General features: G+C 39.5%; 1 protein-coding gene and 1 pseudogene across 1 annotated transcript; one reads left to right on the plus strand and one right to left on the minus strand.

Annotated features, from left to right (window-relative positions):
* Positions 1 to 59,704: 59,704 nt before the first annotated feature.
* On the minus strand, positions 59,705 to 197,159 carry LOC136875066 (zinc finger protein 525). The gene is made up of 4 exons (XM_067148802.2): positions 197,124 to 197,159; positions 132,194 to 132,319; positions 113,998 to 114,080; positions 59,705 to 60,823 (listed from the first exon to the last, which is right to left on the minus strand). Exons 2-4 carry the CDS (start codon positions 132,257 to 132,259, stop codon positions 60,004 to 60,006), a joined length of 969 nt encoding a protein of 322 aa, XP_067004903.2. The 5' UTR covers positions 132,260 to 132,319; positions 197,124 to 197,159; the 3' UTR covers positions 59,705 to 60,003.
* LOC137500951 (uncharacterized) lies at positions 121,034 to 121,732 on the plus strand (annotated as a pseudogene).
* Positions 197,160 to 288,358: the final 91,199 nt, after the last annotated feature.

Below are 288,358 nucleotides of genomic sequence, written 5' to 3' on the forward strand. Positions count from 1 at the left end.
TGAAAAAGATTATGCATTTGAGAAGTAGGACGTACACTTTGATATATACTTCAATTTACTACCGCATGTGAATATGCCTACAACTTGCAATGTCCCGGGTTGTAATTCGGGTTACAATAAACATTCGAATTATAAGCGTCATTTTTGTTTCACCCCCAAAAGATCCCACTCTGTTCTCAAAGTGGTCGAAGGCTATCCCACGTCAACATCTGCTTTTGAAGTGATAGTACCCTTAACATAATTTTTCAGTCAGATTAGAGCCGTGTCAAAAGCTGTTGTCAAAGAGAATGCCAAAAGCACAAATACAGCTCAGGAAAAAAATCACAACACGCTTACCTTTGATCAGCCACAATTATCTCTTTTTCTTTTTTTGCTAGTTGCTTTACAGATAGGTCTTATAGCAACGATAGGATAGGAAAGGCCTAGGAGTTGAAAGGAAGCGGCTTTTGCCTTAATTAAGGTACAGCACCAGAATTTGCCTGGTGGGAAAATGGGAAACCACGGAAAACCATCGTCAGGACTGCCGACAGTGGGATTCGAACCCACTATCTCGCGGATGCAAGCTCACAGCCGCGTGCCCCTAACCGTACGGCCAACTAGCTCGGTCCACCATTATCAAGCTGGGAAGATGAACAAATAGCTCCTTTTACCAGTTCAAAAAATGAATGTCATTCATCAGTTTTGTGGGTATATTGTTAAACATGCAAGCGAAGTGATAGGCTGTACAGCATGTATTGGTTCTATGCAAAACGATACAGAGGAGGACCTAACAAGTCTAGAAGAATATTTTAACGCATCCAACTATCTTATTTATCCATCGAGTGAATTATTATTGATGTTTTCTCATGTAGAGGAAGTTGTTGTGAGAAATATTAGTGTACAAGAAGCATATGGGGTGAAATATTTCAAGAATGCCTGGATAGTTTACCTTCAATTACTGTTTCTTATAGACTTGGGTGCTGTTGGGTGCTGTACTGAACATGCTCAGGACTTGGTACCAAAATTAATTTTTCATTACATACGATGCCGATTTTATTTCCGAACAAAAAAGAAGTACGGAAAGAAATGCAAGCTTGTACGACCGCAAAACATACCCGGAAAATGTTCAAGGTGTCCAGTTAACTGACTGACGGGGTGAAGTACTGATAAGATTCATTAATTTGAGCATGCTAATATGTAATTTAACTTAAGTAGTTATGTAGGAATTACATATATATGACATACCGGTACGTAACATCATGTGGGTGCCTGCAGAGTTTTAATGTGTTTATATTACGCAGCATGTACACTAACAGTCGAACATGTTTTTTAAAGGTTATAGCTGATAATTGCAACTGAATTTGATTTTGGGGTGAATTAATGAAATAGCTCTATTCACACATACCCGTTTGACATATTCGTTAAGACACTGACGAACCAATTTCAGAAGTAATGTCATTAAATCATTACTAAATGTAAAATATTTCCTATGAATTTGTCACATATTACTTTCAAAACAAGGAACACTATAATCTTAATTTGCACGAAACACAGATCGCAGTCAACGGTCAGTGAAGAGAATGCACATTCCTGAAACATAACAACAATAAACACACGGTTTTAAATAATTTATTTAAACGATAAATTCCTAATTAAGTCACATCAGATGTCATTTAAAATCACATGTTCAGGGACAGCTGATCCCTGTTTACCTACACCAGCGCCGCGTAGTGTAGAAACATATCAAACAGCAGAAGTCGTCACACTATGCATTTCTATTCGTCCTGATACCGATGTTTTCGTTGCATTTTATCGATATATTGATAACGAAAATTTGATTCAATTTGTCACAGAAGATTTCGGCTTTTCTATAAATATACCGTTCTTCTTTCAATAATAATAGTAATAATCATCATCATCACCAGAACAAACCATGATCACACAATAGGAAACGGACTGGCAACACCTGGTCGCAAGAAAGTAAAGAAGCCCATACCGAAAGGATGAAGAAATACTGAGCTCATCAAAAAAAGGACTAGAAACGAATATCGTACCGGTAATACACATCATGGTCCATAGTAGACCCTAAAAACAAAAAACAAAATAATATTGTACATTCGTCAAATGGTGGTCGCATAATGATAGTAATTATGTAAATTTATATTACGGGTTTTACAAAAAGTATTAGTACCGGTACCATAACATCATTTCCAAACATAATTCATGCAATAGGGTAATGAAATAGTATCAATTCTTTAAAATACAGATATTTAGTCAAGGTGTTTAGGATTTATTATTTAATGGAAATATCATTCAACTAGTAAAGAAATTTCATTAAGAATACCAATGCAGTATTTACTAATAATAAAATATTAATTCCTGAAGCTGAGAGCAAGAATGTAATAACTACAGAAACCACCATGGAAATTATTGTTCAATCAATCATCAGTCAATCACTACTGATCTGCATTTAGTCGCCCAGGTGGCAGATAGCTACCTGTTGTTTTCCTAGCCTTTTCTTAAATGATCGCAAAGAAATTGGAAAATATTTGACCATTTCCCTTGGTAAGTTATTCCAATCCCTAACACTCCTACCTAAAAACGAATATTTGCCCCAATTTGTCCTCTTGAATTGCAACTTTATCTTCATATTGTGATCTTTCCTACTTTTAAAGACACCACTCAAACTTATTCGTCTACTGATGATCTCCCACGCCATCTCTCCACCGACAACTCGGAACGTACCACTTAACCGAGCAGCTCGTCTCCTTTCTCCCAGTTCTTCCCAGCCCAAACTTTGCAACATTTTTATAACGCTACTCTTTTGTCGCAAATCGCCCAGAACAAATCGAGCTGTTTTTCTTTGGATTTATTCCAGTTCTTGAATCAAGTGATTCTGGTCAGTGTCCCATACACTGGAACCATACTCTAGTTGGGGTCTTACCAGAGACTTATATGCCCTCTCCTGTACATCCTTACTACAACCCCTAAATACCCTCATAACCATGTGCACAGATCTTTACCCTTGATTAACAATCATATTTATGTGATTACCCCAATAAAGGCCTTTTCCTATGTTAACACCTAGGTACAAACAATGATTCCCAAAAAGAACTTTCTCCCCATCAACGCAGTAATTAAAACTGAGGGGACTTTTCCTATTTGTGAAACTCACAACCTGCCTTTTAACCCCGTTTATTACCATACCATTGTCCACCGTCCATCTCACAATACTATCGAGGTATCTTTGCAGTTGCTCACAATCATGTAACTTATTTATTGCTCTGTACAGATTAACATCATCTGCAAACAGCCTTATCTCTGATTGCACTTCTGTACACATATCATTGATATATATAAGGAAACGTAAAGGTCCAATAATACTGCCTTGAGGAATTCCCCTCTTAATTATTACAGGGTCAGATAAAGCTTCCCCTCCTCTAATTCTCTGAGTTCTGTTTTCTAGAAATATAGGTAGCCACTCATTCAGTCACCCATTTTTTCTAGTCCAATAGTACTCAATTTTGCCAGTAGTCTTCCTTGATCTACCCTATCAAATGCCTTACATAGGTCAATCGCAATAGAGTCCATGTGGCCTCCTGAATCCAGGATATCTGCTATATCTTGCTGAAATCCTACAAGCTGAGCTTCAGTGGAATAACCTTTCCTAAACCCAAACTGCCTTCTGTCAAACCAGTTATTAATTTTGCAAACATGTCTAATATAATCAGAAAGAATGATTTCCCAAAGCTTACATGCAATGCATGTCAAGCTGACTGGCCTGTAATTTTCAGCTTTATGTCTATCACCCTTACCTTTATACACAGGGGCTACTATAGCAACTCTCCATTCATTTGGTATAGCTCCTTCAACAAAACAATAATCAAAAACGTATTTCAGACATGGTACTATATGGTAACCATTGCCTTTAGTACATCCCCAGAAATCTTATCAATTCCAGCTGCTTTTCTAGTTTTCAACTTTTGTATCTTACTGTAAATGTCATTGTCATCATAGGTAAATTTCAATACTTCTTTAGTGTTACTCATCTCCCCTGTCCGGACATTATCCTTGTAACTAACAATCTTTACATACCCCTGATTGAATACTTCTGCCTTTTGAAGATCCTCGCATACACACTCCCCTTGTTCATTAATTATTCCTGGAATGTCCTTCTTGGAACCTGTTTCTGCCTGAAAATACCTATACATACATTTCTGGTTTTCACTAAAATTTGTATGACCACCAATTATGCTTGCCATCATGTTATCCTTAGCTGCCTTCTTTGCTAGATTCAAATTTCTAGTAAGTTCCTTCAATTTCTCCTTACTTCCACAACCATTTCTAACTCTATGCCGTTCCAACCTGAATCTCCTTCTTAATCTCTTTACTTCTCTGTTATAGTATAGTGGATCCTTACCATTCCTTACCACCTTTAAAGGTACAAACCTATTTTCACATTCCCCAACAACTGCTTTAAACCCATCCCAGAGTCTGTTTACATTTTTATTTACCATTTTCCAGCGATTATAGTTACATTTTAAAAACTCCCTCATGCCTGTTTTGTCAGCCATACTGTACTGCCTAATAGTCCTAATTTTAATACCTGCCTTTCTTTCACATTTATTCTTAACTATGACAAAAACAGCTTCGTGATCACTAATACCATCTATTACTTCGGTTTCTCTATAGAGCTCATCTGGTTTTATCAGCACCACATCCAAAATATTCTTCCCTCTAGTTGTTGAAAATGATCTTACCCTCGAGCACTCTGGAGGGGAGTGGATTTAAGAAGCTGATGACAGTTATGGCCTCCCGTTATATACGGTAGTTCCTTCAAGATATACAACTAAAGATCTAATAAATAAAAATTATTAAGCTTATGTATCTGTATCCAAGTTTAGGACAAAAGTAACATGTTTAAATCATGTTGCATTAACAACAGAAATATGGATGAATATTCAGATGAAAAGATTTTTAGTCGTGATGCTGCACTTTGCAAAGGAGCAGGAATTAGCTTCAGTAAATACCAGTGGCGGCTCCTGACAAAATTTTTAGGGGGTTCATAACAACATTTTTGTTCATGACTCAAATAAGCAAAAAAAGTAACTTAGGTACATAAATCAGTTCACTAAAAGTTCCTTGTACGTTACTTTTTCACAAATTATATGGCAGAACCCTTGTAACCGAACATAAATTTTATAGTAGACCAATATGTTAGTGTAGAGCAAAATGTAAAATTCATAATAACTTTACTACTACTGCGAATATTGAAGGATGCGAGCACTATTCGTGGTTTTTAAATAGCACGAAGTTCACCTGGGGATTAGTGTAGAACAGAACCAAACCCCTTGGCCTACTAAGCGATCGCTGGTCAGCCCGGTGGCCTGCAGATTGTGAGGTTTCGTGTGGTCAGCACGACGAATCGTCTCGCCCGTTATTCTTGGATTCCTAGACCGGGGACGCCATCTCACCTTCAGATACCTCCTCAATTGTAATCACGTAGGCTGAATGGACCTCGAACCAGCCCTCAAATTGAGGTAAAAATCCCTGAAGTGGCCGGGAATCGAACCAGGGGCATCTGGGTAAGAGGCAGGCGCGCTATTCCCACACCACGGGGCTGGCTGTGTCAGTGTAGAACAGAAGTAAATTCCATAATTATTGCACTGCGAACATTGAAGGACGCGAGCATTATTCATGGTTTTTAAATAGCACGCAGTTAATCTGGGTATGACGTGAAGCATAGAAATAATGTGAACCGCATTTACCGGTCGATTTTTTTAAATAATCGTTTCCGAATTGACACAAATATTCTCCAAATTATCTCGGTTAATCAGGGTTCTCCTGTATCACATCTAAATTATTCTCGTCTTGGAAATTCTATACAACAATAGCATAGGGAATTCAATAATCGCGTTTTCGTGTACATGAGAATTTTCATGTTAATTTATTTTTGCACTCAGATGAGCGAGATCTCTGCACCCAGCTGAATTCTATACATTTCTTTCTTTGTTGAACAATAAACAGGGCAAACAAAAAAGCGCATTCCTAGATCTGCATCCACAGAGCACTTGCGTGTTTCATACACTTCTCTTTTAAACTTACGCCTATACTCACATTTGTCAGTTTTGTAATTTTTTCGATAATTATAACTGGTCTGTCCGGTCCAAGCCTTTTAATTTATAACTTACTCTGATAGGTTAATATTTCGCTGGTTAAAATTACCTGAACCGAATTCATTTCCTCTTACACAAAGAATACCATGGTTACAAACCATACGAACAGAGAAGCAAAAAACAACAACCAAATAAATTTCACTTGAAAAAATTTTCCAACCACAAGGTAAAGCATACTTCTTCGCGCGATTACGAACACCTGTTCACAACGAGCTAGCAAATGCCTATTCAGAATTACTAGCAAAATCTGCCGGTAATGTAATGAAATAGTAGCTCTTGCGAGGCTGTGTTGGACCCTTGTGGTCAACTGTAATACTGCGACTGCTTTGAGGGTGGCTCTAGACGGAAAGGCACGTACCTTACCGTGCTCCTCGCTAATGAGAATATCAGTGCATAAAATATGACGATATCTGCGTTCCGCATGCGCATAGTCTTCAGCACAATAGCGCATTATCCACTGTCAATCAAAGCGAACAACTGTCGCTGTAACGGAGCATCGCTATAAGTCGAATGATTTCGATCGATTGTCGAAATCAGGTCGAAAGAAATGAACGTTTTAAATTATCCATGAAAGCGTAAAGTTGTATTAAAACTGGGGGTTCACGTGCTCATGTGCTCCTCAGAAACCACCGCCACTAGTAAATACTGGGGTACGATTTATGAGCGGAGTGAATCACACACATCAGAATATATAGGCTTGAAACTGGTTGAAGTTATAAATGACTATGGAGTTCCGAAATAAAACTAGCTGCTGTCGTTTCAGACAATGGTGGAAATATTGTTGAAGCCATATTTAATAGATTTGAAAAATTCCCATATAGGCCTACCATGTTTGCACATACCTTGAATCCGGTGTACGAAAATTCCCTGCGAAATTCAGAACGCCTTAAAGAGGTCATTTCAAAATGTAGCGACTTAGTGTCTTGGTTTAAACGTCATGTAAGTTCAAGTGATGATCTCAAGAAATTTCATCGAAATTCAGGAATTTCTGAGGGGATGTTATTGAAATCCATTCTAAATTAAAAAACAAGATGAGACTCTACAGCTTTATGTGATGAAGAGATTATTAAAATGATTGGCTTTGTAGGACAAGTTGTTCTTAAATGCGTACATGTGTCAAATCAAGTGTAAAACTTGTTAAAACCTTCAAAATTTAAAGACTGTTTCTTACGTGTAATCATGTTAGGTAGAAGGGAACATTATATTTAGATCCTGGATTGAGTACTATATGATATTAAAAACTCTGAAACTTGTTCCCGTAGCAATAGCCTAAAGCAGATGCATGCGAAGTTTAATTTTTTTTTCCATTGTATATTGTTAGCTCACTTCACCTACACAATAATTTGATTTAAGGATGTTCTTTTTAGGTATATCGACGAACAGGAATGTATTCGTCTCATCGGCAACTTAAAAAATCTTTTGCGATATATCGACACCACTTCAATATATCGATATATTATGTATAATATATCGAATCTCGAAGAAGTTTTTTAATATCAATATGTCGGTATTTAATGATTTCCTCCATCCCTAACTGCACAGTGAAAGACATAAGTAGGACATGTAGGGATGCCAAGTTACCTACTCACAACGGCACGGATGGCAAAGCGTAAATACGATAATATAAGCGATTCTTCACCCAGCTCTATCTTTTAATTCCATACCAATGACTAGTATATTACAGAGGTTTAAAGGCTCCCCGAAAGGGCAAATTCATTTTTAACATCAATCCCCGAGAAAGTGTTGAGTAGAAATTAATGAAATATTCAGGAGAATAACAGACTCCATTTATTTTAAATCACCAACATCGCCCTGAAAGGAGATTGTTACAGCAACTTTTCTGTTTTCTCTGGCCTCCACGGAAGAGAAGCAACTACCATGCGACCTCTCTCCTCGATTTTTCATCTCCTTTTTTCTTTTTGCTTTTTTGCTTGATCTCCGTGCCACCATGGAGCCACTACATCACGTCTCCTCACATCAAGCATGATTGTAAAGTACCATATCGTTACTAAGGTAAAACCCGTATCAGCTCACCCATACCTACTTGATTGCAAACAGCTAGTAATAGCCAAGGAAGAATTAAAATTCATACTCAACCATGGTTCAATTCGGCCGTCAAATTCTCAGTGGGCTACTTCTTTCACTTAGCACTGAAGAAGGATGGCACGTTGCGCCCTTGCGCTGACCTTCGCAGACTCAATAATCAATCGGTACTTGATCGATACCCCTTTCCAAGGATAAAGGATTTTCAGCATTTCCTACTAGACAAGAAAATCGACCTCTTTAGCGCCTATTTTCAAACTTCTCCCGCCGAAGAGGACAAACCAAAAACCGCGGTGATAACACCACTCGACATTTAGGAGTTCAACGTTACGCCGTTTAAAATTAGAAACTCATCAACGGTTTGTCAATGAAGTGTTCAGAGGACTGGATTTTATTTTTGCATCCATGGATTATTGTATAATCAGTTCAAGTTCTGAAGAAGAGCATAGACAACATCTCAGAATAGGGTTTGAACGATTGAATAATAATAATAATTGAATAGTAACTGAATAATTGAATGGTCTATGTATTAACGTGTCCAAGCCTGTTATCACAGTAGAACAACTATAATTCTTAGGTTACCTTGTGTATGTTAGGTATTCAGCCCGAAGGTGGTTTGATCCTCTACAGCTCCACCAACAGTTGTCATCGATAGCCTAGGTGTCACTGAAGGGGCATACTAGGGAAATGAGGAGTGAGGTTTCCTCACTGAGGCAGAATTTGCTATTACATATCAGTCTGCCAAGCCCATTTAAATGCATGCACCAACTAAACATATGAGCGATAATTTCACACAATTCATAACAGGGACTGCCTGCATAAGGAGCCGTGTTACTAGAATCGCTCATGCCTCGGTCACTTTCATATTGTCAAAGCCAAGGATGAGACTGAGACAAGTAACAAATTTATTCTAGTCCGTACCAGAAGACATAGTACACTGTAAACTCTACATTTCGCCAGCAAAGGCATAGATTACCTTATAACATCAAAGGAGACCCAGCCACTACCAGAGAAAGTTGACGTCATTGTAAATCTCAAACTAACAGAAACTATTCAAGAAGTCAGATCGTTTTTGGGAATGACAAACTTCTACAGGAGATACCTCATCAATGCTTCTGAGACCCAAACTTTTCTACACGAATATCTAAAACGAGCGAAAATTTCAATGGACACCTGAAGCAGTCAACAATATGAAAGACCTAAGTGAAGCAACAATGGTAAGTTATCCCAATCTAAACTTCATACTAACTCTTGTGACTGACGCTGGTAACTACCCTATAGGAAGTGTGCAGCAGCTTGAAGGAGACGGATGGAAGCCGTTTGCCTTTTATTCAAAAAAGTTGAATGACGCAAAACAGGCATACAGCATTTATGACCGGCAACTTCTAAACATCTACCAGTCCATAAAATATTACAGAAATTTACTTGTAGGTCGTCATTTAGTGATTTATACTGAGTATTGACCGTTGCTGCATGCATTCAAGCTAAAGAATGAAAAGGCATCGCATCGACAGCTGCAATATATAGTATAATTTTCAATAGATATTCGTCACCCTATTGGGAAATTAAACACCGTGACCGATATGGAGGTAGCGCTACTTGATGGTGGCTCAGCCAGAGTCACATGAATATATATAAATATTCTCAACACCCCCTTTCGAAGGCTGAACCAGCTTCAGCGTTTCATTCTTCTGAAACCCAGACATTCTAAGCACTTCCAGTTTGTGAGTCCCTTGGTTAATATGACTGCAGGCATCTTCTCAGTTAACAAGTATTCGAGATGAATGTCCGCAGATGAAAGAACTTCTTGTACAAAATGATGTCGCACATCAATGCGCTTAGTCCGAGAGTGGAAAACATGATTTCCAGCAAGCTTCTGAGCTCTAATGTTGTCGTTATATAGCTGTACAGCCGACACACTGTTAATGCCTAACTCCCTTGTTAGTCTTAGTAAGTGCACTGCCTCTTTTGAAGCCTCATTCAGGGCCATATATTCACCCTCCGTTGAGGACAATGCCACTGTTCGTTGTTTCCTGGATTCCCGAGATACGACTCCGCCATACATTGTAAAGGCAAAACCTGTGTATGATCTGTGATCGTTGATGCATGCAGGCCAATGAGCATCTGCATAGGTAGTTAAATTACTGGTATCGCTTCCAAAGATGATTCCCACAACAGAAGAACCCTTCAGGTACCTTAGTACACTCTTTCCCTCTTGCCAGTGTTCTTTGCCAAAAGAATCATTGTATTGGTTTAAGACACTCCCTGCTGGAGATATGTCTGGACGCGTTGCAGTTGATAGGTACATAAGTGCATCTATGAGCTCTCTGTAGGGGATCTCTCGCCATCACCCTTGGACCAATTACTTGATCTTGCAGTTTAACTCCAGCTTCATTTGGTGTAGCCACGGGTTTTCAATCAGACATTCGAAAGCGATATAAAATATCCACAACGCAACCCTTCTGTTTCAAGGTGATACCGGATTCATCTCAGGAAAGCTCAATCCCGAGACAGTACTTATTGTCTCCTAGATCTTTGACCTCAAACGAATTTTGTAGAAATTTGTGGACCTCGTCAATTTCTCTCGAGTTCCGTGACAAAACTAAAATGTCATCAATATAAACTGTATTTAGGAGATCATAACAATCTGAACCCTTCACATATGCGCTTTAATCGCCGGACGTTGGTTTGACGCCAAGCTTTAGTAGTTGCTCGTTCAAGCGTTGATGCCAACAGCGGCCAGCCTGCTTCAAACCATACAGAGCCTTTTTAATATGGCACACACGATCCTTGTTCAGCATTTTCAGCATCCTCTTGGCTTCATCTATGATCTCGGATGTTGCGTTGATTTCCTGTAGGATGAATTCAAGTATTTCTCTGGTACAGTTTGCTAACTCCATAAAGATTTCCTCTTCAACAATTCCATTTATGTATGCAGTTGCTACATCGAATTGTCGAACATACATTCCACTATGAGCAGCGAGCGCAATAGCCATTCGTATTGAGCTGAGTCGTGCTACTGGTGCGAACGTTTCAGTGTAATCTATATCTGGCCTCTAGGAAAAGACCCTGGACACGACTCTAGCCTTCTTTCTTGTGATCTCGCCGTTTGCTCCGGACGTATTCCTAAGGACTACACGACTTCCAATAGTCGTCCTATTTTCTGGGCGGTCAACAAGATCCCATGTATTGTTTATTAGAAAAGAGACAAATCGCCAGCATCCACTCATTTTTCTCTGGACCTAAAATTGCCATCTAAATCGGAACCTCAGCCAGACATACAGAATCAATTTGTCCTCCACAGTGTTCCTGGTCGACGTCTGCCCCGTGTTCCCGAACGAATCATATTTGGTCTTCCTGGAGTATGTCGAGATTGTCGTATTTCTGGTTCTGGTTCATTTCCAAAACCAATAAATTATTCTTCTGAACTACCCGGATGTTTGATGCTTTCTGTACGTTCTGTGTGTCTACGAATTATGTTTACATTGATGAAAGGATCAACCTGCTCAGGCTCTATCCTGGGATGATCTTCATCAAAATGCTCTACATTTGGGCGCTGACTTTGGAAAATATCAGTATCGTATTTTTGCTCTTTTCTGTCTCCTTTCAAAAACTTGACATCACGTGAGATTTCCACCTTCCGTTCCTGTGGTATCCAAATTCCGAAACCTTTGGACTGCTCCGCATATCCTAGGAATATGCCCCTTTTCCCCGAGGGTCGAATTTTACTACGCTCGGGCATCGATTTAGGCCGTAGGTCTCACATCCAACCTTTTTCGAAATTTGAAACATTTGGAACATTTCCAGTCCAGGCTTCGTAAGGAGTTCATCCATCCCAAGGAGTTCGCCCACTCAGTTTACTTGTAGGACATCTGTTCTTACTGTACTTTGCTGTTGCAACAGCCTCTGCGCAGGAAGAAGGAGGAAGTCCGGACTGCATTAATAAATATCTGGCCATCTGGACGAGTGTACGGATTTTCCTTTCTGCTCCTACATTTTGTTCCGTGTTAAGCGGAATCGTCAGGCGTCGTAGGATTCCGCAGCTTTTCAACAGCGCGTCGAATTGGGAATTCACGCACTCCGTACAATTATCAGGCTGCGAAATTTTATCTTCCCGCTTTTCTGTGTTTCAAACGTTTTCTAGAAACTCATCAAAGACTTCATTTTTCTGGCGAAGAAACTTCACTTCGCACCATCCAGTCGCATCGCCGACGAATGTGACGAAGTAACGCGTGTTTCCATTCGAGGAGACCCTCGTAGAGCCACAAATTTCGGAACGAATCAATTCCCCTGGTTCTATTCTCCTATCGGACTTCTTAGGAAAAGGAGTGCGTGTCATCTTTTCCTGGAGACAGATCTCACATTCAAAATCCTCTTCAGTGTCGATGACTTCGATTCCCTCTATCCTTTTATTCTTCACTGCCTCACGTAGTTCCTCTATGTTTAGATGCCCCAATCGAATGTGCCAGTCCATAATAGACCTTTTGCGCGTATCTTCAGCTCGGGCAATTTTTCGCTATCCTTCCGTGTACGACCCATTAACGAAATAAAGTCCGTCTTTTCTATGTGTAACGAATAAGGTACTATCGTTCGCATCTGTAACTCTAGCGGATGTTTTGTCAAACAGTACGCGGTGACCCCTGTCTACGATCTTCCCGACTGAGAGTAGATTAGTACGCAGATCAGGTACGTATAATGTATGGCAAAAGTTGAAACTTTTATAACCACCATCAACGCTCACTGACATTGTCACAACAAATTTTGCACTTATTTTGGTTGTAGAACTGTTCGCTAACTTTAAACTGTCAGAAACATCGAATTCTACTTCTGAAAAATAGTCCAGAGTTTTATACATGTGCGATGTACAGCCGCTGTCGATGCACCACACTGTATCTGCGTCGCGGTCCGTTATGAACTTGCAAGAGTTCAGTTCTGATGTAATATATAGCGAGGTACTTCCTTCGGCCTTGTGAGCATTGTCGTGATCATTTTTACTCGATTTGCGCTCATTCGCCTTATGACCTATCTCTTTACAACGATAACAACGAAGAGATGTGAATCTTCATTTTTGCCCTTGTCGACTTTGCTTGTGGGCTTTCTATAATTCTTGTTCTTATATTTTCGTTCAACAGTCATACAGTCTTGCATCATTTTGTTCTGGTCACTGCTCCTCGCGTCACCTTCTTCGATAATTTTTGTGCGTAATACCTCGGGCTTTGGAAGTTCGTCGCGAGATTCTATCGTGCACCGGAAGTATTCGAAACTGACTGGCAAGCTATACAGAAGTAATATGGATAACAAATCATCGTCGATTACGACGTCCATACCATTGAGCTTGTCCACGGCGTCGGAAAATATCCGCAAATGATCACATACATCCCCATCTTAACTCATTCTTTGAAGCACGATCTGCTTTAATAATGTTACTTTCCACGCTGGCCACTTCGATTGGAAAATCGACCCTAGTTTTAGCCACAGTTCGCGCGAAGTGACACAGTCTTTTACCTATTTCAATTCCCAGAGTTGAATCGCCAAGATGATATCTGACATTGCTTCACTGTCACGTTCTTCCCATTCTGTAATAGCCGCCGCGTTCTCGCTGACCAGTTGAAGCTTAACCTAGTGATGGGAAACGCTCTCGCTCGAGACTCTCGAGACTGACATCGCAGATCTCGAGACTCTCGCGAGAATCTCGAGACCGATCCGCCTGTAGTGGAAGCTGTGCAACGTACCAGCAACTACGGCTGCGAACTTGATAGTATATCATTGGCAGTTATTCCGTTAAATAACGTTCTCATATGAAAACGTGTGAGCCAATACATTTTGTCGAAAGCCTGGAAAGGTACTGCATGTTCAACTATGAACCCCTTAATACCATTAAGGAAAGTGAAAACAGAATGTCGGTGTCTTAAACTGTTCACGACTTATTTGGGGTGGACATCTTAGCCGAATAACCCTGCATAATTTGTGAATAACTGTAGATAGGGTGTACACCTATTTGGATAGTAGAGGCGTGCATTATTCGAACTTGAGACGGCGAAGATGTGCTTTGCTACATATGCAACCACCATTACACATGACTGGAACGTGTAATCTAAAATGCCGCACTTTGCTCCAATTATTCCAAAAAGGTGATGGGCAACGCTTTCGAGACCGATTCTCGTGTGCTGCGAGCTGTGCGACGTCCCAGTAACTACGAGTGTAAGCAGCAGTTCTCATATGGAAACGTGCTGACGATAAATTTTGTCAAAAGCCTAGGAAAGCACTGCATGTTCAACTATGAGCTCCTTAATACACATTAAAGAAAGTGGACAGAATGCCAGTATCTTAAACTATTCACGAGTTATTTCAAGTGGACTTCTTAGCTAAATAACCCGTATAACTGGTTAATAACTGTTATTAGGATGTAAACCTACCTGTATGCCTCACAATCGTTGTCGGCAGGGTAGCTTCTTGTGATTCAGACCGGCCCGGATATGTTCTGTGACGATTCCTCTTCACTCATATTCTGCGTTTGTAAGTGCCGGATCATCCCGGAAGTATTTCTGCCGATGCATTTTACTTCTTTTGTATAAGCAACACAGTGGGCTGTGCTATGTGATATCTCTTAAAAATAACCGACATCCATGACTTACGGTGCATTTCGGACATCGTCATCTAGTTGTCGCGTACAATTAGACAGTTTCACATTGCACCGTCATATATCGAAGCACCTAATTATGACGCGGATACTTTATAACATTGTAAGAAATTATTACCTTCGTCAACAAAATATCGGTAAACACAAGCAGAGGTGTTATGATATTGAATGCGGGGTCTGATAACGACATACACCTACCTCTCGAAAGAACTGGAGCAAATTGAAGCATTTTAGATTACACATTCCACTCATGCTCTAGAAGGTAATTGGGTGTTCTGGTGCAACGTGGAAGGTGACAATGGGTGCCGACGTGTGTGAGCTGCAAACGGAGTTCCAACCAAGTGCTGACAGCGAACATGCGAGAATGTCGTGCGCGGACTGCGAACTTACATCAGTAGGTAAGTTATAATCATCAAAACTCTACTACATTCAAGAGATGATGAAAGCAGCATATGAGATTTTCTAGCCATCACTTCACAATAACATGAGAATGAGTACTCATTAGTAAGAGTCCGCTACAGAGAGACTTTGCACTCTAAGCCAGGATGTGAGCTCCAACCATATCCAGTGTGTGAGCCCCACTCTTAGCCAGGATGTGAGCTCCAACCATATCCAGGGTGTGAGCCCCACTCTTAGGCAGAGTGTAAGCCCCCAATCTTAGACTGTGTGTGAGCCCCACTCTTAGCCAGGATATGAGCTCCAACCATATCCACTGAGTGAGCCCCATTCCTAGCCAGGATATGAGCCCCAAACTCAGCCGGTGTGTGAGCCCCAAACTTAGCCGGTGTGTGAGCCCCACTCTTAGCCAGGATGTGAGCTCACCATATCCAGGGTGTGAGCCCCACTCTTAGCCAGGATAAGAGCTCCAACCATATCCAGTGAGTGAGCCCCATTCCTAGCCAGGGTGTGAGCCCCAAACATAGCCGGTGTGTGAGCCCCAAACTTAGCCGGTGTGTGAGCCCCACTCCTAGCCAGAGTGGTAGCCCCCAAACTTAGCCGGTGTGTGAGCCCCACTCTTAGCCAGGATGTGAGCTCCAACCATATCCAGTGAGTGAGCCCCATTCCTAGCCAGGATATGAGCCCCAAACTCAGCCGGTGTGTGAGCTTCACTGTTAGCCAGGATGTGAGCTCCAACCATATCCAGTGAGTGAGCCCCATTCCTAGTCAAGGTGTGAGCTACAACCAAATCCAAGGTATGAGCCCCATTCTTAGCCAGAATGTAAGCCCCCAAAAGTAGAGGAGCTGTGGGGATAACAAACCATGCCGTCAACATTATTTTGCTGTGTCAGCACCCGAGGTCATTGACCCCTGGGTAATTGACCCCCATGAGGTAGTGACCACGTGATCGTGATGTCACATTGTGTACAAACAAGGCCACGTGCTTAGCCACGTGCTTTTTGACAGCTGCCATCTTGACGGACCTTAACCTTACTTTTGAGGACAACAGAACATCGCTAACCTCAGTGCTATAATCATAACAGGGCCTAACTTCATTGCTGCCACCTTATGCACGTGGTCGCGCGGAATTAGAAATCCACGTGGTTTTTGACAGCTGTTATCTCGACAGGTCTTAACCACGTGGGTGCTGCTTATCTCAGTGTAGATTTCTTGACATGGCCTGACTTTATTGTTGCCACCCTATGCATGTAGGCGCGCAGAATTTGAAATCCACATGCATTGTGGCAGCTGACGTCTTGACAGGCCCTAACCACGTGGGCGCTGCTAACCTCAGTGCGGCGATCTTGACAGGGATTAACCTCACCGTTGCCACCTTATGCACGTAGGTGCGCGGAATCGAAATCCACGTGCTTTTGACAGCTGTCATGTTGATGGACCCTAACCTCACTGTTGAGGACAACAGAACATCGCTAACCTCACTGCTGCCATCTTGACGGGGCGAAACCTCACTGCTACCGTCTTAGCTACGTAGGGAGCGTGGAATTTAAATGATAATGACAGGACTTAGCCACGTTTCCGAACTTTCTTGAACGATCCTAAAGCCAGGGGGCCTAACCACAATGGATTAAGGCAAGCTGCCCTTCTGGACATGTTCTTTTCCAGCATAGTTTTATTGCTAGGTTCCATTCCCGACAAGACCCTTCCCGACATGGTTTTCATGCAAGCTGGCCTTCTCGACATGACACTACCTTCCTAGAAATCATAACTGATGTCGATCTCCCAGTCTAGTTTGCAAATAATACCGGATAAGAGGATATGCTTACGTTATTAAACTGGAAAGCATTGTGTAGCGCTGTCCTCTTGTTCTTGTGTCGCATAAGATTTTTACTTGCACTTTTTCCTTTTCCACTTTTTATTTAAGAAAAGGAGAGGAAAGAGTGGTAGGAGGAGGATGCGGTAAGGAGAAGGTAATACTTTTTCCCTTTTTCAATATTCATATCTTTCCTTTTCGATTGATAAGAGAAGGGCGCGGTAGGAGGAATTAATACTTATTTACCGTTTTGAAATGTTCTAAAAATCATAAACAGATGGAGAAAGGAAGAAGAATAGATATCTGATGATAATCTATTTTAGCGAAATAAAACAATACACCATTTTTGTATTATTTATCATCATCATCATCATCATCATTGACATTATTATTTCAAGTTAATCTGTTATAGTAAAAATACACATTATAGCATTCTTGTATTATTAGTGATTTTGATCATTTTCGAAAATATTTTTGTGAAAATAGATATAATGTTACATTTTGAATGAGTGATTGATATTTTACATCTTGAATATAGAAAAATAACATTTTAAATAAATGATGATGTAATAATATTTTCCCCTTCTTACATCTAATTATTATTCGTACATTATTTACACATGGCATAACAAACAGCTATATGTTGTTGTAGTCCCATGGTACACTGGTAATAGAATCACTATTCCACACACGTTTATCATCAAATGCAATTCATGAACCTTTATTCTGCTCAATTATAAGAACACGATATCTGCGTGACTGTATTCTTTTCCGTGTACATAAAACAGCATTTTTAGGTGATAGTACACTGCGATAGTGTTGAACAAGTAATTGACTAACTACTCTTGAACGTACGCCTTTTGCCTTTTTCACAGTTTGTGAATTTTCAGTCTCATAGGCGTACATTTTTGGTGCTAAACCAATAAAATCTGTCATAATATTCATACCACGTTCATCTTTCATAAGACCAATAACTTTCATATTAAGTGGCTTAATGTAAAATTGAATACATGGTGAAAAGGAAGAAGTGTCGAAGTATTCAGAATGGTTTAGCATTACATTGTAGACGTCTCTATTCCGAATATGATAAATAGAACTCTCTGTATCCATATACAAAAGTGAAAGATCAGAAAACTGCTGCTTTGCAAATCCATAATGAAAATCATACGTTTTTAGTTTCGTAGAATGTAGTATGACCATTCCCAAATAAATTGGCTTCGTATTAACGATCTATGTTTTCATTTCAACAGTAATAAGGTCACGATCAATTACATGATAGGATTTAAAATTCGGTTTTGAGATGTACTTGCGTGCCTCATACCGTCCATCCTATTGATTACTTAAATGAATGTCGCGATGTTTGCGTACATTTGCCATACTTTTTCCATAGATGGAGTTATTCATGAGTTTGAAAAATGTGTTCTCAAATGTTGAAGTACCACTTTGACGATGCTCTGCATTTAAATCCATGTACGGTTTAAGCCATACTTCCTGCTTAAACACGATAATACGGTGAACACACTCTAATTGTAACCCGTATTCTAGACATTGAACAAGACATTGTATGCGAATAACATACCATTTTTTGGAAAACGAATAGCTAGCAGTTTAACATGCTTTGATGTAGTATCAGCAAGAATAACTTTTCAATAAAAAAGGAAGGTCAGAATGGGAATTATGCAGATTAGAAAGGTATGTAAGCGTAACCTCTCACACGAAACCGCGATTAGGATCTTTAGCAGCTAGAAAAACATCAAATGTTCAATTTCAGATTCTGTTAGCCATACGAAATCTTTACATGGTAATGCCTGTGACACTGCCTACCTTACAGATTATTAACATCGAAATACATACGATAAGAATCTTTCTCTGAATCTTAATTCTTGAGGTAGGGATTATTTGCAATGGCATGCCTGCTAACAAGCGAAACAAGTCCACCGCGAATTCCGCGTTCAGAAAACAAAAGCATGCCGACATCAGTAAGCTGTTCAAGTTTAACCCCAGTATACTTTAACATGGCCGGGCTTCATGTAGTAATAGAAAGGGGCTAATCATAAATAGTTAAACACATTGTACGAAACCTTTAAAACACATCTCAGAGTAAAAGTGTGTCCACCTTCAAATACACAAGTCTGCATATTCACCTAATGACTGTGTATTAAATGTTGACCACACATTACATGCATGCAAATAGTCTTCATCTGAAATCGATAATGTATGCTTATCGTATAAGGATGAGCTTAGTGACGGTGTACTACATTCATTTAATACACTAGTAAATGCAGACTGAGGAGGTAATTTTGTTTCTTCTGACGTTTGGAAGGTTTGAATATTATCATATAGCAGAATACCTTCTCTTATTCAAAGTTTAAATTGCTCAGGATCTGGAAAATTCTCACGAATTTATTTCAAGTAGTCGTTTTAAAGTCCATTTACAAGCGTATCAAGAGAAAAGTTCTTAAATGTATAGGAATCTAGAAAGCGAATGCTAATATCGCCTACACGCTGACTGAATTAAATAAAGCGCTCATGATTTTGTGCAATGACAGCGAGCTTTGTGCAATTTAATCTTGCAAAGTCACGAACAATGTAATGATTGTCGTAGCCAAACAAGTTATGAAAAAAACAAGGACTAAATTTTGGAACACGATATAAAATGTTGCAGGTCCAGCAAAGTGGCAGTGACCTCTAACCTTGTAGTTGGCTGTTTAAAGATGTGACATTCATCAGTTTCATTATGCATAATCATATCATTCAGTGTCATTTGAATTGGAACTAGATTTGATATAAGAATAAGAACACGATGTGCTAACTCTTACAATTCATTTAACAACCATTCAGTGCACTTTTCTCCTCGATACACGTTAAAAATGATAATGACGAATCGTATAAACAAACAACTTTGTTTGCTACAGAAAATGGTGTATGCTTCTGTATATAATCAGTATATGGTTCAGTCAAGTCTGGTTGGCAACGATGAAAAGGTGCTGTAAAACATTCAAAATGTGCATAAACAGTAAACGGAACACATTCCTGACGATAATAATTCTCAAATTTCATTTAAGCATTTTCACTATTTGGAAGAACAAGTTTTACGGCTGGCTGTGTTGTACAATCAACTAAGTGTGTAGCTAACATGCTTTCTGTTGTAAAGTATTGCAAGCATCTGTCACCTGTATACGTCTTTTCTCTGTGCGATTGAAGTTGTGGGTGTATGAAACGTGAAAGGTTGGTTATAAAACAGTAGTAGCTCGCGTTTTCATCGCAAACATACAAAAGATGAATATGGTGTTGTTTTGGAGAAGAAGCTGTATAAAGTGGTCCAACAATACTCTCTCCGTTTACACCGTACATGGAAAACGAAAAATTAGGATTGTTTTTCTCAAATTTAGAAACGTTTCTAAAGTCCTTGGGAAAAGAAACACCGTCAATATTTAACGTCTTTCGCAACTCAATAAACATATCTTTATACTGTGAAGTTCTAGATGGATGATGTGTTGCTGGTTTTAACGCCATTGCGATACAGCATAGAAAGCAATAGTCACCTTTATTCTGAATATTGATAACTGTTCTCTTATCTACAATGGCTTGCGGAAGTCTACCTGAATGTCATGGATGAAATTTAAAGACATTAATATGAAGCTGAGAAATAGTTAGTAGAGCTTTATTTCTCGCACCCAATTCAAACTTTTGAAATTTGGCAAGCAATTCGTCTACAAGGTGTTCACGAACCATTCCGAAATATTATCCGAACGTAAAGATTGTCATTTTCCATGATATGTAAAATGTTTCATGAATTTCATCATTATCTTTAAAGAGATTTAATGAACAGGCAAGTGAGGCATTTAGCGTCAGCGCAATATGCATACTTAGCAAATGAGACACTTTTTCTTCAAATACATTATAGCAAGATATTAAAAACGAATTTGTATCTATAATATTCAATGAATTTCTTACAATACCACTTAGTATACGTGATGAAAAACATGTATGAATAGTTTCCCAATTAGATGCTATGTCATTAAATTAAATATCAACAAAACGAAGTATACATGTGCTGTTCTCTATTCCATTATATATTAACGCAATTGTTCGTTGATTTATATGTTCTATTTCTGAATCTGATAAAGCATTAAATCTATTAGGTAGAAATAATTGAAATTCTTCGCAGATACACAGTATTCTAACACCAAATCTCGTAGTTATTTTCCGAAGTGAAATTAATTTAAATTGTTCATTAAGAGGAAGATCAATTAGCCGTCTTGTTGGGGTCCGTGAAAACCATCCTGGATGGTTAATCCTTTCCATTTTTCAAGAGATCAAATGTACTATTTTTAGAATTGTATATATTTTATTTACATAACTAGAAAATTAAAAGATAAAAACATACATTTAAGTGATGTATGCGTTGAAAGAAGATACGGAAAAGCACATCCTAGTCCTTTCTACGATCGTTGAAACCACCTCCCTAGTTCTGCGACGTGGATATGAGAAGAAAACATCAATCAGTAAGCGTGGCTTATGTGACTTCTTCTTTTCCAAAAAGAAGAAATATAAAAATCAAATTAAAATAATAATAATTTTTAAAATCGAATTACATTTTTGAGATGAATGTAGAAAATCAAGCCGCAAGATTTTTGGCAGATAATAATCATCGATGATGGAATAGACAGCAGATAACTACTCCCTACTACTTTCTGCGTTGTGGATACGACAAAAATATATCAATCAGTAAACGTGGCTTATGTGGCTCCTTTTATCTAAAAAGAAGAAAGATAAACATAAGAAATTAATAATATTTTTTAAATCGAAATTACTTTTTACAGATGAATGTAGAAAATCAAGGCGCAAGCAGATAACAATTACCGATGATGGAGTAGACGGCAGACATCTGTCAATGATAATAATTAAACAGTACGCACGCACGTGCGCCTACCTCTGTTCAAAGCAGCTTCGCTGAAAGTAAGAGAGGAGGGGAGAATTGCTTGTACCTACGTATCGATCAATGTTCAATACCTGCCGGCATTTTTACTACACTGAAGGATTCAGTCTGCACGTCGCTAGCATAACCGGACATGACTTAGCATACGAAGCACTTTTACACTTCTATGCATTTTGAGAATTATAATAAAATATTTATCGCATATATAGAAGTTGAGATAATATTTCAATTTCATAGCATACAGCTCTAAAGGGCTTTGGTCTACCAAGCGACCGCCGCTCAAACCCGGGATTCACTAAACTGCCGTCCTGCTTCAGCGCCCTAAAGGCATGCAGTTGACGACTACAGGGCATATAGCTGAGTCTGTACGTTAACGACTACAAGAGTAGGGGGTTTGAAACCGCTATCCTCGAATGTAAGCTGACAGCTACGTGACCTAAACCGCGCAGTAGAAGCGACCGTGATCTTAATTAAGGTAACTAAAAGGCACATCTATGGGCTTACAACTTGTAAACACTCATGGTATCCCCTGCTCGTCGTAAGAGGTGGCTAAAAAGGGCCATCCATTAGCTCTTATCCTGGGAGCACCTACAGTATCCTCTGCCTGTTGTAAGAGGCGACTACATCCATGAGCTCTTATCTTGGGTGCACCTACAGTATCCTCTGCCTGTTGTAAGAGGCGACTACATCCATGAGCTCTTATCCTGGGTGCACCTACAGTATCTTCTGCCTGTTGTAAGAGGCGACTACATCCATGAGCTCTTATCTTGGGTGCACCTACAGTATCCTCTTCCAGTTGTAAGAGGCGACTAAAAGGGACTCTCAAACTGAGAGTACACGCGATAACCCCATGCCTGTCGTACGAGGTGAATAACAGGAACATCCATGGGCTTACAATGTGTAATACTTGGTAGGCGTGATGCCTACCTCATTACCCTGGATACCCGGATTCGATTCCCCCCGGTAAGGATATTTTTACCTACGGGCTGGTTCGTGTAGTCCTTCAGGCTGAGCAGCGCAACCCGGGTTCGATTCCCCGGTAAGGATAGGGAAGGCAAATGCTGCGAATGTACCTTAACCATGGAGACGGCCTACCCCCTTTCCTATCCTGGCATCGCTGAAAACTTAATGCAACGTTAAACTAAATAGATTAGTTTTATTCATGGCTAATAGGCTGCTTTAGTAGGCCAAATGCTCTGTGATTCAGAGGGCCGCGGGTTGTAAGTTTAGCTCGGAGACTAGGTGATTTTTATCACATTGCACTTCTATTCAAACACACAATATTGAATATATACAGGAGGAACATCCGGTCATTCAAGGTTTACAGTTAGATTCTAGTGATGTGAACATTACAGTAGACAATTAAATGTCTCTAGTGTTCACATTTATAAACATCAAATGTTACAATCAAACATTCTGTGTTCTAAACACGTGTTGTAAGAGACGACCACAATCTTTACTGTAAGATAACAACAGTAGGTTCCAGGTCCTCTGTAACAAGACTGAACCTAAAGAGATGAGTTTTATTCATGGCTAAGAGGCTGCTTTGGTAAACGTACTGGTCTGTGCTTCAGAGGGACGCGGGTTCTATCAGACCGAAAGTTTTAATTCTGTTACCTCGGGGACGGCATACTTTTTATCTCATCCCTGATGATGGTTTCCTCTTATTGCACCAGGCAAATGCTGGGATGAGTATAGAAGCAGCTTTAGTAAGCGTACTGGTCTGTGATGTAATCAAACATTCAGTGTTCTAAACACCTGTTGTAAGAGTCGACTAAGATAACAACAGTATGTTCCATGTTCTCTGTAACAGGATTGAACCTGTCAACACGTTTTGTCTTCGTTTGTAAAGGAAAAATATGAGTGTATCTCCTAATTCAATACATCATATATTCCAGCATCAGATGGAGTAATCACATTCAAATATGTTTCGGCTCGTTTGAGACATCTTCACTGTATAAAGGGCAGGGGTTGAATTAATTTACATAATACAGATTAAAAATGCCAAAAACATAACAAAGGAGCAAATGAAATATAAAATAGAGCCTAGACGGAAACAAAATTAGCACAACATACAATATTTACATCATCATGTGGAGCAGAAAACAACTCGCTGCGATAAAATTCAGTAAAACAGTGGTTAATGCAAAACATAATTGAAACTAAAGACTGCGTTAACCTAAGAAGAAAAGAAATGAAAACCAATGATACAGATGGAAATGAACAATAATTGCACATGGTTAGGTTGCGGACCTCTTAATTTACAAAATATTGTTTTTTTAACAATACAAAACAGGATGAAATAACTGTGCCGAAAATTCTGGCCGAAAATCTGTCTTTGTAGAAACTCACCAAATCGAATGGCTACGATGGGAGCGGGAGCGAAAAAGTTTGAGGAACCATGCGAGTTGTTTTTGCTGAACACGATGATGTAAATATTGTATATTGTGCTAATTTTGTTTCCGTCTAGGCTCTATTTTGTTTTTCATTCGCTCCTTTATTATTTTTTGGCATTTTGAGCCTGTATTATGTAAATTCTTTCAAAATCCCTTTTTCACTGAAGATGGCTCAAACGAGCCGAAACATGTTTGAATTTGATCACTAAATCTAATGCTGGAATATATGATGTATTGGATTAGGAGGATACATTGCATTTTTTACCTTTGTACAGTGAAAACCGGCAATGGAATGATTCTAATATCTTGTAACGTTTTGTCTTGTCGGATGGAGACATAGAGCATTTGCTTGTCCTACAATGAATTCTATATTTTTACGTGTAGAAAATTCTACAGCGTGGCTAAGTCCCGTCAAAACGTTTCAATTACGCGCGCACGTGCTGAAAGGACCTGACAGTTGCCAAAAATGCACGTGGATCCGCGCCCCTGGATGGCGGCAGTGAGGTTTGGTTTTGTTAAGGTGATAGCAGTAAGTAAACTTGTTTAGAACTCAAGTGCAAGTGATTAGGACATGACAACCGTTAAAAAGCACGTCGATTAAAAATTCCGCGCCCCTGCGTGCATAAGGTAGCAACAATCAGGTTAGGCCCTGTTAAGATGGTAGCACTGAGGTTAGCGATGTTCTGTTGTCCTCAGAAGTAAGGTGAAGTTCCGTCAGGATGACAGCTGTCAATAAAGCACGTGGCTTTTGAATTCCGAGCCACTACGTGCATAAGGTGGCAGCAATGAGGTTCGGCACCGTCAGGATGGCAACAGTGAGGTTAGCGATGTTCTGTTGTCTTCAAAATTGAGGTTAGGTTCCGTCAATTTGACAGCTGTAACGTTGATAGCTCTCAAAAAGCACGTAGGTTTGTGACGTCACGGTCACGTGGTCATGACGTCACGGGTCAATGACCTCGGGTGTTGACTCAGCAGGAAAAAGCCCACGCTATGGTTTGGTATCCCCACAGCTCCTCAACTCCCAAACTTAGCGATGGTGTGAGACGTAAACTTATCTAGGTTGTGAGCTCCAATCATATCCATGGTGTAAGCCCCACTCTTAGCCAGGGTGTGAGCACCCACACTTAGCAAGGGTGTGAACCCCTAAACTTATCTAGTGTGTGAGCTACAATCATATCCATGATGTAAGTCCCACTTTTAGCCAGAGTGTGAGCCTCCAGACTTAGTCTGGGCGTGAGCCCCAATCTTTGCCAAGGTGTGAGAACCCAAACATAGCTAGGCTATGAGCGCCAACCATATCCAGTGTGTGAGCCCCAACCCTAGCCAGAGTGTGAGCGCCCTAAGTTACCTAAGGTGTTAATACCCTAGTGTTAACCACAGTATGAGCTTTCAAACTTAGACGGAGTATGAAGTTAAGGCCCTGCTCTAGCTAGGGAGTGAAGTTAGAGCCCTGCAAAGTATCAGTTTAAGCCATGCAAAGTATTAGGTTAGGCCCTAGCTCATAGTCGAAATGTGAGTTTAAGCCATTAGCCAAGGCTAGGCCCGCCAGAGTGTGAGGTTAAGTTCTGCCAGAGTGTGAGGTTAGGCCCCTGTGAGATTAAGCCCTTGCCAAAGTGTCAGCCCCTGTCAGGGTGTGAGTTTCAGTCCCAGTGTGAGGGTTTGATTAGGTTAGGTTAACACGTGGTAAGCAAGAGGTTAAGACCTGGCAAGGTGCAAGCCCCACTCTTAGCGAAGGTGTGAGGTTAAACCCCTGCTCTTAGTGTGACAAAAAGGCCCGTCAACGTGTAAGCCCCTCCAAATTTTAACGTTAAACCCCTGCCATGGTGTAAAATTAAGACTCTGCTCTTAGCTAGAGTAAGGTTAAGCACCTACTCTTAGCCGAGTTGTGAGGTTAGCTTAGTTTAACTTAACCAAGCGATTCTGATCATGCTTCCGGAGCCATGCATTTACCCTACGTAGAAGGAAAGGAGACTGCACGCCGGGTAACTCATTTGACGAGATATATATTGCTTCCTGTCGGTCTAATGTGATATAATGCAGTGAAATGAAATGAAATGTCGTATGGCTTTTAGCGCCATGATATCCCAGGTCGGTTCGGCTCACCAGGTGCAGATCTTTCTATTTAACTCCTGTAGGCGACCTGCGCGTCGTGATGAGGATGAAATGATGATGAAGACAGCACATACACCCAGCCCCGTGCCATTGGAATTAACCAATTAAGGATAAAATCCCCGACCCGGCCGGGAATTGAACCCGGGACCCTCTGAACCTAAGGCCACGACGCTGACCGTTCAGCCATCGAGTCGGACGATCTAATGCAGCAACGATTAAGCGATAAGTCCCGCGTCTTCACCTATTAGATTTAGGGAAGGTGGCGCCATATTTGAAGAACTAAGCAAGAATCACCATATAGCCATCGAATGTATAAAATTCATTAAACCTCTTCTTACAAGTATACTCCGAATACCAAGTCGCTCGTACGTAATATTAGGTAATGAAAATAAACCAGAACATAACCCATGGGCAATCAAGTAGTATAAGTGGATGGTTCTGGCGCCACTTCCGCCTCCGGCCCTCCGCAGAGGCCTCCTCCTCCACCTCCTCCACATCCCCCTCCACACGCTCTCAGGAGAGGGCTCCGCCGCATTGACTGCGCTGACTAAGAGCGCGAGCCTAACATCACATCCGCCATCTTGGAGGAGCTTAACCCAACTTTTTATGCTAAGAGAACTAAGCTAACCTCATGGAGGGGCCTAACCTCAGTTTTACGGCAGGATACCCTTCCTGACACCTAAGAGAGCGAGCCTAACCTCACATCCGCCATCTTGGAGGGGCTTAACCTAACTTTTTATGCTAAGAGAACTAAGCTAACCTCATGGAGGGGCCTAACCTCAGTTTTACGGCAGGATACCCTTCCTGACACCTAAGAGAGCGAGCCTAACCTCACATCCGCCATCTTGGAGGGGCTTAACCTAACTTTTTATGCTAAGAGAACTAAGCTAACCTCATGGAGGGGCCTAACCTCAGTTTTACGGCAGGATACCCTTCCTGACACCTAAGAGCGCGAACCTAACCTCACATCCGCCATCTTGGAGGGGCTTAACCTAACTTTTTATGCTAAGAGAACTAAGCTAACCTCATGGAGGGGCCTAACCTCAGTTTTACGGCAGGATACCCTTCCTGACACCTAAGAGCGCGAACCTAACCTCACATCCGCCATCTTGGAGGGGCTTAACCTAACTTTTTACGCGTAAGAGAGCTAGCCTAAACTCATGAGGGGCCTAACCTCACTCTTACGGTCGAATGTCCTTCCTGACGCCTAAGAGAGCGAGCCTAACCTCACATCCGGTATCTTAGAGGGCTAAACCTAAATTTTTACGCTCAAGACAGCAAGCCTAACCTCATGGAAGGGACTAATATCAGTTTTACGGCCGGATGCCCTTCCCAACGCCAACTGGACAAGATGGCGGCTATACACGGCTCATTATGAGACGCCTTAAGGGTGCTTGCGCAAGATAGTGGCTGCTAAACATAGGCTCTTATGAGATGCCCTAGGGACGCTTGCGCAAGGTGGCGGCCACAAGATAGCGGCTATACATGGCCCCTTATGAGACGGCTTACGGGTGCTAGCGCAAGATGGCTACTATACATAGGCTCTTATGAGATTCCCTAGGGACGCTTGCGCTAGATGGCTGCTGCTCTTATGAGACTCCGTAGGGTTGCATGCTAAAGATGGCGGCCACAATATGGGGCTATACACAGCTCCTTATGAGACGGCTTAAGGGTGCTTACGCAAGATGGCTGCTGCTCTTATAAAGAAAGCTAGCTTTTAGGCTAACGTGCCGTGCTAGAAACAGCGGTTCGTATCATTAAATTTGGGGCTTAAATGCAAAATGTTCAATATCTCGAATACGGTGCGTCGTAGAGCAAAACGGACAAAATTGTTCTGCATATTACCCAGGTTCGCTGTATCAGGAACATGATAGCATAAGAAAAAAGTAGTCTAATGATGTGATCAACGGTTCGGTTCCTTCTCAGGCCCTTTGGCAATTGGTCTGTATTAGCCTGTTATGTTGTGTCTTGGAGCAAGTTTTCGTAACTTGATTAGGTCTTGGTATGGTATGGCGTGCTAGAAACAACGGTTCGATTAATTAAATTTGGGGCTTAAATGCAAAATGTTAAATATCTCGAAAACGGTGCGTCGTAGAGCAAAACGGACACGATTTTTCTATCAAATATCCAGGTTCGCTCTATCAGAAGCACGTTAGCATAAGAAAAAGTAATGAGATCAATGGTTCGGTTCTTACTTAGGCCCTTTGGCATTTGGTCTGTTGATCAGCCTGAAATTCGAAAAATGAGGCAAGGGTTATTATGAAGGCTAACTGCTATACTCTATTCGTATAGACCAGATGGCGACTGCTCTTATGAAGAAAGCTGGCTGAGAAGGCCTACTACACAAGATGGCGGCTGTACACAGGCTCTCATGAAGAAACCTAGCTTAGAGGCTACAGCACATGATGGCAGCTATACATAGGCTGTTATGACCTCCTCCTCTGTCAAGGCATAGCTCCATCGAACATGCATCGCGAAGGCAAGACTTGCTGCAGCGATGACGTTATTGTGCATGTTTAGACTTGATCGTTTTCTCAAGAATGAGTAGGTGTAAGGAATGCAATTAGTACAACATATTTGAACGCAATAAGATATTTATTTACAATGTACTACAGCAGTGTTCGTTTTCTTGCTCACAAGGTTGCTATGCTTCTTAACAACGTTTTGCGAAGACGTAGCATGCTTCCGAAATGCCTCCTGCAACACTGAAATTAAACAACACATTTAGAAATGTATTATACTAAGTATGTTATGCTTTACGAAGAAGATAATGCACTTCTTACCTTGTTGTCAGTCCTTTTCGGAATCATCATCATCATCATCATCATCATCATCATCATGTACTAGGAAAAGTTTATCCATACACTGTGTACAGTGTTCAATCTTCGGATTTGATCCATCCCAAACATCATCACCATTTTGCCCTCGATGTTAGTAATGACGGTGATAGGTTCTGCATAAAGCTACATCGATTATCATCTTACTATGGAGAGGAAGGATGTCTCGAATATTATTTACGAAAGAAGCAGCGTACTGTAATGGTTATAGCGTCCGCCATGCTAACTGGCAGCCCGCCGAGCTCATCACCCATCGCCCCAGCCCCCTTACGCTCGACCGCGCCAATCGCGAGCAACATTTAAGTGCTGGGCCCGCCCTTCTCTCTTCTATCCGTGGTCGCGCCGCATGGGACGACGGAAATTACTCGACTATTAATCTGTAGTGTTCCATCTCGCGAGGTTTCTGGACACATCTGGCATCCGGACTGTTCTGGAAAGGCCAGAGCAGGTATATAAGGAGAGGAGTAACTTGGAGTGACAGTTAGTGAGAGTTAGTTAGAGAGTGAGTGAGCGAAGAGCGCAGTCAATGATAGCCTGGGCTGAGATGTCAGTCTGATCGAGTATCTGCCTGTTGGAGTCGAGGACTCGTTCCTGTTTCCCTGATGTCGTGTGTGTGTTTGTGTCCCTTGAGGCTGGCTGCTGGAGGAGAACCTGGAGTGTTCTGGAGCAGCGCGAAGGGAACACTGGGTGCGGACGTGTGCGGACTGCGAACGGGGTTCGACGGATTGGGCGAACAGCGGATACTATTCCGACCTGCGAGACTAACGTGTAGGCTGTGGACCGTAACAGCGCTAACGAGCGTGACTGAGTGGCTGAGAGAGTGTACTGTAAATAATCGATGACTCTGTGTGTGTGTGTGTCATTGCAGATGGGACATGAGGAACTAAGAGAGCGCGAACCGTGTGAGTGAGTGTAAGTGTATTTGCGTAAGTTGTAATCTCGGCTATCGTCTGTGTGTGTGTAAATCTGTAAGTTAATAAATCTTAGAAATAAAACGCTACCAGGTTCTGTACTGATTTATTCATTTATTTACCCCGCCAACACGTTACAACAAGTGTCAGAAGTGGGATGGACAAGTGTGATAAACTAGTGGATAAACTCTTACGTAAAACTGGTGTCAGAATCGAGTACCTGGTAGCGTATTTTTTAGCCGGCAGGAATTTCTACGAGTGAAATGAATTCCGAACAGCTCCAGGTTTTTCTCAGTAAGTTAACTGAACTTGAAAATAAAATATTATCTAGCTATGGCGAACTCGTTAGTGAACTGAGGTCTGAACGGAGTTCTAACACGGACCAACTGAAAACAGACTTAACTGAACGGAAGTGTGAGCAGTTAAGGTCGGAAAATGAAATGCGCTCACTTGAAAAAGAGGTCGACAAAGATGATGTGCGGGACGACAACGAACTCGACCAGAAGCGGTCCCAAGAGATGCCCACTGTTGTGGAGTCTGGAGTTCGAGGCCCAGCGTTGGAAGTAAGTGCTCTGCGTGCGGAAACGATGGCTATGGAGACGCGAATGAATCCTGCTAGCAGCGACGGCGGCTCCACTGCCGGACCCATTTCGAGACCGGATCGACGTCCAAGAAGAGTGCCGAATATCCGATCGCCGGACTACGCGTACATAAGATGATAGTTCAACGCAGCCCCCAGCCAAGTTCGACCTACGAGGAGGTTGTGGGAGTGCTCGACATACGCTGCGGTGTCCATCTACCGAGTCCAGTCGCAGGAGAGGACTCAACGCACAGATATAACGCCCCGGATAATCGCCGAGATCGAGCGACTAGGCGACGTCATTATGGAAGAGTTATTGCGAGGTGACACCAAGCTCGAGGCGGCTGATACCTATGAGAAACTACGTGGGGTTGAGATCCTTCCAGGGAGGACGATCGGAAAGAAACCGAACTACGAAGAGGCTCTGATGATGACCCTCGAGACAGAGGCAGCGATTGCAACGGCACGGCTGGAGGGAACCTTACTAGGAGATATTGCAGCAATGGAAGACGAACCTATGACCAACGAACTAGGATGCCACCTGACCAGGACACTTGTTCCGGCACGAAGCTGCGCGCCGGTACGAACATCAAATTCCGCACCCTGGAACAAAGGGAAATTCAGCAGAGCTAAATCCGGGACGAGCAAACCAGTCCAGGGCATCACATCAGAGGACTACGTAGGCGCTCAAGCCCTGAAAGTGGACGCGGGTGTGGAGGAAAGGAAAACCACCGGAGTTCCGGCTGCCACGCGAGGACTTGCTGATCGTTATCAACTGGAACGAGGACACCGTCGACCGGACACAGCGGATCCCCCATGGGAAGGTGGTGGCCAACCGTACAAACCGTATCGCAGCGTATCGTGGAGCAGCTCGGGACGAGCAGCCTTAAGAAGGGGGCAATGTAATGGTTATAGCGTCCGCCATGTTAACTGGCAGCCCGCCGAGCTCGTCACCCATCGCCCCACCCCCCTTACGCTCGACCCCGCCAATCGCGAGCAACATTTAAGTGCTGGGCCCGCCCTTCTCTCTTCTATCCGTGGTCGCGCCGCATGGGACGACGGAAATTACTCGACTATTAATCTGTAGTGTTCCATCTCGCGAGGTTCCTGGACACATCTGGCATCCGGACTGTTCTGGAAAGGCCAGAGCAGGTATATAAGGAGAGGAGTAACTTGGAGTGACAGTTAGTGAGCGTTAGTTAGAGAGTGAGTGGGCGAAGAGCGCAGTCAATGATAGCCTGGGCTGAGATGTCAGTCTGATCGAGTATCTGCCTGTTGGAACCGAGGACTCGTTCCTGTTTCCATGATGTCGTGTGTGTGTGTCCCTTGAGGCTGGCTGCTGAATAACCTGGAGTGTTTTGGAGCAGCGCGAAGGGAACAGTGGGTGCGGACGTGTGCCTACTGCGAACGGGGTTCGACGGATTGAGCGAATAGCGGATACTATCCCGACCTGCGAGACTGACGTGTAGGCTGTGGACCGTGACAGCGCTAACGAGTGTGACAGAGTGGTTGAGAGAGTATACTGTAAATAATCGATGACTGTGTGTGTGTGTGTCATTGTACATGGGACATGAGAAACTAAGCGAGCGCGAACCGTGTGTGTGAGTGTAAGTGTACTTGCGTAAGTTGTAATCTCGGCTATCGTCTGTGTGTGTGTAAATCTGTAAGTTAATAAATCCTAGAAATAAAACGCTACCAGGTTCTGTACGCATTTATTCATTTATTTACCACGCCAAAACGTTACAGAACGTAGATAAAAATCCTGGTGGTGTTACAGAGTAACGCGCTTTTAAACCTCCCCTGAGTACCTATTTTGGACTGGCAATATCGCCGTAGAAAATCTTTATCATTCAATATGACTAAGTGTATGGTTTCCCTCGTACTACTATGTGCTTTTGTGATACTCATCGAACCTTAATTATATTCCTTATTGTGGACTGAGGGCAACCTCATTGGATTCTTGCATTTTAGTATTGTGCGGACTGTTTCATTTCTCTTCTAATAAGTGCTGCAATCTTCCGCTAGTTACCCACAATAAGTTGCCCCTCTCCGACCACTCTTCTACCAATTGGAGCGCGGCTACTTCCTGAAGGAGCAAACCTCGCCATTTTGACTGAAAACAGTACGCGTATGGAAGTCATGGCATTCGGTTGTGTTAATTGGACTCTCAAGATGTTGGCGTCATGTTGGAGTATAGACCCTGGCTGAGGGTCTTGAGATATGGGTTTTAAACCCGTATTACTTTGTCTTCTGCATCGTCCTATTAGTAAATGTTTTAATTAATTCTGACCTGGGAAACCAACCTCATCTGTAAGTATTTAAGGATCTGGCTCATCGTGGCTGGGCGTCAGCTTCACCCAAGTAAGTGGCTTCATCATTTGGCTAGTTATAGCCTGTGATTATGAACCTACAAGAACATTCGTGTGATCCGTGTCTTGAAATTAACTCTTTCAAGGTGGAAGTTTGTGAAAGCAATTATTTTTGGAAATTACAAAGCGGACGGTCGTGTGGCTAATTCAAGTAAAATATCAAATTTATAAACATGTACCGACTACGAAAATAAGGAAATTTTATTTAATTAACATCATTTTCACCCGTTAATGAGGTTTAATTGGTCATGTAAATTCAAAATGTGTCGTGGCACTCAGTGGCTTTTATACTACGTGAGGTTCTGCAGAAGCATATAATTCTAGTTTCCTTTCTTTTTTTTTCTTATTTTAAAACATGCTTCTTCTATTTCCTGGTGTTTTATGCTTTGGTGCATTCCTGCTTTTATTTTAGTGATTCTGGCCTTTGTTGCGCCTTGTACCATGACTGGTCGTTTTCGGGCGTGTGTTTTCGTTGTTATGGGAACGATTTTCTTTCGGAGGTGGGATTGTGATTGCTGCGTGTTGGTTCTGGGACCTAAGCTTACTTATGAACTTTCGATTTATGTGAAAGATTTCTCAGCTCCTTGGTTGGTCTCTTCCGGTTTTCCTTTTCTCCCCTGTTTATCTGTGTGATTTCCGTTCGTTGATATTATTTGACCCCTCGAAGTTTATTTATTGGGCTAGAGTTCTATGCTCCTGCGAAGCCTTATCTTACTAACAAATTTCTATGATACTCGTTGAATGAGTGGTTTTCCCTAGGTTTAAAACTTTAGTTTTAATTTCATTTTGTAAGTCTAACAAACGGGCCCGTGCAAACCTTCTGTAAACAACTTAAGTCTTCTATCCGTATAATTTTCTATTACTAAGTTAACGATTTCTATCAGTGTTATTTTTTGAAAAGGACTACGTTTTTCAGACCGTGTTATTTTCTGTTATTCACTCATTGTTTTCAAATTACTCAAATTACTCTCTCGATGAACTGAATTATGCTCAGTGCATAATTAAACGAAGAAGCAGAATAAAATCTTTTGTTGAAAATTACAACGCACCACCCGTAGGCAGAGAATTTTTTAATGTTAGTTTTGTCTCACCTCTGCAAGTAAAAGCGGCAACCTTGCGAAATAAAACTATATCCACAGGGGTAGGCAGTATAGATTTATAAAGCTAAAGAAAATTATCGACGCTATTATTCCAGTATTGACGTTCAATAAACCCTTCGCTTCAAAACAGTTCCGTATGTTTCCAATCGTCTGGATAATGCCATTGGTACATTCTTTACCGAAGACAAAAGCTCCTAGACTTAACAGTGAAAACACACTCATTAATAGTTTTTCAGTAGTAGCCAAGGGACTCAAGCGCATTATATCTAACCAAATCCCAGACTATACTGACATACTAGACCCACACCAGTAAGGTTTCTGCGCAATCACAGCGCATGTTCCTCCTTACTAAGCGTGACTGACGATATAAGACAGGCTACTGATGAGCGAAGGGTGACAGTTCTACTATTATTGGACTTACGCAAAGCATTTGACTCTGTAGACCGTGAGTTTCTCCCATCCAAACTTTATTGCCTGGGTTTCTCCTGCAGAACTCTAGATGGATAGGAGCCTATTTACTCAAACTTCAACAAAGTATCGTCGATCGGCGTACAGTTTCTTCTTGGAAACATGTGAAAGCAGGTGTTCCGCGACGGTCGACCCTGGCTCCTTTTCTCTTTTCAGCCTATGACGTAGCTAATTAGTTGACACATTGTAAACGTCACATTCGTTCGGATGACGTACAGTTGTACATCCATGCAAAACCCACAGACGTTTCGACAGCAATCACGCAAAGTAACATGGATCAGTGGCCGTAAGCAAATGGTCTTCCCAGTATGGACTTATTTTAAACCCAGAAAAATCCCAAGCCATAGCAATTACCCACCCAAGACTTATTTCTAGAAATTACTGCATGTGAATTCCTGACGTGCGACTTCGAAAGCAAGTTTTGCTTAAAAACCTGGGAGTGGTCACTGACCAGCAACATCTGTAAGTAGACGAGTTACACACTTTAAACAATTTCAAATTTACTTTCCTGTCAGTTTAATCAATAAACTAGTCGAAATCGTAGTATTTCCAATATTAGACAATTGTGACGTAGTTGAAACTACAACGTACTCAGAATATCTTTTTAAGATTTATATGCAATTTGAAATTTTCTGACCATGTTACCCAGTATCACGTTGATACAACCTACCTGCATGAAGGACTTCGTAGCCTTTCTGTTTACCATGTTAAAAATACCAGAGCGCTGAACACGACATTGCATAAATCCTCAACTTTTGTAGTCAGCCTTCCGCAGGACGTCGCAGGGATATCAAACCACGGAAGATGTAAAAGAGTGTGCTCAAAATATCGACAATTTATTCTTATTATTACCCTTTTAACTATCATTTCGTTCATCGCTGCTGTTAGAGCAGTAGTAGTACTCAGCTGTGGTCCCCTGTGTAATAATCCATATCTTGATCCCCATTTTGTTATGTCAAAACATGAGACCTGAAATTTTGTGAGTATGAGAAAATTGTGTAGATGAACATAAATAATATTACGGTTATCGTTATTGTTTTAATTTATTCGTAGGTTTTAAATTGTTGTACTTAAAACCCTAAACCAAACCCCATTGCACTACAGCCCTTGAAGGGCCTTGGCCTACCGAGCGAACGCTGCTCATCCCGAAGGCCTGCAGATTACGAGGTGCCGTGTGGTCAGCCGTTATTCTTGGCTTTCGAGACAGGGGCCTCTATCTCACCGTCAGATAGCTCCTCAATTCTAATCACGTAGGCTGAGTAGACCTCGAACCAGCCCTCAGGTCCAGGTAAAAATCCCTCACCTGGCCGAGAATCGAACCCACATACTTCGTGTAAGAGGCAGGCACGCTACCCCTACACCACGGGGGCGGCAGAAATTGTTGTATTTAGGAAGTGAAATAAAATGTTAATTTAGTTTGTATTGTTCAGTATAACTACCTGTATTTTTTTGCAAAGTAGTTCTTTTCAGGTAGTGTATTCTGTAACTAAATATACAGTTCTAAAGTAAATATATTTATGTTAAATATCCACTTAAGAAAGCAATACAGAATAGCAATATACAGGATTTCTGCAATATATATGACATGCTTTAGTACTTTTTTGTGCCCACCCTTTGCATTTTTGAGAGCTTGTACGCCTTGTGGCTTTGACTGAAGAAGTTTTTCACAAGTACCACATTTCAACTATTTTTCAATTTACTTTTCCTTTTAGTGTAATAATATTTCCTGAGTTTTGCAGGCATAATAGTACATAAATTATTCTCAATGGTGTTCATCTTGGAGGAATTTGGGGCCCACCATAAATGCTGAATGCCGAGCCCTGAGACACATTGCTGGACAACCCTGGAACGGTGACAACTGACATTGTCGACTTGGAAAATGAACGATGCTGGGTTTGCACCACTAAAGTTATCCCTAGCACTGTTAAAAACTTCCTTCTTAATGATGTCACAGTATGCCGTTCCATTGATTGAACCCATCCAAACTTAATTTCTCCCCATCCCTTATTGCTCCCCACAGCATAACACTTCCACTAAATGTGTTAGTTTCCACAACACATTCTTTCTTTAGCTTCTCTCCGGGTTCCGTCCACCGTTTTTCACCACCATCATTACCGAACACATTAAATGTTTTTCGTCTGAAAAAAATCACTCTACACCAATCCTGAGTTGTCCAATTTTCATACATCTCAACGAAATATTTTCTGTCTTGGATATGTTTTCCGGTGTGGCTTCTTTGCAGGCTTTTTATTTTTAATGTTAATATCTGAGAGACGTCTTAGATCATGTTGCAAATTGCACGAATGCTGCCTGGAATTCTATTCGCACTTGTTTCACCATTGCTTTCAGTGCCCTGCACAATCTGGGGCTGGCTTTTTTTTGCGACCACTTGTAACCCCTGTCTCTTTTTGTTTCTTGAATACATTACCCACTGTTTTATGGTCAATGAATCACCTCCTATCAATTTCTGTTGGATATTCGTCGGGAACCGAATGAAAGGATCATGGCATGCTTCCTTGGAGATAGGCCCCTCTTCCTCCCCATGACCTAAAAAATATATCAATCTTTAATTTTCTAAAAATCCAGTAAGCTATGGGAACACAGTTCTATCTATTGAGAAAAAGAACAATAGCTCTTGCCTTATTGGTTTCTCTTTTTACAATTCAGCTTACTAAAGAACAAGTGATAAGAAGTCAGGCGGAAGTACAACTAGAGGTATATGGCGGGAATTTTCTGAACTTCAGGCATGTGTGTGCCATCATGTGGCCAAATATTGCAATGTCTCCTAGACGCCGTATTTGAATGTGCCTCGGAAACTTGTATCGTGAACACGGCCAATATCAAGATAAATCTTATCACGTTGTTCACTCATTCACAATACTCCAATTAACCAATAAAACTGAGCTTTTAATAACAAATACCACTTGAAGAGTGTCTTAACTTCATAGGAAATAAACTGATATCACGAAAACTCTGGTACCAATGCAAGTCTGTTAGAAAATGAGATTGAAATTGAAATATTGGTCCAGTATATGTAGTGGGGATATTGTTTTGGACCAGACTGTACAGTTGTAATGAAAACGTATGCCAACATTTACTTTAAAAGTTCATGGCCCCGTAATCTATTAAGCAGGACACATTGATTCCTGTTGTTTACAATAACAGGCGATGAGTTACCTACTTGTTCCCTTGTGTGAGGGTTGTTCACATAGACTTTCCCCTTCAGCATCCCCCACAGGTGACAATCACAGGGATTTAAATAGGGTGATCTAGCGGGGATAATTAGTCGTAAGATCTTCAAAACTTGCCTGTATTTTTTCAAGATGGCGTCAGCTAAGGATGTAAGTGAAGATAGCTCCCAGTTCTCTTGCGAAATAATCGGGAATAAATAAGAAGCGAGTGAAGAATGGTATCCAGTGTGAAAAGTGTTTAATTTGGTACCATTTTGAGTGTATATGTAGTGCTGGTTTTGCTAAAAATGAAGATACTTGGACCTGTGTGAGCACCGGCGAGAGCAATTTGAATAGCAGCAACAAACCTAGGCCTACAACGGTCAACGAATCTCTCGTCTACCTTTGTCACGTTTATTTATTCCAATTTGGTGGGCTGACTTCCATAAAGTAGCGTGTCTTTCAACAGGTTTTATACAATCATGGGCGTGGCGTAGTCAAGCGTTTCTTACTGTCCGAGTCGTTTCGGTATGTAATCGGAAACGTGGTTTATATTTCCTATGAGTAGCATCCCGCTTAGCCACCATTGCTCTAATATCATCATATAACCACGGAAGGGTCCTTTACGGACACATGCTGTTCGTAGAAGGGCATGTTTGTCAAAAATATCTACAAGTAGTACCATGTTATTTAAAGAGGTTACCATGTTGTCGATACCAGTTTTAAGAGGTACCTCATGCCATGGCATTGAAAAAGCGTTTTCCAATAACTTTTCGTTGTCAACACGCCTGTAATCTCTAAAATTCGCGTACTTAGGTTTATGTTTGGGGCATTGTAGTGCATTAGTCACAAAAATAATATCATGGGCTGATAGTCAAGGACCATATGTCTGGCCACGATGAAATACTCTGTCAGGGTTGTTTCCTATAATTAGGTCTAGTAGTATGCATGAACTCTTTGCGTGATGAGTGATTACGATGCTTCTTATTTAAAGGGGCCTAATATCTAGGTCATTGGCCCAGTGTGATGAGTGAAATAAAGTGGAAGAATCGTAATATTGCATGCCTGGAATGTGTTGAATAGATGGGAGGTTTCAGAAGAATCTGCGTCAAGAAGTTTTATATTGAAGTCTCCCACCTTTATAAACTGTATGTAACAGTCCAAACAGTTGGCGTTTTTGGGCAGCCTTACACAATTTGTATACATTTACCAAGCATTTCACGATAACAGGTACTCAGATTTTCATTCATACTCTTGAGATGTTTGACAAGTAACTTGAGGCTTCAAGCAGGAGCAGACAAAAGATCAGACCCCACCACCCCCTTTGTCAAGCCTTTCATTCCTCAGAAGTCAATAGGCTATTAATTGCAGGTTCTTAGCATGATGCTTGACGACCAGCCAGGTTTCGCACCATGAAATAATATTAAAAGATAGTGGAATGAAAATAACCTTTTGTTCATCGAAACAAGTTCGAGAAACTAAACTCTGAACAGTAAGATGTGAAGACCACTTTTCTGTCTATTTATGGGGAACTGGAGAATGTGTGTTGTAGAATCAAGGAGTTGAAAACACTTCTCCAATACATGGGTTATGGAACCATTTAGGAAGGCAAGTAGTCTGCCCAAATGAAGTAGCTCATGGGTTTCAAGGACTCATTATTGAATGTATCACAGAGGTACGGAAAATGCAGGAGCGATTTAATGTTGTTTTTATTTTTTTTGCTAGGGGCTTTACGTCGCACCGACACAGATAGGTCTTATGACGACGATGGGATAGGAAAGGCCTAGGAGTTGGAAGGAAGCGGCCGTGGCCTTAATTAAGGTACAGCCCCAGCATTTGCCTGGTGTGAAAATGGGAAACCACGGAAAACCATTTTCAGGGCTGCCGATAGTGGGATTCGAACCTACTATCTTCCGGATGCAAGCTCACAGCCGCGCACCTCTACGCGCTAGCCAACTCGCCCGGTATGGTTTTTTAAATTATTTTATGATATGTGCACATAAATAAGTAATGAGTTTCACAAAAAATATATAAAGTACTCAATGAAGCAAAAGTATACAAATCACAATGATACAATTCGTAAAGCTCTTACATCCAAACAGTAATCAAACAAATACTCATATATTGGTGTATAATAGTTTTATTGCAGCCAAATGGCCATGTAAGTATATTGGTATATAAAGACATATTTGATCTGAGCTGATGATATAACTTTCTACATACGTCTATTAAAATGATAGTGCTACTGCCCAGTGCGGCCTATCTGCAGAGCGAATTAACGTGGCGTCGAAGTTGTGATAAACGAACGAACGTAGTATTGCATATATCACAGCAATATGGCTTGACTTGCTCGTGTGATAACATGTGCTGGCGAAGATCAGTTCTTCGGACAAACGTAACATTGCATATATTACAACAATGTGGTCGTATTCCTGAGTGAATCAAGTTATGACGTCGAAGATTACTTAAATCGGCAAACCTAACACTACACACATTACAGGCTTGCGGTCTATCTACGGAGTGGGTTAGCATGTGCCGTTGGAGATGACAGCGTTGAGTAAATGAATTCCCGCAAGTTCTACAACAATGTGACCTTAATCGTGAGTGAGTTAACTCATGGCGCTGAAGATTGTTTCTTCGCAGAAATGTAGCACTGCATGTTTTACAACGGTGCGGCCGTTTTCCCGAATGAGTTAAAATGTGGCGATGAAGGAGACTTCTCTGGATAAATCTAGCATTGCACACATTACATTGATATGATTTCTCCGTAGAGTGAGAGCACATATGAGACCGAAGACCCGTCTGCCGTGCAAACGGAACATTGCAGATATTACAGGAATACGGCCTATCCTTCGAGTGAGTTAATACGTGTCCCCTGAGATTGGACGGATCAACAAAACTAGCTTTACATATTTTACAGTTGTAAGGCCTTTGTTAAGAATGTGTTAAAGCGTGGCGCTTGAGCGAACTCGCTTGCGTAAATGTATTACCACATACTGTACAATAGTGGGACCTCTGGCCAGAATGAGTTATCGTATGCCGTCGAAGATCAGTTCGTCAGGCGAACATAGCATTGCATAATTCACAGCAGTGCGCCCCTCCACCAGATTTAGCTAAAGTACGGTTCCGGTTATCTATTCGTTTGACAATTTTAGAATTGGATACTTCACATTCGTTTGGCCTTTCTTCAGAGTGTGAAAGCATATGCAGTTTGAGGGATGATTTCTGGAAAAATTTACTACTGCACACTGTACAATAATGTACACTTTGCCCAGTATGACTTGACACATGATTATTAAGGCCTCTTGTTTCAATAAATGCTCCACTGGACAATTCTGCAACGTTCTCCACACTGAAATACAGAATTAATTACTTGGAATTTCTCAGGAAAAACAGTTTGTTTTCTCAACGTGACTGCATATATTGCTTAAGACAGATATGTTTAGATTTGCTGCCAACTTGCAGATTAACTCTCTAAATGACGGTAAATTAACAATAATGAGCAATAGTTTGTTTCAAGTCCATTCATGGTAATTACCAGCAGTCAAGTGAACAGTTTACACTGTCAAGGTAAATTCAGCATTAAATGTTTTCAAATCGGAGGTTTAATAAACATGATATTACGTTAAGGTATACTGTGTTATGTTAATTGCTCACCTTTGAAGAAAATTTAAAAACATAAAGATTCAAATTATGGATTGGTATAACTGAAATTTTACAAATATTTTAGCTTTTTAAAAATAACTGAGCATTTAAGGGTTAAAGCCTTTCTGCAGAATTTGCAAGTGGCAAGGAAGTCCAAGAGTGTCGTATGAGTAGTTCAACTGGGTGTATCCTACACAGTGAGGATAATAAGGTTATCACAGTGTGAACAATCAGTACACTACCCTGTAAACATAACAAGCATATGGTAGTTACATCTGGCTACTTTACTAATTAGGATACATTTGAGCTCAGTAATCTAATAGGTTCTAGCAAAATAATTTTTCATACAGCCATTGCAATTACCAATGGGATATAATCCACAAAAGTAAATGAGTTATTAATCCCAGAAAAATAGATAATACAAATTTGCCAAGTTGCAAAAAGTGAGACCAGTAAGAGCAGGGCCAAAATTTGACAAGCGGATATGAAGGTAATAATAATAATAATAATAATAATAATAATAATAATAATAATAATAATAATAATAATAATAATAATAATAATGACTCAACATAAATGTGAGTGAACACCAATGCATCCAGAAAGGGGAGCAGAATTCTTCTGTTATGAGAAGTGCCAGAAAGCAAGACATCTGAAATGAAGGTACATATTCAGGGGTAAGGAACTCCGATAACCTTCTCCAGTGAGATATTCTCTAAAATTTCAAGTAATGAAGTATGAACATATAGTTCCAAAAATGCAACGTAGACCAAGAACAATACGGATATAAGAATATAAGAACACTAGAACCAGTAGAAAGAAACAAATGGCTAACAAGATTCAATAATAAAATAAGAACTTAACAAACAAATCTTACATAATGAAACTAGAGCCAACAGACAGCAATGTCACAATTAGCAGGGGTTCAAGTATAAAGAGATCTAGCTACCAAAACAAATTGATATATATATATAACCAGTTGTATTACCCAGCACTGCCCAAATACTTTATTGAACGTTTACTTGTAGAACTTCTGACTCTGTAGCATAACAGTTACTGTTATTAGCTGTTGTCCTCAGAGGCCCGGGTTTGATTCCTGGTACTGACAGAAATTTAAGAATAGGAGGGCTGGTGTGTGGTCAAAATGGTACATACAGCTCACCTCCATTGTAAAGTGCTGCACCACCTCTGGATGAGGATAAGAGTTTACTTTTTTACCAGTTAATTAGATACAAAGTGAATTTATGTACATCATATTTCTGTGATGATTAATCTTCTATGATTTCACAGAGTATGCTATTTTTATGTTTTTAATATTTTATATTATTTTTTGCACTAATTAAACAATAACCTTGTGGCAGCTGAGATTATCTGCAAAGGAGTTGATTCTTGTTAATAAGTACCTTGTGGCAGCTGAGATTATCTGCAAAGGAGTTGATTCTTGTTAATAAGTACAACACTGGACGTTGCCACCAGGCAGGACAAACGATAAAGAAGGAGAATAACAAGAAGCAGGTTGTCGAATATTCTATTGTAAAAAATGGGAAGCAATGGATATTTTACACATCCAAGCATTCAAATTAATATGTTCAAATTCTCTCACTTACAGCCAGTGCCCAATAAATATAAATTACTTATTTTCACAAAATGGGTTTCAATGACAGTATGCTTGTTCAATTTGTGTTTCATTCACTCCATTATATGCATTATTGAGAGTATATATAACTCACCAAGTCGAACAATTCAGGATTATCTAGCTTAATTAGCAGTGACAGTTTGAATAACGGGTGAAATTTTATGAGTAGCCACAAGAGCATAGTCTCTCAGTGTATTCTAGGCTGAATGGAATTTTTTAATTCACATTTCTGCCTACACCATCATAGATAGGAGATGATCACATTCATTATAGTCCGTTTTGGTTGAAAGCGTCCTGCGCGAGAAATGGTTGCGCATGCAGTGGTGGGAGCTATCGTCCCCCCACTCCTACAGCAGGTCCAGTCGCCAGGCTAGCGCTGAAGTGAAAACGTCTCTCAAGCGGCGCGTGTTGTTACGTGCGGGCTAAGTTGAAATTACTGAAGTGACGAGCATGGCTTCTAGGTCCTCTTCTAAATCTGGGAGACCACTGCGAGGCTAGGCACGTGAAAGTGTTTATACCATGAGTGAACATATGAAACATATCATCCAGATCTCAATCACACTGAGTCGGTTTGGGGAGATATCAAAGGAGAGGTCCGTGATAAGAATATATCTCACCGGGCGAGTTGGCCGTGCGCGTAGAGGCGCGTGGCTGTGGGCTTGCATCCGGGAGATAGTAGGTTCGAATCCTACTATCGGCAGCCCTGAAGATGGTTTTCCGTGGTTTCCCATTTTCACACCAGGCAAATGCTGGGGCTGTACCTTAATTAAGGCCACGGCCGCTTCCTTCCAACTCCTAGGCCTTTCCTATCCCATCGTCGCCATAAGACCTATCTGTGTCGGTGCGACGTAAAGCCCCTAGCAAAAAAATAATATATCTCAATTAATAGTAATACAGCATAATTAGTTTTTTAGCATAAAATGTGTGCCATAGTATCTCTAATGCCTTCACTGTTCATAAATGAGGCGCTCCTATTCCCAATATAAATAAAAATGCTTATTCTGTACGAAATATTTCTCTGTCTTATAGATCACTCGTGACTTGACAGCAGACACACTCGACAAAAAGGAAGCTCTTTGCGGATATTGCTTGCACAGTATTCGCAAGACAAACGGAAAAAATGTTGCGACCACGTAAAATACACTGAGCAGGAATACTGGGAGCGTGACAACACCATGCATAAGGAATTAGAATTAGACCAGTCCGACATCAACCTCGGTGAAGCTTCAGATGACACTGATTCAGACGAGAGTGAAGATTATTCTGAATAATTTGTAAATAAGATCCCTGAACTCCGAATATTAAACAAACGTGATCATAGAACACGTAAGAAGTCCGATAATATTTTTGCTCTGTTTTTTTGAGACAGATTTATATTGTCTATTGTTCCAGAGCATTTCGTTGTTGTTTTTGTTGCTGCTGCTGCTGTAGGAGACCTGTTCTCTCAGTCATAACAATAGCAGGTTATTCAAGAGTATTATATATTATTATATTTCTTCTGATGGACAAGAAAAGTAGACATTGTTAATGTTATTATGAAAGTAGCTGAAGTATTTTTACTAATGCTTCTTTTCTGCATTTTCCCGACAAATTTGCATTAATTAATCTCTTTTATACGTATTTCACTAGAAATCACGTTAAGTAGATTATATCTCCAGGCTGTCAGTGGAAACAACTTCCTCCTATTCGTTAGGCGATTGATGAACAGATAGCGCGTACCGATACGCCTTTCCTTGGTATACAGTACAGTACAGTACAGTTTCAAACGAACTTCCTTTATTCGCAGTATTACCAGTTGCAAGTTACTGTCTTATGTTCAATTGATTTTCTACCATATGGTTCAAACCTTTCAATTTTATATAACAGATTTCATATTCGTAAGAATGTATAATAAGAATGTATAAGAATAAATTAAAGGCTACAGAGTGCCAAAATATTGACCTCCACTTTTACTATACACTGAGATTTATTTCACGTTGTGTCGAAAGCATCATCCGATATGAATTCTTTTAGGCATGACCCTCTGATTTCTTGACGTCACCAACATTTACGACGAAAGTTACGAAGTATTTCCGTACTGGAATAGAACTGAAATTTTAGAATGTTATGCTCAAAGGCCTGTGTAGTTAATGGACAAGGTTTTAAGGCAGACAATCGAAATATAAGACTCGATTTGTACAATGTACGGTACTATTTTATTTTCACTAGTTTATCATATTAGGTAATTCCTACACTTTTGAGTTAGTGTGATGTATGTACACCGATGAGCCATTGCATAATGACCACCCCGACCCGGGAACGTCTCGCGCCTAAGCTTTCCACACTATTTCAGTCAGTTCCCAGGGCTACGTCCGCTGCCTGAACTCGACTGTGTCAGCTGGAGGAAAGGTTCAAGTTCTTCCCCCACCACCAGCGCGAACACTCCCATAGTTCCTCGCACACGAGGCCAGGCCACACCTCCGGTCGTCCAGAAAGACGCTTACTACGAAGATGGACTATAGTGTGTTATTTTCAACCCGATCAAGTCTATAAATATGAAGACCTTGGAGGAGCGGAAAAAAGTGGTCAGCTCAGGGAAATGTGACACACTACAAGTGGAAGGTAACTGCAGCACTAAGTGGATAGCTAAGGGCCATATGTCTCTAACAAGTGGAAGGTAACCCCAGTACTAAATATTAGCTCAGAACCATGTGTGTCTGCACAAGTAGAAGGTAACATCAGCCTACTAAGTGGTTAGCTCAGGGCCGTGTGTCTTTCCGTAAGTCAGCATTTAAGAAATTTATTAATCTTCGTAGCATGCTCTTATGTAATTCGGTGCCAAATGGAAATGGAATTTTTTTAGACATTTTGAAAGAAGTCATTTAAGTTGCTCCATGATATTTGTAGACTGCTAAAATGAGAGTCAGGACAATACAGTGCCAGAGCTGAGATGTAAACAGAAATGTGGGAAGCTGTACATACTGTAAGAGCCTGTCGACTGAATCCTTCAGAAGAATCTAAGTCCCATGATATTTAACGGACTAAGCTACTTCGACAATGGACTGTCCTCTGCCTTCTTTACCAAGAAAAATGATTATATGCAAAATTCTTGTTGCTCTCTTGGTTTGAGTGAAGAAAGCAAAATTAAACTCCACCCAAAATAGAAATATGCAACGTGGAATAATGATTTTCATAAGCAACATTTTTATTGGTGGTCCTATCACAAGATTGTTTTCCAAATTAGCCTATTGTGTCCTCTTGCACAAGAATTACAAAGAAACAGAAGAAGTTGAACCTCGAAGATTTGATACATTAGAGCGTTCTCCAGCTGTATGCATGGCTCTTCTATGAATAATGAGAGATTATAAGCTGGTACTGGACAGCATTGAGGACTTAGAATATTTCTTACCACTAGTTGTGAATGTACATTGGGAACAAGTCAATGCACCACACAACAGATGAGAAGATGCAAGAAACAAATAAACCTTTCAAAATTCATAATTTCCATCATGAATGTGGATTGAAGTCAAATGATTTAATCTTTCAAACCCTTAAACTGCTCTGTCCCCTCCACCTGGTTTTATTTCTGGTGTTGATCATCTATTTTGTTTCCTCCTTTCTTATAACCAAGCCAAGTGTAGCCACTTCTCTTTCCAGAACTGTGTAGTTCTCTAGCAGGTACTTTCTATTCCTCCCAAGCATGGCTATATCCTCTGCAAAGGCCATACTATGGGATGTTCTGTTGAATATAGTGCAATCTAATTTGCCTGGCAGTTTGAGCATTATCCCCTCCAGTACTAGATTAAAAAGTGTCGGTGATACAGAATCTCCTTGTTTCAGCCCTTGAATGATTGGAAAATTATTGGTGTATCTGCCATTAACTTTTATTTTGCAACTGGTGTTGCTTACAGTCATATTCACGAGTCTCACTAACTTTGGTGGTATTCCCAAATACTGTAACACCTTAACAAGCCCCCTTCTATTAACACTGTCATAAGCTGCCTTGAAGTCCACATAAAGTTGGTGAACCGTTATGTTGTACTCGTAACACTTCTCCATTATTATTCTGAGAGTGAACATCTGGTCCGTTGTTGCTCTTTCCTCCCTAAACCCACACTGATATTCTCCTATAGTGGCTTCTGCATATGGTCGTAGTCTCTTGTTCAATATCCTAGCAAAAACTCTGTATGCTGCATTAAGCAACGCTATTCCTCTACGATTATTACACTTTGTCCTATCACCCTTTATATTAGTACAATAATGGCTGTGTTCCAGTTTGTTGGCATTACTTCGCTTCTCCAGATATTCTTTATCAATCTATGCATTTCCTTTAATAACTCTATACCACCATTTTTGAATATTTCACCTGGTATTTTATCTTCTCGCACAGCTCTATTATTTCTCATCTCCTTTGTAGCTTCAGTTACCTCTTCCAATGTTGGTTCTTCTTCTTCTTCATAGCTGTTCTTTTGTTCCCCCTGTTCCTCATCTTCCCACTCCTGGGTTTCATCCGATTGCAGCAATTCTTTGAAATATTCTTCCCATCTTCCAATAATTCTCATTTCATCACCGATCATGTTTCCTTCTTTGTCCCTGCATATTGTTGTACGGGGCTGCCATCCCTGTTTTATCTCTTTTATACCTCTAAACATTTTTCCTACGTCCTTTTCGTTTCTACATTCTTCAATGTCTTTCAGTCTGTTTTTCTCAAATTCTCTCTTTTTCCTTCTACACACAGTTTTTACTTTCCTTCTCTTTTCTTCATAGTTCTGTCTGTCTACTATATCATAAATGACACTGAATTCCTGAAATATTTTACAAATGTGCCGGTATTCCGGGCATGTTTCGCTGATGCAGGATACTATCTAATCTTTATTGAACTAAGTATCACCAGGTCTAGGCTAGAGAAAGTGAAAAGCAGACGAACGTGGGTAACCAATCTCCAGGACGAGGTCATTAGACAGAAGTACACGGAACGATTAGTGAGAAGTTAGAAATAATAGACAGTAAGCAGGTTCAGGATACATAAAGAGAATGGGTGACATACAGGGATGAAGCAGTAGAAGCAGCAAGGAAATGCCTAGTAACAACAGTGTGTGAAGATGGGAAACGTAAACGTCTTGTTGGTAAGATGAAGTGACGGCAGTGTGTTGACGTAAAAAATAGTATCATAAATGGCTCCAACAAAAGACTGCTGGAGATAGGGACATCTACTCAGATGAAAGGAACAGAACCAAACAAATAACGCTCGCATTCAATGAAAAGTCACACGAATATTTCGATTACCACCGGGAATGTCTTGGTCAAGCAGCAGACAAAACTTTGTGGACAGTGATACATAATCTTACAAAGAAGATGGGGAAAGTAGTAGTATTCTGGGTAAATCAGGTGAGCTCCTGATAGTGCAACCTTTCCACCCCACGCCATTTGCCGCATAGAACCAAATGACTGCATGATAATCCCCCCCAAAAATCGGGATACCGCCATATAGCACCATACGCCAAAGCGCCTGATGGAAAGGGACCTTTTTTGTCTAGAGTCAAATGCCACCTCATCAGGAACAAAAAAAATTCAGAATGATGGGTGAGCAAATGCTCTTCCGACCGTGCAAGGGTCTACTGCACCCTTCCGTTCCATAGAATCAAACCACCGACCTCCCAAGGCCATGGTGCGTTCGCGGCAGAAGATCAAAGAAAAGAACACATAACTAGCTTAAAGGCATAAATGAACGGAAGGAAACCTGGGATACAATGTTATTCGGCAAAATGACAGGCAGACAAAAATTTAAATACCTATTTATTGAGCCTTGATAAATCAAATTAATTAAAGGTTGATCCTGAATATTTATAGTATATCAATGTTGAATATGCAATGTCCAAAGGACTAAATACAAATTGTAAAGTGTCAAAAAAAATTTATTTCTCCTTTACCTCTTTCTTCTTCCCGACATGATGATAAATATTACATTATAATTTGTATAACATACTTTTTAAAAAAATCAGAAATATCCTTATAAATGCGACGGTTATCATTAATAACTTTCTTCACTATCAGAAGAAACAATTATTTATACAACAAATTAAATTGAAGGTAACTTGAAGTGGTCACCTAACTAAATTAATTATATTACAAAAATAAACAAAGAATAAATGAATGCTAGTCGTTATAATCCTAATCAAAATAAAATGACTGATGTTGGGTCCAGAAATCGAACCCACATCCCAATGGATCCAATGACAAAAATTACGAAAATAAAACTCGATTTGTCATCCACATAAAGAGTGAAACACGACTAAAAGAATGTATAAAAAAGGAAAATATGTACACAATATGAAAAATAATCAATAACAATATACACATGCAATTGGCTGTATATAAAAAAAATGTGACAACAAAAATCCATGGTTGCCTCAAAACTCGAACCAATGATATCCAAGATAGCATCGACAAAAGGGACTAATAAAACTGCCTTTCATAATTAATCATATGGTCAACAAATAAATGATAATACTGGCGTTCCAGTTAGTTAAATATTATTATAAGATCATACATGAAAAAGTCAAAGAACCCTTTAAACAATAATCGGTGTCGGACAGCTTTCATTCTAAGCGGAATAGCTCGAACAATACAGCATACGGTAACCCTCTACAAGAGCCGAGCCCTTTTTCACTCTCCCCTCATCGTAAATCTCTGGACGTCAAAGCCCGGCTAATAATGGCTCGGTGTGGCAGAAATATCCTTTCAACATCTCAAGGTGAAAGCAAATCGTTTCCCTTGGAACACATATTTGTTAAATAATCTTATTTCATTATATATTCTCATACCATATTTCCAAAGCTCCACTGGCTTATAAATTCACTATCCTGCCACAATTATATAATACAATATCAATCCACTGTTCACTGTCTCATATTCACATCCATCAACTCAGAATGACCAGCTTCGATTCCATCCGATTACAGAATACAACCTAGGTTTTTCCTACATTTTTAAAATCAAATCAATAAAATCAAATGTGGATTTTAAACATATCCATAAGGATATTCTCATATTCAGAAAGGGAAATTATTCGACATTAAAGGAAAACGCTAATCTCAATAGGAAGGCGTCTGTTCGATGTCTAGGCATGTCACAAGTTACGCATATAATTAATACAGCCATCTACAAATATATCATCATGCGAATTACATGAAATAAGAGTGCCTTGCTATCCTAATGTTAACAGTCGATAATCCATTTTTACAAGCATAATCACCATGCATTATGATAATAAGCCTGGATATCACGTAAATAAATTATACAAAAATTACGGCTCGGCTCAGTGCCAAAAACAAATCCACTATCTATTACATTTACCTAATCTAAGCACTCTGACTAACTAATATTTTATCATCACGTCAAATACATGCATTATGTTAATTATATATATATTTAAGCCCATGGAGTAGACTATAAATTCCATGAAATGAACATAAATGAATATGAAGACCACTCACAAGTTCTCTTTCTAATTAAAAAGAAATACATGCAATTTACATGTCTAACCTAATTTACGTGATCTGCATAATGAATAACCGCGCATTTATTAAAAAATTATTTCATTTTAGTACTTATCATCATGTCGTAACAATCCAAGGTTCGGGTCCCGGGTAAGACCCTCATCTTCATCTTCTAAGCTTCCATGGTGTTGACGTTGGTCACGGGTTCATGTCCGTTGCTACTCCCGCTGAGCACGTTCATAATCCAATGGTTATCTTCTACACTTATAACAGTTTTTATGAGATTAAGACTTGTTGCGTCACTTTAACACAAAACATACAATTATTTCACTATAATGAAAATACTCGTTGCATCACTTAAAAAGTTACAATTATACCGTTCTTGCGATCACATAACTTCAACCTTTTTTTAAATACTATTGTTTGTAGACAATTACAATATTCTCGAAGATATAAACTGTACATTTACAGTCTGAAACACTAAATAGATCAGAACACCATCAAACCGTGGTTCTGCTTTGGATCCTTCGCGTGAAGTGGATGGGTTGTCATCATCGCGGTTCCTTTTATAAACTTTCTCCCTTCCATGCAAGAGACAATGGATAGTCCCCACTACTTTTTTTAATTAATAGTTCCACGTGTCGTATGACATCGGTAATACACTCAAACGTGTGACTCAGATTCTTAAGTAGTCTGGTTATGTGCGGAACCTGAAATGTTCGGCCATTTATTTAAAATTAATTATCAAAATAATGCCCCTACAATGTCTTCCATGAGGGTGCTGCGTACAAGGGACGCTTAGCTTGTTATATAATGCAACGATTGCGTATTCTTCCACACGTTAATATATTATAAAGAATTAAAATTTTGGCAGATGTCTATAATTAAATCATATAACATCCCGAGGTTTCTCATATTAAATACTATGCATGTCTCGAAATCTCATCATAATAATGCGATTCGCGAGCTGGCAACATCGTGTTCGGCCATTTTTTCAACGGGTGACGGTATCATTATCGATTTTTCTGGCTTGAGATTTTCTTCCCTCTCTCTCTATCTGTGTATCCTTTTAGTTAAGACGGAGTGGTGTTTAGCAGGTTACAAAGGTTGTGTAAGCATGTGCAACCTAATGCAATTTTTTGTAACAAGTACGAGGGAGCTTTACAAAGGTTTTTCACTGCCAAATAATTAATAAATAAATATGTACATGACCGATAAGGTCACAATAGATCCCATAAAATTACTGGAAAGAATACTTAGAAAATGTTGATATAAAAGGAAATTTTCTGTTAACATCCCGAATATTCGAGTTCATTTGGAGGACGTCAATGTCAATGAAATTATGATTGAGAAAGTAGAAAGGATAGCAAATAAACTCCGTTTTTAAAGAGCAGGACGAATAGAGGAAATTAGACCTGAAATTGTGAAATATAGTGAGAAGGCAGGGATGAAATGGCTTCACAGAGTAGAAAAATAAGCATGGAGTGTTGGTAAAGTACCTTCAGATTGGACAAAAGCAGTAATTGCACCTATCTATAAGCAAGGGAACAGCCGGGCCGAGTGGCTCAGACGGTTGAGGCGCTGGCCTTCTAACCCCAACTTGGCAGGTTCGATCCTGGCTCAGTCCGGTGGTATTTGAAGGTGCTCAAATACGACAGCCCCGTGTCGGTAGATTTACTGGCACGTAAAAGAACTCCTGCGGGACGAAATTCCGGCACCTCGGCGTCTCCGAAAACCTTAAAAAGTAGTTAGTGAGACGTAAAACAAATAACATTATTAAGCAAGGGAACAGGAAGGATTGCAACAACTATCGAGGTATCTCATTGATTAGTATACCGGGCAAAGTATTCACTGGCATCTTGGAAGGGAGAGTGCGATCAGTCGTTGAGAGGAAGTTGGATGAAAACCAGTGTGGTTTCAGACCACAGAGAGGCTGTCAGGATCAGATGTTTAGTATGCGCCAGGTAATTGAAAAATGCTACGAGAGGAATAGGCAGTTGTGCTTATGTTTCGTAGACCTAGGGCAAGCATATGACAGGGAACCGAGGGAAAAGATGTTCGCTATACTGGGAGACTATGGAATTAAATGTAGATTATTAAAATTAATGAAAGGCATTTATGTTGACAATTGGGCTTCAGTGAGAATTGATGGTAGAATGAGTTATTGGTTCAGGGTACTTACAGGGGTTGGACAAGGCTGTAATCTTTAACCTTTGCTGTTCGTACAAAATGGCAGGGAGGGATTCAGTTAGGTGGAAATGTAGTAAGCAGTCTGGCCTATGCTGACGACTTCGTCTTAATGGAAGATTGTGCCGAAAGCTTGCAGTTTAATATCTTGGAACTTGAAAATAGGTGCAATGAGTATGGTATGAAAATTGGCCTCTCGAAGACTAAATTGATGTCAGTAGGTAAGAAATTCAACAGAATTGAATGTCAGATTGGTGATACAAAGCTAGAACAGGTCGATAATTTCAAGTATTTAGGTTGTGTGTTCTCCCAGGATGGTAATATAGTAAGTGAGATTGAATCAAGGTGTCGTAAAGCTAATGCAGTGAGGTCGCAGTTGCGATCAACAGTATTCTGTAAGAAGGAAGTCAGCTCCCAGACGAAACTATCTGTACATCGGCCTGTTTCCCGATTTAAGGGAGCGAAAGCTGGGTGGACTCAGGATATCTTATTCGTAAGTTAGAAGTAACAGACATGAAAGTAGCAAGAATGATTGCTGGTACAAACAGGTGGGAACAATGACAGGAGGGTACTCGGAATGAGGAGATAAAGGCTAATTTAGAAATGAACTCGATGGATGAAGCTGAACACATAAAACCGGCTTCGGTGGTGGGGTCATCTGAGGCGAATGGAGGATAGGCTACCTAGGAGAATAATGGACTCTGTTATAGAGGGTAAGAGATATAAAGGGAGACCAAGACGACGAGGGTTAGACTCCGTTTCTAACGATTTAAAGATAAGACGTATAGAACTAAATGAGGCCACAGCACTAGTTGCAAATAGAGAACTGTGGCGTCGTTAGTCAATTCACAGAGGCTTGCAGACTGAACGCTGAAAGGCATAACCGTCTTTAATGATAATGTATGTATGTAAAAGTTATCGTTGTATGATTTAACAATCATTGACCACTGGACCCCGTATCATTCGAAGCATAGTTAATTCAACCCGCGCTTATCTTGCAGTTCATGCTTGCCGCCTCACTGTTGTTATAAAGGTGGAGAATGTTTGATTCGCACCCCTTCATTATGTTTTCACTGTGTTCTTCTGAACCTTTGGGGAGTTTGCTATGTGGATCTTGTTATCCTTGTAGAAATACGTTTACCAATTTTCTCTCCCCCAGTTTTTCCTATCCTCCCATGCGCTGTTTGCGTTTATTCTTGTCTGTTGATGCTAGTTTTTTCTATGAATAAGGAACACGATGGTGGGTTACTTTCCAACAGCAACCCGATATTTAGGATATAAACTAGGTTTGAAGTGTTAAAACTGTGCTCGATAGCTGCAGTCGCTTAAGGGAGGGCAGTATCCAGTATTCGGGAGATAGTAGGTTCGAACCCCACTGTAGGCAGCCCTGAAGACGGTTTTCCGTGGTTTCCCATTTTCACAATAGACAAATGCTGGGGCTGTACCTTAATTAAGGCCATGGACGCTTCCTTCCCATTCCTAGCCCTTTCCTATCCCATCGTCGCCATAAGATGTATCTGTGTCGGTGCGATGTAAAGCAACTTGAAAAAAAACATGAAGTGTTCAAATTTTAATATCTGGACGTATAATGCAACGAATTTAAAGGTATATAAGGTAAAATGTATTAACTATTGCTGATCCTTTGGGACATATTTTACTATGAGTGTGCTTTTAAAATAAAAAAACGGTTACGAACTGCGGAGGAACTTCCAAAACTTACAGTTTGAAAAAGCCTTGCATATGACCATGGTGATGTATTTTCTCGTTACCAAATATACGTAACAAACCATTATGCACCCAACTCAGTTAAAACACATAATTTGGAATGAATCTTGTGCAACGAGCTCCTTAAAATCAAGTGTGATCTGTGACCGTAATTTCACTAAAGGAACGAAAGTGTGTACAAGCAAACTTCTATATTTCGGTGCGTGGAAAGTTCAAACTTAATTGGTAACGTAATGGACTGTCTACTGCGTGTTGTATAAACCTGACATGATTTTGGATTTAAATAAGCTGTATACTCTGCATACTGTGGGTATCTGAAGATGGGTTTAGTACCAGTGGTCATTATATTATGTGGAATGTATTGACAGATTTAGTATGTTTCTAGACCACTGTAAAGTTGATTATGTCCGTAAGTATTGCAAGTTTCAGGGAGGGAGCCTGTAACGGAGGTTACGTTATCTAGGCCCTCTCCATTAACATTTTTCGACATGGCAACTCACCATGGAAATCTATGTAACAGGGAATTTCTTTCCCACTTGTCTTCTAGTATTATTTTCTATGTGACTTGCTCTCACATTTTTAATTATAATATCCACTTCGCCTTTGAGCGCTAAGCTTCTATTTCTCAATACTTCATTTTGTACCTCTTCAAATTTGCGCGCGAAGCCCTGGTACGTGTCCGTTTTGTGCTGCAGCGGGTCTAACCTCGCTGGCACTGTGACAGGCCAATTAGCGCACGGCATCTTGCCTTGGGCTGGCAACGACTCTTGGTAAGCTTGTGTCCGCTATCACTCTCTATTCTGGCGCGATGGGGGAAGGTGGTGTTCCGAGAAGGCGCCGCCTCCTGGCTTTGGTCAGGATCATGGATCCCGGATGAGTGCACTAATTTGAGGGTGTTCACCGTCAGACATTTTCTTCTCGTCGTCCTCGAATTCTCTTGTGATTTGGTGTGAATAGTTTTGAGTATGCGGTAACACGTGCTAACAGAACTCTAAGTTTCCCTCATGCACTTTAATTTTAGATTTTCTTCGTGGACAATGAATTATGCTTTTAAGGAAACAACTACTTCCCTTGTTCTTTCGTGTGTTTGGTGTAATTTCTAGAAATTACGTCCATTTTCTGAACGTTTAAATCATCATCGTCTTCTCTGAATTCAAAAGGGTAATCGGATTTGTATTTGTATTTCGAATTAAAATCTCCTATCTTGCGTTATATTAATTGTTACGATGAACCGTTCTCAGCCTATATAATTGAAATGGTGGTATATTATTATTATTTTGCATGCAGTTTGCCCTATTATTATTACTTAAACATAAAATATGTTAAAGGCGCTTTAACAACCATATGAGTTTCCGCAAGTGTTTTATAATTCTGGCTAGATCCCATTCATATTATCAACTTTCTGTTCCCCTTTTTATTTTAATTTAACTTGTGATTCTTGGGTTGTGGGATCTACTAGATTCTCCTTTTTTCTCATGTAAGCTTCTATGGTTGCGTTTTGTTCTGGGGCGGGTCGTTACCTTTTTCGTTTAGTGTGTGTACGTTACCATGGCAATGGTGGTGTTGATTTCTATTGTTGATTGACATGGTATGTGCAACTTATTTCCTGTAAAGGGCCTGGATCTTTGTGGAGTATTTTCACGTTAATTTATCCCTTTAAGTTACTTTTGTGCATTTTATTTCCTCATTCATGTTAACATTCCCTTTCGAGTGGTTATTGTAACCGATGTAAATTCCATCCTGTGGGTGATAATTTTGATTTGCTTGCGGAAACTCTCTGGGAGGATCCTAATACTAAATGAAGTGTAACAATATTTAAAGGAAAAATCTTATCGTTAGAGAGGGTTATTCAAACTGTGGAGAAAAAGTATGAAGTTGTTGAAGTATTAATGATGTATTCCTAACTTGCTGTGGTTGCAACGATTTTAGCATGTTCTTCCTGTCTTTGGGCTGGCCGTCTACAATTAAAATTAATTAAATACTCCCAACCTGTTAATTTAACGCGATTCTAAATATTTTATTCATTACTCATACGAGGGCGACATTTCTATTTTGTGATCTCAATTTAAACTTTTCTTGAGAATAAAAATTATTTACCTCTTTTTAATAGGGTGTTTTTATTAGGTTAACTCTCTTCAACAATCGTACCATACCAGGATAAGCACAAACCACAGGTAATAAGTGATACCCTGATTTGCTTAAGGTAAGTTTAAGGTCTGATTTCCTTTTAATGTTGTGTTTTGGGGTGCTTTGGCTCTGTAGGATGTTTTGACTTGTGCTGACTCATCAACGTACCAGGCCAGTGCACTAAATGTCCTAATTTTGTGTGATATAACGAACACTTTCAATAAAGCCAATTCTCAATTGCAATATCATGTCTAACACAAACCATGGAATACTGGGAATACATATATATTCTTAGAGATCAGATATAAAAGTGCAGATGGTAGTTTCAAGAAAATAATTAATGCTTTGTTATAGTGTGGTTTCAACCTTTCTCATGAAGGCAATTCTAAAGCAGATAATGTATCTGTAAGGTTTGGCGTTCATAATTCAGTCTCAAGGAAATAGCTTTAAACCGAATGGTATTACATATACATTCAGCTGGTAGAAACGCATGTAAAGCATTGTTGCCTAATGTAGAAAATACTGTGATGAAGTAGACAAATTAATCTATACAAACGGCTGTTTTTAAATTATAGAGATAGCGACTTGATGAACACTTGAGACATATGGCTGAGCTTATTTTCAGAACCTCAGCATGTTATTTTTGTGATGGTGCACTGTAAATTTCTATTTGATTGAGTTAAGAGTAGTCAAACAATAATATGTGGAAAAAATTATCAAAAGAGAAGAAAAGGATTGAATTATGATGTAAATGCTCACAAAAGTTTTGCTGAATGTTGCATGTAATATGTTCTTCAAATGCTATATTTTGATACTTGAAAGTAATGCCATAACTATCTCAGACATTCATGTGGTAATAGCAGAATTAAGATCAAAAGGTCAGGTTTGGCATCACAGAGTTCCCTCCCATGAATTATATAAGCCAATGTAATTACCAGGGATTCATAACAAAAAATAGTATTGTATATTACAATACCTATAATTATCCACATATATATTATATCACTCATATTTCAAATGTAGTGTATTACTGAAATGTACACAAGCACAGATACTGTGATGAAATACATTTTAAGTAATTTTATCGGTATTTGTCTTAACGGTATGTCTTTAGAAGAAATATGGGTAAACATTCACTGCCTAACAAAAAATTGAAACATTCAGAAAAGGAGGAAAAAAACAAAATTTCATGCTTAGAGAGGTTATGTGACATTATTTCAGTCAATATAAAATGGAGTCAAACTTACAAACAACCTGGCAGTATGCTGCAACCCCTGTGGACTGAATGCATGCACTGGCAGAGGAACGGGGTTCAAGGTGGAGCTGGTCCGACACATGTTCTATTGTGGACAGGTCTGGAAATCTTGCCGGCCACAGGAGTACAACAACATGCAATTCATAGGGACACATGCCGTGTGGGTATGGACAAGTTATGTCCTGTTGAAAAATGGCACCAAGGTACTTTTGCATGAGAGAAAACGCATGAGGATGTAGGATGTACCTGACATATCATTGTGCCATCACATTTCCCTTAAACACTATCAGCAGAGGCCTAAAGTCATATACAATCGCTCCCCAGAGCATAACGCCAGGAGTAACACAGCTGTGCCTCTCCAAAACATTGGAAGAGTGGGACCACTCTGCAGGACCCCAGCATACTCGCAGACGATAGTCGTCCGGGGTAATGCAGAACTGCGATTCACCACTGAACGAAATGAAAAGCCATTCATCAGCAGTCCATGCTTCCTGGTCATGGCACCACTCCAAATGCAGCCTTTCCTGTTGCGGTGTTAATGACAGCCTAAACAGTGGACGGTAACTCTCTAGTCTGGTTGGTGCCAGTCTCACACAAATGGTGCAGGATGACAGAATTGTTTAGGAAGTGAATTACTTGTTCTCGGATGACACAGGCTGACGTGAAGTGGTTACAATGTGCTTGGTGCACAAAACGGCGATCCCGGCTTGTGGTTGTCAGACGTCGTCAAAGGGAACCTTGACAATGAGCATGACTGTCGTCATAATCCCATGTAGTACAACATCCTGCCAGTCAGATCTGAATGCCACAAAAACCTGGATATTGCACGATTTGACAAACTGGCCAGTTGGAGATCCAAAATGAAGACACGTTCAAACGCTGTCAGGTGTTGATCACGCTGTCTCACATGAGGTGATACAGATGTTAATTTCCATAGAGAACCTGAAATACTTGTTCCAAATGAGTAAATTTATATTACCAATATCGTATGTACATTATTGGATATTGAAAATTTTCCAGCTAACTCATTCCTGGTTGACATCGTTATGCCCCAGTGTGTAAAATTGTCTTGCGCCTTGGTAGGTGTGCTATTTACCAACTGATGGGCCCGATTTAGCACAATGGGGTAAAACACTAGCAACCAGGAATGAGTTGGCTTGAAACTTTATAATGTCCAATAATGGTCCAACTATATTGATCTCACACGAGTACCCGACACCTCTGCATCCTTCACTGTGATCACTCAATATCTGAGGCCTCCATGCCACTTAAATGCCCTACCAGGACTCGAAACAACACTAAGCATGAACAATGCTAATGCACTTCTACTTGTCACAGAGAATGACTACCCTATGAATTTACATCCCCCCCGATGGTGTGTTCGCATATGAAGTTATAATATCCGACCATTTATTTTTGTGGGTGCTTCAATATCTCTGTGAGGCACTGGTATACTAAACTCCAAATGTACACAACTTGATATCACTGACATCTTCTATATGATTTAGTAGCACATATGCTTAACAATATTATACCAGATTACCAATCTGTGGACTGGCAAGTGCAATACACATGTATATTTATCTAAGGGAAAACCTTCTCTTAGGGTGAAGATCACATGTAGCAGAATATCCAAGTCAAGGATGGAGACCTACAAAAATTTTGATCAAATAAACATTTGAAGTGAAATGTAATGTAAAAAAGCAATATTTGTTCACCTTTAATAATTTTCCAATAATACATGTACTGCAAAGTACACAAATACCATCGATTTCCTCATAGTTGAGGCGGTCACCCCATTGACGTGCAGTAATGTGCAGACTGAACTGTTCATTGTCTTTGAAACCTTTGGGGCATACATCGCCCCGAAAGCTATGTTATAACTACTACTGGTAACGGAAATCTCCCATTATAGAATATATTAAAAAGCCGATGTAAATTATTCAAACTGTATAATTTGCTTCATGAATCATTGCCAAAATGCATGAGTATAAGATTTTTTTCCTACACTGGACACATTATGGATGCTGTCCGTATTTATAGAAAGCGTTCCCAGAATGAGTTAACATATGCCGTTTCAAATGAAACTTTATACGAAATGTACTACTGCATATATCACACCGGTACCGCCATTTTTTTGCGTTGTGAGTTAGCAGATGTCTTTCAAGTGTAGATCTTTCAGAGAACTGCTTCTTGCATACTGCACAAACGAACTCTCCAACTCCAGAATGAATTAGCATGTGTCGTATCAGGTGCGCCTTTCTAGTGAAACCCTTTCCGCATCCATTGCATTGGTACGGTCTTTCTCCAGAATGCCGTAGCATGTGTCTTTTGAAATGATCTTTCCTGGACAACGTTATATTGCAATAAAGACATTGGTATGGATTATTTCCAGAGTGACTTAACATGTGTTCCCGCAGATAATAACTTCGTGCAAATGTTTTACCACACAGTGTACACGAGTGAACATACTCACCAGAATGAATTAACATGTGGATCTTAAAATCATGATTTAAACGAAAGCTACTACTGCATATATGACACTGGTAAGGTCTTTCCCCGGAATGAATCATATGATGTCTTACGAGACTAAACTTACTGGTGAATGCCCTGCAGCATACACTACACCCATATGGCTTCATTTCAGAATGAGTGAGCATATGCCTGGCCAGGTCAGTCTTATGACGAAACGCTCTACTGCACACCGTGCATTTGTTCCGCTTCACTCCAATATGAGCTACCAAATGGATCCTTAACAGATTTTTTCTGCGGAATACCTTACAGCAAGCATCACAAGAATACACCGGACCATCCGCCAATTCTGCAATTTTATCCACGCTGAAATAAACAGAATTCTTATTACTATTTAAGATGAACGTAAGGCAATCAAGTACTGATTCTAGGAAAATTAATTAGACACCAATAACATTTTATTGTAATAATACGTATCAAGTGTATTTTTTGCTAACAGTTCCCCTTACATATGAATGGTGAACCATGCTTATCGCATGTTCCACGATTTGACATTTAATTATGTAAATAGCTTCCTTCAGTTTTGTGTGTCAGTCTAATGACGTCCAGTAGGGAGCAGCACACGCTATGTTTTTATCTGTGAGGTCGTTCGTTTTGCTGAGCGATAATTTTTACTCTGTGGAGTTCTTTTGCTGTTCTATGTGGGGCAGATACTAACAATGGCTGCCGCTATGTTTGGTGTGGCATTTTTATGCCTCAAATATTCATTTAATGTGTTCAAGCCTGGACCTTTCACGCTAACTGCTATTCGATTTTACTATTGATAATCACAGGTATGTGATACTTGGTTTATATTTAAATTTGGTGACGTTTTATTCCCGTATGTTACGGTCGATGGCGTACATCTTTCCGCTCCGTCATACGATGTGCTTGGATGAATGTATTTGTGGTCTTGTTGTTATAATTGAAAAAGGGTCTCTGTGGTTATGATTTGGTGCACTGCGTGCTTTAATACTGCGTGATCCTCGTGATGTGCCCCTTGTCTCGACCGCAGGAGACACCAATCCAGGTTGTACAAGGCGCAACAAGCCAGTGATGTGAATAAAGTAATGTCCAATTCTGACCTTATGTGTAATTGCACGCCGCACGCAAACATTTGAGTAATTGAGACCCACTGATAATGACCGTGGAGTCACAATTTATGGTTTGTATTTGACCACGAAATCTGAACGACCGTTCGTGTTTTATTTTCCCGATACCCTCATTGTGTGTGCGTGAATGTGGTATGCATGTGAGTTCGAATGTGTGGGAGAGGAAAGGTTGGTATGCCGATTGACCTGTTGTATTTGTCTTTCAAATTCTGCGCCTTGTTTGGTTTTCAGCACAGAGTTATATTTATTTATTATTCATGGCTGATGCTCAGCTTGAGTACCCGCCATGTTGGTTTCATATTTGCGCATGGGCGTACCTATTGTATTCTTTGGGTCTTGTCTTGGCTTTGATTGGTCCATGGAGGCTGTGCTCAGTCTCATCTGTCGTTATTCTTATCTGCCTTTTGTTCCCCGGCACGGCTTATTGTTATGCGAACTTTTCGCATTGTTAGTTGCCTAATGAATACATGATGCAGTGCCTTGGATATTTGAATCTCGGTAAAACGGGCGACCTGGTTGAATAGTTTATGATGAAAGGAAGCTGCTGGTATTGTAATAGCGATGTGTCGAGGAGCAGTGAGCATTTTAAATTACGTATCAATATTTTTGAAGAGTATTAGTGAGTTTTCACGCCATGTTTCAACTATGTGAAAAAGAACAAGGTATGTCCATCAGTAATACGATGAATTTCCCTATTTATTTTGTGTGATTTTCTTTTCTTGCTTTAATTTTTCTCTCATATTTATTTAATAAATCCCCTGGTTTAAACCATTTCTTCTTTTATTTCTAATAGATGTAGTCTTGCCCTTGTTACCTGATTACAAGGGGGGGTTTTCAGCTCAGGGTTATGTATGTGCCTTGCCCGGTCGACACGATCCGGACCTCAAATATTGTTCCCCGTGAATATTTCACTAAGTTATTGCTTGAATCGCTGATTTATGTAGTGATAGATGGGGAGGGTGTGGCTCAGTAAATGGTAGCAGTAGCGTGCTCGACTGGGATACCTCCTCTGAAAGGAAATCGGACGAGGTAGAGCTGGAAACCCATTCGAAGTCAGTTCTGGTCGCTTTAATTTAATCTCATGATTCAGTTAGTCTCTGGCCCTAATTTTAAATGTGATCTATAATTTATGTCCATTGTTGTTGTGTATGTGTCTCGTGTTCAAACCTTTGAAACTTGGGTTGCGATATGGATAATCAGAAGGCTGTAGAAATAAATAATCGTAACGATAGTATTACTAGCGACATGCCTAACCCGGAAAGCGAAATGGAGCAAGGGACGAATGAAGTCCATGTTTCGTCCGCGGGAAGCAACCGCTGTAATTCATGCCCTGACGATAACAATGTCATTACCTTTCGTAATCGTATTCCTGACGAAAATCGTAAGCGATTAACTTCCCCATCTCCTAGGCCCAGTTCCGACCGGCATGCTGAAGTGAACCCCGTGTTTGAAATTGTGAGAAAATGGAGGTTAAATTTCTCTGGTGAAGGGAAAACCTCCAGTGTAATTGAATTTTTGGAGCGAGTTGAGGACATAGCTGAGTGTAGCTCGTTACCTCTCGATTTGTTTGTGCCCGTCATCCCGGGAATGCTGGAAGGGCCTGCTCTAAAATGGTATAGGCTTATTAAAGGGAGTATCATAACGTGGAGTGAATTCGCCAGCCGCATAAAGGAGCGATTCGGGGTATCTGATATGGACTACTGTCTGAAGCAGGAAATCTTCCGTAGAACGCAAGGAGTAGGTGAAAGCATCGACGACTATGCCACTGGGATTTTGACGTTATTTAACCGCATGAATGTTAAGGTGCCCGAAGACGAGATTTTCGACCAATTCTATAGAAATCTTGCCCCCGACTACAAGCTACACATTAAACGGTCTCTAGTTCAGACCGTCGACGACATCATCAACCTGGGTCGCGAATTCGAGGGGGTAGTCAGCCAAAACAAACAATACCGTCCGCCTCCCATCCCATCCGAGTGCTCTTTTCCTGACGTCGCTTGTCGTACGCCCATCAAATCTGTTAGTTTTGGTACCTCCCCTCCTCCGTCTCGTCTCGTCCGTAGCCCCGAACGCAGGTCCAGCCCTCAAACTCCGGCCCCGCTTTATGTCAATGCAACCCAACCATCCAACACAGCTCCTGAAAAGGGTGGCAGAGTGAAGACATGTTGGAATTGTGGTAAATTAGGCCACGTCTCAAAGAACTGTTGGTCCAGGTCCCCTGCAAAGTGTTCTCAGTGTGGTCTTGTTGGTGTCACAGCGCGCGTATGTCCTCGTTGTAACCCTCAGCAGGGAAACTAGAGGCGCGCCGGCGTGATGGCCCGCCGTTGGCGCCTAAGGTCGGTCTCAATAAAAGGATCTGGGGCCTTCCGTCATCTACCCCATGGGCCAAAGTTTATATTGGGTCTCGTGTATGGTATGGCTTGTTGGATACCGGCTCGTGTATTTCTCTTGTAGACAAATCCCTAGTGCTTTCTATGAAATTAGAGTATCTTCCTGAAAGTGAGAACCCGAGAAAGTACGTGTCTGTCGATGGTCGTGAGGTGTGTCCCGTTGGTAGAACCAAGTGCCATATCAAGATACATGGTTTGTCGTGGGATTGGACGTTTCATGTTGTGCCCAACCTGTCCGCGCCAATCATACTAGGCACCGATTTTATGTTGGCTACCGGCTTGTCCCTCGATTTCATTAATCGATCCTTTGCCTTTCGCTTTAAATCTGATGTCAGTTACCCCTTTGAGACACCATTTCAGCGTCCCACTGTGTCCGCTCTGACGGAACCTCCTCTTATCAATGCCTCATGTGAGCTCAGCGAAAACCAAAATCTCATGTTGAACTGCCTGTTAGAGGAGTTTTCCGACGTCTTGACCGATAAGCTTGGGTGTGCTAAGAATTTTTCATACTGCATCGAACTCAAAGATGACACTCCTGTGAGGTCCCCTCCGTTCAGTTGTTCGCCCCCGAAGTTGTCCGCTATGAGGGAATATGTCAACGACCTGCTAGACAAGAAGGTCATCAGTCACTCCAAGTCCCCTTTTAGTAGTCCCGCCTTCCTAATCCCTAAAAAGGACGGCAAGCTGAGATTCGTGATAGACTACAGAAAGGTCAACAAGAACATTGTCTTCGACAGCTTCCCGTTACCCACCATCGAAAGTGCCTTCCAGCATTTTCATGGCGCCAAGTACTTCACTGTATTTGACTTCAATTCCGCATATTATCAGATCCCCTTGGACCTTAAAAGTCGCCCCTGTACTGCCTTCGCCACTCCGTTTGGATTGTTCGAATTCAATAAAGTCCCGATGGGCATTTCTGTGGGAGGACAAGCGCTTAGCCGCGTGATGGATTCAATTTTCGGTGACCTCAAATTTTCCTGTGTATTTAATTTTTTGGACGATCTTCTGATCTTTTCGCCCAGCTTTGACGAGCACCTGGCCCATCTTCGCGAAGTTCTCAGTCGGTTGCGCAAGCACGGCTTCACGATCAACCCAAAGAAGGTCTCTCTTTGTACCAAACGGCTAAATTTTCTAGGCCACGTTATATCTGACTCTGGAATCGCTGTAAACCCTGATCGGGTTAAGTGCATCAAAGATTTTCCCCCGCCCAAAAACGTTCGCGGTGTGCGAAGATTTCTTGGTATGGTAGGATTTTACAGCCGGTTCATCAAAAATTTCTCTCAGATTTCGGCCCCTTTGAACCTGCTGAAAAGAAAAGGTTGTCGCTTTGTCTGGAGCCATGATCAAACCCAGGCCTTCGAACAATTGAAACAGGCACTCTGTGAAGCCCCTGTATTACATAGTCCGGATTTTTCCCGCGATTTCATCTTGCAATGCGACTCCAGCGAGCTCGCTGTGTCCGCGGTGCTCAATCAAGCCGATGAGCAGGGTAAGCTAGTCCCCGTCGCGTACTTCAGTAAACTACTACATGGAGCTGAACTGAGGTATTCCATTTACGAAAAAGAATGCCTAGCAGTAGTTTTGGGTGTCGAAAAGTTTCGCTCGTATCTTGAGCACCGCCATTTTTACATCCACACGGACAATCAAGCTCTCTCGTGGATGAGCGCTAATGTGAAAAGACTTGGTCGAACCGCCAGATGGATTCTCCGATTATCTGCGTACAAATTTACTGTCGTACATGTCCGTGGAAAGGACAATGTTGTAGCCGACTGCTTGTCGCGCATGTTCGAGGGAGTGAAGGAGAGTGCGGTCGAACCTGAGGAAGACCGTGTCCCAACCGAAGAAGATAACACCATTAGTATTTTGCAAAATTTCCCATGGTCCTTCACGGATATCTCCGAACACCAGAAGGACGACTCCGAGTGTCGTGAGTTGTTGAAACGAATCGCGGATGGCTCTCTTGAAGACGAGTCGTATAGTGTTAAGAGAGGATTGTTGTCCCGTCGAAGTCGGAAAAATGGTAGTGACAGAATTTACGTACCCTTGAAATTGAGGCCCATGCTACTTCAGTTTTATCACGACTCCTATCTGGGCGCTCATTTAGGTCAATATAAAACTTTAAATCGAATCTCTCGCGACTACTTCTGGCCTAACTTGAAAAGTGATGTTTTGGAGTATGTAAGAAGTTGCGATGTTTGCCAGAGGGCTAAACCCGCGCAGTCTTCTCTCGTTGGACCCCATTCTGCTGACATAGCGACATGCCCCGGGGAAAGGTTATTCATTGACTATTTTGGCCCCCTCACCAAGTCCAAGAGTGGCAACGTTGGGATCTTGTCCGTCGTTGATGCATTTTCAAAATTTGTTTGGCTATTTCCCGTGCGCAAGATAAATTCGAACAACGTTGTGCATTTCTTATCCCGGCACATTTTTGGAATTTACGGACCCCCTAAGACGATAGTGACCGACAATGCGTCCACCTTTTACTGTCGTAAGCTCCGACACTTATGCTTTGGGTGGGGAATAAAGCATGTGTTTTTAAGCCCTCACTATCCCAAACCCTCGCACGTTGAAAGGTTCCATCGAAATCTCAAAGCTTGCTTGACGGCATTTCACAACGCTGACCAGCGCAGCTGGGACTGTAATCTTGATTTCTTTGTTTTAGCATTCAACAGCAGTGTACATGAGTCGCACCGGCAAGCCCCGGCTGCTCTATTTCTAGGCAGGGATCTTGTCGACCCACTGCAGTTGAAGTGGAATATCGGGTATCTGTCCAAACCGTCCAGGACGATGGACGTAGAGGCCAAATGGAAGGAAGCAGTGACTCAGTTAACCAGGGCTCGAGACCGTGTGGCTGAGAGGTACAATCGGAACAGAAAGAGAGTAAAGCTTGAAGTTGGAGACTTGGTCGTAGTGAAAGTTTTTCCATTGAGCTCAACGGCAAATCAAGTCACGGCCAAATTATGTTATAAATGGTCTCAGCCTAAAAAGGTAACCAGATTCCTAGGACCTGTGACAGTAGAACTGGAAGATGTAGTAAGTAAGAAGGTGAGCAAGGCTCACGTCTCGATGGTAAAGGCTTGCCGTCAAAGAAGCCAGTAAACCTCGTATATTTCCATATCTTACGTATCTGTAGTGGTGTATATTAACCCTGTCCTTAATGAATTCCCAGTTTTCTAACATGCCTTTTCTTTCAGGTAAAAATCGTGTTTCATGAATGAGAACGGAAATGAAAGAAAGGAAAGAAAGGAAATAGAAAAAAAAGGGAAGTGGTTCGAATTGCTGGAGTTGAACTGAATTCACATCCAGATCCCTGAGTGCATGGAAATATTATACCCAACCGCCTTGACTTTTGAATGCCTAGATTTCAACCTGAGTGCGCGAATGAAACAGTGTAATAATGGACTGATGTAAATCAGCGTTGCACGTGACAAGCTAATACAGACCTCCCATGAGGCAGACTTTCTCATTTAAAATGTATAATGTGGTGACTGTTCTTGTAAATTTCATGTGTCTGTAAATAATTGTAGATATAAGTAGTTCATAAGTACCTAGGTTAAGTGGGCGCGCGCTCGTAGTTTTAAGTTATGGACCTCTTTTAAAATGCGTCCACTCGTCTGATCAACGAGTTTCGGAGCATTTTAAAAGGCGGTGCCGCTGGATATTTGAACCATGCTTATCGCATGTTCCACGATTTGACATTTAATTATGTAAATAGCTTCCTTCAGTTTTGTGTGTCAGTCTAATGACGTCCAGTAGGGAGCAGCACACGCTATGTTTTTATCTGTGAGGTCGTTCGTTTTGCTGAGCGATAATTTTTACTCTGTGGAGTTCTTTTGCTGTTCTATGTGAGACAGATACTAACAATGGCTGCCGCTATGTTTGGTGTGGCATTTTTATGCCTCAAATATTCATTTAATGTGTTCAAGCCTGGACCTTTCACGCTAACTGCTATTCGATTTTACTATTGATAATCACAGGTATGTGATACTTGGTTTATATTTAAATTTGGTGACGTTTTATTCCCGTATGTTACGGTCGATGGCGTACATCTTTCCGCTCCGTCATACGATGTGCTTGGATGAATGTATTTGTGGTCTTGTTGTTATAATTGAAAAAGGGTCTCTGTGGTTATGATTTGGTGCACTGCGTGCTTTAATACTGCGTGATCCTCGTGATGTGCCCCTTGTCTCGACCGCAGGAGACACCAATCCAGGTTGTACAAGGCGCAACAAGCCAGTGATGTGAATAAAGTAATGTCCAATTCTGACCTTATGTGTAATTGCACGCCGCACGCAAACATTTGAGTAATTGAGACCCACTGATAATGACCGTGGAGTCACAATTTATGGTTTGTATTTGACCACGAAATCTGAACGACCGTTCGTGTTTTATTTTCCCAATACCCTCATTGTGTGTGCGTGAATGTGGTATGCATGTGAGTTCGAATGTGTGGGAGAGGAAAGGTTGGTATGCCGATTGACCTGTTGTATTTGTCTTTCAAATTCTGCGCCTTGTTTGGTTTTCAGCGCAGAGTTATATTTATTTATTATTCATGGCTGATGCTCAGCTTGAGTACCCGCCATGTTGGTTTCATATTTGCGCATGGGCGTACCTATTGTATTCTTTGGGTCTTGTCTTGGCTTTGATTGGTCCATGGAGGCTGTGCTCAGTCTCATCTGTCGTTATTCTTATCTGCCTTTTGTTCCCCGGCACGGCTTATTGTTATGCGAACTTTTCGCATTGTTAGTTGCCTAATGAATACATGATGCAGTGCCTTGGATATTTGAATCTCGGTAAAACGGGCGACCTGGTTGAATAGTTTATGATGAAAGGAAGCTGCTGGTATTGTAATAGCGATGTGTCGAGGAGCAGTGAGCATTTTAAATTACGTATCAATATTTTTGAAGAGTATTAGTGAGTTTTCACGCCATGTTTCAACTATGTGAAAAAGAACAAGGTATGTCCATCAGTAATACGATGAATTTCCCTATTTATTTTGTGTGATTTCCTTTTCTTGCTTTAATTTTTCTCTCATATTTATTTAATAAATCCCCTGGTTTAAACCATTTCTTCTTTTATTTCTAATAGATGTAGTCTTGCCCTTGTTACCTGATTACAAGGGGGGGTTTTCAGCTCAGGGTTATGTATGTGCCTTGCCCGGTCGACACGATCCGGACCTCAAATATTGTTCCCCGTGAATATTTCACTAAGTTATTGCTTGAATCGCTGATTTATGTAGTGATAGATGGGGAGGGTGTGGCTCAATGGATGAAAACCACAACGGTATAAGTGACATTAAAAAAAATGAGTTAAGTGCAGGATGTAACTCCGGGACGATGTATCCTTTCACCAGCAAAGAGATACAAGTGATAGCGGTAATATTCTGCGCTCTAGCGGTGGGTGGTATAACTACAAATAGCATGCTTTATACAAGTGTTGAAGATGTTTAAATGCCTTTTTCTCTGAATGACCAAAATGCTACTTATACCGTTATGGGTTCATCCATTCATTGTTGTTGTTTGAGTCATCAGTCCATAGACTGGTTTGATGCAGCTCTCCATGCCACTCTATCCTGCGCTAACCTTTTCATTTCTACGTAACTATTGCATCCTACATCTGCTCTAATCTGCTTGTCATATTCATACCTTGGTCTACCCCTACCGTTCTTGCCACCTACACTTCCTTCAAAAACCAACTGAACAAGTCCTGGGTGTCTTAAGATTTGTCCTATCATTCTGTCTCTTCTTTTCATCAAATTTAGCCAAATCGATCTCCTCTCAGCAATTCGATTCAGTATCTCTTCATTCGTGATTCGATCTATCCATCTCACCTTCAGCATTCTTCTGTAACACCACATTTCAAAAGCTTCTATTCTCTTTCTTTCTGAGCTAGTTATCGTCCATGTTTCACTTCCATACAATGCCACGCTCCACACAAAAGTCTTCGAAAACATCTTTCTAATTCCAATATCAATGTTTGAAGTGAGCAAATTTCTTTTCTTAAGAAAGCTCTTCCTTGCTTGTGCTAGTCTGCATTTTATGTCCTCCTTATTTCTGCCATCGTTAGTTATTTTACTACCCAAATAACAATATTCATCTACTTCCTTTAAGACTTCATTTCCTAATCTAATATTTCCTACATCACCTGCCTTCGTTCGACTGCACTCCATTACTTTTGTTTTGGACTTATTTATTTTCATCTTGTACTCCTTACCCAAGACTTCATCCATACCATTCAGCAACTTCTCGAGATCTTCTGCAGTCTCACATAAAATAACAATATCATCGGCAAATCTCAAGGTTTTGATTTCCTCTCCTTGGACTGTGATTCCCTTTCCAAATTTCTCTTTGATTTCCTTTACTGCCTGTTCTATGTAAACACTGAAAAGGAGAGGGGACAAACTGCAGCCTTGCCTCACTCCTTTCTGGATTGCTGCTTCTTTTTCAAAGCCCTCGATTCTTATCACTGCAGACTTAATTTTATACAGATTCATATTTATTTTAAATGCTAAAATGCATGGATTTCATCCAATCTTGCAAATGAATATTGTAGATTATGCTGTTGTTGTTAGAGTCATCAGTCCATACACTGGTTTGAGGCAGCCCTCTACCTCTCCATGCTAACTGTTATTTCTACATAACTATTACATCATACATCTACTCTAATCTCTTATCGTTCGCACCACATATACTTCCTTCACTACCCAACTGAACAAGTCCCAGTTGTCTAGAGGTGTGTTATCATTCTATCTCTTCTTCTTGCTAAACTTTTCAGATTCGTTCTCCCCTTGGCAGTTCGATTTCATATATGCCTATTTGTGACTCGATCTACTTATCCCATCTTCCGCATTTTTCTATAACTCCACATTGCAAATGGTTCTATTCTCTTTCTTTCTAAGCTCGTTATCATCCATGTTTCACTTCCATACTATGCCATGCTGCAGACGAAGGAAATCAAAAAAGTTTCATGATCAATATGTCATGGTTTGAATAGAGCAAATTTCATTTCTAAGAAAGGCCTTCCTTTTCTTGTGCTAGTCTGCATTTTGTCCTCCTTGCTAATGCCATCGTTAGTTACTTTACTAAGAAGTAACAATATTTATCTACTTTTTTAGAATTTATTTCCTATTCTAAGTTTTCTCGGATTACCTGACATTGTTCGACTTTACTCCATTACATCTGCTTTGGACTTATTTATTTTCATATGTATTCCTTCCACAGGATTACGTCCATATCATTCATCAATATCTCCAGAACTTCTGCCGACACAGGATCAAAACAGCGATATCAACGGCAAACCTCTGGGTTTTGCTTTCTTCTCCTAAGAATGCGATCCCCTTTCCAAATTCCTCTTTCATTTCCTTTAGCAGCTGTTCAATATGAACACTGAAAAGAAGGGGAACAAATCGCAGTCCTGCCTCACCCTTTTCTGGATTGCTGCCTGTCCTCCAAAACCCTCAATTATTATCAGTGCAGACTGATTTTTGCACAGATTGTAGATAATTCATTTTTACTGGTATTTAATCCCGATCACCCTCAGAATCTCAAACTCTTGGTCCAATCAACATTATGGAATGAATTATTTAGATCTACGAATACCATTTACGCACGCTTGTCTTTCGTAATTGGATCCTCTAAGATCAGAGGTAAAGTAAGAATTGCGTCACATGTTCCTACGTTTCTTCTAAAGCCAATATGTCCTCCCAACTCAGTTTAAACTTGTCTTTCCATTCTTCAGTAAATAATACAAGTTAACATATTGGAGGCTTTCGATACGAAACTATTGATGCAGTAGTTTGTCATCACAATCCTTCTTCAGAATAGATAGAACATCGTTCTACCTGAAAATGGTATGGCACTTCTCCTGAACAGCATGTTAGATAATAAATAGAATAACGTTGCCATGCTAGTTTCTCCTTAGGCAGTCAGTAATTCTGAGGGTATTACACATTACCAACCATCTACTTTCCTGTAATCGGCACCTATCTATTCATAAAACTCACATTGGGTGATCAAAATATCATACCACGGCTACAAACTATCCAATTCGTGATTAATTAACACGTAAATGGGGGTATTTCGCATGAACAAGTACGATGGTCGAAGGTATACTTTCGGTTCTCCAGGTAAATTATTTAATTTCTGCTCTAACATTATATAAACAAGTCGTAGGTTCCGTTGAAGAGTAGTCGCGTATGCAATCAATCATTCATTTCCCCCGCAATTAGGTAATAACCCGATAAAATGTTCATTATTCAGCATAAATAACCTTAACTAACTCTTACACTATCTTATTACTACGTATTATAAGTAACTTTGAGAAATAAACGCTTAAATAATCCTAGATCTAGTTTATTAGCATGCTAATATCTTATAAAATGGAATAGCAATTAAATTATTGGCAATAGTGAAAAGAAAATGCATTCATATTACAATATCATTCTTGAATTCGTAGTCATTGTGGTAAACATAATTGAAATTCCTCAAATTATCATCATTAAACTGGATATTCCTCACTATCATCTGGTCGTATAACCATATTTCATTATTTCAACATGTTTCATGGGGGTAAGGTAGGGATAATTCTTTATTTATCAGGAGGGAATGGTATATCTTCCTGTTAGGTTTATTTGGAATTGCTTTGGGTTATCCATTGAATTCTCATTTGGAATTTTGGTTTGGATTTACATTATGACTCTTTCACGACATGAGATAAGTAATATGCTTCTCAATTAAGGGTTTCAAAAACATCAATGCAAATATAAATATACCTATCAATACTAATATCAAGTAGATTATTATCATACACTTTCATATGTACAAGATTAAATCAAGTATTCTTACTATCGAGTGCCACCGCTATGATAATCAATCAGTCAAAACCGCGAAATTTGTGCCAAATGATTTCATAATTACGTGCCTTTGCATTTACCATCACCCTCAAATATTTCACCGCTGTGCCAACATTAGGTTAAAAATCTACTCTACCAATCTACATTCACATACTAAGACGTTTATACTTTTATGCGATGTTCCTTCATATTCATATATTCACATTACGTCGCATGTAATAATCAAATAACCCAGCGATATCTTTAGTATAAATGCTACTTATGGATCATTCAATGCCTGGACTGTATCATACTTTCACTTAAACATGACCTAATTCCATCGCTTGCAGTGTTAACTTCTATACTAAAACCGTAACCAACACAGAAACTCGCAATAACATCATATAGCCATTGCTTACGCAAAGAACAAAACGTATCTCCTCACACTAACAACATTATGCAATTCTCATATTTCATTTCTTTCCGATACCTCCATATATAAAAACATACACATTCAACTTCACCTCAATAACCTCTGTGTTACGGTAAAAACAGTCCAATAGCCTGAATCTCCATTCATAAACTGCAACTTCCTAATATTTAATCATTTCCTTACAATACTATCATCGTACTGGCCATGTCTGCCGATCAAGTGTTCGTAATTACTAGGCTAAGTTACGTACATCGCATACATTTCTTTAAACCACAACTTGTTCAATATTAATTGGTCGTTTCTAATAAATTGGCATTTAAATATAGACATGCTCATTCTGATCTTGTTTATAAGAACCTAAAATTATCTTACGAGCACTGCAGTTGTATTACTTAAAATGGCACATGTCAGCGGTTAATTATTTAAATCCACACACTAGTATTCACTTATTGGCACTTAATATCTTTCTGTAGGCACTTCTGCACTCAAATAAATTTATTCTAGCAATAGATTATAATTTTATAATGCAAACTTTGAAACCATATTACTTATCTCGTGTCGACATTTTATTGCTGGCTCCTTCCTCGACTAGGACATCTCGGAATAGTCAACCATGCACCAGGGTTACGTCAAGGCTGGCTTCGGATAGGCATCTTGGCTTGAGCTATTTCATCTTGTGAGCAATCTTTCTCCATCAGTTTAGGCGAGCTCCATTTTGTCACCAGTGTTCATGCAACGAAAAGACAGCAAATATATTGTAGAATGCATATTGCTCTGTTGAACTTGCAGGTTTTCCAATACGTATAATTGGATATGTATTTCTTATAACTGATAGAAATATTTCTCTTATATTATTTATATCCTTAATTTAGCCCTGCTTTCCGTCAATTATATCACCTGAACAGATACTGCTTATAACTTGTAACAGTTAATTATGCGTTTCTTTGTATTGACTGGCCACTAATTGTGCTAATTTCGGCCCTTTTTCACGTCAATGTCTGACTCGGCTGTAGTCACACTTTACTTCGATATCTGGCAAACGAAATAAATGCGTTTTTCTTTAGTTCGTTGATTATCCCGCAGATATTTTCTCTTTGTATATAAATGGCATATCTTCCGGATTAAAACACTGTAAATACCACTTATACGCTGATGACCTACAGATTTATATACACAGCAAACCCGAAAACCTACACTCAGAAACACGTCACCTGAATGAAGACTTGATGACCATAGATTTATGGGCCAGAAATCACGGATTAAAATTAAACCCATCAAAATCCCAGGCAATAATTATTGGTTACCCTAAATTACTTTGCAAGCTCAATCGAACAGCGTTACCACAGTTGTCCATAAGTGGTACTCCCATACAGTATAGCCAATATGTAAGAAATCTTGGCATAATATCTGACGAACATCTGTCCTGGTCTGCCCAAACTATATCTGTGTGTAGGAAAATATACGGAACGCTACGCTGTCTCAGTAAATTCAAATTCACTTTCCCTTTTAAACTAAAGAAAATTCTTGTTGAATCACTCGCATTACGTCATTTTGATTATTGCGACATAGTTTACAACAACCTAGGAGTAGACTGGGGAAGGAAATTACAGTGCGCTCAGAATGCCTGTGTAAGATTTATCTGTGGACTTTGTTACGCTGACCATGTCACACCGTCTTACACGGGCTTCGCCTGCAAGAACGACGCACACTTCATACTCTTTGCTTCTTGCATACTATTCTTAAAAGTTCTCAACCAGCCTATCTCCGTGATCGAATGAAGCTCCTCTGCACAGACCATAACAAAAATACCCGATCCTGCAGCACCATGTGTTTATCCCTTCCTGTACACAGAACAGCAATCTACACGAAATCATTCACCGTTACCGCAGCCCGACAATGGAATCTCTTACCAGTGGACGTCAGAAGCATGTCCAGCAGCTTAGCTTTTAAACATGCCTGTGTCGAAATACTAGGTAAACATGCATGAATCATCAAATTATGACCTGAAAACACCTACTCCTACCGCCTCTTCATCATCATTTCCCTCTTCCTTTCACAAATATTATTCTTCTTCCTCTTCTTCTACTTCTTACTAATCCTTCTCTTCACCTCTCAACTGAAGGCGATATTTCGGTGTACTGTAGAAATGTATATATTTTCTAAACTTTTTCTTAAGTAGTTGTTATAGTACTCATTATTCATAATGATATTCTTAGTACTCATTATTCATAGTTATATTCTTAGTACTCATTATTCATAATTATACTCTTAGTACCCATTATTCATAATTATATTCTGCACTTTACGTACGATTTATATTATATAGATGATATGATCTTTTTTTTAAAGTGTGGTTACTTTTGTTAATGGTATTACTGTTACTATTGTCCATATTATCATATTATTGTCATCAGTAGTTATTATTAAGTGTTCTAGGTTAAGACTGGTTAAGTGTAAGAAAGGGAGTACATCCCTAACTTTCCCAGGATAAATAAAACATATTACTTACTTACTTACTTACTTACTTACTTACTTACTTTAGTACTTTATAACACGTTGATTTTTCTCTTTATCTCACAGTAAAATGTGCTGATCTTCCTTAACGCAGTTTTTTTCACAAGGTGGTTAAGAATCGAATCAATTCAATTATTTCACGGTGCATAGTTGTTCAATCTTGGAGACTCTTTTCTCTCTGGCCAGTCAATATCGACTTGCTGTATGATTATATTCCGTACACATGTATACCGCCTGAAGCTGCTCCACGCCATATTTGTCCGCTGTATCTCCATGATAATTACCGTCTCAACTGTAACGTAATGGTACAGTATGTCATCAATTCCAGGTACCTTGCTCCTGTTTAGGTCTCTCAAAGCTCTGTTTAATTCCGATCTCAAAATTGCTTCTCATATTTCATCAGAATCTACAGACCCTTCTGGTTCCAGAACCCTGTTATCCACTACTTTATATTGAAACAACGGTTGGATATGTCCCTGCCATCTTTATGCCCTGTCTTCTTTTCCTAGAAATAGCTTACCATCTGAGGAGAGGTCAGACCCTGCGTCCAACCAGCTTCAACGAGGATCAATGCACTTATTGGGGGAACTCAACAGTAATTTGTGTATAAGTGTTTATACGCTTTCGTTTTGAAGGATCTGAGATCAAATGTCATGAAGAAGGATCCGCTTTGGATCAAGTGGGAGTGATAGAACACTAGAAGGCGAATAACTTTATTTATACATGTCAGATCTGCAAACTAATAATTTTCGAAAAACTGTTGAATCCCCAATTCCAATGCAACACTTCTATACTTGGTGATTTCTAAGGCAGTCAACCAAAGCGGTAACGATTACTCACCGTAAATGTCTGCGAACCTCGACGATGTGTGTTCGCGTTTTTTTCGCAGCTATATATTGACTCAAAAGGACCAATATTTTTCACAAGTTGCCTTAAGATGCACCGAAACAGATAGGTCTTATGGTGTTGTGAGAACTTTTAGGCCTATATTGATTTCCGGTAGGAAATAATGTTTTGCAATCTGAGTAATATGTTTGTTTCATTTTTATCTTCACGTTCTTTCAAATGATACAAAGAATATAGATGCAACGATACTCAAATTCACGTCGTCGTGGTTCGCAGACAAATACGTTCACCATTCGACCACTACTCCCGTTAACGGCCGTGTAACTTTCCAAGAATATACATGTTGCATTGGAATTGGGGATTCATCAATTTTTGGGAAATTATTCCGGTGCAGACCAGACATTTTAAAATAAAATTTGTTCGCTTCGTCGTGTTCTATTACTTCACTTGGTCCAACGCGGGTCCTGTCTTATGACACTGACCTCAACATTTTCAAACATGAAAGTGTATAGACCTAAACACTGCTAAACGTGTTACTGTTGATTGTCCCCCAACAGGTCCATCGAAGCTCGTTGAAATCGATCGGATACAGGGTCTGGCATCTCCTTGCGAGCTCTTGATATTGATGTACCTAGTTTTCCTTTCTCCAAACGTTTCCTTGAATTTTACTTGATGCAGCATCTACCTTAAACACATCCTTCAACATCCTGGTGCTTCTCTCTCAACTATTCATAGTTAACTGTCCTGCAATTTCTGTCTACTTCATTCTTTAATCACGTGTATTCTTTTCTGCCCTCCTCACTCCTCATCTTTCGCACTCTTGTACTTTTGACATTCTATAATCAGGTCTAGTATCTTCCGACTTATCCATTAATCCTTAGTTATCTTTTGTTTATTCCTAACCTTCCTTTGCCAGCTTCACTGATATCATTCATCACGACTGTCCATTCTTCCTTGAACCTATCCACACACTCCTTATGCAACATACCCCTCACTCTTCTCTTACAACTTGTCTAGATCCTATCCCCTAGCATTTCTTCCTTCAATTTCAGATGGCATTTTATCACCAATAAGTAATTGTCTGAATCTACGTCTGCTCCTGGGAAAGTTTTGTAATCCAACACCTGGTTTCTGAATCTCCGAATAATCATAATGAATTGTATTTTATATCTTCCAGTGTTTCTAGGTCCCGTCAACGTATACAACCGTCACTTGTATTGTATGAAACAAGTACTAGCAAGGACTAATTTATGCACAGCGCAGATTTCAAACAGGCGACATCCTATTTCATTCCTTTGTGCCAATCCGAATTCTCCTACAGCACTACATTCCCTTTTCTTTTCTATGCTATGATGAGCAATTTTTTTCTTTCAATACTTTGCATGCTAATTAACTGGAGGAATGTTTAAACTGTATACAGTGATAGTAAATTCAGCACTAAATGTTGTTTAAGAGCTTATATAACCTTTCTTTATGGTTGTTGTGTTGTTTGAGTCATCAGTCCATAGACTGGTTTGATGCAGCTCTCCATGCCACCCTATCCTGTGCTAACCTTTTCATTTCTACGTAACTATTGCACCCTACATCTGCTCTAATCTGTTTGTCATATTCATACCTTGGTCTACCCCTACCGTTCTTGCCACCTACACTTCCTTCAAAAACCAACTGAACAAGTCCTGGGTGTCTTAAGATGTGTCCTATCATTTTATCTCTTCTTCTCGTCAAATTTAGCCAAATCGATCTCCTCTCACCAATTCGATTCAGTATCTCTTCATTCGTGATTCGATCTATCCATCTCACCTTCAGCATTCTTCTATAACACCACATTTCAAAAGCTTCTATTCTCTTTCTTTCTGAGCTAGTTATCGTCCATGTTTCACTTCCATACAATGCCACGCTCCACACAAAAGTCTTCAAAAACATCTTTCTAATTCCGATATCAATGTTTGAAGTGAGCAAATTTCTTTTCTTAAGAAAGCTCTTCCTTGCTTGTGCTAGTCTGCATTTTATGTCCTCCTTACTTCTGCCATCGTTGGTTATTTTACTACCCAACTAACAATATTCATCTACTTCCTTTAAGACTTCGTTTCCTAATCTAATATTTCCTATATCACCTGCCTTCGTTCGACTGCACTCCATTACTTTTGTTTTGGACTTATTTATTTTCATCTTGTACTCCTTACCTAAGACTTCATCCATACCATTCAGCAACTTCTCAAGATCTTCTGCAGTCTCAGATAAAATAACAATATCATCGGCAAATCTCAAGGTTTTGATTTCCTCTCCTTGGACTGTGATTCCCTTTCCAAATTTCTCTTTGATTTCCTTTACAGCCTGTTCTATGTAAACATTGAAAAGGAGAGGGGACAAACTGCAGCCTTGCCTCACTCCTTTCTGGATTGCTGCTTCTTTATGGTTAAGTGCCGTAAAGTATCAGTAACTGATTCAATAAAAGTTATCAAATACCTGAAGACTGAAACATTGGCGTTAAACTGACGCATATTTTAAAAATATTTTTCTGTCGGTCATGGATAACATAGGGATGAAAAAGATTGTTTGTCAGGCATATTAAATTGGATATTGAAAGGTTCAAAACCTTCGTGAAGCTCTTGCAGCTGCCATAGAGAGAGAGTACATAAAGCGTTACAGTTAGCAGCTAAATATCATCATGTACTTATAACCCTGATTTTTCCACCATCTCGGTGAAATCAATAAAATAATCACGCTAATACATATACAAATACAATATACTTCAGCGCCTTTAAGACAGGTGTTTATACACAATTTATTAAGCACAAAACCATTACAAATGTTAAAATCCTAGGAATGGCCACTCTGGTAACTTTCACCCAGACTATTACTCCCTTTGTTTTACCGCATATCACTCAAAAACCGGACAGTGGCTTGTAGATACAAGTTTCGGCTGTGTCAATCTCCTCAGGATGGTTCGTATTTGTCTGAAACATGACAGTATGGACGACGACTGTCTTCTGCTTCAAGGTGATGGCATTGACTGCCCTTACAGTGGTCTTTTATAAGGCAGACTTTGCAGAACGGTAGTGAATGCTGGGTGGATCTAGGATGACATACATGATAAAACATGATAAAACAGGAACAATGGTAGGAGGATATTTAAATGAAGAGATGAAGGCTAAATTATGTGTAAAACCCTCGGATAAAACTCTACGTATAAACCATCGTTCATGTTGGGGAAATGGAAAAGAATTGGTTAACCGAGAGAATAACAGACTCAGCCATGAATGGAAAAGAAATAAAAGTCAATCTAAGCAACGACTGTTACTCAATCTGTAACGGTTTGATGAACGAAGGTGTGGAAATAAAGAAAGCAATACAGGCGATTTTATAAGGTGAACAGTTCATTCACAGAGGCTTGCAGACTTGATGTAATGTTCGAAGACACGAGTTTCAGTAATAAAGACGTCTGTTATTCTTATTTGACTCAATTTGAGTTACATGAAGATGTCTACTTGAATAGATGAAACACGAATAATTCTCTGATTAAGAATAATATTTTCAACGCCCCTTGAACTGTTATCGATTCTACGCACTTCTTCATCAAAATTCATTACCACACGAGTGTTTGGACACGCCGCAAATCGATGTCATAGAGTTATTTGATTTTATTTCTTCAGGTATCCTCAAGCAGAAGTTGTACATATAACAATCCACATTTCTCAATTTTCCAAATGATGACTTATTACTGCTTAAGTCTGATACGGACATGAGAAGTCAGTCTTGTCAGTAAATGTCATCGCTTCTGGAGTAAATACTGGAATATGCTAGCTGGAGTTGCAAGAGGCAAGCATTTCCTGAACCATTGCAAAATGCGAGTGATAATGAAGAAGACTGACTGTTATGATAGTAATGACTCTGAAAACACAGGGTGTCTCAAAGTATTTACAGAGGAGGTATCAGATAACAAAATAGGTCCTATAAACATTGATCGCAAAACCAATATCTTGGGAGTTATGGTCCGCTGTCAATGATCACGACATATGCATCAGTCGATGGAAATACCTTCCCACTTAAACATCCGTTGTAATCCTGTTACAGTATAGTCTTATCAAATAGGAGGCTTTCGTCACAAAACCATTGATACATTCATTGTGTGTGTGTGCGCGCATTTGTAACGTTATCGAGCAAGAACAAAACACACTAGCCATTACAGAATAATCCACTGTGTACTACAGACCACATTGCTCTCGCAGTCCGATTAGTAAGTTTTGTCAGGTGTACAGAGTGCTTCAATGGCGCAATTTTGTTGTGACACTGCAGTACTGTAATTTGTTTTATCTTTTTTCTATGGTCTTACAGAACATAAAGGAGACGCATGTTTTAACATGGGCAATGGCCGATATGATTTTGTTACAGATAAGAAAATGGAAGCAGCAAACGAGCACAAAATATGTATGGTTACAAATATCTCACACGCTGCACACCATGTGGAAATTTTTTTTAATGCCTTGTTCCAACGCCTTTCAGAAACTGGATCATCTGCACCGCAAACAAGCGATCGTGGCGGACCTCGAACAATTCTTACACCTAATATGGAGCAACTTGTATTAGGACATATGGAGGACAATCCAGGAACGAGCATCCAAAGAACAGCTATTGCTAAAGTGTTGTTTGGACAGTCCTCCACGAACAGTAGCTATATCCGTACCAGCTGCAGCGCACCATAGCTCTACTGCCACACGATCTGTCCGCCAGAATGCACATCTCCCAGTGGTTTCTCTAAACATGCGTCCATGATCTGCATTCACAGCGCAGGTCCTGTTAAAGAACGAGTCAAGTTTCACGGTAGGTGGTATCGTAAAATGTTCAAAACAGCCACGTATGGGCCGATACAGTGAAAGAGGGACAAGGGCAGGCATTCACAGGGAGTGACTGATCTTTACACAACAGATCGAATGTTCTACGTAACGTTCCTTCCTTAGCGACCAAACACCTGTGTTGCTCGGAAATGTGCCACTATAAGAACGATTGCAAATATGGTGCATGCATGGCGGGCACCGGCCCACTGTCATCTTGCACTTAGGCGACACCTATCACGGGTCTTCAATGAGCGATGGATTGGACACATTTGCCTGCCCGATCACTTGACCTGAACCCTTTCAATTTCTGGCTTTGGGGACACGTAAACCCAACGGTGTATACGGTCAGCATAAATGATGCGGACAGACGAGTGTTGTGGAAAAAGTATAGAAATGTGAGTCAGTACCTTCATGAAAAGTTCTATATTTGTCCCACCTAGAAGCAAGCTACGCCAAAATATGGCGTATTTTATTCCACGTTTAATAATGTTAGGCAGAATTTTTTATTGTACTGTGTTAAAATTTTAACGCAGTTCGATCAAAAAAGGAGCTGGTGTTTCTTCCATTTCCAACGGAACGCTCACTTTGAAAATTCACGACTTATCTTCAATCTGATCATTACCTAACTCTAATACGGCTTAATGTAACTTATTGTTGAATCATATACCAAAATTGTATTTCATCTGATACTTGTGAAAAAGGTCGTTTAAAATTTTATGAAACGTCTTCTCCTTTTCGGTTGGTCACAGCCGAAAAAAAATCGGCCTGTTATGAAGCTCATGAGAATGTCGGACTAAAATTAAAACTGCTTTTTGCCTGCATGCAATTGTCGATTTTATACTGGTTTAAATTTAATTGGGTGGTTGCGTGGGAGCAAATCAACCTACCGGCCGGCGAGGACAATGCACTTCGTCCTGGAAACCCTAGCGACGTTCCAGGTTTGAACATGAATCGCGCATTCCCTGATGTACAATACGTGGGTGTTTGTTGTTTTATCAGTTGTTTAAGACTTTCACTGGACTAGTGCTGGACACATCGACCCCTCCGACTAAGATCATCGTATCTGCATAAAGCAATTTGTTGAGGAGAGCAGTTTACAGTTTAGAAAAATTTCCAATCAAAGTATTTTGCAACATTAACTATTATGGGCTCTATGGAATGCATTTACTGCCTAGTTTATTTTGTCCCTAGAATGGTGTTTCAAATTATTAAATAACCCACTTACATGTAGTTCAGATATAACTGGACTGAAATTATCCAATGAAGAACATCGTATGTTACAAGTTATGATGTTCGTCACTGGAGATGTGTGAACGGCTAATAGGCAAAAATCAAGTTACGTTGTTAATGTTTGGACATTTAAGCCAATCATGATCTTCAAATTCAAATTATGTCTTTCTTGAAGTTATGCTTTATGTTTACTCCAAATGATATAAAAGGAAGAAATGACTGAACGTAACACTCTTGAGATTGTTGCCTGTGAACAAAACATCGTTAAAGATCATGGAGCTTGATGTGTCCTTCGGAATAAATGACCAATTTACACGATAGATATTTTTTTTTGCTAGGGGCTTTACGTCGCACCGACACAGATAGGTCTTATGGCGACGATGGGATAGGAAAGGTCTAGGAGTTGGAAGGAATCGGCCATGGCCTGAATTAAGGTACAGCACCAGCATTTGCCTGGTGTGAAAATGGGAAACCACGGAAAACCATCTTCAGGGCTGCCGATAGTGGGATTCAAACCTACTATCTCCCGGATGCGATAGATAATTTGGAGGGATAATTATAATTATAATTATTACTTATATTTATTATTTTTATCTCGCGTGCTAAGTGGCTTAGATGGTTGAGGCCCTTGAACTTGCCGAAGTGGGGGCTTGCCTGTTGCTGAGCCGTAGGTGCAACCATATCGGATTGGTATTTGTGGAGAGACCACACCAACGAATGGTTAATCGAAAGGGAGGTAGCAGCCATTGGAAGTTGCAAAGGTGGCAGTCTACATGATTGACTAATATGGTCTTGTAATATTACTTAACATGGCTTAGCTAAGTTGATACTGCTACACGGTTGAAAGCAACGGGAAACTAACTCCAGAACACATGCAAGTCTCTCTGTATGAACAATGTACCGATGATGGCTTCCTCCAGGGTAAAATATTCCGGAGGTAAAATAGTCCCCCATTTGTATTTCCGGATGGGGAGTACACGAGAGGGGACGGTCATCAGGAAGATGGATACTGACATTCTCCGAGTCGAAGCGTGGAATGTTAGAAGTTTGAATCATTGTGGTAGGTTAGAGAATCTGAAAAGGGAGATGAGTAGTCTAAAGTTAGATGTAGTTGGCGTAAGTGAAGTACGTTGGCAAGAAGAACAGGATTTTTGGTCAGGCGACAGCAGAATTATCAACACAAAATTAAACAAGGGAATGCAGGAGTTGGTTTAATAACGAATAAGAAAATAGGGCAGCGGTAAGCTACTATGACCAGCATAGCAAAATAATTCTTGTTTCAAGATAGACAGCAAGCCAATGCCCACCACAATAGTGCAGGACTACATGCCTACTAGTTCAGCGGATGATGCAGAAATCAAAAGAATATATGAGGAGATAGAAGATTTAATACAATATGTAAAAGGTGACGAGAATCTAATAGTGATGGAAGACTGGAATGTAGAGGTAGGCCAAGGAAGAGAAGGTAACATAGTAGGAGAATTCGGATTGGGGCAAAGGAATGAAAGACGAAGCCGGCTGGTTGAACTCAGCACCGATCATAATTTAGTCCTTGCTAACACTTGTTTCAAACACCACAAACAACGGATGTATACATGGACGAGACCTGGAGAAACTCATTATGATTAGGCAAAGATTCAGAATCCAGGTGTTGGATAGAAGGGCTTTTCCAGGTGCAGATGAGGACTCTGACTACAACCTGTTGGCCATGAAATGCCATCTGAAACTGCAGAAATTGAAGAAACGAAGGAATGCAATGATGGGATCTAGACAAGTTGAAGGAAAAGTGTGTGAGAAATTGTTTCAAGGAACATGTAATACAAGTAAGGCTGCTGAAGAAAAGTTAGGACGAAAAGAAAGATCAACTAAGGGCCGGTATTATAATACAGGTTTAAACTGTTGGTTCTGTTTAAACTTCGGTTTATCTGTTAGTCGTGTATTATAAAAGTTAATCTTAAGTTTAACTGGAGATTAATTTTACTGCCACTCATCTACCGTTTAAACTTAAGTTTAAGAATACATAACCTTACAACATGGCAGAACGAATTGATCTCGAAGATATTTTTGAGGTGTTTGAAGAAATACTAAGCGATGACGAAGAAGTGGTTCAAATTATTGAACGACCACGGGCACTACGAGTTTTACGAGCAAGGAGATGTCACTTTCATATATGGAATGAAAAATAGTTTTTAAATAGGTTTAGGCTTACAAAACAGACTGTCATAGCCCGATTTCAGCAAGTTGGTGCTAGAATAAAACATCCAAGGAAAACGTAAGAATGTACAAATGACTTTTTGAACTGTTTGAATGTCAGAAGTGTAAATTTTAGAAAATAAAGTAAATTCCTTCTATTTCAGAAATCATGCTGTAGAACCCCTCAGTCAGCTACTAATAGCATTGCGGATTTATGCCTCCCGTAGTATGTTTATTAAAATGGGAGATTTCGGAGGAATTCATAAGGCCACTGTTTCACGGACTATATAAATATTTCTGTACTAATTACACAAGCAATTCTATTTCCTTACAAGTAAAATTAGGACAACGTTTATGGCTTTTATCCGCCATTTTACCTACAAGAAGTAAACAAAACATTATCGATAGTCATCTTTTCTTGCAAGTCACTGCAAAGCATTATCGACAGTCATCTTTTCTCGCAAGTCACTGCTACCAAGATCGTATATTTCCTTCTTCACCTCAGTTTAACTTAGGCCGGCCATTATAAGACTCAACATCGGTTTAAACTCAAGTTACAGTTTAAATCAATCTTCAGTTTAAACACTCATTATAATACCGGCCCTAAGAAACAATGGATAACTCAAGAGATACAAGACCTGACTGATGAACGACAAAAGTACAAGAATCCAAAACATGAGGGCAGAAAGGAACACAGGGGAATAAAGAAAAAAAGATAGAATGTGCAGGAGAGCTAAGGAAGAATAGCTGAAAGAGAAGTGCAAAGATGTTGAAATTTGTATGGTCCTAGGAAAGGTAGATGCCGCATACAGGAAAATCAAGGAGAACTTTGGAGAAAGGAAAACTAGGTGTATGAATATTAAAAGCTCAGATAGAAAACCAAAGTAAAGAAGCAGAAGATAGGGTTCTAGAACAAGAAGAGACTGTTGATGCTGATGACATGGGAGACCCAATTTTGAGGTCAGAATTCGACAGATATTTGAAAGACCTAAGTAGGAATAAGGCGATGGGAATTGATGACATACCCTCAGAATTACTGATTGCCTTAGGAGAAACCAGCATGGAGAGGTTATTCCGTTTATTGTGTAAGATGTATGATATAGGACAAGTGTCATCCAATTTTTGGCAGGATGTTGTTATACCTATTCCCCAGAAAGTCAGTGCTGACAAGTGTGAAGTTTAGTATCTCATGCCTGCGAAATATTAACACGTATTACTGTATTTACAGAAGAATGGAAAGACAAGTTGAAAATGAGTTGGGAGAAAATCAATTTGGCTATAGAAGAAATGTGGGAACATGTGAAGCAATCCTGACTTTACGTCTCATCTTAGAGGACTGAATTAAAAAAAGGCAAGCCCATATACTTGGCTTTCGCAGATCCAGAAAAGGCATTCGATAATGTCGATTGGACCAAGCTATTTGAGATTCTGAAGGTGATCAGGATCAGATACTGAGAAAGGTGAATTACCTATCATCTATGCAAAAATCAGTCTGCAGTGATAAGAATCAAGAGCTTTAAAAAAGAGTCAGCAATCCAGAAAGAAGTGAGCAAAGGCTGCCGTGTTCCCCTCCCGTTTTCAATGTTTACATGTTGGAAAGGGAATCAAAGTCCAAGGAGAGGAATCAAAAGCCTGAGATATGCCGATGATATGGTATTTCATCTGACCCTGCAAATATCTGGAGAAATTTCTGAATGGTATGGACAGAGTCTTGGAGAAGGAATACAAGATGAAAATAAATAAGTCCAAAACAAAAGTAATGGAGTGCAGTCGAACAAGGTCAGGTGATGCAGGAAATATTAGATTAGGAAATGAAGTCTTAAAGGAAGTAGATGAATATTGTTACTAGGATAGTAAAATAACTCATGAGGGTAGAAGTAAGGAGGGAATAAAATGCAGACTAGCACAAGCAATGAAGGCCTTTCTTAAGACAAGGAATTTGTTCATCTCGAACACTGATGTAGGAATTCGAAGGATGTTTTTGAAGACATTCGACTAGAGCATGGCACTGTATGGAAGTGAAACATTGACGATAACTACTGTACCTCAGAGAAAGAGAATAGAAGCTTTCACAATATAGTGTTACAGAAGAATGCTGAAAGTGAGATGAGTTGATCGAATCACGAATGAAGAGATACTGAATCAAATTGGCGAGAGGAGATCTATTTGGCTAAAATTGACCAGAAGAAGAGATAGAATTATAGGACACTTCTGAAGACATCCAGGACTTGTACAGTTGGTTTCTGAGGGAATTGTAGGTGGTAAGAACGGTATGGTTAGACCAAGATACGAATATAACAAACAAATTAGAGCAGATGTAGGCTGTAGTAGTTATGTAAAAATGAAAAGGTTAACACAGGATAGAGTGGCTGTATCAAACCAGTCTATGGACTGGTGACTCAAACAACACATTTCATATTGGATGCGTGAATTTTTTTGTGAATTGTAGGATTACAATATATGTAATTAGCCCATTATCAAGGTGATGCCATTTACGGAAGTAATTCTTCAGTAATTTATTCACTTAATTCTGTTACTAAACATGAAAAAGAATTTCCATTTTTCTGTTTCCTTTTGTTGAGGTGAGCTGCATCAGAAGAGAAGGAATGAACCTTAAAATACACACTGTGTTCATTCAAATAAAGTTAGCAAGAGACACAGAGCACTAGTAATTCCCTTATGAATTTTGTGATCACTCCAATATATCATTCCCAGTGTCTGAGCTTCAACCAATAGGAGTATCAATATCATACACTTTGTTGTGTAAATGGATCAATTCTTCAATATCAACAACATTAGTAAGTTAAAATTTATCAGAAAGAACCATTATGATCATCCGGCCGATCCAGTTAATGTAGGTTTATTATTTTAAGATGAATAATTCATGACAAAAATTGTGTTCTCAGTACACCATGGGTGAGAGTTGTGTATTTTTGTTGTTGTGTTGTGAATCCACATGTAAAGTTATTAATTGTGCAATTAAGTCATTAAGCTTAGGCACAAGAAATGTCCTTTATTTGGTATAGCATAAACCATTTCATTCTAGTTTCAACTCAAATTACCTATAAATGTTAGGTTCTTCTGGTTCTCAACACTAATTTATGATCAAATAAAATTTACAAAATAATGATAACAGAACTTTTAACAACAGACTATACCGAAGAAGATTGACATGTTTCATTCTTGAGAGACAACATCATATTATTATTTATAAATTTCATTTCCGTATTGATCATATTCTACCAACTCACTTTTTAAAATTATGAATTGATTAATATTATAGGAAATGCCAACCCATTTACGTTAAACCTTTGTCCACACTTTTAATAACTACTGAAGTGTTACTTTCTTATTTTAGAAGTTGCTTTATTTTGCACCAACACAGATATGTCTAACAGCAATGACAAGATAGGAAAGGGTTAGGAGTGTGAAGGAACCAGCCATGGCCTTAATTAAGGTACATCTCCAGCCAGCATTTGCCTGGTGTGAACATGGGAAATTCAGGAAACCATTTCTACCCCCTGCACACGTGGGGGGCACATATATAGAACACATCGCCAGTATCCCCCATTCCAGGCGACTAATACGGGCGACCTAGGTACCGACATGGATTGTGGTTTAGTATCATGTGTTGCTCCGCCTGTGGATGGGAGGATCCGAGTACATTCACAGGCAATCCCTGCCTGTCAGCGATGGCGACTAAAAGGGTCATGTGGATATCCGTCCCCTCTAATTTTTTTAAGGATAGTTGTAGACTGATTCAAAATTCTTGGTGTGCATGCTGCTTGCAGATGGGCCTCTTATGTGTGCAACTACGCTCGAATGCCCTCTGGTGTCCACGAGAATCCAGATGGCTGGGAGCGCCATGAACCCGCACAGAAGTATCTGCCTGACAACACAGGTCCCCGCACAGCCGAACCCCAGGACATACAATTATTAATTGTTTATTACATTTTTAAATCAATACTTATTACTCTATACATGCTATTGGGGGTGATTGGAAGAAAGAAGTCCTAGTGCTCATTGCCTCAGTCATTCCATATTAGGCATCGTCTAACATCGGACCCTGGGCAATACCTGCTACGACCAGGTGGGTATTGCCTTGGCTGCTTGTTTCTGCTACAGAGGCCCCTGATCAGAGTGGGTGGCATTCAGGGAGGATGATTTCAGGCATGGCTTTAAAACATCTTTAGCCTACCCGAGGTGGTCCCCCACCGAAATCTTTAACTTTTGATTCCTCGAGGGGTTCAACCCCCTGGGAAACTGAACAGAGTAAACAAATGGGATCCACCTTCCCTAGGTTTCTAGTTGCTACCAGAACTGATGGGATTGAATTAAAGCCGGTAAAGACTGTTTTGTTCAGCAGGCAGATAAAAGCTGTCTACGGCAAACTGGAAGATTTGAACAAAATGCACAGTGGTAGTTTGTTGCTAAGGATGCGCACTGCCATGCATGCTGATCGTTTGCTCAAGAGCGACCACACCGGCGATATTCCCACCAAAGTGCAGGAGCAAAGCATCTTGAATCTGGTTTGTAGAGTTATCTTCCACTGCGATCTCAACTTGAACACAGACGATGGGTTGATGGAAGACACAAAGCACCGTTTCATGACACACATCTGGCGCATTACACACAAAGTCAACAGCAAAGACGTTGCCACGGGTGTGTTCATTGTCTCCTTAAAATTGTCAGTGTTATCAGAAAAAGTCAAGGTAACAACCTAACACTGCTATGTGAGGCCAGACATCCCACCTCCCATGCGCTATCAATGCCAAAGGTTTGAGCATATGATATCTCGTTGCTCAAATCTGTCTGTGTGTGGTACATATGGCAGAGAAGCTCACGGCGCCAAAGAGTGCGCAACTCTTTGCAGGTGCCACTAACTGCCCTGGTCTTCATGCACCCCGAGATCGGAACTGTCTGATATATTTCCGTGAGAAGAAGATCCTACTATTTGCTTTAAGTCGCACCGACACAGATAGGTCTTATGGTGACGAAGGGACAGGAACGGCCTAGGAATGGGAAGTGGCCGTGGCCTTAATTAAGGTACAGCCAACGCATTTGCCTGGTGTGAAAATGGGAAACCATGGAAACCATCTTCAGGGCTGCTGACAGTGGGATTCGAACCCACTATCTCCCGGATGCGAGCTCACAGCTGTGCGCCCCTAACCGCACGGCCAACTCGCCCGGTAGAAGAAGATCCAGAAGATCTAGACCCTGAATGGACTTTCCTACCAGGAAGTACGCTGTAAGTTCAATTCTATGAATACACCCGCCAAGGCGCTAGAATACATGAACATAGCACAAAGTCTTTCAGGTTCACGGTTTACATCTTCTAAATCTGTTACGATCACTGCATCCAAGGTGCCTGTTGCTCCTGCGAGCAAAGCTGGAAAGAGTAAAGGATCGAAGGGGGTGACTACCCAACCTTCGTCCACAAGGAAGTCTGTGCCGGCTGGGATTCCTAAGCCATGCCCGAACCCGTGGAGGTGGCATTGTTGACCAACACTGGGAAAATATCTCCCAGCTGGTCAAAACTAGTAAAGAAGGCAGAGAATAGGAGCACCCTTAACAGGCGATCCTGCATTTCTCCTGTGATGGGGAAATTATGCCTTCTATCCGGAGATATACCTGCTCCTAAACATGCGTACTCCCCTCATACGAGGATATCCTGCCCGCAAAACGCGTCAAAGTTCTGGGCACCAGTCCTGTCATCAACGGATGATTGGGTGGACGTCGAGCTTTCATCTACAGCTACGGATGTAGATGTTGATGTTAGTGCTTATGTCTTAAAGCATCTACCACTTATAACATAACACTCCTCCCCTTTTGTCCACCCTATGGCACTGTTACAGTGGAATTGTAACGGTCATGATATTCATCTTGCTGAGCAGCAACAGCTAATTGGTGAATTTTTGGCGAGTAGGGTCTGCATTCAGGAAACTAATTTCAGACCAAGTCATCATACAGTCTTGAGAAATTTTTGACTATACTCGACAGAACGATATTATGTTAACCGGGCTTCCGGTGGTGATGGCATTTTTGTCCATTCTAATACGTACAGCGAAGGGGTTCCACCAAGAACCCTGCTGGGAGCTTTAGCACTTCGCGCTTCACAGAATGTCATAGCAACAGTGTGTAATGTTAATTTTTAAACAGGCCAGCCTTTAAATATAAATGAAGTAACTGATCTCATAAAGTAGATTCCAGCTCCATTCCTCTTATTCGGTAATTTTAACACCCATCACCCTGTATGGGGCACTGAAACGCCTTGCCCCAGGGAAAGGGAGTTGGAAACATTAGTGACAGAGCTGCATTTATGTATTTTGAATGCAGGAGAATGAACTCATTTCAGTGTACGTTACGACACATATTCTCGCACAGACATTAGTCTATGCAGCCGAATGCTAGATCCCCTGTTTCAGTGGAGTGCACATGGTGGTCTCTGTGACAGTGACAATTTTCACATTGTTATTACTTTGTTACAATAGGAAACCATCAAAGGTCCTCCTCGATAGATTCTTAAACATGCTGATTGGACAAAGTTCACATCACTAGCTGTCTTTAACAATGTGATCAGGCGGAGTGTAGACGAAGATATGACTCACATAACAAAAGATATTCTTGCTGCTGCTGAGGAGACCATTCCATCGTTTTCAGGGACTCCTAGCCGAAAACATGTTCCTTGGTGGAATGAAGAAATTGTAGCAGCTATCAAAGAATGGCGTCATGCTCATAAACGCTGTGGTAGGCTGTCTACTGTGGCCAATGGTGTAATATTTCAAAAACTCCAAGCTAAGGAGCAAGTTTTTATTCGACAGAGTAAGAAAGCATCGTGGGAGAGATATATTTCGCCCACGATGTCACATACTTCGTCAACTCAAATCTGGAATAAACATCGATGTATTACATGTATACAAAGAACATCTTCAGTATCAGGAATTTCCATTGCAAGCAGTATTGCCACTGAACCGCTCTCGATTGCTAATCATCTAGCCAGTAATTTTGCAGATGTATCTGGCTGCAGGATTTAAAATTATGATTTCCTCACTCTGAAACGGGAGGCAGAACGTCATCACCTAAGTTTTGCCACTCAAGCTTCAGAGGATCATAACATGCCCTTGAGAAGGTGGGAACTCTGCAGCACCTTGACGCTTTGGAAGGACACGACTCCGGACCAGACATTCTCCATAACTAGATGTTGAAATACCTTAGTGAGAATAGTCTGTTATATCTCCTTCATATGTTCAACCGAATCTGGACTGAGGGTGAGTTTCTGTCTCAGTGGCGAAAGGACATAGTCATTCCTGTCCTCAAGCCTGACAAAAATCATCCTAAGTATGCAGGAAGTTAGACCTATATGTCTAACCAACTGTTTGTGTAAGCTATTTGTGAGCATGGTAAATTGCCGAGTTGTGTGGTGTCTCGAGAAGAAAGGACTTTAGTCCGAGTACCAATGTGGTTTTTGAGCCGATCGCTTGACCTCTGACGGCTTGGTATGACTGGAGAGTTCTATCCAGGATGAATTTATCCTAAAAAAAAGCAATTGGTGGCTGCTTTTGTTGCCTTAGAAAAGACCTATGACACCACATGGCGATACTGTATCCTTTCAGTCCTGCATCAATGGAGATTCCGTGGTAATTTCCCGATATTTATTGTCAATTTCTTGTCCCTTCGTCTATTCCATGTCCGAGTAGGGAGAGCATATTCGCAATACCACGTTCATGAAAATAGAGTCCCACAGGAATCGGTTCTCAGTGTCACTCTGTTATCAATTGCCATACACGTTATTGTTGCTGCTTCTGGTTCAGCAGTAATACTGTCACTATAAGTGGACGATTTTGCTCTGCATTATAGCTCGCACAATATGGTAGTCACAGAGCAACAATTACAACAAACTATAAGGGGAATGGAACAGTAGACTTCAGAACATAGCTTTGGATTTTCAACAGCAAAGAACTCCGTTGTACACTTTTGCCAGAAGCCCACTCTTCACTCCCATCATGAGCTTTTACTTATGGAAAGTTGCTCTTCCTGTAGTTAACACCAACCTATTTCTTGGGCTCCTTTTCGATAGCAAATCACCTTGAGAGCCACACTTGCGACAGTAAAAAGGGAAATGCACAAAGAAGTTGAATATTTTAAAGTTTCTTAGTGACACTACATGGGGGGGGGGAGGGGGAGTCAGACCACACGGTACACCTGTGATTTTATAGGGCACATACTTTATCCAGGTTAGACTACAGCAATGCAGCATATGGATCAGCAAGGCAAAGTGTCCTTGCCAAACTGAATAACATCCACCACAGCAGGGTTAGGTTGACAACAGGAGTGTTTCTTACAATCCCCATTCCTAGCCTGCTCACTGAATCTGGAGTGCTGCCTTTACACCTGAGGCACCATCAAGTGATTCTACCCTATACTGCAAATTTGTGAGAGATGACAATTCACCCAAGCTACCCTTGCATATTCCACAATGGAAACTGCCGGCTGTACACTCATTACCCTCGTGTAATGTGGCCGGTTGGAATACACTTGGATATCAGTCACAGAGTGTTTGATGTACCTCCAGTTCCCTGCCTTGTCAGGCAACCAAGTGGGGTACCTCCCTGGATAATACGATGATATGAAATAATCCTGGATCTGCACTCTGGCCCGAAGGAAAACACAGACCCCTCCATTTATAGTAGGCTCTTCTTGTCCATTGTTGCCAGTTATCCAGATTCAGTCATTGTTTACATGAATGATTTGAGGGCAGAAACAAAAGTGGGCTGTGCGTTTGTTGTCAACAATGACAGGTTTCTTTTTGCTCTCCCAGAAACCTGCAGTGTGTATACAGCAGAGCTCTGTGCTATCTGGGAAGATCTGCGGTACATGCTGTCCGATAAGTGCCGACACTTTCTGCTGGGTACCGACTCCTGGAGCTCGCTACAATCTATTGATAAATGTTTTCCTCGGCACGCTCTGGTGCAGCGTATTCAGGACCTGCTGGTCATGTGTTCAAATGCCGGCACCAGAATCATTTTTATGTGGCTCCCAAGCCACATGGGTGTAGAGGGAAACAAGTTAGCTGATCAGGCTGCCAAGGAGGCAGTTACATTGCCCCTGTTGCCTAACAAGGTTCCAGCATGTGATATTCCCTCTCAGCTGAGACATTTGGTTATGTCGCACTGGGAGATGGAGTGGCAGGCCACTCGACTACCAAATAAGCTGAGAGCAATAAAAGGAACACCAAAGGTATGAAGGACTTCCCTTTGGGCTTCTTGCATGGAAGCAGTGGCACAATGTTGTCTTCGGATCAGGCCCAGTATAGTTTTTCTTGGTATCTGCTTTACGTCGCATCGACACAGATAGCTCTTATGGCGACAATGGGACAAGAAAGGCCTAGGAATGGGAAGGAAGCAGCCATGGCCTTAGATAAGGTACAGAACCAGCATTTGCCTGGTGTGAAAATTAGAAACCATGGAAAACCATCTTCAGGGCCACGGACAGTGGGGTTTGAACCCACTGTCTCCCGGATGCGAGCTCACAGCTGTGCGCTCCTAACCGCTCACCGGGTAATCTGCCATTCTTATTACAAGAACACGAGTATCAGAAACATATTATAATGAATCCAAAACTTCCAACTGCTAATGTTTTGCCAAAAGTCCATAAAAAAGGTGTACCTATGCGCTATATTACTAATTGCATGAATAGCCCTTTGTACCAGGTTTCCAAATTTCTGCATAATTTTTCTCAGTAAATACTTGAAGATCAATAATACAGCCTATATAAGAAATTCTGTTGAGTTTTGTGAAAAATTACCGAAATTCAATCTTGAGCATAATCATATAATGGTATCCTATGATATTACCAATAAGTATTCCAATATTCCAGTAAATAAAACTGTCAAGATTATTAAAACAAACCTTTCAAAACATTAGCACATGCGAAATAGATAATTTCATCAGTTAGTTAGAATTTGTGCTTAACAATAACTATTGCGCCTTCAATAATAGAATATATCACCAAAAGGGACTAGCAATGGGTGACCCAATTTCGGGCATTCTAGCTGATCTTTTTATGAATGATTTGGAAAATAACAAAATAATCAATAATATCAATGGTCTTCAATTATGGTGAAGATATGTTGATGACACTTTTGCAATTATAGTTACACAGAAAAATAATAGTCACAGTGTACCAGCATCCCTTAATGAGCTTAACAATGATGTCAAATTCACTAAGGAAGATGAAGTCAATGGTTCTCTAAAAATCTTAGTTTTAATGTTTTAAGGGAGAATAATTTCATTTTCGAAATATATAGAAAGCCTTCTTGTGCCCCGTCACTATAAGAAATGATTCCTTACATCCACAATCACATAAACAGGCTGCACTTTTTAGTCTGCCTATAGAGCTTTAAAGATCCTACTTACAACTGAAAATCGTAAGAAAGAACTAAATTACATCAAGGATTTAGTCAGAATTAATGGCTATAATCCCTTCATAATTAATAAAATCAACAAGATAAAATTAAAAACTGTAACAAAGTTGACTCTGGACAAGCCTAAGAAGACAAAATATGCTGCCTTTACCTATACGTAGCCAGGCTTATTTCAAATTACTAACTCCGTTATCGCTTATGGAACCCGACACACGGACTGTAATATATTCTTCAACTCTAATACGGTTAACATTAATTACAATAAATTCTCGAACTCTGGCATGTATTGACTTAAATGTACCCATTGTGGGGTTTCTTATATCGGGCAGACTGGATGTAGCTTTTTGACCAGATACCTCGAACATTACAACACTTCAAAACATAAGAAATATTCTGCCATGAGCAACCATATGGAAGAGACTGTTCATAGTTTTACGACAATTGAAAAAGACTTTCGAATCTTAAAATAAGTTAATAAAAGTAAACTGATGACAGAGTTTGAGAAAATTTACATATTCTTAGACCAGCATTTTTTTGCTAGTGGCTTTATGTCGCACCGACACAGATAGGTCTTATGGCGATGATGGGATAGGAAAGGCCTAGGAGTTGGAAGGAAGCGGCCGTGGTCTTAATTAAGGTACAGGTGAAAATGGGAAACCTCGAAAACCATCTTCAGGGCTGCCGACAGTGGGATTCGAACTCACTATCTCCCGGATGCAGCATTTTAATGGAAATCAAAATTTAAAGGACACTAGAGAAATTAAAAGTCCAATAATTGAAAAAAATTCCACAACCACTCTCCCTTTTCAGTATAAATAAAAAATAGTTTTATGAGTATCTTTAATTATAAAACTGCTAATAATATTTCTTCCATAACAACATCTACTGTTCTACCATCCTTTCAAGCTACACCCCCTCCACATAAATCTGACCCGTCCAAGGAATCGGCCGCCCCTCCTCCTGACATCACTCATTCTCTGCCTCTACGTATACATACGTACAACATCAGAAGAAGTAATAAAGCTACTCGCCGTTGCTTCAAGCACAGCCAATGCTAGCAGACACTTCGTACCAGTCCCAGGGAGGTACGCTTCCTCTTTCAATTTTTCTTTTCCTTTTCATCTTTCGTTATCAACATAACTTCATTCCCCCTTTTTTTCTTTCATTTCAGATTTCAAACTCCATTTTGCACCATAGTCTGCTCTCTTTCACCTATGGATCGCTAGAACTCTTCCTATATTCAAGATCGTCTTACTCTTTAATAAGTGCATTATTTGGTGTTCTACATTACATACAATTTTCTAGTTTTATTGCTAGCGCATTAACATTGACTAGCTTAACTGGTACTTTCTTTCTGGCATGAAGATTGTGTCTCTCCTAAGGAATTCGCAACTATAGGAGATCACACCATATGTTAACCTTAGTTTGTTCGCTGATATGTGCCATTTGACTGGTTCAACTTGGACTTGTGATAATTCAATGAACTCTATTTAAACTCTTGTTTTTACTTAATTTGAAGGAATTCCTTCCTCAAAATATTTAATCCACGCTTCACGCATTGATGTATATTTTAATGTCTACAATGTTTATTGTCATACTTTAGCAAGCCCATGATTGTTTTTAATTTCACAGATTTCAAACATTAATGCATCCCACGACAAATACTTGTTTTTAATTTGCACATTTTGTTACAATCTCAAGTTAATGTTACATTGTGCTAATCAATGATTATCAATTTTAATTACAACATGGTTACTCTTTTGATATGAGGATACTATTTTGATCATTTTTAAGCTCAGGGCAATGACCTAGTCTTTGTGCATTAATGACTGATGATGTTCACTATGCCAAACGAACCATGTCCTATTATTTAAGACATTTCATGATTATACTATAATTCAATGAGTGTAATGCAATGTATTGAGTAGGTGGTTGTAAATAAAAGAATTTTATAATTTTAATATTCTCAAAGATATTCATAAAACTTGAGAGAAAAGGGCAAAAAGATTTATGTAAATTTGATGAAAGGAACATGAACAGTCGTTCTTCATGTGATAAAGCATGGCTCTTAGTGTCACCAGTAGTTTCAATTTTTTGGATGAAACTGATGATTCCAAATTCCTTGTAACTGAGGAGTGTGGTGAAATGTTATGACAATGCTTCACCTTTTCAGACAAACAAGACACACCTGCACTTAGACTGTGCTTAGGAATTTTGTAAGTATTCAAAGTTCACATCTTAGAATCTTACTCACAATTTCACTCCTGAATGATGTAATCAACAGGCCCCACAGCAGCAAAATCCTAACTAAACATCTTCTTAGTGATAACCATTGAGTAGGCACATGTTTCAGAATTTTCCTGATCTCTGTGTTGTGTAAAGTCTGAAATACTCTGAACTTTCATTTCCTCTTCGCACCCATTCCCAGATAATAAAATATATCAATTTTACTTTTATCTATATTTATAGGCAAGCACACTGCACCCTTCTTTGCAGCAGTATTAATTAGTTAACAAGAACAGCCTACAATGATTATGTTACTATTTTCCCACTTCAAACATCCTGTCACACCATTCTTTAATCCTACCATTACTGGAGCATTATCAGCACCAAGAGCTAGGCGGTTTCTTAACGGAATGCAGAATTCCTGAAAAGTTGAGAGGAAAAGATTGGCAATGTTAGTTTCAGTAGCATCCCCTTCTAAATTAGGCACATATAGTACACAACTCGGAATTTCATTGAATTCAGGTAAAAAAAGGTTAAAACAACAGGATTTATTTTCAAGTCACTTATATTGCTACCATCAGTAGCAACAGAAAATGCCTTAACCTGCAAACGTGATACAATTTTTGCCGTTTCTTCCATGTACATTTCTGAAAGAATAGAAACTGTTTTCGTTCTAGCACACCCATATCGTTTAGAAACTTCCGAACCAGGAAACATGTTGCAAAACAAAGGCCCTGCCTAGTCCGCACAATTCGCAGGCAGGTTACGTTCTATGATATATTATGTATATAAAGCCTCGGCATTTGTCACAGAATTTACATCTTGGTTTTTACATGACAAGTTCAGTTTCTAGTTTCTTTCTACACACCAGACACTCTCCTTATGATTTTTCGTTTGCACATGTTTGAGTATATCCCACTTCCCGCCATGCACAACCGAAATATCACACCTACATATAGTACAGAAGATGAATGTTGGCCCCTTCCTGGAATCCTTGAAACACGGAACCTATACCCTATAACCGCTTTTAAACACTGCATCATATTTTTTTTGACATTTTGGCCAAAACAAATATTAAAACAAACAACCGTGAAGCACTAATTCATGATGCAACATGAGCACTTATGCAGGTCCTGGCCCAGGTACACGTCTATGGCATGCTACTTCAGAGGTTAGGTTACTCGCTTGGTACTTCCACTTCCTATTATTAAGCTATTTGAGTATTTGACAGTATTACAGAACAAAGAGGAGCACATGGCTGGTCACCGTGCCCTGTACTGCCATCTGGTTGTGATTATTACAACTACTATCGTCCAGCCATACTCAGCCATATATCAATAGAATGAGGAATAAGGAAACACGTGGGAGTTTGAATAATATGAAAATTACTGAAACCACGGTGAACCTCCATGGCTCAGGCGGCAGCGCACCGGCCTCTCACCACTGGATACCGTGGTTCAAATCTCGGTCACTCCATGTGAGATTTGTGTTGGACAAAGCAGAGGCAGGACAGGTTTTTCTCCGGGTACTCCGGTTTTCCCTGTCATCTTTCATTCTAACAACACTCTCCACTATCATTTCATTTCATCTGTCAGTCATTATCATTGCCCCAGAGGAATGCGACAGGCCTCGACAGCCGGCACAATTTATATCCTCGCCGCAAGTTAGGGGCTTCATTCATCCCATTCCTGACACGGTCATTGACTGGAAACAGGTTATGGGTTTTCATTTTTCACTGAAACTATGCTGAAAATCGGGGGATCGGTCCCGGCAATCCTGAGATCAGGAAGAACGATGAAAATTCAGGAGTCTCCCGCTTAAATCAGGAGAGTTGGCACAACTGAGCATATAATACCATACCCAGTAGGCCTGTACCAGTACAGAGTCACAGCTAGATTGTTACCAGCCACTTGGCAACATAGCGTAACGATGAGACAGAAGAGCAAGAGTTATGTGCTCAGTTGTGCTAGTTTGAAATATTTAAATCATTTCCAATGAATTCTAAAATCAAACAAGATGAAACTTGTAGATAATATATACAATCTGCAAACATGGCTTCCTATGTGTACAAATTATATGGTTGCTAACAGGCAACCCACTTTGGAAATGTACTGAACAATTTCAGATAAATTTGCACAGGCATCTGCAATAAAATTATATCCAGAAATAGATATGACCTATTTTTAACATTGCAGAAGATTTAACTTTATTTAAACGTCTAGCTTTATCAGAAATTAACAGTTTACCCATGACATTGAAACAACTGGACTAAATTCACAAAATGGCTATTTACATAGATCAAACACCATCCACGAGCATGACACTGAATAGATAACATAATAATAATAATAATAATAATAATAATAATAATAATAATAATAATAATAACAGAGCGAAACAAATAGTTGTTGAATCCAAAAAGAAGTCATGGGAAGATTTTGGTAATAACCTGGAAAGGCTAGGTCAAGCAGCAGGGAAACCTTTCTGGACAGTAATAAAGAATCATAGGAAGGGAGGGAAAAAGGAAATGAACAGTGTTTTGAGTAACTCAGGTGAACTCATAATAGATCCCAGGGAATCACTGGAGAGGTGGAGGGAATATTTTGAACATCTTCTCAATGTAAAAGGAAATCATCCTGGTGGTGTTGCAAACAGCCAAGCTCATGGGGAGGAGGAAAATGATGTTGGTGAAATTATGCTTGAGGAAGTGGAAAGGATAGTAAATAAACTCCATTGTCATAAGGCAGCAGGAATAGATGAAATTAGACCTGAAATGGTGAAGTACAGTGGGAAGGCAGGGATGAAATGGCTTCATAGAGTAGTAAAATTAGCGTGGAGTGTTGGTAAGGTACCTTCAGATTGGATAAAAGCAGTAAATGCACCTATCTATAAGCAAGGGAACAGGAAGGATTGCAACAACTATCGAGGTATCTCATTGATTAGTATACCAGGCAAAGTATTCACTGGCATCCTGGAAGGGAGGGTGCGATCAGTCGTTGAAAGGAAGTTGGATGAAAACCAGTGTGGTTTCAGACCTCAGAGAGGCTGTCAGGATCAGATTTTCAGTATGCGCCAAGTAATTGAAAAATGCTATGAGAGGAATAGGCAGTTGTGTTTACGTTTTGTAGATTTACAGAAAGCATATGACAGGGTACTGAGGGAAAAGATGTTCGCCATACTGGGGGACTATGGATTTAAAGGTAGATTATTAAAATCAATCAAAGGCATTTATGTTGACAATTGGGCTTCAGTGAGAATTGATGGTAGAATGAGTTCTTGGTTCAGGGTACTTACAGGAGTTAGACAAGGCTGTAATCTTTCACCTTTGCTGTTCGTAGTTTACATGGATCATCTGCTGAAAGGTATTGTGACGATATTAAATAATGTGAGCCTCCCCCTTATAAACATTTTGAACTGGCCTGTGAGCCCTAGAATATCTGTGTCAATGGACTGCTCGACATACCGTTTTAAACTAATGTAGGCCGCGCGCAGTATCTCCTAGCTCTGTTTGGTTGCGCATGCGCAGACCTGCTACCAGGCAAAACTGGCCTCCTCCTCGCTTGCTTGCCGACGCGAGAGGCAGTTCGCTTGAGTCAGCCATGATAGCGAGCTCGTGTGGTTTTGTGTCCGGCGTCATGGAGTCGTGGAGTAGCTGGAAACCACCGTAATCTCCCGATAACGGGGATTTGCCCCAGATGAACTAATTGGAGACCTCCTGCCATTCTTTCTGACCATGTTTTTAGATTTATTTTTCGTCTGGATACTTCACAACGAGGTCTGGATGCTGGCGGTGTGACTGTTTTTCTTCATCAACAATGTCAGGTTAAAATTCTTCTCATTTCTTCATCACCAAAGGTATGTACCAGTGTTTGGCACACTTTAAACGTCGTCCTGAAGAGGATTTTGATATTTTCGAAGATTTCTGGAAAAATAATAATAATAATAATAATAAATATTTGGACTTCGCCGTTAATTTAATTCCTATTTGCGTGTGTGGTATCGAAAATCTGAAAAACAGTTTCGGCAGCTAATCACAGTAATGTGGAAGGTTCACCATGAACTAAATTGGAATTATTAATTTAAAATTTTACCGATCTACTTTTGGCACTTTCAAATTGTAACCTTCTTTGTAAACCAAGGTACAGCCTCCAAGGTATCGAGCTTTACCTTTTCGGCTTTCTGTTTGCTTCCCTGTTTTTTGTTTTCTAATTCGTTTGGTATGTTTTCTTCTCCCCTCCCCCTTCTGGGGTTTTTGGGTGAATTAAATTATTTTCTCTAGCCTGGTTTCCTCCGTGTTTTAGGAGGCGTTGCTTTGTTTAGTGGTTACCTTGGCAACGGTTCGTGTGGGTATTGTTGTCGGGTTAAGAGTTGTCTGGCGTGTTGAGCCTGTGTGGATCTTGAATTATATATATTTCGGGGTTGAGCGTATCGTTTACTGTTTAAATTTATTCATTTATTTTCTCCTCCTTTTACCTTGTGTTTCCATTTCCTTGCCCCGCGTGAGGAGGTGTTTTAACGTAAAATTCTGTTTGTCTTGGAAACTGTCCTTGGTGGAAACTGAACGATTTCAAATTTGGTAATTATGAGAAGCGACCGCGTTGAAGATCCATTTTATGGAATAATTGTTAACTTAATACTTTTTTAAATTTATTTAACTATCCGTGATCGATCACATTTAATTTAAAGGTAACATTTATGTAAGAAAGTCTATTGGTTTTCCGTTGTTTCCTGATCACATTTAATTAGGTACGGAGGTCACCCTTTCTTTCTTGTTGTTTTCATCAAGTTCTCTATTTATTATCTGTTAAAGAGTATTTGTTTTTCATTAATTGTTATTTAGTAATGAATTAATTTTCTTTTAAACCCCACCTGGGTATATTCTAATTTATTTTACTTATTGTTAATTTCCTTTTCCATTTTTCAACCTTACGTTGATTTTATTTACATTTTGGCGTTACCTTTTAAAAATAAACTTAGGCTTTATCATCTTAATGACTTGGTTTGTTACCTACCTTTTGCCCTCCCATTAAGTTTTTTTAAACTTCATGTAAATGCTGGTTTTCATTCGCCACGTTCGGTGGAGCACTGCCTCTGATTAACTTCCACGGCCTTTAAGTCGTCTTCCTACGCTGTTTCCGGTAAGTTTTTCCATGGTTTCTTGTTTTTTTAATATTGTGACTGTACTTGTTGTTGTTCTTCTTGTGCCCATCACCCTTCCTCGTGTTCGCTATAACTCCCATTTTGGGGCGGGCACGCTAACAACCTTCTCGCCAGGGTCTCTATCTATCTCTCTCTCTCTCTCTCTTCCTCTCTCTTCTTCTCTCACCCTGGTGGGTAAGGTTATTCACCTCATCACTCCTAGGTGGTACCGGGGACCTAGAGGGTGGTGAGCGGTGAGAGTGGTATCAGAGCGGTGGTTGTTTGTTGTTCCACTGTTGTTGCTCTGCTGCCTAATCTCTGTTGTTTCTGCCTTGCGCAACCTAACTTTCCTCCCCTCCTACCCTTGCTTGGTGCAGTGCTGTGGCGAATGTTGGTGGATGGAAACCAAAAATTGAAAAACTAAAAGTGTTATTGTCAATAACTATTGTAAAAGGGAGTGCAAGGATCTTGTGTAATTTTTTGATTATTTTGTTCCATGTTTGCTACCATGGCGCGTGCCGTTACGAACCCCTCCTTCCTGCGTCGTGCCGAATTGGAGTACGAGTTATCCATTCGTGGCCTTGAACCTGCCCGTACTGTTGCTGAGTGCGCTGCCTTGCTATCAGCCAACTCCCAGGTCCCCATTAATGTATTTTCTATTGACAGGAGGCGAGTGGGTGAGTACCTTAACCTGATCTGTGACAATCTTAACGAAATTAATATTATTCGCGAAGAGTTTATTGAATTGCCTCCGTCCAAAGCCCAAGTAAACCGGCTGAGGGCCAGAGCTGACCACTACTCGGGTCGAATTCTGGATTTATTATCTATTAAGCCTGATTCTGTTTTTGTGTCAGAATGTGCTAGATTGTTAACGGTGGTTTCTGGCATCACCTCTGATCTAGATTTGCTGTTGATTAACAGAGATATGGAGAATTGTTCTATTTCTACTGGACTTAACCCTACTGTACCCACCCCGAGTGTCCCTTCCCACCAAATTGCGTCCTCGACCCATGCCCAAGGTCAGTGCTGTGTGACTGCTCCTTTACTGGAAACCTTAGTCTCTAAGCTAAATTCGGCGTCATCGCCTAACTGTTTAAAGGAAGTCTTTCGGGGAGTGAAGTCCTTTTCTGTAAATTCTATCGATGAGTGTATTCGATTCCTTCGGTTTCTGGTGGAGTTAACCGAGACTGGTAATGTGTACTCAGTCGATGATTTGGGGATTTTCCGCGCCCTCTTCCCTCATTGTGAAGGGATTCTAAAGAGAGAAATTTCTGAAGCTATCTCTAAAAATTTATCGATTAGTACCTTTCATGAACTTGTCCTTTCCAAATTTATTCCCTCTCTTGCTCTCCAAAGTCTTGTGCCCCAACACTGTTTTCGGACCCAGTTCCTGCATGAGAACTTGCTAACTTATGTGCTGGATCTGCGATTCTTTTGCAAGGTTTTTAGAATTTCTGTACCAGAATGTGAAATGGTCTCTAGAATTTTAAAAGGAATATCTCCTGCGTACCGCTCCTATCTTTCCTTAACCCGTTGCCCTACTACCTTTCAAGAATTGGAAGAGGCCTGTTCCTTTGCTGAAGATGTCAAACATGGGGATGCCTCCAGACCTGTGAATTTCCCTCCCCCTACTACTACCAATTGTCCCGTCCTTCCGTCAACACCTAAGGTAGTGAATGCCCGTAAATGTTACAACTGTGGGTCCCGAAATCATCTAAGAAATTCCTGCCCTGACGTTAGACGTGGTCCAGGCGCTTGCTATTCCTGTGGCTCTAGACAGCATGTTAAAAGAAATTGCCCCTTGGTAGACAGAAATGGTACTCAATGACTAGAAAGGGAAAGGGCAAAGTCTGCCAATTCTAAGTTTGTAAACCCTGAATCTCGTAAGAAACCGGCGTGTCCCCCTAGGTGCAATAGTATTTCTGCTCATGCCCCCTCCTCTGGCACGTGCACATTTGTCGAAGTCAACAATGAACCCGTAGATGCCCTTCTTGATACTGGAAGCGCAGTATGCTTGATGAATTATGCCTGGTATTGTCAAAAGAAATCCTCGTGTAAACTTCCGGAAATAAAACCCACTAACTTAAGATGCGTTTCGGCTAATTGTCAGTTCTTAAATATTTTGGGGACTGTGAAGGTCAAGTTGAGGATTGGGAATTTCACTTGGAAGATCAAGTGTTTGGTGACATCCAATTTATCATGTAACATTATTCTGGGTACCAATTTTCTATCTTGGGTTGGTGTCGTTTTGGATCCTCAGTGTCGAAATTTCTTTTTTAAATTTTCTCCTGACCTGAAATTTGAATTGATTAACGTTCCCTTGAAAATGCCTAAAGTTTTGTGTGTGGGTTACCCTGAGTCAGATGAGTCTAGTGACATCGATCGGCTTGACCTGAATCATTTAGGAGATGCCGAAGCACAGCAAGTTCGTGATCTTTGCAGGGAATTTCCCGATGTGTTCACTAGCAAGTTAGGCTTGACCAACGTACTCGAGTATGACATTGAGTTGTCGGACCTGCAGCCTGTTCGATCCCCTCCTTATCGCCTTTCCCCACCTCGTATGTTGGAATTAAAGAAAATCATCGAGCAAATGGAAAGAGACGGAGTGATCAGACCTTCGACTTCCCCGTATGCGTCCCCTGTGTTCTTGGTACCCAAACCTTCTGGTGGTTATCGTGCTGTGATTGACTATAGGTCTCTAAATAGTAAGATTGTACTCCAATCTATTCCCCTACCCGACCTTCATACTTGTTTTGGATGGTTCTCAGGTGCGAAATTTTTCACTGTCCTGGATTTGAACCAGGCTTATTACCAAGTGCCTTTATCGAAGAGATCAATTCCCCTCACTGCCTTCATCACCGACTGGAACTTGTATGAGTTCCTCAGACTTCCGTTCGGGCTAAGCTGTGGAGCAGCTGTGTTGTCAAGGTTGTTAAATTCCATTCTCTCTGACATTAAGTTCAGCTATGTCTTTAATTACCTGGACGATTTATTAATTTATTCGAATACCTTCGAGGAACATATGGTGCACGTTAGGGAAGTATTGCTACGGTTAAGGAAAGCCGGCCTTACAGTGAAGTTATCAAAGGTAGCTTTCGCCAGACCCAACATGTCTTTCTTGGGACATGTAGTTTCTTCTGAAGGCGTTTCCATAGATCATTCCAGAACTCAAGCCATTAGGGATTTTCCACCTCCCAAAGATGTCAAGGGCGTTGCTCGATTCATTGGTATGGTCAATTTCTTTAGAAAATTCATCCCTAACTTTGCTGAAGTGGCTGCCCCGTTGAACGACCTTAGGAAAAAGAATGTAAAATTTACTTGGGGTAAAGCCCAGGAGGAAGCTTTTAATTCATTGAAGGTCGCACTGATTAATGCACCTTTGTTAGCTATTCCCGATTTCGAGAAACGTTTCATTGTCCAAACTGATGCCTCTGGGCGTGCTATTGCTGGCGTTCTGTTACAAGAACATGAAGATGGGCGTAGGCCCGTGGCCTACGTATCTAGGGTCCTCAATGATCTGGAGTCTAAGTACTCCATTTATGAACTAGAGTGTCTAGCTGTGCTGTTTGCTCTGGAAAAATTTCGATCATTCATTGAACACGTCAACTTTGATCTGGAAACCGACAATCAGGCTCTTTCTTGGGTGTTGAACCGACCCAAAAGGACCGGTAGGATAACTAGATGGGCATTACGGATCTCATCCTTTAATTTCAATGTTCGCCACATTCGTGGGTCTGAGAATGTCATCGCCGATGGCTTGAGCAGGATGTTTGAAGGTCATCCTTGTGCGGAAGCCAACCCATGTGTCGATGAGCTTGCTGTCAATACCGTTGGAGTTAGTGCCATCCTCACCGACTCCCCATTGCTATATCAAGAAATTGGAGATCATCAAAAAACTGATCCGGATCTGAAAAGGATCATTGATACAATCAGTAGCGGGATCGAAGTGAAACCTTACTCCTTATCTAAGGGTGTTCTCTGTTGTAAGGGTCGCAAGGACCATAATTCCAAAATTGTCGTTCCTAAGGTTCTGGTACCGGTCATTTTCAAGTATTACCACTGTTCACCCCTTGGCGGTCATCTAGGAAATTTCAAAACTCGTTTGAAAATCAGGCAATTCTTTGTTTGGAAGAAAATGGATAGTGATATCAGGAACATGGTCAAATCTTGTAAATCTTGCGCCATCAGCAAACCTAATTTGAATAACCGGGTGGGATTAATGTCTTCATCACAAGCTTCGCGCCCCACGGAACGACTGTTCATAGATTTCGTAGGACCCCTCCCCCGATCTTCCTTGGGAAACACCCACATTTTTGTCTGTATTGATGCCTTCTCCCGGTTCTGTTGGATCTTTCCCACCAGGTCCACTAATTCACGTACCTCTATCTCCTGTCTAAATTCCATCTTTGCATCCTTTGGCCCACCTAAGTTCTTAGTATCTGACAACGCTAGTTCTTTCACCAGTAACTCCTTCAAAAGGTATCTGTTTGAGTTGGGCATTTCACATGTCACCACTATTCCATACTATCCAAATCCTTCTTATGCAGAGAGGTTGAATCGGAACTTAAAATCTGCGTTGATAGCGTATCATCATGACAACCAGTCCAAGTGGGACTCCTGTCTGCATTGGTTGGCACATGCTTTCAATTCCGCTACTCATGAGTCCCATGGTAAGACGCCTATGTCTTTAATGTTTGGCTATACTCCGTACTCCCCTATGTCTAACCTGCTATGTATTGAGGATCTTCTCCCAGACCTATCTAGGCCTAATGATGTTCAAAAGATCTGGAGCGAAGCAAAAAGGAATCTAGCTGTGTCATACGAAAAGGTCAAAAGGCAGTACAATAAAGGTAGGAAACCGTCAAAATTCAATGTTGGTGATCTCGTGTATGTTAAGTGCTACCCAATGAGTAAAGCTGTGAATAAGTTTTCGGCAAAACTTGCCCCTAGGTACCAAGGCCCGTGCACGGTATTGGAGTTCTTGTCTCCCGTTTCAATTTTGGTAAGTGACCCTGTAGCAAAACGTATTAGGCGCGTTCATGTTTCTCAAATTAAACCAGGTTGATCTGGCAAATCGTACCGCATCTTCCGCTGGATGGACGCACCTTTGGTAACTGACCTGTATCGTTAGTGAATTTAGCACGCATACTGTGGGATGGCGAGCGAGTCAATCTGGTCCTTTCTGTGCCTCGTGTTGGTGACTCTAATTTAGTACTTCTCGTATATTACTGTTTCTAGGTGTGGATTCTTGTAGTTAGAAATTGTCTTTCCTTAATTGTCTTGTGATGGTGGTATTAATTAATACCATTGGAATTGATATCCTCGTTATCTAACCTTATGCTTATGTAGTGCGCTAACGAAGTTCCTTTGGGGAAATCTGATGACACCTAACTTAAATTGTGCTTTGTTGTCCCTCTGTTTTCTCTAGGCTTATGTAATTTCAAAGTTTTGATTCTTCTGTGGCTCCGCATCGGATTCCTTCCGCTGAACCCTTCGATCATCTTGTGACTTAATCATTGCTGAGCTATGGTGTGCCTGGGATGGAATGTAAGGGAGTGTGTCTGGTGCCTGAGTGTTTACCATTTTGTCATCCTTTCATTGTGTGCGTGTGTCTGAAGATGTGTGGTGCTTAGTCATGATTGGGTTGCTATTTGTGCCATTTTAGTATTGTACGATTTCTGATTGTGGTGTGTTTCGATCTATTGGTGTCGGAAAAGTTCCCTGCTTGCCTTCTGCATGGACTCCGTGTCTTAAAGGTGTTTCTGTTCCGGATACTGATGTTTGTATTCATCCATGATCGAGTGATCTGACACTCCTCCTTTTGGGCACCCTTCGCGGCTGTTCTAAAAGTGGTTTTCTATGCGTGAACCCTCTATATTATTTTTCCTGTAATGGGTTTTTGGGCTGAATTTATCTTCCTAACCTTTTGGTTTTGGGGTTATGTAGAAAATCTGTCTCCGATTTTTCCTGTGGGCGTTCGGTTGGTGCACTCCTGCCAGCATTATGGTTGTATCTCCTGTGTTGTAACTTGGTAATGTTGTTGTGAGTTGTTTGGATCCTTTTGAAATGTGGACCGTTAGTAACGTTGTGTAATTTTCCTTATCTACCGGTTGGCGTGTGGAGTTTTCGGTGGTACTGTCGGACTTCCTTCCTGAGGATATTTCTCCTTTTGTGCTTCTGGGGGATGGACCTAGTCCTTAATCTGTACCTGGTTTGCTGTTGTAATTTCTGCTTTGTATTGTGCTGTTAGGTTGTGGTCTGTGAGCACGCGTTGAGGATATTTATCCTTTACCTCTCTATTGATAACCCGTGCTGCTAGCTTGCCATTATTTAGGTAATCGTGTTTTGGATTACGTTGTTTGGCTGTCAAGACACCTTGGTTGGGATGTGATTTGTCCTTTAATTTACCTCTGTGTCACGGTACATTTGGTTGTTGGTTTGGTATCCACTACTCCGAAGAAGCACACCTTAGGGTGGGCCATTCTTAGTTATCTCTTGGCTCTGGGATTTTCGACTTGTTCTTCCTCACGCAGAATTAGGTTCGTGGTTACTATTCTGTACCACGTTGCCCGGTGCTTTTATTTTGGGTAGTTGTACCTTGATGTGGCCGTTGTGGATGACTGACTGATCGCGATTTTTCCATCTGGTAACCTATAGGAGTCTCCCGATTGCCCATCGATGCTACTCTTGCCTGTCTTACCTCTCGGTAACTCGAGTGGTTTCTGCGTCCCTTCTCTCTGATGGTTTTCCGTTGGTCTGTTCAAAAATTAGTTTTCTATGCTTGAGTCCTTACCTGTGTTTTGTTGGTGATCCTGGATAAGTTGCCGATCCCAGTGTGGTTTGTATTTTGCTCTACCCCTCGTTCTTGACCCTTGGACTGATTGACGAGTTCGCCACTCTGTGGTTGTGTGTGTGTCACTCCAATATCTAAAAGTGTAATTTGATAGGTCATTCATGTGTCCTCTTAGTTTAACGTCTGGTATTCTAAACCATATGTTCCAAGGACGTCTATTCTTTGGAGTGGTCCTGTACCTTTACTTATATATTTTTCTTGTGGGTGATTTGTGCTTGAGTAATATTACTGATTTCCCTTCCGTTATGTTCTTGATCCTTAGGGATATCTGTCTTTGTCCTAGTTGGTATTATGTGTTGGATTGTACCCTATATTTCTATGTGTTCTTGTTCATTGTTTCTCTACGTGTCATGGCTAAGTGTCCTTCGTGGCAGTGTAACATGGTGTATTTTATGTAGTTTCCCTTTGATTTCTTAATGGTCGTTGTATGGACCCTTCGTTTCCTTTGGTACTATATTGGACCAAGTGGAGAGCTCTGGGCTTCAGCTAGTTTGTTGGTAACTAGCTAAATGTAAAGTTAATTGGCGGATCTGTGGATCCTGTAACTGAATACTCACCTACTTTAATTTCCTGATTTGTTTTTTGTTCCTCCCTCTTCTTGTGGTTTTGCCCCCATTCGGGTTTTCCGGTGCGTTTCATTTCCCCTGTAGTCCCCTTTTGCAACACAAGATCATGCGTTTCCTTAATATCAAAGGAGACTTGTCAAGGTATTCGTGCATTAAAATTAATTTACCACCGTGCTTGAGAAAATAACCTGGATGCGTGGACTTATAATCATGTGGTTTTGTTTAATTTTGGTCAGTATATCTGTGGTTAGTGTGAGAGTTGCCAAACCTCTAGGTGAACTGCGTCATGTGTAATAAACTGTATCATTGTGCGATGCATAGAAAACATGTGTATTAGGTGAACCTGAAACTTTGGTGAACTCTGGTCATTGTGCTCTCTATTTGATGACAAACATTACTCTGGTGATTTTCCGAGTGCTCGGTTAACATTTCTGGACACTGATGTTGATCGCAACCCGCCAATTATTTCTAAAAACTATGTGATATGGAACTGTGTCTTGGACTATTAATCTGGTCATGTGAACTCCTAACTAAAATTAGTTAATCTTGGTGGTCGTTTTCTGTTGGACTACTCCGCCCAAATTTAGTGTATGTGTGACCACCTCATCATTGATGGCATGTGCATGAGGTTTTGTCGTCGATTCGGGGCGGGAGGGCTGTGACGATATTAAATAATGTGAGCCTCCCCCTTATAAACATTTTGAACTGGCCTGTGAGCCCTAGAATATCTGTGTCAATGGACTGCTCGACATACCGTTTTAAACTAATGTAGGCCGCGCGCAGTATCTCCTAGCTCTGTTTGGTTGCGCATGCGCAGACCTGCTACCAGGCAAAACTGGCCTCCTCCTCGCTTGCTTGCCGACGCGAGAGGCAGTTCGCTTGAGTCAGCCATGATAGCGAGCTCGTGTGGTTTTGTGTCCGGCGTCATGGAGTCGTGGAGTAGCTGGAAACCACCGTAATCTCCCGATAACGGGGATTTGCCCCAGATGAACTAATTGGAGACCTCCTGCCATTCTTTCTGACCATGTTTTTAGATTTATTTTTCGTCTGGATACTTCACAACGAGGTCTGGATGCTGGCGGTGTGACTGTTTTTCTTCATCAACAATGTCAGGTTAAAATTCTTCTCATTTCTTCATCACCAAAGGTATGTACCAGTGTTTGGCACACTTTAAACGTCGTCCTGAAGAGGATTTTGATATTTTCGAAGATTTCTGGAAAAATAATAATAATAATAATAATAAATATTTGGACTTCGCCGTTAATTTAATTCCTATTTGCGTGTGTGGTATCGAAAATCTGAAAAACAGTTTCGGCAGCTAATCACAGTAATGTGGAAGGTTCACCATGAACTAAATTGGAATTATTAATTTAAAATTTTACCGATCTACTTTTGGCACTTTCAAATTGTAACCTTCTTTGTAAACCAAGGTACAGCCTCCAAGGTATCGAGCTTTACCTTTTCGGCTTTCTGTTTGCTTCCCTGTTTTTTGTTTTCTAATTCGTTTGGTATGTTTTCTTCTCCCCTCCCCCTTCTGGGGTTTTTGGGTGAATTAAATTATTTTCTCTAGCCTGGTTTCCTCCGTGTTTTAGGAGGCGTTGCTTTGTTTAGTGGTTACCTTGGCAACGGTTCGTGTGGGTATTGTTGTCGGGTTAAGAGTTGTCTGGCGTGTTGAGCCTGTGTGGATCTTGAATTATATATATTTCGGGGTTGAGCGTATCGTTTACTGTTTAAATTAATTTATTTATTTTCTCCTCCTTTTACCTTGTGTTTCTATTTCCTTGCCCCGCGTGAGGAGGTGTTTTAACGTAAAATTCTGTTTGTCTTGGAAACTGTCCTTGGTGGAAACTGAACGATTTCAAATTTGGTAATTATTGAAGATCCATTTTATGGAATAATTGTTAACTTAATACTTTTTTAAATTTATTTAACTATCCGTGATCGATCACATTTAATTTAAAGGTAACATTTATGTAAGAAAGTCTATTGGTTTTCCGTTGTTTCCTGATCACATTTAATTAGGTACGGAGGTCACCCTTTCTTTCTTGTTGTTTTCATCAAGTTCTCTATTTATTATCTGTTAAAGAGTATTTGTTTTTCATTAATTGTTATTTAGTAATGAATTAATTTTCTTTTAAACCCCACCTGGGTATATTCTAATTTATTTTACTTATTGTTAATTTCCTTTTCCATTTTTCAACCTTACGTTGATTTTATTTACATTTGGCGTTACCTTTTAAAAATAAACTTAGGCTTTATCATCTTAATGACTTGGTTTGTTACCTACCTTTTGCCCTCCCATTAAGTTTTTTTAAACTTCATGTAAATGCTGGTTTTCATTCGCCACGTTCGGTGGAGCACTGCCTCTGATTAACTTCCACGGCCTTTAAGTCGTCTTCCTACGCTGTTTCCGGTAAGTTTTTCCATGGTTTCTTGTTTTTTTAATATTGTGACTGTACTTGTTGTTGTTCTTCTTGTGCCCATCACCCTTCCTCGTGTTCGCTATAACTCCCATTTTGGGGCGGGCACGCTAACAACCTTCTCGCCAGGGTCTCTATCTATCTCTCTCTCTCTCTCTCTCTCTCTCTCTTCCTCTCTCTTCTTCTCTCACCCTGGTGGGTAAGGTTATTCACCTCATCACTCCTAGGTGGTACCGGGGACCTAGAGGGTGGTGAGCGGTGAGAGTATAAAATGGCAGGGAGGGATTCAGTTAGGTGGAAATGTAGTAAGCAGTTTGGCCTATGCCAACGACTTGGCCTTAATGGCAGATTGTGCCGAAAGCTTGCAGTCTAATATCTTGGAACTTGAAAATAGGTGCAATGAGTATGGTATCAAAATTAGCCTCTCAAAGACTAAATTGATGTCAGTAGGTAAGAAATTCAACAGAATCGAATGTCAGATTGGTGATACAAAGCTAGAACAGGTCGATAATTTCAAGTATTTAGGTTGTGTGTTCTCCCAGGATGGTAATATAGTAAGTGAGATTGAAGCAAGGTGTAGTAAAGCTAATGCAGTGAGCTCGCAGTTGCGATCAGCAGTATTCTGTAAGAAGGAAGTCAGTTCCCAGACGAAACTATCTTTACATCGGTCTGTTTTCAGACCAACTTTGCTTTATGGGAGTGAAAGCTGGGTGGACTCAGGATATCTTATTCATAAGTTAGAAGTAACAGACATGAAAGTAGCAAGAATGATTGCTGGTACAAACTGGTGGGAACAATGGCAGGAGGGTACTCGGAATGAGGAGCTAAAGCATAATTTAGGAATGAACTCTATGGATGAAGCTGTACGCATAAACCGGCTTCGGTGGTGGGGTCATGTGAGGCGAATGGAGGAGGATAGGTTACCTAGGAGAATAATGGACTCTGTTATGGAGGGTAAGAGAAGTAGAGGGAGACCAAGACGACAATGGTTAGACTCAGTTTCTAACGATTTAAAGGTAAGAGGTATAGAACTAAATGAGGCCACAACACTAGTTGCAAATCGAGGATTGTGGCGACATTTAGTAAATTCTCAGAGGTTTGCAGACTGAACGCTGAAAGGCATAACAGTCTATAATGATAATGTATGTATGTATGAATGTATGTATGTATGTATGTATGTATAATAATATGATTCCTCAACTATTGTGTGCATGCATCTTAATTTGATTTCATCTAGTGCCAGCTCATCAATTCCAATATTCCATTTTACATTAGGCCTACTAGAAGCCAGAGTAACCTGAAACACTCCTGGGCATCTACTACTGAGTTTTAATGCCAACATCATAAAACATGAAGTGTTCATCCATCCCATCAAACTGACGATCTCATCTGGGTTAGAAGTCCTGATCTTGAGATCTGGAGGCTGACACTCACTACAGAGGGAGCATATTGTGTACGATTAGGAGAGTACAATCTAACTGAGCTACTTACTTGTTTTCTTCTTTGAAACATGGGATGAGTTGATCTATCGTACCTTCTTCTATCTTTATTTCAGCCTTAACATCTGCAGCAGGCTATAAATACGGAATATAATATAAGAAATACAGAGATAAAATGTAGCACGAATAAAAATATATATCATTCAAATAGAGAAAGTGTTCCACCTATGAAATAAACATTTACTATAATCACTATAGGTTAAAACACCATGGTAATAGTTTGGACTTTCATTGGAAGTCATCTTCAGCAATAGTTTTTAAAAATTGATATGACAATGATACAACGATATACAATGAGGAACAATAAAATCTGATGGTATTTTAGAAATGTTTATGCTGTGATTATTAAAGTCTATTAAGAATGTTTTCAAAAATTCTACATTAACCTTAGCCAAGCATTACAGGTGTTTGTCCAATACTCATCTGCTCCCACAACAGCAGGACTTCTTTATCCAGAATTTTAGATTATATGCTTTTGCAATTGTATGTTTTAGATTATGTTCCTAATTTTAACTGGCAGATGTCAAGAGTGAATACACAAGGCCCTTAGTTAGGCTTAACATAGGGATTTGGAATTCAAAAGAAGAAAGTTTTTGCTGCTAACTGCAATTTCCATGATGATTTTCATTCCATAAGTTTGTTGACAATAACAATGTTTGTATTTAAACTACTGAAGACATTATAACCTGAAAAATAATCCAGAATGAGTCTGAAATAGTGACAATTACTAGGTAGCATTCATGAATACTAAGAATCGAGTAATAATGTGTGAAAAAATTAAATTGATGGAAGTTAGCATGAGAAAAACGTAAGTGACAGGATAGATTCAGATAATGAGTACATACGTATTACTGGTAGGATTAATAATTGGAATTTGAAGAGTCAATAATAGTGATGAGGAAAGCAAGGAATGGTATGAGGTCACAAATCAAGATCCAGGACCATGAACAATTCTAGTTTACAACATATATAAAGTTTCAATGTGCTTGTCATTTTCACATAGTTTACTGGGCATATACATTAATGAATTTCTGAATTTCAATAACTATACTGTAGTATTAGTGATACTCAATTAAGAAATAGGCAGGCAAGTGAATGACAACAAAGTTTTGTAGCTGTAAAATAGTGTTTTGTGATATTAGTTAAAACAACTGTTGAGGCCTGCTTTTTGAAAATTTTGTACAAAAGCGGGCAGTTGAGTAATATTTCCACCAGAGTAAAAGGATATCTGCAACCTATTCTCAGGAAATCAGGTATGAATGGCCTATTTACACTTAACTACTTACATTTCACAAGAGATCTTTCTTCTTTAACAATAAAAATAAAATCACAAAAATTATTTGCACTCACAATCAAAAATATAATCTGTTGGACAAGGGATAAAAATTGCAAGATAAAACATGTAGTTTGTAATATGAAAATAAAGTTTTTTTATAGATGCGTTATATAATAGCTTATCATGTAATGTGATGCTGTTTGTGTTCTTGAAGCTGCAAAGTACTTAATGGTCGGCTGGGGAACATCATACTGTGATACATCGAAGTACATGAGTCCAATCCAAGTTTATTTTCAATGCGGGCCACAATAAAGCAAGAAAGGTATACACATTTAAATGATATCCAGTATGCGTATCCTTATGTGAAACACACTACGTCATCCATGAGTATGTAGGCGCCAAGGGGATAGGGCATATTGTGCCAAAATACTGGAGAGATGCTCAGGATTACAACTGGCATCGTAGTGTGGGGAGCCATGGGGAATGATTTCAAGTCACTTCTGGTGGTGATTCAGGGAACTCTATTGACTCAGTAGTAAGTCACGAAAATCCTATGTCCTCATATGTTACCTCTCATGAGACAGTAACCTGGTACCACATTGCAACAGGACAGCATTTGTCTCTATGAAACGCTGGCCTCCAAGAGGCCTTGATCTGTCCCCGACAGAACATGTGTGCGACCAGCTCCAACATCCACTCTTCCCCCAATTTCCAGTGCCAATATCCAAGATATCAACTGTCATTTACACATGTTGAGGGTAAACTGTCCTCAGGAGAGGACCTTTATAACACCCCGTAACTAAATCACAGCATGCATCCAGGCCTACAGCGGAGCAACATCCTACTGACAAGGGACAAGTGCAGCGCGCATACTACCAAGTCTGTTGCATTTTTTACTTCATTTTGTAACCATACATACATTATCATTATAGACTGTTATACCTTTCAGCGTTCAGTCTGCAAGCCTCTGTGAATTTAGTAAACATTGCCACAATCCTCTATTTGCAACTAGTGCTGTGGCCTCATTTAGTTCTATAAATCTTAACTTTAAATCATTAGAAACTGAGTCTAACCATCGTCATCTTGGTCTCCCTCCAACCTTTTTACCCTCCATAATAGAGTCCATTATTCTCCGAAGTAACCTATCCTCCTCCATTTGCCTCACATGACCCCACCACCAAAGCTGGTTTATGCATACAGCTTCATCCATCAAGTTCATTCCTAAATTAGCCTTTACCTCCTCATTCTGAGTACCCTCCTACCATTGCTCCCACCTGTTTGTACCAGTAATAATTCTCGCTACTTTCATGTCTGTTACTTCCAACTTATGATTAAGATATCCTGAGTCCACCCAACTTTCGCTCTGAAAAAAGACCGATGTAAAGACAGTTTCTTCCAGGAGCTGACTTCCTTCTTACAGAATACCATTAATTGCAACTGTGAGCTTACTACATTAGCTTTAGTACACATTGATTAAATCTTACTTACTATATTACCATCCTGGGAGAACACACAACCTAAATACTTGAAATTATCGACCTGTTCTAGCTTTGTATCACCTATCTGACATTCAATTCTGTTGAATTTCTTATATACTGGCATCAATTTAGTCTTCGAAAGGCTAAATTTCATACCATACTCATTGCACCTATTTTCAAGTTCCAAGATATTAGACTGCAGGCATTTGGCACAATCAACTAGTAAGACAAAGTCGTCAGCACAGGCCAGACTGCTTATTACCATTTTGAAAGAAGAAAGTGTGGTAAAAGATACCAACCTGACCATATGTAATTAAATATTTCTGTCAATTGTAATATTCGTTCCAGTATTTCTAGAAAACTATTAGTTACACACCTGTTTCCAATTATACTTTACCAGAAGTGTGTTGATGACACAAGCCATTTAGATGGAGGTTTTTTCCTACATGAAAATTTTAAGTTCTTACTTTTAAGGTCCTTTGATTCTTTCTTTAATAACAAAATGAAAATTTTATAATTCAATTACATTAATTACATTTAAATTTTAAAAATTCTAGAAATAGTGGAAGGAATACTGCAGTAAAAAAAATGATATATATATATATATATATATATATATATATATATATATATATATATTGAACTCTAGTATACCTTTCAGTATTTCCAAAAAACTATTAACTACACCCCTGTTTTCAATTACAATGAAGGTAGCATAAGTTTACAAACTTGAATTATGTTAATAGAGAAAACTTAGAATCAAAGTACCTTAAATGAAAAAACTTAAAATTTTCTTGAAAGAAAAAACCTCCCTCTCAATGGCCTGTGTCATCAAGAACTTATTTATTGTTGTCTTTATTTGTGGCAAAGTTAAGGCTCTTGGCCCTCTTCCACTTAACAGCATTATGCAGCATGATACTGAATACATCATTTATATGTTCAAACTTAATATACTGTATATAATATAATAACTTTATAGACTAAAACTAACGGATATACATCCTAAGTCTAAAGTGAGTAAAATAAATTCAATATTAATTACTCTATGTGAAATTCATATAACAGTAATTTATGAAAACGGACCGATGACCTTTGATGTTAGGCCCCTTTAAACAACAAGCATCATCATCATCAATTTATGAAAACATTTGGAAACTATTTACTCAAGACATTCACTCATACAAACATAAGTACACAATATAGCCTATGTATTCAAGAGGAAATCTTTAGACTGTCCTTTGAAGGTAATTAATGAGAAACAATTTCTAATTTCAGGAGGTAAAATATTCCATATTCTAGCATCCGACACAAGGAAAGAATTACTGAATGCAGTGTTTGAACCAGTCTTATTTTTAAGTTGAGAGGTAATAGGGCCTGGTGAATCTTAAGGGGATGAAGTGATGAATGAACATTTCTGCATACATTAGTGACATGCTCATCCCAGTTTAAAGTTTCATTTATAGTCACGTCAAAACTTTTTACTGATTTACAGAATGGGATAACTACGCCATTTCGTTGAATGACTGGAAGTTTAGACTGTGTAAAGGGGCAAGCACTATTCTCTGCCCTAGGGTATGATAGCATCTGTTTTCGTTGGGTTGATGAAGAGAGAATTATCAGCTGTATAAGAGCTGATCTGCTCTAAGTTTTGGTTCCTATTTTCAATAGCTGCATTTATGTTATTCACTTTTGTGTGGCAGTACATTTGAAGGCCATTGGCATAGAGATGGTAGTTGCTGTCTTCCAACTTGGAAGAGATGTCATTCAAATATAAAAGAAACAACAGTGGGCCGAGTATAGAACCTTGTGGCACACCATTAACTTTGTACTTCCACTCTGTTCTCCTTCCATTCATGACAACACACTGCCATTGGTTATGGAGGTAGGAAGTAAACAAATTAAGAGCAGCGTGGCTAAGATGGAAGGAATGCAATTTTGCTATATATATGTCTGTACTGATAGTGTCAAGAGCACTGCTGAAGTCTAGGAGAATGAGTACGGTCACTTTGCGTTCATCCATTGCTTTCCTTACATCATCCATAATTTTTAGACGAGCAGTAGATGTACTATGTCCCTTTTTAAATCCAGATTGCAAGTGTCCAAGTAACAAATGCTGCATCAAATACTGGCGTAGTTGTTCATGCATGAGTTTTTCTAAGAGTTTTGAAAGTGGAGAAAATAGTGTCATGAAGAATGAGGTGAGTAAGGCTGCTGAAGAAAAGTTAGGATGAAAAGAAAGATCAACTAAGGGCCAGTATTATAATAGAGGTTTAAACTGTTGGTTCTGTTTAAACTTCGGTTTATCTGTTAGTCGTGTATTATAAAAGTTAATCTTAAGTTTAACTGGAGATTAATTTTACTGCCACTCATCTACCGTTTAAACTGAAGTTTAAGAATACATAACCTTACAACATGGCAGAACGAATGGATCTCGAAGATATTTTTGAGGTGTTTGAAGAAATACTAAGCGATGACGAAGAAGTGGTTCAAATTATTGAACGACCACGGGCACTACGAGTTTTACGAGCAAGGAGATGTCTCTTTCATATATGGAATGAAAAATAGTTTTTAAATAGGTTTAGGCTTACAAAACAGACTGTCATAGCCCTATTTCAGCAAATTGGTGCTAGAATAAAACATCCAAGGAAAACGTAAGAATGTACAAATGACTTTTTGAACTGTTTGAATGTCAAAAGTGTAAATTTTAGAAAATAAAATAACTTCCCTCTATTTCAGAAATCATGCTGTAGAACCCCTCAGTCCGCTACTAATAGCATTGCAGATTTATGCCTCCCGTAGTATGTTTATTAAAATGGGAGATTTCAGAGGAATTCATAAGGCCACTGTTTCACGGACTATATAAATATTTCTGTACTAATTACACAAGCAATTCTATTTCCTTACAAGTAAAATTAGGACAACGTTTATGGCTTTTATCCACCATTTTACCTACAAGAAGTAAACAAAACATTATCGATAGTCATCTTTTCTTGCAAGTCACTGCAAAGCATTATCGACAGTCATCTTTTCTCGCAAGTCACTGCTACCAAGATCGCATATTTCCTTCTTCACCTCAGTTTAACTTAGGCCGGCCATTATAAGACTCAACATCGGTTTAAACTCAAGTTACAGTTTAAATCAATCTTCAGTTTAAACACTCATTATAATACCGGCCCTAAGAAACAATGGATAACTCAACAGATACAAGACCTGACTGATGAACGACAAAAGTGCAAGAATCCAAAACATGAGGGCAGAAAGGAACACAGGGGAATAAAGAAAGAAAGATAGATAGAATGTGCAGGAGAGCTAAGGAAGAATAGCTGAAAGAGAAGTGCAAAGATGTTCAAATTTGTATGGTCCTAGGAAAGGTAGATGCTGCATACAGGAAAATCAAGGAGAACTTTGGAGAAAGGAAAACTAGGTGTATGAATATTAAAAGCTCAGATAGAAAACCAAAGTAAAGAAGCAGAAGATAGGGTTCTAGAACAAGAAGAGACTGTTGATGCTGATGACATGGGAGACCCAATTTTGAGGTCAGAATTCGACAGATATTTGAGAGACCTAAGTAGGAATAAGGCAATGGGAATTGATGACATACCCTCAGAATTACCGATTGCCTTAGGAGAAACCAGCATGGAGAGGTTATTCCGTTTATTGTGTAAGATGTATGATATAGGACAAGTGTCATCCAATTTTTGGCAGGATGTTGTTATACCTATTCCCCAGAAAGTCAGTGCTGACAAGTGTGAAGTTTAGTATCTCATGCCTGTGAAATATTAACACGTATTACTGTATTTACAGAAGAATGGAAAGACAAGTTGAAAATGAGTTGGGAGAAAATCAATTTGGCTATAGAAGAAATGTGGGAACATGTGAAGCAATCCTGACTTTACGTCTCATCTTAGAGGACTGAATTAAAAAAGGCAAGCCCATGTACTTGGCTTTTGCAGATCCAGAAAAGGCATTCGATAATGTTGATTGGACCAAGCTATTTGAGATTCTGAAGGTGATCGGGATCAGATACTGAGAAAGGTGAATTACCTATCATCTATGCAAAAATCAGTCTGCAGTGATAAGAATCAAGAGCTTTAAAAAAGAGTCAGCAATCCAGAAATAAGTGAGGCAAGGCTGCCGTGTTCCCCTCCCCTTTTCAATGTTTACATGTCGGAAAGGGAATCAAAGTCCAAGGAGAGGAATCAAAAGCCTGAGATATGCCGATGATATGGTATTTCATCTGACCCTGCAAATATCTGGAGAAATTTCTGAATGGTATGGACAGAGTCTTGGAGAAGGAATACAAGATGAAAATAAATAAGTCCAAAACAAAAGTAATGGAGTGCAGTCGAACAAGGTCAGGTGATGCAGGAAATATTAGATTAGGAAATGAAGTCTTAAAGGAAGTAGATGAATATTGTTACTAGGATAGTAAAATAACTCATGAGGCTAGAAGTAAGGAGGGCATAAAATGCAGACTAGCACAAGCAATGAAGGCCTTTCTTAAGACAAGGAATTTTTTCACCTCGAACACTGATGTAGGAATTCGAAGGACGTTTTTGAAGACATTCGACTAGAGCATGGCACTGTATGGAAGTGAAACATTGACGATAACTACTGTACCCCAGAGAAAGAGAATAGAAGCTTTCACAATGTAGTGTTACAGAAGAATGCTGAAAGTGAGATGAGTTGATCGAATCACGAATGAAGAGATACTGAATCAAATTGGCGAGAGGAGATCAATTTGGCTAAAATTGACCAGAAGAAGAGATAGAATTATAGGACACTTCTAAAGACATCCAGGACTTGTACAATTGGTTTCTGAGGGAATTGTAGGTGGTAAGAATGGTATGGTTAGACCAAGATACGAATATAACAAACAAATTAGAGCAGATGTAGGCTGTAGTAGTTATGTAAAAATGAAAAGGTTAACACAGGATAGAGTGGCTGTATCAAACCAGTCTATGGACTGGTGACTCAAACAACACATTTCATATTGGATGCGTGAATTTTTTTGTGAATTGCAGGATTACAATACATGCCATTTACGGAAGTAATTCTTCAGTAATTTATTCATTTAATTCTGTTACTGAACATGAAAAAGAATTTCCATTTTTCTGTTTCCTTTTGTCGAGGTGAGCTGCATCAGAAGAGAAGGAATGAACCTTAAAATACACACTGTGTTCATTCAAATAAAGTTAGCAAGAGACACAGAGCACTAGTAATTCGCTTATGAATTTTGTGATCACTCCAATATATCATTCCCAGTGTCTGAGCTTCTACCAATAGGAGTATCAATATCATACACTTTGTTGTGTAAATGGATCAATTCTTCAATATCAACAACATTAGTAAGTTAAAATTTATCAGAAAGAACCATTATGATCATCCGGCTGATCCAGTTAATGTAGGTTTATTATTTTAAGATGAATAATTCATGACAACAATTGTGTTCTCAGTACACCATGGGTTAGAGTTGTGTATTTTTGTTGTTGTGTTGTGAATCCACATGTAAAGTTATTAATTGTGCAATTAAGTCATTAAGCTTAGGCACAAGAAATGTCCTTTATTTGGTATAGCATAAACCATTTCATTCTAGTTTCAACTCAAATTACCTATAAATGTTAGGTTCTTCTGGTTCTCAACACTAATTTATGATCAAATAATATTTACAAAATGAATGATAACAGAACTTTTAACAACAGACTTTACCCGAAGAAGATTGACATGTTTCATTCTTGAGAGACATCATCATATTATTATTTATAAATTTCATTTCCGTATTGATCATATTCTACCAACTCACTTTTTAAAATTATGAATTGATTAATATTATAGGAAATGCCAACCCATTTACGTTAAACCTTTGTCCACACTTTTAATAACTGCTGAAGTATTACTTTCTTATTTTAGAAGTTGCTTTATTTTGCACCAACACAGATATGTCTAACAGCAATGACAAGATAGGAAAGGGTTAGGAGTTTGAAGGAACCAGCCATGGCCTTAATTACGGTACATCTCCAGCCAGCATTTGCCTGGTGTGAAAATGGGAAATTCGGGAAACCATTTCCACCCCCTGCACACCTGGGGGGCACATATGTAGAACACATCGCCAGTATCCCCCATTCCAGGCGACTAATACGGGCGACCTAGGTACCGACATGGATTGTGGTTTAGTATCATGTGTTGCTCCGCCTGTGGATGGGAGGATCCGAGTACATTCACAGGCAATCCCTGCCTGTCAGCGATGGCGACTAAAAGGGTCATGTGGATATCCGCCCCCTCTAATTTTTTTAAGGATAGTTGTAGACTGATTCAAAATTCTTGGTGTGCATGCTGCTTGCAGATGGGCCTCTTATGTGTGCAACTACGCTTGAATGCCCTCTGGTGTCCACGAGAATCCAGATGGCTGGGAGCGCCATGAACCCGCACAGAAGTATCTGCCTGACAACACAGGTCCCCGCACAGCCGAACCCCAGGACATACAATTATTAATTGTTTATTACATTTTTAAATCAATACGTATTACTCTATACATGCTATTGGGGGTGATTGGAGGAAAGAAGTCCTAGTGCTCATTGCCTCAGTCATTCCATATTAGGCATCGTCTAACATCGGACCCTGGGCAATACCTGCAACGACCAGGTTGGTATTGCCTTGGCTGCTTGTTTCTGCTACAGAGGCTCCTGATCAGAGTGGGTGGCATTCAGGGAGGATGATTTCAGGCATGGCTTTAAAACATCTTTAGCCTGCCCAAGGTGGTCCCGCACCGAAATCTTTAACTTTTGATTCCTCGAGGGGTTCAACCCCCTGGGAAGCTGCACAGAGTAAACAAATGGGATCCACCTTCCCTAGGTTTCTAGTTGCTACCAGAACTGATGGGATTGAATTAAAGCCGGTAAAGACTGTTTTATTCAGCAGGCAGATAAAAGCTGTCTACGGCAAACTGGAAGATCTGAACAAAATGCGCAGTGGTAGTTTGTTGCTAAGGATGTGCACTGCCATGCATGCTGATCGTTTGCTCAAGAGCGAGATGTCATTCAAATATAAAAGAAACAACAGTGGGCCGAGTATAGAACCTTGTGGCACACCATTAACTTTGTATTTTCACTCTGTTCTCCTTTCATTCATGACAACACACTGCCATTGGTTATGGAGGTAGGAAGCAAACAAATTAAGAGCAGCGTGGCTAAGATGGAAGGAATGCAATTTTGCTATATATATGTCTGTACTGATAGTGTCAAGAGCACTGCTGAAGTCTAGGAGAATGAGTACGGTCACTTTGCGTTCATCCATTGCTTTCTTTACATCATCCATAATTTTTAGACGAGCAGTAGATGTACTATGTCCCTTTATAAATCCAGATTGCAAGTGTCCAAGTAACAAATGCTGCATCAAATACTGGCGTAGTTGTTCATGCATGAGTTTTTCTAAGAGTTTTGAAAGTGGAGAAAATATACCGACAGGCCGACAGTCAGATGGAGAATTTGCTACAGATTTTTTTGTACTGGGAGAATTAAACCATCCTTCCAAATACTTGGGAAGTAGCCTTCCAAAAGACATGAGTTACATATGAGGGTTAGAATTGGCAATACTAGATCTATCAAGGTAATGATGAAGGATATTGGGATGTTGTCCACTCCAATTGCTTGCAATTTGATTGATGTAAATTTTCTCCTTACGTCAATTTCAATTACTTTACAAAATCTGAACAAAGGCAGTTGTGGTAATGGAGTAGATTGAAGAGAATTTATTGTTGTTTGTATAATTTGAGGGTGGATACTAACAATTTATCTTGCAAGTGATAAAATTCATTGTTATCCGTATTGAAGATACTGTATGTAGGATGGTAAATGGTGTATTTTGCCACCTATTCAATACATATAAATTTTACATTTTAGGAATTTATTATTGATTCTACTTGAGACATGTTTCATCCTTCATTGAGGGCATCATCAGTCAAATTAACACCTCAAGGCGAAAATCAGGTACCAGATTAGTAGTTAACATGCACAAAATGATACATTTTACAACAATTAAGTATGAGAAACAGTTGTACAATAGTGATGGTTGAACAATATAAGTTTATAGGATAAGAAGTCGGCACCAATGCGTAAAATTAAAATATTAGAGTCCGGCAGTGGTGCTCTGAAGACTAATTGATGCACTCATAGGAAATTGCAAAGTTTTTAAATATTTAAATTGAAGTTCCGTCATACTTCATCGGGATGAAGTTCCGTCATACCTCCTTCCACGAAACAATACCAATTTAATCTCACCAGCGTCCCACACCGATGTCTTCACATGACATTCCAAGTTACAGAAGTCAACTACACGATAAAGCGAAAGTTTCAACCGGCAACATATTCCCAATAACGCAATTACCTACAAATAACTGCCATCATTGTTGCCATTCACATGCACCGAATAAACATTCAGTCTCCGTCCGCACTGACCAGTTCTCCATTCTGAACCCGCTGCTGCTACCAGACAACTTTCAGTTGGATGCCTATAGAACCTCATTTGGCTATGGAATATTCCCCTCCCCCCCCCGGTGATTTCTAAGCAAGATAAACCACTCTGCTCATTTCTGAAATGTCAATGCTACATTCTTCTTCCAACCTTTAAAACAAAGAAACGCACTTGGTACTAGACTTTTTATATCCTTGCTCACCAAGCTGCTCTTGTGTAAACATGTATACAAATTGTAAAAATTCTCAACTGTTCAATTGGATAATGTAAATAGTGTATAGTTACCAAACATTGACAGTAATTTTTTGTTTACAAACATTGACGCCGAGCACTACACCCTTTCACTCCTGATTGTTTGAATTTAAATATTTTAAAACTTTGCAATTTCCTATGAGTGCATCAATTAGTCTTCAGAGCACCACTGCCGGACTCTAATATTTTAATTTTACGCATTGGTGCCGACTTCTTACTATAAACTTATATTGTTCAACCATCACTATTGTACAACTGCTTCTCATACTTAATTTTTGTAATGTGTATCAATTGAATATTCCCCTCCCCCCCGGTGATTTTAAACCAAGATAAACCACTCTCCTTATTTCTGAAATGTCAATGCTACATTCTTCTTCCAACCTGTAAAACAAAGAGACGCACTTGGTACTAGACTTTTTTATATCCTTGCTCACCAAGCTGCTCTTGTGTAAATATGTTTATAAATTATAAAATTTCTCGACTGTTCAATGGATAATGTAAATATTGTATAGTTACCAACCATTGACAGCAATTTTGTTAGAATTTAAATATTTTTAAACTTTGCAATTCCCTATGAGTGTGTCAATTAGTCCTCAGAGCACCATTGAAGGACTCTAACATTTTAATTTTACGCATTGGTGCCGACTTCTTATCCTATGAACTTATATTGTTCAACCATCACTATTGTACAACTGTTTCTCATACTTAATTGTTGTAAAATGTATCAGTTTGTGCATGTTAACTACTAATCTGGTACCTGATTTTCGCCTTGAGGTGATAATTTGACTGATGATGCCCTCAAGGAAGGGCGAAACATGTCTCAAGTAGAATCAATAATAAATTCCTAAAATGTAAAATTTATATGTATTGAATAGGTGGCAAAATACACCATTTACCATCCTACATAACAATTTATCTGGTAAAGTTGGCATTTAATTCGTCTGAATTTATGTCATGCATATTGGAGTTAGTAGTTTGCCTCCCAATACATACCGATCTGAATTGCTGCCAGGTATTTTTGCATTCAAGTTACTGGCTAACTGTTGGAAGTACATATATTTCTTGTTTCTGATTATTTGTTCAACTCTATTTCTAAGCATACCGAACAGTATTTTTCAAAAATAAAGTCTGCTTGTAACATCTGTGTAGTGCATCACGTTCAGCCATTGTGGACTTAATGTCATTTGATAACCATGGAACAGCTTTGCGAGTCACCCTAGCAGTACGTTTAGGTACGTGTTTGTTATACAACCCCAACAATAATGTTTTTTCGTCATTGTCAGTCAAGTGCACTATTTCATCCCACAGGCAGAGAATAGCATCTTAAATTAATTGTTGAGGATTTAACTTTTTCATGTCTCTATAGGTTATCCACTTTGGCTTTGTTTTGGGAACTTTCAAAGAATAAGCTAAATATATAAGATCGTGGTAGGATATAACAGGTACTGAAGTTTGTCAATGTTTTAGTATTTTCTGAGGATTGTTTGTGATGAGCAAATCTATTACAGTGTGTGAGAATCTGTTAGTCATATGCATGTAGTGAGTAGTGTTAAGTGGCAATACTGACATCTTACAAGAGGTAAATATGTTCCATAAACGAGTTGCTTCAATGGAGGCTATTAACAGGTTTGCATTAAAGTCACCAAATATGAGTACATGATCGACGGTAGGTATGAGCCTTAGTAAATTTTCTTCAAATTCAGTAAAGTTTCCTGCTTTTTGCTGATTAGTAAATAAAATAAGAATGTGATACTTCTCCTTCTCGAGATACAGCGATGTTCATAACTAATTTCATAGGTTAGGTTATTTACTTTTGCATCTTGCTAAATTTCAGAAAGGCTGTTCCCAAGTAAATTCACAGTGAAAAGGTATTCATTATTCTAAATGGAGTTTGAAACATGTTTTCATAATACGTGCGTGGTAGACGTAGGTTACATGACGCCGTCTGAAGTAAGAAAATAGAAATATCTGCCTCCGGAGTGATGCTGTTACAATTTTCAAGAAGGAAACAGAATAGGCATGTTCAGAAAGTTGGAATTAGAAAATAAGTGCTAATGATTAGGTCCCTGCTTGGAAAATATCCAAAAAATGTTTAAACAAACCGATTGCTGTTTCATACTGATTATAATGTGTTTTTGTGTGAGTTTGGTATCTTTCCTGACTTTTATGGAAAATCATGTATAATGTTATAAGAACAACTTTAAACCGAAGCAGTTTTGCATTCACTAACAAAAATCTGTCAAAGGGAAACAATTTCTTATCGAACCAAGAGGCTTAGAAGAGACAAAATTCTAAGAGGCATGCAACTGACTGGAAAAATTAATGGATTAATTGAATTTTCTAATGAAAAAGCACATTAACCCTTTGCTGTTCCCCATTTGAAGGCACTTGCCGAACCGTAATTACCGTGTTTTCTAACAGAGTCCTTTAAACCCAATAGGCACAGCAGCGTAAATATCACCCTTTAAAAGGAAATAACTAGAAGTCATATGAATAAAGATATAAATATAAGATATAAATGTAATTCATTTTGCAATTCATTCCTAAATGATTAGTGCATATAAATGTGTTCTGAACATCCACATTTCACTACTGATGGTATTCCAAAAACCACCCCATACTGCACAGTGGTAGATAGCACTGCTTACATTTTAATGTTATTAGTTTGCCTCTCCCAGAAGCTGACTTTTTAAAGTTTGTAACCAGGTATCTTCACAAGAGAATGAAATAATTTAGGGGATGGACAGCCAATTGGTAAACTTTTCTGCCCGTATGTTTGAGAGACATGAAGTTACCTATCAGCTGTTGCACCAAGTTGCACTGGAAGTTCGGCTGCCTGTTTCCATGATCTGTGATAGCAGGTCAGTTACTCATATCACAAAGAGTGAAACTGTTCACAACACACACATTGATCACAAACTGAAAAATAAATTTACACCATTTTTCAGACGATCCCCAACCGTGTAGTATTCTCTTTTCTGATCACTGATGTCCAAGCCACACATGTTTTGTGTAATTTATGATGGCATGAGGACACGAAATTTATATTTCTTCATTGCCTTGACTGGTTTTTTGTTTCAATGTACCATCTTTCACAGAATCTGAATTTGTTGACAGTATAAGAACCTTTCAACACAACTCCATGATTAGACAACATGGTGTGAAGATGAACAAGTACAATCTCTAACTAAAGACGATGTTTATAAAATAGGTCTGCTTGGGAAATATACATAGGAAATGCTGTCAACAAGGTCCTGATAGCTTGCTGAGTCAAAGGAATACAGTCTGGTTTCATAAGAGCCTTCAATATTTCTGTCAACACACTTTTAATGAATGTGAGTAGGACGAGCACTTTGGAGCTTTAAGCACAGCAGGCGGGTGACAATATTGGAGCGTTAGGGATGACAAAGTGTTAAATTGTGTTAAATTGTGAAACACTTGTTTTATTATTTGCGTTGATCATTTAAATGAAATTACGTAAGCCTTGCTACCCTTATTTAGATAATTTTTTCATGAAAATAATCAGTGCAAGTGACAAAAAAAAAAAAAAATAGAATATTGAATTTTCACAACCGCAGAGAGGATCTAAGCTACAGGTCTGGCACTACTGCCATCACACTGTAGAGTGTATTTAAGTAGCCCATAGCTTAGACATTTTCCAACAGAACAAAGATGGCATAGGCCACCATAGATCAATTGGTAGAGCAAAATCGAGAGGTTGTGGGTTCGGATACCACTGATGTCCAGTTGGCCACTTTTTTCTGTAATTAACATCACTTCAATGCGTACTAGATGTACGTAACATGACCTAACATGTTGAAAGTCGCTTGTTGTTTAAAGGGGTCTAACATCAAGGTCATCGGCCCATAATGGTACGAAATGAAATGTCAATAAGAAGTTCAAAATCACCCACTGACCAAAATAAAAAATATCATGAAGAATGAATGGATGGACATGAATCCAAGAAAGACAAAAAACAAAAAACAAACAAAAAACAGTGGATCCGACTAAAAAAAAATCATAAATAAGAGTATTACTGACCAAGGGACCACTTATAACGCACAAACCTGAATCAAGGATGCTTGATGTCTAAAGGGGTCTAAAATCCAGGTCTAAGGCCCCTCAGAATGGTACTTATTCTTAGTAAAGTAGAACCATGGTAATTGTCACGTTGGGCTACTAATCAAAAGTAGCGAAGACTCACGGTGGTCCACACATGATGGTACTACTCACAAGTATTGTACATCATCACACAATGGCGCCAATCATAGCCAACGCAAACCAATGAGCTTCCTCACCTAGGTGTACTAGTCACGGGTGCCGGTATTCCCGTGGTGTTCCTCACATAGTGGGTACTAATCACAGGCAACGCAGACCCACGGTGTTGCTCATATAGTGGTACAACGCACAGGCAATGTCCAGACCTGCGGTGTTGCTCACATGGGTACAACTCACGGGTACTGGGAACCCACAGGCGAACCAACTCTCTGCTTATGCTAATCACAAACCTATTTCGTACCGAATATAGTGGTACTACTCGCAAGTAAAGGCAACCCAAGGTGTTCTCCGCCTGATGGTACTAATCAGAAGTAGTTTCATAGTTCTAATACAATCATCCCTTGGTCGCCCCTTTTAGTTGCCTCTCACGACAGGCAGGGGATACTGTGGGTGTATTTTTCATCTGCACCCCCCACCCACAGGGGGTAGAGAGAGAGAAAAAAGAAGAAAGAAGGGATTCGTCACTTCAAAAAAGGAAGTAACGGACGAAGAAAGGCAAGGGCCACGGAGGGCGTGAAAATGAAAGACTCCTTAGGCATCAAATGCTCTATTACCGTCGGGGTCGGAAAAGAACAAGAATTGACCAAGGGTGGTCGGACAGGACAGACAAAAGTGAGGAGCCTGGCACAAATAAGTGGAAGCAATGCCAACGTCTCAGCTAAGGACCCCGTGGTTGCCAATCCACACACCCAAGTTGAGAGCCCCTTGGGCCCTGTTAGTCATTGTAAAAGAAGCTACAGAACTGGTTACAAATAGAGGATTATGGAAGCAGTTAATTCATAGAGGCTTGCAGACTGAATGCTGAAAGTCGTAACAGTGTACAATGAAGACGTATGTATAGATAATGATCTATCACATAGCAACCACATTTTCTTATGTATGTGGCTTCAGCAATTATTCAGTTGGGTTCAGCAAAAAGCAAAATTCTGTTACCTGATGATAGTGCACACGAACAAATTTCTTAGGGCATACACAATCATTTACACATTTGATACAATTTATTTATTTTCAAAGAACAATCTGAGCCAAAGCTAGTTATAGTGCAATACAGGTCTCTTACTTACATAGCAGGGGCAGTTTAAAACAAAAATAATCTTCAGCACAAACCGTACAAAGTCGTAACTACAGTACAGTGAGTGGGTAGATATCTCCTTGTTTTATTGCTATCACTGTGTAAATAATATACGATAGTATAACTTATGTTCATACAGCTAAGATCTCTGGAAAAAGTGTGCTTTCTACTGAGACCATAATTTAACGTAACCCCAATTTAAGGTTAAAAGTATTAGGTCCCTGTAAAAACGTTAAAGAGGAGTTCTACTGTAGGTATATATATATATGTGGGGGCGACTCCAATCAAACACAAATACTCAAAGGTTTATCATACTACGTTATTAAAAGATACAGTATAATCAACAAGGTTAAAGATCAAAACTCATACAAGTAAAGTGACCAAAGTCAAAACCGTTTAAAGCCGCATACGATAAAGGAAAACAAGCATCCTCCCATAGGATTATTATAGCCGGATTGTAGCCATCGCAAAGGAAGTAAAGGACACAAACCATCGGAATGAAACAGGGAAATAGCAAGTAAACCAACAGATTCTCAATGAATCAATGAACAACTCCCATAAATCTTTGATAGATCTCACAATAATGCAGAAAGTTTCCCATAAAATCCTTTGCCACCATTTTTTGCATCAGTAGCCTGAACAAGGAATAACACAAGGAAATATACAAATTTAAATTCAAAGACGCAGAAGAAAATAGGTACGAGTTGGAACTCCCATGCCATATTGAAACAGCAATTACAAACTTGTTAGTTAATAGAATTTCTAAATAAGATATTTAAAACAGAGTCCACAACTCCAGTAGACATTGAAGTCAGTCAAAATAACATACATCAAAACGCAGGAGCGTTTCAATCTCTAGAACCTACGGCCAACTCCATTATGTTGACACTGAAGGTAATAAGTATTAAGTAACCAAACTTTAATCTACCCCTGGGAAGAATGGTGTGAATACGTCAAAATCTACCAACCAATTAAAACAACAATGAACGACATCCAGGATGACATTACCACTCATCTGAAGAGCACCAACATGCTTCAATCTGTAGGAGCCCTCTAGAGATTACCATCTAAAGGTGTAGTGCGATGAAAGGAGAATACTATAAAACACCTGTAAAAGTACCTTACAAATTTGGAGAGTTTATGTTTCTTGTAATGTAATGAACATTAATCATGAAGAAGTACTTCATAAACTATAGATTTTAAAAAGTGATTAATCATTCAGGATATTCCTGTATATTCACAAACTGAAAGAGTAGTATATTATAATATTTTGCTTCCATTTTAGCACCATTTTTAAAAATATAGAGTTGTTAAACATGAATTAAATTCTAATCACTGTAAGGTAGTCTTGAAAGATATTTACAAATGATGTACTTGCTGTTCCTTCCAGCCAGACTGGTTCCTCCTTGATCTCTACTTTCTCATCCATTGCAGAAAGCAAGTGTAGTGTTTAAATAAGCTGGAGTAGTTAGTTGCATCCACTGACTTTCTACTGAAACACGGAACAGAAAATATTACTATCATTGTTAGGGTAATTAGGTTATAGGCTATACACTAACACACTAAACAAGCAAGCTTGTAGCTCTCCGAGATTGTCAATTTCTTCATAACACATTACTTCCTGTCTTGAATGGAATCCAAATCATAGGACATGGCTTCTAATTCAAACATCCAACATGCACTGGCTACAAATGAAACATAGGAACCTTAGTGAGAAATGAGTGATAGCGCCACTACATTATCAGAGGTCTGTAAACTGGTTTGATACAGATCTCCATGTCACAATATCCTGTGCTCACCTACTCATATCTCCGTAATATTACAACCTCCATCTATTATAATCTGCACCATGCCCTTACCATTTTCCTTACCTACTACTTACTTTTGAAATCATCTGAATGAGTTCTGGGTTTCACAACATTCAATCTATCAATCTCTTACTATGGTCAACTTTTGAGAAACCTTTCCCCTCTTATCAACATTGTGCACTAACTCTTTATCAGTGACTTGAACCATCCATCTGCCTTCTGACACATTTAAGTAACATCACATTTCTGACATTTCTATTCTTTTTCTTTCTCTCTCTTTCTTTCTTCTTCTTTCTTTCTATCTATCTGTGTCAACTGGTATCCATGTCTCACTTTTATTCAGTGAATTTACCAAAGTGGTGTGTTCTAAAATATCTTTATAATATAAGTATCCATATTTGAGGTGAACAACTGTCTTCTAATATTATTATAGTAAAACTCTTCAATAATGGGTGTCGGCGTCCAATGTTACATATGAACAGTGTCCTAAGATGGAGTGTTTACCTGAATACAAGGGGACTCTTCATATCATCCACTAGAATTGTCAGCCACAACTTGTAAAATGAAGCTAGGATGATGTATCATAAAGGATGTATACCACAGAAACACTGGAACACAGTCAATAAGCTTATAAGTTTATTTCACATGTTGCTGTATATATATATATATATATATATATAGCACTGACACAGATAGGTCCTGTGCCGAAGATGGGATAGGAAAGGGCTAGGAGGGAAGGAAGTAGCAGTGGCCTTCACTCAGATACAGCCCTAGCTGTACTTTGTAATCCCACCAGTAGATAGCACACAGGTGTTCCATTCAGTGGAATAGCCTGATGGTGCAGCAATAGTTGGAAATGGGTGAACAAGTGGTTGTGGGAGGAGGTTGGCAGAGACATCCATTTTTGGACAAATGTATGGATTTGGTCTACATTTACAAATGCACTATGTGTAAAAATAGGGAAAACGTTATGTCTGCCCAGCTACTGCAGAAATGTTATGAATTTCCAAGAGGTTGGAATGAATGTGAGAAATGAAGAGTTGAGTTGCTGTGCTCAACATAATATGCACCAGCAAAGGTGCACAAGAACAAACATGTGGCACTGAATCCGACACCAATATAAATGGTCCGTTGTTGGACATTATAAATTTTCCAGCTGACTCATTCCTGGTTGCCAGCGTTTTGCCACAGTGTGCTAAGTTGGGCTCATCAGTTAGTAAATAGCACATCCACCAAGAGGCATGGCTAGAGCATACCACGGAGGCCACTGCGTAGGCTACTTGGAGCCACCAGCAGTGCTATTTACCGACTGATGAGCGGAACTTAGCTCACTGGACTGAAATACTGGCAACCAGGAATGAGTTGGCTGGAAAATTTGTAATGTCTAATAATGGACCATTTATACTGGTATTATAAATTTACTGAATCAGGACAAATATTTCAGGTTCCCTATGGGAATTAATATCTATATCAACTGAATCATATGTAATGCATTTCAATAAGAGCTTCAATGAGGAACCAAAACCTAAATTGCACTACGAGAAGTGCTTAAATAACTTCTGTGAGTAATTTGAAACGACGCAGAGTTCTGAAACAAACCACAGCTTTTCACCCTGACCTGCCGGTACCTCTTCTACCACAATAACTTGGGGAAGGTAACTTTCCTGGCACATACTTTCTAGCTGTAATATCTACTCCCCACTGACAGCATACTCTCTTGATGTATGCTAGATAATGGATGGAATTGAGATTGTGGTGCTGAGTTAGTCTGCAGGATTACTCATTCAGCTACTGTGCATTTGTTGAGCGAAGACAGGAAAAGACTTCCCTTATTATGGCAAAACCGAGTAAAATATTAAGTTTATCTACCACATACAGGGGACTGAACATGGCTAAGGGATAAAATTCACGAATTGAAGATCACAATGGATTTCAACTACTGATATAATCATATGAGTTAATACCCTCAAAACAACAATCCATAATATTTAATATATCTGAAATAAACTTACTGCTTATTACGTTGTGTAGATTATATTTTGTATATACTATTTAAATTGCTGTACAAGAATAGTCAACTACACACTCAAGGGAATGTAACACACTACCTCATATAATACGACGTAGATTAAACGGACATCCAAGCAGTCTAAACTGTGTTAAAATGAATGTATTATCGGCACACTTTTTCTGGATAGATTTACACCCTAGTGCTGAATCGGTAGACCTCGGCAATCTTCGAGATTCGTACTGGCAACCTTTGAAACACAAACTATGAATCGCTTATGCATCACTGTGCGACATCTGGCATGCACTTTACGTACTAGTACTGCTGTTGTTTACACAGCAGTCAAACTATAGAATTCATGCTAGGAACAAGATTCGCATCGAGAAATGTTATATAATATAATGTGTGTGTGACACAGTTGTTGGCTTAGCATAATAATGATTTAGAAACTTCATATGGATCGATCATACTATCGATTCAATTCAGATTTCATTTCCATTTAGTTGGCAGCAATACCAGAACCGGGGAAGCTCCCTCCTTTCTCCTCACCACGGTACACAAATCTATCCACAAAAAGTGTGTTGATAATACAAGGTTGCTGAAGTGATTTTTAGCACGTTAGAGGTTACGTTTATCCGTCCTCTTTGTAGCGAACCATGCAGAAATGACACAATTAACGGAATAAAACTGTACTAAGTATGGCCATACGTGAAAAAAACCAAATGCTTATCAAATATTAACAACAAATCTACCACTTCGAAGCCGAACCGTACATGGGCAATTGACTTTCATGGAAATGTACCACAATTGCGGTACTCTTTGCCCGTATCAATACACCCTCGGTACTATTCGCTTAAAATACTACCAGTATTACCATTCAGCATGAAGCTGGGTTATGCCTAGGAAAACAAGCACATATCAGTATCAAAAGCAAAGCGTACATTATGTGTTAAAAGCATAATGAATGTATATCAGCCAGTTAACCAATGGGGACTATGCAATGATACATAGACTGGAAGTAATGCATGAATTATCTCCCTCGAGAAATGAACATTTACCGCACCGCACGTTTAATTACCTACCGACAAGTATGAGATGGTACTACTTGAAGCTCACCAGCAAGCAGCACATCCAAGGACTATGTCGCCTTCGCAATGACTAAGCGTTGCCTACGGAGCACTGAGCTCTAATATATACTGGAGGTAGCACTGCATGATGGAAAACCGTGACGACAGAGTTAGCGGTCCGCCATGACAGTGAACGTATGTCTGTCTCTCTCTCTTACTCGTGTCCTGTATATAGTCATGCAAACATTACTGGAATCAGAAAAATATTGGCCTTTTTTAAACCACTATTATGAACGAATAGTTTCAAATTTAAACGACTTGATGTTTTTAATGTAAGTTGTGACGAAAATAATTTAATACCAAAGCGGTTTGTTAAAATTATTCGTTTAATCTGAATCTAGTGTGAATGTACCTTGAAGGTAAACGGTAGTAAATGGTCGCATTTAAAAAAGCGGAAAATAGCTTTTCATTACAAACTGTGTAATATTACACTTTTCCTGGGCACTAATAATTTAATTATCTTGAGGCTGTCTTAAGATTCTTTAGGCCTGTACCTGTGATAACTACTTGCAACCAACCTTAATGTGAACACCCAACTAGGCAGGTTCGATCCTGGCTGTTCGGTGATATTTGAAGGTGTCGAAATGCGTCAGCCTAGTGTCAGCAGATTTACTGGCACGTTAAGGAACTCCTGCAGGACTAAATTCCGACAACTCGACGTCTCCGAAAACCGTAAAAGTAGTTAGTGGGATGTAAAATCAATAACCTTATGTGATCAGCACACTTTTGGTAATGATTATAAAATTTAATAATAATAATAATAAATTTATTGGCTTTACGTCCCACTAATTACTTTTACGGTTTTCGGAGACGTCGAGGTGCCGGAATTTAGTCCCGCAGGAGTTCTTTTATATGTCAATAAATCTATCGACACGAGGCTGATTTATTTGTGCACCTTCAAATACCACCATACTGAGCAAGGATTGAACCTGCCAAGGAGGGGTCAGAAGGCCAGCACTTCAACCGCGTGAGTCACTCAGTCCGGCAATCTTAATATGTAATGTTGCTTCACATTACACTACACTCCCAATGTTCGTGGCCCTTGATATTTCACAAACCCTACCTCCCTACTGTTAAATACCCTTGTCCAATATAAGCATGTCATATCTGAAAGAAATATATGAGAAAAGTATTTTCTATACGGTATGGGTCAGGGATTAAAAAACATAGACGTACCTACATAGTTGTGGATATGTAGGATCTCGCTATGACAGCAGAGGAGAAAGTACAGATTTTGATTCCCTGAAATATATGTCCTAAATGAGTAAATTCATAATTCCAATATAAATAAGTTTTCCAGCAGAGTCATTCGTGGTTGCCAGCATTTCAACCCAGTGTGCCAATTTGGGCTCATCAGTAGGTAACTAGCACACCTACCAAGATGCATGTAGCGGAGGCTATCTATTCAAGCTTTAATTCCTCCCCTACAGGGTGAGACAGGCCACCTAGTACAGGGGTGTAAGGTGATGTGTTAGATGTGGGGGAGCGTAAATAGAGATGATAGGAGTGGGAGAATGGATTGCTTGCTTCTTAGCTAGGGAGTCTTGCGGTATACACATTTTTCTGTACGATAGTCTTTCTATTTTTCTCTCTCTCTTCTGGTTTGTTAATTTTTCTTTTTACTGAATTAGTTTTGTTGTCTTCTACCATCTACATGTGAACAGAAGATTTTGCTTGATTACACATATCAAGAAACAATAATACGATAATACAGGCTTATTTCTTTAACAGCAAAACCAACTTCACTATTTTCTGCAGTATTATTAATGAGAGAAATAAACAGGCCTAGTAAGCTTTCTGCCACATAATTATGTAAAAATACAAAAACAAAATTAGTGTTATTAGTTATGAAACGAATGAAAAAAGTCTGCAACGTGCTAAGAAAATATTGAATGTGAAAAAGTACTTAAACATAACATTGATCTATACCAACTATATACAATACAATTTGGAACATGTACAGCTTGCCACATTTTAGCAATAGGCTACATCAGTTCTATACCTGGAACACATTGTGGGTTCTAATTTTGAGTTCTTGACAACATAACCAATAGCAGCTTAGCTATTTTCGCCGACTAAATGGATATATACTTAGCCAGCGTTCTGCTACGTAATGTTCAATATATGTAAAGATTGAAACGCACTGTATAATAACTGAAATTAAATCAACTATATGCTATGAACGTAATGTCTGAGTAAATAAATTGGTGAGAAAACACTGATCTATATTAACTATATATAACACAATTTTAGGAATATATACATCTGTATAGAATGTCACGTTGTAGCAAGAAGCTGGATTTGTCTCTAAGGCGGGAACACTTTGTAGGTTCGAGTTAGCCGCTGTTAACGGTGAGAGAAGGTTGTCTGCTCTGCATTCTCCTGCTAGTCGCTCGTTCACAACAGTGTGCTTGTTAAGAAAACTACGAGTTTGTTTTCTGAGTTCTACTTGTGTAAATTCGTTTAATTGTGTTTTCAGTGAAACAGTGAAGAGATAAGTAATATCATGGCAACAAAATTTGTAAGGAGGAATACTCTGAAATGCATATTTGAACGTGAGAATAAGCCTTCGGCGTGGGACGTACATAATTGGATCCAGTCACCGCTGAAACTCTCCTCAGATCAAATCGACATGATCCAGCTGGACAATCTGGAAACCGCAGCATATATTAAGGTAATTTCAACAGTGATTTACGAACGTTTGATATGTCACTATTCAGGGATACAGAAAATAATGTTAAGTGATGGTCGTATAGGAAAAGTTACTGTGATGCCAGCCGACAGGGTACAAAAGAATGTTCGAATACTAAATGCTCCCCCGGAAGTACCTATAGAGTCCATTTCATTAGTGTTAAGTAAATACGGGAAAGTGGTAGAACACAGGGAAGAGGAGTGGTCACAGCAATACCCCTTCAAAGTACGCAACGGTATACGTGCTATTAGAATGGAGTTAAAAGACCCAATACCTTCCTTCTGTGCTTTCGTGCACAGGTTATTTATGACGGCCAAACTAGAACATGCCTTGCTTGTAATTCGCCCAGTCACTTGAAACCAGACTGTCCGCTTCGCCAGAATCGCTTGGCAGAGCGAAGAAATGTAAACAATGCCACACTCACACCTGTTAACTCCTCCGTCAGTGAACTAGACCCCACTATACCAGTCTCCTCCTCGCTAAGCGAGCCACACAACAACGTCAGTAAGCAAGCACCGTGGGTAGATATACACAATGAAGAAAACACAGCACACAACCCGGCTATTGATAGGAAAGAATTTCCTTCGGTCACGGAGAGTCAGAATAAACGTATGAAGACTGAGCTGGAACATAGCATTTCCAAATTCCTACCTCCTGAAATCCATGAACAAATTAATGCAACTACAGACGTGCCTTCCATATCCTTGGCCACAGTTAACTCCACGCCTGCCCAGGAGTCTGTGAATTACCTAATAGATACTCCAAGCACCCCTGTAATCCTGGATCTTAGCCAGACCACGAACAACGCATCTCTCCCCTCTAGGATGGAAACCGAAATTATGGGCAGTGCAGATACGCCCGATCGGGACTTACTAGATACAGAAATGGCAGAGGAAGGTGTGGAAACTGAAGCGTGTATTGGCGAAGAGAAGCAAAGTAAGATGTCTTCACCTCGAATGAGAAACATAAATAAAACACACAGTACGTCATCCACGGCGGACAAAAGCTTGAAGGACAGTCAACCATCACATACTTCCTTAAGCTATAGGGACCCACGTCTACATACAAGAAAGAAGAGTGCCGAGCGGAAAGGGTCTAATTCTAAATCGTCTGTACCTAACTGACTCTGCACCAACCACTACCTGTCGTATCTATAAATAACCGTCTACGTAAACATGAATACAGCTTCCTGGCATTTTGCTTTCCCTCTCTGTCTTGTTATGGTGAATCTTCTTACAACTTACGCCACCCTTAATATTAATGGAGCAAGGAGTGTTACAACTCAAGCGCTGCTTAGTCGGTTCGTGAAGGAATATGATATTGATATCTTATTCCTCCAGGAATTTAATGAAACAAACTTCCATTTCTTATATAACTATGACTATATAACGAACGTAGGTGATAACTTCCGAGGAACTGCAATAGTATACAGGAAAGGAATTCAGCTCACTGATGTCATCATGGACCCTACAGGAAAGTTTCTGTCTGTCACCTATAATAACACATGATTGATAAACGTATATAGCCCTCCGGGTCACAGTACAAACAGGACCGAAACCTATTATTTACAAATGAAATAGTGCCCCATTTAGTGACACCAGGTCCAATAATTCTAGTAGGTGATTTCAACTGCAGTCTTCACCCACGAGACCAAACAGGTACTTTTAACTTTTGTCCAGGCCTTCAGACACTAATACAGTCTATGCAGCTCAAGGATGTGTGGCAGCAGCTACACGGCTCACATGTCGAATTTACATTTTGCCGTGGGGAGCCGAAATCCAGGATAGATAGGATGTACGTATCTACGGCGCAAGTACAGCTCCTCGATAGCAGTAAGGTGATTCCCGTCGCCTTTAGCGATCACCATAGCGTTCTAGTTACGATGAATACAACAAGGAGTGACAAATGCATCTTGGGAAAGGAATATGGAAGATGACTAGGTCTGTTTTAAATAATACTGAGGATGTCCAACGTTTCACGGAGTGTTATCACCAATGCAAATTAGCGCAAAATCGCTATAGTAGCGTGATGACTGGTGGACATATAAACTTAAACCTGCCATTACAGCTCTCGGACGGACAATAGCGTATGAGCACAACCAGGATACAAGCAGGAAAATTGAATTATATGGCAGAGTTATGTTTGATCTGCATCACAAGGAACAGCAAGGCCAAAATGTCTCTTCTGAATTAAATTCTATTAAGAGAATTATTTTAGGTATTAAGGAAAGCATCCTAGAACAACTACATCGGCACGTAAAAGGCACTTCCCTTATTGAAAGAGAGAAAATCTCTCTTTACCACATTGCCAAGATTAGACGATCAGCCCATAAGCAATTTATTAATCGATGGGATAATGGTAAAGGGACAATGTTCACTACAAAGGAACAGCTCCTTGCAGAAAGTGAGAGATATTTCCGTGAAATGTTTGCAGAAGACAGCATCTCAGAGTTCGATATTGACAGATATCTTCATCATCTCCAGGGTCATCTGGAAGGAGATGATATCGCACATCTTACTAATAATATTTCCGAAGAAGAAGTGAAGCGCGCGTTAGACCATACTGCATCAAATAAGACGCCAGGCTATGATGGGATCCCGTATGAATGGTATAAGAAATTTTGGAACATTATCGGTAAAGACCTGACATAAGTTATTAATTATGCAGTTATTAATTAGTCACAACATAAGTGATTCATTTGCAGAGGGAATCATCATCCTAATTCCCAAACTCTCCAGTTGCACGTATATCAGTGACTATAGACCTATTACAATATTAAACACTGACTATAAACTACTGGCCAAGATTTTAGCAAACAGAATTAGAACTATCCTCCCTTCATTAATTACTAATGGACAGGTTTGCACTATACCTGGAAAAAACATCTTCCATAATCTACTGGCAATACGTGATGTCATCATATATCATTCAGTGTGTGACACTGCTTCAGGAGCTCTGGCTAGCATTGACCTCAGCAAAGCCTTCGATAGGATAGCACATTCTTATCTTTGGAAAGTTTTACAAAAGTTTCGATTTCCAAACAGTATCATAGAAATAATACAGCGCATATACCACAAGGCATCCTCACGAGTTCTGATAAATGGATTTCTCTCAGTAAAATTTTCGATAAATAAATCAATTAGACAAGGATGCCCATTATCAATGGCACTTTCTGTTTTAGCAATAGAACCCCTGATTCAAAGTTTGAAAAATTCTTTAACCGGATTAACTATTAACAACGAATGCTTCACAGTACGCGCATACGCGGATGACGTTACCCTACTGTTGACCAGTGACGAAGATGCTAATCATGCGTAAGAGACTCTCGAGGCCTTCTGTACGGTGTCTGGGGCACAAGTGAATTATAGCAAATCCTCCTTATTGCTATTAGGTTCAAATGAAAATCGACAAGTATTTGTCAGCTCCCGGATTCAAATTGTTAACCACTGCAAGATATTGGGCATTACCTTCAGTAACGATATTTCAGAGATGATAGAGTCTAATTGGAATTCTGCTCTAAACACCCTACGCTTTCAGCTAAAGGAGGAACTTTCAAGGCGACTCAACATTTTCCAAAAAGTTTGGCACATAAATATCTTTGCGCTATCGAAGCTCTGGTACCTTGCCCAAATTCTTCCCGCCTCACATGTCATTTGCCAACGTGTTGAAATGGCAATTGGATTTTATCTATGGAAAGGATACAGATACAGGATAAGAAGAGATCAACTTCATCTTACTGAACAGGATGGTGGCTTGCGCCTAATTGCAGTCGAAAAGAAATGCGCAGCACTATTTCTGTCACATATCATTAAAGCATTGTACTCAAGAGGAGATGTATTTGACAGTGCAGTGCTCAATTTGTGTGTAACAACAAACCTGCAACAACAAGATCCCTTTAGAAGCTGCTTCCGGAACGCTCTCTCCATTCTACAGCAACTTACCGAAACAGAAATTACAGCTGGAAAGTTGGATAAAGCTAAGAATATATACAACTTCAGACTGAAGCAATATACATGTATTCCACTAGTACAACAGAAATATATACATCGTGACTGGAAGCAGATCTGGGAAAATATTTGGAACAAATGGATCCCGATTGAATAGAGGGTATCGCTCTGCATGTACACAAATGAAATCATCCCGACGGGTGAGAAATTGAAACGGCATGGACAAGTATCTGATGACAAATGCCTGGTATGTCATCAGATTGACAGTCTCGTGCATCGAGTTGCCACATGCAGCAATGCGGCACTAGTTTGGAGATGGACACTAAACGCTATCTCCAGGATATCAGGGACAACAACAACCAGTGACAGAGTGAGAGAGATACTGAATCTGGAACTACATCACGCACAGAACGAGAGTAGAAACGCTTGCATATGGATAACAGCCGGAGCCATTCACTACAATATCAAGGCGTACGCTCAGCATACAAGTGTGACTTTACCTTGATTTCTGGATCATCTCAGGAGAGAACGATGGAAGATGGTCAGACAGAAGTGTCTCCAAGAAGCTTTTGGAACACATCTTTTTAAATTCTGAGTGACTTCCTGTTATGTCCCTTGCGTAATATCTGCCAATTTTATGTTAACTGCAGAGTGTTTTGTGGTGGTAAAACTGTGTACTGTGAAGGATTTGGATAATGACTGACAGGAATAATTAAGTTTGCTCCTAGTGTGCAAAAGGAAAAAAGTTTTTTTAGTTTTGTTTTTTGTGTTTTTTGTTTTTAATTTTTCTGCTGTGAACGACTTGATGTTTTCCTGTCTTAAATTTTAATTTGCTTAGATGCAACTTATCAACGTTCTGTTTGCGGATTTATCCTAAATTTGTTCTAATATTTTTGTTTTAACAAAACAATAAGAAGTTTGTGTATCTCGTTTAGTATGTAAGTAGAGTTTGATATTGTCAATGAAAAAATATAGGCGTAACAAAAAAAAAGAGCAGCAAAAAAAAATGCTTGCTAAGTGTAACTAAAGGGGAGTGCTATTTCATGGTCAATGGTGAGGTGGTCGATGTAATGTCTTAGGAACTGGAATATCGAAAAGTAATAGTGACCTATGAGATGGACTAGGCAGCTAATGATATGTGAAGAGAGTGCGTAGGGTACACAGTCGCCTCTACAGGGGTGGCCGGTCTGTGGGTTGGATGAGGATGTGGTAAAAGTGGAGCGGGGATAAGCTATGTCGAGGGGTCTTAAAGGGTAGTGACCAGAGTGGAGATGTGACGGGGTTGCTGGGGATCAGGGCTTTATCGAGGAATCTTTGGAACAGGAGGGGGACGTGGGTGTTGGTAATATGATATAGTGGTCTTTGGTGCGATAGAGAGGTAGGAGACGGAGAGTAATGCAAACCAGGCGACGTTCCATGGATGGAAGAGGCTGAGAGAGGGTGGGATGGGTAGTGGAGGCCACTGCGTAAGCTACTTGGAGCCACAGGCAGTACTAATGCACTATGAGAGACTTGGTCTCTTTTAAGAAAATTGATGCCAGCAAGGCCATTAAATGATTATTTTGCTAGTGGCTTTACGTCGCGCCGACACAGGTAGGTCTTATGGCGACGATGGGAAAGGAAAGGCCTAGGAGTTGGAAGGAAGCATTTTCCTGGTGTGAAAATGGGAAACCACGGAAAACCATCTTCAGGGCTGCTGACAGTGGGATTCGAACCCACTATCTCCCGGATGCAAGCACAGAGCTGCGCGCCCCTAACCGCACGGCCAAATCGTCCGGTGGCCATTAGATGATACAAACTTTGCGTCTCATGGGGAACTTGAAATATTTGTCCCAGATGAGTAGCCTAAATTCATAATTTCTCTATAAATGGTCCGTTGTTGGAAATAATGAATTTCCCAGTTAACTCATTCTTGGTTACCAGTGTTTTGCCCCAGTGTATTAATTTGGGCTCATCAGTTGGTAACTAGCACACCTACCAAGACGCATGGCTAGTGCATGTAATGAAGGCCATTGCTTAGACTACCTGGAGCTACAGGAAGTGCCAATGCACTATGAGAGTCTTGATCTCTCTTACAAAAATTAATGCCTGCTAGGCCATCATATGATACAGATTTTGATTACCATGTAAGTATATTGAGTACGGTATTCAGCCCAAAGGCTGGTCCGATCCCGAATAGCTCCGCCATCAGCCGTCGTAGATGTTGTAGGAGTCACTGAAGAGGTATTCTACGGAAATGAGGAGTGAGTGAGTTTACCGTTCTTTTTCTCACCGGGCCAAAAGTTGCTATTATATATTAGCCTGCCAAGACAACTGAAATGCATGAACCAACCGACCATATGAGTAACATTTTCACACGATTCATAGCAGGGACTGGCTGCATAAGGAATGGCATTACCAGCATCACTCATACCCCAGTCACTTTCATATTGTCAATGCCAAGGATAAGATTGAGACAGATCAATGAAAGTAAAATTTGTTCTAGCCCATACCAGATGACATAGTGCACTGTAAACACTAGGTCTCACCAGCAAGAACATTAGTTCCCGTCAAGAACTTGAAAGAATTGTCCTGAATGAGTAAATTCATAATTGAAATATCAATGGTCCATTATAGCAAAATATACATTTTCCAGCTAATTCATTCTTGGTTGACATCATCTGATGGCCTACCAGGCATCAATTTTTCTAAGAGACAAATTCTCTCATAATCCATTGGCACTGCCAGTGCCTCAAAAAAGCCTACGCAGTGGCCTCCACTAATTACACTAGCCATGCGTCTTGGTAGGTGTGCTAGTTACCAACTAATGAGCCCAAATTGGCACACTGGACACAAACGTTGGCAACCAAGAATGAGTTAGCTGGAGAATTTATAATTTCCAATAATGGAGCACTTATATTGAAAGCACAGGAGAAGTTAAATAGAAATGAAAACTGCATAATACAAGAGCAAAACAGTGGTGATGACAAGAGGAGAAAGAAAAGGAAAGGTACCGTTCGTATCAGAGGACAAAATCTTGAGTTTGTTGAATGCTTCAAATATTTGAGAGGTGAAAGAATGCAAGTTTGGATAAGATGATCAGCAGAAGGGTACAAGAGAGAAATATGTTCTACCAGAATGTAAGGAACTTGGTATGGAACATTCCTATGAAATGTAAAGAGATAATGTACAAGATGTATTAAACACCTATATTAATGTATACATCAGAGACTTGGACACTGGCAGCAAGAGATGAGAGTAAAATTCAGTCCAGTGAGATGAAGTTCCTGAGGAGTATGCTAGAGAAGAAAAGGAGAGAAAGAGTAAGAAATGTTGAGGTCAGAAAAGAAATAGGTAGAAAAACAGAGGATGGAGAAGAATAAATTGAGACATGTTATGAGGATGGAGGAGGGAAGAAATAATAATAGTAATAATAATAATAATGTTATTGGCTTTACGTCCCACTAACTAATTTTACGGTTTTCAGAGATGCCAAGATGCTGGAATTTCATCCCACAGGAGTTCTTCTATGTGCCAGTAAATCTATCGACATGAGGCTGAGTTATCTGAGCACCTTCAAGTACCACCGAACTGAGCCAAGATCGAACCTGCCAAGTTGGGGCCAGAAGGCCGCGCCTCAACCGTCTGAGCCACTCAGCCCGGCTGGAGGAGGAGGGAAGGATACCAAAACAAGCGTTGGCGGCTACGATAGAGGGCAAGAGGGAGGCCCAAAGAAAGATGGATATACTCTGCGAAGAACAATATATCAAAATGTAGACTGGAATGGAATACAATTACTGAAGAGAAGTAGTGGAAGGAGAAGCAACGGTGAAGTACCATCAACATCCCGACCTGGCAGGAGCTGGACAAGGGAAAATGAAAATGATGATGAATACAAGTTCACATTTTATACCATACCTTTTGTACATTACTATAGCAAAACTGAAACATTTGACAAATATTTATAATTTCAGAAAGAATTACATATTACAGGAGCGGCATACATTATTCACCTGTAAACTACACACTGGAAAATATGATGAGCTTTGTCAGCTTTCGTCGTACAGTAGCATTTTTGTAGCACTGTTTGTTACTGCTCTTGAATGTGCTCATAATCTAACTGAAATATACTGTATGTAGAGACAAGGTCTTTCAATACCTTGGTCTCATTTAAATCTTCAACATCAATAGCAGAATTAATTGTGTGGTTAATTTGAACAATATTTGGACAATGAAGAGTAAAATAGTTACACACAGAATAAACAAAGTGAGCATGCATATATGGCTTGCTCCAATCTGAAAACCTCATAAGAGAGCGGCACCACTTCTCTGAAAACTGTACTATTTTAAACACTGCTTCTGAAGCGCATTTAAGACCACCTCTGGAAACTAGCTGTGTGAAAGCAGTTGGATCTGATGTAGGAGTTTTAAAATAAGTATGATCTATGGTCTGGTTAATAGACACTGTCAACATTGCAGCACATTCACAGCATTGTATGGTCTCTTTTTTTGCAATTGGCTTTACGTCACACCGACACAGATAGGTCTTATGGCGACGATGGGATAGGAAATGCTTAGGAGTGGGAAGGAAGCGGCCGTGGCCTTAATTAAGGTACAGCCCCAGCATTTACCTGGTGTGAAAATGAGAAACCACGGAAAACCATCTTCAGGACTGCCGACAATGGGGTTCGAACCCACTATCACCCAGATGCAAGCTCACAGCTGCGCGCCCCAAACCGCACGGCCATCTCGCCCGGTACTGTACGGTCTTCAACATTTTTAACAACAAAGCCAGCTATATAATAAACAATGGTGTTTACATAATCACTCAGTTCTGCTGCATCCAGTGCATTACAATAAACTAAACATTCTGAATCCAAATAGTTATCATTATTTGATTCTGATTGCACCTTACAAGACATGAACTGCGCAACAGAGAATTCACAGTTTGATTCTAAATTAATCACATTGGCATTTGAACTAGATCAACAGTGATTTGAGAGCTGAGTGAAACTAAGTGGCGTATACTGAGGATTACCAAGGCTATCTGTGAAGCCCATACCTCAAATGAGAACAATGGAAATCTAAAGCACATTATAATGTAAGCATCTGACACATTGTTCCATTGACAAAATATCAAAGCAACTGGAAAAAAAAGTCCCACATATTTCTGAGAGCAAGGCATCGGAGGCAGATATTGCAGCCCAGGCTCTACGTCCCTTTCCCCTCGACCCACCTCGCGCGGCTTGCTGATGTATGCCCGATAGGGGCAGGGACCGAGCGGGGGGGGGGGGAGATAGCTGTGCTAAGCTTCGGTCCATGAGATCGTCACTGCTTACCAACAGCCATGCTTTCCTAAAAAGAAATGCAATCTTTCAGGTTTAGTGTTCTCTTTTGTTGGTTAGAATCGAACCCGTGATCATGGGTTGGACACCACCACTGATCTCCCTAGGACGCTAATAAACCAGTGAATGATTTGTACGATCTCTGGTAATGCTGTAAGATTCAACATTTGTATTTAATAATAATAATAATAATGATAATAATAATAATAATAATAATAATAATAATAATGATAATAATAATAATAATAATAATAATAATAATAATAATAATAATAATAATAATAATGGTCCGTGGCATCTGTGTAGGATTGGAGGTGACCTAATGAGGATGAAGTGAATGGCGAAGGCGTCATAAACACCCAGTCCCCAAGCCAAGGGAATTAACGGTACAAGGGGTTTGAATCTGAGAACTGATCCGGGGCCATTGGACCAAAGGCAAGCATTCTATCCATTTAGCCACAAAGCCGGACTTTAATTTGTTAAACCTTAGGATACCATCTCCACTGATCAGGCGTTGAGTATTGACAGTAAGTAGGGAGTCTAGTGTGTTTGGATTATTATTCCAACCACCTCTAGCTCAAATACAGGGAAAGAAAACCAATTCAGTACGATCTTGTAATACCTTGTATGTCAAAAAATATTTGAATGGGTCACACTGTCTGAAAATAAATTCTGCTACCAACATGCCTATACTTTTCATACAGAACAGGAAACCCAATGCGAATGTTTTACGGGGGTGTAACAAAATAGGAACATCATCAATAGTCACTGACTTCAAGAAACTTTCCATTTCATCATTAGACCTTTAGAAGAGGCGGGAAACAGGCGACTTTCTTCCATAGAACTGTTCCCCTAGCAGCAGTATCACATGTGAAATATTTGGGAGTGATCATGCAAACAGGTGGAGACAAATATTCTTACCACATTAAGGACAGAGTCACCGCAGCATTTACAAGCGCAAATAACATAAAACATCTGAGGAAATTATCACTAAAACAGCAGTAAAATTGTTCAACGTCAAGGTTTCACCTGTCATCACCTACGGAATAGAAAACATCTGGCCATACCTAACTAAAGCTCAACTGTCAAGCATAGAAAAAGTTAAAGCATCATTTCTGAAGAAAGCTTTATGTGTCTCCAAGTACACTCCATCTCGCTTGGTTTACGTATTGGCAAGGGAACTATTCTACTTAGAGGAAATAAGGCTAAATTTTCTACTTGCAGCCACACCCGCGTACAAATCTACAATGATGGAACTTGCATCAAAGAGAGAAGAAATCTGGGAAGAGCTCTATGCCACCGACGCCATGATCATACAAGATTGGAAACAACCAAACTATGACCTCAGACACGTGACCTATTGTGCCAGAAAGTAGGTTTCCATTCTCCAGGACAAGAATGTGTGTGCAAGCGCTGTGGTTGTCAAGGTGACAGATATCATGCGATGTTTTACAAACAAAGGACCGAATCACTGACTTCGTTCTGTGCTACAGTCAACTAACCATATACTGACTGTACCACTTATGCACATTGTGCGAATTTTCCTCTATTGTTTAAAATAATGTTGATAGAAGTTCACATTTTCTAACCATCCTACGTTGTTTGAATCCTTGACTGAAGACATTTCGAGAATTAGGGATGTCAAACAACTTATCTATTTTCCTTGTGAAAGAAACTGTTGCAGCTGAACCTTGAAAATCAGAACGTTTATGCACCTCAAGGAATTCAAGTGAACCTGCAACACTAGAACTCAAGGTCTGAGCAGCAAAGGACACATTCATTCTTTGTTATAAGATTGAAAATGCTGTTTGATAACGAATTGTCAAACTTTAAGCAGTCACTCTCCTGCAATGAATGACGTTTGACAATATAGTCCCATTTCATGTCTCCATCCACGTTTTAATTATTTTCTTATCTGCTAGAGTATTTCCTGCTAATTTCAGCATATGACATGGATCCAGTACAGTATTGCATAAACATTACAATCAGTTGATGGGTGTTTAAAATGAGATACAACACACTCACCTTGGTATAAGTCCAGAATCCGCCGGCACGGGCGAGCACGGGCTCCGCGGCTGCTGCTCGTGCGTCTATATGACGTCATGTATGACGTGTTTAGCGAGTTGATGTTTGCAAACATGGCGGATAATTCGAAGGAACGTGTAGCGGCCGCTAAATGTATGAATTAATGGTCTGGTATATATAGCTGTTTGAGACTGCGTAACACAATTCACAAGCACTAAATTGGGTTACAACTTGACTAGTAGGTTCGTGAAATAGATATTAACGGCGCGATATGATGGGGCTGACTTGATTTCGCGAAAACCTTACGAAAATTATGTACGTCCGGCAAGTAGGAAAAGCATTGGTCCGGTTTGGTTAGGTCCGGCTAGCGGCAAAACCATTGGTCTGAAGACGTAGGCACCCAGGTTAGGGCCGCAAAGCGGCCAACAGCCTCTAGCATCCCTAACGAAAGCAATTGCAATTCACCGAAAACCACTTTATTTTGCTAGTTGCTTTACGTCGCACCGACACAGATATGTGGGACAGGAAAGACCTAGGAATAGGAAGGAAGTGGCCGTGGCCTTAATTAAGGTACAGCCCCAGCATATGCCTGGTGTGAAAATGGGAAACGACGGAAAACTATTTTCAGGGCTGCCGACAGTGGGGTTCGAACCCACTATCTTCGGGATGCGAGCTCACAGCTGCGCGCTCCTAACCGCACGGCCAACTCGCCCGGTCCGAAAACCACTAATAGTGACAGGTTAGGTTGTGATCCACCGAAAACCACTGACAGTGACAGGTTAGGTTTGATCCACCGAAAACCACTGGTAGTGACACGTTAGGTTAGGTTTGGTTAGGTGCGACAGCATTACTAATTTAGCGGGGTGATCCACCAAAAACCACTGATAGTGACAGGTTAGGTTTGGTCCACCGAAAACCACTAGTAGTGACACGTTAGGTTAAGTTTGGTTAGGTGCGACAGCATTACTAATTTAGCCGGGTGATCCAAAGAAAACCACTGATAGTGACAGGTTAGGTTGTGATCCACCGAAAACCACTGATAGTGGCAGGTTAAGTTGTGATCCACCGAAAACCACTGATAGTGACAGGTTAGGTTGTGATCCACCGAAAACCACTGATAGTGACAGGTTAGGTTGTGATCCACCGAAAACCAATGGTAGTGACACGTTAGGTTAGGTTTGGTTAGGTGCGACAGTATTACTAATTTACCAGGGTGATCCACCGAAAACCACTGATAGTGACACGTTAGGTTAGGTTTGGTTAGGTGCGACAGTATTACTAATTTACCAGGGTGATCCTCCGAAAACCACTGATAGTGACAGGTTAGGTTGTGATGCACCAAAAACCACTGATATTCATGTTCCATCGTTGATTTTCAGTACAACTCTATATCTCATAACGTACAATATCAATTTCGTCGTTGTGATCTAACAGACTGACAAGAGCAACCGAAAGATACTCGAACTAAGAAGTTCCGGACACCATGTAAAATGAAATGCACAATAATTCCTAAATGAAGTGTACCATACGGAAGTTACACAATTAACTCTAATAAAACTGTATTAACAAACAGTGTCCCTGTATCAAGGGTATAAATCAGCTCGTTAACCAGGATATTTACCACAGAGGACATAATACAAGTAGATAAAAAACATAAATGGCGTATTAACATATCTATATCTGCTAGTTCGACAACAAACCGGATCGTGTGTGTTGGTTATCTATTAACCATTACGATGCTTTTGTCATCACACTCCCAGTATAATTCACTGAAATCCATCTAATTTGTATCATGAAGTTAAAAGGACTACCTTGCATTCTCCAGTTAAAAGTAAGTTGTCTGAGACAAGTACGGGCAACAAAAAGAAAACAAGAATTCCAAGCTAATTATCGTACATATATCAATCAGTCAATACTGATCTGCATTTACGGCAGTCGCCCAGGTGGCAGATTCCCTATCTGTTGTTTTCCTAGCTTTTTCTTAAATGATATCAATGACAATGGAAATTTATTGAACATCTCCCTTGGTAAGTTATTCCAATACCTAACTCCCCTTCCTATAAATGAATATTTGCCCCAATTTGTCCTCTTGTATTCCAACTTTATCTTCATATTGTGATCTTTCCTACTTTTAAAGACTCCACTGAAACTTATTCGTCTACTAATATCATTCCACACCATTTCTCTGCTGACAGCTCGGAAAATACCACTCAGTCGAGCAGCTCGTCTCCTTTCTCCCAGTTCTTCCCAGCCCAAACTTTGCAACATTTTTTTAACGCTAATCTTTTGTCGGAAATCACCCAGAACAAATCAAGCTGCTTTTCTTAGGATTTTTTCCAGTTCTTGAATCAAGTAATCCTGTTGAGGGTTCCATACGCTGGAACCATACTCTAGGTGGGGTCTTACCAGAGACTGATAAGCCCTCTCCTTTACATCCTTACTACAAACCCTAAACACCCTCGTAACCATGTGCAAAGTTCTGTATCATTTATTTACAATCCCATTAATGTGATTACCCCAATGAATATCTTTCCATACGGTACCGTATATTAAGACCCAGATACTGACAGTGATCCCCAAAAGGAACTTTCATCCCATCAACGCAGTAATTAAAACTCAGAGAACATTTTCTGTTTGTGAAAATCACAACCTGACTTTTAACCTCGTTTATCACCATACCATTGCCTACTGTCCATCTCACAACATTATCGAGGTCATTTTGCAGTTGCTCACAATCTTGTAACTTGTCTATTACTCTATAAAGAATAATATCATCTTGAAAAAGCCCTACCTCTGATTCCATATATAAGAAAATATAAATGTCCAATAATACTGCCTTGAGGACAGATAAAGCTCCGCCTACTCTAATTCCCTGAGATCTGTTTTCTAAAATATAGCAACCCATTCAGTCACTCGTTTGTCTAGTCAAATTGCACACATATTTGCCAGTAGTCTCCCATGATCCACCCCAGTACCGGCGACTAAGGGGGGGCAAGGGAGGCATTCGCCCCCCCCCCCCCACTTTGTAGAGAAAACATGACATTTTTATTACATTTTAGCCGGCTGAAACTAGGAATTATTAAAAAAACAATTTGTGCAAATTTTTTATTATTAACAAAATTATTATAGAAATTACGCACAAAATGTCGTTCTTCGCGGCTAACCGATTTGTATACCACCACAGCGGGTAGTGGAGACTTCGCAAATGCTATGGGGAAGGGTAACAGGGGTATATTTCTTGCTAAGGTCGTGGACACTGAGGTACGATTCACCTGCTTGCCGCGTGCAGTCTCTTTATTAGTGTCTGTTGTTTTCTTAGAGTGTAGTCAAATATTAAATGATTTTGTAATTGTATAATCACGCCGTACTCCTATTTAATTGTAATAGGTGTGCGATATTGTTTCCTTGGTGAAAGTATAATATTGAAACAAAATCCCAAAAAAACTATTATTGCCGTTCTTAAGTTAGTAAACTGTCAATCTTTACCTTTCTGTCGAAATTCGCTCAAAGAGAGAGTTTTTATGTGTATACCCCCCCGCCCGCTATATCCCTCAACCCGGCTACTTTCTGTTGTCTTTACCCCCCACCTATAATCCCCAATCGCCGTTACTGATCCACCCTATCAAATGCTTTAGACAGGTCAATCTCGATACAGTCCATTTGACCTCCAGAATCCAGGATATCTGCTATATCTTGCTGGAATCCTACAAGTTGAGCTTGAGTGGAATAACCTTTCCTAAAACCGAACTGCCTTCTATAGAACCAGTTATTAATTTTGCAAACATGTCTAATATAAACAGAAAGAATGACTTCTCAAAGCTTACATGCAATGCATGTCAAACTTACTGGCCTGTAATTTTCAGCTTTATGTCTATCACCCTTTCCTTTATATACAGGGGCTACTATAGCAACTCTCCATTCATTTGGTATAGCTCCTTCAACCAAACAATAATCAAATAAGTATTTCAGATATGGTACAATATCCCAACCCATTGTCTTTAGTATATCCCCAGAAATCTTACCAATTCCAGCTGCTTTTCTAGTTTTCAACTTTGGTATCTTATTGTAGATATCATTCTTATCATATATAAATTTTAATACTTCTTTAGTATTAGTCACCTCCTCTATCTGGACATTTTCCTTGTAACCAACAACCTTTACATACTGCTGACTGAATACTTCTACCTTTTGAAGATCCTCACATACACACTCTCCTTCTTCATTAATTATTCCTGGAATGTCCTTCTTGGAACCTGTTTCTGCCTTAAAGTACGTATACATACACTTCAATTTTTCACTCAAATTTGTATGACTGCCAATTATGCTTGCTATCATGTTATCCTTAGCTGCCTTCTTTGCTAGATTCAATTTCCTAGTAAGTTCCTTCAATTTCTCCTTACTTCCACAGCCATTTCTAACTGTACTTCTTTCCAATCTGCACCTCGTTCTTCAAGTCAAAGCAAAGTCATCTCCGTACAGGCCATGTAGGCCCTTGGCGGGGTGGAAGGTAAAGGCTTCCACTATTCGTAACCTCGGCACTTGATGGGGTAGAGTGGTTAGCTCTACACCCGGCCGACTTTGCCCCCAGGAATTAACCTGGTACTCATTTTTGGTGTAGGCTAAGTGAACCTCAGTGCCATGTGCACTTCCGGAAGTGGAAATCTCGTTTCTTAAATTTTACAACTTCCTGACGGGGATGCGAACCCACGTCCTTCCGGGCGAGGCGAGCACACCTTTACCGCCTCGGCCAGGCAGCCCCTACTAAGGTGGGTCTTTACCATTCCTTACCACCTTTAAAGGTACAAACCTGTTTTCATATTCCTCAACAATTCCTTTAAACCCATCCCAGAGTCTGTTTACATCCTTATTTACCGTTTTCCACCGATCATAATTACTTTTTAAAAACTACCTCATGCGTGCTTTATCAGCCATATGGTACTACTTCATAGTCCTACTTTTAAAACCTTCCTTTCTATCACATTCATTTTTAACTACGACAAAAACAGCTTCATGATCACTAATACCATCTATTACTTCAGTTTCTCTATAGAGCTCATCTGGTTTTATCAGCACCACGTCCAGGACATTTTCTCTCTAGCTGGTTCCGTCACTTTCTGAATCAGCTGTCCTTTCCATATTAGCTTCTTTGCCATTAGCTTCCTGTCGTTCACATTTCCTTCTCAGTTGACATTTGGTAAACTAAGATCTCGCGCTACAATTACATTCCTTTCCTTGTTGTTCCCACATAGCTGATAATCTTATCAAATAATTTTGAATCCGTGTCAGCACTACCCTTTCCTGGTCTGTACACTCCAAAGACATCATGTTGCCTATTATCTTTAGAAATGAGCCTTAGTCATAGAATTTCATGTTTCTCATCTTTAACATTTCCGTAGCTTACAAATTCTTCTTTCACCAGAATGAATACTCCCCTTCCCACCATTCCTATCCTATCTCTACGATGCACACTCCAGTTCCATGAGAAAATTTCTGCATCCATTATACACTGACTGACAGAGCAAATGCAACACCAAGAAGGAGTGGTTCGAAAGGGATGAAAGTTGGGGAAAAAACAGAGACGGCACGGACGAATAATTGATGTTTATTTCAAACCGATATGCAGGTTACACAATGCGCACGGCATCGACTCAGTAGGATGTAGGACCACCGCGAGCGGCGATGCACGCAGAAACACGTCGAGGTACAGAGTCAATAAGAGTTCGGATGGTGTCCTGAGGGATGGTTCTCCATTCTCTGTCAACCAATTACCACAGTTGGTCGTCCGTACGAGGCTGGGGCAGAGTTTGCAAACGGCGTCCAATGAGATCCCACACGTGTTCGATTGGTGAGAGATCCTGAGAGTACGCTGGCCACGGAAGCACCTCGTAGAGCCTGTTGGGAGATGCGAGCAGTGTGTGGGCGGGCATTATCCTGCTGAAACAGAGCATTGGGTAGCCCCTGAAGGTACGGGAGTGCCACCGGCCGCAGCACATGCTGCACGTAGCGGTGGGCATTTGACGTGCCTTGAATACGCACTAGAGGTGACGTGGAATCATACGCAATAGCGCCCCAAACCATGATGCCGCGTTGTCTAGCGGTAGGGCGCTCCACAGTTACTGCCGGATTTGACCTTTCTCCACGCCGACGCCACACTCGTCTGCGGTGACTATCACTGACAGAACAGAAGCGTGACTCATCGGAGAACACGACGTTCCGCCATTCCCTCATCCAAGTCGCTCTAGCCCGGCACCATGCCAGGCGTGCACGTCTATGCTGTGGAGTCAATGGTAGTCTTCTGAGCGGACGCCGGGAGTGCAGGCCTCCTTCAACCAATCGAAGGGAAATTGTTCTGGTCGATATTGGAACAGCCAGGGTGTCTTGCACATGCTGAAGAATGGCGGTTGACGTGGCGTGCGGGGCTGCCACCGCTTGGCGGGGGATGCACCTATCCTCGCGTGCTGACGTCACTCGGGCTGCGCCTGGACCCCTCGCACGTGCCACATGTCCCTGCGCCAACCATCTTCGCCACAAGCCCTGCACCGTGGACACATCCCTATGGGTATCGGCTGCGATTTGACGAAGCGACCAACCTGCCCCTCTCAGCCCGATCACCATACCGCTCGTGAAGTCGTCTGTCTGCTGGAAATGCCTCCGTTGACGGCGGCCTGGCATTCTTAGCTATACACGTGTCCTGTGGCACACGACAACACGTTCTACAATGACTGTCGGCTGAGAAATCACGGTACGAAGTGGGCCATTCGCCAACGCCGTGTCCCATTTATCGTACGCTACGTGGGCAGCACAGCGGCGCATTTCACATCATGAGCATACCTCAGTGACGCCAGTCTACCCTGCAATTGGCATAAAGTTCTGACCACTCCTTCTTGGTGTTGCATTTGCTCTGTCAGTCAGTGTATTATTTCTCAGCCATGATTCAATTCCTGTTACAATATCTGATGAATATATATCTATTAAGTTACTTAATTCTATTCCTTTCTTTACAATACTTCTACAGTTCAACACTAAACTTTTAATGTCATCCCTACTTGACTTGCAGATCTCCGTACCCTCATCACCGCTCCTTAGACAACAGTGATTCCCTCAGTGTACCTCCCTATTACCCTTCTAAACAAATTTCCTAACTTATACGTACCACTGCTGTTTATCTGAAGACCATCTGAGCGCAGATCCCTATCTCCTACCCACCCATTTGGATCTAGAAATTTCACTCCCAGTTTCCCACATACCCACTTCATAGTCTCATTTAAATCCCCAATCACCCTCCAGTCAGTATCCCTCCTACACAGTATTCAACTGATAACAATCACCGCTTTCTTAAACTACACCCGTGCTGCATTTACCAGATCCCACACATCCCTAACTATGTTGGTACTTATATTAGCTTGCCTTACGTTGTTGGTACCTACGTGAAAAGCTACCACCTTCTCCTTACCCTCCTCCTTCTCTTCTACTTTTTTCAGCATCTGCCTCAACCTAATTCCTGGATAACACTCTCGCCTGGTTCCCTCTCCTCCACACACTTTCCCCACATGTCCAGTAATGGAATCCCTCATGACCAGAGACTCAACCCTACCCACCTCCTTTGATCCCCTCCCCTCCTGGTCAGCCCTATTTTTCCTGATAGCTACGGAAGCTACTTCCTCCTCCCCATGACCCTGTTCAACCTGCCTTTTAGTATCCTCTACTCTACATGTTCCTTTCCTACCTTTTCCCTTCCTCCTACTTCCACACATCTCAGCAACAGTTCCCTGTTTCTCATCTTCCCTCTGTTGCTCTACCTGGAGTGACTCGTACCAATTTCTCACAGACACCTGTCCTGAGTTCTGATCCTGAATAGAGCCCTTAGCCTGCAATCTCCTTCCCCTTAGAACATTAGACCAGCTGTCTTCTACAGTTCACCCTTTTTCTTCCCCTCCCTCTTGTACCCCTACTGTAAGCTGTACATTGTTTGAGGGAGTCCTTTCCTTCCTGTCTTGTGTGAGAATCGTAATTATCTCCCTCAAACTCTCCAATTATTCACTCATACCCCTCAATGCCTCGCCACACCCACAATTCCTACACTTGCACTCTTTAGTCATTCTTTATGGAAATAATGAAAAGAAAAAGTAAGTTAAAATAACTTGTTTTGTGCAAAGAAATAAATGAACGGAAATAAATATTGTCCAGGTAGTACTCAAAGATCACATGACAATTAGGTAATTAATATACTACTACACTATAATGCTACCTAGTCATAAAAATAAAATAAATAATATAATAAAATATCCTACTAGCGAAGTCTGTGTTTTTTTGCATCGTAATTCCAATTACTTACCAGAGACAAGAAGTGTATTGATAAGCAGCCCATTATAGCAATGTTATTGTTGTTGTTGTTGATGTTACCCAGTCACAAAATATAGCAATGGTATAAAGCAGGTCATCACCCAAGAGATTTCTCCAGAGAAGAAACCATAGAATATGGGTGGGCAGATATGAAACTCAACAGGAAATAGAAGGCGAACTTAAGTATTTAATCGCAAAAATAGATAGCATAAGATTGCACACCATGTGCTGTATAACAATAAGAATATCATCATTACAATTATCAGTATTATTATTATTAGTAGTGTGCCCGTTCGCATCTCGTAGACCATCTACAAAATGGCGGCGTAGGAAGGTATGGCCCATGCGATCTATTAAGGCAATGAACTTCTTATTAATACAGCATATAGGAGACCATGCACGTCACGGAACGGACTGATTTGGAAGACACTGCAGGACAGTAGAGGCTCATTTTGAATTCTTTTGAAAAAAATATAGCAGCGGAATGATTGTTTAAAGATATACTCTAAAAATTTCAACAGCAGAAGTAAGACGCAAATACAAGCGAAGCATTGCATCTGTAGATTATCTTAAACTCCTGAGGAAGATATTGACTGTTTTACAATCGGCGATAACATCTGATAAAATAATTTACCGGCGTATGTTATAAAAGAGACGGAATATTATAGAAATAAGCAATTCGTGGTGAGATACGTCTGACTTGGGTCCGGTGAGCAACCACTCTGCGATAGAAGAATAAGGACTCACCATATCGCAGAACCGACAATTTCGTATGAGAAGAAAGTTACCCCTGTGGTTATAAACTTAATATCTATATACGGAGAACTTATTCCAATCGAAGAAAACTTCGTCGTTTAGAATTGCAGTAGAACTATGGAATATATCATGACTGATTGCTCCGCAAAAGGAATTTTCTACGCAGACTGCAGATTTGGAATGATGACTGCTTGCTAAATCTACATGATGGACTGAACTGGGGATGGGCACCGGCAAGCCAGAGGACCAGCTGATGATGAATGGAGCGGCCAGCCAGAGGACCGGATAATGAGGATGAGCACTGGCCAGCCAGAGGACCGGATGATGAGGATGAGCACCGGCTAGCCAGAGGACCGGACGATGAGGATTGGACCGGCGAGCCATGTGACCAGCTGATGACCAGGAAGACGTTATCCAACCGGAGATCCAGATCCTAACAGAGGGTCTAACCACAACCAAGGAATGGAGCGACAACCAGAACAAACGTAACATCAGACGAGCTAAGTCCATACATTTTTTTTAGTACAGTAGTTTCTTGCAATCTACACCCTCACTCTAACTTCGGCATGTGCTGATTAATTGGTGATACTTATGAATTAATTAAGAACGTGTGTGAAACATAAAGTGAGGTGTGAGATATTTAAGGCTATAAGATAAGATGGCAGTGCAGAATTAGAATTCTATTATATCATATACAGGCTACCGCACTTGCATACATACAGTAGAAACTAGCATGAGTAAATGAAAAAAGTGTTTCTTGTGAAGATCTAATAGCAATGAGTCTATATATCTAGTGAAACTTCGATTAATCTCGTTTACCTGTACAAAGATTACGTCACGAATTTACCTGCGCGACACAGATGAATATAGTTAAGTTACGTATTCCTTTCTTCATAGAAAGAGGGCATTGAACTCAAACTGCTGTTTTTAAGATAAGAGGTTATTAAAATGCGTTTATTACAAGGCAATTTCTAAAATGTTTGGCATATAGTTTTGGGTGTAATCGGCTATATGCGTACGGCAATAAGTATGCCGATGGTATGATAATGTATATTGGAATGGTGTTGAAATGTGGTTATTTATTGGAGCATATTAAGGAATATTTGGAATGCAGATGTTTGTTTATTTTCTGCGGTAAGAGAAAGAATTGCTATTCGCCGAGGAAACGTTGTGTTAGATTTACATGAGGTGAGTTTCTGTGCCATATGGAAAGAATAAGTCAAACTGTGAACGTCGCGCAGATGACCATTTTAAGGTAAGATTGACATGTATCTTGGTAGAATTGTGAATCGTGACAGTTTTTATCTGACATTGGTAAATGGCATGTGCCGAGTATAAGAGAGTTCTTTAACATACTGTTTACTAGGCTCATGACTAAGTATACATGTGATATTCTTTGGTGCGGTGACGTTTCAGTATAATACGTATTAATTTCAATCTGTACTGTCCATACGAGTTGGGTAGCTCGTACACATGAGAGATATTGAGTAAGAGCAGTTAGCTAAAGCACATTGAGCTGTTGGTGGAGGAGTGTGTGGATCGGAAACTACTTGAACAGTTAGATAGATATTCATTTCTTTTCATGCAGATATGATTTCAATTGAAGTGTTTTAAATATAAAGAATATGATAATGGTTAGTTAGGAGCCAAATGTCGTAGGCTCTAGGGAGGTATTGTCTTAGCCCGTAAGGTGTTATTTATGCGTATTCAAGATAAGTGACCAAATAATCAGAGTTCAGATTTATGAATGGAAAACTTGGAGAGCAGTTTTACGATTTCACACTTACGAAAGAGTTTGTTTGGGAGATACATACGTAAAGATATGATCAGATTTACATTCGCAATCTGACTTTATCCCATTTAATTTGTATTACGTTTCAATTTAGCAAACCATTCATTTTTATCACAGTGAGATGACTTAAATGTGGTGAGAATAATTTATATAACTAGCGTGACAGTATTCACAACGAGTATTTATATGGAGACCGTGATTGCTCAGTGATCTCTTGAATATAATTTGAGTAAATCAAATACACTTCGGAACATGGCTACGAATATAGAAGTAAATAACTAATATGAACTTGAACATTAAATGAGAAAGAATGTAAATAATTTAAAGCTTAATTATTTTACTTTTATTTGAGCCAGCGCTGACTCTAATCCTTTATGCTAAATATTATTAAGATAATACTACCCAGAATTCACATTAACTTACATTGAACATGATTTATTCAATAAATTTTCTTATATCATTCTTTTAGGAGGTGCCTGTGTTTTGAATTCTTTTTGGGTAACGGCTAGTTTGTAAGTTAGCTAATAAGTTTTGTAGATATAAGTAATTGATGATTTTGATAAAAAGAAAGAGATTCTTTTTGAGGTTATCAGCCACAGGTCCTTACTTGAGCGTATAGGTATTCCCATGATGTGCATCTCAACATACCGAGTCTCTTCCGAAACCACGTAAAAAACAAACCCATATAAAATCACAGATTTTATGAGCGATAGATAGAATACCCTGAGAAGAAATTGAGTTACCGGGAGAACTTGGCACTGACCGCTCGATAGGCGGGTGCAAGTTAAAATGGCTGCCCAATCGTGGGGCAATTAATGAGAAAGGTACTGCAAATGGTCTCCAAAGTGAAGCAACTTAAATGTCGCACTAACGTGAGGCGATTAAAGAGAAAGACACCGCGGGAGAGTAAGAAATTGTCCGATAACCCACACTACTTAATTGGCAGTCCAGTGTTGAAGCTCGAAATGATTGATAAAGTATTTACGTTTCGGCCATTAATTCAAATCTACCTTGCTTTTCTGATTTTATGTTAAATATCCAGATGTCATTTGTCATTCGATTTTTGTTTATTTCTCGCGGACGGTGAGTATAATTTGTCTCGTAATCCGCATCACAATTGCGTGTCAATCAGTGGTATCCGGCAACAGTCTATGTAGAACTAACTCTGATGTACTCGCCGCAACCAAGGGAAGTGACGACAGTTCAAAGACAGCCCACGTGGTTGTTGCCATGTCCTTGGAAATAGCCCAGTGGTCCTCCAATCAGCGTTCAGTCCGCGGATGGATACATACGGATACACAATGTTCTTTCTTTACATCAGGTTCGGTTCTCTCGGTGACGGCAGAATAGCGGTTGTGGATCTCGAGAAAGCTGTAGATAAGCTCGATAGTCATCGTCAAATGCCTCATGCCGCGCTTCACTATCTCAAGGGGCTGTGCACCACGTTGTGAAATAAGGACAGATATATGGTACCCAATATCGCACTGAAATTCTACGTTAATAAAGGTCTGAAGATATCCCCTGTACATGAAGTTTATATATTCCCTACGTTTCGTCTCAGAAGAGTACGTTCAGGATAATATTGTAAAACGAAGAAATGCTTGTACGGAACCGTAGTCATTTGTACAAGCTCATGAATAATGCCTTATATGGGAAAACTTGCGAAAATGTCTTTAAAGATAAGAAGTTCAGTGTTTAATAAGCCAAGATGAATACTAACAGTGGACGGGAAAATTCATTTTTAGTAGGGACTAAGAAGTTCCTCAAAATTTATGACTATTTCTTTTGTGAAATCGAGAACAGAGATACATTTAAACAAAATTATACAATTAGGGTTTGCGATCTTAGAATTCGCAAAATTGGAAATGTATTCTTTCATATCCCACATTTTGCAAGTATTCAGAGAGAGTGCTCATTTATTATATAGTGATAGCTTACTGTGGCATTTTCAATCTCAACGCACGTATCCATTGCTAACTATAATACAAAACCCATGGTTGAGCTCCAAACTGGATTTTGAAAATGCACCACCTGGCTATGTTATTATAACATTCGGAACTCACAAAGTAGAAGGATTATGGACAGATGACGTAAACTACAGAGAAATTGTAGACTTTGTGGGGTTACGAGCGAAAACGTACGCCCTTCGCTTCCGGGATGGTTCATCCACACAGAAACATAAGGGGGTAAGAACCAACACTCGCACTATTAGCGGTAGGTGTGAAATACAGTTCAAAGATTACTTAAATTGTCTGATTGACGATACGGAACTGATTGTGGATCAGTATTACATACGGTCTCGGCAACACGTTCCTAGAACAATAAAAGAACGTCGGTTAGCACTGTCATCCACCGAAAAGAAGCGGATCATGTTACCAGATAGAATTAATACCTTGTCACATGGATATGAAGGAGAAAATAAATAAATACAAGAGATTAATGTAGGTATATATTATTACGGAGTCTGTACAAATAGATAGAAAAAGACATGTCAAAAAAGGAAGTATTGTACCACTGATTGCATCATAATTGCTAATTCCCACTCCCCATCCACCTCGGGTTCGTACATGCGCCATGTCCAAAGAAGCCATTCCTTGTGTTCCATATTCACGAAATACAAATGAGATTTGAACACTGTTCGAGCATAAGAGAAGCAATCTGTTTTATTAAGTTTCCATTCGATTTCTTGATAGGCACCATTGTAAAGAAATGGTGCTGTATGACTTGTATTGGGTATGCAGCCATTGCGAACCCAGTGAGGCATTCCTACGATACGTTTCGGGGTTGAAGATAGACGGCCATGGGACGAAACCAAACTTCCGAAGAGTTTGTTGGGACTGCTTCCCCGTTCCTTTCACAGAAAAGAAAGTAAACGGCGTAGGCATTCCAAACGGCTCTATCTTGTCTGGATATAGGTCACCTTCTATGCTGGTGTCTACGTCAAATTCGACTGTATCACTTGCACCTAAGATATGAATCAAATCCCCATTTCGGCAAATGGAGATAGTCATGGCGTCGAGAGACCAACTAGATGTCACTGCTCTATGTTGTGTCGTTTCGTGTACGACACCAAATGCGTGATCTAGACGTAGCCAGAGGTTATCTTTTTCTGTAGAAGGTGACGCGAGCAGTTTCCAGAACTTTTAATACGTATCCTTGATAACGACCGTCGTGATTCTCCGAGTTCCTGTGAATGTGGGAGGAAATTTCATACAACTTCAGTTTTTCAAAGTTATCTGTCTTTGGTAAAGTAAATCGGAATGCCCACTCACCATAAAATCTTTCCATTTTATCGCACCGACACTATCACTGTCGGAAATGGTGTAGCCGGTAGTTGACTGATACTTCGGCATGAAATGAATTATCTTACTCTGTTGCACAAACGAAGCCATCTCAAAGGGTATGTTACTTCGTACCTGCAGTTCATCTGTCAGGATGACGTAAATAGTCATCCTAACCTCCAGCTCATGAATGTGATAGCATAGACAGCACAACATGGTGTGTTTTATACCACTTAACATTTCATTGTCTAACATAGCCATCAAGGCGATGGTTAATGGCAGCGTCGACAATTCTGTCGATATTTCCCCCCATGACCGTTGGGTAAATGTGAACGTGACGTGCTGAAATGCGAGATGCCATTCTACCGTCGATTCACTCTTCCCAGGAATTATACCAGCCTGTCCTGAATTGCCCATACCACCAGTAGATCCTGCTTCTCGTTTCTCCCATTCTGCAGATGGTTCCTCAGCGTTGCCTTCATCGATTTATCGTTTCCGAGTCAAAGTTCCACCTGATCTCAACATTGTGAGGTCTTAGGGATATGAACGACAAAATAAGCAAATTGGTTCAGTGTAATTTGTTTCACACACAAAAAAGGCACATGTAAATTGAATTTCACATTGTGTTTAGCCAAGCTTGCTCGTCACGTTTACCTAAATAACCTTTATCCAGAAATTCAGAATTGCCCGATATTATTACAGGTGTGCCAAGCATATCCTGTTTTGTTGAATACTTTTTGCAAATCCAAATTGGTGCACCAGCAAGAATATCTCCAATATCCTCACAAGTAGACTCGACCAAGTCTGGCCCCGCGATGTAAAGGGCAGAGCGTCCGTCTGTCACCCGGCAGCCCAGGGTTCGATTCCCGGCCGGGTCAGAGTTTTTTAATTGTACATGATTAATATCGCTGGTTTGGTGACTGGGTGTTTGTGTCGTCCTTAACGTTCCTATCCTCACATTCAACACTTTACACTTCCCCAATTATACTTACACACAGGTTCCTCTCATATGGTGAAAGTAGTGGCAAAAGATCTGCAGAGGGGGACGCAAGATATATATATATATATATATATATATATATATATATATATACAGATTCGACCAAAAATGCTTCTTCGATTACAAGTTTTATTGAGAACATTATCAAATACAAACTCTGAAACTGAACCTACACTGGAGACATAACGAGTTGCGAAGAGTGCGTCAAGGCTCTGCACCTAAACTCTTTCCGGTGTTACTTGGTCCAAAGAGAAAAAGCGAGTTAATCTTGGGTTGTCCCCTCATTAAGAATTTTCTTATGGTTGCAGACAAAATCAATAGGAAAAATATTATTTCTATAAAGCAATTAAAATCTTGTATCTCTGCTTAAGCTTGTGCTATCAGCTGCACAATCTAACAAATGTTGAAATTTATTCTTCCTTTCAGAAGAAATTTTATTTTGAATTTCCGTAGCTAACACCTGGGAATAATGTCCTGTAAGGAGTATCCGTTAGTGCGGTGTACATAAATCGTATAATAAACTGCGAGGTAGCCTTGTGCTTCCTAATAACGACACTAGAATATTCGTTGAAACGTTTTGATGGCGAAGTATTCCCAGCTCGGTGTGACGGTCCAAGCATGCTTCAGGTGATGTCAGCTCCAGGAACCGCCGAGAGTCCTTCTTTTGAAGATGGATCGATTGTAGCACCACTCTGATGAACTCAGCCCATTCCTCAAATTTATGGTAAACAGACTCACACTTGTAAAGTACGGAATATGCAAAAATGTGGTATCGTAGCCCAGCAAGTCGAACGTGCAATTTGGTTGATGAAAAATACCTTGCAGAAGAAATGAGAGTTAGTCAACCGAGAGTTACACTCTGTAAAGCATCCTCTTTATTCCGCCCATTTCTTCCTCTCTTGCATTACAAGTGCAATTCGTCTGCGTGCAAGGGCGACGTCAGCTGTGCCCCCAGTTGTGAGAGTCGTCCCCGACGTCAACGGTACAGATTTAATTACGAAACATCAAGCACTACGACGTCAGCACTCTCGAAGTACCGGTGTTGTGTTTCTATCAGTGCGGACGCTTCTTGGTATGTACACGCAAGTGCTTAATAAGCATGGACTTGTCACGAAATCTTTTACCGCATTGGTTACATCCATACGGACAAACCTGAGTATGAGTGATAATATGAGAATAAAGTGTGGAGTTTTGTACGAAACTTTTGCCACATTGCTTACATTTGTGTTCACGTTCTCCCGTATGAATAAGCAGGTGTGTTTTCAGCGAAGCCTTACTCACAAATTTTTTATCACATTCCTCACATGCGTACGAACGCACACTGCTATGTGTACTGTTGTGTGCAACTAGCGCATTTTTTGTTGAAAACCTCATACAACAAGTATTACAACAGTACGGACGAATCTTACTATGGGTTACGACGTGAGCCCTAAGGTTACCCTTCAGACGAAAGCGACTACCACATTCCTCACAAATGTACGGACGCTCCTCGGTATGGATGACGAGGTGGTTTTTTAGCGCGTATTTCACTCGGAAGCTTTTACCACATCTTTTGCAATTGTACGGACGTTCTTCAGTATGTGTCGTCATATGATGAGTTAGCGAGCACTTCTGTGAGAACTTCTTACCACAATGGATACACAAGTGTGGACGCTCTCCAGTATGGATGAGATGGTGCCTATTCAGGTGGCTCTTTACACGAAACCTCCTACCGCAAACGTTACAACAATGCTTCTCAGTATGGATGAGATGGTGCCTATTCAGGTGGTTCTTTACACGAAACCTTTTACCGCAAACGTTACAACAATGTACACTATCAGGTGGCAAATTGCTCATTAGATCACATCCTTTTTCAAATATCCTGGAGCTACTACCATCAACTGTATCCACTGGAACCCTAGAATAAAGAAAACTAAAAACTAATTCCTTTTATGAGTAAGATAACAAGGTCAAGTACAGCAGATACCAAAATTATTGCCGTCAAATTACAAGACAACTCCGTCACAGAGAAGCTAAACAGTCTTACACTACCACTAGTAGAATGATGCTCATTAAATGAGGTTGTCTGGAAAGCATACTTTCAGATATTGTACAAAGCTAAGATATTTACCCATAGTAAGGAAAGGTACCGAAGGCAAAGCCCAATGGAAAACTGATGCTTCATACAGTAATGAGTTGGCAAGCTGGTAGTCAAATAAATATTCGACTGGTAGCTTTTATCTAAGATTAATTATCTAATTGCTTATTCTATGCAATAACACAAGCTTACTCAGAAGACACACCCAAAGAACAGGACACATATTTACATACTTACACTCGCTAGGGCTCTCTCCTTCTTTCTGTTCTCTCTGCAATCTATTCAAACGCACCAAAAAAACACTTGCAGAATAAAAATTACTTTACTTGCAAATGAGGTGTCTACGTCCGTGGCAAATGATACATAAAAATACATCATTATCCAGCATTAATTATTAATTTAAAAAAGAAGAAAATTTTCAAAAATATAGTAGTACACTAATTACTGTAATAATTTTTGTAATGAAACACAGCTCATTCTTAATAAATATATATTATTTACAAAATTCTACTCATAATCAACTCTTCCACAGTATGTACAATCACAGCAGGTAATACTATACAACAGCTTTAAGATTTAAATTACATTACAACTTTCCAATTTTGGTACATATTATGCATAACAATCTGCTGTGTCTTAACCACAACAGTTTTTCCACCCCATTTCAGAGTTCCTGAAGGGCATTTACAGCTACGGTACATGTCACAGGGCCTTAAAAGATATCACTGTACTTCACTCCTACGGGCAGTCCCCTATTGTAGCTGATCAATCTCCGTAGAAAAAGGGATGGAATTACATTATTCGCAAACATTCTTTATATAAAATAACATGCACTGGTTCGATGCTCTCAAATATTTCATTTAATTTCTCTGTTGCACTTTATTCTTTTCTTGAATATCTGCACAGACTTTGGATAATAATTGATCACTTACCCTGGTAAACTTTTCCACACCTCCATGCCCTCCCCAATCAATGAAAATTTACCTCAATCACTTATGCTGAAACCGCATGTAGTCTTAGACTTGTGGTCAGCCATGCCGACATAATTATTTTCCAACTGAAGACTCCCTCGGATATCCCCCACCCTCAGTTACTCTCCTTGATAAGTCCTGTATAATTCTTTAAAATTAGTTCTCTCTCTTCTCCTATTTAGGGCTTCTCAAAAAGTTTATCTAATTTTTCTGATACATTACTTTTTCTCCTGAAATCCCCTGTTATGAAATATTATTGCTTTTCTCTACACACAATCTATTACTAATTAAGTATTCCCGGTGAGAACCCCAAACACTGTTTGCATATTCCAATAATGGACAAACCATGCCTATATTACTTCACCTGCAGTTGCATTAGATTCAACTTGAAGCAAATTTAAATCTCCTCAATTATTACCATATCATTATTATTATTATTATTATTATTATCGTTTTTACGAGTATAATCTATTTGTTTCTCAAATATTTCCATGTCTCTTTCCTCTCTTCCAGGCCTATACGTTACAATAATTCCCACCTCCTTCATATTATCACAAACTATTTGAGTCATATGTGCGAACAAACGTCTACATTACAAATTTGTGGCATTTGCGATATTCATAGAACAAACATCTATGATGTGCCTCGATCTGTATTTGCAGGTAGTTTGAGCATATCTCAACAGATAGCTATAGTATACCTGAAATTGTGAAGAGAAATGCACGTGAAAAATAATGGAACAAAAGTCTATGTTACATCGTTTCCCCGCGTGAGCGCTCGACAATGTCACGAATAGTATTTACAATTCTTGTTTTTATTATCCACTCAATTCAATACATACAATCTCCATTGTCTCTAAAGGGACAATACAATACAAACGTTAATTGGGATATGTTTCGCTCGCTATATTGAGCATCTTCAGCCATCTTTTATACGACTTTCTCAAGGTTGAGTCATACATTAAACCTAATTTACAATAATTTTGTTCATTGAAAATGTTTTACACTATAAATTTTTGTCACTAATAAAAATGTAAACAAGTTAAAGTGACAATTAAATTGTATCATTTATGGACTAGACGTTTACTTTTTAAGTAGTGACGAAAATTTATTGTGTTACAATGTTCCCCCAGAAATTTTCGTCAGCCGGGCGGTAGGAATGATTTTCTGAGTGGGGAATACTACGTAAGAAATTAAAATAACACTTCATTGTAGTCCCATCAGGGCTTAAGACAAATGACCACCGATCGAGTGCTCGCGTGCGATTCCACGTTATCCAGGCACCACTCGCACATGAGACTATACGTGATAGTCAAGTTATACATTTATACTCCGATTTAATTGATGCAATTATGCTGACAGTATTTAACGAAGACCATCATTTAAATAAACAGTATTGCACTATTTACATTTTAATTTTGAGCACTGAATGACTCAAATATATATTAATATTATCTAACCTGCCCATAACTAGGTTATGTTAGCCAGGCGGTCGGTGAACACGTCAGGGTGGTGCGCCCGCTAGAAAGGTCTTGGGTAGAACACTGGTGTAAAACATTTTCAATGAACAAAATTATTGTAAATATGGTTTAATATATGGCTCAACCTTGAGAAAATCATGTAAAAGATGGCTGAAGATGCTCGATATAGCGAGTGAAACATGTCCCAATTAACGTTTGTATTGCAATGTTCCTTTAGAGACAACAAACACCGTATATATTCAATTGAGTGGATAATAAAAACAAGAATTGTAAATACTAGTAGTAAGTTCAATACGGGTAAAAACATGAAATTGGTTTTATGCAGAATGTCACGAATTGAATGCAATGTAATGAACACATTCTAGTCCGGAGACTGTTCTGGTGTGTTGAGTCTTATGTTATTGAGTTTATTTAATCTCTTCTGTATGCATCCATTATGTGCGAATGAGTGAGCTTGTGCACTTCTAACCTGTTGGTTTACGAAACTAAAGTCTATGTTATATTCTCTCGCGTAGCCATGTCCTGCAGTCAACAATCATCTTCATTGATGTTTTTCTAAATATATAGGGAATGCAGCACAGACATTTGTTCGCACATATGACTCAATTTTATCCTTAATATTTCATCCCTTTCATCAATATACCATTCATGTCAGCAATAAGTGTCCTTTCTCAGAACAAACACCCCCACTCCAATATCTTATATCCTCAGTCTCTGTGATAGACAGTATAACCTCCTGGAATTACCTCTATATTAACACACCTTCACTCAACCACGATCTACGATTCCACTCTATCAGATTACTCTCATCAGATTCCATCGATACACTGAATTTTAATTCCTTAATTACTGCTCCTTGACAATCTACCAAGGGCAATATTAGAACCCCTTCCTCCCTGAAGATTGGCTGTGGCTATTGGGTAACTTGAAATTCCTTGCCTTCCTGGTTTGTTTCCTGAATTTCACAGCTGTGAGAAAGATATCAAACGTCGCATCATTCTCGGACGTACAGCTATGGCAAAATTAAAGAAGATTTGGCAAGGTAGAGCAATATCTATGAATACGAAGAAAAGATTAGTCCATTCGCTTGTGTTCTCGATCTTCCTGTAAGGATGCGAAACTTGGACCATAAAAGCTAAAGACAGGAACCAAATCAACGCCTTTGAAATGTGGTGTTGGAGAAGGATGTTGCGAATACCGTGGACAGCCAGGCGAGCAAATGATTCTGTCATCCAGGAAATTGGAATACAAGAAAGTTTATGCCAACTTGTGTACCAGAGAATCCTGCAATTCTTTGGTCACATTATGAGAAGAGAGGATAACAACCTGGAAAAATTAATTGTCCAAGGAAAAGTTTCTAGTACAAGGACACGAGGACAGGTCGAAAAAGATGGGTTGATCAAGTAAGAGAGATCATGGGCTTACCATGGGGAGTTACTGTCCGGAAAACGCAAGTACGTACAGAATGGTATCAGCTTATAAAAGAAACAACAAAGTCCTTGGGTCACGATACTCAGTCATGAGTGGAACGACTGGAGAGAGAGAGAGTTCTTCTGTACTCCTTTCATTGCCTTCAATTAGTCTTTAAGAGTATCAAAGTGCAATTATATTATGTTGTACAGTAAGCTCTTTAATATAGTACATGCACATAGTTCCTTCACTAAGAAATTTCTACCCCAGTTGTAGATATGCATACTATGCCTTAATATTATTGAAGTGCTTACAGATACTAATAAAAACATTGTGATATTTGCTAATTTCCTTATTCACATAAGACCATTCTGGAAGATCATTCCTATAGGGAAATTTCACAACTAAGAAATTTGTTGAATTTAAGAGGGACAGTTGATTTCAGATGTTTAATACTTTTCAAAATGACTTGCCATTATCACAGAAGTACTAGCCCCAGGATATACACTACCTTGAATTGCACTGACACTACATTTCCACTCATTTTTCACACCAAGTCCTCTGCCATGGATGTCATTCTATATATCAAATGAAGGCCTTCCTAGTTTCTTTTTCATTGAATAATTTTCACCAGGTCTATTGGGAACTACATCACAATCACTAAAAGTATCACCTCAAACGTGCTCCATATGTCTCCCGAAGCAGGTCTCGTCGCTTACATGGAATGCTCAATAAAACACTTCTTCAAGATACTAGGTCACCCAAGACTCCTGGCTTATCAATCAATCAATCAATCAATCAATCAATCAATCAATCAATCAATCAATCAATCAATCAATCAATCAATCAATCAATCAATCAATCAATCAATCAATCAATCAATCAATCAATCAATCAATCAATCAATCAATCAATCAATCAATCAATCAATCAATCAATCAATCAATCAATCAATCAATCAATCAATCAATCAATCAATCAATCAATCAATCAATCAATCAATCAATCAATCAATCAATCAATCAATCAATCAATCAATCAATCAATCAATCAATCAATCAATCAATCAATCAATCAATCAATCAATCAATCAATCAATCAATCAATCAATCAATCAATCAATCAATCAATCAATCAATCAATCAATCAATCAATCAATCAATCAATCAATCAATCAATCAATCAATCAATCAATCAATCAATCAATCAATCAATCAATCAATCAATCAATCAATCAATCAATCAATCAATCAATCAATCAATCAATCAATCAATCAATCAATCAATCAATCAATCAATCAATCAATCAATCAATCAATCAATCAATCAATCAATCAATCAATCAATCAATCAATCAATCAATCAATCAATCAATCAATCAATCAATCAATCAATCAATCAATCAATCAATCAATCAATCAATCAATCAATCAATCAATATACACATTTAAGGCGGTCACCCACATAGCAGATTCGCCATCTGTTGTTTTCCTAGAATTTTCTTAAATGATTGTGTTACGGAGATATCCGTGGTAGTTAGAGGTGAAAGAAGGTGCGGGCGGGAATAGGTCTCAACTTAAAAAATTAAAGTTAACATTAAAACTTTAACAAAGGTTATATTTTCTTTTCAAAATCAACAGATAACAACAACAGAATAACAGGTACCAAGTAGCAGGAAAACAAATTAAGAAATCACAATTGTTACAAGATTTGGGCTTCGAGCCCCAAGATAAATTTCTGAGCTCTCAGCTCACCACCGCAATAGCAAAAGGGCAGAAAACCCCTAAGTACGAGGAGCACTTGCTCCTAATTACAATGTTAAGAGAAAAAGAGCAGACCCGCTCTCAATTTTACAAGCCTATCAAAGGCTATAACAAACTTCATTCCTAACTGCCCTTAAGGAACACATACAGTGAATCAGGGGTATCTTGTACCCAACCTACGAGGGCCTTCACATGAAGAAAACAAACTCTGGGTTAACTAAATGGCCCAAAAAACAAAATTGACTGGAGGCGTAGCTTGCACTCCTACATGAAACTTCTTAAAACCTAGGTGGCACTCGGCCAGTTATACAGGGGCTAATCCCATCCTAAGGAGGTGACACGTATAAGAAGACTTTATTACATTACGAAGAAAAGAAAAACGGTTATGAAAACGTAGTCACCTCAAAACAATATGAGTGGGAGCTCGAGAGGGTTAGGCACTCTCTATCCCAATTCGTAGATAAAGAGACGGAATATTTACCAAATGTCTCTTACATTTTACAGGATAGGTTACATGAGAAAAGTTTCGAACCTGCCCCGAGGGTCAAACTGCTGAGCTAGCAAGAAATAAGGTTATTAAACGGCCATTACCTTGTGGATGAACTGCTGCCTGAAGAAAGAGGCGCTTCCTGCCCCCTGCTACATAATCACACACTAAGCAAGTTGTCGATGAAGTGGCCCGGAGACCAGAAAATCAGCAGTTTTTATACCCGCGTGGAAAATTCGAGACCTTTCAAGAATGAAAAAGACACACCCCTTCAACTTTATTGGTAGACTAGGAATTACACATGGAAACCTGAGGAAAAAAGCTATGATTGGATGAAAATTAATTACAGAAATTACTGACTGGTTAATTTTAAAGCTGGCGGAAAGAGAAGGGTTATACTGCCTACCCCAAAAATGACTGAAAGAAATTTAACAAAGAACAAACTTATGAATACCAAATTTCTTCAAAAAAACAGTTCCTTCACTTCACACTAGGGTGCACAATTATAGTTCTTACGTAGTGCCATCTCGAAGAGAGTGTCCACACTTCTTGCTACAGAGCAAACAAATACAAATCGAAATAGACATAGTTCAGAACACTTCAAAATTTACAGTAGAGACATCTTCCGAGAAATCTTTAATTTAATACAGATTTTAAAGTTCAGAGTTTCTCCTGTAGAGAGGTTTCAACTGGCGCAATATTTTAATTCACGGCGTGGAGGTGTACCGCCCGGTACAGATTGCAAAAGGGGGCAGTCAACGAAGAAGTAATGTAAACAATAATTTGAACTTAAATTTGATAGGTTGATAAAGTATTGATATCAAACCATATCACTGGTGGATCAATTTCATCAATCACAGTGTTGAAAACTCCAGAATTATCAATAAAACACTACATGTTGATTTAGTAACCCAACTGCAAAACACAGACACTCTCGATGATAGAGTTTCTGAACACCAGGAATCACTAAAAAAATTAATGCTAGGAACATCTCATCTCAGCACATAAAACATTTAGGACAACACATAGTTCGGTGATTTTTAACCAGATGACAGCATAGTCGAGGAAAGCAGCAGTCTGAATTAATATATAGGCAGTACTGCTGGTATAATTATAATGTTATATGCTTTACGTCCCACTTACTTTCAAAGTTTTTGGAGTTGCCAAGGTACCAGAATTTAGTACTGCAGGACTTCCTTTACGTGCCAGTAAATCTACCAATATGAGGCTGTCCCTCCCCTGCGAACCATGTGACCTTGCCGCGGTGGGGAGGCTTGCGTGTCCCAATGAAGCAGATAGCCGAGCCGCAGGTACAACCATATCGGATGGGTATCTGTTGAGAGACCAGACTATGGAATGGTTCATCGAAAGGGGGGTAGCAGCCTTTCGGTAGTTGCAAGGGCGGCAGTCTAGATGATTGACTGATATGGCCTTGTAATAATACTCAATATGGCTTAGCTATGTTGATACTGCTACATGGCTGAAAGCAACGGAAAACTACAGCCGTAACTACCACCCGAGGCAATGCAGCTCTCTCTGTATGAATGATGTACTGATGATGGCTTCCTCCAGGGTAAAATATTCCGGAGGTAAAGTAGTCCCAGATTCGGATCTCCGAGTGGGGACTACACGAGAGGGGGCAATCATCAGGAAGATGAATCCTGACATTCTGCGAGTCGGAGCGTGGAATGTTAGAAGTTTGAATTGTGGTGGTAGGTTAGAGAATCTGAAAAGGGAGATGGATAGACTAAAGTTAGATGTAGTTGGCATAAGTGAAGTACGTTGGCAGGAAGAACAGGATTTTTGGTCAGGCGACTACAGAATTATCAACAACAAATCAAACAGGGGAAATGCAGGAGTTGGTTTAATAATAAATAAGAAAATAGGGCAGCGGGTAAGCTACTATGACCAGCATTGTGAAAGAATTATTGTCGTCAAGATAGACACCAAACCAATGCCCACCACAATAGTGCAGGTCTATATGCCTACTAGTTCAGCGGATGGTGAGGAAATCGAAAGAATATATGAAGAGATAGAAGATTTAATACAATATGTAAAAGGTGACGAGAATCTAATTGTGATGGGAGACTGGAATGCAGAGGTAGGCCAAGGAAGAGAAGGTAATACAGTAGGAGAATTTGGATTGGGACAAAGGAACGAAAGAGGAAGTCGGCTGGTTGAATTCTGCACAGATCATAATTTAGTCCTTGCCAATACTTGGTTCAAGCACCACAAACGACGGCTGTATACGTGGACGAGACCTGGAGATACTGGAAGGTATCAAATAGACTTCATTATAATTAGGCAGAGATTCAGAAACCAGGTGTTGGACTGCAAAACCTTCCCAGGAGCAGACGTGGACTCTGACCACAACTTGTTGGTCATGAAATGCCATTTGAAATTGAAGAAATTGAAGAAAGGAAAGAATGCAAAAATATGGGATCTAGACAAGTTGAAAGACAAGAGTGTGAGGGATTGTTTCAAGGAACATGTTGCACAAGGGCTAAATGAAAAGGCTGAAGGAAACACAATAGAGGAAGAGCAGATGGTCATGAAAAATGGAAGTCAGTAGGGCTGCTGAAGAAATGTTAGGAAGGAAGAAAAGATTAACTAAGAATCAGTGGATAACTCAGGAGATACTAGACTTGATTGATGAATGACAAAAATACAAGAATGCTAGAAATGAAGAGGGCAGAAAAGAATACAGGCGATTAAAGAATTAAGTCGATAGGAAGAGCAAGGTAGGTGAGGAAGAATGGCTGAAGGAGAAGTGCAAGGATGTCGAAGGTTGTAGGGTCCAGGGAAAGTTAGATGCTGCATACAGGAAAATCAAGGAAACCTTCGGAGAAAGGAAATCTAGGTGTATGAATATTAAGAGCACAGATCGAAAGCCACTTTTAGGGAAAGAAGGCAAAGCAGAAAGATAGCAGGAGCATATCCAACAGTTGTATCAAGGTAAAGATGTAGATAATTTGGTTCTGGAACATGAAGAGGCTGTTGATGCTGATGAAATGGGAGACTCAATTTTGAGGTCAGAGTTTGACAGAGCTGTGAGAGACCTAAATAGGAACAAGACACCTGGAATTGATGATATTCCCTCTGAATTACTGACTGCCTTAGGAGAAACCAGCATGGCATTTAGTGTGTAAAATGTATGGGACAAGAGAAGTCCCATCCGATTTTCAGCTAAATGTTGTTACACCTATTCCCAAGAAAGCCGGTGCTGACTGGTGTGACAACTACCGCACCATTAGTTTAGTATCTCATGCCTGCAATATTTTAACACGTATTATTTACAGGAGAACGGAAAAACAAGTTGAAGCTGAGTTGGGAGAAGATCAATTTGGCTTCAGAAGAAATGTAGCAACACGTGAAGCAATTCTGACTTGACGTCTGATCTTAGAGGATCGAATCAAGAAGGACAAGCCCACGTACATGGCATTCATAGATCTAGAAAAGGCATTCGATAATGTTGATTAGACCAAGCTATTTAAGATTCTGAAGATGATTGGGATCAGATACCGAGAACGAAGAATTATCTACAATCTGTATAAAAATCAGTCTGCAGTGATAAGAATCGAGGGCTTTGAAAAAGAAGCAGCAATCCAGAAAGGAGTGTTTACATAGAACAGGCAGTAAAAGAAATCAAAGAGGAATTTGGTAAGGGAATCACTGTCCAAGGAGAGGAAATCAAAACCTTGAGATTTGCCGATGATATTATTTTATCTGAGACTGCAGGAGATCTTGCTGAATGGTATGGATGAAGTCTTTGGTAAGGAGTACAAGATGAAAATAAATATGTCCAAAACAAAAGTAATGGAGTGCAGTCGAACGAAGGCAGGTGATACAGGAAATGTTAGATTAGGAAATTAAGTCTTACAGGAAATAGATGAATATTGTTACTTGGGTAGTAAAATAACTAACGATGGCAGAAGTAAGGAGGACATGCAGACTAGCACAAGCAAGGAAGAGCTTTCTTAACCTCTCAACTGGGCAGGACGTATATATTCGTACGCCGAATGTTACAGGGTAATGGGCATGACGAATATATATGTACTCGTCTTTTACCGCGAATATCTCCTGGGTATCATGAGTTATTTTGCCGTATAGTGTATTATCGTCTTAATTGATGTTTTTCTTGCAATATGGCAGCAAATACCACATATCACACTTCTTGAAGCTTGTTGGTTTTCATTTTACAACTGCACGGTGCTATTTGTCCACAGTAGGCCAAATATGGCAGCATCTAGTTCAAAGCGTAAGTTTAAAACGCTCGAAAGAAACGAGATTATTCAGCACTTAGAGAACGATTGTAACGATTTATATTCTTAGAAATCCAAAGATGAGTGGTTTGATACAGATGATGGTGAGTCTGAGAGTGAAAGTGGTTCAGAGAATGATAATGAAGAACAAGATGAACAACATGACGTGTCGGATGAAGGCCAAGTGCTAGGCATGTTTCAATCCTTCCCGCCGCGTGGTGTTTCACGTCAGAAATTCATATTTTCTGGTGCTAGTGGTGTAAATGTGGACTTCGACGATGAATCCAATGTATTGGAATATTTTGAACAGTTAATAGGAAATTACATGTTTCAACTTATTACTGAACAGACCAATGTGTATGTTAAACAGTTTTTAGAAGCCCATCCGAACTTGAAACCACGGTCACGAGCGAGAGATTGGGTGGATACAAATCTAACTCAGATTAACTCTCTAATTGGACTTGTAATGCTGCAGGGGATAGTTCATAGGCCAGAAAAGAGTATGTACTTCTCCAAACGGGAAAGTATCGCAACCCCTTACTTTTTGAAAATTATCTCTGAGAAAAATCACTGCAGTTCTAGTGAGGTAAATGACGTAACTGGCCGTGAAGTTAATGTAAAATATTTTACAATGTCACTAGCATGATGTGTAATTCGTAAATATTCCTTTCTTTTTTGTTTTAATTTTAGGTGCTAACATATGAACATGTGAACAAAACGCTCAAATTCCAACCAGGTAAATGACCTAGCAGTTAATGTAAAAATGGTTAAAAATTTCTCTAACATTAAAATCAATTAATTAAAACGCTTTTATTTTACTTTTTGTACCACAGGTGAATGATATTAATGATATTACTAACTGTTCTGTCTATCCTGCTGTGTAACAAAAATTTGCTGAAAAAATACACAGGGCAGGTTACACCAAGCACATCAATAATAGCCAGTTAAGAGGTTAAGAAAAGAAATTTGCTCACTTCAAACATTGATATAGGAACTAGACAGATGTTTTTGAAGACTTTTGTGTGGAGCATGGCATTGTATGGAAGTGAAACACGGACGATAACTAGCTCAGAAAGAAAAAGAAGCTTTTGAAATGTGGTGTCACAGAATGCTGAATATGAGATGGATAGATTCAAATCACGAATGAAGAGATACTGAATCGAATTGGTGAGAGGAGATCGATTTGGCTAAATTTAGAAAATTTTAAATTCCCATCAAGGGAATTAGATATTTTTCACCAATAGAGCATGTAAAAAACATATCAGATGTAAGGTTTTTCAGGCGTTTGCTCTATTTACCAGCATTTCATCTTAGGTCTGCCACTAGACTCAGAGTGGGATGTGTCAGACCCTACCCACTGACACTAGTGTGTATGCAGGTGAACTTATCAGAAGCCCTTATAAGAGGCACAGTCTGACAACTGCATACAGGAGATAAATCTCCACAATGGAATTATTGCCCGAATAGCAATTCCTCATGGAAAATTGTAAATTCCCATGGAGATATGCTTCACCAATAGAGCTTGTCAAAAACATATCAGATGTAAGGCTTTTCAGGCGTTTGCTCTATTTACCAGGGTTTCGTCTTAGGTCTGACACTAGACTCAGAGTGGGATGTGTCAGACCCTACCCACTGACGCTGGTAAATAGAGCAAACACCTGAAAAGCCTTACATCTGATATGTTTTTGACATGCTCTATTGGTGAAAAATATCTAATTCCCTCCAAGGGAATTTAGAATTTTCCATTCAGAATTGCTCGGCAGGCAATAATTCCATTGTGGAGATTTATCTCCCATATGCAGTTATCAGACTGTGCCTCTTATAAGGGCTTCTGATAAATTCACCTGCATACACCCCAGCGTCAGTGGGTAGGGGCTGACACATCCCAGTCTGATGAGTCTAGTGTCAGACCTAAGACGAAACACTGGTAAATAGAGCAAACGCCTAAAAAGCCTTACATCTGATATGTTTTTGGCTAAATTTGACGAGAAGAAGAGACAGAATGATAGGACACATCTTAAGGCACCCAGGACTTGTTCAGTTGGTTTTTGAAGGAAGTGTAGGCAGTAAGAACGGTACGGGTAGACCAAGGTATGAATATGACAAGCAGATTAGAGCAGATGTAGGATGCAATAGTTACATAGAAATGAAAAGGTTAGCACAGGATAGAATGGCATGGAGAGCTGCATCAAACCAGTCTACGGACTGATGACTCAAACAACACATGAGGCTGACATATTTGAGCACCTTCAAATACTACCAAAACCAGCTAGGATCAAACCTGCCAAGTTGAGGTCAGAAGGCTAGCACCTCAACTGTCTGAGCCAATCAGTAGGCCATAAGAAATTAAAATCAAAGCAATTTACTTCAAAGCTTGGTGCTACCCAGATGATTTCAACCAATTCAATCGCCTGAAAAAAGTTGTGTCTAACTACTCCTGTACAGCAGAGAAATGTGAGTGTCATACAATCAAGATAAATCCTTGTATGTCCAGAGGAATGTCATTGAGAACTTCAGGCATTGTTTCAATTAGGAACTGCAAGTATTGTTGGCCTGTCAAATGCAGTAGGAACATGAAGGGCCAATGGTTCTGTCACTGCTTTCTACCTTTACATTCAATGAGAACCTATGCTGAACGTGACTGAATATGATGAATTTCATCACTCCACAAATCAGTGTTAAGAAAATTATGAATTCCATAATGTGCGAAACATGATTCATCAGCAGGAATAATTCTTGGGAGAAAATCCACTTGTCTTTTCAACAACATTTGACAAAACTAATTGATATCACAGAAAGATGATATTTGCAAAGTGTCACTAATAAAAGAAAATACAATTTGATAGAAGAATGCAGAGATGTACAGAGAACTGAAAGGAGACCGAATCATATGTATAAATCATGGTAGGTTAATTCACTGGACTGGCCATGTTGCAAGAATGGCCAAAATCAAGGTCACGGCCAACCAGATACCTGCCTCCACAGGAACACTTATTAAAATATGGAGAACAGATCTGTCATGTTGTTATTAAAAATCATTTTACTGACTCAGCTACCAAGTGGGGACATCTAGGCAGCCTGCTAATCACTAGACACTGTGGGCAGAGTTACTTTAATTTAGTGGAATTTTCTATCATACCACCAACGAACCAAGAAGTTTAGACCGTGATTGAAGTACAAGTGATGGAATTCAAGAATGAAGTGGATGGACCTGTGCTGGCAATGAACCTATGATGTTGGGTTCTTAACGTCTTCCCTCGACCACTTGTGTGAAGATGAAGCTACTGAACACATCAATAGTAGATTTCATATTGTCGTGGGTTAGGGGTGGAAAATCGAATTACACTAAGCTGTACTTACTTGTCTTCTTTGACACAGGCAACCAGTTGACCAACTGTGGGTTCATCTACACGTATTTCATCTTTAATATTAGTAGCAGGCTGTAAGGAACAAATATGCAAAGCAAGGTAAGAAATGTAGAGTCAACAGATAACTAGAGTAAAAATTTATAAATAAACATGACCTAGCTGATAATATGAATTTCATATTTGCACAATAAAAACATCAATATATTCTCCCAATATAAAAATGAAATGAAATGTGTCATGTCATAATTATATGAGGAACAGGAGCACGGAAAGCAACTCACAATAGGATAAATACGACAGCTCTGGAAGAGGGAGTAATAGGAGAAGACGAACTAGAAGGACAAGTATAATCCCCACATCTCTATTTGTCTCTTCCCACAACATCCTGTCATCATGTTCGTCCTATTTAGTTTTCTTAAATGACTTGTCACCTGTCTGTGCATTGTGTTCACACAGATGACTGATTGTCAAAGAGGTATACATTGGATCTCAAGTTCTTGTCTACCATGTCCAAGTTTGGATAACAAACTGTCACTTGTTGGACTATATACTGTACAGCCTTATATATATAATTACCCAGAGAAAAGAGAATTTAAACTCTCAAGATGCAGATACAACAGTAAATGTTATAAATGTAGTGGTTTTTTATAAGTTGCTTTACGTCGCACTGACAAAGATAAGACTACGAGTGGGAAGGAACAGCCCCAGCATTTGACTGGTGTAAAAATGGAAAACAGCAGCAAAACATCCTCAGGGCTGCCAACTGAGGGGTTCAAACCCACTATACTGTGGTTGCTACATAATAAAAACGAAGTACTGTACACAAAGAACTGTTGACTTGATCTCATGAAGACCATTAAAATGAGGAAGCTGGAATATATGGGTCACATTAGGAGGACTCCTGAAAAGAACAGTCTGCTGCAAGTAATATTTCAAGGAAAAAGTTTAGGCAAAAGAGGACCTGGCAGATGTTGTACATCGAGGATTGACATTTCAAAGAAATGTGTTGGAGCTTTTTGACACAAGACAAAAGGAAGATAGCCATTCTTGTAGCCTAAATCCGGTTAGGATAAGGTAGCAGTAGCAGTGATTAAAGCAGCTGCCAGATGCCATGGACTGGAGAAGCTTTGAACTATGCTATCTGCTATACATTATCTAGCATTACATTTTGAACTAAATGAAGAAAATGAAAGGTCATCAAAATATTGGATTACTAAAATTGGTTCATCTGTGTTTGTCCTGGCTCTCCCAAATCTCATTTAGTTCCTCACTTCAAGTGCATCTTCTCCGATGTAAGTTAATAATTGTCCTGTGGAAAAGTTAATATATTAGGCACATTCTCCAGACACAACTGGCAATTTATTTTCATATGAATGAGCTTAATAACCCATTATTTCCTTCTATATGAGTCAGATTCAAATCTTCATTATTTTTTTCAAAAAAATTCCCTGTCAAGGATCATTAAAATCATGACAACAAAGAGACCTTCAGAAGTGGAGTGTGTCCTGTTTGAATGCTCAGGGATATTGTTTAAGTGAGGAGCAATTATATTTCCGGAAAATGTACCGGCATGCTGAAAAATATTCTGCTCATCATAAACAAACCAATTCTTAAATATACAGAATTTATCACTGATATCATTCTTATACTGTACTGAAACATACAGCTCAGCACAACATACATATCTCCTGTTGTCCGTGAAATGCTCAGCATGAAGACTGGGAGGATCCTCAACAGCTCTGCCATCAGCTGCCATAGGTGTCACTGAGGAGGCAAACTAAGGAAATTTTTTTTTGCTATGGGCTTTACGTCCCACCGACACAGATAGGTCTTATGGCGATGATAGAATAGGAAAGGCCTAGGAGTTGGAAGGAAGCGGCCGTGGCCTTAATTAAGGTACAGGCCCAGCATTTGCCTGGTGTGAAAATGGGAAGCCACGGAAAACCATTTTCAGGGCTGCCGATAGTGGGATTCGAACCTACTATCTCCCGGATGCAAGATCACAGCCGCGCGCCTCTACGCGCACGGCCAACTCGCCCCGTAAAACTAAGGAAATGAAGAGTAGGTAGGTTTCCATTGTTTTCCTCTCCTACCCAGACAGTGCTGTTCCTCAGGCACATTCAATGTGCTGCTCTTGAGTTCGATGAAATGTACACACAGACCAAACATATGAATGTCAATTAGACACCGTTTCCTACTAGATCTGGCTTTATCTCAGTCACTTTCATATTGCCAGAGTCAAGGATGGGACTGAGACACAAAATACATGTGACAAACTTGTTCTGGGCCAATTCAGAAGACATCAGACATTGAGCACACAGCATCTCACCAGAGATGGATTAGGCAGGCCACATCATATGAAATTGGGAAAGGAAGTCATCAATGATGTAAGCCATAATCATCATGAACCATACAAATTACTATTCATATAGGTGATCTGGGCCACAATGAGCTAGAATAACATAAAGGGGCTGTATGCCTGAAATCATCACTCCTTGTGAAGGCAGTCATGTTTTCAGTTGGCAAGAGAACATACGATCAGCTGAGAGGGAGATCGTGCATGGTGATTGGACTTTTATAAGTTTTAAGAAGTGAACAGAATGCCAGTGCTACGTTCAGCATGTAGCTGCACTTATGAGTTATGACTTATGTTAAAATAAGTCTTACTGAATTATAGCTTCGGTTTGTTTTTGTAATTCATCTTTGTAATTAAATCCATTTTAACGTTTACAGAAAGAAAGTACTGGGAATCATAGTAATTATTTATATGATTATGTTTCTCATTTCCTTTAAAGAGCAAGGAATTAACTCAACAATGGATTGTGAGGATGAAAAGAAACAAATTGAATCCCAAGTAGATATAAGTTTGTGTTGTCAAAATGTCTTTGAAACGGGAACAATGGAGCTTTTTAAACAATGAATGTGCCTGAGGTCGTACAACATGACAGAGTCAGCGAAGGTTTCAACACGATTGCAGGGAATCTGCATTGCCTTTCATGACAGTAGCACGGTGGGAAAAGCCTTCAATGTGCAAAGCCAAAATGTGGTAGATATGCATCAGCCAGGTCGTATTAGTACCAGTGAAGAAGAAGACATATGATTTGTGAGCTAGCCCGAGACTCTGGGTTAGGGAATATGATTGTTCTTCACAATTGAAGGAACGCTCTTGGGGGTGAGAAAAATTGCATCACGATGGGTTCAGCGTGATTTGACAGAACTGCAGAAATGGTTACAATAAAACGCTGCTCGTAACTACTTGGAGCGCTATAAGTGTGAAGTTGAGGCTTCCTTATATCATATCATTATGCTGTATGAGACATGGAGTAAACTGTAAGATACCAAAACTGAAATGCCAATCGAATGAATGGTGTCATTACGGTAACCAAAAGATTCGAAATTTTGCCAGAAACCCAGCCATGTGAAAGTTATGGTTTTTCTCATATACGACTGTGGTGGTGTTATCCTAACACATTATGTTCCTCCACAGCAGACTGTCAATGTGCAGTATTACTGTAAATTTTAGAAACACAACCTACAACCTGATTTGAGAATGGAGCGGCGACACTTTCTGCAGGACCCATGCATCATTTTGAATGACAAGACTCACATTAAGAAAATGCAAACTGTGGCTAATTTGTTTGGCCAATAGTGCTGGGATTCCTATGATGAAGAAACCACTTTGGGGACTTTGCTTCAGGACTGTTCCAGAGATCTGTCAACAGTAGAACACTATGAACCCTAAAGGTGCTGCTACAGGTACCCTACAACCCCCATATCACTGGCTGGTGGTTAGCGTGAAGTACAGTAAATACTGGTATCATGAATATGTATGTGTTTTAATTAAATAGTTTCTATTCATAAAGGTCCAAACCCAGAATACACCCAAGAACATTCTTTTATCAACTTGCTTTACAGCGCTCCTAAACAGATAGGTCTTATGGCGATGATGGACAGGAAAGGACTATGAGTTGGAAGAAAGCAGGCTTGGCCTTAATTAAGGTACAGGTGTAAAATGGAACATGAAAAACCTTTCTTAGGGCAACCGACAGTGCAGTAAAATACCACTGACCGTGTCTATGGTGCATAATAAAATTGGGAAGTACTCCACACAAAGAAATTTTGACCCGAGCTCATCACGACGATTAATATGAGGTGGCTGGAATATGTGGGTCACCTTATGAGGACTACTGAATACAAGTAATATTTCATGGAAAAAAGGTTTAGGCAAAAGAGAATCCAGCAGAAGATGAACACCTAAGATCGACTTTTGGAAAAAAATGGGTTGGAGCCCTTCGACACATGACAGAAGGAAGATAACAATGCTTGTAGTCTAAATCTGGTTAGGATAAGGTAGCAGTAGCAGTGATTAAACCAGCTGCCAGATGCCATGCACTGGAGGGGCTTTCAACAATAATAGCTGCTATACATTATGTAGCATTAAATTTGATGATATTTGTTGTTTAAGTGGCCTAACAGGTTGTCGGCTTCTAAAGATACGAGGAGAAAAAAATGAAAATTGTAACTTTAAAATGTATTCACTGACTAGAGTCTAAAACAAATAATGATGAAAAAATTATCGTGAAACAAAAACAATCTTTGGATTCAATTCACAATGCCCTAATACTGGGATGATACTTATCTAAATGGGTCCAAATATATATCAATGGCCCTCACAATGGTACTAATCACTGGAAAAACAGAACCATGGTGTTCCTCCTATAGTGGTGCTAATCAGTGATAAGGTAGTCCCATAGTGTTTCTCACATGGTGGTACTAACCACAGGTAATGGAGACACACTGTATGTCACACACAATTGCACCACTCACCGGCAACAAAAACCCATGTTGTTTTGCAAATAAGGATGCTACTTACAAGCAATGCAGGCCCATGGTCTTCCTCATATAGTGGTACCAATCATGGGCACCAGTCAATCCTGTGATGTTTCTCACATAGTGCTACTAATTACACACAACGTAGACCCATTGTATATGTCATAAAGTAGTACAATTGATAGGCTACACCGTGGAACCAGCTGGTTGAATGTACACAACGACATTTCTCACAAACAATGCCCAGACTAGTATTGTTACTCGCATAAAGTTACTGTTCCTACGTACTGTATACCTAGTCTATTCCTTGCAAAGTGGCACTAGTGGCAGGTAACACCGACCCATATTGTTCCGCACTTAATAGTACTAATCACAAATAGTCTCATAGTTTTAATTTCATCATAACATGGTTGCCCCTTTTAGTCGCCTCTTATGGCAGGAAAGATATGTGGGTGTAGTCTTCATCTGTGTCCCCCCCAAACAGGGATGCTTAGAGAGAAAAATGAGAAAAGAAGGGATCCGACACCAAGAAAAATGAAGTACTGGACAAAAACAGACAAGGGCCATGAAGGGTGTGAACATAATAGACTCCCTAGGCCTCGAATCCTCTAATACTACCTGAGTTGGAAAAGAACTAGAGTCGACCAAGTGAGGTCAGACAGGATAGGTGAATGTGAGGAACCTTACACAAGTGGAAGCAATGCGATGACTGAGAAGGTGCCAGCATTAGGGCCTAAGGAAACAGGAACATGCCCAGAGAGGAAGCTAGGTGGACCGAGGTTAGGGAGCTTTCCATCTGTAAATTCATCCGTCTTGTATTCAATGGTAAGAACATATTTACAGTACCATAACTGAAGAACATATTCAAAGTAATCCAATAAACTCCTATTGGAATCGTATATACAACCGAGAACATAATATCTTTTACCCACAGGTAATATAACAGGAACACAAGTAAGTTAGTAGTAGAATATAACATTTCAAAAATACATACTATAAAAAGAAACGGCCTTCAACTGGCGTTAGGCCCCCGGACTATGAACCCGGCACATCCACACAGCACAGCACACACAGAAGCACAACCCTAATCCAATTACACACCCATTCGCAGGCACAAGCAGAAACCCTTCACTCAATATACATCTGCAACATTCACTCACAACTTACGCTCTGATGTTCGCAGCCCAGAAGCCTCGGGTTGGAAAGGAACCTCCAAGTAGATGCTCTAGAGAGCGACAAATAAATAATGAGAATCAAACGCTGGATACAACCAGCCACCAAGACTATGATTGAGAAGGAAAGGGGAAGGGACAGGAGGGGGAACAACCAATGTAGAAACAGAATACACTCATCTCATAGCGCAGGCGCACTTCAAGTGTCTGTAAGAGTCTTTTGAGTCTGAGAGCGTAATTAGAAGTTTCTTGTAATACAATTTTTTAAATACATGAAAAGATCTGTGATAGGACTCAGCTAAGGGCCCGTGGTTGCCAAATCATGCTTCCAAGAGAGAGCCCCTGGGTCCCCTTTTAGTTGGTTCTTACGACAAGGAAGGGATGCCATGGTTTTATTCTTCAACTGTGGTGCCCACCTACAGGGAGAACCATAATACTTTGAACTACATGAAGATATAGATTAAAACCCCAATTTTGCATAGACCTGCATTAAACACAAGAAATTTCTTGTCGCGAAAATTATTCCATAACAGCAATGCAAATTTTTATCAGATTTAACGTACAGCAAAAACTGGTTAGAATGCTTTTGTGGGGACAAAAAAAAAAGGTCATTAAGAGGGAATGTGCTAAATGAAATGAAAAACAATTTCGCTGTTAAATGTAAGTTTAGGTTTGAATGTAAAAATAATTACTGTAAAAACAAAGAAACAAGCAATCACAATTATAATTAGTACAATAAATAAAGAAATAATACATTTTAAGAACACCAACATTTCAGTACAGTAGTCCTAAATCTACGTTGTTACACAATTTATTTATGAACATAAAAGTAAGCAGCAACATGTCAGCTGTATACGTAAGTACAGTAGGCCTAATTTGTGTGCATAAATCACTCAGGCCTCTTTCAGATGGTGCGGTAGTAAAACACAGGTGCACACACAATGGGTCGAGTGGTGAAAACACCCCCACTTTCCAGCAGATAATTTTCAGCCATCTTTTCAGTGTGATAATAGAGTATCATCTTCGTCCATTTCTGCTGTCTTACAGGTACATTATCGGGTTCTGTACTGACGTCGTGAGCACGGTCGAACCATTGTGTATGATGACATGCATAACAACAAATGTCCAATAAAAAGTAACTGTGGGCATGATACCAAGACTCAACCAAGGACTGCTCGCTCAGACATTTCTCCCGCACGCTGTTAATCTCTGCATCCACATCATCTGAAAGACTCTATTTGAACAATCAGTTCTTAGTTTAGACCTAAGCAAACCAGTGGCTAAGTAAACAAGCAGGATGAACCCGCACCATCTGAATGAGGCCTCATGAACGTAAAATTAAGTACCAACATGTCAGACGCAAAGACAATAAGACTGGCTTGGGACTGATGCACACTGCAGCTGTAGGCCAACATGGAACTGCGCTCCGCAGCCGTGAAATTAAGTTCTCTACCAAATCCTTATCCAGGCTTGTCATGCGAGCAATGTGGCTGGGAAAGCTAATTTAAATTGCTTATGGTGGAAGTTACGAACATATTAAAGAGTGATGTAAATGTCCTATCCAGGTTTCTCCAGCATGTATTTAATACAACACGCCCTGGGACTAGGGAATAATGGCATAATAACCAACAAAACATGCTAGAGGGGGATGTTTTAACCAGTTTTGACTATATTTCACAACAGGGCAAAATCCTCATCCAGAGTTAAGGAAATGTTAAACCTCTCAAAAATTTATTTCTATTCGTTTTGGTTATGAGACTTTAAGAACCAATGAAAAAGACATCATAGACTAGCTAAGGATGATTCAAGGCAGAAGAGGAATTTAGAGCGGGGGCACTTAGGGCTAAAGAGAGATGTCGGACTTGGATACACATCCGACTGCGACCGCTGTAGTAGAACAGACCTCCTGATTTAATGACAAAGTTATTATAACCTACCATAATTTGTATATTAATCTCCTCAATATCTTTGGGTTAAAATGAGAACCCTTTGAATTATTCACCCGTTATTATGGCGAAATTTGGGCATGTTAGTTTTGATCCTTTATCAATATTCATACACACTATTCCAGCATTTATATTGAATGTAATCCACCATCTTTCATAACAATTCCTCACTATGTGCATACGAGTCTAACATGAGCGAGCGTTGGGCCCTGAGGTCTCCTCAAAACTAATAACCCTGGCTGGTGTAAATAAACATTGGAATAACGTGTTTTTGCACTAAGTGCAATGGGAGCAATTGTTAAGTCCTTAGAAATAAAGGCTGGAGTAAATATGCTTGCTTAATTTTAACACATTGGAGATCAGGTGCCCTTCACCCCATGCACAGCCTTGTTCCCAGCCAATTTCTACCTCCAAGCTGGAGCACATGCACTCAAATAAACTGTCAGAACTTCCCTAACTACAGTGTTTTCTTCCAAAGGCCTTCCTGAATAGTCACAGTACTGTTTTCTGGTGTGGTAATCCGAATAGGGGGTACCTTTGTAAGGGGGCACTCAACACTGTTTGCACATGTATCTGGTTTCACTGCGCTTATCCTTGCTCGAACACACACGACGCACTATAGTTGGGTTTTTCTTTGCCCCACTTGCTGGAATTTTCTCCAGGATATGATCCCTAATTGTCCGGATAGTCTGCCAGGGGGGTCCTGATTGGGGGCTCCCTTTATTGAGCCAGAAAGAGAGGAAGCTTCACTCCCCAGCAACTCCCGTCAAAAACTAGTTGTACCTCAATTTTTTTGGGGGAATTTAGGAAACAGAACAGCCTAAAAGCTGACTAGAATGCTACCCTCTTATTCCATTTTACTGTCTTGCAAAGAAGTGTAAAATATGCCTGCCCGGTCTACTCCCTTCATAAATCTGTTATAATAAAGGATGAAAATGGGCTTGAATATAATTGTCCCTGTCTTCCTATCTAGCTTCCATGTTGACCGCATAGATGCATCATGAATCGTAGTTATCATTCGGACACAATAATACTTGAATATTTTATTTATAGGGTCCACCTTTTCAATACAATGTAGTACAATATGTCACATTACATCTCCTTTTGGGACTAGTTTCAACCTAACTGTAGGCCATCATCACCCATAACACAAATCACACAATTACATCAAATTAACCAAACAATGTACAGACACAATGCCATTAAAATAAACTGTGTGTAACCCATGGGAATTAAAATTAAAACTGTTTATTTGAATGCATTCTGTTAACAGTTCAAGTGATTCAAAACAAAGTGTAGTGACATTAAAATTAAGAATGATTTAACTATGTACATAACTAGAGATGGGAATTATAGGCACAAATAGGTTAGAATGCAAAGGTATTTGAAAGAGGCGCAAGTGAAAACTAGCCGCTCTACAGATATGTCGGGGAGCTGCATAAATTTTAGGAATTCTGATAATTCAGATCGATAATATTTATGCAAATCTCACCGCAGAACCGTCATGCGGGTAACATACACTTGCGCCTTGTTCAAATACATTTGCATTCTAACCTATACTTGCCTATAATTCCTATCTCTATACATAACACTTGTGCTTTAAGGCAAGGGTCTAAAGAGTAGTACACTCCATTAAAAAGTTGCTTCCAGATAAAGGTTCTTAAAATGCTAAAGAAGATCAACACATAGAAGTTGAACTAAGGCTTGACACCTTACAAGTGTTACATTCTGTTAAAAAGTTCAATTGAGCCATCATCAAGTTATATTCATAAAGAGTTTAAAAATAATTAATGCATGTACATAAACACGTAATTAATGCATGTGAGTGTCATGCATGCTCTTAAAAAAGTTGCTTCTTTGCAAAGGTTCTTGAATGCTGATAATTGTTGCGCATGAAAGTCTAAATAAATTAGTGGTTTCTAGAAGGCGGTAGAATTTCGCAGTTCAATGTGGACCGTGAGGTTCACCTAAATAAATGGTAGCGACGATTAGTGAAAGATTTACTGAAGGGAAGAATTCATTCCAGTAACCAGTCTTAATTTTAATTTCCATGGGTTACACACAGTTTATTTTAATGGCATCGTGTCTGTACATTGTTTTGGTTAATTCGATGTAATTGTGCGATTTGTGTTATGGGTGATGATGGCCTACAATTAGGTTGAAACTAGTCCCAAGAGGAGATGTAATGTGACATATTGCATAACTTTGTATTGAAAACGTGGACCGTATAAATAAAATATTCAACTATTATTTTGACCACAGTTAAATACAGATCAATTGTCATGAATTTTATATTTCATGATTATGCAGCCAACCAGGCAAAATGAAAAGCCTATTTATATTTCAGCTTAAAAGTCAAAATAGCCAAATAAGGCAAAGATATTGAGTTTATTAAACAAAGTATTACGTACAATTTGACCCCTAATTTTCTAAAAGGTAACTTGGAAAGATATTGTCTTTTCCTCAAATCACTGAACCCAAATTAGAACAAATGAAGTTTGGCTAAGGGAGGAGATTAAATTTCTATGCAAGAAAAAAAAGTTGAATCATAGGTTGTATGAGACTTACCTCTTAGCTGCAAATTTATTGAGAGCTCAATGGAACATACTTCAAACTCAAGTTGATAATAGACTGTTCACTGTATTATCTAGGAAGCAGGAAACCTTAGAGAAAAAACTATGCACACTAAAGAACTCTAAGCCTAACAACAGCCATGTAAATGAAACCAGGAATATCACTAATACGACAGATCACTTTCATTCACCGATTATAAATTTATCCAGAGTACCTTTGATTGAAGATGAAAGTTCGATTCTAGCCAAAGGTCCGAAACATAACTGGCCTAATCTTAATGCACTCAATACTACTAGTACTATGATAATAGAATCCGAACTAGCCATCAGTAAATTACTAACAGAAAGACAGGAAGAAGCAAGGTTTGAAATGAAAAAAAATGAACATTCTTACCCCAAATAATAATATTAACCCCCATAACTATAATAATAACAAAGATTCAATTACTGAACAGAAACAAATATGTGCACTTTAAAAGAAGATTATTGATAATAATCTTATTGTCACAAAAGCAGACACAGGCAACACAACTGTTATAATGAAAAAACTAATATATAGGTAAAACAAAAGAATGTTTTACAGACAGTTCATTTTCTACAGTTAAGGACCCTACTCAAGAATCCAAAGCAAACTTCAGCACACCCTAAAGAATATCTCATACTTATTAACAGATCAGAAAAAACTAAATTAGTTAACATGAACTGAGGCTTTCTCAATGCTAAAGCCCTTCCTGAGATACACAAGACCGGAGTCCCCATTCACCCGATCATCAACTATAGACCAAGCCCTCTACATAAAGTGTACCAATTCATCCAAAAGTTTTTAAGAAGGGATTGTCAGTTTTTATCCAAAACATCTGTTAAAAAATACTACAGAATTGATAGATAATCTAAATAAGTTTAGTATCCAACCTAATCATTCATTCGACTTTGTAAATATGTATCCTTGTATACAAATGTCTAAATTATACCCAATCATATTAAACAATTTAGGTAAACACAGCTGTCTAAGTACTTTAGAGATACAAGATTTTATGTCTATGCTAGAATTGGTTATAAAGAACAACTATTTCAGTTTTTATAATGACATTTATAAGCAAGAAGGTTTTGCTATGGGATCGCCGGCCTTGGGTATCTTAGCCGAGATTTACACAGATTTTTTAGAACATACCAAAATCGATAATAATAACTTTGACATCATTCCTTTTTGGGCTAGACATGTAGACGACACTGTAGTAATTATGGATGAGAATATAACAGACGCTGCTACCACTCTTTTAATCTCAATCATATTGATCTACACATGAAATTCATGCTTGAGTCTGAAAATGAACAAAATAAACTTTTTATACTTGACTATCATTAGACATTCAGGCTAATTAAAATACTGTACAAGATTTTTAGACAACCTACTCAAGCAACCTCCAAAATTCGCCAAGATTCTTCACATCCCCAAATCGGTAAATGAGTGGTGTATAATAGCAGGGTATATTGAGCATTTACCGTACCAATGTCCAAAGGAGACCTCAAAAAAGAGTTGAACACTATTCGCATGATTGCAAAAAGTAATGGTTACAACAGTTTCTTCATTGAAAAAATAATTAACAGATGAAAACATTGCCCTTCAACCACTCTGAAAAAAGAAAAACCCGATGTTTCCTTATTTTCTAGTCACATTCAATAAAAACATATATAAAGTGACTAATGTTTTTAAAAAATATAATGTAAAAATAACCTTTAAAACAAATAATAATAGAAATACAACAATCTTACATAACTCTACATCTATAAACAAGAATAATAGTCTTTCAACGTCAGGAGTATGTAGGTTCAAATGTAACAATTGTAATTTTTCTTATGTTGGACAAACTGGGAGGAGCTTTAATATAGGATACTTAGAACATGTCATTGACCTGAAATATAATAAATTTTCTGCAGCAGGACAACACTTGGAAGAGTAAAATCACAAATATACCAACATAAAACAGGATATGGAAATTCTCACGATTATTAATAAAGGACTCGTCCTTAACATAACAGAAAGCTGCTGCATATATATTTGCAAAACTATTTTAATCCAAATTCCACTCCCAATGACATTTCCGAAAAAACAAATATTTTGTATGACCTTCTTATACATATTTTTAGAAAAAATCAAACAGTCATAAGTCAATTTTTCATCTATTCATGGCACCTTCCCTCAGCAACCATCTACTGTATATTCCCACTTCCCTCGGCCCTGCCTTGATCCCTTTCCTTTGTATTTCCCTTCCTTCTCCACTCTCCCCTCTCTTTCTCCCACACCCCATCTAGACTTCCGTTGAACCTCATTTACGCCACTCCTCAGTTACACCAACAACCAGTTCTGCTCCACAGGTTGCAGCACAAGGTGAGTTCAATATAACATGTCATTTAACCGATACACTTCTCTTCAGCAACATTTTTGCTAATCTTGGCTACCATTTATTTAGGTCAACCTCACAGTCAACAATGAACAACAAAATTCTACCACCTTCTAGAAACCACCAATTGATTTAGACCTTCATGTGCAACAATCATCAGCATTCAAGACCCTTTAAACAGAAGCAAGATTTTTAAGAACATGCATCACACTTACATGCATTGATTACATGTTTAAGTACATAGAATAATTATTTTTAATGTCTTTGATAACACAACTTGACATCACCTCAATTGAACTTTTTAACAGAATGCAACACTTGTAACGTGTCCAGCCTTAGTTCAACTTCTATGTGTCGATCTTAATTAGCATTTTAAAAACCTTTAACTGGAAGCAACTTTTTAATGAAGTGTACTAAATTCTAGATCCTTGCCTTGATACATAAGTGTTACATACATAGTTTAATCATTTTTAATGTTAATGTCACTAAACTTTGTCTTGAATCACTTGAACTGTTAACAGAATGCATTCAAATAACCAGTCTTAATTTTAATTCCCATGGGTTACACACAGTTTATATTAATGACATTGTGCCTGCATACTGTTTTGGTTTATTTAATGTAATTGTGTGATTTGTGTTATGCTAATGATGGCCTACAATTAGGTTGAAACTAGTCCCAAAAGGAGATCATACTGCACAACATTTTATTGAAAAGGTGGACCCTATAAATAAAATATTCAAGTATTAATATAAACACAGTCCAATATGGATCAATTATCATGAAATTTATATCTTACTATCATTCTGACAACTCGCTTATCTTTCCAAACTACAAGCACAATTTCACCTTTGCGCATAAAAGTTATTTCCTCATTTTGTAGAAGCCTAGAACTGTCTTTCAGCTCACATGGCAAACTATGAGTCTCTCCAATAGTTCCACAAACCTGTGTTTTATGCTGGAGGAGATTTTGAGCAATAGTCACACTATTATAATACCGGTAGTTTTCTGGATAAATGTGATGCCACATTCCAAGATAATGCTTCATGACATAATACTGTCTGCTCAAGTTATTTCCTTCCCCTCTATATATCTCTAAGTTACGGATGTATCCTGTTTCACTCTCGCACACCATTCGAACTAAAGTACCATATTTCCATATTTTGCTGATTTCCCTGGATTATATGTCTTGAACTTCCAGCGCCCATGCATGGGATAATCCCTTCATCTAATGACAGCCGCTACTTTGGTTTGTAAACAGACCGAAACTTGGGTAAAACGTAATTTAACAGAGGCTGAACTTTCTCCTATTCTATTGCTCGCATCTGTTGTCAGACTATTGTTGTTGAAATGCAGGTAGGTAAGTATTTGTTGAAATCTATTTCGCTTCATAGTTTTTGGAAATATGGGGGTTTCTATTACGGGATCAGTTGACCAGTAATCTTTCAGACACGATTTCTTCACCTGCTCCATCAGTATACACAAAGCAAAAAAATATTTTTTCTTCCCTGCTAGTGACATTAGTCCACTTTATCGTTTTAGGGGTATATTATGAAATCGTGAATTCTGCTCATAGTATAAATTTGTCTGCTCAGCTACATACTGCAAGAAATCTTCCCAAACATCATAAGTCCAGCTACTTGTCCTACGTTTCCAGGTAGGCCATATCTTTATTCCAGAAGCACTTTCAAAATCTTCTAGCCTAGGTTCACTGTTGTCCACAATCCAGTTGTCAGAAAATACTAAATTATTTAAAATATTTAGAATATTTACACCCGTTACACAATTATCAGACTGGTTTTGCACCACGTGATTTCCACACCTTGAAGATAAGGCAATATCCTCCTCGTCACTCAAAACATTTCCATTAGAAGATACTTCATCATTGAACTAAATATTCAGCATCACTTGGACATTCAGAGCCCGTATCAGCGCACAATCCACAAATAATTTCATCCCTGTCTAAACACCTGTGATCCCAGGGCCCCGCCATCTTGCAGACTGGATGGCTCTTTAAACTTTGTAAACATGTTGTCAGAAAATGCAAAGAATAGCTATAATATGAAGAATAATCAAAAAGAAATGTGACTATCGATTGTGTAGAACCATACATAAAAGAGTTCTATCAACACTGACCTCCAAATAGTTCTGGTATATTTCAAAAGATAGCACTAAACTTCAGTCTGCTGGTAACAAGAGATAACTTGGGACTGGTCAGCAATGCCCGGCCAGGCAAACATGAGTTATCTCAGGACCGGTCTGCATTGTGTTAATACTATGCACTGAAATGAAATAAGAATGTGATACTTCTCGTTCTCAAGATACAGCATTGTGCATAACTAATTTGAGAGGTTGGGTTATGTACTTTCTCATCTTGTTAAATTGCAGAAAGGCTGTTCTGATGTAAACCTATAGTGAAAATGTTATTATTCTACAGTGAACTTGAAATATTATTTTCATAATACCTAGGTAAGGTGAAGCTGTCTGAAGTAAGAGAATGTTTGCCACTAGTCTCTGGAGTGATGCTATTACAATTTTTAAGAATAAAACTGAATATGCATGTTCAGACTATTGGAATTAAAAAATACATGCTAATAAGTAAGCTGCTGCTAGGGAAACATTCGCAAAAAGGTTTAAGCAAACGGATTGCTGTTTCATACCATTTTTAATGTGTTTTTCGTGTGAGTTGGGTATCATTCCTGATTTTTATGGAAAATCATACATAACGTAATAAGAACAACCTTAAACCAAAGCCATTTTGCATTTGCCGACAACAATCTGTCAAAATGAAGCACAAACCGTAACTACAGTACAATGTGTAGCGTAGATATCCCCTTGTTTTATTGCTGTCAATATGTAAATAATGTATGATGGTACAGGCAAAGGGCCCTGTGGTGTAGGGGTAGCATGCCTGCCTCTTACCTGGAGGCCCGGGTTCGATTCCCGGCCAGGTCAGGGATTTTTACCTGGACCTTGAGGGCTGGTTCAAGGTCCACTCAGCCTAGGTGATTGGAATTGAGGAGCTATCTGACGGTGAAATAACGGCCCCGGCCTAGAAAGCCAAGAATAATGGCCGAGAGGATTCGTCGTGCTGACCACATGACACCTCGTAATCTGCAGGCCTTCGGGATGAGCAGCGGTCGCTTGATAGGCCAAGGCTCTTCAAGGGCTGTAGTGCTATGGGGTACAGGCAAAGATCTCTGGGAAAGGAAACACTGATTTAAGGTAAAACTCCATTTAAGATTAAGAAAATCAGGGCCTTGTAAAAATGTTAAATAGGGGTTCTGCTGTATAAATATTGTTTCAAAAGATTGGCAATCTCACTATAAGTTCCATATTTCTGCTTTAAAATCAGGAGTCATTTATTGAAACCAATTCAGCAAATTTCTAACAATTTTCATAATCAGCAAAAAAGGTCCTCATGATATTAGATTACCTCAAATGTGTTCACCTGTGTTTGTGCTGGATCTGGCAACTCTGATTTGATTTCTTCCTTCATATGCACCTCATCTGATGTAAGTTCACCATTGTTCTGTGGAAGAGTTAATATATTAGGCACATTCTTCAGACATATCTAGAAATTTAGCTACACATGAGTGGGCTTAACAAATCATCATTTCCTGGTAAATGAGTAATTTCAGTTTCAAAACTTCATTATCATTTTTCAGAAAATTTCCATGTTGAGTATCCTTAAAAACATGACAGCTAAGAGAACTTCAGGAGTTAAAATATATCCAGTTTGAATGCTCAGAGATATTTTTGAAGTATGGAGCAATAATCTATATATATATATATATATATATAAAATAAGAGTTTTGGCTGTACATTGCTCAGAATTTAAAAAGGATGCTATTTCTGAACCAGTCATATCCACAGTAACAAGGAAATGCACTATTTACTTTTCCGTAATTTATGTCTGTCTGTATGTATGTAAAGTCAGGGAATGAGCCACTATAATCTAGGCTATAAATCATTTTATTCATGCTGAGTGAAATGGTAGTTTAGGGGAAGGCCTAAAATTTAATTCTATATTTATGTTATTAGTGGTCCTATCGATAAATACTACATAACTTAAGTTATATAAAATTAAATTCCCGATCATTTATGTCTTATACTTTTTACCATCCTGGCTATGAAACAGAGATATTCATTAATTTGTATTTTTGTTGCTAAGTCCATGTCAACGCCGAGCCATGAGAAATTGGATAAAAAGGATTTAATGAAAATCGGTATATAGAGTCGGGGAATAAGAAACTACAGTCTAAACTACAAACAATTGTATTCACCCCAGATAAAATGGCAGCTTAGGGGAAGGTGCATCAAATTTTATTTTTAAATACGTATGTTATTGGTCAAATCGAAAAGTGCTATATAAAAAAGTTATAGAGAATACAATTTCCAATCATTTATGTTTTATTCAGTTTTACTGTACCGACTACGATAAGTGATATTTCATAGTCAGAAAAAAACTAAATTTGGAAGGCCTGCAACATTGAAAACTCATAAATTTGATCAACAATAACATTATATTGACCATTGTTTGCTGTGATATTCTTTGTCTCTTATGCTGCCTCTCATCACCAACTTCTTCTTCTTCTTCTTCTTCTTCTTCTTCTTCTTCTTCTTCTTCTTCTTCTTCTTCTTCTTCTTCTTCTTCTATGTGCCCTGCCCAGTCTCCCAGACATTGGCAATCAATGTGGACAGTGCTTTTCTGTCTTCAGCAACACGGTACAGTTCTTCAGTACTTTCTTTAATATTCTTAAGGCATGTTGTTCTTTTTCTGCCTGTTCCTCGGCACCCTTCAATTTTGCCTTTCAAAATTAGATGTAAAACTGCATATTTTTCACCATGCAAAACATGCCCTAGGTAAGTTAATGTGGGAAACTTCGTTTTTGTCCGTACTGAACTAAGAATTACAATAAATAAACTTTTTAATGTCCACCTATTCAATACAATGATAATGTTGTTATATAGATGTAATTACAATATACTAATTATATACAGTACTAGTTTCGACGCATTTTTACGTCATCTTCAGCTGCACAAAGAAACGGAAAATGGGCAAATTATATAAAACTCATGATAGACCTTAAATTGTGCGTAACATAAAACCTGATGATATCTACAATGAAAACAATGACACCTAGTAAAAACTTGTTGAACAAGTAGAAGACTTGTGAGTCAAACATATACTGAACAGTTCTCAAGTTGATTGATGTCCCTGTGGACATATAGTAGCGAGTTCATTAAATTTGGTGAGCTGTTTACAATAATAAAACATGTTGTGTCCATTCAACTATGGTTCACAAACTGCAGTCATATTTTAAAATTATGAATATTGTTGGATAAAACTAGGTGTAACTGAATTCTTCTGTATCTAAGGCCTATGAGGTGGAAACATATGAATAGCTCTTTAAGGTGTATGTAAGATCTATGTTTCTTAGTTCAAATGTGGAACCTGTGAAAAATGAATAAAAACCTCTATTAACGATTCGGAAAGTGTTGAGGCTTTACTCAATAATGTAAATGTGTGCAAGACTCACCTCATGCAGCCGTTGACTGATTGTAATTCAAGTAACGTCTAGTAAACAATGAACAGCTCATGTCAAGTGTGCATATCTGGACGGAACAAGCGAGGGGCGATAGGGGTAAGCTGAAGCAGGGCGTACGGGGCGGGCGTATGGAGGGGATCTGGTGGGCATGGACTACAAAACGAATGTTGGGAAAACTTATTACCTATAATACGTAAAATTAAATTCTTGTTTGGAATTTGAACATTTTTAAAAATACTATAAGTAAATCAAAGAGAACTTTCGGTGTCTCTGATAAATCATTTAGATTGAGATTTGCATTGAAATACTGGTCTAGATGGATGTAACATAATTCAGTAGCATCCAGCAACAGTCCTTTACTTAAAGTCTCTAGTATTTGAATGTCTTGCTCCAAGCTTGTGAAATTATGTTTTAATTCATGGACATGTTGGCCTACCGCAGAGAATATATTGTATCTCACGGCATTAACATGTTCAGCATATCTTATCTTGAAGTTGCGCCCAATTTGTCCAGGATAGGCGCTGGCACAGTCATTGCACTGAAATGAAATGGCGTATGGCTTTTAGTGCCGGGATATCCCAGGAGGGGTTCGGCTCTCCAAGGTGCAGGTCTTTCTATTTCATGCCCATAGGCGACCTGCGCGACATGATGAGGATGAAATGATGATGAAGACAACACATACACCCAGCCCCCGCACTGTAGGAAGTAACCAATTAAGGTTAAAATCCCCGACCCGGCCGGGAATCGAACCCGGGACCCTCTGAACCGAAGGCCAGTACGCTGACCATTCAGCCAACAAGTCGGACGTCATTGCACTGAAATCTATATACTCCTCAACTGAGATAAGGATTGGATTTATTTATAGTGGCTACATTATGTACGTCCTCAGTACTCCTGTTATCAGTACGAAAAGATATCTTTACTTTATTCTTTGTAAATATATTAGTGACTTTATATATGTTGTCATTAAATGTGAAGTTTGAATAGGAATTGTGACTGGGTTTATCTCTGCTAAGCATGGTTTGCGGACGATGTCTAATCTTACTGATTATACGTTCGATGAAAGAATCTTTATAGCCGTTAGCATAAGCTATACAGCGGATGGTGTTCAACTCCTTGTTTAAGTCAGCTTTGGACATTGGGATCCTAAAAGCATGATCTACTAGACTAATGTATGTAGCTCTTTTTTGGGCTTGTGGGTGTGCTGAATCAAGTCTTATGGTAACATTAGTCTGTGTGGGCTTTCTATAAATGTTAAACGTGAAAGCTGAAAGTTGTCTATTAATAGTTAAATCTAAAAAAATAATTGATCTATTATTTTCCGATTCCAATGTGAACTGAATGTGTGGGTCTATGTTATTAAGTTTTCCTAAGGTGGCAATCGCATCTGTTATCTGCTCATCTAGAACTACGAAGGCACCATCTATGTATCTAGACCAATAATGTATATTACTAAACATGTTTCCATTATCTATTACGGAATCCTACAAAAAATCCAAGTAAATTTCTGCTAGAATCCCCAAGGCCGGAGACCCCATTTATTTTTCACAGGTTCCAAATTTGAACTGAGAAACATAGATCTTACATACACCTTAAGGAACTATCCATATGTTTCCACCTCATAGGCCTTAGATACAGAAGAATTCAGTTACACCTAGTTTTATCCAGCAACATTCACGATTTTAAAATATGACTGCAGTTTATGAACCATAGTTGAATGGTCACAAAATGTTTTATTATTGTAAACAGCTCACCAAATTTAATGAACTCACTACTGTGTGTCCACAGGGACATTAATCAACTTGAGAACTGTTCAGTATATGTTTGACTTGCAAGTCTTCTACTTGTTCAACAAGTTTTTACTGGGTGTCATTGTTTTTATTGTAGATATCATAGGGTTTTATATCACACACAATTTAAGGTCTATCATGAGTTTTATATAATTTGCCTATTTTCCGTTTCTTTGTACAGCTGAAGATGATGCAAAAATGAGTTCAAACTAGTACTGTATATAATTAGTATGTTGTAATTACATCTATATAACAACATTATCATTGTATTGAATAGGTGGACATTAAAAAGTTTATTTATTTTAATGCCCTAGGTATGCAATTTTTCTGCATTTAATGGTGGTTACCAGTTCTTTTTTGTATTTTGCTCTCTGTAATACATGATCATTGGTGGCATGGTCAATCCACGAGACTCTAAGTATTCTTCTATGAAGCCAAAGTTCTAAGGCTTCCAGTCTTTTGATGGTGGCTTCTTTTAACATCCAAGCTTCAACCCCATAAAGGAGAGTAGACCAAATATAACATTTCACCATATGTTGCCGAAGTTTTAAATTTAATGCGTCATCACGCAACAATGTCTTCATCTTCCGGAATGTTGATCTTGCAATTTCTATTCGGCTCTTAATTTCTAGGTCTGGGTTCAAATCATCCATTAGCCAACAACTAAGATATTGAAGTTTATTTACTTGTGGAATTTGTTGGTCTTTAAGTTTCAGAGTAGCATTATTTCTTCCCCTGCTGAAAACCATTAGGTTTTTTTTTAATGTTGATATTTAGACCCATCTCTTCCCCAACTATATTAATTTTGTCCAGGAATAGTTGCAAGCTTTCAACACTATTAGCAAGAATTACTGTATCATCTGCAGATTGCAAATTACTTATTTATCTTAATTCCCACTTCCAAATCGGCTAATGTTGCCTTAAATATGGCATCTGAATAGATGTTAAACAATAACGGAGACAAAACACAGCCATGACAAACTCCTTGTCGGATTTCTATGTAGTCCGTTGTATCATCATCAACTTTTACCACAGCCTTCTGATGCCAATACAGGTTTTCAATAATTCTCATATTATTATCATCAATTCCAGTTTGCTGCAGTAGTCTGATGAGTACAGTAAAACTCTATCGAAAGCTTTTTCATAATCTATGAAAAAGGCGAAGACATCCTTTTGTTGATCCCAACATTCTTGAAAAAGAGTCGTTACACTGAAAATAGCTTCACGAGTTCCATATCCATTCCGAAATCCAAACTGGGTATCATCCAGGTTTTCCTCACATGTCTTCCTTATTCGAGCATGGATAACTTTCAAGAAAGATTTTAACAAATGGCTCATTATGCTAACGAGACAATATTCACCACATTTTTTGAGGTTGTTTTCTTTCAAAGGGGAATGAAAGTAGAGGTTAGCCAATTTTGAGATAATTTTCCAGAGTTATAGATGTTATTAAAAAGGTCCAATATCTGATTAATTTGCTTTTCATTGATAAGTTTCATAACTTTAGCTGGAATTTCATCTGGGCCTAAAGCTTTCCTATACTTTAACTGGCTTGTCGCATGAATTACTTCCGACTTCTGAGCATTCACGATTTTCATTTAATATCGGTCGATTATCATAGAAGAGTTCTTCTATATATTCTTCCCATATCTTAATTTTGTCAAGATGATTTATAATAGGTATCTTTGAATTATCTTCTAGAACAAGTGGCATCTTTCTTCTGAAAGTTCCAGGTACTTCTTTTATAATTTTGTACATATTGAAGGTATTGTGCTTTTCTTCCAAATTTTCAATGTTTCTGTATTTTTCAATCGTCCAATTTTCTTTTGCCTTCCTAATTTCTCTTCTAATTTGACCATGTATCTGACGGTTTTGAGCCTTATTGTTCTTAGCTTTTCTGCGTTCTTCCATTAAGTCTAAGATATCATCTGTCACCCACTTCTTCTGTTTTGTCCTTTTATCAGATGTAGGTTTTTCTTGTTTACATTCTCTATAGCTTCTTTTACTTCCTCTCACTGGTTTTCCACCTGTTAACTACCCAATGATACTTGTCTTAGCTCTTCATTAATTACTTTTGCAACTTCTTGTTTTATTTCAATGTTTACCAATTTTGTTTGGTCAATTCGGTTGGAATGTTTTGTTTCTTGTAAAATTTTCAATTTAGTTGTACATCAGCCACTAGTGGATTATGATCAGAACCTATACCTGCTCCTGGGTATATAATAACTCTTTTAATGAAGTTTCTGAACCTCTTATTTATGAGGATGTAATCAATTTGGTTCCTTATAGTAACATGATGTTCACTGTCACCAGGTGAAACCCAAGTGTATAATCGATGATCAAGGAAGTTGATACAATGTGTTTGTAATAACCATTCCATTTTCTTAACAAAATTCATATAACCTGGATTCTCCGAGTCCCCAATTTCTTACCAAATTTCCTCGTCGGCCTTTGCCGATCTTAGCATTGAAAACTCCCATTATTATGGTTATGCTCTCATTTTTTGTTGATTCCAGAATGTTTTGCAAGCTTTCATGGAATCTTTCCACCTCAGCATCATAGATTTTATCTGCTGTTGGAGTATATACTTGTATTATACTGATCTTGAAGGGTTTTAATGTAGTTGTAAAAGCATGAGTCTGTCTGATATTGGGACAAAATTGGTAACATATTTCACGAATTCCGATTTTACAAATATTGCTACACCATTTCTGTGACTTTTATCAGTTTCAGTATAGTATAGATTTCTATCCTCTCTTTGACAGGTACCTTTATCTGGCCACCTTAGTTCACTTATCCCAAGGATAGAAATGTTTAACCTCATCATTTCTTTAACCATGCCATCAAGTTTGCCAGCCATGAACAAACTTTGTATATTCCATGTTGCTAATCTTGTGTTGGACTTCATTACTTTGAGCCAGGAGATTCTTCGCACCCCTGCCCACTAAAGGGCTGCCTGGGACTAGGGGCCATTATTTCATTAACTCTCTCCATAATGATATCCTGGGGAAAAATATACCAGAGTGCTTTCCTGTTGCCTTCTCTGGTTACTATTCAGCTGCCCCTAACCTGGGGAACAGACACTGTTGGTAGCCACCTCTAACATGGGATACAGTGGCATTTCCTCCACTCAGGGACCATTACCCACCTAAAGGAGAACCCACCCTAAGATTTTGGCCCCTTTAGGGTGCTAGGTTATTTCCCGCCGCCCAACACTTGGCGTTGATTCGCTGATACGGTCTACTCCATTACTATAGCAGGATAACCTGGCCAGACATTATCATCACCGACAGATGGGCTTAATGCTGCAACCCGAGTATAACAGACTGCTTGAATATTGGCGGGAAATAGCTGAGGAGTCAGGTAACTTTCTTCCTTGGATGCCTTTCCTCTGGTTTATACATTTTCTGATACTGCTGGTACGTAACACACTAGTTCATCACAGTATTCCAGCTACTCGATCCCTACTCTACACGCTGATTGCAATGATAATTGTGCACACTTATCAGAATAATGGCAGAGGCTCACTTAAGACCTGGTCTAGAATTACAATTTCAGCCTATTCCAAATTATAGCACCACAATTCACTAAATAACTTGAAATTCAACCTTTTCTTCCTCTTCACTTTTATTAAATTCTACATTTGTTTTATTCCAAATTAGTAGCAGAGAAGGGGCTTCTCTTCTGGATTGGAGGAAAAATTGCCTCCAAGTCAGACAATTCCCCCCTCCCCGCCAATGTAGTGAATTGAGATTTTTCCGAATCAGCGGGTACTCCTATTAAACAGATGAGTAAAAGGGCATAGTTTTTACCCTGGGACACTACACTATTCCCCTCCTCAATTAAAGAGTCTTCATGGCTCACTGCTGTCTGTGAACTGGTTATTCCAGCTCTGGACCTTTGGACAGTTAGATCGGCAGCGTAGTACTGAAAGTCCAAGAATAATACTAGATATAAATTCCAACTATTCAATACATAAGAGTTCTTGATTTAAAATTAAGAATTAGACCTTAATATATTACATACAGGGACATATTTCACCCATAATGAGAGCATCATCAGACTAAAAATCTCATACCTGGAAGAATGAAAAATCAGGATCCTGATTGTTCTTCGTAGTTTTTAACGAAGGTCTAAAATATAAATAAGAGGACACTGTTGTAGGTAAAATGTCTAAAAAAGACGAGCAAGTAGAAGACAGTAGATATAAGTACTCTTATGACGAAGTCTTATAATCAATCCTTATTATAGATTTTTACGAATGTCCTGTTTTTAAATGAGCTAATAAGTAGTGAGTTAAAAGTTCAAAATAAATACGTAAATTACTGCGTTGAAATGAAATCTGGTAAATATGGTACCTTGTTCTGGAGATGGCATAAGGAGCTTATAATAGTTTAATATTTATGATAAAAGTCACTCTTAATGGTGGTTAAATTAAAATCCAAAGTTGTTTGTCTGTTGAAGTTGTTAATCATATGTGAAAAGAAGGCACTTCTTTAAGGCACTTAGGAGCGAGGACAAGTACTCATCAGAAACATAGCTATATTTATATTAACAGGTAAACGTGGTTGTAGCTTCTTATATTCAAAGTCAAAAGGAAAATGTGCGAGGTTGAGTAGAGCTTGTAGTGTTATGTCTGAAACAAGAGAGAGTGAAATGTTAAGGAATAAAATTAAAGGAGAAGGAGAGAATGAAGAAAAAATGATGTGTATGAAATTACTTACCCTTTCGTCAGTTGTGATATTAATTTGGTTAAAGATGGGGTGAGCTGGAGAAAATATGTTGTGTGTAATTTCATTTATCTCTTCAACTGTTGTAATGTTAATTAGTTGCCATGATAGCGTTTGAATGACTGAAATTTGCGCTTCTAGTGTTATATTGATGTGAGATTGGCGGCGGAGGGTGTGGAGGTGGGGGTGGATTGTGCGTTAAGTTTATGAGCTATTGGATGCGTTTGGCTTGTGGGGGCGGACGGGGGAAGGAATTGTGTTTCTTAAAGTGGGAGGGGTCCTGGAAGACAATAATTTTAGATTGTTTATTATGTTAGTATGTTTATGGTTTAGCGATTGCAACAATTTTGGTCAAATCTCATATAAAGGGTTTTGACTTCAATAATATAGTTAAGGTTTAACTTTTTGTTGTCATATTGGTCTAAAAATATATAAGATATTTTATAATTTGTTCATTAATTTCCTATTACCTACTTTTTTTAAATAATAGTGAGGTCTTGATCTACAGCTTCTTCCACGTGAGAGCTCATAGCTGAAAATTTGTTGTGGTTGGAGGCGTTATACTTTTCTAAGTATCTAGTGTAAAAGCTGCGGCCAGTTTTCCCGATGTACAAGACACCACATTGGGTGCAAGTGAGTCTGTAAATTCCTGAATTAAACCATAAACATAATAATCAATGTAAAATTATCGCCTTCCAGGACACCTCCCACTTCAAGAAACACAACTCCCTCCCCATCCACCCCCACAAGCCAACCACATCCAATAGCGCATGAACTTAATGCCCCTCCCATCACACCCCCAACTCCACACCCTCTGCCGCCAATCTCATATTGATATAACACTACAAGCCCAAATATCAGTCATTCAAATGCTACCATGGCAACTAATTAACATTACAACAGTCAAAAAGATAAAAGAAATTACACACAACATATTTTCTTCAACTCACTTCATCTTTAACCAAATTAACATCACAACTGTCAAAGGGGTAAGTAATTTCACACAATCCCTTTTCTTCATTCTCTCCTCCATTAATTTTATTCTTTATCATTTTCTCCTCTTGTTTCAGACATAACACCACAAGCTCTACTCAACCTCGCACATTTTCCTTTTGAATTTTAATACAAGAAACTACAACCACGTCTACCTGCTACTATAAATAAATATAGCTACGTTTCCGAGTACTTGTCCTTGCTCCTAAATGCCTTAAGAAGTTTGCTGTCTTATCTTTCCACAGAAGATTAACAAATTTAACAGACAAACAACTTTGGATTTTAATTTAACCACCATTAAGAGTGACTTTTATCCAAGATTTTTTTTTTTTTGCTAGTTGCTTTACGTCGCACCAACATAGATAGGTCTTATGGCGACGACGGGACAGGGAAGGGCTGGGAGTGGGAAGGAAGCAGCCATGGCCGTAATTAAGGTACAGCCCCAGCATTTGCCTGAGTTTGAACCTACTATCTCCCGAATACTGGATACTGGCTGCACTTAAGCGACTGCAGCTATCGAGCTCGGTTATCCTAAATATTATGCTATTATAAGCTCCTTATGCCATCTCCAGAATAAGGTACCATATTTACCAGATTTCATTTCAACGCAGTAATTTACGTATTTATTTTGAACTTTTAACTCACTACTTATTAGCTCATTTAAAAACAGGACATTCGTAAAATTCTATAATAAGGTTTGATTATAAGACTTTGTCATAAGAGTACATATAACTACTGTCTTCCACTTGCTAGTCTTTTTTAGACATTTGTACCTATAACAGTATCCTTTTATTTATATTTTAGACCTTCGTTAAAAACTACGAAGAACAATCAGGATCCTGATTTTTCATTCTTTCAGGTATGAGACTTTTAGGCTGATGATGCCCTCATTATGGACGAAACATGTCCCTGTGTGTAATATGTTAAGACCTTTTTCTTAAATTTAAATCAAGAACACTTATGTACTGAATAGTTGGAATTTATATCTAGTATAATTCTTTGACTTAAAGTACATTTCAATACAGACCATAACATGAGATTTGTAACATATAGCATAGTTCTGTTCATTAAAAGTGAGAAAATGTGTGGTTTTTCATTCGATAGAGTATTTCATATGATGGCATTACTTTTATTCTCAACATTCTTATGTCGTCACTGTAATAGCCTTTGTTGATTTCAGATGGGAAAACCCCTAAAACAGTCTTTCTGAGGATGTAAAAAGGGCAGTTGGAGAGAGTGTGTCTGCCAATATAATGAAAATGTTTTGTGACATTCCCATCGCGTTTCCAGGGTAACAGGGTAACAGGGTAAATACAGGGTAAATACAGCTCGGCAGGAAATACATATCTTCCTTATCTCCTGTTGTGTATGAAGTGGTCACCCTGAAGGCCAGGAGGATCCTCAACAGCTCTACCATCCGCTGCCATAGAGAGCTATGTGTCACTTAGGAGGCAAACTAAGAAAATGAAGAGTGAGGTAGTTGTCCATTGCTTTCCTCTCTTAGCCAGACAGTGCTCTTCATAACAGTCACTCATGTTCACTGAAATGTACACATAGACCAACCATAGGAACGTCAATTCACCACTTTTTCCTACAGGATGTGGCTGTATTAGGAATGGTGATACTAGCACTGCTCATATCTCAGCACTTTCATACTGACAGAGACAAGGATGAGGCTGAGACACAAAATATAAGTGACAAACCTGTTCTGGACCAATCCAGAAGATATCAGGCATTTACCATACTGTACCCGACCAGAGACAGATTAGGGCAGGCCACATCATATGAAATTTGGAAAGGAAGTCACCAAAGACGTAAGCCCTAAACCTCATGAACCATACAAACAATAAACAATTAGTCCTGTAGGTTATCTGACCATAATGAGCTAGAATAACATAGCAGGACTTTATGCCTGACATCAGCGCTCCTTGTGGAGGTGGCCGTGTTTTGAGTTGGAGTATGAACATATGCAAGATTGTGCATGGTGAGTGAACTTAATACGTTTTGAGAAGTGAAAAGTCAGATTGTAGAATTCAAGAATGTCCTGTTGCGTTTCCAGGGTAACATGAAGAGCTATGCAATAATACAATCTTACTCACAATGTGTACACTACCTAACCTAGGCTCACGATAAGAACAGCACAAACTGTGGCTGATTTGTTTGGTCAATGGGGCTGGGAATTGCTGAACCATCCACCATAATCCACAGACTTAAGCCCTTGTGGCACTGACATGATTCCTAAGATGAAGGAACAATTTCGGGGCCTTTGCTTCAGAACTGTTCCAGAGATTCTTCAGCAGTAGACTGCTATGAACACAAAAGGGATGCTACTATATTCAGCATATGGCTGCACTAATCAGTGTAACTAGACAAAGGACACATTTTGTTTAGTAAGAATTAATGAATTATAACTGAGATTTGTTTTTGTAATTTCTGTTTGAAATGAAACCCATTTTAATGTTTACAAAGAAAAAAGTACGGGGAGTCACGGTAATTATTTATTTGACTGCATTTCTGATTTTCTTTAAAGACCAAGGAATTAACCGAACAATGTGTTTTGAGGATGAAAAGAGAAAAATGGAATCCCTCATGGACTGTACCTTCTCACGCACATGTGAACTGGTGAAAGGAACACAGCCTTGCATTAGCTCACGGTCTGAGGTAGTGCTGTCTTGATGTTTCTGAAACATGAACAATGGAAATGATAAAGATTGAACGTGAATGAGGTCATACAGCACGGCAGTGCCATCAAGATCGTCATTGCCTTACAAGACAGTGGCATGGTGGTAAAATATGGCAGACATGCGACAACCAGGTCGAATTAGTGTTAATGAAGAAATCATACGACTTGTGAGCCAGCATGAGACTCCGGATTAGGGATTACGATTGTGCTTCACATTTGAAGGAACACCTGGGCGTGAGAAAAATTTCATCAAGATGGGTTCAGCGTGATTTGACAGAAAGGAGAAATGGTAACGATAAAATGTTGCTCGTAACTACTCTAAGCGCTATAAGTGTGATGGAGAAGCTTCCGTATGCCATATCATTACGCTGGATGAGAAAGGGGGTAAATTGTATGACCCACAACTGATATGCCTATCGAATGAATGGTGTTATTAATGGTAACAAGAAAGATCTTAATTTTGTCAGAACCCCAGCCATGTGAAAGTTTTGGTTATTCTTGAGTACAACTGCGATGGTGTTATCCTTACGCATTATATTCCTCCACAGCAGACCGTAAACCTGTAACCTGCTTTGAGAAAGAAGCAGCGACACTTTCTGCATCATTTTGCTGATGAGGCTCACGATAAGAACAGCACAAACTGTGGCTGATTTGTTTAGTCAATGGGGCTGGGAGTTGCTGAACCATCCACCATAATCCACGGACTTAAGCCCTTGTGACCCTGACATGATTCCTAAGATGAAGGAACAATTTCAGGGCCTTTGCTTCAGAACTGTACCAGAGATTCTTCAGCAGTAGACTGCTATGAACACAAAAGGGGTTCTACTATATGTACCCTACGACCCCCACAACACTTGCAACGGAGAGTGCACAATACCTGTGGTTACCCTGAAGGACAGTAAATCTTGGTATAACATTTATCTCTTTTGTACGAGTTGTAATTAAATAGTTGCCATTCACAATAAAGGTCCAACCATGGTATACGTCCAAGAACTTTCTTTTTACAAATTGATTAACGGGTCTTATGGAGATGATGGGATAGGAAAGTGCTCGGAGTGGGAAGGAGCAGCCTTGGCTTTAATAAATGTACATCTCCAGCATTTGCCAGGTGCAAAAAGTGGAAAACCATCAAAAACCTTCCTCAGCACAGCCGACACTGGGATCAAAACCCATTGATCTTGTGGTTGGGGCATAATTAATATACGGAAGTACTCCACATAAAAACTGTTGACCTGAGCTCATCAAGACCATTCAAACGAGGAGGCTGGAATATATGAGTCACATTATTAATTTATTTACTATGCCTTTATAGGTGGTAAAGTTAGGGCTCTTGGCCCTTTCTTACACTTAACCACTGCAGTGATACTTCACTGGGAGCAGAGCTTAAGAGTACTTAATAATATATAGTAAATTATAATCCACACAATTATATATTAAACTGTTCTAACTCAGTAATGAGGTGGTATTTCTGAAATTGACAGGCATCGAATTCCAAAGTCTAGAACCCCTCGTAACAAAAGAATTGTTATACATAGAGGGTCGGTGAACAGGAATAGAAAGAGTGAAACCAGAGTGGGTATTCCTGCTGTGAGAGGACAAATACTTGAGCTGGGATGAAATGTACAATGTTTTGCCTTCAGAGAGCAGTCGGTATATCAGTATGTGATATATTAGTTGTCTATTAGGTTTCAGCCATGAAATACAGTGATAGTATGAGGTGACAAGTACATCATAACTCAGACTGGAAAGAAATCTCAGGCAACAATTAAGCGCTCGCTGAAGTTTCGAAGTTTGCTCTTTTGTTACATCTATAAGAATGACATCACAGTAGTCAAGGATCGGGAACAATAGTGTTTGTAAGAATTTGACTCTCACACTGACAGGCAAAATATTGCTGTTTCTTTTATATGAATGAAGTATCAAAAATATTTTCTTACAAACACTTTTAGTATATTCACCCCCTTCCAAAGGTTTGTACACTGTCACTCCAAGATTTCTCACAGTTTTTCTGAATGGAATAAATGCCATTCACGAGAACCAAAGGAATAGTTTCGTATCCTACTTTTTAAGAGCCCATAATGATTGCTTGGGTCTTGGAGGGGTTAAGGAGGAAGGAACTTTTCAAGGAGTAAGAATTAAGCCACGGAAGGTCAGCACTGATGCCTGTTATGGTTTGAGGCGAATCAGAGGTCTTACAGTGACACTATATTTGTAAGTTTTCCGCATAAAGATGGTAGCTACAATTCCTTAAATTAGATGAAATGTTGTTTATACACAAAATAAAAATAAAACGGCCTAAAAGACTGCCCTGCACGTTGCCTGCCTACCTGGTTAGGCCAGTGTGAGGTTTTATCAAGGGTTTTAATCTGCTGTGCATGATTTTTGAGATACAATGAAAAGATATCAATAGTTTGTTCATCGAAGTAGTAAGATTTCATCTTATTTAATAGAGCCTGGATGTTTATAGTGCCAAATACACTACTGAAATTGAGGAGAGTAAGTACTCTCATCAGTCTTTGGTCCATTGTGTGTTGAATGCCATCAGTCACTTTGAGCAGGGCTGTTGCTGTGCTGTCTCCCTTCTTGAAGTCAGATTGCAATGGGTCTAGGAGAGAATGGTGGTTTAAGTATTTCAACACCTGCTCATGAACCAGACACTCAAGTACTTTGGAAATTGCAGATAAAATACAAATTAGTCTTAGTCGAATGGCTGGGAGGGGTCAGGTTTCTTAGGCACAAGGATAACATTAGCTTGTTTCCATAGTGATGGAAAGGTTTCATTTTTAAGGCAGTAGTTAAAAATGTTGGTAATGATTGGTAAAACAGCACCAATAATGTTGAGCAAGAAAGTTATAGGAATATGATGAACTCCTCTGGCTTCTGATTTGATATAATATCTTTTTATCTTTATTAGTAGTAACAAAATGAAATGTAAAATGTTGTTGGTCAAGTAAAGGGTTAATTATGTAGTTGAGTACTGATTTTGGAGAATTTAGTACATTAGATGGTGTTACTTCTTCTGTAAAAAATTAATTTTATTTATTGAGAGTTGCTGAAGTATTCCTAAGCCTAAGGAATGAAGCATGTTCCAGGCGCTGCTAGAATTAATATTTGCAGTGATGTTTCACAAGTAAGTAAATTGACGATATCTAACGGGCTGTTTAATTCAATATCTAACAAGCTGATATTATTCAAAGTCACTTTGGTCACAAGTTTGTTTAAAGCCAATAAAGTGCATCATGGTGGGGCATCAGGTTTTTAATTCCATTATTTAGCTAAGGGCAAGATGGGCGAGTAAATTTTATCTGTCATTTAGGTGCGTGTTTATCATACAGAGTGATTACAAGAGAGTTAAAATTGTCTACTTTTGCATCTATATCATCCAATAGGAGTGACTCCAGAGTAGATTGTAAGCATCATGTCTTAACTTGCCCATATCAACACCTTTTATGTCCCTGGAAATAACATACTTAGGTTTATATTTTGGCATTCGCAGGGAGTAGGATGGGTATATAAGGTCATGAGAGCATATGGCTAGGACTGGAGTCTGGATGTGAGTTATAACATTGTCTGAGTTGTTCATCAGAGTGTGGTCAATGAGTGTGTGCATTGCATAGTTATCTGTGTGTGATTTGTGGGATCTAGATGGAGAAAGGTCACATCACAGGAAGAAAACATGGCAATGAATTGTTTGGTTTTGTATGTTATAGTAAGTAAAACACCAAACCCCATGGCACTTAATGCCCTTGAAAGGGCTTTGGCCTGCCCAGTGACCGCTGCTCAGCCCGAAGGCCTGCAGATTACGAGGGTCCGTATGGTCAGCACGACGCATCCTCTCGGCCATTATTCTGGGCTTTCGAGACCGGGGCCGCCATCTCACCATCAGATAGCTCCTCAATTCTGATCACGTAGGCTGAGTGGACCTCAAACCAGCCCTCAGGCCAAGAGAAAAATCACTGACCTGGCCGGGAATCGAACCTGGGGCCTCCAGGAAAGAGGCAGGCACGCTACCTCTACACCACGGGGCCGGCATTATAGTAAGTAGGTTAGAGTCAATGTCTCCTATGGCAATAATATGCTTGTAACTAGCCGGTCAAGTTCACGAAATTCTAATTCAGTCATATTTGTTATTTTGGGCGGTTTCTACACAATAACCATAAGGAGTTTCTGTTGGTTAATAATGACTACAACAGACATGAATTCCGGCCCTATCTGTGCACTGTTAGATGATACACATATCCCACAGATTTTGATTTCTGTAGTACATGGGCAATCCTCCACCACTTCTGCCATCAGATCTATTATGTCGTAAGAGTGAATACTGGTCAAGTTGTACCATACCGCAGGGAACGCTCAGTGTAAGAAAGCTTTCCTTAATACCAACAATATTGATATTATTTTCTCTCATTGTGACTTGAATTCCTTCGAAGTGTGCAGCCAAGGACAGCACGATGACATAGCAGCACTGTAAACAGTTTGTAGAGGGAGATAATGCCTCTTTGAGGAGAATGTCTGAGGAGAGAGGTGACTGGGTGAGAGGAGGGTTGTTGCCAAGGTCAGTGTCAGGCACCGAGCTCTGGATCAGCTGAAGAACGGAATGTTAATGAAATAGTATACCAGAAATAGCATGCAACTGACTACAACATCCTGATAAATGCTTACACTGACTACCACTAACGCCCACTCCAGTTCTGAGACAGTAGTGATGGATCTTTTTGTCCCATTAGGAAGGTGGATCACGATGTGTCTGTCTTGGGTCCAGATGTGGGATGGCCTGAAGTGATCCTTCGCCAGGTTTAATGTGGTCTCACGGGTTTTGGTGAGGGACTTGGCAATGAGTATATATGTGCCTGTCAGTAGCTGCTTTTGCCTTCCATACGTGGTCATGTGGGTGACTGCCCGTAGTTACCACGTCACCTGCTGATTGCTGAGGCCGCCCAATCCTTTGACACTGGTCGAATCTCTCCATCGTGAGGTCCATGATAAACTCCATTTGGAAAGTTTTCCTCACTTTCTCATAAATATCTTCCCGCGAATGCTCGGGGACTCCATGAATTAGGAGGACATTCCCACAGTTTTACCACTCCCCTTCATCAATGAGTTCTTCTTAGTGGTCAGCTAGCAGCCTGCCATGCTAACTTGCACAGCTCTTCTCTCAGCATGGGAAGTTCGGAGGAGATGGCGCCATGGAAGTCTTGAAAATCCTGACTCAGTGAGTCTAAGGACTTTTCCATTGAGTTGGCAGAGCTGCTTAACAATTGAAGGCACACTTCAAAGTCTTTCATTGTTGCTCCAAAGGCATTAATATCCTTATTCACCTTCTGAATGGACAAATCTCTTGATATTTATATCCAAACTCGAAACACAGATCAAGTTCACTTAGCAGACAGTTGCAAGTTAAATACGCTATCAGTTAATATGGCGTCTGCGAGATACAGACAGAGCTCTCCTACACATATGTTAATAATAATAATAATGTTATTTGTTTTACGTCCCACTAACTACATTTTTTAAGGTCTTCGGAGACGCCGAGGTGCCAGAATTTAGTCCTGCAGGAGATCTTTTACGTGCTAGTAAATCTACCGACACAGGGCTGTCGTATTTGAGCACCTTCAAATACCACCGGACTGAGCCAGGATAGAACCTGCCAAGTTGGGGTTAGAAGGCCAGCGCCTTAACCGTCTGAGCCACTCAGCCTGGCTACGCATAAGTTACAGTAGTTGCTATCTTATATGAGGTCCCCTGAAAAGAACAGTCTGCTACAAGTGATATTTCGAGAAAGAATGCTTAGGCAAAAGAGGACCTGGCAGAACATCACCTTGGATCAACATACTGAAGAAATGAATTGGAGCTCTTTGATACATGACAAAAGGAAAATAGCCATGCTCATAGACTAAATCCTGTTAGGATAAGTTAGCAGTAGCAGTGATGAAACCAGCTGCTAGCTGCCATGCAGTGGAACAATAACAGGTGCTATACATTACCTAGCATTAAATTTCATGATGATGATGATGGTGATGATGATGTTTATGTTTGTTGTTTAAAGGGTAACAGCTAGGTCATTGACCTCTAGTTGTATGTGGTGAATGGAATCAAAATTAAATCTTCTACATGTATCCACTAACTGGAATCTAAAACAAATGATGATGAAAAAATGATTGTTAAACAACAATCAGTGGATCCAATTCACAATGCCTTAATTACCGGTATGATAATTATCTAGATGGGTCCAAATCTGTAACACTGGACCCTCAAAATGGAACAAATCACTGGTAAAGCACATAAGGGTACTACTCACAAGCAATGCAGACCCATGGTCTTCCTCACATAGCAGTACCAATCACAGGTAACGTAGAACCACGGTGTTTGTCATATAGAACTATTCATAGGTAACACCATGGAAAAAACGGTGCAATGTACACGATGACTCTCATTACTAACAACGCCCATACCTGTAGTGTTGCTCACACAAATTTTCTATTCCTATGTAACGTAGATCCATGGTTTTCCTTGCAAGGTGGCACTAGATGCAAGTAACGTAAACCCATGGTGTTCTGCATGTAATGGTACTAATCACAAGTAGTCTCAAGGTTCTAATTTCATCATCCCTTGGTCGTCCCTTTGAGTCACCTTTTACAAGAGGCAGGACCAATGAGGGTAGGAGAGAAAAAATATGAAGGAAGGGATCTGATACTAAGAAAAATGAAATACTGGACAAAGAAAGACAAGGGCCATGAAGGATATGAAAATGAAAGACTTCCTAGGTCTCGAATCCTCTAACACCGTCGGGGTCAGAAAAGCACAAGAGCTGACCGAGGGAGGTCGGATAGAATAAATGCTATTTGCTTCACGTCGCACCGACACAGATAGGTCTTATGGTGATGATGGGATAGAAAAAGGCCTAGGAATGAGAAGGAAGTGGCCGTGGCCTTAATTAAGGTACAGCCCCCAGCATTTGCCTGGTGCGAGAATGGGAAACCACGGAAAACCATCTTCAGGGCTGCCGACAGTGGGGTTCTAACCGACCATTTCCAGGATGCAAGCTCGCAGCTGCGCAACCCTAATTGCACGGCCAACTCGCCCGGTGACATAATAAATGAAAGTGAGGAGCCTGACAAAGTAAGTGGAAACAATGTGAGTACTCGCCTAACAGCCCCGTGGTTGCCAACACACGCTCCCTAGTTGAGAACTCCAGAAGACCCTCTTAGTCGCCTCTTATAACAGGCAAGGTTACCTTGGGTGTATTCTTGATCTGTATCCCCCACCCACATGCCATGAACTACATGAAGGTATATAAAAATTGTTTCAAACAATTGGCAATCTCATTATCAATACCATATTTTCAGGGACCTTCCAGATGTCTGCTTTAAAATGAGTAGTTCATTAAAATCTATTCACTAGGATTTCTCACAATTTCCATAATCAGAAAAAATGTCACCAAAATATTAGATTACTTCAAATATGTTCATCACCTGTATTTGTCCTCGTTCTGGCAACTCTGATTTGGTTTCTTCTTTCAAATGTATCCCGCCCGCATAATTGTCCTGCAGAAGAGTTAATATATTAGAGACATTCTTCGGACACATCTGGCAGTTTAGTTACATATGAGTGGGCTGAACAATTCATAATTCCCAGTAAATGAGTCAGTTTCAGTTTCAAATCATCACTTTTCAGAAAATTTTCCCGTTGAGGATCTTTACAAACACGAAAACTACAGTATTGTCATGCAGGGAAAAGAGTCCGGTTTGAACGCCCAGTGATACTTTTGAAGAGCGAAGCAATTATATTAAATAAAACTTCTGAAAATAACACTGAACGATCAACAGACATCCTGAAAAAATATTCTGTTCAACATAAAGAAATCAAATCTAAAATATTCAGATCTTAAAATTAATGAGTTATCCTTCACAACCTGTCCTGGCAAACACAGCTCAGAAGGAAATATGTGTCTTCCATGTGTCCTGTTGGCTGTGAACTGCTCAGCCTGAAGGCAGCAAGGATCCTCAACAGCTCTACCATCAGCTGCCATAGATAACTAGGTGTCACTGAGGAGGCAAACTAAGGGCATGAAGAGTGAGGTAGTTTTCCAATGCTTTCCTCTCCTAGCCAGGCAGTGCAGTTAGACAGCAATCTGTCACGTTCACTGAAATGTACACATATGAACATCAATTTCACACCCTTTCTTACACGATCTGGCTGCATTAGGAATGGTGTTACTAGCACTGCTCATATCTCATATTGTCAGAGTCAAGGATGAGACTGAGACAAAAAATACAAGGACAATGTTGTTCAGGGCCAATCTAGAAGATATCGGGCATTGAACACAGAGTATCTCCCCAGAGATGGATTAGGGCAGACCATCTCATATGAAATTTTGAAAGAAAGTCATCAAGGACATAAGCCAAAACCACATGAACCATACAAACAATTATTCCTATAAGTTACCTGAACTACAACAAGCTAGAATAACACAGAAGCACTCCTCTTGGAGGCATGAGACGATATGATCAGCTGACAGGGAGATTGTGCATTGTGACTGGACATCATGTGTTTAAGAAGTGAAAAGCTACATTATTGCCTTCAACAATGCCAGCTCTATGTTCAGCATATGGCTGCACAAATCAGTATAACTAAACAAGGATACATTTTGTTTCAACTAAGTATTACTGAATTAGAAATGCGAACCATTTTTGTAATTTGTAGTTAAACACAACATTCACATGGAGAGAGTACTGGGAGTCGAGATAATTAGGAAAAAGTTTGTGTTTCTGATTTCCTATAAAGAACAAGGGATCAATGCAACAATGGGGTATGGGAAAGAAAATATTAAAATGGTATCCCACCCAATACAGTCACCTACATTCTGTATATTTTGAAGATAAGTACATGTATCAAGTGACCAGTGGTGATTACTGCCAAATGCTGTTCATACCCTGTTTCATTTTCCCTCACATTTGCAAACAATGGAAACAAGAGTGCCCACTGCTAAGAAAACATAACCAAAGAAAACCCACCAGATGCAAATGATGAGGAACACCCTGCTAAACAATTAAAATATATAAAAGTACGTTCTGTTAAATAATTCCTAATTACTTGCTACTCCTATTTATCATGCAATACAAAATTGTAGTAAAATGGATGACAATGTATTAAAATTATTTTATATTTATCTTTTAGACCACCAAACCAACGACCAAAATTACAGCTTTTGACCCAGCCCTAAGAAAGTAAAGCAGTAAACAGTCCTGGCTAGCAGGCAAATAAAACAGCTGAAGTCATGGCACCGCAAAAAAAAAGAGGAACAAGAGAAAAGTCTTCAACTAGCAAGAAATTACTGAAGGTCTTCATAAGAAGCTTAATGATTCAAGTCTCAATGTTTTGGGTAGCTGTTTCCAATGGGGGATCTAACACCTTGTCAGGCTTCAAGCCAATCCAACTGTGCATCAATATTCCCAGTATCCCTACTGTTACCTCAGGAAGATTTTTTACACCACCACATCCCCATCATCTTTGTCACTGGGCAACATCTATTGATGGCAGTCCAGGTTTTACAGAGGAGAGTTTTGAAAAGAAACAGTTAGGGCTGTTTCAGAACCAATCCTTGGTACTTAGATGTTTGATGGAACTTGGTGTGGGGACAATAGACAGTTTTTGTGGCTATGTTGAGTTTGGTGAGAGATATTTATACATTGAGGAGTATTAAATGGCTTCTACTGAGGTATGTGTGAACACAGGTGAGTCCTCCTCTGCACATCGGGGCCAATAATAAGGAATAAAATAATATTCATTACTATAAACAACTTTACAACTACAGCCCCGAGTTTACTTTAAATTCTGAAGCATTTCAATGTACATACTACCTAAGGAATGCATATCAAAGATCTAACAAATCCTCCATCAAGAGATACAAATCAAGTGTGTTATTCACAACACCTGATCATTTAAGATTTTATAAATCACAACTGTTATTTCTGGAAGGCTGCTTCAAACGTAGCTCCTCCGAGGTCAGCAAGAATATGGGGAAGCTCCTTTATTATTAGCAAATGGCAATCATCTTCAAGGTTCCGTAACTAACCAAGTTCAAGATATATTACATAAGTTCAAAAACAAATAGCAGCCACCTTGGAGGGAGTGAATGAAGTGAACACTTAACAATATTCAGAACAGTGAAAAAATAAAAAGTCATACATTTTTCAAAACGTTTACTGGAAGACAAGCGAAATATGTTAGTGAAAAAGTGCTGGAAACTTTCTAACAACTGTTCAAATGAATAGAAATAGTTTTTTAAAATAGGCTAACTATAAGCATATCCATCCCATCTCATTTCACTAACCCATTTAACCACCACATTGTTTTTAATTCATTTTAATTCAGTTTATAATTATGTAGTATTTTTAGAAGAACAAGGTACCTGATTATAAAGTACTTAAAAAGATAAACACTTAGTGAATCACCTAAGCTATGTAAACAGCTGAAGATGTTCTAAAACAGAATGAAACATGCACTATGTGTAATTAATTAATTTGCTAAAATGCAAATATAAGTATCAGAAAGGTTGAAGATTTTTATTGTTATAAGTCTTTGTCAATTTTGTTATGCAGTTCTACCATGAACCATCTGCAGATCAGTGACGTTATAATCATCCAACAAATTCCAAAATTGTTGCTGTGTTTGAAACAGCTGATGGAGCGCCACCTTCTCACAGATATATTACAGTGTATGAAAAGGCTATTTTTTTTAATTTTTTTTTTTTTGCTATTTGTTTTACGTCGCACTGACACAGATATGTCTTATGGCGACGATGGGACTGGAAAGGCTTAGGAATGGAAAGGAAGCGTCCGTGGTCTTAGTTAATGTACAGCCCCAGCATTTGCCTGGTGTGAAAATGGGAAACCATGGAAAACCATCTTCAGGGCTGCTGACAGTGGGGTTCGAACCCACTATCTCCCGAATACTGGATACTGGCCGCACTTAAGTGATTGCAGCTATCGAGCTCAACATGTTTGAAAAGGAAGGCGGACTGCAGAAAATAGATTATGATAGAATGCATTGTGATCCTCTGTGTTAGACTTTAATTTGGCCCTGTGGTGAACCTGGTTGGCATATAGATATGCCTACTGAGAATGTGTGTCAGACACCAATAAGGAAGACTGTTACTATGCGAGAGTATATTTTATATAGAATTGCAGTGGGAGGAGGTGGTCCTTCTGGTGCCTTCAATCCTGTCATAAATGCTGGAAAACTTACTCAACAACATTTTGTGGACTATTACTGCTGTGCTGAAGGGGACAGACTAAAGTACATTTGGAGGGAACAAACTAAATTGCGTGTAGAAACATATGTAGGGTTAGTATATGCTGTATGTGTGAGAGCTGAACAGAATTTGAGAGTAGGTAGGATGGCAGTTCTGCCTTCTTTGTTCATTGGGAGTCCAAGGAATATGATGCAGAATTACCAAGATGCTATGGCAGTAGTCATAAAGTTTGGGAAACCCAATATATTTATCACATTCACCTGTAATACTGCATGGCCCGAAATAATAAATAGTATTCATCATTGGGAGACACCAAATAATTGACCGGACATTGTGGTAAGAGTTTTCCATGCTAAAGTGCAAGAATTAATATGACTGATTTATAAAATGGAAGTTTTTGGAATAGTTAAAGCATTCTGTACACTGTGGAATTTCAAAAACATGGGCTGCCTCACATTCATTTCTTACTAACCTTAAAAGATAATTCAAAATTCAGGAACACAGAGGACTTAGATAAAGTTATATCAGCTGAAATACTTTTTTTCTAATGAAGCACTCTATGAAATGGTTAAAGCTCATATGGTACATGGACCATGCGGTCATCTTAATCCTTCCTGTGTGTGTATGCAAGATGGTAAATGTAAAAAGGATTTTCCCAAATTGTTCAATGAGGAAACAAAGGATGTTAATGGCTATCCCCTTTACCGATGGAGAGATAATGGTAGAATCATAACTAAACGTATTCATGGGAAGCATGGTGAAGTAACCAATCAATTCTTTGTTCCATACAATCCATTTCTTTTCTTTATTTCCATGCTCATATCACTGTTGAGATCTGCTCAAGTGTGCGTTCGATCAAATATATGCATAAGTATGTCTATAAAGGTCATGATTGCTGTAACATACAAGTAGCTGTGGAAGATGACACCATTGCTCATGATGAAATTAATATATTCCTGGATGCTCGGTATGTTGGACCAAGTGAAGCTGCTTGGAAAATGCTTGCATATCCTATGCACGATCAATTGCATATTATAGTTCAATTGCCAGTTCATTTGCCTGACTCTCACAATGTTTACTTCAAGAATGATTCTCCTGACGAAGCATTGATCCAAGCTGAGTTATGTATGACACATTTAGTTGCATGGTTTAAACTGAACAGCAATCCTGCGACAAGAAGTCCTTACATTTACCCTGAAATCCCAGTTCACTATGTATGGAGTAAGAATGAATGGTTATAAACGTACAATTTATACTAAAACTATAGGCCGAATGTACAATGTTACATCTTCTGATTCGGAGCAATATCATGTACGTCTATTATTGCTACATGTGGTAGGAACCACCTGTTTTGAAGATTTGAGGACTTATAAAAATGTAATGTACCATACTTTCAAAGCAGCCGCCACAGCACGAGGGCTAATATTGAACGATATTGAATGGCAACAAGGTCTAGGAGAGGCCTCTTTCTTTCAAATGCCATATCAGTTTCAACAGTTATTTGCCTACATATGCATATTTCATTCACCTTCAAGTGTTTAATCCACAGTTGCATTAACTTAAGGAATACAAGTCCTTTCTGTAGCGCAGAATGGAATTGCTTCTATGTTGTTTCCTCATGGTCTTACAGTTCACAGCAGATTTAAATTACTTCTAAATTTACACAAACATTCTGTATCGGGTTTGAATGTGAACAGCAAAGAGGCTAATATTATTTGTTCTGCTAAGCTCATCATTTGGGATGAAGCACCCATGGCAAACACACATTCTTTAATGTGTATAAACCGGTTACTGAAAGATATCATGGGTAATGATGTACCTTGCAGTGGAAAAATTATCATACTAGGAGGAGATTTCCGACAACTATTATCTGTTGTTCATCATACATCAAGAGCTGCTATAGTACGAAATTCAATTAGGTTTTCACCTCTATGGCTACTTTTCAAAATTTTTAAACTTCACAAGAATATGCGAGCTAGGGCGGATGAATGCGAAATTGCAGACTTCCTCTTGAAAATCGGTAATGGCGAAATGATGAGAACTTTATCGACTTGCCTTCTTCAATAATTTCAAATACTGATATTGTAACTGAAATTGATGGCAAAAATTTATTTTCATCTCCTCATGACACCTTCAATCTCTCCACAATTGCAATTCTTGCACCAAAAAGTTAACATTGCCATGAAATTAATAGGGTAGTTTTAGATCTACTTCCAGGAATTTCAAGATAGTACACGAGTGTGAATACATTGGTAACTGAAGAAGAAAGTGAAGTTTTTCTGTTTCCCATTGAATTATTGAACAGCCTTGAGATGAATGGTTTACCTCCCCATGTGCTGACTTTGAAAGAAGGTGCTATTGTAATGCTCCTTAGGAATTTCAATGCAACTAAGGGATTACTGAATGGGATGAGGCTAATAGTTAGAAAAATGTACGACAATATCATAGATTTAGAAGTTCTAACTGGTGTAAAGAGTGGGGAGCTAATACTACTACCTCACGTAGATTTGTCACCATCTGACACTACAATGCCCTTCTCTTTTAAACGATGGCAATTAGCGTTTTGTATTATGATCAACAAAGCGCAGGGTCAAAGGCCTCATCGAATTGGAGTCTATTCGCCTGATCCTGTTTTTAGCCATGGACAATTGTGTGTTGCTTTATCCCGAGGGAAAACATTTAAAGATGTAAAAGTAGAAATTAAACCTAAGGGTCCATGCACAGCAAACATTGTCTGGAAGGAAGTGTTGTGAAAAAAATGTTATAAACTATTATATAATGTTGTTATTTTTAATTCTAATAATCCAAAATAATGCTGGAGAGCAGCACGGGTGCCCTAGTATCAATTAAATTCTGATCAGTATAAGGTAATCAGGTATGATACTTACGAACGATGTACTTGAGGTGCCTTCAACCCAGGCAGCTTCCTCCTTGATCTCTACTTTCTGGTCCATTTCACACAACAACAGTATTTATATGGAAATGTGCCAAAAATTACTTCCACTGATGTGTTTCTGAAATAAAAAGGTACAGGATATATTATTATTATTATTATTATTATTATTATTATTATTATTATTATTATTATTATTATTATTATTATTATTATTAGGGCCATCATTTACAGACCAACCAAGTAAGAAAGCAGGTCTGTAGCTCGTCAATGTCTTTATCACAGCCACACAGCTCTAATCTTCCACAGAAATCAAATCACAGGGACAAAGCTTTTATTTCAAACATGCCACATACACTGGCTGGGACTGAACTGAGAAGCCAACGACAATTCCACTTCACTATCAGTGCCACCCCCCCCCCCCCTCCCCCAGGTCTGTAGACTAGTTTAATACACATCTCCACTATGCACTCTCCTGTCCTGTATACAGAACTATTACAGCCTCCATCTATTCACATCTGTTCCATTTCACTACTGATACCAAATTCCTATGCTACATACATAACTCTGAATCTTCTTTTACAATATGCTTTACGTCACATTGACACAGACAGGCCTTATGGTGACAATCAGATAGGAAAGGCCAAGGAGTGGGAAGGAAGTGGCCATGGCCTTAATTAAGGTAGAGCCCCAGCATTTATCTGATGTGAAAATGGGAAACCATGGAAAACTATCTTCAGGACTGCCAACAGTGTGGTTCAAACCCACTATCTCCCAGATGCAAGCTCATAGCTCCACACCCCTAAACGCATAGCAAACTCACCCAGTACCTTTGAAATTAGCCGAATAAGTCCTGGGTTTCTCAGCTTGCATCCCATCTATACCTAAGGTCAACATTTCCCAAACCTTTCTACTCTTATCAACCTTATTCACTATCTCCTGATTTGTGACCTGAACTACCCATCTGACTTAACATATTTGGTAATATCATAATCCAAGGTTTCTATTCTTCCTTTTGTGTCAGCTGTTAACCATTTTTCATTTCAATACTATGAATACTTGTGTGTTAAAAAAAGTTTTCATGATATGGGTATACAAGTTCAGCACTGATTTTAGTAAAACTCTTCAATGTGGGGAAGATATTGAAGCTAACAGGAATGGGAAGCATCTGCTGGATATCTGTGGTAGTTGGGATTAACAGTTACAAATACATTCTTCATTGATAATGCTATTCATCGGTGCACATAGGAGGGTAGAGCCACCAGATCCATAATAGAATATATTAATAACCGACTAAGAATTCAGGAAATCCATTTGGAATATGTGGGTTTACTGGGGATTTTTCATTGATATGGACCACAATCTGATTTGTAGTGATCTCTAGGCCCAGGATGGAGAAAGTGAAATAAGTCTGCAGATAAATAAGTGTACAAAATCTCCATGATGAGGAAACTGGACATAAGTACATGGATATGGTTAGCAAAAAGTTCCAGACAATGGATAATAAGCAGGTTAAGGATATAGAAAGAGGATGGGTAGCATACAGGGATGCTGTAATAGGAAGGGAATGCCTAGCAGCAACTGAATGTAGGGATGGGAAAAATCAAACATGGTGGTGGAGTGATAAAAAGAGGGCAGCTTGAAAACATTAAGAAAGGTGTATCAGAAATGGTTCAAAACAAGGACTAATGCAGACAGGGATCTGAACATAGATGAATGAAACCAAGTGATAAAATTGTTGTTGGGTCCAAGAAGAACTTGTGGGAATATTTTGGTAATAAGTTGAAAAGGCTAAGTCTAGCAGCAGGAAAACCCATCTGGACAGTAATAAAGAAACTCAGAAAGTGAGGGCAAAAGGAAATGGTGTTATGAGGAATTTAGATGTACTCATAATAGATCACAGGAAATCACTGGAGAGATGGAAGGAATATTTTAAAAAATCCTCTCAACATAGAAGGAAATCTTCCTGGTGACTTTGCAAACCACCAAGCTTCTGGGGAGAGGACAATGATGTTGTTGGTGAAATTACACTTGAGGAAGTGGAAAGGATGGTAAATAAACTCCACTGTCATAAAGCTGCAGGAATAGATGAAATCACGCCTGAAATGGTAAAATATAGTGGGGAGACAGAGATTAAATGGCTTCATGGAGTATTTCATGGAAGGTTATTAAGGTATCTTGGGTTTGGAAAAAGCAGTAATTACACCTATCTATAAGTAACGGAATAGGAAGGATTGCAACACCTATAGATGTATCTCAATAATCAGTACACCAGGCAAGGTCTTCACTGGTATTTTGGAAGGAAGGGTGCGATCAGTGGTTGAGAGTAAGTTGGATGAAAACCAGTGTGGTTTCAGACCACAGAGGGGCTATCAGGATCAGATTTTAAGTGTGCGCTATTTTGAAAAATGCTACAAGAAGAATACACAGTAATGTTTAGTGTTTCATAGATCTAGAGAAGCCATATGGCAGACTACCAAGGGAAATGTTGTTCACTGTACTGGGGACTATGTGATTAAGTGTACATTATTAAAAACAAACAAAGGCAGTTACGTTGACAGTTGAGCTGCAGTGAGATTTGATGGTCGAAAGAGTTCTTGGTTGAAGGTATTTGGAAGGGTGAGACATGGCTATAATCATAAGCTATCTACTTCATGTTGGTCTGTACTGAATTGCAACTACATGAAAAGAATGAATATAATGGTCCACCTATTCAATATATTCTTATTGTGTAAATACTACATTACATCTGTCTTGGTGGTATTACCTTCAGTCCCATGTGACCACCAGCAGCTGGGGGCGATGGAGCAAAGCAGAAGAGAAAGAAGTCTCTCAATGTCTTATATTCTTTTAGCTAATTTTCTAATTCTGGCTATTATTTTCAAGATATACTTCATAGTCTACAGTCGGTTCTGAACTGTTACCAGGCTCCACACTTTCATCTATCCTATCTGATCTCCTACAGTTAACTATTGTTCTGTTTGAGACATGGGGAGTATTTTCACACCCTTCTTGGCCCGTACTTTTCTTTTGCTGATGCCTTCATACTGGAGGTGGTAACAATTATTGTTTGAAGGGGAGATGAACTAGGAAACCATCCTCTCTTAACTCTACTCAGAAGAAAGAGAAAAGAATGAAAGAAAGGAAGGACAAGGTCCAAACCTTAGAAGAAAGAAGAGACAGGACAGTAAGAACGTGAAAATGAAGGACTAGGAAAAGTAATATTGTTGGTGTGAGAAGGAACAAGAGTTAACCAAAGGATGTCAGCTAGCAAAGTTGAACATGAAAAGAATGGCACAACTAAGTAGAAGTCAACCCAGACTCAGCTAACGACATCATGGTAGCAACCCCACCTTGAAACCCCAGGGTTTGCATTTATACACTTCTTACATCAGGCAGGATGACTGAAGATATTATAATGATGCCATGCAGGCTGCCTCTGCATCATCTTGAAACTCCATTTCACTCCACAAGTTTCCTGCTTACAAAATGCAACTAACCTCTGTCATGGTTTCAGGTCACGGCGGCACTGTGTTTTAAGGGTAGTGAGTCTGCCACTTCACTGGGAACTTGGGTTCAATTACTGGTTAGGTCAGGGATTTTTATCTCAATATAAGGGCTGGTTCAAGGTCTGCTCAGCCTACAAGAGAACAACTGAAGAGCTATCTAAAGTTGAGATATCACCCCGGTCAAAAGAATAACACCTGAGGAGTTTGTCGTACTGAACAAGCATATCCTCAGGGTTTCAGACTGGGCAGCAGTCACTTGATAGGCCAACACCCAATAGGGCTATAGCACCATAGACTTTGATGCAATAGTCACTCTTCGTCATAAGATGAAAGGATATTTTCCAAAGCAAAAATAACCGCTCTATTAACACAATTTTCGTATTTATTACATTTTATTTAGATTCATCCCACTGCCAACTCAGTATTTAAATGATTATAATATTTGTGGCACATGCAACCCGGTGCAGCATTTTCCCTAAAGCACTTTTCGGGAAGTTCAGTTCGTAAATTTGTATAATCTTAACAAAACAAAAAGGAACCTCTGCAAATTCTCCTTCATCACCACTGTTCTGAATTATAAGAGTTGTAAAAGGTCAAGCAGGATCACAAGATGTTTACATAACTGTGGTGTCAGCTGACAGTGTGCTGACATATCACGTGGAAGGAGACATATCTTGTTAGCGGACAACAAACTTTATTCATCTACATAGCGAGAACTATCTCGCAACTGAATTCAGTCTCAGTCCTCCTTTGAGATACGACTCAATAGATGCATCTCAATTTTATTCATAGGCCTATAACTCAATAGATCGAACTGGAACTGTGGTGGTGAGGTATCTAATGGATTACTGATTCAGTTACTGATTACTGATTTGCTGAGCAATGTGATGAAAACACTTCCTTGACTCTTGCAAATCTGAGCACAATACTTAGTTTATGTACCACATACAGAGGACTTTACATGACTAAAGGAAAAAAAATTATGCAAATTTGATATCTGTTGCACACAAGATTAAAAACTGGACTGTTCACATATTGGATATTAATTACCTAAGTTACACTGTATAACCACATGATGCGGCGTTACAGAAGAATGCTGAAGGACAGAAGGGTAGATATTATCACAAATTATGTGATAATGCATAAAATTGGTAAAAGGAAAACAATTTGGTGAAATTTGATGAGAAGAAGGGATAGAATGGTATGACACATCTTAGAACACCCAAGATTTGTTCAGTTAGTTTTCAAGGGAAGTGTAGGTGGTAAGAACGGTAGGGGTAGACCAAAACATGAATGTGAAAAATAGATTAGAGCAGATTTAGAATGAAGTAGTTACAAAGAAATGGAAATGTTATCAGAGAATATGGTGGCATGGAAGGCTGCATCAAACCTGTCCACAGACTGCTGACACAAACAACAACAATGAATACCCTCAAGAAAACAATCCTTTAAAACGCAGTGTTACATTCTACATCTTCTTCTAAATAATATTTAATCCATCTGTTTATTTGGCTGCGTCAAAAACCTCTAGCTTACGCTGTATACATTGTGGTACAAAGTCAACTACACAACTGTGGAAATGTAATGCACTAACTCGTGTAATACGATGTCGAAATCTACAAGAAGCTGGCAATCATAGAGCCAAAATTGAGTTGAATCAAAATTCCTGCACATCGTCGCAGAGAGGGTTTGAGGTTTAAGGACCCCAGTGACAGGTTGCAAAAAGTTACAATTTTGCAATGAAACGAAACATACATTAAAACGCATAATGACAGGAGTAAAAATGCATGGAGTATGGCGATACGTATTATCCGCACACTTTAAGTTGACGCATTTACACCCTAGTGTTGAATCGGTCGACCTCGGCGATCTTCGAGATTCGTATTGGCAACCTTTGAGACACAAACTATGAATCGCTTAAGCATCGTTGTGCGACATCTGGCGTACACTTTACGTACTAGTACTGTTGTTGTTTACACAGCAAAGCCAAAGTATAGAATTCATGCTAGGAACAAGATTCGCATCGAGAAATGTCTTATAATGTTATATAATGTGTATGTGACACGTTGTTGGCTTAAGATGATAACAGTTTAGCAACGAGCTAGAATAACATAGAGAGGCGGAAGCGCTGCCTGGGTGATCCTAATAGAACGAACGTCCGCCATGTTTCCTGTCGTCACACAAACAAGGGGAAATGGCCTTTAAATGACGAAAAGTGTAGAAAATGCGCATTTTAGAATCGCTGGGGGAGAATTAAAGTCCGTTGCCGAAAGCTTGAAGCATCATATTGCAGCACGAGGCCAACATCACGATCAGTTGATTGTAGGGTAGTTCGAAATCATCGCACAGTGACATACGAATAGGCCTCGAAATCGGAACAAGAGCGTTACCCTGCTTGGCTGTTGTGGTTAAGCGTAAATTAGAATAAAAACGATGGACATAAATATTTATGACAGGAAATCTTAAAATCATAGATAGATAGATAATGCCTTTATTGGTGGCGAAGTTAGGGCTCAAGGCCCTCTCTTACACTTAACCACTAGATGAGTATACATATACATATCTTATAATTTCGAATACAAATAAAACAAATAATACTAATAGCAATAATAATAATAATAATAATAATAATAATAATAATAATAATAATAATAATAATAATAATAATAACCTATAATAGGTTACAACCTCATTCTGTTAATATTTATAAAATTATTGCATCCTCATGAGTACTGTGTTCCTTTCTTAATCTGTTTACCCTCCCGGGTTGGTTTTTCCCACGGACTCAGCGACGGATCCCACCTCTACCACCTCAAGAACAGTGTTCTGGAGCGTGAGACATTGGGTCGGGGGATACAACTGTGAGGGAGGGCTGCACCTGCTATGCTGAACAGGGGCCTTGTGGGGGCGGGGAGAAGGAAGCCCCCGTGGCCTTAAGTTAGGTACCATACCGGCATTTGCCTGGAGGAGAAGTGGGAAACCACGGAAAATCACTTCGAGGATGGCTGAGGTGGGAGTCGAACCCACTTCTACTCAGTTGACCTCCCCACTGATAGAATCCCGTTACAGCCCTCGTGCCCCTTTTCAAATTTCGTGGCGGAGCTGGGAATCGAACTCGGGCTTCCAGAGGTGGCAGCTGCTCACGCTAACCAGTGCACCACAGAGGCGGCCCATGAATACTTTACCACAATAATCGTTTAGTGTAATTATTTATTATAATATAGGGGGATATTATGTTTCTCCCATTACCATATCATACTGGGATTACTAGCTTGAAAGTTGTCCATTATGAAGTGTGGCGTAGTTTTAAGAACCAAGGCAACAGACATCTACAATAAAGGCTGTATACATTTCAAAAATAGCAGTTAAATGCTGTATTTATCATACTTGGTGTACGTTTGAACGAAATAAGTGATTTTTTGTGGTTACGTTTTCTTGGTGGTGGGCGTTCCATTTCCTTTATTTGTAAATGTGAATGAAAATTAAATAGGGCTGGAAATGTACAACTGAATTGAGTGGGATACCATTTATCTCTTTTCGCCCTCACAACGCATTGTTCAGTTAATTCCTTATTCTTTAAACGAAATCTGAAACAAAATTCGACAAATAATTACCGTGGCTATCCGTACTTTCGCTAAGTAAACAATAAAATGGATTTAATTACAAACAGAAATTACAAAAAGAATCTCGGCTATAATTCAGTAATACTTACTTAAAGTACGATATATCCTTGGTTTTATTACTCCGATTAGTACAACCATACGCTGAGCTTACGGCTGGCATTCTTGAAAGCGAGAATCTATCTTTTCTTCTTCTTCTTCTTGGTTAGTTTTTGGACATCGTCGTAAGACGCTACGTCCAGTCACTGGTGTGCGGGATAATTAATGTCTAGGAGAGGAACCAACATTAGAAGAAAATAGTACACTACAAGATAATAGGGTTAGCTATGTAATGAAGCTAATGACAGCCGGGGATAATGAAACGGAGTAAAATACCAAGAATATGGAGGCTAAACTATCTAGGACAACACAAAAACACTGGGACACAGGGTTCTAATGCTTCACGTCTGTGTGGTCTGCCACGACGTCTTTACTACGAACAAACCAGACCGGACCACAAATAAGGGTTAGGATGCAAAATTTCATACCTATAGGAAAGGAAAAAAGTTACAATTGGATGTTACAGGTAACTAAAAATTTAAGGATTAAATCTACTACGCGAAAAGACGGTTGAAACACTAAACACGAAACATTTAACGGCAGTTGGTAACCCGCATGAAGAAGCTTAGCTATGAATTCTCGACGGTGATGTTCATATGTCTGACACTGAAAAAAAATATGGTTGACAGTACCTACTGCCCGACCGCATGGACATAAGTTACTTTCGATAAGATTAAGGCGATAGAGATGAGCAGGCGTACACACATGATTTAAGCGAAGCCGTATAATTGTAGTAATATGACGCCGAGTGTAGGTACCAAAGGCGAACCACGGTTTATTAGGAATATCAGGTAGAAGCGTGAATAAGTGCTTACCTTTCAACTGGGAAGTTCGGCGCCATTCTGCACACCACTGATCGTGGATGAAGTGACGACAGTGTTCCCATAAGTCTGTGTGTGGAACTGCGATATAGTAATCCAATCCAGAACCCTGGGCAGCCTCTTTAGCTAGGATATCCGCTGTGACGTTACCGTGTATGCCAGAATGGCCCGGAATCCATGCGAATAATACTTTAACATTACGGAGGAACAAGTCATAGCTTAATTTGCGTAAATTTTGAATGTACCAATTATTGGTATGTTCGGGATTGTCTAAAGCCTTCAAGGTGCTTAAAGAGTCAGTACAAATGAGAGCTTTTGATATTCCAGAATATTTTATGTGCAATAAAGCCTGGCGTATGGCGAAAATTTCAGCCGTGAAAGAAGAAGCGAGGTGTGGGAGAGTGAATTGTTTGTTCATAGCCAGTTGGGGGGAGTAAAATGCAGCTCCGACACCAGTAGGGGATAGGGTCTTTGAACCATCAGTGTAAAAAATAATATATTGTTCTTGGTTATGCCTATGGAACGCAAAGTGAAATAAACTGGTCGTGACATGGTTATTTGTACGGAGTATTGGAGGACTAGTTTCGAATATAGTGTGAAGAATATCAGGTTTAAATGTACTAGCTCGAAAAGGTATAGAGTATTTCGGGTGATTTAACGTTTGTACCATGCTAGTACGAAAGTGACCGAAGTGGTTAAATGCCCATAATAGGGCCGGTTGATGATCTTCATTAACATTCCGGTTTTGATAATATTCATGTAATAGCTGTAATTTCGGGATGATTGGGTGGCGATATTTATTTAATTTGTTAAGAAGATATTTGCTAGCGAGTAGTCGTCGTCGAAATTTTAATGGCGGTTCCGATGCTTCAGCTAACAGTGCATTCGTTGGGGAGGAGGACATAGCCCCCAGGATTAAGCGGAGTATTTTAAACTGAAAGGTATCAAGTTTGCGTAGTTGGCTATTAGATGCTATATCAAGAAAATGACAGCCATATTCGTATACTGACCGAATGATATTTTTATATACCGTAAGAAGGACATATGGATCCGATCCCCAGGTGTGTTTAGTGAGAGATTTAATGATAAGGAATTTAGTTTCTAATTTGGAAAGAATATATTCGATATGTTCTTTCCAGAGTAATTTATTATCAATTTTAATGCCTAAATATTTGACCGAAGTTTTGATACAAATCTCATAGGAACCAAAGGTAATTGGAGTACGATCATAATTTCGTTTCTTCGTAAAGATCATGGCAGAGGATTTTTGAAATTCGATGTCTAAGTTATGCTGGAACAGCCATCTATAGAGGATCGGTAGTGTACGTTCAATGGTAGTACGGGATTCAAGGGCCGATGCTTTAATGGAATAAATAACTATATCGTCAGCATATTGTAGGATCCTAGCCTGTTGAGAAATCACCCGCTCTAAGTCAAAAGTATATATCAGATATAAGATAGGGCACAAAAAATCACCTTGTGGGAGACCTTTAGAAGTATATCGAGAATCGAAACTCTGGCCATTGGTCTTTAAAAAAATGTGACGATTGGTGAATAATTGCCGTATAATATTAATAAACGAAAGAGGAAATTGCCATTGATATAATTTGGCAAGAAGTACACCTATGTCCACATTATCATATGCTCCTTTTATATCGAGAAAGATAGCCGTCAAAACGTCACCTCGACTGCGAGCGAGTAATAAGTCTGTAAATAATATATTCAGAGCGTCTGCCGTACTTCGACCTTTCAGAAACCCAAACTGGTACACTGGAAGTATATTATAATATTCTAAGCACCATAGAAGACGGTGCAAGAGGATTCGTTGAAAAGTTTTACGAAGGCAGGAACCCAAAGCGATACCTCTATACCCGTTTGGGTCTTGAGGATGTTTACCTTGTTTTAAGAGGGGTAAAATTTGAAAATCGTTCCAATCGACAGGAATGGCATGGCTGTCAAGTATAGCGTTAAAGGTATTTAGCAGCGTTTGCTTAGCGTGGAACGGAAGATATTTCAACATTTTATAGGTGATAGAATCTCTACCCGGGCTAGTATCTTGACGATGTTCGAGTGCCATATCTAGCTCATGGAGGGAGATATTCTGTAATAGACTAGAAAATTTGTCGGAGGAAGGTATTAAACTATATTCATAAGAAGGTTCCACGTAATCGGGTGTTAGTTGGTGGTAAAATTGGGCAATTCCTTGAGGATGCGATTGAGAAACAGGATTTGTATGAGTATTACTTAAATGGTGGATGGCTGCCCATATATCTTTGAGAGGGGTTTGTCGATTGATAGATGTGACAAATATTTTCCATGCTGTTCGTCGTTTTTCATTAAAAATAGTCTGTATGGAAGCGACTATTTTTTTATATTGGATATAGTGATCATAGGAGCCAGATGTTCTATAAACTTTTAAGGCAGCTTGTCTACGACGAACTAAAGACGCACACTCGGAATCCCACCAACGAATAGCATTTCTCTGCATTTTAAAAGACCGCTTGTGTTCAATAGGATGATAAGTATCTAAGTAAGAGTAAATAAAGGATAATAGTAGATCGTAGTCAAGAATATGGGGAGCTGGAAGTGTAGAGCGGATTTTATCTGCAAGAAAGGTCGTGAATAGCGTAGAATCAAAAGAGCGAAGATTACGGGATGCAATAAAGTGAGAGACATTCCTGATAACCTGTGGGCCGATATCGATTAAAATGGGAAAATGGTCGCTTTGATGGGTGTCATAAATGACATTCCAATATGTTTTATGTGCCAAATCTACTGTGCAAATAGTGAGATCTACTGCACTTTTATTAATGTTAGGAGCTGTTAACCGAGTAGGAGAACCGTCATTGAGGATAACCAGTTCCTGTTTTACGGTGATCCGTTCAATGTTCCGCCCTTTGGGGCAACTAGATAAACTCCCCCAAAGAGGATTGTGAGCATTAAAATCACCACCGATTAGGGTGTTGTTTTGTGAGAATTGTGAAAAAAATTTGTCCCATTGGACATAGGTACCTTTTATCCACGGCGGACAGTATATAGAAACCAAGGTCCAGTCTTGAATTTTGACTACAAGGGCTTGAGTGCCCGGTATGCTATAGTTTAATGGAGCTTCCTGAAAGTAGATGTCTTGTTTGAGGAAAATGCATGTGCCTCCAGAGATGGGTGCATCATGCCGTATGACCGTAAAACCTTTCATGCGAAAATGAAAATGAGATTTTAACCACGTTTCGCTCAAGAAAATTACCGCAGGATCAAAAGAATTTATTAAACTCACTAATTCATGTTTCTTATTTAATATGCTCCGACAATTCCATTGCAGGATCCGCATGTTTTACTTAACAGTAGGGGGAGGTCCCACAACTTGAACAAGATCATCATATAATGATTTTAACTCTTTCTTCCATACGCCAGTTGTATCAATTGTTGCGATTACATCTGCAAATCTGTTAAAGAGAGGTCGACATAGTTCATTAACGTTAACGTTTGATTTACCCTGTAAAGCCATGACAGAGGTAGATAACGATATTGGCGCGTGGGGATCCGAAGTTTGCCCTTGAGAACTTGGCTTCAGTGATGTAGAGGCGGTCTCGGTAGGAGGAGCAGGTATCAAACGCACTAAGGGAGTACCAGAATGTTCTGGAACCGTTTTCGGGTTACTTAGTAAATGCAGATATGATGCCCTATCATAACCTGGGGTGACAGGTGGGCGGGGGGGGTTATTAACCACCATAGTAAATTTACGCTTTCGAGGTTGAGTTTCTTCCGATGGAGTTGATCTAGTGGGTAAAGGAGGAAAATGTTGGGGTATCAGAAGGGGGTTAGATAGGGACTGTAATGGGGCAAAATAGTTTTTCACTTCAAAATATGATTTGTTTTCAACACTCATAATGCGTTTAATTTCTTTTTGTTGTTTGTGGATTTCACAATGTTCTGCTCCCGCAGGATGATTTCCGCCACAGTTAGCACATTTAACGACTTGGTGAGTGCAATCTTCAGTAGAATGAGTAAGGGAACACTTACCACATCTCGGCTCCCTAGAACGACAATTAGAAGCGGTGTGTCCGTACCGCTGACATCGTTTGCATATTAAAGGAGAAAATATGTAGGCCTGAACCTCTATCATGACTTTAAAAATAGACACGCTTTTCGGAAGGTGTTGACTCTCGAATACAACCTTCACAGTACCTGTAGGGATATATTCAGTTTTTCCGTCTTTAGATGAACGTCTATTTAGACGTTGTACTTTCACTACAGGATAAGGTGAATCTAAATAGGTGAGAATGTCAGATTCGGAAATAGTAGTGTCTACTCCCCTTATGACCCCTACTCGCTGAATATTCGAAGACGGAATAAAAGCTTTCAATTTCTTTTCTGCAAGAATGGGATGAGAAAGAAAGGCGTTTGCAGCCTTACTAGACATAAAAGTAACTTGAATTCTATTACGTCCCTTCCTATGTATGGCCTTGGCTTCACCAATTTGCCTCTCGTAGAAAATCCGTCCCAATGCCATAGGGTGAATATGTCCTATTTTATTTGTAGAGTCAATCGATTCAACAAATACTATGTAAGGGCCAAGATGAGTGGTAGAATAGGTAGATACAGGAACTTGAGGGCGCTGATCCGAATCACATATTGTATCTTGAGAACTGTCTCGTTGAGTAACAGTATTACTAACGTCCATGGGTAAATCCTTACGCACGGCATCTTTATCAATATCAGGAGGTCGGCCTAAAGGGCCACCACCACTATCTACAGACATAATAGTCCAAAAGGAATTACCCTATACTAGCACCAGAACAACCACAAAAGAAATTTACTAGGATACAAACACAAACATAAAAACACTCTACTTATCTACAAACAGGAAAAAAGCCGCTGCACCAGTGACCGGAGCTAGACGTGTACACCGCACAACAGCCGAACACCGAATCGAATCTATCTTTTCATTTCTTAAAACTTAGGGAATTAAATTGGCATGCACGATCTCCCTGTCACCTCAACATATGCTCTCGCGCCAATTCGCTTTGTTTTGACAACCGTTAACATGGCTGCCCCTTGTCAACTTGCTTCAAGCAGGGAGCGCTGATGTCAGGTATACAGCCCCTCTATGTTATTCTAGCTCGTTGCGGTTTAGAAACGTCATATCGATCGATCATATTCTCGACTCAATTCAGATTTCATTTTCATTCAGTTGGCAGCACAATCGATACCGGGACAGCTCCCTCCTTAAGCCCCGTTCACAATGCAAACGTAACGTAGCGTAACCTTAAAATTAACGTAAACTTAGAAGTTAGCGGCCATCTTATCTAATGGAACCATTCACAATGCGCCGACGTAAACTTAACTGCGAGTCCGTAAAATTAAGGGATTGCAAACTCCAAGCTCTTGCGGTTAATTTTACGTTAACTTTAAGAACCAGCCAATCAGAGCAGAGGTAAACAAAGTGTGTTGTGCACGAAATACGGTAATGACTTCTTTCGACGAAACACTTGTAATTCTCTTTCAAAATAATCTTTGTGTATAGGCTATGTATCACAGAAGGAAAAAGAATTACAAATACGCTGTACCGAAAAATAATAGGTGGAAATAAATATCCTGTAGCAACGAATGGACGAGAGACATAACGTGTCATAAATAAAACAGTGTCCCTGTATATTTCTTAACATTATGACGGACTACTAGTTTACGAAAACGATATAATTCAAACAAATAGATCCAAACATCTCATCGGGGTGTGATAGATAGGGTCAGAGATGTCGGTAAAGGAGACCTTACATTTCTTTTTATTATAAAAGGGGAAGCAAATCGTAAGAAAGACAAACAGTTCAGGTTTCATCCGCATGTCCAAAACGAACTGATGAGGGTCATTTCTTACAGTAGATTACCGAAATCGCCCTGAGATGAGATAACCTTCTTTGATTCAAGGGATGAAACCACTTTCTGCACCGTTTTTTAGATCGCCTTTTCACGTACCGTAGGCCTACACAGCTCCCAGGAGCAAAGTTAATATGAATTCCGCTACCACGTTGTTTGATTCCATCGAGGTATTGAAATATAAAACTGCGAGATAGCCCAAAACCCGACTTCCGTGCTAAATAACATGGCAGTGTTTTGATTGGCTGCTGTGTACTCTTTACGTTAATGTAACGTTCCTCCATTGTGAATACCACAAATTTTACGTTAATTTTACGGTTACGTTACGTCGTTAAGTTTACGGTTACGTTTGCATTGTGAATGGGCCTTTACTCCTCACCCCCGTACACAAATGCGTCAACTTAAAGTGTGCGAATAATACAAAAAAACTCAATATTAAACAGCAAAGCTACCACTTCGAAACAGAACCGGATATAGGTAATTGTCTTATTTGGAAATGTATAAATATTACGGTACGCTTGGGCCATACAATAAATACTCTCCGTACTAATCGCTTAAAGTAGTAATAATACCAAGTATGAAATTGGGTAATGCTAAGGAAAACAGATATTTGAGTAATAAAATGAAGCATCACTGGAGTATAAATCAGAGAACAATGTGTAACGACCAGTTAACAAATTGAAATAAATATTCTACACAATGAGAAACAGACTGAAGATAATGTATGCAACATTTCACTTGATATAAGAGATCTGTACTGTTAGTTTGGGGGAAAGCGCTCAATTTTGAACACGAAATGAAGCCTCTATAACATCGCACTGGTAACAGTGTTCGAATATTTGTTGCACTATAATTACCGAACGTGTATTTATTTTCAGCTTACCGATCGAAGAAATACTACCAATGTATTCTAGGTTACCTGAAGTTCCACTTGTCTTGTCTTGTCTTGCGGATATTTATTTGGGATTCAACAAATTCTTTCCCAGTCACGAGACCATTAATATCACAAAAGCACACGATTACATCACTAATGCCCGATTTTAGCATGATCACACGTAGATAGATGCACTTAAAGAAGCAAAATTATATCGGGTATGAGTAGGTTCATGGAAGTATTACATTCGGTACTGAGCAGGGACACAAAGAACTTAGTAAGCTGGAATAGGAGTAACGTGTTACACTGTACAAGATCGGAAAGTAATAAAAACCTTGAGACAGTATTTACTCACCAGGGACATATAGAAGTGCCACCTCACAAACATGTCGGAACAAAACAACTGAAAAACTAAATCATAATTACAATTTATGATGTGAGTGTTATCAAGGTACTCGTTTAAAATAGTAATGATCGTAGGCGAAGGTTGGTGCAACAAAACTGAAAGTCGTGTAGGGAAAGATACTTGAACTTTTAAGTAATTTCTGCATTAAAATGGTCTGGTGATGTGCATATTGGGGGCAATGAAAAAACAGGTGGTCACTATCGCCCTCAGATTCTCCGCAGGAACAAGTTGGGTCGTTCGTAATGTGAAATCGAGTCAAATATACTGGGGTTAAGGCATGATTAAAACGTAGTCGGATGATATTGGTAATGTGACGTCGTGTATACGTACCATTTGCAAACCACGGCAGTGTGGGAATACTCGGTTGAATTTGATAGTAATGTTGGCCTTTCGTACGAGCAGATAATCGCCATTGTGTGCACCATGTGTGTTGAGCTGCAGTTTTGATATGTGGAAAGAAGTCGGGAATCGGAATTTTGATTTGTAATATATTCGCGGTATCTGCACTGGCGTCTTTCGCTGCTATATCGGCCATATCGTTCCCTACGTGCCGATTATGCCCTTTAATCCATATTAGCGTTATAACAAAACCGGATGTTTCAAGTCGAAATAGAAGAGACTTGACTTCGTAGACATATGTATTTGTATGAGGGGCGAGTGATTGCAGAGCTTGTAAAACACTTTGAGAATCGCTGAATATATTTATTTTTTGGATTGCAACTGTTGAACATATACGAGGGCTTGGTGTATGGCATATAATTCTGCTGTAAAAATAGTTAAATTATTAGGTAACGGATATTTAAAGCTAATGAGTAGTTGTGGATCGTAAAATGCTGCTCCGACTCCAGTATTTGATTTTGACCCATCGGTAAATAGGTGGTAATCTGGTGTGGTTATGGGACTTTTAAATTTCTTATGAGCGTATAATGTGGGATAAAGTGCAGACATTGATTGGTTTGATGCATCAGAAGGGGCAATGATAATTGAAGGACGGAATGTTTGAATATCATAGTGGTATGAATACGTATTAACGCGTGGTGTACGAAGTATAGTCTCAGTAAGATGATGGATTTCAGCATAAGCCATATATATGGCGGGATACCGATGATTGGGAGGAGGACGCTGTTGATAATATTCATATAATAATTATAATTTAGGGACAATAAGGGAATTCGTTCTACTAATATGTTTAAGTAGGAATTTTTTGGAAAGTTTTATCCTGCGAATGTACAGTGGTTCTTCCGTAGTTTGTGCACCAGCTCCTGAGGATGAAAGAGCTGGATAGTCCCCCATCAGAAATGGAATTGGTGGCAGCGATAGGGAAGCAGCTACCACTAGAGGTGCAGAAATTACTTATCTCTGCTAATGTTAGGACAGCGGTCGAGGCTGAACATGTTTTGCGGCAGCTCGACCAAACAACTAACGGGGGATACGTTCGACAGAGGCACCATGAGGCTATCCACATAGTCAATACAAATCGAGAAGGAGGAACGCCTCAGCTCAGAAATCAGGGGACTAGTACAGAAGAAAGGAGAGAAATGTACTCGGCACCGAGGACAGAAGATAGGGATACTTCAAAGTGGAATAGACCAAGAGAACGGTATCGTGACAGATGGGGTTCTCGAAATTACGAACACAGAAGACCTTACGAAAGAAGAAATGGATTCGGACACAATCAAGTCGATCGTTATCGAAGACCGTACACGAAATGGAGAAGTGATGGAGGACGGCCATGGGAAAGACCTAGAGGTTCGGACAGCCACATACGGGATCGTCAGGCCGAGTCTCGAAGATACGTTGAACACCTCAGAAATCAACCTGTTTTTTTTGCTAGGGGCTTTACGTCGCACCGACACAGATAGGTCTTATGGCGACGATGGGATAGGGAAGGCCTAGGAGTTGGAAGGAAGCGGCCGTGGCCTTAATTAAGGTACAGTCCCAGCATTTGCCTGGTGTGAAAATGGGAAACCACGGAAAACCATTTTCAGGGCTGCCGATAGTGGGATTCGAACCTACTATCTCCCGGATGCAAGCTCACAGCCGCGCGCCTCTACACGCACGGCCAACTCGCCCGGTGAAATCAACCTGTTATGAATGACAAATGGCAAGGACCAATTCAAGATATGGCCGCGATGGAAGAAAGTAGAGAGGCGGAAAATCTCCAGCTTCAGGCCCAACGTAGACAAGATTCCGAGAATCGACTCAACCCTCACGCGAACGAATATCATGCTGGGGGTGGAGCTGTAAAAAAAAGATGAACTAGGTATCGAGGAGATACTTTTTCCCCATAGCAACAACCACCAAAACGAATTAGAATGGACCATCGTCACCGTTGATACCTGGGTGATGCAACCAGAGGACCTGATAGAAGACCCAAATCCATGCAGTAAAAAGATAGGGAATTACCGGTGATTTACATACGTGTCCACGGACTCCGCGTACGTTGTTTAGTGGATACCGGAGCCAGCGTGAGCGTGGTGTCGAGAAATTTTGTCAGAGAGATCCAATCAAAATTTAAAATTCCTACTTTACCAGTAGCTAAGGTAAAGGTGCGGGGCATCATTCCGGATCGCACGACTGTATGCGATACGCAAGTATATCTAGACCTACAGATAGGTAACGCGACGCTCGCGCATCCATTCTTGGTTCTAGACAAGATGGAATACAACGTGATTGTGGATGCGGATCTTTTGCGTGATTATAGAGCGGTTATCGACATGGATCAAATTCATGTCAAATTTTGCATCAACATGAGCCGCGAGGATGTCCGGTTAAATGATAGGCCAGAAACAGAAGACGGAGAAAGGATCTGGACAACGCAGGTACTCCACAGCGAAGAAGATAGGCCTAGAGAATTTCCGACTTGGAACGCTCAAATGATGGAAGAAATCAGGGAGAAATTCGAGATGATGGTTGTTGATTTGGAGAAAGAAGGCGAAGGAGAAGAACCTAGGTTTGAAGACGTATTGCAGATTAAATTGGATGAGGCTAAAATCAATGAAAATGACAAATATAAATTGAAGGGGATCCTGAAAACGCATAGGAATGTTTTCGGCTCACAACCTGGGAAAATTTTGAATTACAAATATAATCTGGTGGTGACTAGTTGGGAACCATTCAAGAAAAACCCTTATCCTATCCCAGAGAAACATCACGCGAAGGTGCGCGCGCTCATTAAAGAAATGGAAGATCATGATATCGTATCCAAGGCTCCAACGCCATTTTAAACCCGTTAGTCGTTGTAGCTAAACCTAATGGATCTCTGAGGGTGTGTCTGGACGCGTATGGCCATTAACGAACGACTCGTGCCGGAGTATGATAGGGCACCAAATATCAAAGACATTTTAAAGAAATTTCAGAATATGCAATTGTTCTCAAATATCGATTTACGATCTTCTTATCACCAAGCGGAACTAACGAGTGAGTCTAAGGTCTTGACGGGGTTCCGTTTGATCAGCAGACCTATGTATATAACCGTTTGCCATTTGGAATTAAGAATGCTGGGTCAGCCTTAATCAGAGCACTCGATAGAAACGTGAGTGATAAAGTCAAACAAATAACGGGCCGTTATGTGGATGATATTTTGATCGCTACGCAAACGTTAGAAGAACATTTGGAACATGCGTCTTGTTCTCGAAGATCTGAGTGGGAACAACTTCAAAATTAACTTTGAGAAATCACACTTCTGCCAGCGCAGCATCCTTTTCCTGGGACATGTAATCGATGCAGGGGGTGTTTCTCCAAATCCGACGAAAATAAAGGCGATTCAGGATTTTCCGAAACCCACGAGGGTCAAGCAGGTCCGACAATTTTTAGGTCTATGTGGGTTTTTTTGCAGACCATTGTCCTGCATATACCACCACCGTTGCGCCATTACAAGACTTGCTAAAGAAAAATAACAGATGGAAGTTGGATGCCACGTGTGAACAAGCTTTCAGTAAGACAAAGGAGTTAATGAGCCGGAGCGTGAAATTGGGATATCCTGACTTCAGTCAGAAATTTGTCATCCAAACGGACGTGTCCATGATTGGGGTAGGCGCCGTGCTCTATCAGGAGAGGAAGGGTGCTGTGCCACCGATAAATTACTTGGCTTTCATGAGCCGCAAGCTGCGTGAACATGAACGTCATTACACCGTAACTGAGCTTGAGATGCTTGCTATTGTCACAGCTCTCAGCCATTGGCGGAAGTATATCTATGGGTTCCCCATACTTCTGCGTACAGACCATCGAGCTCTAACATTCATGCTTAAATCCACTATGTCGTCCGAAAGAGTAAACCGTTGGACCTTATTTGTACAACAATTTGATTTGGAGGTGGAACATTGCTCGGATAAGGAGAATGTAGTCGCCGACGCGCTTAGCAGAAACCCGGATTCTGAAATGCAGGCCGTGCATCAATTACAGCTTGTAGAAGTTGATCAAGAGATTCTTGACAGATTGAGGCAAATTTCGGAAGAACAGGAAAGCTGGCCTGAAACCCGTCGTATGGTCCGTTTCCTTCGCAAAGAATTACAGCCAGGAACGCCTGAATATCAAGATGCTAAGAAACGCGCTCCAAATTACAATTTCATAAACGGAGTCTTGTACAAATATGTGGACGAAGCTCACACGCGCCTTAGAGTGGTCGTTCCATCTGCTCTCCAAGTGGATTTAATATGGCTTGCGCATCATTCCGTAGGGCATGGAGGAGTTGAAAAGGACATGGCCACACTTAGGGAGACCTTCACATGGCCTCGGATGAGGAGAATAACGCGCACAGTTCTGATGTCCTGCGACACCTGTCAACGGATTAAACCAAACGCATACTTGCTCAAACAACCACCGAAGCCAATAATACCTGAGAAGCCACGTGAGTTGTCTTCGATGGATTTTTACGGTCCCCTTCCCAAGGCGACCAGAGGACTCCACTACATCTTGGTCTGTATGGATGTATTTACTAAATATGTTGTTCTATGCCCGGTGCAAAAAGCGAATACCCGTGCAGTTATTACTGAGATCAGGAATAAAATCGTTCCGAAAATGGGCCAACCAGAACGATTGCTAACCGATCATGGACCCCAATTCACGTCTATTGCATTTCGCCGTGCTATTGAGCAAATGGGAATCCAGCACGTCATGACTTCAATCAGACACCCAGAATCCAACCCAGCAGAAAGGATTATGCGGGAAATCAGTAAATTCTGTAGGATATATTGCCCAAGGCAACACTGGCGGTGGGTAGATGTTGTTCCGATTATCATGGAATGCATCAACTCCACAGTCCACGAATCAACGGGGCAGATTCCTAGTGTTGTACATTTTAATGAGCATCCTGAAAGGCCCTGGAAGAACATTGTACCATGTCCAGAGGATCCGAGGCTTTCAGCAGAATTAAGAGTACGAGATACCTTGGAGCCTCTCAGAAAACAGGCAGACAAACGAATGCGAAGACACCGGAATAGGAGGTTTCACCGAGCTTTACGTTTGGGAGAGCTCGTATTGGTAAAGCGTCCCATTAGTTCAGACCCACCGCGTAAATTTTACCATAAGTTCGCAGAACTATACATTGGATCTTATAGAGTAATTCAGAGTTTAGAGAACAATTCATATAAGGTTCAGTCAATGGATGGCACCAGTGAATCCATATACAATGCGGGAAATCTGAAATTATATCACGGGCCCGGACAGCCATCAGCAGGAAACCCGGATGATCATATTGAGCGAGAACCATCGGGAGAAGAAGATGAGAAAGAAGATGAAGCCGACGTTGAAGATGACCATGAACAGGAAGAAGAGGGTGATGATGTCAACTGTGTGCTGATGGAAGAAGATGATCGAGATGCAGAGGGTGACGGGGGTTATTCAGATGAGGATGATTGTATAGATTGCGCGGAAAGACGGAATATGATGACTCAAGATTGCTTGCGCATCCTTATGATCGGATATGAATTGAGGTTGGAGAAAGTTATCCTCCGAAATAGCCAAGTGAAAGGGTCATGATGATGCATTTGATTTGTAAGAAAAATCCCTCCTCATTGTCGTGATTTTTCTTAACCCAAGTTGGGGAGGGATGTGACCGTTCATGACCTCGTCATACTTATATGGAGACATCCTGTAGAAAGAAAATGCCGTTTTCCGCACGGTTCTATGTCAAATAGCCGCCGAACGGGGATAATCTTGACGGTTCCGGGATGCGAGCCGCCCCCCGTATAGCCACGCGCCTCTCCTCTCGTTGCGCGTAATTGAGAAAACAGGGAGTACAGGCGCCCGTAAGTAGAATTCTTTCTCTCTCTGAGCGAGAGACCCGGGGCAAGCGAGATGTCACATGACTGAGAGGTGAGGTCACGAAACAGCCTCAAGGAAGTCGTCCCAACATTCGAGACGATATCACCCCATGTATTCCCCTAAATATCTGGTGGTACCAATGTATCGCTTTCAACTGTTTCGAGGCTATCAACATTAATAACTCGGAAATGCTTGATAGATAATTTCGAGTTACAGCTTCAATAAATGAGGGGATTTTATGTGGATTTGTCATGTAGAGAACCATTCTACATAATAAGAATAATGGGAAGTGCGCAGGTAGCGAATACCTTGAAGTGAGAAAGACCAGATGCCCGGCCATGACAGGACCAGGAAAACTAAAAAATACCCGGAGTCAAGCTCCACCTACTTTAAATTGGTACTGACGCTTTAACAATTATAGGCGAGCCCGTGAAAGATTCGCAATGAAAAATGATCAACGGAAAACGGGATGTACAGGCTTTAATTTGATACTAAATTCAAAGTGTAAATACACCTGCCAGCGGAGCGATGTGTGACAAGGGGGCGTGGACTGATTCCCCCTCCAGAAATAATTCGTTCCACCATATAGGCGAAAGTCAAGAGACCAGGGTACCCCAGTATATTTTGTGCCTTCGGTGTAATCAACAGGTCTATTCGTGAGTGAACAGTTAGTATGAATACTCAGTGTTTTACATTGTGGAAATTCCTCATCGAACAGTGATATGTAATAGTCAGTGACAACATATAGTGAGTGACAGTGCGTTGCAAGCCAGATATTGATCATGCTTCTAATGCAGTCTGTAATGATCTGGATGTGAATTTTTTTATTCGGATTATGTATCGGAGAGGCGCGGGGTGTTCAAGATATAGTTCGATCACAGTGTTGCAGTGAGGTTCGAACCGACGACATCAGTGATTGGCATTTAGCCATCGGTTTGTAGACCGGGCAGTGTCCGCCGTATTCGCTCTAACGCAGTGAGTTGCACATTGGATTAAAGATTATTGAAGCGGAGTGGGTCGATTGATGACCGATATAAAAAGATATATTAACACGTATGTTCAAACCCTGTGAGTGCGTCCGTCTAGTGCGTGGTGCTCCTAGAGTCAACTACAGTAGTTATGGAGAACTAGTGTGCGCAAGGGAAGGCAATGGTGTCGAGCTGCAGGACAGACTAACAATCTAGGGCTAGGATACTTGAATATATGAGTACCTTTAGCCGTGACAGATTTAAAATGCATGACACACTTAGTGCATTTATAACACATTAATCCTTCCTCATTGCATATTTGACCTCCGAGAAATTCAGGGGTGGTGAGAGGTCCGCTGTATAGTCACTTCAACACATCAGGTATACTCTGGACCTTCCGACGACATCTGAGGATCCAATCGGCATGCGGACGAACCGGCAGATGAGGACCCTGGACAACCCTGCAGATATCAACGCTCCGATGACCGCCTAAGCTGATGGATGTACTCCCTGAGGGTAGCGAACCGCAGAAGTGATGAGTACTCTTTCATTTATCTTGATAGCTAGTCACGTGTAGGGAAGTAAAATCATTTGCATGTAAATACTTTGAATATCATTTGAGTATAACGCAGGTTTCAGGGATTATAGTTGATAAGATTTTCCTGTGAGATTTTCTTCGTGGCTGGAGCCACTCATTTCATTTATTAGGGGATATAATGTATGGTAATATTTCATTAATTAGGGGATATAATGCATGGTAATTAATAAGGCCCTAGTATAATTTACAGGTGACGTGATGTAGATAACGGGGAATAAAGTTTCATAATATGTTCCGATCGTCCAAGGCTGAGTTTAAATGCTACGAATCATCACAAATTTCCCGATTAGTTATTTAGGATGATACGTCACCTGATCATAGAATTTCCTCCTGTATAGGTTTAAGGCTGCATACTACAAGACGTCAATAAACAAAGTGTGGGTGTACTTGAATTTCATAGACCGCGATTAACCATGAATTATTTTTATTGTTATTCTGAAGGCTAGAGTCTTCTGGTTAAATGTGCATTGTTTTCGAGGTATGAGGACGAAAGGGACGGTACGTGATTTGTGAGTTCGTAAGTCTGAAAGTACAGTGGTGTTTACATATGTGTATTCTCCGGTAGAAGAGATATTTGGGACGGTGAAAAAATGCCGTCACATGGATAAGATGGCTGAGGTCATATGTAGGGTGGCACGCTGATAGCGCCAATGAATCGCAGAAAGAAAGTTGTTTTGCGATAATATGAGTATTTAAATATAGCAAGTAATTGGTAGCCTTGCTCTGTGGGTGAAGGAAAAGAAAATAAAAGACAGGCGAGCCGTTTGACAAGTTTATGGCCTGGGGGAACGGAAGGAGCTCGCTGGCCACTGTGTAAAAAGGATGCTTTCAGTCCTCCTTTCTTTCCATAGTAGAACGAAAACATGCACAATTAAAGATAAAGACACCGTCGCACATATCTTAGGCATGACAAATGAATGAACTCCTTCCACCTTTGTTATTATTATTATTAAAATAAAAACCGGGATAGGGTTTCAGGTTTTTTTTGTACACCCCACATATGGAATTCCTGAGCTCGAGGCTCCAGGGTTCGAAGGAGACTATTGCCCACATGTGGTAACAAATCATGGAAGTCCTGGGCTCGAGGCTCCAGGGCTCGAAGGAGACTGTTACCCACATGTGGTAACAAATCGGAGCTGTACCAAGATCCTGTGTTGTTGTTTTTTTCTTCTTCTCTGGCATGGAGAAGCAAATGCAAGATGTTATGTTATTTCTTCCAGTGTGTGTATTATATGTTAGGTGATGCAATTTATTGGTTGTCGGTTGATATGCCTGTTGTTTTTAGGAACACCATTGAAATGAAATGTCACTTGTTACATTAACGCCTAGGTAGATCCTTATGAAAGAGGCGTTACGAGGGGTAAATACTCCGTGTGATAAATCAGACGAGGTCATTAGCATAGAGAATGTGACATAGCTATCATGTGTTTCGAAGGGTACTCGATAATTTTAACAAAACTCAATTAACATGATACGAATAAATTGGGCGATACAACTCGTGCCGTAAGAAGATATGCCCTTGTAAATAACATATGTGTAAAATGCTTAATATAATAAGATTTTCGTGTGTTAGATAATTCAAAGGGGACGCCCTTTTCAGTGTGTTTAATGATTTGAAGGTTATGAAATGACAAATGCCGGTCTGAGAAAAAGACAGAAAAGGGCATTCAAACTCAGACCTGATTATGAATTAGTGTAATGTATTAACAAATATCTCGGCATATCTGTATGTAATGAAATTTCAAGTGTTTTCCTTAGTTAATTAAAGGTGTTTGTACAAATAGACGGTATTCCTTCTCATTAGTAATGTGTTCGTATTCCTCTGATATCCGAGCCTCTTTCCCCTTACTTAGAATTAAATAGTTTAAGCCCCCTTCCGGACATACCTCGAACCCAAGCTCTTGAGCAAGCCGAAGAAAACTCAAGTAGGGGTGATCGCTTTCGATTCCAAGGAATGTCCAAGGGTCTCGTCGAATAAATACTTACAGCCACTTTATAAGCCAATTAATATAAATTGTTATGCACTGGAGCCCTGGACAGGTGCAATATGGCCGCAAGCAATTTCTTGTTTTCATTGCAAAAATTATTACTACTTAGAAAATTATTGCATTAATTTCCTTCTGCACTTTCAAAAATCCCAAGTTACTCATGGCTTCTACAATGGTGTCAGGTCTAGGTTTCCAACCTATACATGAATTCACGTTTTCTAACTCAAGTACATTTAATGTTGTCAAAACAACATCGGGGAGACATTACACTTAATTCGCAGAAATATATCGTCTCAGAGAGCGAATATTATTAGTGCCCAACATGACACGATTACCATGTTTCAATCTGTATGCACAAGGACCAACCCGACAATGAATCTGGAATGGACCCTGATACAACAAAAATAATTTCTTCGTCACTTTCTCTTCACTGGACGAGAGCATGGGAACACGTAACAGAACAGAATCTCCTACCTGAAATTCGTCCAACACCTGACGTTTCTGCTGTCTGCTACGCTTCTCAGCCGCTTTAATTAAATGCTCTCTCACTAATCTGACATATATCTGAGAGTCCCGCTGCGGTTCCTGTGTAATACCTAGTACTTTTGTCAGCTCATTCCTTGGATTGCTGCCAAAATGAACCTCTAATGGGGTGAATTTCGTACTATCATGCTGAACCATGTTAATCCATTTCTCAATCAACGCTAAAGAACCAACCCACGCAGTGTGCTTGTCATGAACTAAAGATCTAAACATCCTACCTAATTCCTTCATCGTGCGTTCACACATATTCGCTTGCGGATTCCTAATTGAGGAAAAACATGTGTGATACGTAACTCTGTCATCACAGCCTTCCACTTCTTCGAGGTAAATTGAGATCCGCTATCAGATAATAACCTACAAGGCGTACCTAATTCTTGAACATACTTGTCACTAATAATCTTCCTGCAACTAAGACCTGTCGCTTTTCTCATCGGATACAATCTGACTAACTTGGAAAAAGCGTCATTCACCACAAAAACGTATTGATAGCCATATTTACCACGAACTACGGGTCCAAATAAGTCAATACAAAAAAGATCACCGGTTTTCTCAGTAATGACCGCTTGCCTAGGTCCTTCGAGGTACCTATTGAGAGCTTTACTTCGTTGGCATAAATCACAAGAGGAAATAGTTTTCCTAATTTCCCTTCCCATCTTATCCCATACAAAACCTATCTGAATCTCATACAACACTTTACTTCCACCAAAATGTCCCAACTCCTTATGAATGAACCAAATTAATTCCGTTCTCAAAGACTTAGGTACACATATACGCCAACAATCGTCACCAAAATTCTTCGTTAAAAATTGATCAACCATCCTATAGGTGTGTCTACCTTTTACACACTTTCCTGATCTCCGTTCTCAGGTTCACTTATAACATCTTTACACTCATTATCCTGAGATTGTTCAAAACGCACCTTCTTTAATCTATTCAAAGCTTCCTTATTGTCTTTATGAAGACATGCACGGATTAAAATGCCTTCCTGGGTCTTAATAACACTACCTTCATTACACAAATCTCGGTCTCTGGATAGCAAATCGGCTAACACATTGTTCTTGCCCTTAATGTGTACCACTTTAAAATCATACTCTTGTATTGCTAAAATCCATCTACTGACCCTGTTAGATGACAATTTGCAAGTAGAAATAAAAGATAGCGCATGATGGTCAGTCCAGATCTAAAATTTTGTACCCAACACGTACATCCTGAACTTAGAGAATAAATAATCGCTAAGAACTCTAATTCAGTAATCGTATAGCGTTTCTCAGCTGCACTAAGCCCTCTCGAAGCCAACGAAACAATCCCTAAGTTGTTCTCATCATCCTCCTGACATAGAACCCCAGCAATGCCACAATGTGATGCATCAGTCATCATAACATACTTCTTATCTCCTCTAGGATATTTCAGAATCACAGCTTTCCTAAAACCATTTTTTAGCTCTTCAAATGCCTTCTCATGGTATTCTGCCCACTTCCACTTATTGCCAGCTTTGAGCAAATCTCTAAACGGCTCTAGTAAGTAGGAAAATCTTAAAATAAATCTTCTAAGAAAATACATACTCCAATGTATGATCTCAATTCTTTTATATCCCTGGGCCTTTTTGCATTCAATATTTTCTCTATTCTCGTGCTTTCTGGAGTCACACCTACTGCAGATACACGGTGTCTTAAAAAGATGACTTCGGGCTGACAAAAATGCATTTCTCCAGTTTAAGAGTGAAACCTGCCTGTTCTAACTTGGTAAATACCCTGTCGAGATGTTCTAAATGCTCTTCAAGACTGCTAGACGAAATTACTAAATCATCAATATAAATAGTGGCATAGTGGTCTGCTTCGTCCCCCAGAGCAATATTCAAAGCACGAATTAAAGCAGAAGAACTAGTACGAGTACCATATGGGACACGACAGAATTGATACTGCCCCCATTTTTCCCTTTTAACAGATGGTTACACGGTGTCAGCTAGTGGTGTAGGTGTTCGGTAGAGTCTTAAATTAGCGGCATTGTGGACAGCTTCGTAAGATTTATCCAGACTTTGTATCGCACTTCCTTCTTAAAGTTTGCTGATTTTGCCTTCAGGATTCGTTCTATCTCTTCTCATTGGAGATGAGGTCTTTTCTTAATGGCACCTTGGCTGTGCTCCTGACTCGAGTTGTTATGTTGGCTTCCCCGAGCCTTGGCCTCTTGATATTGTAGGCTTTCCGCCCCCACGATATCAGGGTTGGTATCCTGGGTTTGGATTGCTCTTCGCCACCTTTCGTTTTCCTGTGTCGAGTTTTGAAGGTCCTTTAGATATTTTTCCTTTTCTTCTTCTCGCCAGTCTCTCCTTCCTCTTGAGTGGCGGAAGTCCTGGTTTCGCTTCCAGCTCCTTCGATAATCTGAGTATGGACGCTTCCTCTCGTTACGTCTGGAATATTCCCAGTTTCTAATGGGTCTATTTCTGCGTACGGGCGATCGATCACGAGGTGAATCTTGCCCTCCAGGGTTACGTTTCCACGTTCTCCCTTGGTTGACTGATTTCGATTCTTCCTCCTTATTCGTTGTTACCTGATGGATCTGAGGTTCCGAGTTTCGTCCCTGACGAACTGGTTCCTTGGACGTCATGTCTAGTTGTCTTAGTAACGCCTCAGCCTGGATTGCAGATTGCGTATTTGAGGCTATCATGATCCTCTGCACATCTGGTGGTAACTGTCGTGTGATCAACTTGACCAACTCAGGTTCTGATGGTGGTGAGTCTAGTTCCCTTAATTTTCTTAATTGACTGGATAGGAAGTCCGCATATCTCGTGGGCGTAGATGATGCATATTTCCTGGCGTATAACTCCGTCCTAAGGTTGTATTGGACGTCGCTATTCCAGTACTTCTCCAGGAATGCTTTCTTGAAACCTTCGAAATCGTCAAACGAAAATCGAAATGCGACAAACCAGGTATGAACTGAGTCTTCCAGGAATTTTTCGGTGACTCTTAACTGCCTTTCTGGTGGAATTTTCGCATCGCGAAAGTAATCCTGCAGTTCCCGAATGAAGCCTTTCGGAGTCACGTTTCCTCTAACGTTATTGAATTTCTTGGGCTGGTCTTCGTGAAGACGAATTATATTTACTATTTGCGTCTGGCCGGTTGTATTCATTTGAGACGCGTTTACTGTCGGCTCTGAAGAAATGTCAATTGTATTCGCAGCGCCTGTCCCTGCAGTTGCAAGTGGAGTTGACGTCTGACACGTGCCGGTTACACGTTGCTCCAGTAACGCCTGCTTCTCTAGCAATGAGTTGGTGACCTTGCTAGTGTTTTCGTTCTGGATTTTCAGGAGATGCATTTCATGTACAAGCTCCTTAATTCCATCCGTGTACTCCTTTCGAATCCCTTCGGTTTCAGTTTTTGACTCGGTCGTGACCTTGTGTATGGCATTCATCAGGGTGGTTTTGATCGTTTTTATTTCGCCCCAACTATCCTCAAGCGACTCGTGGATATAATCCATCCGTTCTGAGCTATCGACTTGGGATGTCTCGATTTTGTCGAGAATGCCCTTTTCGACTTGTTGTAGCTTTTCGTTTAATCCAATGAATTTCTTCGCCCAAGTCATTTTCGTAACCTTAAGGTCCTCTGAATTTGTGTCAATCTTTTCCTCAATATTCAGGAATGATTGTTCAACTTCGCCCTTGTATTTGTCGATTCCAGTTAATATGTCCTGCTGAACGTTCGCCAGTCGTTCACTGAATTCATTGGACATGCCCGCCATAGACTTGGCAATGTTTTCGTTTACCTCCTTTTTCATGGTAGCGAAATCATTTTTGACTATTACGAGCTCGCTCTGCATTGAGGCTAGCTTGCCGTTAAAAAGTTTAATGTCTGAACATATTTTTCCTAAACCCTCTTCAGTTTGGTTTTTAATGTCCGTCAACTTTTCTTCAATAGCTTCCCCGAGAGATTTTTCGAGGTTTATTTGTGCGCCACTGAGATCACTAAGTCCTTTTTCTAAGTGTACCTGAGTGTCACTAAATTTTTTTTCTAAATTCGCCTGACTATTATTGAGTTCAAAGAGTCCTTTCTCTAAGTTTGCCTGATTTCCACTAAGTTTTTCCTCTAAGTGAGCCTGATTTTCACTAAGTTTTTGTTCTAAGCTTTTCTCTAAGTTAGCATTGATCCTCTCCTCCATTGCCAACAACATCTGCCTTAAGTCCTCCATAGTTACAATTATTCATTAAATGGCTATTCTGGTATTGGAAGGATTCTGATCGGAATACTGAAATATTGGGAATCGAACTCCATCAAATTTATGAAGGCACCGATTTGTCGATATCATGAAAGTTCCAAATTTTCACCAATATCGGTCGCAATTATGAATCTAACTTTAATTAATTATCATCGCAGCAAATTCAAATTTCTAATTACCAGCAAGAATTTGTTTTTAACAATATTCATACAAGTTACATTTAACATGTGCTTATGTTAGCCACAAGAATTTGGGCGAATAAATGTGTCAGAGTCAGCCTAATTTACTTGGTCATCTGATCTTGTCAATGTCATAAACACTGGACAGCACAAGATCATTTTCGAGCTTGGGTAAGCCAATCTCGGGCCCCACGCTTGGATTAAGCCATCTTAAATGCCCCCATTTTTCCCGAGCTAAGCCCAGCCATCGAGCGAGGAATCCCAAGGTGGACCGTTCGATCGTTGGCTATCACTTTCTAGAGGCATTTAAGGGTTGTTAAGGATTGATGACCAAGCAGGATAAAAAGAAATATTAAAACAACACTCTGACATTTATTCACATAAGCAGACAAATAACAAAATATTCTTGATGATATTTTTCTTTTAACATAACAGAGCTTTCATAATATCGGATTTCTTCCTCGATTTAAAGTGACACGTGTTCATATCTCCAGCTCTACTGTGCTGTAAATGAAACCAAAGAAGTAATTAGGCCACTTGCCTTTTCAAACCAAACATTTGACTGAAAGAACTAAATAAATTAACATGTGTTCAAAGTTTCACCAATTTAAAGTCGTCTCAACACGTGGTTTTTGCGATATACACAACTGAATTAGTCATTTACAGTATTTAATATTGATCAATGACACCAACATGAACTTCAGTAGCAAAGAAAAACTGTTTCCAAAATTCTCAAAATTAATTAATTATTATCTTGATTATTATTATTATTTTATCATTCAGTTAACCTGTTTCATTGTCACACGATCGTGTTCTTATTAATTCTCCACCGCATCATTTACCTAATGTTCATCATTAGCATTTCAGAGTAATGATTTTTAATTAATTATTAATGACTTACTTTCACAATGTTTCAAAGCAATCATGCGGCTGACAAATTTCTACCTTTGATCTTTGCATTTCATTTCTATTCAAATTAATCTTAAAGTATTTCAGATTTTTAGAAATTTACATTACCAACGTGTGAGCTAGTTAAATAAATTCTGTTTACAAATCGAGTGCCTTCGCAAAGTAACGAGATGATCTTTCCTTTTAAATCTCGCTAATTAAAAAATAAATTAAATTCCTTCCTAGTCTTCCTTGACTTAATTTAATTAAACTTTCCCTTAAGGGCATGAAATTATTTCTTAAGGCAACGCACAACGATGAATGTGATCCGCGTCACAGCGAGTGCGCGACCAGATCAAAATTAAATGAAATCAACATGGCACAAGAGAAATATACACATTTACACACACACATTCACACTAGGGAAACACGTTTTTATGTACACTATTTACATCGAATCCTGATTTGGCAATTTTATTTATGATTTTTATCGATGGTCGGGACGCGTAATGTCTCGCAGAATAATCCGTGTACAGAAATTCTCCTACATTTATGGTGGCTAGTGATCGAAGTCATGGGTATCACTTGGTAGAAACACGTTTCACATATCAGCGCAAGTTCATCTAATTCATGAGATTATAATGGAAGATTCTAGTAAAATCCATAAGCACTACCATCATGTGGGCTACAGGTTGAATTTACCGCAAGCGTGAGCCTTACTCGCATTATTTTTACTTCCTACCTGTGAAATACACTCGCAAACACGTGCTCCACAAATTATAATCTATCTTGCGCTCCAAATACACAAGAATAAATCAATATCACCACTAATTCATCATTTACTCAATTATGCAACAAATATCCCTCAGGATAGGCCATATTCCAGACCCTTCATGAACAGAGCACATTCCATCTCACATTTAGGAACTCTACAGTAGTTTTATGGCTCACGAGCGTTTACTTCTGTTTTACCCGATCTCTAGTCAATATTATTATTATTTAAGTGATTATTACATCTACTGATTCTCCTGGAATGTCGTAAAATTAGATGACTTCATCATAAAAACAACAAATGATTTTAAAAGACACTAGGTTCGACCCTATACACTCAAAATGTACGCGCAAATTTTCCGTCCGGTAACTTTCAATATTACAAAGAAAGTAGATTTATCGTGTGGTCAGTGATTATTAAACTTAAGCTCCTTAAGCATGGGAAGTCATTCAAAGACAACCTACATGTCTACTCTAATAGATTCCAAAATTTCATTCACACGTACCTAGTCTACCACGACACCTTAAGAAGTAGGAAAATGAAATATTTCTAACTACAGCAAACTGATAGATCTACGACTTAAGAAGAAAGATCTCTAGTTGTACAAAAGATAGGACAGATAAATTAAATTAAAAAGGTACTCAAGTTTTTGTAGAGTTCGATTCCCGTCGACAGTCAGTTATTTCAGCATACTCCGGCCAGTCTCCTTCCCATTACCAGAGACGCCTTACATTTTTACAGCTCCATGGAGGCTCTGCGATGGATGTCCCTCGATGAAATGATGTTGGTAATTGCGGAATTCTTCATCTTGAGGTGTTCAATTCCAAGACGTCTTCCGTTGATTGCTGGTCACAAGCTGTAACTGAGATGACAAAATTAAGTATTTTGCACAAGCACACGCAGAATATAAACAGCTCGTCTACACTGTCACACTTAACTTGGCTCCTAGGTGTTTTTATTCCACAGAATTCACTAATCATCAGACTAAATTCTGGTAGAACGGACGTCGACTTGACTTGAAAATTTTCCTTCCACGTGGTCCGGTAATGTGATGTCTCACGCAGCGAACAAGCATTAAGAAGAGCATAAAGAGCATTAAGCATTAAGAGAGCGATTCACTCGAAGCAAGGCCTTTTATCTAATTAGCCCAGGGAGGTGTGTTCTTCAGCGAGAACGGTAATTGGCTGATGATCTCCTTTAATTTGCGCAGACTATTCCAGAAACAAGCTGGGTCGCGCGTGCGAAGGCAGTCACGTGGTTTGCTATAACCTTGGCACAGTCTCGCCGATGACGTATCGCACCCCTCTGAACGACAAAAAAAACTCGTTCTCGGCTCGCCACGACTTCCCAAGTGATGTGTTGCGGCTTCAAGCAGACAATAAAATTTTTGCTTTCCACTTGTTAAAATATTCGTAAGATCGCCAATTTTCACGGGGACAATACAGATTACTCTTGTGACTGAAAGCTCTTAAAGGTCTATCTTCCTCCCTTAACGGAATCTGCCAGAAACTACTACGTAAATTTACAGTAGAAAACCAAACTTTCCCTTCAAAATCCTGTATCAGCTCCTCTACAGTTAACGATTTTAATTGATCAGGAGCAATACGTCTGTTCATCTCCCTCGCATCAATACACAAACGGACAGAACCGTCGTTCTTAGGCACAACCAATAAAGGATTGACACACTGACTACTCGAAACTTCAATAATACCATCCTCTAACATAGCTTCAATTTGATTGTCTACTGCTTTAGCATACTTATGTGGTATCGGATATCTCGGTCCAGCGAATATACTTTGATCCAGCACTGAAAATGAGTGTTCATACACATGTGTTTTGCCAGGTTTCGATGAAAATACTTCCTTGTGTTCTCTCAACACATACAACAATCGGTCCCTCTGACCTTCTTCCAAATTGCTACTATCTACCGCTTCTCTCAAAACATCATCATGGTTCTCCTCTAACCACACTTCACACAACTTAAAATCCGCTCTCTCTTCTTCACCTTTTGAAACCTCATTAACACATCACATGTTACAAACCTCCACTTTCGTCTGAACGTCGGCATCCCACGTGACTTTAACATCCTCATTATCCCACCTTAAATATACTATCGCCTCATTGTAATCTAACCGAGCTGAGTATAAACTTAGCCAGTCAGATCCCAAGATACCATCAAATATAAGATTCGGAATAACAAGACATATCTGAATTTTCGACTTCCCGTTAATACAAATAGGTATGGCAACTTGTTTACATATTTGCTTGGATCGTTTACCTACAGCAGTGACGATATATGTGGATTTCACAGGCATTTCTTCAATCTCAATATTCTCCTTTTTTCTGTCCTCGTACCACTTCGAACTTACACATGATCTTTGACTGCCTGAATCCAATACAGCCTGATACTGCACCCTCCAGATAACGATCGTAACAACGGGGTTCTCACTTTTACTACCAACTTCGACTTGATTCACTTCCACCTACCGTAATAACTCATCTCTAACATCGAGATCATAATTCATGTGCGTCATTACACAATTTCTCGCAACATGTACTGAAGACTGATAATCTGATCTCTCTTTACCGTCTACTATCAGTTTAAATTACTTTGTCTCCTTGTATCCTGATTTCGGCTTGTACCTTCCTCTACATTGCGTTCCCTCTGAACATTCCTATTTTGCTGGTGTGACTGCTTACCTACAGGTTGTTGTCTCGGTTGAAACTGACCACGGTGATTGTGTTCTTGTCTTCTGGGTGGTGTTTGATAGTTGGTGTGCTCTCGTGTACTACTACTATTTCCTAACGCATCGAAACTTGCTAGCAATCCCTGAATAGACTCTATCTGTTGCATACAGCTAGCTTCGCGGATTTTGTTGGGAAAATGTCTGAGTAATAATTTCACAATATCTCTCTCCGCTGACATCCCATCTACGTTTTTACAAATCATAACGTGGGCCAAAAAATACTCTGTCATAGAAACTCCCTCGTGTGGCCTAAATTTCCCAAAGACAATGCGTTCTCTTTCCCTGCTTTGTATAGCTTCACTCCAAATTTTTTCCGTGAAATATTTCTGGAATTCCACCATACTGGTCATGCTGCTCTTATACACCGCAAACCACGATTTCGTTTCCCCAATAAAAGCTTTACCAATTATTTCTAACGCTTCTTCCCATTCAATGATTCCTTCTTCTATTCGCTTTTCAAACCGTTTCTTAACAGTGTTTAAAAAATCTAAAGGGTTTGTCTGCTCCCCATTAAATTTAGGTAGTTCAGTTTCATATATGAAATTTGTACCATGGCACTGACTTCCTATATTACCTTGCTTTTCTCTGATTTCTTTACGTATTTGTGCCTCCGACCTATCAATACGTTTATTTATCCTTTTCACTTTAGTTTCTACGTCACTCACCAACATTTCATTACATATCTTAGCATACCTTACCACACAGAACATCGAATTGTTGTTGTACTTCTTCTCTAACTTTACTAACTTCTCCTACTTGTTCCTCAATTTTACAATTAATTGCTGTGATCTGCTGGTCTACTTAGCTTCTATGTTCAGTTAACTTACTTTCTACCACTTTCTCATGTTGGTTACGTCTCATCTCCTGTTCCGCTAACTGATTCTCAAAACGTTTCTGCTGCTCTAATGCTTCATCTAATCTATGATTTAAAGCATCCATCCTAGCATTCACTTCTCTGCTAATTTCGGTTTTCGTCTGTTCTACTTCCTTCCTGATTTCATCTATCCCTTTCGTTTCCCTCCTAATTTCATCAGTTTCTTTCCTAATTTCATTCGTTTCTTTACTAATTTCATTCGTTTTCTCTAATATTCCTTGCATCATCACAAACAGTTGTTGAATATTCTTATCACTATTCGTATTACCTTCTTTCTCGCCCGCCATCCTAGCTACATCAGATTCTGTGCTATTTTCCATGCTCCCACCACTCTCTACCGTTTTATCTACTTCAATACTTTCATCAACAACATTCCTAGAATTCAGCGTCTCGCCTCCCTTTACTAAGTTTCCGCTACGTAATTTCATGTCCTTTACACCTTGTGCACCCATAATTCTCCCAAAATCACACATACAAATTATATGGACACTCACTTAAACCCCACAAACACAGACTCTACTTTACTGCCTTCTTTCCACGAATACTTAATGGTTTTCGAGCTCCACGTTGGTGCGACAAATGTAACTGTTCATTCCCTCATCAAGACACTTGGGGAGACGAAAGTTATTACCTTGGGACGCATGAATATCAAATAAACTATTTGTGGCTTGCCCGCAAATTGCCACGCAAATAGAAACAATTAACATTCCATGTTTTCCCCTTTCTCTATGTGATGTTTGGGCGCCAGGGTTACAGTTTTAAACAAAACTGTAAACCAAAATTTATATTTACTAGCATAGAGACTTACACTTAAATCACAGGGGCAGGATTTTAAATAATTAACCATTAAGTATCGCTTAAGAAAGAAAATTAACGCAATATAAAATACAAATGTATTTATTATACAAAAAAATGAGATGAATCGGAAAAGTTTCCTTAAAGCGTGGAGGAATTTATAATTTACTTTACTGAATTTACTATTGTTTGCTTTATCTAATTGAAGCTCACCAATTGCAGCTTCCGTTGAAGTCATCTGGTTTCCATGGTTACTGGTTCTCTTCTTCGCGTTGTAGAATTTGCTCCACGGACATCCTTCTTTCCTTCTCTGACATGGTACGGGCTATCTGGACTAGCATTCCCTATTTGCCTAGTCTTTAAATTAGACATTGGCCCTATACTGTAAAAAACTGATCAGCGTTGATCGTATGAGGAGAAAATTCAGAGATATGAATTTTTCCATATTAGTAGAAATCTCAATCTAACTCAGCTATACTATTTATACGGTACAGTCTTGTACCAAATTCCGTAGACTTGAACTAAACATAGATCTTCGTCCAGAATATTTACTGAAAATAACACAAGCCGTAAGCTTGTTTCGTCTCACGCAGATCCGATAACATTACCGCACCTAAGTACTGTATCGAAGCGACAACACATTGTACAAAAACAACTATGTCGCGGAGCGACCACACACTGTTTCAAAAATCAAATAACGTCGTTCAAAGTAGATCTTCACAGTAGAAGTAGTAGTGATGGAGTCTCCGTAAGTATCTCGCTCCGCACTTGATAATATCACCGGGCTCCCCCACTCTTGGTAACAGCTTAACCTCAGATCTCTATATAACGAAACATCTGATTCGTAGATCGCATTATCATCTCCCCTTCTCTTCTTTCTTGTCGAGTCCAGTAGGCGTGGCGATGATGTACTCTGCTGGTATGCAAGCCTCGTGCGCGGGTCGCTGTTTACTGCCTTCGCCAAACCCATGAGTCACGCAAAATCCCAGCTTCAAGAATAACTTTCCGTATACACAAATATGAGATGAAATGAAAACAACTATGTCTCAACATATTGACCGTATTTACAACATAATGAATTCCTATCCTACATAATATAATCATTTAAATAATAAACGATGTTATCATATATACAATATGATTCCAAAAGGCCTTGATTACAAATGATTGACGTTGAATAAATATGTTATTACGAATAATTGCCGATGGCGGATAAACTTGATATCAAATGATATCGCGTAAAATGATATTATATTTAAATTAGTAGGGCTGGAGAAGCCTGGACGGTTACAACATCCCACTCTGAAGAGTCTAGTGTCAGACCTAAGACAAAATGCTGGTTAATAGAGCAAACGCCTGAAAAGCCATACATCTAATTTGTGATCTGATGACATGCTCTTTTGAGGAAAAATATCTAATTCCCTCCATGGGAACTCTGAATTTCCATTTTCCTACTACAGCTGTCGACACTGAGCATCCTTCAGCTCTCAACCAAATCAGCATACCATCTTCTGTAGAGATATACGATGAGGACTTATTCGTATCGTTCTTGTTTTTTTGCTAGTAGCTTTACGTCGCACCGACACAGATAGGTCTTATGGCGACGATGGGATAGGAAAGGCCTAGGTGTAGGAACGAAGCAGCCGTGGCCTTAATTAAGGTACAGCCCCAGCATTTGCCTGGTGTGAAAATGGGAAACCACGGAAAACCATCTTCAGGACTGCCGACAGTGGGATTCGAACCCACTATCTCCCGGATGCAAGCTCACAGCCGCGCGCCTCTAACCGCACGGCCAAGTCGCCCGGTATCGTATCGTTCTTTCAATTGCAAAACCAAGACTTCCAACTAGTCATAAGTAAACACTAAACAGTATGTTTGTAATGTAGCATTACCTGTCCGTCTGTTTGTTAGGTCATCAGCCCAGAGGCTGGTTGGATCCTCAAAGAGCACCACCAAAGGCTATGCAGTTATAGGGAAACCACAAAAACCAATGGCAGTACCAAAATGAGGCATACTAGGCAAGGCGAGGAGTGAGGTAGTTTGCCATTGCTTTCCTCACTTGGCCAGACTGTGCAACTGTAGCACAACTAACCCTATGAGCAACACCTTTCATGACACTCAGACGCACTGGCCGTGCAGTGAATGGCATTACTCAGCACCACCCACACTCCAGCAGCTTCCATACTTTGCTCTGGCCTGTGCCATGAGATGGATACAAAAGTACTGTATCCATCAAGAAGCATTACCTATCATTTGTAAATTAATTTGAATTTGAAAATAATAAAAACTTACCTTAATGTCAATGCGAGATTTTCTTTCTCAGGAATACATTCCCGCAGCCTTGCGTTTCTTTTGCTCATAGCATTTTTCAACAGACAGAAAAGCAGTTCAAATGAGGTCACGGACATTCTGTAATACTGTCTTTTAGTTTATTGTGTAGGAGCACGAATTGTGCACTCGGTGACCTGTCACTTAATATAGGATGGGTCCAATATTTTCTTTGACGCCGACGACGAAGAAGAACAACGAACACAGCACTTAACGCAACAACGGAGTTATTATATAAAAATGGAATGCCTTCCATATGCAGAGCAATGGCGAGGTTTTGCTACTCACAATATACAACACACTAATAAAATCACGCCGTACACACACGCAAGTGTGGCCGTAGCCTTAAGGTTTGACCTTCACTAAACCAACTATCAAAAAGGGGTAACTTAAGTCTAGCGGTAGCCCACGTCTTAATACGAGCATACGCCACTGGAGATGTTCTGTAAATATCCAATTTCTTTGGAATCACTTAAGGAAAGGCTAGGAAAACAGCAGATAGGGAATGTGCCACCTGGACGACTGCCCTAAATGCAGATTAGTATTCAATGAGGATTGAGTATTGAGTATTTATGCGGAGACCAATAATGATCAAGAAGGAGAAAAATCAGAAGAAGGCGTGCGTAAGCTCTGAAATTCTCAGTTTCTAGACTCAGCCTGTTCTACTGGTTGCTGGAAATCAAATTTGTTCTTGAAGCGTTTGTTTTAAGTGATTCGAGGTTATATTTATTACTATTTAACTGAATCGCAAAATCGGGTTTGGTTTCGAAGTGACAGGTATGCATTTTTATTTGATGCGTAAGCCACTCGTACCGTTCAAGTTATTCCGTTAATTGTGTTACTTCTCTAAGATTTTCTTCTTTGGGCAATTGTGATTTCTAACATTTTACGCTGTGTCCACAAGCTCTAACATAAAGTCGGTAATGTTAAAGTCTCAATCATTTACTTCTGCCAAACTTATTGATCTCAAGTAAATACTAATCTTTCTCAGTTTCAGATTTCTACATATTTCGAGCTACCTCATTTTTTTTTAACTTTTTAAAATGGCATTTTTAGGTAAGCGTTAATAATTTGTACCTTTACATGTATGTGGACACGAAGAAGTGGAAGAGGCTCATTAACTGGAACTGTACAATGATGATGACCTATAGGCCTATAACTAGCTTTCTTTTTGAAAAACCATAGCCTTTGCGTTACAATTGCTGGCAAGTCTTTCTCTCTTGTGTTGTAACTGTGTATGTATCTCAGTTTCACTGAATCAGATATCTGAATTTAATGGTATGGATAATTTTCCTGAAGTGCTACGCACCTGAAGAATCAAGGATGGTGATATTAGAAATAAATTATAGTATTTAGTGTGTAATTATAACTATTGAGTTGATGTATTATTTAACTCTGTGAGCGATCTAAAAGTGACGCTGTCAATGTTGTTGTTTTTTTTTTTTTTTTACACTGTAGTCTGCAATAATGTTTGCAATAATCTTGTGAGCTGTTCCGTTTAGGATAACTGTAAGATTATCAGAATGTATAGAATTCTTGGCATATCAGTGTTGTTATGGGGAATCTTCTGTATCACATTGCCCATCAACACATATCCAATATTTATTCCTAGTGTTTTATCGTAACAGTAGCCTGCCTCTCTTTCGTAAGATATGTGCTGATAGTTGCCGGTGTGTTAAAAAACTTCTTCAGGACCGAGCGGGTTGGCTGCGTGGTTAGGGGTGTGTTGCTGTGAGTTTGAATGGTTCGAATGCCACCACCAGTAACCATGAAGATCGTTTTCTGTGGTTTCCCATTTTCTCATTAGGCAAATGCTGGGACAATCAATCATTCAATACTGATCTGCATTTAGGGCAGTCACCCAGGTGGCAGATTCCCTATCTGTTGTTTTCCTAGCCTTTCCTTAAATGATTTCAAAGAAATTGGAAATTTATTGAACATCTCCCTAGGTAGGCCTAAGTTATTCCAACCCCTAACTCCCATTCCTATAAATGAATATTTGCCCCAATTTGTCCTCTTGAATTCCAACTTTATCTTCATATTGTGATCTTTCCTACCTTTAAAGATGCCACTCAAATTTATTTGTCTACTAATGTCATTCCATGCCATCTCTCTGCTGACAGCTTGGAACATACCACTTAAACTGTATATAGGATAATATCTTTTGTTTATTTCCACCTATTCAATACATTACAAGAAGTTGGCATTTATTTTAAAACATTATTCAGATGAGACATGTTTCGCCTCTCACTGTGAGGCATCTTCAGTCATTATCAAAAACCTTATTATTTTACCAGGCATCTGGTTAAAGATATTCAAAAATGTGTTTGATGATTATAAGAGAGGTAAGATTTACGTTAGTTATAAACATGTTCATGAAGTAACTAAAAATCCAATATATTGATAAAAACATATGTAGTTCTTTGTTGAGTAGGACTTGTTTGATTCTACTATAGTAAGAGAAGGTGGCTTGAAGCCGTAGTCGTTAATAGATGTCTAATACGTAGCGGAAGGCATAAAATATCAGTTCTATGAGAATATACATTACATTCAAATGATAAACTAGTGGATTCAAAGGTAGTACATATAAAACGTTCAATGAAATAACTATTGATCTAATAAAATGATAAACACATATGTAGTTCTTTGTTAATTAGGACGTCGTAAGATTGTACGGCTTAAAGCCGTAGTCATTAATAGATGTCTAATACATAGTGGAAGGCATATGAAATCAGTTCAATGAGAATATATAATACAAACAATTGATACATAAAAACTGGTAGATTCATAAGAGGTACATTTAAAAATGAAGGCGTCATGTGACTATAAAAGACAGTTGATGGCTTAAAGCCGTAGTCAAGGTTTGAAATGTAGGTCAAATAACTGCTAAATATATGGTAAAAAGATATAAGTCAAAATATACAGCTTAGTATAAAAAATATGAAGGAAAAACATTCCAATTGCTTGACAAAAGTTACTTGACGTTGGCATGCGTATGTCCGTGATATTTATTGGTCAACATTTCGTAGGTTATTTTAGATTTATTCGGCAAGATTGCGTTGACAAGAAGTTCACCTGATGTTTATAGTTGGCCTAATTTGTAAAAAGAAAGTTGCAGAGATGATGATGGGTGGAAATTCTCAACGTTGGTATGGTTTTTTTGACGTGAAGGTTGGAGAGCTGTTGTGTTCTTCTTCGATGACAATATATTTTATAAAACGTTGATTGTAAATAAATTTATACTATTGAAGAGTATTATGGAAGTTTGATGAAGCTGTTGAATTATTGTTGTTATAGAATGGTTCTATGGCTTTGTAGGCCCATTTAACAAGCTGTGTGAGGCGCTATATACTAATAGCGCTTCACACAGCTTGTTAAATGGGCTATATACTAATAGCGCCTCACACAGCTTGTTAAATGGGCCTACAAAGCCATAGAACCATTCTATAACAACAATAATTCAACAGCTTCATCAAACTTCCATAATACTCTTCAATAGTATAAATTTATTTACAATCAACGTTTTATAAAATATATTGTCATCGAAGAAGAACACAACAGCTCTCCAACTTTCACGTCAAAAAAACCATACCAACGTTGAGAATTTCCACCCATCATCATCTCTGCAACTTTCTTTTTACAAATTAGGCCAACTATAAACATCAGGTGAACTTCTTGTCAACGCAATCTTGCCGAATAAATCTAAAATAACCTACGAAATGTTGACCAATAAATATCACGGACATACGCATGCCAACGTCAAGTAACTTTTGTCAAGCAATTGGAATGTTTTTCCTTCATATTTTTTATACTAAGCTGTATATTTTAACTTATGTCTTTTTACCATATATTTAGCAGTTATTTGACCTACATTTCAAACCTTGACTACGGCTTTAAGCCATCAACTGTCTTTTATAGTCACATGACGCCTTCATTTTTAAATGTACCTCTTATGAATCTACCAGTTTTTATGTATCAATTGTTTGTATTATATATTCTCATTGAACCGATTTCATATGCCTTCCACTATGTATTAGACATCTATTAATGACTACGGCTTTAAGCCGTACAATCTTACGACGTCCTAATTAACAAAGAACTACATATGTGTTTATCATTTTATTAGATCAATAGTTATTTCATTGAACGTTTTATATGTACTACCTTTGAATCCACTAGTTTTTAGTATCATTTGAATGTAATGTATATTCTCATAGAACTGATATTTTATGCCTTCCTCTATGTATTAGACATCTATTAACAACTACGGCTTCAAGCCACCTTCTCTTACTATAGTAGAATCAAACAAGTCCTACTCAACAAAGAACTACATATGTTTTTATCAATATATTGGATTTTTAGTTACTTCATGAACATGTTTATAACTAACGTAAATCTTACCTCTCTTATAATCATCAAACACATTTTTGAATATCTTTAACCAGATGCCTGGTAAAATAATAAGGTTTTTGATAATGACTGAAGATGCCTCACAGTGAGAGGCGAAACATGTCTCATCTGAATAATGTTTTAAAATAAATGCCAACTTCTTGTAATGTATTGAATAGGTGGAAATAAACAAAAGATATTATCCTATATACAGTTTATGAAACTTTCAATACGGACGAAAAATGATTTTCATCACTTGTAACATACCACTTAGTCGAGTAGCTCGTCTTCTTTCTCCCAATTCTTCACAGCCCAAACTTTGCAACATTTTTGTAATGCTGTCGTACTCTTTTGTTGGAAATCACCCAGAAAAAATTGAGCTGCTTTTTTTATTTTTTCAGTTCTTGAATCAGGTAATCCTGATGAGGGTCCCATACACTGGAACCATACTCTAGTTGGGGTCTTCCCAGAGACTTATATGCCCTCTCCTTTACATCTTTACATCAACCCCTAAACACCCTCATAACCATGTGCACAGACCTGTACCCTTTATTTACAGTCCCATTTATGTGATTACCCCAATGAAGATCTTTCCTTATATTAACATCTAGATACTTACAGTGATCCCCAAAACGAACTTTCACCCCATCAACACAGTAATTAAAACTGAGAGGACTTTTCCTATTTATGAAACTCACAACCTAACTTTTATCCCCGTTTATCAACATACCGTTGCCTGCTGTCCATCTCACTACATTATCGAGGTCACGTTGCAGTTGCACACGATCATGTAACTTATTTATTACTCTATGCAGAATAACATCATCTGCGAAAAGCCTTACCTCTGATTCCACTCCTTTACTCATATCATTTATATATATAAGAAAACATAAAGGTCCAATAATACTGCCTTGAGGAATTCCCCCCTTAATTATTACAGGGTCAGATAAAGCTTTGCCTACTCTTAATTCTCTGAGATCTATTTTCTAGAAATATAGCAACCCATTCAGTCACTCTTGTCTAGTCCAATTGCACTCATTATTGCCAGTAGTCTCCCATGATCTACCCTATCAAATGCCTTAGACAGGTCAATTGCAATGCAGTCCATCTGACCTCCTGAATCCACGATATCTGCTATATCAAATCAAAATCAAATATCAAAATCAAATATCTTGCTGGAATGCTACAAGTTGTGCTTCAGTGGAATAACCCTTCCTAAAACCAAACTGCCTTCTGTTGAGCCAGTTATTAATTTCACAAACATGTCTAATATAATCAGAAAGAATGCCTTCCCCAAGCTTACATGCAACACATGTCGAACCTACTGGCCTGTAATTTTCAGCTTTATGTCTATCACCCTTTCCTTTATACACAGGGGGCTACTAGCAACTCGCCATTCATTTGGTATAGCTTCTTCAACCAAACAGTTATCAAATAAGTACTTCAGATATGGTAATATATCCCAACCCATTGTCTTTAGTATATCCCTAGAAATCGTATCAATTCCAGCCACTTTTCTAGTTTTGAACTTTCGTATCTTTTTGTAAATATCAATGTTATCATATGTAAATTTTAATACTTCTTTAGTGTTAGTCTCCTCTATCTGGACATTATCCTTGTAACCAACAATCTTTACGTACTGCTGACTGAATACTTCTGCCTTTTGAAGATCCTCACATACACACTCCCCTTGTTCATTAATTATTCCTGGAATGTCCTTCTAGGAACCTGTTTTTTCCTTAAAATACATAATCATACCCATCCATTTATCACTAAAAATGTATGACTGCCAATTATGCTTGCCAACATGTTATCCTTAGCTGCCTTCTTTGCTAGATTCCATTTTCTAGTAAGATCCCTCAACTGCTCCTTACTTCCACACCCATATCTGACTCTATTTCTTTCCAGTCTGCACCTTCTTCTTAGTGTCTTTATTTCTCTATGATAAGAAGATGGGTCTTTGCCATTTCTTACCACCTTTAAAGCTAAAAGCCTGTTTTCACATTCCTCAACAATTGCTTTAAACCCATGCCAGAGTCTGTTTACATTTTTATTTACCGTTTTCCACCGATCATAATTACTTTTTAAAAACTGCCTCATGCCTCCTTTATCAGCCATATGGTAGTGCCTAATAGTCCTACTTTTAAGACCTTCCTTTCTATTACATTAAAGTAAAACCAATAGTATATTAAGAGAATAAACACTCATGGTCTGAAGGAGTGAACTTGGCACACTTAGAAAGTGTCCCCTACATTGAAATATACCAAATACATTTGATAATATTTTTTCCTGAATAGATATATATTTTTACATAGAAATCTGTTCCCTGGCAATAAGTAATAGTCAACACAATTGGCCACAGGAACGAAGCTCGTGTTACATGTGTGAGAAATTGTAATATTCATTGTCGGAACAGTTTGTGTACATTTACATTAAAATATCTTTGACTAACAAACACTTCTATTGACTGAAATGAATAAGGTGAGGCACCACTCGAGAGTTTCAACACAGACATATTTCATACCACGAGGTGAACAATAAAAACTGCTAAACATTTAAACCAGTTGTCTGACACGGAACTTCTTTTTAGTGGGCTGTGGTAAGCACCCCTCGGTTTTGTCATTAGACATGGCATGCACAGACAAATAAAGAACGGTTGGTAGCATTGATCATTGAAATGAGGTAATAGCAGTGTTGTATAAAATTTTGTCTTCCGTTGAACAGATTCTTCATTTTCATTTTCCATTTCAAATCTTGTGGGGTGAGTTGTGAATGAGGGACCTTCTTGGTTTTCTATCTCTCCACCACTCCCTTCCTTCCTCCAATATCTTTACTACTTTTACTACTCTCGTCTCTGTACTCTTCTTCACGGTAACCATCCACCTCTTTCTGGGCATTTCCTGTTCTCTTTCTCCTATTACTTTCTCTCTAAATACTCTCTTTGGAATTCTATCCTCCTCCATTCTCATCATGTTTCAATACCATTTCTGGTTACTGGTCTCTACCATGTCGTACAATTCAGGAATTGCAGTTCTCTCCCTAATTTCTATATTTCTGCTTTTATCCCTTCGTGTCTTCCCAATTATTCTTCTAAGCAATTTCGCCTTGGCTGCTTGCATTCTGCTTTCATCATGTTTCATTGCGGTCCGTGTACAGTCGCATATATTAGAATTGGAGTGTAACACATTGGGTACAGAATTTTCATGCATTTCTTTATAACGTTCCAGTTCCACACTATAAATCTCACACATTGTAAAAACTTGTTCAGTTCTCTTTCCAGTTTCTCTGTTTATTTTCCCATCATCACTGGACTGAGTGGCTCAGACGGTTGAGGTGCTCCCCTTCTGACCCCAACTTGGCAAGTTTGCACGTGGCTCTGTCTCTGGGTATTTGAAGGTACAATTATATGTCACCCTCATGTAGGTAGATTTACTTGGACGTAAGAATTCCTGCAGGACTAAATTCCGGCATCTTGGTGTGTCTGAAATCCATGAAAAAGTGGTTAGTGGGCTGTAAATCTAATAACTGTCATTATATATTATTTTCTCATTTTCTGCAAGTATACTCAATAAATACCTGTATCTTTCCACGACTTTTAATGGTCATCCATTTACTTCAAGTTTCTCTCTTTCTACTGTATTACCTCTCGTCACCACTACTATTGTACACTTCTCACCACTTATTTTATTCCATATTCCTCTACTTCCTGATCCAATACAGTAACTTGTTCTTGTACTTCCATTTCATCTTCTCACCATACCTCTTTGCTTCCCATTTTTTTAATACTCTTGTGGATTTCATCGATGAATATAATGAAGAGTAGAAGAGGATAATACACAGCTTTGTTGAAGTTCTGTTTCTAAATTGAGCCAGTTTGTTTATCCTGTTGTTTTTACATTACTTGCTCACTTTTTGTGTATGGCTTTGATAATTTGTTCTGCTCTGCATCCAAGACCAGTTGCTGTGGTACACTGTCATATGCCTTCTCAATATCTATAAATATCATCACTAAATCCTGCCTGAAATCCTGAAGTAGTTGAAGATCAAATGGGTAGAACATGTCTCAAATAAAGAGGTACTACATCAGTTTGATGAGAGGAGGATTGTTTGTTTTCAGTTAGTTACCTTTAATTTTTAAATTAAAAACTCATTTTGCTGTCGTTTCATTTCTATGTAAAACTGTATGATTGTGATATCAGCTGTCATGTAAAACTGGGGGTTAGTTTCTATAACCACAATATCATGGGGGTGAAGCTGATTCGTGCTCGTGGTGCCCCTGCATAGGTACCTGGATTAAAATTCCAGTGCTGAAGTGAATGTCAGAATTCCAGAAGTATCTACCAGTCAATATGACCCAATCGCTATATATTCAGAATGGTCGTTATCAAGACCAACACCGAGCTCGATAGCTGCAGTCGCTTAAGTGCGGCCAGTGTCCAGTATTCGGGAGATAGTTGGTTCGAACCCCACTGTCGGCAGCCCTGAAAATGGTTTTCCGTGGTTTCCCATTTTCACACCAGGCAAATGCTGGGGCTGTACCTTAATTAAGGCCATGGCCGCTTCCTTCCAACTCCTAGCCCTTTCCCGTCCCATCGTCGCCATAAGACCTATCTGTGTCGGTGCGACGTAAAGCAACTAGCAAAAAAAAAAATCAAGACCAACACTAACCATTATATCTGTAAATATTGAAGGTTTATCTCCATCTAAAGAAGGAATGTTACACCAGCTTTGTCAAACCTACGAGCAATTACGGCGACCAAAAATAGCGGGAATAAGACTTGTGGCCGAGATTCCCCACAGACAGTATAGCAGCGCTGTTTTTGCCAAACCAAATTTACAAATTTTGTCTGTTGCAGCCACCAATGAAAATCAAATTGAGATAATAATTGTGGAACTCAGTAACTGCACCGTTTCGGGAGTCTACAAACCACCAAATGTAGATTTCTCCTTTAAAATTCCAGATAACTACTTCAAGCAAAAGACGAACTTTGTGGTTGGAGACTTCAACAGCCATAACAGTGCATGGAGATATACAGATGATGATGATAATAATGGAGAAGCTGTCTTAGAATGGGCTGATGATTACCAGTTACAACTTATTCATGACCCCAAACTACCTCCATCTTTTAACAGCAGTAGATGGCGGCGAGGCTTCAACCCAGACCTGATATTTGTGAGTGAACACGTGGCACAGCAATGTGTGAAATCAATGTGCAATCCCATTCCAAACACCCAGCATCAGCCCATAATGTGTCAACTTTTCTCTGCAATTCAACCAATAAAGGTTCCGTTTCAAAGGAGATATAATTTCAAAAAAGCTGACTGGGAGAAGTTCAGCTCAACCCTTGATAAAATAATATCAGATATCCACCCAACACCAGAGTTTTATGATCAGTTTGTTGAAGCTGCGAAGAAAGCTTCCCGCGCTTCCATACCACGAGGATGCAGAGTTAACTATATACAAGGTCTAACTTCAGACACAGCTGCCCAAATGAACACATATATTTCACTGTTTCAGGAAGATCCACTAAGTGAAGACACTATCTCATTTGGAAGGAAACTGCTTTTCTCAATTGGAGAGGCAAAGAAAGATGCTTGGATCAAACTTATGGAGGAAACTGACATGTCAAGGGATAGCCGAAAGGCTTGGAAGCTTCTCAAACGACTTAGCAACGATCCAACCAAGGGACCAGTCCATGCAAATGTTACGGCAAACCAAATCGCAAATCAGCTTGTCATCAATGGGAAAACAAATCACCCAATAAGGAAGATGGAACATAATATCCTAAAAAGCGAGGTAATGAAGTCCAGTAACCTATCCCGGCCATTTGAAATAACAGAATTACAGAAAGCGATTCAATGTACCAAAAATGGAAAAGCGGCAGGATTAGATGATATCATAATAGAACAAATAAAACACTTCAGTTCAGCCACACAGGCATGGCTTTTAAAATTCTTCAACAACTGCTTTACTTCCCTAAAAATTCCAAAAATATGGAGAAAATCCAAGGTGATCACATTTCTGAAACCTGGAAAGGAACCTTCGAACCCCGAAAATTTCACACCAATCTCCTTACTCTGTCACCTATACAAAATAATGGAAAGAATGTTGCTCAGTTGCTTAATGGGAGTAGTAGACCAAGTCCTAATCCCTCAGCAATGTGGCTTCCACCCAGGAAGAGTTGCACAGCACAGGTTTTACATCTAACCCAGCACATCGAGGATGGGTTTGAAATGAAGAAGATTACTGGTGTGGCTTTTGTGGATCTCTTAGCTGCCTACGATACAGTAAATCACAGGATATTATTACACAAACTTTATAGAATGACTACAGACATCAAGGTAACCAAGATGAGAGCTACTCTCCTGGAAAATCGTAGCTTTTTTGTTGAATTCCAAGGACGCCGAAGCAGATGGAGGAATCAAAGGAATGGACTACCTCAAGGCAGTGTACTGGCTCCTATTCTTTTCAACATCTACACTAATGACCAGCCATTACCAGAAAATACTAAAAGCTTTACCTATGCCGATGACCTTGCACTTACTACTCAAACTGATACCTTTGATGAAGCAGAGATCTCTTTAACTGCTGCATTAGAAGAGCTAGGTACCTATTATGAGAAAAACCAACTGAAACCAAATCCAGCTAAGACTCAAATTTGTGCGATCCCTCTGCGGCACGCACAGGCCTCTCAGAAACTCAAAGTACTATGGAAGGGGAACTTACTGGAACACTGCTTTACACCAAAGTACCTGGGAGTTATGCTGGATCGCACATTAACATATAAGAAACATTGCCAAAACCTGAAGCAAATGATAGCTGCCAGAAACAACATTCTACGAAAGTTATCAGGAACAAGTTGGGGAAACAACCACAAACAATTAGAACATCAACTCTAGCTCTATGCTATTCTGCAGGAGAATATGCCTCCCCGGTTTGGTACAGGTCAGCTCATACGAAGCAGGTCGACATCGCTTTAAATGAAAGCTGCAGGATCATTACTGGATGTTTGAAACGTACACCCATTGAGAAGGTCCAACTTTTAGCTGGTATTGCTCCCAGTGAGATTCGTAGGGAGGTAGGAGCTAACAAAGAAAGGCTCCAGTCATCTTCTGCAGAAGCACATCCTCTCTATGTATACCACCCAGCCACACAGAGGCTAAAATCTAGAAAAAGTTTTCTCCGCACATCAGTTAACCTTGAGGGAAAAGCAGAGAATGCTAGAGTCACAATGTGGAAAGAAAGAATCCACCACCTTTCCAAGCCGGGCTGAGTGGCTCAGACGGTTGGGGCGCTGGCCTTCTGACTCCAACTTGGCAGGTTCGATCCTGGCTCAGTCCGGTGGTATTTGAAGGTGCTCAAATACGTCAGCCTCGTGTCGGTAGATTTACTGGCACGTAAAAGAACTCCTGCGGGATAAAATTCCGGCACCTCGGCGTCTCCGAAAACCGTACAAGAGTAGTTAGTGGGATGTAAAACAAATAACATTATTATTATTACCACCTTTCCAACTGGATAGAGCCGAAAGAAAGTCTTCCATGTGGACACCAGGAGAAGTGGACAGTATGGAAAGCCCTTAACAGACTCCGTACAGAAGTCGGCAGAACAAAAGTAAACTTGCGGAAGTGGGGCTTCTCAAGTGATTCATCACTTTGTGATTGCGGAGAGCAGCAGACGATCCAACATCTATGTCAGTGTGTTTTACGTCCTTCAATGTGCACTATGAAAGATTTGATTGCAGCCTCCCCCAACGCTATTGACGTCACCCAATACTGGGCAAGCATCATCTAGCTCTCGAATATTGTTGCTCTATCTGTGATTGTATAATATACTTGTATATTTGTATCGTAGGAATGTAGATATCTTGTTGCTTTTTGTTAAATATCTATAAGTAAAGTTGATACTTCTGACACGAATAAAGAAAGACCACAGTATCATCAGTCATGTTAAATTAGATATCCTATGGAAGTGATCACAGTATTGACAGTCATTTAAAACTGGAGGTTTTGGCTATGTTCGTAGTATCAGTCATAGAGAACTTGCAGCTCTATAGGAATGATCACAATATCAACATTCATGTAAAATTTGAGTTTTTTGCTATGATCATGATATTGACAATCATGTAATATCACAGGTTTGTTGCTTAGCCTCTTGACAAATAATCTAGATAATAATGACAGAAAAGTGATAATATATTTTCCTGGCCTGTTTTTCAGTGTAAGGCCATTGGACGTAATCATCAATCCCAGTAACTTCTAACTACTTCACTTGCAGTGCAAAATGGACCTGGTAGCAAAGATCAAAGCGGAACCAGCGTGGCTTAAAGGAGCAGGAAATGCTTCACTTGTAAGTCTCATTCCGGTAACTTTATAGGGATCAGAATTTAACCCTCAGTAGCTGAATAAATTTGGCTGTGGCAAAATTTACTATGTGCTTACCCAATATTAACACCAGCAGTCACCACTTGCAGCATTGGCATTTAGGCATGGTATGTCTCTGTTACATTTCTTTTCTGGAATTACGTGACAGCACGCCACACAAGGCTGCCAACACTTAGGAACTACAAACAGCAGTATTGATATACATGTTTGGGTCTGGCTAGTGACAGAATCATTGTTCATGGGTAAGCAAAACAGTTCTGGTAGCATAAGCCCGAAGATTAGGGCCACAAAGTAGCCTGTAGGCCTCTAGCATTTACTAGGGACACAGCAGTGCATTGTATGCCTCTGTGGCTCAGGCGGCACTGCTGAGTTCCCTGGTTCAATTCCCCGTCACTTCATGTGTGCTGGACAAAGCGGAGGGGGGACAGATTTAACTCCGGGTACTTCGGTTTTTCCTGTCATCTTTCATTCCGGCAACACACTCACATATTATTTCATCTGTCAGTCATTAATCATTGCCCCAGAGGAGTGCGACAAGCTTCGGCAGCGGGCACAATTCCTATCCTCGCCACAAGATGGGGGCTTCATTCGTTCCATCCCTGACCTGGTCTCTGACTGAAAAACTGGTTGTAGGTTTTCATTTCCACAGCAGTGCATATTATGTTTGATAGTGGTGAAAAGCTGAATGAATGTTTTGTGTTTGATAGTGTAGGAGACTTTGTTAGGTGCAGTTTGTGATGAAGTCATGCTAGGCAGTGTCTCAAGATCGAGGCTTCAGTGCCTTTCATGTGCTAAGTACCCATTGATAGACACTCTATTGTTTTTTGTTACTGTTGTTGGTTATTGATATGGCTTTCAGAAGGTTGTGTGGTTGTCTTTATTCTGTATGGTTTGCTAATGGTGCCTTTGTGGGATTGACACCATTTTGTTTCATGTCAGCCAATTGCAATGCTGCTAGCCTCTGAACTGATGGAACACTGGTGGGTGCTAGATTTTATTTTGTTATGGACGGTAGGTCCCTAGCTATCACAGTGAACATATTTTTCCTCCGAAAGACATTCCAGGTAAGATTTTCATCATTTAAACTTTTATACTATGTTACTGATGTTGGGTGAGCACATAGTAAAATACTGTCACAGTATAGCATGTCTGAAGCAAACACTATATTGAAGGCAGAGGTGCTGTCAAAGATTTTGAAGAAAAAGTTATATATTTTCATCATCCTTCCTTGTTCTGTCTGTTGCTACTCTAAACTCAGTCGATTGTGATCTTGTGAGTGTGTGGCTTTCAGTTAACTGCCCCTTCATCTGATAGCTCAGAGGGTAAAGTAATGACTTCCCAATGTCATGTTGGCAAGTGTGACTTGTGTTCAGTCTAGGGGTATTTGAAGAAGCTGAATTAAACCAACACATGTCTGTAGTTATACTGAATTTCTGTGCATTATTCTGCCCCCTCTTGTACAAATATCAAAATTATGTTAGAGAAATGTGAGCCAGTATCAGAAACAACTTTATTCTTCATAAATGTGCAGAGTTATTCCAAATGATACATTGAATGTCAAAAGACATATACCTTTTAAAGACTTTCATATAATAAGAAATGAAAGCTCTCCAAATGTTCATTGCATCTTCCTTTCATCACATCCTGCTAGATCATGAAAGAAGCTCTGAAACAGCAGATGTACTTGCCAACATTGCTGGCTCAGCACTGATGATGTTCTCGTTCCCACAGATCTTCACAGAACACTTCGTAACATCTTAGTATTTGTAAAACATTTCATTTGTTGTTGCCTTGAGTGTGGCCCACATCACATCTTTCCCTGGAATATGACTGATAATGCTGATTCTTTCATGTTTGTTTTTCTGATTTTTTACACTTGGAAGCATCAAATTATGTTGATTGAAATGGAACTGTCTCGAGGCAGTATGTAATACTTTTGAGCTTGGCAAAATCAGAGTAGAGAATGTGCTTCAGATATTTCAAGGCATTTTAATCTGTCTGTAAACAAACTCTATGCTGAGTATATTGGATTTATATCTCTCACTATATTCAACAGATTTAGAACAGTTTTAACACTTTTAAGTTGTTCAAACAACCTCTAACGTTATTTTAATATGATTGGACATATAAAAACAGTACATATGATTTAGTGTTTATGTCTGGCTACTTACTTCTGATATTCTGTGCAAGAGGGCTCCAATTCCATCTCTGGTAGGACGCAATATGTCTTCTGGTATGCCTAGAAAACTTTTCTCAGTGTATATTTTAATAACATTCTTGTCCTTTCCATGAGCAAGGATAGTAACCCCAATCTCAATACAGCCTTTGGTTTGAAGAATTTTCTCCTGGTAGAAACCTTCTGTAAACTTTAGCGAAATTTTGAATATAACTGTAAAACTGGCAGCTAATGAACTACCATGCTCTTTTGTTCGTGACTGTATTTGTAGAAGTATGTTATGTGCATACCTAATATATCTTCTTTTCCGCAGGAAAATATTGGACATGAAACACAAATTATAACTCTGAAGAAAGAAGCCAAATCAGAGTTAACAGAGCCGGGGCCAACAGAGGATTGTTCATTTGAGGTAATGTTAATTCAATAAGCCATTGTCTTGTAATGAAAATGGTTAGAATATGGCTCAACAGATAGCAATGGTTGACCCTTCATTTGGATGTGTATGATTAATAGTACTATGGAAAATATAATTTTTTTATGAGATTGACTGTTTACTTGCCTAATTTTCATATTTTTTCAAGTTGTTCCAAGATCTAGCAATAGGTATGATGTAGCAGATGGGATGGCTCCAAAGACCTCTAATGCATATCATTAGGGAACTGGCATTATTGCTACTAATAGTTTTGACTGCTTAAATGCCTTCAAACACAAAATTGCTATAAGATACATTCTTTTATTACTGTCGAGCAAAAAATATTGGGATGCATAAATTATGCAAGGATGTTAACTATGTGAGAATATATGGTAGTTAGGTAAGAATTTTTGGAAGGATTATTATTTAACTAGAGAGTTCGTATTGTGTGGCAAGAGCAATCAGTTCATGGCAGGTGAAGCAATAAATACCCATCACTCTTCTGAGGTGATACATCAGACTCTTAACAGCTGTGTCCCAGATTTCACCAAAGTGTGATGCTGCAGGAGGGATAAAATGCCATGTCAGTCCCATGTCTGCAGTTGCAGTGAAGTATTGCTTTTTCTGTGGATTGTCTTGCAGGATTGCCTTGAATTCTTTAGCTGCTCCGAAGCAGTTCTTGTCGTTATCGCTGTAGATGTTCGGGGGTTGACTTCTATGAGAATGAAGTCGACGAAGAGCAGTGAGAAATGTAGTTGTGTTCAGATCAGGTGTCATGTCTATGTAGACAGCCTTGGTAGCTAGGCAGTATGGTCTTGGTCGACCTCACTACATTTCTTATGAGCATTGGTCCAGAATAGTCTATTCCATTGTTAAGGAATGGGTGCATCGGGGTTACATGCACCCTTCTTGTATTTCACATTAATTGTACTGAAGAAGAATTGGACAGTGTGAGACCAAAAAGACAGGTACGGGAGAGATTCCTCTGCAAGAAGGATACGGTCTGTATTACAGTGGAGGACCTGCAGTGAAAAATGGAGTGGCCATCGTACTTAGAAAAGAAATACAAGGATATGTGGAATATTCAAAGTGCATCAGCCATAGGATGATGGTGATGAGACTCCACTTTGAAAATGGTATGAAAGATCTATTTCAGTTGTATACCTTACAAACGGGTTGCATAGATGAACATCTAGAATACTTTTTAGAGGAAGTGGGGAGACGGATAGAAGATAAGGAAGTGCTATTGATGGGAGATCTAAATGCACAAGTTGGAATGGAAAGACAAGGAAAGGAAGGTGTTGTAGGGCCCTTTGGGTATGGAAGGGTAAATCCAGAAGGCAAGTTTTTGGTGTATTTTTTCATGAGGAACCAAATGATTGTTGGAAACACCTGGTTTAAAAAGAACAGTCAGAATATTACTAGGCATGGTTGGGGAGACAGGCGAACAAAGACCATGATTGATTATACACTGACAGACAGAGCAAATGCAACACCAAGAAGGAGTGGTTCGAAAGGGATGAAAGTTGGGGAAAAAACAGAGACGGCACGGACGAATAATTGATGTTTATTTCAAACCGATATGCAGGTTACACAATGCGCACGGCATCGACTCAGTAGGATGTAGGACCACCGCGAGCGGCGATGCACGCAGAAACACGTCGAGGTACAGAGTCAATAAGAGTGCGGATGGTGTCCTGAGGGATGGTTCTCCATTCTCTGTCAACCATTTGCCACAGTTGGTCGTCCATACGAGGCTGGGGCAGAGTTTGCAAACGGCGTCCAATGAGATCCCACACGTGTTCGATTGGTGAGAGATCCGGAGAGTACGCTGGCCACGGAAGCATCTGTACACCTCGTAGAGCCTGGTGGGAGATGCGAGCAGTGTGTGGGCGGGCATTATTCTGCTGAAACACAGCATTGGGCAGCCCCTGAAGGTACGGGAGTGCCACCGGCCGCAGCACATGCTGCACGTAGCGGTGGGCATTTAACGTGCCTTGAATACGCACTAGAGGTGACGTGGAATCATACGCAATAGCGCCCCAAACCATGATGCCGCATTGTCTAGCGGTAGGGCGCTCCACAGTTACTGCCGGATTTGACCTTTCTCCACGCCGACGCCACACTCGTCTGCGGTGACTATCACTGACAGAACAGAAGCGTGACTCATCGGAGAACACGACGTTCCGCCATTCCCTCATCCAAGTCGCTCTAGCCCGGCACCATGCCAGGCGTGCACGTCTATGCTGTGGAGTCAATGGTAGTCTTCTGAGCGGACGCCGGGAGTGCAGGCCTCCTTCAACCAATCGACGGGAAATTGTTCTGGTCGATATTGGAACAGCCAGGGTGTCTTGCACATGCTGAAGAATGGCGGTTGACGTGGCGTGCTGGGCTGCCACCGCTTGGTGGCGGATGCGCCGATCCTCGCGTGCTGACGTCACTCGGGCTGCGCCTGGACCCCTCGCACGTGCCACATGTCCCTGCGCCAACCATCTTCGCCACAGGCGCTGCACCGTGGACACATCCCTATGGGTATCGGCTGCGATTTGACGAAGCGACCAACCTGCCCTTCTCAGCCCGATCACCATACCCCTCGTAAAGTCGTCTGTCTGCTGGAAATGCCTCCGTTGACGGCGGCCTGGCATTCTTAGCTATACACGTGTCCTGTGGCACACGACAACACGTTCTACAATGACTGTCGGCTGAGAAATCACGGTACGAAGTGGGCCATTCGCCAACGCCGTGTCCCATTTATCGTTCGCTACGTGCGCAGCACAGCGGCGCATTTCACATCATGAGCATACCTCAGTGACGTCAGTCTACCCTGCAATTGGCATAAAGTTCTGACCACTCCTTCTTGGTGTTGCATTTGCTCTGTCAGTCAGTGTATAATCATAGAGAAAGAACACTGGAAAAATCTTTTAGATGTTACAGCTATGCCTGAAGAAGCCTTTGGTGGAGATCATAGAGTTGTGTTAGGAAAAGTGAAATTTGGAAAGATTGAAAAACCCCTGATAAGAAGACAGAAAATAATTATAGTATGGATATTGAAGGAGGAAAGCATACAAGAAGAATTTCAAAGAGAAATAATACCCTTTGTACCCAGGATGGAGGTGGGGAATGTTGAAGGTGAATAGAAAAGATTTAAGGGAGTACCAGTTGAATGTGCAGAAAAGGAATGTGGCAGAAAATCGGGAAATGTGAAAGACAGAGAGACACACTGGTTGAATGATAGGGTGAAGATTAAAGTGAAGGAAAAGAAAAGGCATGGAAAGCATGGAAAACATCTAAGACTGAAGTAAGTGGAAGAAAATATGTGGAGGCAAAGAATTTGTGATGATGCTTGTTGTTTAAAGGGGCCTAACATCTAAGGTTATCAGCCCTGCTAAGAATTTGACCAAGAAAGTAGAGGAGGAAGAAAAGCTGGACCTTATTCACACAGAAATTGGGAGGGCAGCAAGAAATTACTTATGGTATCTTAAGAAACAAAAAGAGAGATCAAGTAAACACCAGATTTTCGAAGAATGAAGATGGCATAATATTAACAAAGCCACAAGAAATAAGAAATAGATGAAGAGAGTATTTTCAGAATTTGTTGAACATAAGAACTGTTGTCAGTCATTCAGTGGATAAGCAGAAAAGGCAATTAGTTGATGAAGAAATGGATAAAGGAATTACAATGACTGAAATTGGAATGGCAGTAAGAAAGATGAAGAATGAAAGAAAAAAACTGCTGGAATAGATGAAATTTCAGTGGAGATGATAAAGGCAGCTGTTGCTGTAGGCCTACAGTGGACATATCGGGTTCTCAGGATTGTCTGGAGTAATAAGGACGTTCCTGATGATTTGCAAAAAAGAATAATCATCCCAATTTTCAAGAAAAGTTATAATGAAGTATTGAAGAACTACAGGGGAATTACTCTAATATCCCATGTTGCTAAGATAATGGAGAGGATACTGGAAAGGAGGATAAGGTTGGGTTGAGAATCAGATACAGGAAAATCAGTTTGGTTTCACAATAGAGCCCATTTTCATTATGAGGCAACTAATGGAGAAGCAATGGGAGTACGGGAATGATGTGGCGATGACATTCATTGACATTGAAAAGGCATATGACAGTGTCCCCAGGACTAAAGTTTGGAACTGTCTGGTGCAGAAAGGAATTGGACAGGGATTAATAAAAATGATCATGGCAGTGTACAAGGAATGTTGTAGTTGTGTGCAAGCACAAGTTGGTTCAAAATAACTAGTGGCCTGAGACGGGGAAGTATTCTATTACCAATCCTGTTTACAATAGTAATGGATGACATCTTGAGAACAGCAAAAGCAGCATATGGAGGAAGAAAAATGAACATGTTGTTATTTACAGATGATATTGTGATTTGGAGAGAAGATGACAGGAAGGTTCAAGAACATTTGGATGTGTCTCTCCCTCTCTCTCTCTCTCTCTCTCCAAAGAGCCTATCAGCTAAGCTCCAGATGTACTGCAACCTTGAGGCTTATTGTACTGCCCTATGTAATTAACACCAGTCCATTATCCCTGTTTCTTTGATAAGATATTACAGTCACATAATGAATTCCGTATGAATTTCTTTTGGTTCAATTGTCGGTCTCCCAAAAGTGTTGAATATTCTGTGAACTACAGCAAGAAGTCTACGGTTGCAAATACTTCTAACTCATAATATTACAAGCTATCTTTGTCACCGTCAAATGATTCCACTTTTATATGCTTTTTCAACTAGAATATCTACAAACTCACAATTTACAACATTTGAACATCACTTCAAATTTTGAGATGGTCCATAGTGATCCTATTTGAAACTGTCTTCATATCCTCAACGTGTTTTACAACTTCACCATGTGCATCTGACTTTCGTCTTTTATCTTCAAGATCATGATGAACTTCGGATCTCTCGACTAATTTTGACTTTTATTCTCTCCTCTTTACTTTGATTATATAAGATTTTTCGCCATCATCTAATTATAACCGCCATGACTATCAACTTTACTTTTATGCAATCTTACTACTTGTTGTATAACAATCTGTTGTTTTATCCATTGTACTTATTTTAGCAGCCTTCTAATGTTAATTTTGTTAATACTTCCACTATTGTATCTCATCACATTGTATTTTCAAACCATCATTGTTATTTTTAATGTTATTTTACTTCAAATCTCTTCAAGATTTTAAAAATTCATTTCATTACTACATGTTATTAAGACGCTTATTTTTAATTTAAGGTTAAGACTATGGCTGATGATGCCTTCAGGGAAGGCGAAACATGTCCCACTATTAGCTAACAAATTTATGTAAATCATCCAAGACGATTTTGTATTGATTAGGTGGTCTAATAAATAACTTAATGTTATTATTTAAATTTTGGTGTATTCGAGGAAGTCCAGGTATATTTCTGCTAAGATACCTGAGGCCGGTGACCCCATTGCCAAACCATTTTGTTGATGTATGACATTGTCGAAAGTGAAGAAGTTATTGTTGATGATTAGTTTTAATACTGTGATAAAGTCTTGTATCTCTAGTTTGCTTAAGTGGCTGTTTTTGTTTAAATTGTTTATAATTATCAGAATTAATTTTGATACTTGTATGCTTGGGTACATGTTTACAATATCGAAAGAGTGGATAGAGTGATCCGGTTGCAAATTGAACTTGTTTAGTTTTTCTACTAGCTCAGATGTGTTTTTAATAGACTTTCTGGATAAAAATTGATAATTTTTTCTTAAGAAACATAGGTTGAATTGTGTTATTTTGTATAAGGGGCTCGGTCTATAGTTGATAATTGGGCGGATGGGAATTCTGTTTTTGTGATTCTTGGGGAGAGCTTTAGCAGTGGGGAGTCCTGGGTTCATATGTATGAGTTTGGATTTTTCCTGTTCGGTAAATAAAAATGAAGTGTTTTCAAGAGTTTAAGAGACAATTACCCTTTCTCCCGCACCCTTCAGCCCCACCTTAAGCCCTCTTCCCCTCCCAAACCACCTCCACTCTTCTTAAGCCATATATAATTTTTATATATGTCATTTCAAATTGCATTCTTCAATACAAGGACTTACTGATTTCCATGATTATAATTTTTACAACACCCCATTTATACTTCATTCTTTGTTCCAAACCTCTTAGTATGTTATTCCTTGTATTATTAACTATTACCATAATAACATCACATTTCATCTACCACATTCACTTGTTATTCCATAAAAATCTTACTGTTAAAATAACATGTTCTTAGGATTTTGCCAAGAGTGATCTTTGCTTTGATATGGCTGATGATGACCCCTAGATGGGTCGAAACTAGTTCCATGTAATTTATAATTTTGTGAATACATTTTAGTATTAGGAAGGTGGAAACGTTTACTGTGTTATTATTATTACTCATATATTATTCTCAGTTCAATACGGACCAACAACATGAAATTCATATCCCTTTATGACGTAGCTTACCAGGCAAAACAGAAAGCCTTTCAATATCTAGGCCTAAAATTAAAGATAGCCAAATTACGCAAAGGCGTCGATTTCCTAAAGCAATGTATATCACTTAACTTGACACCTAATTTTCTAAGAAGCAATAAAAAGAAACATGGGATTTCACCTCAAACCATCAAAATTCAAAACAAAACAAACAAAATATGGTTAAGAGACGAAATTAAATTCTTGTACAGGAAGAAAACTTTTTTGAATCAGAAATTATACGACACTCACCTCGCAGCGACTAAACTACTTTCAAACGCACAATGGACGCTATTCTATCAAGAAGTAGAGAACAAATTATATTACGAACTAGCCAGGAAACAGTCAAATTTGGAGAATAAACTCAACAGGCTAAAAAACTGCCAACTACATAACCAACAAACTAGAAACTCCAATAGTAACACGTTCGATCGTATGCAGTTTCATCCAGGTGTTGTAAATCTATCAAACACGCCCTTAAGTGAAAGTGAACACTTAACTTTATCCCAAGGACCGAAACACAACTGGCCAAACCTGAACAGCCTCAACATAGCCGCTACTATGATCACAGAATCAGAGCTAGCCATTACCAAAATGCCGGAAGACAAACAAAATGAGGTTAGAACCGATGTTAAAAGGAAACTGACTGTTACCCTCCCCAATTTAACTAACCCCGCAAATAACCTCAATAATAGAGAAAAAATAGCTGGACAAAAGTGCATATACGCCCTCAAGAAGGAAATTAAAGACAACAAACTCATCGTAACCAAAGCTGACAAAGGCAATGCAACAGTTATCATGATAAAAAAGTATATATTGAAAAAACAAAAAACTTTTTCACAGACAGCTCATTTTCCATAATCAAAAAAGACCCCACCCAAAAAATTCAAAAACTACTTAAACAAACTCTTAAAAACGCTTCATTTTTATTTACCGAACAGGAAAAATCCAAACTCATACATATGAACCCAGGACTCCCCACTGCTAAAGCTCTCCCCAAGATTCACAAAACCGGAATTCCCATCTGCCCAATTATCAACTATAGACCGAGTCCCTTATACAAAATATCACAATTCATCCAATGTTTCTTAAAAAAAAATTATCAATTTTTATCCAAACGTCTATTAAAAACACATCTGAGCTAGTGGAAAAGCTAAACAAGTTCAATTTGCAACCGGATCACTCTATCCACTCTTTCAAAATTGTAAACATGTACCCATGCATTCAAGTATCAAAAATTAATTCCGATAATTATAAACAATTTAAACAAAAACAGCCACTTAAGGAAACTAGAGATACAAGACTTTATCACAGTATTAAAACTAATCATCAACAATAATTTCTTCACTTTCGACAATGTCATATATCAACAAAATGGTTTGGCAATGGGGTCACCGGCCTCAGGTATCTTAGCAGAAATATACCTGGACTTCCTCGAATACACCAAAATTGACAATGTATTTGGAAACATTCTCTTTTGGGCCAGATATGTTGACGATGTCTTTGTAATCATGAATGAGAAATCAATTCACACATCCACCACCCTCTTAAGACTCAAAAATATTGATCCTCATATCAAATTCACACTAGAATCCGAATCAAATCAAAAAATCAACTTTCTAGATTTGACCATCACTAGAAACTCAGATTCTTTCAGTTATAAAATTTTCACAAAACCCACTCAAACAGCCTCCACTATTTGCCAAGATTCAGTGCACCCCCGGTCCCACAAACGAGCCACATACAACAGCTTAGTTCACCGAGCCTTCAGCATACCTATGTCCAAGAAAGATCTAAAGAACGAACTCAACACAATCCGCGGAATCACAAAATTCAATGGCTCAGCAATCATTTTATAGAAAGGATAATCAATAAACACAAACATCGTTCAAAAACTACCCTCAAAAAAGAAATAACTAAACCTCTAACATTTTCCACCTTCACGTTCAACATTGATATCTACAAGTTAACCAACATCTTTAAGAAACAAGGCATTAAAATAACCTTCAAAACCAACAATAAGAACATGAACGTTTTATACAATACTTCACACATCAACAAGACCAACAGTTTTTTAAAATCAGGAGCTTGTAGGATCAAATGTACAACCTGTAATAAAACCTACATCGGACAAACCGGAAGAAACTTCACACACTAACGCAATAAAATACAACAAGTTTTCAGCCATCGGCCAACACAAACAAGAATATAACCATAATTTCACCAATATCGAACAAGACATGGACATCCTCGTATTAGCAAACAAGGGCCCTTTACTCAACATAATTGAAAATTACTACATACACCTAGACCAATACTTTAACACCAGTCACAATCTCAATGATATGTCAGAGAAACCGAACATACTCTTCGATCTATTTATCACTTTCCTCAGAAACAATAATGCAGCCAACCTAAACTCAATCCTAAATTTAATCAAAGGTACTTTTCCGAGACAGTTACCCTTTCTCCCGCACCCTTCAGCCCCACCTTAAGCCCTCTTCCCCTCCCAAACCACCTCCACTCTTCCTAAGCCATATATAATTTTTATATATGTCATTTCACATTGCATTCTTCAATGCAAGGACTTACTGATTTCCATGATTATAATTTTTACAACACCCCATTTATACATTATGCTTTGTTCCAAACCTCTTAGTATGTATATTCCTTGTATTATTAACTATTACCATAATAACATCTCATTTCATCTACCACATTCACTTGTTATTCCATAAAAATCTTACTGTTAAAATAACATGTTCTTAGGATTTTGCCATGAGTGATCTTTGCTTTGACATGGCTGATGACGACCCCTAGATGGGTCGAAACTAGTTCCATGTAATTTATAATTTTGTAAATACATTGTAGTATTAGAAAGGTGGAAACGTTTACTGTGTTATTATTATTACTCATATATTATTCTCAGTTCAATACTGACCAACAACATGAAATTCATAACCCTTGATGACGTAGCTTACCAGGCAAAACAGAAAGCCTTTCAATATCTAGGCCTAAAATTAAAGATAGCCAAATTACGCAAAGACGTCCATATCCTAAAGCAATGTATATCACGTAACTTGACACCTAATTTTCTAAGAAGCAATAAAAAGAAACATGGGATTTCACCTCAAACCATCAAAATTCAAAACAAAACAAACAAAATATGGTTAAGAGACGAAATTAAATTCTTGTACAGGAAGAAAACTTTTTTGAATCAGAAATTATACGACACACACCTCGCAGCGACTAAACTACTTTCAAACGCACAATGGACACTATTCTATCAAGAAGTAGAGAACAAATTATTCTACGAACTAGCCAGGAAACAGTCAAATTTGGAGAATAAACTCAACAGGCTAAAAAACTGCTAACTACATAACCAACAAACTAGAAACTCCAATAGTAAAAGTTCGATCGTACACAGTTTCATCCAGCTATTGTAAATCTATCAAACACGCCCTTAAGTGAAAGTGAACACTCAACTTTATCCAAAGGACCGAAACACAACTGGCCAAACTTGAACAGCCTCAACATAGCCGCTACTATGATCACAGAATCAGAGCTAGCCATTAGCAGAATGCCGGAAGACACGCAAAATGAGGTTAGAAACGATGTTAAAAGGAAACTGACTGTTATCCTCCCCAATTTAACCAACCCCGCAAGTAACCTCAATAATAGAGACAAAATAGCTGAACAAAAGAGCATATACGCCCTCAAGAAGAAAATTAAGGACACGAACTCATCGTAACCAAAGCTGACAAAGGCAATGCAACAGTTATCATGGATAAAAAAGTATATATTGAAAAAACAAAAAACCTTTTCACAGACAGCTCATTTTCCATAATCAAAAAAGACCCCACCCAAAAAATTCAAAAACTACTTAACCCTTTCCGGCCCATAGCGCCCGAAAGCGCCCGACTGTTCATTTAGCCTTCCGGTCCTGAGCGCCCGAAAGCGCCCGGCTGCATTATCTGCATTCGTCTGCGATCTGTGAGATAGTTTTTTATTTTTCTCTTCAGTGAAGTGTTTATAAGGCATTTATGAACACGCAGAGCAATCTACAAGTCTTAGGGAATAAAGGAAGAGCGATAATCTGTCTTGACGTTGCCTATGCAACAGTCTTAAACTTCCGCGAGCGCGGGTCAGCTGTTTCGTTCGTAAACATGGCGGGATTGAATATCGCGTATATTGAAACTGAGCTGAATATGGGCGAAAAAAGTAACACAGAATCCTTTAGTAGGGATGCAGGTGAATTTTTAATGAGTGAATAATGTATCAACGAAGATAATTTTAGTGATAACAGTGATATGAATGAAAACTAATATCGATAAATCGGTCCTGATGGCGATGCCACGGCAATTCAGGTAACACAAATATTACGTTTCGTTACTCCGAGTGATTAAATGTATGATGCTGAACCTGTGCATAATTCGGAAAGAGTATTATGGGAAAGAGATTGCTTTTTATGTATGTTAGGAGGAGAAAAACTATTCAGTGACATAGCCTATTGCGCATATAACAATGCAGCCTACAAACAGTCACATTCCGGTAAGATAAAAACAGATTAGGAAGACGCTTGCCCAGATGAAATAAAATCTTATATACATGGGCAT

Source organism: Anabrus simplex, chromosome 5 (genome assembly GCF_040414725.1).
Source record: "Anabrus simplex isolate iqAnaSimp1 chromosome 5, ASM4041472v1, whole genome shotgun sequence".
NCBI lineage: Eukaryota > Metazoa > Arthropoda > Insecta > Orthoptera > Tettigoniidae > Anabrus > Anabrus simplex.

Excerpts from the sequence above, each read along its gene's own strand:
- LOC136875066 (XM_067148802.2), bottom strand. The coding sequence starts at position 132,259 with ATGGATGAGAAAGTAGAGATCAAGGAGGAACCAGTCTGGCTGGAAGGA. Across the intron at positions 114,081-132,193 it reads GAACAGCAAGTACATCATTT|CCTGCTGCAGATGTTAAGGC; the intron begins GTAAATATCTTT and ends CCGTATTTATAG. Across the intron at positions 60,824-113,997 it reads TGTTTCAAAGAAGAAAACAA|CGTGGATAAAATTGCAGAAT; the intron begins GTAAGTAGCTCA and ends TGTTTATTTCAG.